Here is a 243,875-nt window from a genome sequence, read left to right as displayed (position 1 = left end):
GAGCAGCCAAGCATCGGACTGGAATTCCCTACAAAAGACTGAGAATGCGGAGAGTACATAGGGGTCTTCCTACTGGGAACATTTATCAGAAGTGCTGCAAATGCAGGGCCCTTAGTATTAAGGATCCCACCCATCCTCTGACTTCTACCATCAGGCAGGAGACTCCGATGCATAAAAACAAGAACGGTCAGGATAGGAAACAGATTTTTCCCTCAGGCTGTTAGGCTTCTGAACTCCCTGCCACATCGCATTTGAAGTGTCAATTGTTTACAATGTTTAATTTACATACTTCGGTGCATTTATTTATGCCTGATTTATCTGTAGATTTTATACTTTTGTGAGTTGTGTGTACTACAGTGTTTTACACCTTGGTCTAGAGAAACATTGTCTTGTTTGACAGTATGTATGTTTAAATGACAATAAACTTGACTTTGGTAAATTAGGTAAAAGCCGGACATGGTAGGGCCCTGAAAAGTGTTATGGAACAGAGGGGCCTAAAGACGTAGTTCTTCAAAGCAGAGAAAGGCAGACAGGATTGTGAAGAAGTTTACTGCAAAAGAGCCCATGCTCTTACAGGAAAGATACCTGCATGGATAGAAGATTGACTGACTAGCAGGAGGCAAAGAGTGGGAATAAAGGGAGCCCTTTCTGGTTGGCTGCTGGTGACTAGTGGTGTTCCTCAGCGGTCTGTGTTGGGAACATTTTTTTCATGTCATACGTCAAGAATTTGGATGGTGGAATTGATGGCTTTGTGGCCAAGTTGGCAGATGATATGAACGTAGGAGGAGGGGCAGATAGTGCTGAGGAAGCAGGGAATTGGCAGAAGGATTTAGACAGATTTGGAGAATGGGCAAAAATGTGGCAGATGGGGTACAGCGTAGGGAAGTGTATGGTATGCACTTCGGTAGAAGGAATAAAGACAAACTATTTTCTAAATGGGGAGGAAATTTAGAAAGCAGAGGTGTAAAGGGACTTGACAGTCTTTTGCAGGATTCCCTAAAGGTTAACTTACATGTTGAGTTGGTCGTGAGGAAAGCAAATGCAATGTTAGCATGTGAAGGACCAGGGTAAACATAAAACTGGGAGAGCAGGTAAAGGTGAAAAAAAATAGCGGTTTATTTACCCAAAATATTTACAAACTCAACAGAACTGTTCCAGAGTCCAAACCTGAATCAGCTAAACAGAACAGAACTTTGTTACAACAACATAATAAATACTCCTCAAACCAAGTGACACCAATCATCTCCTGACTGCGGGTTTATATTCAATGCTGGCCAGTCCATAGTAAATTGCAGGGGAGAGAAAATATTCCTCTCCTTAAAAAAACAGCATAAATGAAGCAGCTCCAGAGAACACCCCTCTGGCTGTAGCAGAGTTGCACAATCCAGTTATCCAGCCCCATCGACTTGGGCTGGTGTAATGCAACATCTCAGTCGCTTGCCAGATTATCAGGAGGATGGCCGGCTACAGGACACTTTAATATGCCCGGTTGATGGTGCAACTGGTAATTGCAGCCGCCACATAGCACTCGTTACAAAAGGACTAGAATATAAAGCAAGGATGTAATGCTGAGGCTTTATAAGGCAGTTGGAGTATTGTAAGCAATTTGGAGCCCCTTGTCTCAGAAAGGAAGTGCTGGCATTGGATAGTGTCCAGAGGAGGCTCACAAGAATGACTTTGGAATGAAAGGGTTAACATATGAGGAGTGTTTGATGGCTCTGGGCTTGTAATTGCTTGAGTTTAGAAGAACAATGTTGAATATTGAAAGGCCTAGATAGAGTGGATGTGGAGAGGATGTGGGGGAGTTTCAGACTGGAAGGTCAGCCTCAGAATATAGGGACGTCCTTTTAGGACAGAGATGAGAAGGAATTTCTTCAGCCAAAGTGTAGGGAATCTATGGAGTCACTGCCACAGACTGCTGTCCAAGTTATTGGGTAAATTTAAGAGCATAAGACCATTAGACATAGGAGCAGAATTAGGCCAGAGATTATATATGCTCCACTATTTCATCATGGCTGATTGATTGTCTCTCTCAACCCCATTCTCCTTCCTTCTCCCTGTAACCTTTGATATACTGACTCGTCAAGAACCTGTCAACATCCATTTTAAATATACCCAATGACTTAGCCTCCACAGCGGTCTGTGGACCCATGCGGAACACCACTAGTCATCGGCAACCAACTAGAAAAGGCCCTCTTTATTTCCACTGTTTGCCTTCTGCCAGTCAGCCAATCTTATATACATGCTAGTATCCTTCTTGTAATACCATGGGCTCTTACCTTGTAAAGCTGTATCATGTGCAGTGCCTTGTAAAGGCTTTCTGAAAATCCAAGTAAACAACATCCACTGACTCTCCTTTGTCTAGTCTACCTGTTATTTCCCCAAAGAACTCCAGCAGATTTGTCAGGCAAGATATCCCTTTAAGAAAACCATGCTGACTTTAGTCTATTTTAACATGTGCCTACAAGTACCCTCAACCCTCATCCTCAGAACAGATTTATCATCACCAGCATGTGTTGTGAAATTTGTTAATAATATATCCTTAATAGTATATTCCAACAGCTTCTCAATCACTAGAGTCAGGCTGACTGGCGAATAATTTCCTTTTTTCTGTCTTCTTCCCTTCTTAAAGAGTGAGTGACATTTGCAATTTTCCAGTACTCCAGAACCATTCCAGAATTTAGCAATTTTTGAAAGCTCACCCCTAATGCATCCATAATCTCTTCAGCCACCTCTTTCAGAACCCTGGGGTGCAGTCCATCTGGTCCAGGAGACTCATCTTCCCAAGCACCTTCTCCTCAGTAATATCAACTACATTCACTTCCACCCACTGACACTCTTGAGTTTCTGGTATACTGCTGATGTCTTCCACAGTGAAGAAAGACACAAAATACTTATTAAGTTCATCTGCCATTTCTTTGCCCTCCATTACTATCTCTCCAGCATCATTTTTCCAGCAGTTCAATATCCACTCTTGCCTGTTTTACTCTTTATACTATATATTTGGGGAAAAAAAAACTTTTGGCATCCTCTTTTATATTATTGGTTAGCTTAACTTCATATTCCATCTTTTCTCTCCTTATGGCTTTTTCGTTGACTTCTGTTGCTTTTTACAAGCTGCCCATTCGTCTAACTTCCCACTAATTTTTGCTATGTTATGTGCCCTCTATTTTCCTTTTCTACTGGCTTTGACTTCTCTTGTCAGCCACAGTTGCTTCATCCTGCCTTTAGAATACCACTTCTTTGGGATGTATTTATCCTGCACCTTCTGAATTGTGCCCAGAAACAACAGGCATCCCTGTTCTGCCATCATCCCTACTAGTGTCCTCTTGTAATCAACTTTAGCTAGCTCCTCTCTCATGCTTCTGTAAATCCCTTTACCTTACTGTAATACTCGTGCATCTGACTTTATTTTCTCCCTCTCAAACTGCAGAGTGAATTCTACCATATTATGATCTCTATCCCACAAAGTTTTCTTTACCTTAAGCTCCCTGAAGTCAAGCAGAGCTGCAGAACGGATGCTGCTAATAAGAGAGAGATAAAAGGGAGCCATCCAAAATGCTAATGAGAGAGATAACAAGACAGAGACACACACACACATAATTCAGTATTTTGACATCTACACTGATACTGCCACGGACATTTGCTTTGAACCTGAAATGTTCATTAACACTCCTGCTGAGACAACAGGAAGTGGTGAAGTTTGATGGACAGGTGATACCCCATGTGGGGGAGGGGGGAGATAAAATAGCAGGTTTGCTAAGATGCAGGGGACACGCCACGAGACCCTGGAGAGAGCATTGTGCCCCCACAAGTTGGTGGGAGTTTAGAGGACTGATTCACGGGAATCGGCCAGAGGTTCACAGGGTGTAAAGGTATGGCCGGTGGGGACCTGTTGTGTGCCCACCCTTGGCTGGGTTACGGGGTCACCACAGAAGAACAGTCACATCTGGAACAGAGGGGTCACAGTCGGTGACCACAATGGGACAAGACGACAATGGAAGGTTTACCTGAAATTTCAGCAGTATCTCTCACTCTCTCTCTCTCCCCACCCCCCCCCCGCCCCACCACCCGACGGTACCACAACAACTACCTCGAACTACACTAAACTGAACTGAACTCTGCTTCACTTGAAGACTGATCATTTACCCCCAGACTTCGATAGAGCTTGGCTGATTCCTATTCCCATATTTCTGTGTATATGTGTATATTATCATTGCTAACCCATTACATTTATATCCTTGCATTTAGTGTACTGTATTACTTAATTTACTAATAAACTTTATTAGTTTCTAGTAATTACAGACTCCAACGAGTGTTCCATTTCTGCTGGTTTGACAACCCAGTTATGGGGTACGTAACATCCCTAATCGAATCTGGTCCATTACACAACTCCTAAATTAGGTACATGGATGGAAGAAAAATGGAGGGCTTGTGGAAGGGAAGAGTTAAGATTCTTAGAGTAGGTTCAAAGGTCAGCACGACATCACGGGCTGAAGGGCATGTACTGTTCTATGTTCTAAACTTCTGCCCTACCCTAATACCTCCCAAGCTATCCTCCTACTTATGCTTCATCATGCACCCCAAAGATTTCCCCACCCACTCCACCTCCCCCAAATCAGTTCTCTCCTGACTACCACCCATATCCTCACGCCCTTACCATCCCTCACACAGAGCAGTCAGACTTATCCCAATGCCATCTATTGCCCCCATTAAAAGGTACTTCCTCCCAAACCAATGCCCCCAGCATTTCCCCACAAGCTGGCACATCTTTGCTGAACGAAACTGCTCCATCGCAGCCACATCAAAGACATGAAAATTTCCATCAGCACCATCACCATGGGAGCTAAGCTTGTTCCACCTTCTTCCCATTTTCAGGGGGAAGGGCAATTGGGGGGGGGAAAAGAGGTGTAAAGGGGGAGAGGTCTGGGGATAGGGAGAAGAGGAAGGAATTAAAAGCTGAAACAAATATAGCAGAGCAAGCTGAATGCATGTGCTCTACTGAACCAAACGTCAAGGACTTGTGTTTTTTTTTGGTTTTTGATTTGTTATTGTTGCATGTACCAAGATAGAGTGAAAAGCTTCTCTTGCATACTATTCATACAGATCAAATCATTACACAGTGTATTGAGGTAGAACAAGGCAAAACAATAAGTAGAAAGAAAGAGGGGAGATGGTCAGTATAAAAAAAAGTGAGAATAAAGGGATAGAGGAAGAGCTCACAGGAGATAGGTGGATCTAGGTGAGGGGAATGATAGGCAGGTTCCATCTTTCTTCCCAGTCCTAAAGAAGGTTCTTGACTCAAAATATCAACTATCCATTTTCCTTCATAGATGCTGTTTGACCCATTGATTTCCACCACCATCTTGTGTGTTGCTCCAGATTTCCAGTATCTGCAGTCTTTCATGTCACTATTTAGCATCATAGGGTTTTCCTTCTTCACTTGACATGGAGTTCAAATCTGACACCTACTTATTGGGAGGGTACTTGTGGAATTGATTTCTGGCGATGTGTTGACCCTGCTGGCATTTGGTCATGTTAACAGGTTGTCTCAAGTCACCTGAAGCTGTTGCCTCCACCACTACAAAACTAGGGTCAAAATTAACGCCAAGTGTACTGTCATCTGCACAGGTGCGATGAGAAACTTGCAGCAGCATTGCAGGCACATATTTTCACAAAAGAAGCATTCACAAGGAACGTATACCCATGGCCACTGCATTAGGTACCTCCTGTATCTAATAAAGATGCCACTGAGTGTACATTGGTGATCTTCGGCTTTCGTAGCCCATTCACTTCAGGTCATGGCATATTGCATGTTCAGCAATGTTCTTCTCCACACCACTGTTGTAATGTCTGCTTACAGAAACACAGAAAACCTACAGTACAATACAGGCCCTTCGGCCCACAAAGTTGTGCCGAATATGTCCCTGTCTTAGAAATTACTAGGCTTACTTGTAGCCCTCTATTTTTCTAAGCTCCATGTACCTATCCAAAAGTCTCTTAAAAGACCCTACCGTATCCACCTCCACCACCGTCACCGGCAGCCCATTCCACGCACTCACCACTCTGAGTTTAAAAAACAACTTACCGCTGACATCTCCTCTGTACCTACTCCCCAGCACCGTAAACCTGTGCCCTCTTGTGGCAACCATTTCAGCCCTGGGAAAAATCCTCTGACTATCCACAAGATCAATGCCTTTCATCATCTTATACACCTCTATCAGGTCACATCTCATCCTCCGTCACTCCAAAGAGAAAAGGCTGAGTTCAGTCAACCTATGCTCATAAGGCATGCTCCCCAATCCAGGCAACATCCTTGCAGGCAAACACGAGGAAATCTGCAGATGCTGGAAATTCAAGCAACACACACAAAATGCTGGTGGAACGCAGCAGGCCAGGCAGCATCGATAGGAGAAGCACCGTCGGCTTCATTAGTCCTGACGAAGGGTCTCGGCCCGAAACGTCGACAGCACTTCTCCTATAGATGCTGCCTGGCCTGCTGTGTTCCACCAGCATTTTGTGTGTGTGACATCCTTGTAGATCTCCTCTGTACCCTTTCTATGGCTTCCATATCCTTCTTGTAGTTTGGCAACCAGAATTGAGCACAGTACTCCAAGTGGGGTCCGACCACGGTCCTATATAGCTGCAACATTACCTCTCAGCACCCAAGTTCAATTCCACAATTGATGAAGGCCAATACACCATATGCCGCCTTAACCACTGAGTCAACCTGCGCAGCTGCTTTGAGTGTAATATGGACTTGGACTCCAAGATCCCTCTGATCCTCCACACTGCCAAGAGTCTTACCATTAATACTACATTCTGCCATCATATTTGACCTACCAAAATGAACCACTTCACACTTGTCTGGGTTGAACGCCATCTGCCACTTCTCAGCCCAGTTATGCCTCCTATCAATGTCCCACTGTAATCTCTGACAACCCTCCACACTATCCACAACACCTCCAACCTTTGTGCCATCAGCAAACTTACTAACCCATCCCTCCACTTCATCATCCAGGTCATTTATAAAAATCACGAAGAGTAAGGGTCCCAGAACAGATCCCTGAGGCACTCCGCTGGTGACCAACCTCCATGCAGAATATGACCTGTCTACAACCACTCTTTGTCTTCTGTGGGCAAGCCAGTTCTGGATCCACAAAGCAATGTTCCCTTGGATCCCAGGCCTCCTTACTTTCTCAATAAGCCTTGCATGGGGTACCTTATCAAATGCCTTGCTGAAATCCATATACACTACATCTACTGCTCTTCCTTCATCAATGTGTTCAGTCACATCCTCAAAAAATTCAATCAGGCTTGTAAGGCCCAACCTGCCCTTGACAAAGCCATGCTGACTACTCCTAATCATATTATGCCTCTCTAAATGTTCATAAATCCTGCCTCTCAGGATCTTTTACATCAACTTACCAACCACTGAGGTAAGACTCACTGGTCTATAATTTCCTGGGCTATCTCTACTCCCTTTCTTGAAGATTCACAGCCCTCCAATCCTCCGGAACATCTCCCATCCTGATTGATGATGCAAAGATCATCACCAGAGGCTCAGCAATCTCCTCCCTCACCTCCCAGAGCAGCCTGGGGTACATTTCGTCCAGTCCTGGTGACTTATCCAACTTGATGCTTTCCAAAAGCTCCAGCACATCCTCCTTCTTAATGTCTACATGCTCAAGCTTTTCAGTCTGCTGAAAGTCATCACTACAATCACTAAGATCCTTTTCCATAGTGAATACTGAAGTATTTATTAAGTACCTCTGCTATTTCCTCTGGTTCCATACACCCTTTCCCACTGTCACACTTGATGGGTCCCATTGTTTTACAGCTTATCCGCTTGCTCTTCACATACCTGTAGAATGCCTTGGGATTTTCCTTAATCTCAAGGCCTTCTCATGGTCCCTTCTGGTTCTCCTAATTTCCTTCTTAAACTCCTTCCTAGTAGCCTTATAATCTTCTAGATCTCTAACATTACCTAGCTCTCTGAACCTTTTGTAAGTTTTTCTTTTCTCCTTGACTAGATTTATTACAGCCTTTGTACACCACAGTTCCTGTACCCTACTATAACTTCCCTGTCTCATTGGAACATACCTATGCAGAACTCCACACAAATATCCCCTGAACATTTGCCACATTTCTTCCGCACTTTTCCCTGAGAACATCTGTTCCCAATTTAATCTTCCAATTTCCTGCCTGATGGGCTCATATTTCCCCTTACTCCAATTAAACACTTTTCTAACTTGTCTGTTCCTATCTCTCTCCAATGCTATTGTAAAGGAGATAGAATTATGATCACTATCTCCAAACTGCTTTCCCACTGAGAGACCTGACACCTGACCAGGTTCATTTCCCAATACCAAATCAAGTACAGCCTCTCCTCTTGTAGATTTATCTACATCCCTCCATGGCATCCACCTTTTCTGCAGCCATGACTCCATCTCTGATCAACAGTGCCACACCCCCACCTCTTTTGCCTCCTTCCCTGCCCTTTCTGAAATATCTAAAACCCGGCACTTGAAGTAACCATTCCTGTCCCTAAGCCATCCAAATCTCTGTAATGGCCACCACATCATATCTCCAAGTACTGATCCACGCTCTAATCTCATCCGCTTTGTTCACAACACTCCTTGCATTAAAATAGACACATCTCAAACCTTCGGGCTGAGGGCATCCCTTCTTTATCACCTGCCTATCCTCCCTCTTACACTGTCTACAGGCTTTCTCTATTTGTGAGCCAACCTCCTCTTCCCTAGTCTCTTCAGTTTGGTTCCCACCCAACAATTCCAGTTTAAGCTCTCCCCAGTAGCCTTAGCAAACTTCCCCACCAGGATATTGGTCCTCCTGGGATTCAAGTGCAACCCATCCTTTTTGTACAGGTCACACCTGCCCCAAATGATCCAGAAACCTGAATCCCTGGCCCCTGGCCCAATCCCTCAGCCACACATTTATCCTCCACCTCATTCTATTCCTATTCTCACTGTCGCATGGCACAGGCAGTAATCCCGAGATTACTACCTTTGCAGTCCTGCTTCTCAACTTCCTTCCTAATTCCCTTTAGTCTTTCTTCAGGACCTCTTCCCTTTTCCTACCTATGTCGTTGGTACCAATATGTACCACAACCTCTGGCTGTTCTCCCTCCCACTGCAGGATATCTTGGGCGCGATCTGAAACATCCCGGACCCTGGCCCCTGGGAGGCAAACTACCATCTGAGTTTCTTTCCTGTGTCCACAGAATCGCCTGTCTGACCCCCTAACTATAGAGAGCCCTATCACTACGGCCTTCCTCTTCCCTTCCCTACCCTTCTGAGCCACAGGGCCAGGCTCTGTGTCAGAGGCACGGCCATTGTTGCTTCCCCCAGGTAGGCTGTCCCCCCAAACAGTACTTAAACAGGAGTACTTATTGTCAAAGGGTACAGCCACAGGGGTACTCTCTAGTACTGGACTCTTCCCCTTCCCCCTCCTGACTGTGACCCACTTGTCTGTCTCCTGTGGCCCCAGTGTGACCACCTGCCTGTAACTCCTCTCTATCACCTCCTCACTCTCCCTGACCAGGCGAAGGTTATTGATCTGCATCTCCAGTTCCCTAACTTGGTCCGTTAGGAGCTGCAGCTCGACACACCGGGTGCAGATATGGCCGTCTGGGAGGGTGGGAAACTCCAGGACTTCCCACATCTGACACTGAGCATAGAAAACTGGCCTCACACACATACTTCCTCCTTTCCGCAAGTAACACACGTAAACCTACCTCGCCTCGTCCTGTTACCGCCCGAGCCCATTGAGCCAAAGCCCTACCACCCTGCGGCCCACTGGATATGTTATTTGAGTTGTCTCCATCCTGTCAGCTTGAACCAGTCTGGCCATTCGGCCCTGACCGCTCATGCTTTTGCCCACAGAGCTGCCATTCACTGCAGGTTTTGTACTATTCTCTGTAAACTCAAGACTGTTGTGCATGAAAATCCCAGGAGATCAGTCTGAGATACTCAAACTGCCTTCTCTGGCACCAGCAATCATTCCACAATCAAAATCACTTAGATCATATTTCTTCCTCATTCTGTGGGAACTAGAAGGGCCAAGATGGCCTGCTTCCATGCTGTAATTGTTATATGGTTATTCTGATGTTTGGTCTAAACAACTGAACTTCTTGACCATTGTCTACATGCCTTTATGCATTGAAATACTGCCACATGATTTGCCCACATCTTTTCTCTCCAGTACCTTGTGGCTAAAGGGATCGGAGGTATGGAGAGAAAGCAGGTACAGGGTTCTGAGTTGGATGATCAGCCATGATCATACTGAATGGCGGTGCAGGCTCAAAGGGCCGAATGGCCTACTCCTGCACCTATTTTCTATGTTTCTACATAGATTCCATTGTATTTTGAGAGGAAAAAATAGTGAAATTAAGTAGAAATGAAATGAAGTATTTCTATTTCTGAAGAGATGAAGGGAACATTTTTCACTGTGATCAGCAATATAAATGTACCAATTCACTCTGCATGTTTTGCTGCACCTACCAGTGTTGCTCATTATTGAGACAGATTGGACTTTGAAGCAGACTAGCAAAGCTTTCAAAGTAACAATTTATTCAGTAATCTTGTCACAAAACAAGACCTTTTTTTTTCCCCCCTCCAGTGAAGTCCTGCACAGCAGGCTTGTTTGAGCACATCTGTCCTGAGGCTATTTTGAAACAATAGTTAAATAGATATTGGAGTGAATCTCTCTGCCGGCGGCAGCTGATGGACACGGTTCAATTGGCGATGCTCTTGTCACTGAGCCAGATGATTATGGGTTCAATTCCCAGATGTAACCCCTCTGTGGTATCAATCACTACTTTATTAGTCAGCACCTGTGAATTAGCTTTCATTAACTTAAAATTTACAGTACTGCTAGGCACTGATTTAATTGATTTAATTACTGTTCATATGACTATTTTTAATCATAGAACATAGAGCAGTACAGCACGGAGCAGACCTTTTGCCTGCGATGTTAGACCATATGACCATAATATATAGTAACAGAATTAGGCCATTTGTCATTTTGAGCCTTTCGGCATGGCTGAACCATTCTCCCTCTCAGCTCCAATATCCTAATTCCCCCTGTATCCCTTCATGCCCCAACTAATCAATAATCCATCACCCTCTCCTTTAAATATACTCAATGACTTGGCAATCTTTGAACTTACTCCATGATCAATCTAACCATTCCCTCCTCCACAGCCCATAACCCCCCTAATTTTCCTACCCAAGAGAGTTTTAGATGTCCCTGTTGTTTCAGCCTCTACCACTACCCCCAGCAGTGCAATCCAGGCACCCTCTCTGTGTAAAAAAAAATATCTGACATATGCCTTAAGCCTTCCTTCACTGTTAAACTGATGCCCTCCAGTACTGGCCATTGCCATCCTGGGGGAAAAGGCACAGGCTTCTCATAATCTTGTGCACCTCAAGTCATCTCGCATCCTCTGCTGATCCAAAGAGAAAAGCGCTAACTTATGCAATCTTTCCTCATTGACATTTTCTCTAATCTAGTAAATCTCCTCGTAAGATCTCTAAAGTCAAAAAGGAGGCCATGCTGGCTCTTGGAAGAGGGCAGTGAATAGAAAATGCTTTTCCTTGGAATTGTATTGCCATATGCTCAAAGATACAGGGAAAAACTATCCTGCTTACTGTTCACACAAATCGGATGATGACACTGTGTACTAAGGAAGTTTTAGATCTATATCCTTTTCATCCTGAGCACGAACACTATTGTCTCCTGGAAGTGCAAGTCTACCCTTGGTTCACACCGCCCCGAGCTCTCGCTTCTGATTTCATCCATTTTCAAGCTTCTTTCACAATTTTCTAGATCCTATCCCCAATACCTAATTAACCAACATCTAACCAGCTTAGTTTCCCACTGGGATACTGGTCCTACTTACCATCTGGGACCATCTGGAACAAGTTTCCCCACATTGTGTTTTCCTAACCAGTTCAGGTGGCCATCTCCCATGAAGTTAGATATGGCCCTTGTGGCTAAAGGGATCAGGGGGGATGGAGAGTAAGCAGGTACAGGGTTCTGAGTTGGATGATCAGCCATGATCATACTGAATGGCGGTGCAGGCTCGAAGGGCCGAATGGCTTACTCCTGCACCTATTTTCTATGTTTCTATGTTAAAACAAACCCTTATCCTCGCAACAGCCCTGGACCACTTGCTCATCCTGGAGTCCGATTCCCAGTGGAAATACACTCGAATTGAATTATTTCTTACATCCTTCACATACATGAGTAAAAAATCTTTATGTTATGTCTCTGTCTAAACGTGCACAGGATGAAACGCAGCCGATGCTGCAGACTTAACCGTTCCGTGTGGTAATGCCAGGAAGGGAAGGTCGGCCAGTGCAGGCACTGAATGCACCCCTCACTCCACCACTGAATGCACTCCTCCCCTCACGAAATGCACCCCTTCCCCACAGAATGCACCTCACCCCAATTAATGCTTCCATGCCGCAATACATGTCCCCTCCTTCATAGAATGCCCATCACCTTGGTGAAGAATGCTCCACCCACTGAATGCACTGCACCCCATTGTATGAACCCTTCCCCCCACTGAATGCATGTACCGAGCGCCCACTGATGCACCCCCGATATACTCTCCCTCACTGATGCACCAACTCTACTGAATGCAACCCACTGCACTGAATGTGCCCCCCTTTAACCATACCTCTTCCCCAATGATTGCACCCTCCCACAATGAAGCTAGGCAGAATAACCTTGGCACAGACTAGATGGGCTGAATGTCCTGTTTCTGTGCTCAGTGCTTTATGACCATCTCACCCAGCTTCTCTTTGGAACGATGTCATTCCCTCCACCTGAGATTGTGGACGGAGCCACATTTCAAAGGCCCATTCGAGAGATGGCGCCTCCAGAGGTGCAGAGCTCTCTCCGAGCATAGATGCAGCATAGTTACTCTCCCGTGCAGCATCATACCTGGGTTTTGTGGTGGTACTTGGACTAATAAATCTGATGTACAATGCGTGGAATAGGCAGCGCCACTGGAGTTTCTGCCACAGTCCCAGCATAGCAGAAGAGGATTCTGAACTAAATATATATTTTACATTGGAAGTGGAATTGGTTTGTTATTGTCACAGGTACCAAATTACAGTGAAAAGCTTGTCTTGCATACTGTTTATACAGATCAGATCATTACATGTAGCATCAAGGTTCAAGTTCAAATTTAATTGTCATTCAACTGTGCACACACACACAGCTGAATGAAAGAGTATTCCTCTGGGGCCAAGGTATAAAACAATACATTACAATCACAAACACATCCAGTCACACTGCACGTAGAGCCACAGAATAATATTAGCACAAGTCCCAGAGTGGCATGGCCCAAAGATTGATCAGTGGCGAGGAAGACAAGTGCATTGTCAGCGTTCATTTCAAGAGGTCGAGAATACAAGAGCAGGGATGTGATGCTGAGGATTCAAGGCACTGGTAATAAATATTGAGACCATGATTTGAAGAGTTCTTTAGAGGGATCCCATTGGCTGTGGAAACATTTCAATGATGAGGCAGGTGAAGCTGAATGAAATTATCCCCTTTGTTTCAAGAGCCTGATGGTTATGGGGCAACTGTTCCTGAACCTTGTGTTGGGGGTCCTGAGAATCATCTACCTTCTTCCTGATGGCAGACGTGAGAAGAGAACGTGGGGGTCCCTGATGATGGATGCTGCTTTCCTACGATAGCTTCTCATGTAGGTTGGGAGGGATTTACCCATGGTGGACTGGGTCATAGCCACTACTTTTTGGAGGATTTTTCATTCAACTGCATTGGTGTTTCCATACCAGGCCACATACCTCCTGAAGTTTATTGGAAGTCCTTGTCAAAAGCCTGTCTAATGTCCACATAGACAACATCTACCGCTTGACTGTTATCATCTGTCCTACTGGTCACCACTTCATGTTGAGTTAGCCTTCATTATTTGCAGGTTTGAGTTCAAGATCTGTGAGGTAACACAGCACCATAAAACCGTGGTAAGACCACATTTAGAATATTGAGTTTGGTCCTGGTCACCTCACTATAGGAAAGACATGGAAGCTTTAGCTGGGGTGTAGAGGAGAATTACCAGGCATCTGCCTAGATTAGAGAGCACGTCTTATGAGAAAAGTTTGGGCGAGCTTGGGCCAGAATAAAGGAAATGTGTGGTGACTTGCATAAGATGATAAGAGGCATACAGTAGATAGAGTGGGTAACTAGAAATATTTTTCCAAGCTAACATGAGGGGGCATAATTTTAAGATGATTGGAAGGCAGTAAAGGCAGGGTGTCAGAGGTAGGTTTATCTGCAGAGAGTGGTCAGTACATGGACCATCCTGCCAAGGTCATTTATAGAGACAGATACATTAGGGGCATTTAAGAAACTCTTAGAAAAACGGAGGGCTGTCTAGCAGGGAAGAGTTAAATTGATCTTAGAGTAGCTAAAATCTCAGCACATCATGGGGCTGAAAGGCCTTTACTGTGCTGTAATTCTCTAGAAGTCAATGTTCTATGTTCAAAACATTAAATTAAATTTGTGAGACATGATATCCTACACACAAATGTTAAGGCTGAATGCGGCTTTCTCAATGTTTAACCCTCTCAACCTTCTGAATTTACCCCAGAAACTTCAGCCATTGCTGTTCTGCCATTATTGCTGATGATGTCCCCTTCCAATCAACTCTGGCCTATTTTTCTCTCAGGCCTCTAATTCCCTTTACTCTACTGATACTGATACACCTGACTTTATCTTCTCAGTCTCAAAATGCAGGGTGAATAATATCAAATTATGATCACAGGTTCCTTAAGTTCCCTAATCAAATCTAGTTCATTACAGGCCACCCAGTTCAGAGCCATCTTTCCACTGGTGGGCTCAACCACAAGCGGCTCTAAAAAGCCACCTTGTAGGCATTCTACAAATACCCTTTCTTTGGTTCCAACACCAACCCAATTTTCCCAATACAGTTGCATATTGAAATCCGACATGACAAGCATAACACTGCCCATATTTCATGCTGTTTCCATTTCTTATTAACAGTGTATATCCCTCACTGTCCAGGGGCCTGTATACAACTCCCATCAGGGTGCTTTTATCCTTGCAGTTTCTTAACTCTATCCACACCTTCCATTGCACCTTTTTCTACGAATTTGATTTCATTTTTTTAACCAATAGAACCATGCCACCCCCTCTTCCTACCTGCCTGTTCTTTAATACAAGGTGTTATCTTGGATGTTAAGCACCCGACTATGATCTTCTTTCAGCCATGACTCAGTGATACCCACAACTTCATACCCGCCGATCTCTAACCATGCTGCAAGATAATCTATATAATTCCATACACTGTGTTCATTTAAATAGAACACCTTCAGTCCTGTGTTCATCGCCCTTTTCAATTGTGCCCCCATGCAAATCTTCATCCCATCCTCCTAACAGCAATTTTGCCCTGTCATCTGCCTGTCCTCCCTCACAGTCTCACTACATCTACTTGTATGCCAAGTGACCCATCCCCAGCCCAATCACTCCAGCTCCCACCCCACCCCAACCCTCTACCAGATTAGTTGAAACCCTCCCCAACAGCTCCAGAAAACCTGCCTGCAAGGGTGTTGGTCCCTCTCAGGTTCAGATGTAACCTCTCCGCATTTGTACAGGTTATACCTTCCCCAGAATAGATCCTAATGATCTAGAGATATGAATCCATGCAGTTCCACAGCCACTCATTCATCTGTACCATCATCTTATTCCATCCCTGTCTAACACATGGTATTGTGAGTAATCCGGAGATTACTACCTTGGAGATTCTGCTCTCCAGTTCCTTTCCCAACTCCCTACACGCACCATGTAGGACCTCCTTCCGCTTTCTGCCCATTTCATTGGTCCCAATGTGCGATCCAATCACAGATTCTAGATCCAATCACAGAATACCCGAGGATTATTTTGAATTTCACATTGCAAAACCCAACAGCATCATTTGAAAAATTCCATGAGATGAAGTCTAGTGAAGCAAGCATGCTTCTTCAAAAGATCCTTCAGTCAGAGGTCAGAGGACTCATTAGGGAATCCTTCACACCGCAACAGAAGTGTGAAGGACTGGGTCAAGATGCGTAGTTCACTCTTTGACCCATCTGGTGTGGGCAGATGCTGCTCGCTGTTTCTCACTACCCCACACTCATTGGGTTATAGTACTCTCATCACAAGACAAAGAAGCAGAAGTAGGCCATTCAGCCCATCGAGTCTACTCGGCCACTCCACCATGAGCTAAACTATTCTCCCAGCAACACACACAAAATGCTGGTGGAACACAGCAGGCCAGGCAGCATCTATAGGGAGAAGACGTTTCGAGCAGAGACCCTTCGTCAGGACTAACCGAAAGGAAAGATAGTAAGAGATTTGAAAGTAGTGGGGGGAGGGGGAAATGCGAAATGATAGGAGAAGACCGGAGGGGGTGGGATGAAGCTAAGAGCTGGAAAGGTGATTGGCGAAAGTGATACAGAGCTGGAGAAGGGAAAGGATCATGGGACGGGAGGCCTCAGGAGAAAGAAGAGTGGGGGGGGGGAGCACCAGAGGGAGATGGAGAACAGGCAAACAACTAAATATGTCAGGGATGGGGTAAGAAGGGGAGGAGGGGCATTAACGGAAGTTAGAGAAGTCAATGTTCATGCCATCAGGTTGGAGGCTACCCAGCCGGTATATAAGGTGTTGTTCCTCCCATCTGGTTCCATTTTCCAGCTTTTTCCCCATATTCCTTGATACCCTGACTAATTAGATACCTATCAATCTCCTCCTCAAACACCCTCAATAATTGGGCTTCCACAGCTGTATGTGGCAACGAATTCCATAAATCCACGACCCTCTGGCTAAAAAATCTTCACCTCATCTGTTTTAAATGGGTACCCACTAATTCCAAGACTGTGGCCTCTTGTCCTGGACTCACCCACCAAGGGAAACAGCCTTTCCACATCTACTCTGTCCAACCCTTTCAATATTTGAAATGTTTCTGTGAGATCCCCTCTCATTCTTCTATACTCTAAAGGATACAGTCCAAGAGCTGACAAGCGCTCCTCATATGTTAGTCCCTGCATTCCAGGAATCATCCTCGCAAATCTTCTTTGAACTCTCTCCAACATCAGGACATCCCTTCTAAGATAGGGGGCCCAAAACTGCACACAGTATTCCAAATGAGGTCTCACCAGTGCCCCATAGAGCCTCATCAACACCTCCTTACTCTTATACACTATTCCTCTTGAAATGAATGCCAACATAGCATTCGCTTTCCTTACCGCTAATCCAACCTGGTGGTTAATCTTTAGGGTATCCTGCACTAGGACCCCCAAGGCCCTTTGCACTACCGATTTTTGGATTTTCTCCCCATCTAAATAATAATCTGCCCAATTATTTCTTCTTCCAAAACGTACAACCATACATTTCTCAACATTGTATCTTATCTGCCATTTCTTTGCCCACTCTCATAAACTGACCAAGTCTCTCTGCAACCTTTCCGTTTCTTCAACACTTCCTGCTCCTCCACCTATCCTGGTGTCATCCGCAAACTTAGCTACAAAACCATTTAATCCATAATCTAAATCATCGATATACAGTGTAAAAAGTAGCGGCCCCAACACCGACCCCTGCGGACACCACTAGTAACTGGCAACCAACCAGAATAGGATCCCTGTATTCCCACCCTTTGCTTTCTATCAGCCACTGCTCCACCCATTCCAGTATATTTCTTGAAATTCCATGGGCTCTCATCTTATTAAGCAGTCATGAATTGTCATGAATGACAATTGATCACAGCCCTACAAAAACAGCAAGTTAAAGCTTTAAGGTGCATTGTCTGGAAACATTAACCCAACTGCTTTATTTAATTGCCATAGATTCAAAGGCATATTTCCTACACATCAAAGCCCTTGATCTCCAGTGATATTTTTGCAATACATAATACACCACTAACTTATGATTTAATGTTGTATTACATGTTAAAGATGCTTATCTGTCACCATCTTAAACTCCATCACAAGAACGTATTGGGATACCTTTCTCTATCCCTGCATTAGGGGTCTCTCTGCTGGAGAAAGTGAGTACTGATGTTGTGATGAGGATATAGAGTCAGACAGCACAGCAAAGGCCATTTAGCCTACTCGTTCCTGCTAACCTAAATGGCCATCTAACCCAATCACTTTTGCCTGTGTTTGGCCCATATGCTTCTTAGCCTTTTCTATCTACTATACGTACCCAAGACCATAAGACATAGGAGCAAAATTGAGTCAGCTCCGCCATTTCAATACGGTTGATATAATTTCCCCGGTCAACCCAATTCTCCAGCTCCCCCCCCCCCCCCATAACGTTTCATGCCCTGACCGATCACAAACCTTTCAACCTCCACCTTAAATTTAGCCAATTACTTGGCCTCTACAGCATTCTGTGACAACGAATACCTCAGAAGACACTCTCTGACTAAAGAAATTACTCCAACTCCATTCTAAATAGACATCCCTCTATTCTCAGGTTATGCCCCCTGGTCTTAGACTCTCCCACTATAGCAAACATCTGCTCAACATCCACTCCGCCTAGGCCTTTCAACATTCAATAGGTTTCAATGAGATACTCTCTCATTCTTCTAAGTTCCAGCAAGTAGAGAACCAGAGCTATCAAACGCACCTCATATGTTAACCCTTTCGTTCCTGTGAACCTCCTCTAAACCCATCCAACGTCAGCACATACTTTCTCTGATAAGAGGCCCAAAACTGCTCACAATGCTCTAAGTCAGGCCTCACTAATGCCTAATAAAAAACTTCAGCATTGAATTGATGCTTTTATATTCTAGTCCTCTCAAAATGAATACCAACATCACATTTGCCTTCCTCACTACTAACTCAACCTGCAAGTTAATCTTTAGGTAAACCTGCACAAGGTCTGCCAAGTCCCTGAGCACCTCAGATCTTTGAATTTTCTCTCCATTTAGAAAATAGTCTACCCATTTAATTCTTCTCCAAATTGCATGACCATACACTTCCTGACACTGTATTCCACTACTACTTCTTTGCCCATTCTCCTAATCTGTCCAAGTCTTTCTGCAGCCTCCCTTCTACCTCACCAGTACCTGCCTTCCACGTATCTTCATGTCATCCACAAACTTGGCCACAAAGCCATCAATTCCATCATCCAAATCACTGACATATAATGTGATCCCAACTCCTGCTCAACACCACATCACTGGCAGCCAACCAGAAAATGCTCCATTTATTCTCACTCTTTACCTCCTGTCAACCAGTCAATCCTCTATTGATGCTAGCTTCTCTCCTGTAATTCCATGGGCTCTTAACTTGTTAAGCAGCCTCATGTACGGCACCTTGTCAAAGGCCTTCTGAAAATCCAAATAAACAACATCCACTGATCACAAAAAAATCCAACAGATTTGTCAGGTAAGACTTTTCCTTAAGGAAACCACGCTGACTTTGGCCTATTTTATCATATGCCTCCAAGTACCAAAACCACATGCTTAACAATCGACTCCAACATCTTCCCAGCCACTGAGGTCAGTGCCTCTTGTCCTTCCTCAGTCTCATTGCACACTGCCTCTGCTTGTATACCAAGAGCCCCATCCTCATCACCCTGATTGCCACCCCCCCCCCCGCCAAATTAGTTTAAACCCTCGCCAACAGCTCTAGCAAACCTGCCCACAAGTATAATGGTCTTTTCAGGTTCAAGTGTAACTCATCCCTTCTTGTACAGGTCATACCTTCCCCAGAAGAGATCCCAATGATCCAGAAATCTGAAACCCTACCCCCTGCATCAGTTCCTTGGTCACACATTCATCCTTTTCATTTCCCTCACTGGCATGTGGCACGGGTAGTTATCCAAAGGTTACTAGCCTGGAGGTCCCACTTTTGAGCTTTCAATCCAATTCCCCGAATTCTCTCTTCAGGACCTCCTCCCCTTTTTCTACCAATGTTATTGGTGCCAGAATGTACCAAGACTTCTGAATGCTCACCCTCCCCTTTGAAAATGCCATTGGACCCGATCCCACAGCCTTGCACCCTAGAGACAACATAACATCCGGGTGTCTCTTCCATATCCACAGAATCCTCACGTCTACTCCTCTAACTGTGGAATCTCCTGCTGAATCCACTGCAGTCCTCTTCACCCCTCCTCGCCCACCTTCTGAGCCACAGTGGAAGACACAGTGCTAGACCTGGTCGCTGTGACTCCCTGGGTAGGTCGTCCTCCTCAACAGTCCAAAAGGCTTTTAAATGTTGTTACGGTACCTGCATCACCACTTTTGCTCGCAGTTCATTCCATATACTGCCCACCCTGTGGATGAAGAAATTGCCACTCCTTATTAAGTGTCTTCCCCCTCACCTTGAGCTCTTAGTGTTTGATTCCCTAACTTATGGGGTAGAAGTCCATGTGCATTCACCCTACTTGGGCCATGAACTTACAGCATCAAAGCAGACCCTTCGTCCCATTGAGGCAGCATTGAAAATCGAACACAAATTTAAATGAGTCATGGGATTGGTCAGGCCACACTGGGAATATGCTGTGCTTTTGGGTCCCATATCTAGGAAAGGATCTTCAAACATTGGAGAAGACTGATCTCAGGAATAAAAGTTTTAACTTTGATGGCTCAATGCCTGGACTTGCTGGAGTTTAGAAAAATGAAGGGGGATAGAAACATAGAAAACCTACAGCACAATACAGGCCCTTCGGCCCACAAAGCTGTGCCGAATATGTCTCTACCTTAGAAATTATTAGGCTTATCAATGGCCCTCTAATTTTACTAAGCTCCATGTACCTATCTAAAAGTCTCTTAAAAGATCCTATCGTATCCGCCTCCACCACCATTGCTGGCAACCCATTCCTCACACTCACTACTCCCTGAGTAAAAAAAAACTTACCTCTGACATCTCGTCTGTACCTACACCCCAGCCTGTGTCCTCTCGTGCTAGCCATTTCAGCCCTGGGAAAACACCTCTGACTACCCACACGATCAATGCCTTTCATCATCTTATACACCTCTATCAGGTCACCTCTCATCCTCTGTCGCTCCAAGGAAAAAAGGCCGAGTTCACTCAACCTGTTCTCATAAGGCAAGCTCCCCAATCCAGGCAACATCCTTGTAAATCTCCTCTGCACCCTTTCTATGGTTTCCACATCCTTCCTGTAGTGAGGCGACCAGAACTGAGCACAGTAATCCAAGGGATCTCATTGAAACATCGAATACTGGAAGGCCCAAATAGAACAGAGATGGAGAGGACATCAAGAAGCAGAAGGCACAGTCTCAGAATACAAGAATATCACTTTAGGACAAAGATGAGGAGAAATTTCTTTAACCAGATGGTGGTGAATCTGTGGAATGTATTGCCATGATTAACTGTGAAGGCCAAAATCATTTGGTACACTGCCTATAAAATATATGCACCTCCCTTGGAAGTTCTCATTTTTAATTGCTTTAGAGCATTGAACCACAGTGAACATAATTTAGCTTTTTAAACACTGATCAACAGAAAAGTCTCTTTCATGTCAAAGTGAAAACAGATTTCAACAAATTGGTCTAAATTTATTACAATTATTAAAATCAAAAATAATTGATTGCATAATTACTCACCCCTTTCAAATCAGCATTTAGCAGATACATAGCCTTGAGTCTGTGTAGATAGGTCTTTATCTGCTTTACACATCCAGACATTGCAATTTTTCCCCATTACATAACTGCTCAAGCTCTGTCAGCTTGCATAGGGATCATGAAAGAACAGCCCTTTTCAAGTCCAACCACATATTTTCAATTGGATGGAGGCCTTCTCTCTGACTTGGCCACTCCAGGACATTAACTTTGTTGTTTTTAAGCCATTCCCATGTAGCTTTGGCTTTATGCTTGGGGTCATCATCTTGCTGGAAAAGAAATCTTCTCCCAAGTCACAGTTTTCTTCCAGGATTTCCCAGTACTTTGCTGCAATCATTTTACCCTCTACCTGCACAAGTCTTCCAGGGTCTGCTGCAGTGAAGCATCCCCACAGCATGAAGCAGCCAGCACCACACTTCACAGTCGGGATGATGTGTGGTGCTTCACTTAAGCCAAGCATGGCATTTGGTCTTAAAAAAAGCTCAATTTTGGTTTCCTCAAACCATAGAACCTTCTTCCAGCTGTCTTCAGAGTCTCCCACGTGCCTTCCGGCAAACTCTGGCTGAGGTTTCATGTGAGTTTTTTTTCCCCAACAGTGACTTTCTCTTTGCCACTCTCCCATAAAGCTGTGACTGGTGAAGTACCCGGGCTATAGTTGTTTTATGCACAGTCTCTCCCCATCTCAGCCACTGAAGCTTGTAACTTCTCCAAAGCTGTTATATGTCTCTTGGCGACCTCCCTCACTAATCCCCTTCTTGCACTCTGTCTTTGAAGACAGCCTGCTCCAGGCAGTTTTACAGCTGTGCCATATCCATTCCTTTTCTTGATGATTAATTTAACTCTACTCTAAGGGATATTCAGTAACTTGGAAATTTTCTTGTATTCATCTCCTGACTTGTGCTTTTCAATAACCTTTTCACAGAGTTGACTGGAGTGTTCTTTTGTCTTCATGATGTAGTTTTTGCCAAGATACTGACTCACCAGCAGTTAGACCTTCCACATCCAAGTATACTTTCACTGCAATCAATTGAAACACCGTGACTGCTCACAGGTGATCTCCATTTAACTAATTATGTGACTTCTAAAACCAATTAGCTGCACCAGTGATGATTTGATGTGTCGTATTAAAGGGAGTGCAATCAATTATTTTGTGTTTTATATTTGTAATTAATTTAGATCACTTTGTAAAGATCTGTTTTCACTTTAACATGAAATAGTCTTTTCTCTCTTGAACAGTGTCAAAACAGCCAAATTAAATCTATTGTAATTCAACATTGTAAAACATGAAATCTTCCAAAGGGGAGAGTGAATATTTTTTGTAGGCACTGTATATGTTTATGGTCTGGTGGTTGTCTACCAAATCCAACGATGACATGAAGCCTGTACGGGGGAAGTTTTTAAGGTGGAAAAGCCATTACACTGGGGCAGTTCCACTCTCTCGACCTCAGCTTTGCGGGTACAAACAAGCGACGCAACTGGGGTCTTCCTTGGTTGCAGTGGATAACCATGATGTCTTCTGTGCCCTTCACTCTCCAGAGAGCCTTCCTAGCCATTGGATCTCACTGTAAATCTCATCCACCTAGTCCATTGGAGATGACTTTGCATGCCAGGACAGGAACGTCCCTCTCTCACTTGGGTAGTCCGCCTGTCAGAGCGTGGTACCGGGTTTGGCTGCTGTCACCTGCAAACAGCTACTTAGACCATAAGACCATAAGACATGGGAGCTGAAGAAGGCCATTCAGCCCATCGAGTCTGCTCTGCCATTCCATCACGGCTAATCCCTGATCCCACTCAACCCCATACACCTGCCTTTTTGCCATATCCTTTGATGCCCTGACCAATCAGAAAATGATCAACTTCCGCCTTAAATGTACCCACGGACTTGGCCTCCACCACAGTCTGTGGCAGAGCATTCCGCAGATTTACTACTCTCCTTTCTAAAGGGTCGCCTCTCAATTTTGAGGCTGTGCCCTCTAGTTCTGGATACTCCCACCATAGGAAACATCCTCTCCACATCCACCCTATCTAATCCTTCCAGTAGGTTTCAATGAGATCCCCACGCATTCTTGTAAATTCCAGTGAGTACAGGCCCAAAGCTGTCAAATGCTCCTCGTATGTTAACCCCCTTCAATGGCAGAATCATCCTACTTGGGACCATTAGTGAGAGCTGAATGTCCCGTGGGGCCCAAAGGTGAGTGAGCTGCCCTGAAATGGACATCACAAGCCACTTCTCCAGAGATGCTACCTCTCCCTGGACATCCAATGTGTTTAAACCCTCTTCTTAAACTGGAAATCTAAAACTAAAGACCGAAGATGTGGGAAATACTTAAGAAATATGGGTAGAGTAGACCGTCAGGCCCCACCTTTCCACTCACCAAGATCATGAGAAAACATCTGCTTCACTTCCCTTCTCCTGCACCGTTTCCATATCTGTTGATTCCCTTAGTGTGCTCTCCCTTATGTCTCCCTTCCAGCTATGATGCTCTTTTGGACTCAGGGACTAAGTCTCCACAGTTCTTCCTGGTAAATAATTCCAATGATTCACTGCCCCCTGAGCGAAGAAATTTCTCATCACACCGCAGAGCGACCTCCCCTCATTCGGAGATGTGACTCACTTCGTCTGCGCTCATCTACAATTTCCAGCATCCAGCCCATCAAGCCCTGCTCGAACTTAATATATTTCAATGTCATCACTCATGGTGTTGGGCCAATTGGCTCTGATAAATTGACTGAGTGTGTAGGTGTGAGACAGAAGTTGGTGGGAGCTGATGGAAACGTGGGGAGAATGTAATGGGGTTAGCAAGGGATTTCTATTAATGGTTTCTTGCTGATTGATGGGGTCAGCGAATTGAAGGGGCTGAATCTGTGCTGTGACAGTCTGCTATGGAAACTCCAATGCCCTTGAAGGGAAAATCCAACAAAAAGTAGTGGATAAGGCCCAGACCGCCAGAGTTAAAGCGCTCCACGCCGCTGGGCACATCTACATGGAGCATTGTGCTGGAAAGCAGCATCCATCATCAGGGACCCCTCACCACCCCGGTCATTCTTTCTTCTCACTGCTGCCATCGGGAAGAAGGTACAGCAGCCTGAGAGTCACACCACCGTGTCCAGGAACAGTTATTACCCCTCAACCATCAGGCTCTTGAACCACAGGGGATAACTTCACTCAATTTCACTCGCCCCATTATTGAAGTGTTCCTACAACCTATAGGCTCACTTTCAAAACTCTTCTCAATACTTATTGCTTATTTATTCATTAATATTTTTCTTTCTTTTTGTACTTGCTCTGGTTGAGTGCCCAAGCTGGTGCGGTCTTTCATTGATCCTATTATGATTATAATTCTATTATGGGTTTATTGAGTATGCCCACAAGGAAATGAAACTCAGGGTTGTATATGGTGACATACAGTATATGTACTTTGATAATAAATTTACTTTGAACACTACGACTCCGTCTTCCTACAAATAATCGAAATGTCAGCAGAACATAGAACAGTACAGGCTCTTTGGCCCACGATGTTGTACCGACCCTTTAACCTACGCCAAGTTCAATCTAACCCCCCCCCCCCCTCATAGCCCTCCATTTTCTGCCATCTGTGAGCCTATCTAAGATTCTCTTAATTCTCCCTTATGCATCTGCCCCTACCACGATCCCTGGCACTCTCTGTGTAAAAATCCTACCAACATCCTCCCTTGTACTTTCCTCCAATCTCCTTAAAATTATGAGAGACTTAATATTATCCAATTACACACTGGGAAAAAGGTGCTTGTTGTCCACTCTGTCAATGCCTCTTATTCACCTTCTATCAAGTCACCTCTCATCTTCCTTTGTCCCAGAGAGAAAAGCTCGTGCTCGTTCGACCTGCCCTCATAAGATACGGTCTCTAATCCAGGCAGCATCTGCACCCTTTTGATATCCCGAGGACGCGGCCTGGAAGGCGAGCGCACCTTCAGGGTTCCGGATTTTTGTGGCTCTGGAGATGTGCTGATTCTAGGCCGGCGCCCCCGATTGAAGCATTGCAGGAGAACATGGAATATCGGAAGCAGCGGGTTAGCTTCCGGGGGTGGTGTGTCCGGAGAGCTGCATCTTGAGGCCAGCTCTCTGGGCACAGAGCTCGGATAAGGCGATGCAACGGATTTTTAACATCGTAAATCAGCGAGCTGTTTGTTACGTCTCCCCTCTCGCTGTGAAACAGGGTCACCTCTTATTAGGGAGAGAGAGAGCCTCTGGCATGTCGAATTACCGGGTGAATGTGTAGTTTTTGGGCTACTGCAGGTCTGTGTCTTTATTGATGCTTGCTGCATGCTAGAGTGCCCAGTAGAGGGCGCTAATGCTTTTTTTTCTGGTGGGGGTGTGGGGGAGGGTTCATTGCCTTGGGGTTCTAACATTTTAACTGTCATTCATTCTTTGGGGCACTCCTCTGTTCTTGTGGATGTTTGCAAAGAAAAAGAATTTCAGGATGTACATTGTATACATTTCTCTGTTGTTAAATGTACCTATTGAAACCTATTGAAGCAGTGACTCCAGACTGACAATGAGTCATTCAAAATAAATTTATTATCGAAGTATGTATACTCCACATCACCATATTCTACCCTGAGATTCATTTTCATTGCCCATTGGCCAGGAGGATGCTTGGAAGAGGTAGCCTCGGACCTTGATGGTTTATTCTGGCCTGAAGTCCGCCCCAGTGCCCTCTCTTCTGGCGATGGCTGACATTTGTCTGCCATACCTGCAGTCCTGGGAGTCAAGCTCACCGAATCCTTCAGGAGATCATGAAGTTGCTACTTCATGTAGTTGCTTCAAAAGTACGTCCACATTACTCAACTCTTTTCCCTGACAGTAGTGAATTCGTGGGCTTCTCTGCCCAAGGAAACAATAGAGGCTATCTCATGAAATATACTTAAGATGCAGTTTGATATATTTTTGCACAGAAGGGGAATGAAAGTTTTTGGGTGAAAGGCAGGAAGCTGAGCTGAGTCCACAGCCAGATCAGCCATGATCTTACTGACTGACGGCCTATTGCCACTCCTGTTTCTAATGTTCTTATCTTTTGAATGGAATGTTGGTCTTTACTGCAAAAGGTATGGAGAATAAAAATAGAGAAGTTCCAAAGAGTGTTACAGAGTTCTGGGAGAGACCACACCAGGAGCATTACATACAGTTCTGTCCTCCATTGTGAAGGAAGGATAGACTTATATGCAGAGAGTTGTGGACACAGCTCAGCACATCACATGAACCAGCCTCCCCTCCATTGACTCTGCCTACATTTCTCATTGACTCAGTAAAGCAGACAACATAATCAAAGCCACTTTGGGCATTGTCCCTTTCCCCCTCTCCCACAGGGCATGAGATACAAAGGCTTGGGAGCAGTTCCACCCAGCTCAAGGACGGTTTCTCCCCTGCCGATGTACCTGAGTCAAGACACTTCCTCTGGCTGGAGAAACACCAGGACTGATGAGGCAGGAATTGTTGCAGTGATGGAATTGTGCTTCAGCCAACCCGCAAAAGCAAACTCTCTCAGAATTCATTGGCAATTGTCCATGGAATAACCATTAGAAACTTTACTCGTATTTAGCAGGCAGCTTAAAAGGTCTCTCATATCCTTACAGAATTTGCTTTTTATTCTGGTAAGATGTTATTAAATTGTTCTGATCCGACTGGTGATTAAATTGGTAAATTGCTTTATTATGCCACATGTAATTGATAGTTTCGTGGCAAAGTTTATGGATGATGCGAAGATAGGCAGAGGGGTAGGTAGTGCCGAGGAAGCAATGAGATTGCAGCAGGAATTAAACAAATTGGAAGAATAAGCAAAAAAGTGTCAGATGGAATACAGTGTTGGGAAATGCATGATAATGCATTTTGATAAAAAGAACAATAGTGTGGACTATTATCTAAATGGGGAGAGGGTTGAAACATCAGAGGTGCAGAGGGACTTGGGAGTCCTTGTGCAAGACTCCCAGAAGGTTAATTTACAGGTTGAATCTGTGGTAAAGAAGGCAAATGCAATGTTGGCATTTATTTCAAGGGGAATAGAATATAAAAGCAAGGAAATAATGCTGAGCCTTTATAAAACACTAGTCAGGCTGCACTTGGAGTATTGTCAACAGTTTTGGACCCCGTATCTCAGAAAAGATGTGTTGCCATTGGAGGGAGTCCAGAAGAGGTTCACGAGGATGTTTCTAGGAATGAAGGGGTTAACATATGAGGAGCGTTTGGTAGCTTTGGGCCTGTAATCACAAATTTAGAAGAATCCGGGGGTGAATCGCATTGAAACCTACCAAATGTTGAAAAGACTAGATAGGGTGGGTGTGGAGAGGATATTTCCTCTGGTGGGGGTATCCAGAACTACTTTACTTTATTGTCACCAAACAATTGATACTAGAGTGTACAATCATCACAGCGATATTTGATTCTGCGCTTCGCGCTCCCTGACGTACAAATTGAAGTAAATGTAATAAAAATTTAAATTATAAATCATAATTAGAAAAAAGAAAAGGGAAAGTAAGGTAGTGCAAGTCAGGTCTGGATATTTGAAAGGTACGGCCCAGATCTGGGTCAGGATCCATTCAGCAGTCTTAGCACAGTTGGAAAGAAGCCGTTCCCAAATCTGGCCGTACAAATCTACGAAACTAGAGGACACAGCCTCAAAATTGAGGGGCGGCCCTTTAGAACAGAGGTAAGGAGGATTTTTTTTAATCCAGAGAGTAGTGAATCTGTGGAATGCTCTGCCACAGACTGCAGTGGAGGCCAAGTATATTTAAGGTGGAAGTTGATCATTTCCAGAAACGTAGGGCATCAAAGGATATGTCGAGAAGGCAGGCGTATGAGGTTGAGTGGGATCTGGAATCAGCCATGTGGAATGGTGGAGCACACTTGATGGGCTGAATGGCCTAATTCTGCTCCTATGTCTTATGTCTTACGGTCTAAGTCCTGGGGTCAATACCCTGAGGTTGACAAAGTGCGGAGAGCAAATCCAAAGGTCAATGTTCAGAACTCAATGAGTATGGAGCCAGAAGCTTTAAGGTCAAAGGCCAGAATTGAAGAGTGCAGTGGTAGAGGCTCAAGCGTTGAAGCTTCTGGGTTGGCTGGTCCAGAGGTCAGAAGCCCGACATCTGAACATCTGAGCCATGGACTGAAGACTCGGAGCTGTCTTACTAGTGTTGGAAACCTTTCTGTGTGTGTGTGGGTGAGTGGGTAGGAGAGCCCCTGTCTGCTGTCGTCTTGTTTTGTTGTTGCTGTTGCTTCTGCTTGTGCTGTTCTGCTGAGCATCGTGGTTATGTTATGTTGGTGCTGGATTGTGCGGCGACGCTTGTCGGCTGCATCCTTGGGTCTGTTGGTTGTTGTCGCAAACAATGCATTTCCCTGTGTGTTTCTATGTACGTGTGATCAATAAACCTCAGTCTGAATCTGAATATTTCTCTGCATCTGTAACACTTTATTCAGTCTTTGTTCTCTTGTGCTATCTCAATACATCGACGTGATGTATGGACGGCGAGATGTATCGTCCTGTCCTGCCCGCATGGACCGCCGATCCAGTACATGTGACATCAACAAACCAATTTACCGTTGTACTTATGTGGTAGATCCAGAAGAGCTGTGGTCCCCGGGATGTTAATGGTGGGGAAACCCAGCGACGGTAATGCAGCTGAATGTCAAGGGTAGGTAATTACACTCTCACATTGGAGGTGGTTACTGCCTGGCCCTTCTGCGTTACTGATACCTGAGCGTTAATCAAGGCTTGCTGCACTCACCTTCATTTACTGATTAGCTGCGAACGGAACAGTTCATTGTGATATTATCAGTCAACATCTCTACTAGATCATTATGGTTTTTAATGAGGCAGCTGAAGATGGTTAGAACAGTGAACTCTCTTAGCTTTGCCTAGAAGGCTGTCCAAGTCAATTGCTCCTCATAGTGAAAGATCTTCCAAAGTGATCCTATTGTGAGTCAGGATCTGAAACTAAACTATACAGAACCAGATGAATGTGATCACTTGATTAAATCAATGTGACAAAGAATTAACCAGCAGCAATGGTAGGCAGCCTCTGAACAAATCACACTGAACTTTGGACGCTGCCTTGAATGAAACACTGAATAAGCAGTCTAGATCATTGATAATCAGTTTATTATTGTCACAAATAATGAGATACCGTAGAAAGCTTTTGTTTGTGTGCCATTCCACTAGCAAGTATATCGGAGTAGTACAAGAGGATTCTTTCCCCAAGATGTCAGCAGTTCATTTCTTTCTACAAATGCAGAGTTCCTCCAGCAGTTTGCTTTTTGCATTTAATAATCGATTGTTTTTCACATGTACATCAGAACATACAGTGAATTGCATCATTTTGCGCCAAAGTCCAACACAGCCCAAGGATTTTGCTGGTTTGGGGGGGGGGGGGGCGGTGGTGGGAGACAGTCCACAAGTGTTACCGTGATTCTAGTGTCAACATAGCATGCCCACACCTAACTAACCTAACCCTAACCTTGGTTGGTGGTTGTCCGCCATGAATGATGATTACAGAACCCGTGCAGGGGAGTTTTTGAAGTGGAAAAGCCTTTGCACTGGGACGGTTCCACTCTCTTGACCACAGAAGTCCAGGTCCAGTGGTACAAACAAGCATCACAAACCGGGGTCTTCCTTGATTGCAGTGGATGATACCAATGTCTTCTGTGCCCTCTCATGCCCTTTGCTCTCCACAGAGCGTTGCAGTACCCCCTTCCTGGCTGTTGGATCTTACTGTAACTCTCATCCACCCAGTCCACCAGAGCTGACTTTGCAGGCTGGGACAGGCAAGTCCCTAACACACCGGGGAATGTGACCACCAGCTACCCTCACCTGCTTTAGCTTGCCTGGAGTGCAGCCACTGTCGCATGCAAACAGCTTTTTGTAGCCACAGATGAGAGATGGGTGTCCGGTGGAGTCCGAGGGTGAGTGACCTGCCCTGGAATACGCACGACAAGCCCCTTCAGAGGTGCTACCCCTCCTTGGACTTCCCATACACCCCAACCCTAACCTTACATCTTTGTAATGCGGGAGGAGACCCCCATGGTCATGGGAAGAGCGTACAAACTTCTTACAGACAGAATCAGGTTTATTATCACCGGCATGTGACGTGAAATTTGTTAACTTAGCAGCAGCAGTTCAATGGAATACATGATACAGAAGAGAAAAAAAATAATAAAATAAAAAATGAAAATAATAAATAAATAATTTTCAGTCTACGTATATTGAATAGATTTTAAAATGTGCAAAAATCAGAAATACTGTACATTAAAAAAAAGTGAGCTAGTGTTCAAGGGATCAATGTCCATTTAGGAATTGGATGGCAGAGGGGAAGAAGCTGTTCCTGAATCACTGAGTGTGTACCTTCAGGCTTCTGTACCTCCTACCTGATGGTAACAGTGAGAAAAGGACATGCCCTGGGTGTTGGAGGTCCTTAATAATGGACGCTGTCTTTCTGAGGCACCACTCCCTGAAGATGTCCTGGGTACTTTGAGGGCTAGTACCCAAGATGGAGCTGACTAGATTTACAACCTTCTGCAGCTTCTTTTGGTCCTGTGCAGTAGCCCTCCTATACCAGACAGTGATGCAGCCTGTCAAAATGCTCTCCATGGTACAACTATAGAAGTATTTGAGCATATTTGATGACATGCCAAGTCTCTTCAAACTCCTAATAAAGTATAGCCGCTGTCTTGCCTTCTTTATAACTACATCTATATGTTGGGACTAGGTTAGATCCTCAGAGATCTTGACACCCAGGAACTTGAAACTGTGGTGGGAATTGAACAGCGATTGCTAATCATTGGCACTGAAAAACACTGAGCCACCTGCTACGCTGCCCTGCCACCCTACAACACCACCGTGCTGCCCTGTTTCGTCACTGATGGTGGAAGGGAAGCAGAAAGCAATAAACCCAATTTGCCTCAAGCTCCAGTTAGATTACCCTTTCAAATAAAAGCAAGCAATTTGACAGTAAATCTAATTTCCTTGCTGCCTTTGTTTCTTAGCACCCTGAATTCCAAATAGTTTTGAGCATTGTTTTTTTTTAAAAAGAAAGCCTACGTGATCACAATGGTGGAAGGTCACACGTTTGCCGCTGTGAAAAATAACCTGTTCCTAGCTCGAAATGGAACAGCCGCACTCAGTGGCAGAGGACCACTTCTCTTCATTATATTAAAGGATAACTAAACTTCAGTCTGCAGAGATTACCCCTGAGGAGGTGTGTCATCGTGTCCAGCATAGAAACAGGCCATTTGGCCCACCATGCCTTTGCTAACCATCATGCCTATCTATACTAATCCAACTCTGAATTAATTGTATATCCCTCTATGCCCCTCTGATTCAAGACCCTGCCCTGATGCCTCTTAAATGCTCTTACTAATCCTGCCTCCACTGGCAGCTTATTCCAAACACAGGCTGGAAAGGAAACATTTATCCCTCATCTCCTGTAAACCTCCTCTATCTCACCACAAATCTGTGTCCCCCCTCCCCCGGAAAGAAACTCTGCTTACCTACACCATTGTGTGCCTCTCATAGTTTTACATATCTCTATCATGTCAACGTCCAGCTTCCTGGGAAAGCAGATCCAGCTTATGCCATCACTCCATATAACTCAAACCCACAGATCTATTCTGTGTGAATCTTTTCCATCCAATGGGAGGTGCAGTTCCCCACTTACTCTGACTGAAAGTAGAAGTGAGGCTTCTTCTCCCTTCCTTTCCATTCCTGATGAAGGATCTCAGTCTGAAACATTGACTGTTTATTCACCTCCATAAATTCCTCCAGTATTTTGAGTGTATTGATCTGGATTGATTGATGAGGTGTTACAGGAGTCTACCCCTCCGCTCTCAAAATTTTGAACAGTTCATGAATCCATGAACACTGCTTCATTATTCTACTTTTGCTCTAATTATTTATTCATTGAACTTATAGTAATTATTATGTCCTGCACTGTAGTGCTATCACAAAACACTAAATTTCACAACAAATAGATAGATAGATAGATAGATACTTTATTCATCCCCATGGGGAAATTCAACATTTTTTCCAATGTCCCATACACTTGTTGTAGCAAAAACTCATTACATACAATACTTAACTCAGTAATAATATGATATGCATCTAAATCACTAACTCAAAAAGCATTAATAATAGCTTTAAAAAAGTTCTTAAGTCCTGGCAGTTGAATTGTAAAGCCTAATGGCATTGGGGAGTATTGACCTCTTCATCCTGTCTGAGGAGCATTGCATCGACAGTAACCTGTCGCTGAAACTGCTTCTCTGTCTCTGGATGGTGCTATGTAGAGGATGTTCAGGGTTTTCCATAATTGACCGTAGCCTACTCAGCGCCCTTCGCTCAGTTACCGATGTTAAACTCTCCAGTACTTTGCCCACGACAGAGCCCGCCTTCCTTATCAGCTTATTAAGACGTGAGGCGTCCTTCTTCTTAATGCTTCCTCCCCAACACGCCACCACAAAGAAGAGGGCGCTCTCAACAACTGACCTATAGAACATCTTCAGCATCTCACTGCAGACATTGAATGACGCCAACCTTCTAAGGAAGTACAGTCGACTCTGTGCCTTCCTGCACAAGGCATCTGTGTTGGCAGTCCAGTCTAGCTTCTCGTCCAACTGTACTCCCAGATACTTGTAGGTCTTAACCTGCTCCACACATTCTCCATTAATGATCACTGGCTCCATATGAGGCCTAGATCTCCTAAAGTCCACCACCATCTCCTTGGTCTTGGTGACATTGAGACGCAGGTAGTTTGAGTTGCACCATATCACAAAGTCCTGTATCAGTTTCCTATACTCCTCCTCCTGTCCATTCCTGACACACCCCACTATGGCCGTGTCATCAGCGAACTTCTGCACATGGCAGGACTCCGAGTTATATTGGAAGTCAGATGTGTACAGGGTGAACAGGACCGGAGAGAGTACGGTTCCCTGTGGCGCTCCTGTGCTGCTGACCACTGTGTCAGACCTACAGTCTCCCAACCGCACATACTGAGGTCTATCTGTCAAGTAGTCTACTATCCAATCCACCATGTGAGAGTCTACTCCCATCTCCGTTAGTTTGTGCTTTAAGATCTTGGGCTGGATGGTGTTAAAGGCACTAGAGAAGTCAAGGAATGTAATCCTCACAGCACAACTGACCCCATCTAGGTGAGAGAGTGATTTGTGCAGCAAATACGTGATAGCATCCTCCACTCCCACCTTCTCCTTATACGCAAACTGAAGCGGATCCCGGGCGTGCCTGGTTTGTGGCCTCAGATTCTGTATTATCAGCCGCTCCATGGTCTTCATCACGTGCGACGTCAAGGCAACAGGTCTGAAGTCATTCAACTCCTTTGGTTGTGGTTTCTTCGGTACCGGGACAATACAAGATGTTTTCCACTGTCTGGGTACTCTTCTCTGATCTAGACTCATGTTGAAGATGTCAGTGAAATGTCAGTGATAATAAGCCTATTTCTGACTGTGATTCTGACCACTAACTGATTTAATATTCAATGACACTGAAAAAGGAACAGCGATACACTAAGATTGATTGGACCATAAGATCATAAAATGTAAGAAAGAGTTAGGCCATTCAGTCCATCGATTCTGCTTTGCTATTGCATCATGGCTGATTTATTATCATTCCCTACCGCTCCCACCCCCAACCCCCCAATCCTGCATTCACCCAGGCCATTTTCTGATTAGATATTGCGATTTTGTTCACCTTTACTTGCATTCCTGACTGTAACTCAATTGTATCTTTGTCTGCTTTTCCCATTGATACGGTAATTTCAACTGCTCTTTTAAATGTGAGTTGTGCTTCAGTTAGGAGCTGTTTCTCAATGGTTTCTTGTAAGATTCCACAAACTAAGCAATTTCCGAGTGCATCATTAAGCCAATAATCAAACTAACAATGCTCAGACAACTTCTCAATTTTGTCACATACGCTGAAATGGACTCCCTTCCCTTTTGATTCCACGTACGAAACCTAAAGCGTTCTGCAGTCAACAATGGCTTCCGTTCTAATGGCCCTGCATTATTTTCACAATTCAGCAAAGCTCATTCTGGCTGGTTTGGTTGGAGCAGCTAAACTTCTAAGCAAACTGTATGCCTTTAAACCCAAAGCACTCAGCAAAACTCACACTCACTTCTCATTGGCTATTTCCATTGCTTTAAAATACTGCTCAATTCATTCTGCATACTGCAGCCAGTTATCTTTTATGCAATCAAAAGCATTTATCTTTCCAATGTGGCCAGCCATTTCTACTTGTTTTTAAATTATGATTATTATCACGCGATGGGCACTGTTTACGAACCTGTGAATTTGTCCATTTTCTCCCTTTTTTAACTCGACCATCTCTGGCTCCTCCTGAAGAAACACATGCCGCGCAGTTTTTTTATTTGACCATTTCTCACTGTGCTTTTTTGTAGCTCAAACATCTCGCTGTGCTTCAACAGATAGCTAGACAGTTCAGATTGTTTCAAACTTCATCGTCACCACTGGTATGAGTTGTGGCTCTAAAACATAAAGCTAATTAAAAGAAAAACACCAGGAGTCCAAAATACTTAGTTTCATTTTACGTTCAGTGAGGTGCGCATATGTAACACAGTGGCGTGATGACGTATGTCATTCACGTACTTTTACATCTAACCCATAATGAATTATTTAAATGAAAAAGAATGCTTAATCAAGCAATATGTTTACAATATGACTCAAATATTATTGAAATGCTAAATACGCAATACAGAATAAAAGACAAAAGTGCTGGAAGAACTCAGCAGGTCAAGTAGCATCTATTGAGAGGAATGAGCATTTTGGGCCACGACCATTCATCAGGACTCGTGAAGAGTCTTGCTCCTATGTTGTGTACTCACGATCTGCTGTTTTTCATTTTGGATTTGAACTGGAGGTTTAAAATACCGGAGAGAGGCATTGGGGGGCGGCAGAGAGCTTCCCTGCTGGAGCAATTACCTGCACTTGGGACAGACTATGAGATTAGAGTCATGGAGTTGTACAGTACCACAGCATAGGCCCTTCAGCTCACCTAGTTCGTGCCGAACTATTATTCTGCCTTGTCCTGTCTACTTGCACCTATACTATACCTCTCCAAAATTTTCCCATCCATGGACCTATCCAAACTTTTCTTAATTGAACCAGCATCTACCACTTCCGCTTGCAGCTCTTTCCACATTCAGATCACCGTCTGGGTGAAGAAGTTTCCCCTCAGATTCCCCTTAAATATTTTACCTTTCACCCTGAACCTATGAGCTGTAGTCGAGTCTCACCCAACCAAAGTTCAAAGCTTTGAATCAAAGCGTTTATTATCAAAGTGGGCATACCATATCCAAACTACATTTATTATCAAAGTGGGCATACCATATCCAAACTACATTTATTATCAAAGTGGGCATACCATATCCAAACTACATTTATTATCAAAGTGGGCATACCATATCCAAACTACATTTATTATCAAAGTGGGCATACCATATCCAAACTACATTTATTATCAAAGTGGGCATACCATATCCAAACTACATTTATTATCAAAGTGGGCATACCATATCCAAACTACATTTATTATCAAAGTGGGCATACCACATCCAAACTACATTTATTATCAAAGTGGGCATACCATATCCAAACTACATTTATTATCAAAGTGGGCATACCACATCCAAACTACATTTATTATCAAAGTGGGCATACCATATCCAAACTTGAGATTCATCTTCTTGCAGGCAGCCACAAAACAAAGAAGCACAGTAGAATCCATGAAAAAAACCCACACTGCAAAGACAGTCAAACTTCCAGTGTGCAAAGAAGAACGAATTGTGCAAACAGTTTTAACGAAAACAAACAATTCACGGCAACACACACAATCTGCTGGAGGAACTCAGCAGGCCAGGCAGCATCAATGGAAAAAGAGTAAACAGTCAACGTTTCGGGCCGAGGCTCTCCATCGGGACTGACCTGCCCTGCTGAGTTCCTCCGACAATTTGTGTGTGGTTTCTGATTTTCCGGCATCTGCAGATTTGCTCATGTTTGTGATTAAACAATCCACTGAACATGAACTGCAGATACCCCAGGAGTCCAACACCAAGGAGCCAGTTCAGTGTTGCATCCGGTCCAAGAGCCCAAAGGCTGCAGGCCGCAGCCTCGGATTTAGTTCAGCGCTGAGGCAAGTGCCAGTGGCCGCAGGTTACAGCTGCAGAGTAAGTTCAGTGAACCTGAGGGGAAATGGCCTGTTTGCATTTACCCTCTCTATGCCCCTATGGATTTTTCATACCTCTATATATCACCCCTCACGCTCCTGAACTTGAGGTAGTAGAGTCGATATATAAGGATATGGAATTTTAGAGAGGTGCAGAGGAGACTAACCAGGATGCTGCCTGGGTTAGAGAGCATCTCTTCTGGTGAAAGTGTGAGCAGACTAGGGCTTTCTCTTTGGAGTGAAGGGGTATGAGAGGTGAATTGATAAAGGTGTATAATATGATAGACCACAATTAGCTAATATGAGAGGGCATAATTTTAGGTGTTTGGAGGAAAGTGCAGCAGGATACGTGAGGTATTTTATTCTGCACGGAGATTGGTTGATGCTTAGCAGGTGCTGCCAGGGGTGGTGGTAGAGGCAGATACATTAAGAAATTCCTAAATCAAAGTGAACGTAGAATTTATTATCAGAGTACATACATGGCGTCACATAAAACCCTGAGATTCATTGTTTGTGGGCATACTGAGCAAATCTATTGAACAGTAACTATAAACAGGATCAATGGACAAATGCAGATATAAATAAATGGCAGTAAGTAACCATAAGACCATGACGCCGTAAGATAGAGGATCAGAATTAGGCTATTTGGCGCATCAAATCTACTCTGCCATTTCATCATGGCTGATCCCATTTTCATCTCAGCCCCAATTTCCTGCCTTCTCCCCATATCCCTTCATTCTCTGACCAATCAAGAATCTATCAACCTCTGCATTAAATAAACATACAGACTTGGCCTCCGCAACTCCCTATGGCAAAGAATTCCACAGATTCAACACTCTGGTTAAAGAAATTCCTCCTCATCTCCATTCTAAAAGGATGCCCCTCTTTTCTGAGGCTGTATCCTCTGATCTTAGACCAACCCACCATAGGAAACATCCTCTCCACATCCACTCTGTCAAGGCCTTTCACCATTCAATAGCCTTCAAGGACTCCTCATCCTTCTGAATTCTCGTGAACACAGGCCCAGAGCTATCAAATCATCAAACGCACTTCATATGACAAGCCTAGAATAATTTTTGAGAAAATTCTTTCAACCCTTTTCACTTTCAGCATATCCTTTCTAAGATAATGGACCCAAAACTGCTTACAAATACTTCAAGTGAGGCCTCTCCTGTAATTTATAAAGTCTCAACATTACATCCTTGCTTTTATATTCTAGTCCTCTTGAAATGAATGCTAACATCACATTTTCCTTCCTCAGCACAGACTCAACCTGAAAATTAACCTTTAGAGACACCATATTCCATCTGCCATTTCTCTGCCCATTTTCCGAATCTAAGTATTTCTGTAGCCTCTCTACTTCCTCAAAACTACCTTGCGCTCCACCTATCTTCATATCGTCTGTAAACGTATAACGTAAAAAGAATCGGTCCCAACACGACCCCAGTGGAACAGCACTAGTCACCGGCAGCCAGCCAGAAAAGGTTCCCTTTATTCCCACTCTTTGCCTCCTGCCAATCAGCCACTGCTTTATCCAATGTACAAAAAATCCAAGTATATAACATCAACCAATTTTCCTTGGTCTACCCTGCTTGTTATTTCTTCAAAGAATTCCACCAGATTTATCAGACATGGTTTTCCCTTGAGGAAACCATGCTGACTATGGCTTATTTTGTTACGTGCCTCCAAGTTCACTGAGACCTCATCTTGAATAATCGACTCCAACATCTTCCCAACCATTGAGGTCAGACTAATTGACCTAAAGTTTTCTTTCTTCTGTCTCTCTCCCTTCTTGAAGAGTAGAGTGCATTTGCAATTTTCCAGTCTTCAGGAACCATTCCAGAAACTAGTGATTCTTGAAAGATCATTACTAATGCCTCCACAAACTCTTCAGCTACCTCTTTCAAAACTCTGGGGTGTAGACCCGCTGCTCCAGATGACTTATCTACCTTCAGACCTTTCAGTTTCCCAAGAACCTTCTCTCTAGTAATGGTAACTTTACACACCCTTCACCCCTGACACCTGGAATTTCCACCGTACTGCTAGTGTCTTCCTCAATGAAGACTGATGCAAAATACTTATTCAGTTCCTCCACCATTTACCTGTCCCCCATTAGTACCTCTCCAGCATCATTTTCCAATGGCCTGATATCCATTCTCACCTCTCTTTTACCCTTTATGAATTTGAAGAAACTTTTGGTATCCTCTTTAATATTGTTGGCTAGCTTACTTTCATATTCTATCTTTACTTTCTTAATGATTTTGTTATTGCCTTATGTTGGTAATTAAAACCTTCCCAATCCTCTAACTTCCTAATAATTTTGCTCTATTATATGCCCTCCCTTTGGCTTTTATGTTGGCTTTGACTTCTCTTGTCAGTCATGGTTGTGTCATCTTTCCTTTAGAATACTTCTTTCTCTTTGTGATGTATATATCCTGCGCCTTCCGAATTGCTTTCTGAAATTCCAGCCATCGCTGCTCTGCCATCATCCCTGCCAGTGTTCTTTTCCAATCAATTCTGGCCAGCTCCGCCGTAATTCCCTTTACTTCAGTGTAATACTGATACAACTGACTTTAGCTTCTCCTCAAATTGCAGGGTGAATTTAATCATATTATGAACACTTGCCCCTATGGGTTCTTTTACCTCAAGGCCTCTAATCAATTCTGGTTCATTGCACAACACCCAATCCAGAATAGCTTGTCCCCTAGTGGGCTCAACCATGAGCTGCTCTAAACAGCCACCTCATGGGCATTCTAGAAAATTCCCCTCCTGGAATTAAGCAGCAGCAGGAAATAAAATAGCAAGATAAGAGAGTCCTTGAAATGAGTGTACTTCTCCCCTTTTGTTTAAGAGCATGATGGTTGATGGGTGGTAACTGTTCTTGAACCTGATGGTGCGAGTCCTGAGGCTCTTGTACCTTCTATCGGATGGAAAGCAGTGAAAAAAGAGCATGGCCTGGGTAAAGCATGGATGAAAGGAAGATGGAGGGCTATGTGTTAGATTGATCTTGGTGTAGGTCAACACAACATCATAAGCCAATGGATTTGTACTGTGTTGTTCTATGTTCTTTGTTCAACAACTTGCAAGAAACTTTGATCAATTCAGTGTGACCCTTCAATGTTGGTAAGGAGTGTCAAGAGGACAGAACCTCCAGATCTACTGAAGTAAGCTTCCTCACAGAAGCAGCAAGTTTATTCTCAATAGTCCGAGACCCAGTGTCCCATTCTCACAGTCTTCTTGAAGTATCAACTACAAAATCAACAACCAAAGATAAAAGCAGTGATCCCTCAATAACATCCACAAGTCACACTGACACAGGAATAAATCAGGCACATTTACGGAAGATTTTTAATATTACTACAGCAGGATTAAACGACATCCTTCAGCTTTGGGAACAACCAGCAACGACCCAGGCCATTAGACTCAATATCCAGTCCAATGTAATCCAAAGCAAAGGTGGATTATTCTCTCTGCCCTCCAATCTATACAGAGGCACAGCAAGTAGAGTTACTAAATCACCATCCTGGATTCCATCCTAACTTCTGGTGCTGTTGGTGTTGTGTTTGCAAGATCTCTTTGTGAACAATTGGGCTCTGGTCTCCTCCCACATCCCACAAATAAGCAGGCTGTAGATTAGTTGTTTGTGGTGAATTGTTCCTAGTGGGTAGATGAAGGGTAGAATATGGGAAGAATTGACAAGAAGAGGTTACAGATTGTAGAGGAATGGAACTGATTAGATGAGATTTAATTATTTATCACATGAAAATCGAAACATACAGTTAAGTTCTCATTTGTGTTAGCAACCAACAATGGGCGTGCTGAAGGCAGCCCACGAGTGTCGATGTACACTCCATCGCCAGCAGAGCGTGCTCACCATGTTCAACAAGCAGCAACAACAGTAACAGCAGCAAAACACGCCCTTTCCCCACCCACCGTCACACACAGGACAGGCCACCTCCGGGCCTCCGACCTCCAGTCCTTGTTCTGTGAGCCCGTTTAGTATCGATGGGCTGAAGAAACTTCCCTCTTTGATATTGGGAAATATGATGATTTGACCCTACACTATTTGTACTATGCCAGCTTGGCACACAGCTCAATGCCAGGATTACATTCCTATAAAAGTGCAGCTCCCTAGAGTTAAACTAGGGGTTCCCAACTTTGTATATGCCATGGAGCCTAACCATTAACCAAGGGGTTCATGGACCCCTGATCTATATCACGTTCCTGCACTTAAGGGAGTAGAGTTAATATATATGGAAGTGGAATTTTAGAGAGGGTGCAGAGGAGATTAACCAGGATGCACCCTAGATTAGAGAGCATCTCCTCTGAGGGAAATGTGAGTGAGCCAGGGCTTTCTCTTTGAAACCTTCGAAGGGAGATGAGAGGTGAATAATACAATAAAAGGTATGATAGAGTAGACAGCCAGCACCTCTTTCCCAGAGCAGAAATAGCGAATAGGAAAGGGCATAATTTTAAGGTGTTTGGAGGAAAGTGTACCAGCATGTCTGAAGTTTTTTTTTGCACAGAGATTGGTAAATGTGTGGAGTGTTCTGCCAGGGGTGAAGATAGAAGAAAATACATAAGGGACATTTAAGAGGCTCTTAGATAGGCACATGGATGAAAGAAAAATAGTGGGCTACATGGGACGAACATGGTAGTTTGATCTTGGAGTAGGTTAAAAGGTCAGCAAAACATACCATGCTGTTCGATCACTTGCAAGCAACTTTGATCAAGTCACTGTGATCCTTCAGTGTTGGTAAGGAGTGCCTAGAGGACAGAACTTCCAGATCCGAAGTAAGTTTCCTCACAGAAGCAGCAAGCTTATTCTCAACAGTCCTAGTTAGACGAGAAGCTAGACTGGACTGCCAACACAGATGCCTTGTGCAGGAAGGCACAGAGTCGACTGTACTTCCTAAGAAGGTTGGCGTCATTCAATGTCTGTAGTGAGATGCTGCAGATGTTCTATAGGTCAGTTGTGGAGAGCGCCCTCTTCTTTGTGGTGGCGTGTTGGGGAGGAAGCATTAAGAAGAGGGACGCCTCACGTCTTAATAAGCTGGTAAGGAAGGCGGGCTCTGTCGTGGGCAAAGTACTGGAGAGTTTAACATTGGTAGCTGAGCGAAGGGCGCTGAGTAGGCTACGGTCAATTATGGATAACTCTGAACATCCTCTACATAGCACCATCCAGAGACAGAGAAGCAGTTTCAGCGACAGGTTACTATCGATACAATGCTCCTCAGACAGGATGAAGAGGTCAATACTCCCCTATGCCATTAGGCTTTACAATTCTACCGCCAGGACTTAAGAACTTTTTAAAAGCTATTATTAATGCTTTTTGAGATAGTGATTTAGATGCATATCATATTTTTTACTGAGTTAAGTATTGTATGTAATTAGTTTTGCTACAACAAGTGTATGGGACATTGGAAAAAAAAGTTGAATTTCCCCATGGGGATGAATAAAGTATCTATCTATCTATCTATCTATCTATCTATCTATCTAGACCCAGTGTCCCATTCTCACAGTCTTCTTGAAGTATGAATTCCAAAATCAACAGCCAAAGATAAAAGCAGGTGATCCCTCAATAACATCCATAAGTCACACTGACACAGGAATAAATCAGGCACATCTACAGAAAATTTTTAATATCGCTACAGCAGGATTAAACAACATCCTTCATCTTTGGAAACAACCAGCAACGACCCAGGTCATTAGACTCAATATCCAGTCCAATGTAATCCAAAACAAAGGTGGATCCTGTCTGCCCTCCGAACTATACAGAGGCTCGGCCTCTCCACCCTGGATTCAATCCTGGCTTCTGGTGCTTTTGGTGTGGAGTTTGCAAGATCTCTTTGTGCACAACTGGGTTTCTGCTACGTGCTCTGGTTTCGATTGGGAGACTGAAAATAGGGGATAGGGGACTGTCAGGAGAGAGAAAGGAAAGCATCAGGCAGAGGAGAGCTCCCCTGTGGCCGTCCCCCTCAAAAATAAGTATCCATTTTGATTACTGTTGTGGGGAGGGGGGGTGACCTACCTGGGGGAAGCAACAGTGGTCATACCTGTGGCACTGAGTCTGGCACTGTGGCTTGGAAGGATAGGGAACTGAAGAGGATGATAGCTGTAGCAGGGAACTCTATAGCTAAGGGAGACAAATAGGCAATTCTGTGGGCACGAAAAAGAATCAAGGATGGTAGTTTACCTCCCAGGTGCCAGGGTTTATGCTGTTTCTGAATGCATCCACAACATCCAGAAATGGGAGGGTGAGCAGTCAGAGGCCGTGGTACATATTGGTACCAAATACATAGGTAGAAAAAGGGAGGAGGTCCTGAAAAAAGAATACGGGGAGTTAGGAAGGAAGCTGAGAAGCAGGTCCTAATGGTAGTAATCTCAGGATTGCTGTTTGTGCCACACGACAGTGAGTATAGGAAAGGAATGAGGTGGTGGATAAATGTGTGGCTAAAGGTTTGGAGTAGGGAGTAGGGATTCCGATTTCTGGATCTTTGGGACCTCTTCTGTGGTGGGTATGACCTGTACAACAAAGACAAGTTGCACTTGAATCCGAGGGGAAGCAATATCCTGGCGGGGAGGGTTTGCTAAGGGTATTGGGGAGAGTTTAAATAGATTTGAAGGTGGGTGAGAACAGAAGTGTGAAGAGGCAGATGTTGGGGTGATTGGTGCATCAGGAGAGACAGCTTGTAGGGAGTTTGTGAGGAAGGATAGGCAGATGATAGAGCAAAGATTCGCTCAGCCTGATGGTTTGGGATGTGACTATTTTAATGCAGGAAGTATCATAAACAAGGCGGATGAATTTAGAGCGTGGATCAATACGTGGAACAATAATGTGGCCGTTACAGAGACTTGGATGTCTCAGGGGCAGGAATGGCTGCTGAGTATGCCAGGCTTTAGATGTTTCAAACAGGACAGAGAAGGAGGTGAAAGAGGTGGGGGTGTGGCATTGCTAATCAGGGATGGTGTCGCAGCTGCAGATAAGAGAGGGATTATCTACTGAATCAGTGTGGGTGGAAGTCAGAAACAGGAAGGGGACATTAACTCCACTGGGTGTTTTTTACAGACCCCCAATAGTAACAGAGACCTCGAGGAGCAGATAGGGAGGCAGATTCTGGAAAGGCGCAGTAATAATAGGTTTGGTGTGATGGGAGATTTCAACTTTCTTAATATTGATTGGCATCTCCTAAGCGCAAGGGGTTTGGATGGGGTGGAGTTTGTTAGGTGTGTTCAGGAAGGTTTCGTGATGCAATATGTAGATAAGCCAACTAGAGGAATGGCTGTACTTGATCTGGTATTGGGAAATTAACCTGGTCAGGTGTCAGATCTCTTGGTGGGAGAACATTTTGGACCACAATTCTATTTCCTTCACCGTAGCTCTGGAGAGGCACAGGGGCAGACAATTTGGAAAAACATTTAATTGGGGTAGGAGGAAATATGATGCTGTTAGGCAGGAACTTGGACCATAAATTGGGAACAGATGTTCTCAGGGAAATGCACAGCAGAAATATAGCAAATATTCAGGGAACATTTGCATGGAGTTCTGCATAGGTACGTTCCATTGAGGTAGGGAAAGGATGATAGGGTAAAAGAACCATGGTGTACAAAGAATGTAGAAAATCTAGTTAAGAAAAAAAGAAAACCTTACAAAAGGTTCAAGAAACTAGGTACTGATAGAGTTCTAGAAAATTACAAGGTTACCTGGAAGGAACTTAAGAATGAAATTAGGAGAGCTAGAAGGGGCCATGAAAGGGCCTTGGTGAGCAGGATTAAGGAAATTCCCAAGGCATTCTACAAGTATGTGAAGAGCAAGAGGATGAGCCACGTGAGAATAGGACCAATCGGGTGTGATAGTCGAAAAGTGTGCATGGAGTCAGAGGAGGTAGCGGAGATACTTAATGAATACCTTGCTTCAGTATTCACCAGAGAAAAGGACCTTGGCAATTGTGGGGATGATTTACAACAGACTGAAACACTTGAGTGTATAGACATTAAGAAAGAGGATGTGCTGGAGCTTTTGAAAATAATTAAGTTAGAAGAATCGCCGGGTCCAAACGAAATATAACCCAGGCTACTGTTGGAAGAGAAGAAGGAGATTGCTGAGCCTCTTGCAATGATTTTTCCATCATCAATAGGGACAGGAGAAGGACTAGGGGATTGAAGTGTTGCAAATGTTGTTCCCTTGTTCAAGAAAGGAAGTAGAGATAACCCTGAAAATTATAGACCAGTGAGTCTTATTTCAATGGTGGGCAAGCTGTTGGAGAAGATCCTGAGAGGCAGAATTTATGAGCATTTGGAGAGACATAATCTGATTAGGGATAGTTAGCATCGCTTTGTTAAGGGCAGGTCGTGCCTTACGAGCCTGATTGAATTCTTTGAGGATGTAACAAAATACCTTGATGAAGGTAGAGCAGTGGATGTAGTGTATATGGATTTCAGCAAGGCATTTGATAAGGTACCCCACACAAGGCTCATTCAGAAAGTATTGAAGCATGGGATCCAAGGAGACCTTGCTTTGTGGATCCAGAATTGGCTTGCCCACTGAAGGCAAAGGGTGGTTGTAGATGGTTCGTACTCTGCATGGAGGTCAGTGATCAGTGGTGTAGTGTGTTGGGTAGGGATCAGTTCTGGAACTCCCTCTTCATTGTGATGTTTATAAATGACCTGGATGAAGAAGTAGAAGGGTGAGTTAGTAAGTTTGCTGATGACACAAAGGTTGGGGGTGTTGTGGATAGTGTGAAGGGCAGTTGAAGTTTACAGCGGGACATTGATAGGATGCAGAACTGGGCTGAGAAATGGCAGATGGAGTTCAACCCAGATAAGTGTGAAGTGGTTCATTTTGGTAGGTCAAATTTGAAAACAGTATATAGTATTAATGACAGGACTCTTGGCAGTGTGGAGGATCAAAGGGATCTTGGAGTCTGAGTCCATAGGACACTCAAAGCTGCTGCACAGGTTGACAGTGTTGTTAAGAAGGTGTATGGTGTGTTGGCATTCATCAACCATGGGACTGAGGTCAAAGGCCATGAGCCATGTGTTCAGTTCTGGTCACCTCATTACAGGAAGGATGTGGATACTATAGAAAGAGTGAAGAGGAGATGTACAAGGATGTTGCCTGGATTGGAGAGGGTAGCTTATGAGAGCAGGTTGAGTGAACAAGGCCTTTTCTCCTTGGAGCGACGGAGGATGAGAGGTGACCTGATAGAGGCATGTAAGGTGATGAGAGACATTGATCATATAGATAGCCAGAGGCCTTTTCTCAGGGCTGAAATGGCTAACACAAGGAAGCATTGTTTTAAGGTGCTTGGAAGTAGGTACAGAGGGGATGTCAGGGGTAAGGTTTTCACACAGAGAGTGAAGGCTGTATGGAATGCACTGCCAGTGAAAGTGGTAGAGCATACAATAGGATCTTTCAAGAGACTCTTAGATAGGTCTATGGAGCTTAGGAAAATAGAGGGCTATGCAGTAGGGAAATTCTGGGCAGTTTCTAGAGTAGCTTACATGGTCGGCATAATATTGTAAGCTGAAGGGCCTTTAATGTGCTGTAGATTTCTATGTTCTATGTTCCTCCCACATCCCACAAATATGCAGGTTGTAGGTTAATTGGCTGTGGTAAATTGCTCCTCGTGGGTAGGTGAGCAGTAGAATGTGGGGAGAATCGATTGGAAAGCAGAGAGAAGAGCTTCCAGTTAGTAGAGGAATGGAACAAATTAGATTAGATTGATTTATTTATTTAACACATGTACATGAAAACATACAAAAAAAGGCGTTGTTTGTGTTAGCATCCAACACAACTGAGGAATGTGCTGGGGGCGAGCCCGAGTATGGACACACATTCCAGTGCCAACATAGCATACCCACCATGTTCAGGAGAACCACACAAGCAACAACAACAACAGCAAAACAAAAACCTTTCCCACCCACACACACAGACAGGCTTCCAACCATTAACCGAGGGTTGACCTGGCCTCCACAGCTGCCTGTGGTAACAAATTCCACAACTCACCACCCTCTGGCTCAAGACATTTCTGTGCATCTATGGCTTAAATGGAGGCCCCTCTATCCTGAGGCTGTGGTCTCTTGTCCTAGACTCCCCCAACATGAGAGATATCATTCCACATCAACTCTTTCTAGGCCTTTCAGCATTCTTGTTTCAATGAGATCTCCCCTCATCCTTCTAAATTCCAATAAGTACAGACCCAAAGCTATCAAATGTCCCACATATGAAAACCTTTTCAATCCCAGAATCATCCTTGTGTACCTCCTCTGAACCCTCTGCAATGCCAGCACATCTTTAATTAGATAAGGAGCACAAAACTGTTCACAGTACTCAAGGTGAGGCCTCACCAGTGCCTTATAAAGCCTCAGCATCACATCCCATTGAAATAAATGCTAATATTGTATTTGCCTTCCTCACCACAGACTCTACCTGCAGGTTAACCTTCAGTGTGTTCTGCACAAGGACTTCCAAGTCTCTTTGCATCTCAGATTTTTGGATTTTCTCCCCATTCAGAAAATTGTCTAAGCATTTACTTCTTCTATGAAAGTGCATGACCATGCATTTTTCAACATTGTATTTCATTTATCACTTTCTTGCCTATCCTCCTCATCTGTCTAAGTCCTTCCGCAAAGAAACTCAAGCCATTGCTGCTCGACTGTCTTCCTTGCCAGCATCTCCTTCCAATTTACTTTGGCCAGCTCCTCTCTCATACCACTGTAATTGCCTTTACTCCACTGAAATACTGCTAGGTCAGACTTTCCTTTCTCTCTATCAAATTTCAAGTTGAACTCAATCATATTGTCATCACTGCCTCCAAAGAGTTCCTTTACCATTACTTAACACCCAATCTAGTATAGCTGATCCCCTAGTAGGCTCAATGACAAACTGCTCTAAAAAGCCACCTCATAGGCTTTCAACAAATTCACTCTCTTGAGATCCATTACCCACCTGATTTTTCCAATCGACCTGCATGTTAATATCTCCCAAGATTATCATAACATTGCCCTTTTGACACGCCTTTTCTATTTCCTGTTGTAATCTGTGGTCCATATCCCAGCTACTGTTGAGAGGCCTGTATAAAACTGCCATCAAGGCCCTTTTACACTCGCAGTTTCTGAACTCAACCCACATGGATTTAACAGCTTCCATCCTATGTCACACTTTTCTACTGATTTGATGCCATTCTTTACCAGCAGAGCCACACCACCCCCTTTGCTTCCATTTCTATCCCTCTGATACAATGTGTAACCTTGGACATTCAGCTCCCAACTACAACCATCCTTCAGCCATGATTCAGTGATGGCCACAACATCAATCGTACCTGGCAATCTGTAATAGTGCAACAAGATCACCAACCTTATTTCTTGCACTCTGTGCATTGAGATATAACACTTTGAATACTGTATTTGCTACCCTTTTTGAGGCCGCATCCCTAATGCACTGATAGTCACACTGCAGGCTGCAAATTTTTCCTATCATCTGCCTGCTCTTCCTAACAGTCTGACTGAGCGCTATCTTTGCTTTTTTTTACCATCTGTCCAACCCTGAGTTCCTTCACTCCAGTTCCCATCCCTCTGCCAAATTAGTTTAAACCCTCCCCAACAGCTCTAATAAACCTGCCCCTTGGGTTCAGGTGCAACCTGTCACTTTTGGACAGGTCATACCTCCCCCAGAAAAGATCCCAATGATCCAAGAACCTGAAGCCCTGCCCCTTACACCAGCTTCTCAGCCACGCATTTATCTGCCAAATCATCCTGTTTCCCAACACTGGTACGTGGCACAGGCAGCTAGCCATAAATGATCACACAGGTAGTCCTGCTTCTCAGTTTTCTACCTAGCTCTCTAAATTCTCTTTTCAGGACCTCTTTGCTTTCTATTCCTCTGTCATTGGTACCAATGTGTATGAAGACATCTGGCTTCTTTCCCTCCCTCTCCAGAATGCTGTGGACGTGATCCGAGACCTCCCCGGCCCTGGCACCTGGGAGGCAACATACCATTCGTGTGTCCTGTTCACGTTCACAGAATCTCTCATCTGTTCCTCTGACTGTTGAGTCCCTTACCACTACCACTCCCCTCTTCTCCCTCTTTCCCTTCTGCACCATAGATACATGGTCAATGTCAGTAACCTGGTCTCCGTGGCATTCCCCTGGGATTTTATCCCCCACAACAGTATCAGAAATGGTATAATACAAAAACAGGACCTTTAGCACAACTCATTCCTGGCAACGCAGCTAGTCCAATTAGACATCTTCATTTGACCTCTTCTCCAAAGATCATCACCTTGTCATGGTGAGGCTTGTGAGTTCCTGAGATCCCGAGGGAGATGCCTCCTGGAGTTTAGTTGTCTGGCACTGGTTGGGTCACCCATGGTGGGATGGTCAAGGGGGAGGTTCCGGTCAAAGAGCGATCTAACCAAGGACTTCAACAGTGGACTTGATGGAATATAATGACACAGCACAACAGCAGTGAAGTCAAAGGAAGGCTGCAGCAGGGAAGGTTCCCCAGTTGCCTTACATTCCACACCACTGAACTCTGACCCACATCTGTCAAAGACCGTGCAGTGGGCTGTCCATGCATCAGCTCCCAACATTAAACAAAGTCACACACAGGCATTGTCCATTAAGGGATCCACCCCTAAGGTCTTCTCTCATTTGAGGTATAATCCTTCCTATCCACATTCTTATCCAATTATCTCTTAAATGTTGTTACTTTATCTGCGGCAGCTACTTTCTCTACCAGCTGATTCCAGACTTTTCCCCAGGGCAGAAATGGCTAATATGACAGGGCATAATTTTAAAGTGACTGGAGGAAACGACAAGGGGATGTCAGAGGTAGTTTTTTTTTACACAGATAGTGGTGGGTGTATGGAACACCCTGCCAAGGCTGATGGTAGTGGAAGATACATTAGGGACTTTTAACAAGCTCTTCGATAGGCATGTTGATGATAGGAAAATGGAGGGATATGTAGGAAGGAAGGATAGATTGATTTTAGAGTAGGTTAAAAGTTTGACACAACAAGAGTCTGTACTGAAATGTTCTATGTTCTGTATATGGACCATCCTCTATGTGAAGATGTTGCTCCTCAGGTCCATTTTAAACCTTTTCTTTCTCAACTTCAACCTATGTCATGCAGTTTTTCATTCCTATTCCTGGAAAGCCTTGACCAGCGGCTAAACCGGACAGTTTGGAGAGGAGGGGACTTCAATCAGGTACACTAACCAAGGATAGAAGGAGAGGGGATGGACCATGGGACAAAAGGGAAAAGAGGGTCACCGGGGAAGGTCATAGGAAGGTGAGAAGAGTAGCGGTAAGAGGGGAGCCAGAATAGGGAATGCAAAACACAGGGGTGGGAGGTGAAGGGAGAAATGACAAGGAATTGCAAAAATCAATGTTAAAGGGATGTCCCTTTATTCTGAGGCTGTGCCCTGGGATCCTAGACTCTCCTTCTAATGGAAACTGTTGTGATGTGACCAGTGTCACCAGAAAGACACTGATGCTAGTGGATATAGAAGTGTTTTTATGTTTATATGCTAAACATCCAAGGTCAATTCGATAGTTAAGATATATCTACAATGCTTCCTTTGAATTACATATAGTTTTCAAACACTTCCTTCTTTACACCCACACTCCAGACACCTAAAACGAATCTTGATTCCCACTGACTCTCTCTCTCTCTCTGGATTCATACTTATACAAACATCAAGTGAAAGGATGTTTCCTGGTTTATAATCAGCCCAAATCTGCAGCTCCACCGAGGATTTTGTTCAGAGCTGCACTTTAAATACAATCTGCAATCCACATTCAAATCCGAAGATTGGTTGCCGGAGAAATTAATATTTGCTATATTCCCTAACTCCAGAATGTACCCTGACAGAAACACACTCTCCACATCTGCTCTATTCAGGCCTTTCTGTATCTGGTACTTTTCAATGATAATCCCTCCCATCCTTCTGAATTCCATTGACTACAGGCCCAGAGACATTATATGCTTGTCATACATCAACCCTTCCATTCCTCGGATCTCTCCAGGGCCAGCACATCCTTCCTTTGATGCAGGGTCCAAAATTCCTCACAACATTCCAAATTTATTTACAGAAGTGGTTTGCCATTGTCTTCTTCTGAGCAGTGTCCTTGCAGGACAGGTGAGCCCTGATCTATACTCATCAGAGATCGTCTACCTGGCATCAGTGGCCGCCTAACCAGGACTTGTGATATGCACCAACTTCTCATAAGACCATCTATCATCTGCTCACATGGCTTCACGTGAACTTGATCAATGGTTGCCGGGCGGGCGGTGGTGGTTGGGTTGCTGAGCAGGTGCAACACCTTGCCCAAGGGTGACCTGCAGGCTAGGAGAGGGAAGGAGTGCCTTATGTAACAAATGCCATATAAATCTTCAGCGCTGCATCTCTGCCTAACTAGGTGCCTTCATCCATCAGTCTAAGAGACATGGGGGATCCCTGATTGAGAACATACAAACTTCAGGTCATGAGAACAAGCAGCAGCCCTTCATACCTGCTCCATCATTCAATAAGAACGTGAGCTTTCCTGCACTAATCGGTAATGAGTAATTTTTTAATTATTATTGTCGCAGGAACTGAGTTAGAGTGAAAAGCTTTTGTTCATGTATCCTTCAAATCGATTATTTCAGACACAAAAACATCAAGTACAAACAGCTAAAAAAGGGGAATACAGACTGTAATGTTGCAGTTACAGAGAAAGTGCAGCGCAGAGAGACAAATGAGGGGCAAGAACCATGATGGGATAAACGGAGAGATCAGAAGCTCGTCCTTAAAGATTAAGCATCTTTAAAGGTTTGCTTTATTTGGCATATGTATATCAAAATTTTGAAACATACAGTGGAATATGTTGTTTACTTCAAATCAGATCAGTGAGGGTTGTGCTAGGGAAGCCTACAAGTGTTGCCACACTTCCAGTGGTAATATAGTATGTCCGGAACTTACTAGCCCTAAAGCATAAGTCGTTGTAGTGTGTGAGGGAACTGGAGCACCTGGAGGAAACCCACACAGTCACAGGGAGAACATACAAACTCCTTACAGACAACGGCGGAATCAAACCCTGATCTGTGATCGCTGGCACTGTGAAGCAATTACACTAACTATTACACTACCTTGCCGCCCTGTGCAAGGGAACATCTTATTACAGCAGTTTAGAAGCTATCCTTGAGCCTGCTGGTATGTGTTCTGAAGTATTTGTACCTTCTGCCTGAGGAGAGAGGGGAGAAGAGAGAATGTCCAGGAAGGGAGGATTCCTTGATTGTGTTGGCTGCTCTCCTGAGGCAGGTAGTCAATTCCCTTTGGATCTGAAAGCCAGCTGGTCTCTGCCGACACTCAGTGACAGCCCGCTTGTTCAGAGATTCCCAAAGACTGACATTCCTCCCTGGTGAGGAACTTCTCTCTAATCTCTGCCTGCCACTTTATTCTGAGATGGAGTCTTCTAGTTCAGGACAAGTTAGCCAAGGAAAACATCATCCCTCCATCTGTCCAATAAGACCTTATGTGATGCATTTGGGTGAGAACTCCTCTCACTCTTCTAAACTCAAGAGATTGCAGGTATGGTTTATTGGGTCTCTCCTCATACCACAAAGCCTCCATCCCAGTAATCAATCTGCTGAACCTTTGATGCACTCCTTTTATTGCTGGTTTCTATTCTCTCAGAGACCAGACCTTTACACAATATCCCAGATGCGGTTTCACCAGGGCACTCTACATCAGGTTTTATAATATATAGATAAAGCAATGTTGCACAATCCAATTTATCATCATTCAGTATACAATCAGTGTTGAGTTAACAATACAGACAGAGTTATTGAATAAATTGCTTGGGATTCAGCACCCTACCCTACTATCAGATATACACATACAAAATAATCCAACATCTATTTCAAAAGAAATCACTGCAAGGCTTGAACTTTTATATAAAAGCTCCACAAACTAGCAGTGAATGAAGAAGAACGTGTTTCCCAGTGCATTGCACAAGAAAATTGAACAATATCTCTATAGAATATTGTTGCAATGAAATTCAACATTAACTCTTAAATGCACACATTGCACACATACAAATAAATGTTCGAAGTTCAAAGTGAATCTATTATCAAAATGCAGATATGTCATGATATATTTAGACATATATACACACATTAAGAAAGAGGATATGCTAGAGCTTTTGGAAAGCATCAAGTTGGATAAGTCTCTGGGACTGGATAAGATGTACCCCAGGCTACTGTGGGAAGTGAGGGAGGAGATTGCAGAGTCTCTGGCGATGATCTTTGCATCATCAATGAGGACGGGAGAGGTTCCGGAGAATTGGAGGTTTGCAGATATTGTCCCCTTTTCAAAAAACGGAGTAGAGATAGCCCAGGAAATTATAGACCAGTGAGTCTTACTTCAGTGGTTGGTAAGTTGATGGAAAAGATCTTGAGAGTCTGGATTTATGAACATTTGGAGAGGCATAATATGATTAGGAATAGTAAGCATGGCTTTGTCAAAGGCAGGTTGTGCCTTACTTGCCTGACTGATATTTTTTTGAGGATGTGACTAAACACATTGATGAAGGTAGAGCAGTAGATGTAGTGTATATGGATTTCAGCAAGGTATTTGATAAGGTACCCCATGCAAAGCTTATTGAGAAAGTAAGGAGGCATGGGATCCAAGGGGACATTGCTTTGTGGATCCAGAACTGGCTTGCCCACAGAAAGAGTGGTTGTAGACGGGTCATATTCTGCATGGAGGTCAGTCACCCAGTGGAGTACCTCAGGGATCTGTTCGGGGACACCTACTCTTTGTGATTCCTATCCTGGATGATGAAGTGGAGGGATGAGTTAGTAAATTTGCTGATGACAAAGTTTGGGAGTGTTGTGGATAGTGTGGAGGGCTGTCAGAGGTTACAGCGGGACATTGATAGAATACAAAACTGGGATGAGAAGTGGCAGATGGAGTTCAACCCAGATAAGTGTGAGGTGGTTCATTTTGGTAGGTCAAATATGATGACAGAATATAGTTTTAATAGTAAGACTCTTGGCAGTGTGGAGGATCAGAAGGATCTTGGGGTCTGAGTCCATAGGACGCTCAAAGCTGCTGCACAGGTTGACGCAGTGGTTAAGAAGGCATACGGTGCATTGGCGTTTATCAACCATGGGATTGAGTTTAAGAGCTGAGAGGTAATATTATAGCTATGTGGGACACTGGTCAGACCCCACCTGGAGTATTGTGCTCAGTTCTGGTCACCTCACTACAGGAAGGATGTGGAAACTGTAGAAAGGGTGCAGAGATTTACAAGGATGTTGCCTGGATTGGGGAGCATGCCTTATGATAATAGGCTGAGTGAACTCAACCTTTTCTCCTTGGAAAACGGAGGATGAGAGATGACCTGATAAAGGTGTATAAGATGATGAGAGGCATTGATTGTGTGGATAGTCAGAGGCTTTTTCCCACGGCTGAAATGGCTAATACAAGAGGGCATAGATTTAAGGGGCTTGGAAGTAGGTAGAGGGGAGATGTCAGGGGTAAGTTTTTTTACGCAGAGAGTGCTGAGTACATGGAATGGGCTGTCGGCGATGGTGGTGGAGGCGGAAATGATAGGGTCTTTTAAGAGACTCTTGGACAGGTACATGAAACTTAGAAAAATAGAGGGCTAAGGGTAACCCTAGGTAATTTCTAAGGTAAGGTCATGTTCGGCACAGCTTTGTGGGCCAAAGGGCCTGTATTGTGCTGTAGATTTTCTATGTTTCTAAATTTCTATCTATATTACACTAAAGTTCATTATCTCACAGCCATTAACAGTAGGACAAAGAAATACAATAAAATCAATGAAAAATTACACAAAAACAAAGACTGACAGACAACCAGTGTGTAAAAGAAGATAAAGAATGCAAAAAAAACACAAGTAATTACAAATAAATAATCAGAATCAGGTTTAATATCACTGGCATATGCCGTAAAATTTGTCGCAATGCCTCAGCAATACGTAATAAAAACTGTAAATTACAGTAATTCTTCATTTCCACACCTTGCGGCACATTGGGCAGCAACTTCGCTATTTCTTTAGCATTTGTCTGTTCCTTATAAGGCTGGGTTGCTAGTTCAACACTTCACCCACCATGGATGGAGAGCGTGCAAGGAGCCGACCAGATCTGAACCCAGGACCACTTGCCTCGCAGTCCAGTGCAGATGCCACTGCACCACCTGCTGGCTAAAATATATTTCAGTTAAATTAAATAAGTATCGAAAAAAAATTGAAAAAAGTAGTGTGGTCACGTCCATTCAGAAATATGATGGTAGTTGACTGGAGTACTTCGCAGACGCAACGGAAGCATTCCCGCGCACGTTCGGTGAAGAGCTTTAAAAATCCAGTCTCCATAAAGAGAGGTACCGCCTAGCACATCAGTCATCGTTGGAGTAGTCCGAGGCAGAATATTAAAGCTTTGGCTCAACGGGGCTTCGGCAGGAACAGGTGGAGGCAAGGTAAGTAGGTAGGCTCATTCCTTATTTCCTATTTAAATCTTGAGTGAATAGGGGGTATGACTACTGAGCCAGTGTCCTGATGTGGGTGTCAGATGTGGGATTTCCAGGAGATTTCCAGCCTCCTCAATAGCCACGTCTGCACCAGGAGCATCGAGATGCAGCTCCTTAGAGACCGTGTCGGGGAAGTGAAGCTGCAGCTTGATGGCCTTTGGCTTGTTGGGGGAAAGTGAGGAGGTGATAGACAGGAGCTACAGGCAGGTTATCACCCCAAGGCTACAGGAGACAAATAAATGGGTGACCCTCAGGAGAGGGAAGGGGGAACGTCAGATAGCAGCGAGCACCCCTCTAGCCGTCCCACTCAACAGTAAGTAATCCATTTTGAGTTCTGTTGCGGGGCGGGTGGTGGGGGGTGGGGAAGCAACGGCAGCCATGCCCCTGGCCCTGAGTCTGTCCCTGTGGCTCAGTAGGGAAGAAACGGAAGAGGCTGGCAGCAGTAACAGGGGCCTCTTTAGTGAGGGGGACAGATTGGTGATTCCGTGGACGCGAAAAAGAAACACAGGTGATAGTTTGCCTCCCAGGTACCAGGGTCTGGGATATTTCTGGATGCGTCCTGGAGGGAGGGTGAGCAGCCAGAGGTCATGGTACATATTGGTACCAACGACAGAGGTAGAAAAAGGGAGGAGGTCCTGAAAACAGAATACTGGGAGTTAGGAAGGAAACTGAAAAGCAGGACCTCAAGTGTAGTAATCACAGGATCGCTGCCTGTGCCACACGACCATGAGGATAGGAAAAGAATGAGTTGAGTTTGCAGATAAATGTGTGGCTGAAGAATTGGAGCAGGTGTTAGGGATTCAGATTTCTGGATAATTGGAACCTCTTCTGGGGCAGGTGGGTCCCGTACAAAAGGAACGGGTTGCAGTTGAATCTGAGGATGACAAATATTCTTGTGGACTGGTTTACTAGAGCTGTTGGAAGTGGTTTAAACGAATATGGCAGATGGATGGGAACCAGCTGAGGATGAGTCAGCCGGTTTACAAGTAGATGATGGATATAACATGAACAAGTATACCGATTTGGATACTGTTGGGGGGGATGATTTACCTGGGACAAGCTGCGGCAGCCGGATCTCTGGCACTGAGTCTGGTTCTGCAGTGCAGAAGGGAGGGGGAAGAAGAGGAGAGTGGTAGTGATAGGGAACTCGATAGTTAGAGGTACAGACAGGAGGTTCTGTGGTCATGACAGAGACTCCCGGATGGTTTGTTGCTTCCCGGGTGCCAGGGTCAGGGATGTCTCTGATCGCGTGCACAGCATTCTGGTGGGAGGGTGAGCAGCCAGATGTCATGGTACACATCGGTACCAATGACGTAGGTAGAAAGAGTGAGGAGGTCCTGAAGAGTGAGTATAGAGAGCTTGGTAGGAAGTTAAAAAAAGGACCTCGAGGGTTGTAATCTCTGGATTGCTACCTGTGCCACATGCCAGTGAGGGTAAGAATAGGATGCTCTGGAGGATGAACACGTGGCTGAGGAACTGGTGTAGGGGGCAGAGTTTCAGATTTCAGGATCATTGGGACCTCTTCTGGGGCAGGTAGGACCTGTACAAGAGAGACAGGTTACACCTGAACTACAAGGGGACCAATATCCTTGCAGGGAGGTTTGTTAGTGCTATTGGAGGGGTTTAAACTAGACTTGCAGGGGGATGGGAACCAGAGTGCCAGAGCAGATAGTGGAGTGGGGGCGAAAATAAATGATGTTAAAGGTTCATGCAAAGTCACAAATAGAAGGGTTGTGTGTGGTGGTAATAATCTTCGAGGTGTGTCTATTTCAATGCGAGGAGTATTGTGGGGAAGACTGACGAGCTGAGGGCATGGATTGATATGTGGAATTATGACATTATAGCCATTAGTGAAACTTGGCGACAGGAGGGGCAGGACTGGCAGCTTAATGTTCCAGGGTTCCGATGTTTCAGACGTGATAGAGGCAGAGGGATGAAGGGTGGGAGGTGGCTTTGCTAATCAGGGAAAATGTTACAGTAGTGCTCAGGCAGGACAGATTAGAGGGCTTGTCTACCGAGGCCATATGGGTGGAGCTGAGAAACAGGAAAGCTATGACCACATGAATGGGGTTGTATTACAGACCACCCAATAGTCAGCGAGAATTGGAGGAACAAATCTACAGAGAGATAGCAGACAACTGCAGGAAACAAAGTTGTGATAGTAGGGGATTTTAATTTTCCACACATTGATTGGGACTCCCATACTGTTAAAGGTCTAGACAGGTTAGAGTTTGTAACATGCGTTCAGGAAAGTTTTCTAAATCAATATATAGAGGTACCAACTAGAGAGGATGAAACATTAGATCTCCTATTAGGAAATGAGTTAAGACAGGTGATGGAAGTGTGCATAGGGGAACACTTTGGTTCCAGTGATCATAGCACCATTAGTTCCAACTTGATCATGGATAAAGATAGATCTGGACCTCGGGTTGAGGTTCTAAACTGGAAAAAGGCCAAATTTGAAGAAATGAGAAAGGATCTAAAAAGCATGGATTGGGACAGGTTGTTCTCTGGCAAGGATGTGATTGGTAAGTGGGGGGGCCTTCAAAGGAGAAATTTTGAGAGTGCAGAGTTTGTATGTTCCTGTCAGGATTAAAGTAACAATAGAGCGGACTATTATCAAAATAGGGAGAAGGTTCAAACATCAGAGGTGCGGGGGACTTGGGACTCGTTGGGCAAGACTCCCAGAAGGCTAATTGGCAGGTTGAGTCTGTGGTAAAGAAGGCAAATGCAATGTTGGCATGTAACTTCAAGGGGAATAGAATATAAAAGCAACAAGATAATGTTGAGTCTTTATAAGATACTAATCAGGCTGCACTTGAAGTATTGTCAACAGTTTTGGGCCCATATCTCAGAAAGGATATGTTGTCATAGAAACATAGAAAACCTACAACACAATGCAAGCCCTTTGGCCCACAAAGCTGTGCCAAACATGTTCTTACCTTAGAACTACCTAGGTTTACCCATAGCCCTTTTTTCTAAGCTCCATGTACCTATCCGGGAGTCTCTTAAAAGACCCTATCGTTTCCTACTCCACCAACGCTGCCAACAGCCCATTCCATGCACTCACCACTCTCTGAGTAAAAAACTTACCCCTGACATCTCCTCTGTACCTACTTCCAAGCACCTCAAAGCTGTGCCCTCTCATTTTAGTCATTTCATTGGAGAGTTTCCAGGGGAGGTTCACAAAATTATTCCGGAAATGAAGGGGTTCACATATGAGGAGCGTCTGGCAGCTTTGGGCCTGTACTCACCGGAATTTAGAAGAACGCATTGAAGCCTACTGAATGTTGAAAGGACTAGATCGGGTTGATGTGGAGAGAATGTTTCCCATGGTGGGGATATCCAGAACTAGAAGGCACATCCTCAAAATTGAGGGGTGATGTTTTAGAATGTAAGTAAGAAGGGTTTTTTTTGTTAGCTAGAGAGTGGTAAATCTGTGGAATGCTCTGCCACTGACCGGTTCCATCTGGCCGGTGGAGGCCAAGTCCGTGTGTATGTTTAAGGCAGAAGTTGATAGTTTCCTGATCGGTCAGGGCATCAAAGGATATGGTGAGAAGACAAGTGTATGGGGTTGGGTGGGATTGGGGATTAGGCCTGATGGAATGGCAGAGAAGACTTGATGGGCTGAATGGCCTTATTTTGCTCCTATGTCTTATGATCTATTGGTCTAAGCTGTTCCTGAATCATTGAGTGTGTGCCTTCATGCTCCTGTACCTCCTCCCTGATGGCAGCAACAAGAAGAGATAAAATATATTATTCAGTAAATAAATAATACTGAGAATATGAGTTGCAGAGTCCTTGAAAGTGAGTCCTTGTAAATGTTGGTATTAACAAGCAGGATCTGACAAAGGACAGCATAAAACAAAATATTTCTCACAAAAATATGATTAGAATGAAGGAATGGACACAAAAAAGAATTCTACATTACATTCTCTGCTAAACCTATCTGAATTTAAATAGGGCTTTTTTGCTATTGAAGTTTCACTCTCATTCTCCTTGCATAATATCAGTTTGTAACATCAGCATGTGATTACTTTAATGATAATTTCATGATTCACAATAATTTCACCATAATGAGAATTGAATGTAAATTGTAAATTGAATTTCTCTGTAAGAATGGCAATCATATTCAAAAATGACAATTAAAACCTGCATTAATTTAGAGTCATTTGAAATCTCACTGCTCAGCAACAACTAACTAGCAAAGTTAGTCGATTCTGCAGTTTATGCCTACATCGCATCACCAAGTCTCCTATTTTACTTCATAAGATTCACTTGACTGGATCCTGGGACACAAGAGTAATTTATAAAGGATCGATGAGAAATTTAGGAAAATGACGAGTAACTTCATGGAGCCATCTGTGAAGTGAGAGGTGTAGGGATTGGCAGGGTAGAACCAGAGCGGAATTTTCATTTCAGGGGTGGCTGTTTAGTAATAGAATCCTAGGGCACTGCAGCAGAAACAGTGGTCTGCTTTTCTGCCTAGCTCCATCTACCCACACCTAAACCAGAGCCCTTCCATCCATGTACCTTTGCAAATGTCTCTTAAATGTGACAATTAAACCTGCATCCATAACTTCTGCAGGCAGCTTGTTCCACACCCTGACCAACCTCTGAGTGAAGAAGATCCCTCTAAGTTTCCCCTTAAATATTTCACTTTTCAGCTTAAACATATGGCCTCTAATTCTAGTCTCACCCAACCTGAGGGGGAAAAGCCTGCATGCTATCACCCTATCTATGCCCTTCATAATCTTGCATAATTCTGTAAGATCTCCTCTCAATTTCCTACCCTCCAATGAATAAGCTATTCGACGTACCCCTGTTAAGTCAATTCCTCAGTTCCTAGAAACATAAATGTACTCATTCAAGCTTATATCTTTTCTGTGGATAGATGACCAGAAAAGCATACAATATTCAATATTCTAAAATTAACCTCACCAATATCTTATACAATTTCAACATAACATCCCAACTACTGTATTCAGTACTTTGATTTATGAAGGCCAATGTGCCAAAAACTCTCTTTACAACCCTATCTACTCTGTATTTCCAACTCCTTCTGATCTACCACACTCCTCAGTGCATTAATGCTCATTGTGTAAGGCCTACCCTGGTTTGCTCTCCCAAAGTGTAACACCTCAGATCTGTCTGCATTAAATTCCAACCTTCCATTTCTCAGCCCACTTTTCCAGCTGGTGCAGATCCCACTGCAAGCTTTGATCGTCTTGTGTCCACGATGCCCTCAATCTTGGTGTCATCCACAAGTTTGTTTATCCAGTTTGTGACATTTTCATCCAGATTGTTGATATAGATGACAAGCAACTATGAACTCAGCAGCAAATCATAAAGACAATTCTGCAGATGCTGGAAATCCAGAATCAGGTTTATTATCACCGGCATATGACGTGAAATTTGTTAACTTAGCAGCAGCAGTTCAATGCAGTACATAATCTAGCAGAGAGAAAAAAATAAAATAAAATAATAATAATAATAATAACTAATAAACAAGTAAATCAATTACATATATTGAATAGATATTTTAAATATGCAAAAACAGAAATACTGTATATTAAAAAAATTAGGTTGTATCCAAAGATTCAATGTCCATTTAGGAATTGGATGGCAGAGGGGAAGAAGCTGTTCCTGAATCGCTGAGTGAGTGCCTTCAGGCTTCTGTACCTCCTACCTGACGGTAACAGTGAGAAAGGGGCATGCCCTGGGTGCTGAAGGTCCTTAATAATGGATGCTGCCTTTCTGAGACACCGCTCCCTGAAGATGTCCTGAGTACCAATACCCAAGATGGAGCTGGAAGAACTCAGCAAGTCAGGCAGCATTTATGGAAATGAACAAATAGTTGACATTTTGAGCTGAGACACTTCTTCAGGACTGAAAAGGAAGTGGGAAGACACCAGAATAAAAAGGTGTGGGAGGGGAAGGAAGTTAGCTGGGAGGTGATAGGTGAAGTCAGGTGGGTGGGAAAGGTAAAGGTCTGGAGAAGAAATTTTAACGGAGTGGAGAGTGTACCATAGAAGAAAGATAAGGAGGAAGTGACCCGGGGGAAGTGATAGGTAAGGCAAAAGAGGTAAAAGGTCAGAGTGGGGAAGAGAGGAGGTGGGGGGGGGGGACTTGACTCAGCAGCAATTGGAGAAAAATTGAGTGTCAAATCAGAAAATGAGCTATATTTAACACACCTGCTATACATGGATGATTTGGAATTATATGGTCCTTTATCAGTAAAGCTAAAGCAATTAATTCAATTAATTGAACAATTTTTGAAAGATATGAAGATGAATATTGCACTGGATTAATGCAGAACATTAAGCATGCAATAGAGCTAGAATACAAAACAGAGCAGCAGGAGACTACACAACCAATCGATGACTCTGAAACATGTAAGTATCTGGGCTATCAAAAAGGAAAGAAAATAGATCATAGTGCGATAAAGGAAAAACTTTTGACAGAATTTACTTCAAGGCTTAAGAAAATCTTCCAAACAGTTCAACGGCATAAATATAACGAGGGCAATAAATGCTATCGCTATAGCTATTATAACGTATTCTTAGTCTTGGTCTGAATCCAATCTGGAAAATTTAGAAAGAAAATTAAGAACTGAAATAACTAATTTCAGAATACATTATGTACATATGAATGCCTATGACAGAAAGGGGAAGAGAACATTAAAAATCTACACAACAGTCAGATAAAACTTCTAAGGATATATTTTCATCTACAAAAACAGGAATAAGCACTCCACACAAGCATATGCAATTCCAATAACAAGAACACACAACTAAACTTAAATGAGACCACAACCCAGAAAGATGAAGACATTATCACTGTTGAAGAAAAGGTTAACCAATGGAAGAGCATGACCCTCCATGGAAGACATCCCCACGATTTGAGCAGACTAGATGTCGACTAGGAACCATCAAACGCCTGGCTCAAATGTGGAGACTTCTTCCCAGAAACAGGAGGGTTTAGTAACATAGAAATCCTACAGCACAATACAGGCCCTTCAGCACACAAAGCTGTGCCAAACATGTCCCTACCTTAGAAATTACTAGGTTACCCATAGCCCTCTATTTTTTAAGCTCCATGTACCTATCCAAAAGTCTCTTAAAAGACCCTATCGTATCCGCCTCCACCACCATTGCCGGCAGGCCATTCCACACACTTATCACTCTCTGCGTAAAAGACTTACCCCTGACAGCTCCTCTGTACCTACTCCCAAGCACCTTAAACCTGTGCCCTCTTGTGGCAGCCATTTCAGCCCTGGGAAAAAGTCTCTGACTATCCACATGATCAATGCCTCTCATCATCTTATACACCTCTATCAGGTCACCTCTCATCCTCCTTTGCTCCAAGCAGAAAAGGTTGAGTTCACTCAACCTATTCTCATAAGGCACGCTCCCCAATCCAGGCAACATCCTGTAAATCTCCTCAGCACCCTTTCTATGGTTTCCACATCCTTCCTGTAACGAGGCAACCAGAACTGTGCACAGTACTCCAAGTGGTCTGACCAGGGTCCTATATAGCTGCAACATTACCTCTCGGCTCCTAAATTCAATTCCACAATTGGTGAAGGCCAATACACCATATGCCTTCTTATCCACAGAGTCAACCTGCGCAGTTGCTTTGAGCATCCTATGGACAAGGACCCCAAGATCCCTCTGATCCTCCACACTGCCAAGAGTCTTACCATTAGTACTATATTCTGCCATCATATTTGACCTAATTCTGTGGCAATACAGGACCAAGTGATTAAGACAAAAAAAATCAAAAATACATAATAAAAGACCAACAAATTCAAGATGATAAATGTAAAAAATGCCAAGGAAAACCAGAGACGGTCCAACACATTGCAGGATCCTATAGCAGATTAACTCAATCTGATTACTCACCCAGGTACAATCAAGTGGCAGATCTCATTCAACAAAATCTTGCTTTAAAATTCAAACTTACAAAAGAAATTGTACTGACTATAAATACAGGTCTGATCCCATTTTAGAGTCAGAATACCACCAATTATATGATGACCGGCCAGGCAGCATCGAAGGAAAAGAGTACAGTCGACATTTTGGCCAAGACACCAGCAAAACTGGAGGAAAAAAGACCCAATCTATCTGATGTACAGGTGGCCATATCCGGAGCACCAGACGCAGTAAATGACCCCAACAGACTCACATGTAAAGTGTCGCCTCACCTGGAAGGATTGTTTGGGGCCCTGAATGGTAGTGAGAGAGGAGGCGTAGGGGCAGATGTGACACTTGTTCCGCTTGTAAGAATGAGTGCCAGGAGGGAGATCAGTGTGGAGGGACAGGTGGACAAAGGAGACACGTAGGGAGAGATCTCTGTGGAAAGCAGAAAGTGGGAGGGGGGAGGGAGGGAAAGATGTGCTTGGTGGGAGGATCCCATTGGAGATGACAGAAGTTCCAGAGAATTATGTGCTGGACGTGGAGGCTGGTGGGGTGGTAGGTAAGAGCAAGAGGAACCTAATCCCTGGTAGGGTGGCGGGAGGATGGGGAGAGTGCAGATGTGCATGACATTCTATTTTCAGGACCTCTTTGTTTTTCCTTCCTTTGTCATTGGTACCAAGATACCTGACTGCTCTCCCTCCCACTGTAAAATGTTGTGGACACAATCCAAGACGTCCCTAACCCTGGCATCCGGGAGGCAACATACCATTCGTTCACGCCCCTGTCTGTTCCCTTCACTACTGAGTCCCCTATCGTTACCACTCCTCTCTTCTCTCTCTTTCCCTTCGGCACCACGGACCCATGCTCAGCGCCTGTAACCCGGTCACCATGACATTCTCCAGGGAGATCATCCCCCACAAAGGTATCCAAAGCAGTATACTTATTATTGAGGGGAATGGCCGCAGGGGTGCTCTGCGTTAGCTGCCTATTCACATTTCCATTTCTCCTGACAGTCACCCATCTACTTGCCTCCTGCAGTTTAGGGGTGACTACTTCCCTGTAACTCTGATCGATGATCTCCTCACTCTCCCGTACAAGCCGAAGGTCATCCAGCTGCTGCTCCAGATCCCTCACACGGTCTTCAAGGAGCTGCAGCCGGATGCACTTCATGCAGATGTAGTTCTCTGGGAGTCTCTGGGTCTCCCAGGACTCCGAAGTCTGGCATGAAGAAGACACTACCACCATTTGCTACATTAGGCATAGTAAGAGGAAAAAAAGGGAACCTTAACAGAAACTTAACGAGCCGACACCTCTTTCGAGCCGTAGCCTCCTCTGAGCCGAAGCCTGATGCTCCTACTCTCACCACTGGCCTGCTGCCAACAATGGCAGCCCCAACTGTAGGAGAGGGGTTCACAAGCCCTCTTAATTCCTGCCCCTATGGAACTCTGACCTGGGACTTGCTGACCTAGGTTTTGATAATCTCCTCAACCTGCCGACCCGGGCTCCGGAATCGCTGACCCTCGACCTCAGAGCTCTCCGACCCGGACCTTGAACACCAGCTGCTGCTCGTGAACATTGGGGGGGTGGGGGGGCTTCTTCACACAGAGAGTGGTGAGAGTGTGGAATGAGCTGCCAGATGAAGTGATAAATGCGGGCTCACTTTTAACATTTGAGAAAAACTTGGACAGGTACATGGATGAGAGGGGTTTGGAGGGATATGGGCCAGGTGCGGGTCAGTGGGACTAGGCAGAAAAATGGTTCAGCACAGCCAAGAAGGGCCAAAAGGCCTGTTCTATGGTTGTCCAGTTATATTGACCAGTTTTTAAAAGTTCTATGGTTCTATGACTTTTCATTTACTGCCCCAGACCTCTAACTCTCCCTCAGCCCTGTCCCTAAGCTCGAACCTGACCCCTAACTCCCAGCGCTATCCCCAAATCCATCCCTACAAGCCTAAACAATAACTAAATCTGAGTCACGACATCAACAGACATCGCAGCTCGATGCCAACTTGACCAGCAGATTTTTCAAAAGGAAAGAGTTTCAATGTCAAGCTCTCAAATAGTCTTTCCAACTTCCACTGTCATTTCAAGGTGAAGATTCCCAGTTTCTGATAGCCAATGTAGTCCGGTTTCATTCCTGTTTCGCTCTCTCTCAACTCAAAATGCCCAGTCAGCCATGTTGAAACTGATCTACGCTGACTCTTCACAGTTCCTCTCTTGTGTTCCTGTTATAGCTTTAATGAAAGATTTACACTATTTCCTTGCCTCTGATGTTATTGACCAGTTTTTAGGCACTGGAAGTAACTTTTCGAACGGATCTTGGGTGGCAAGCCTAGAAAAGTGGTTGTTACTGGTCTAGTAACAAGAGGTCAGGCCATTATTCCAGAAACCAGGTTCAAATCTCACAACCAGGTTCAAAGCTAAAAAGTTCTAAATAAATTAGGAAATAATAAAGTTTGTATCAAGAGTACTGATTATGAAATGGTTGATATGGTAAATGTTCCCTCACTGTCCCTTTTGTCTCCCCTCTGACACAGCAGTCCTCATTACCAGCTCTCTTCCCCTCCTCCACCCTTTCACTCACACACTCCTCCCACTGGTTCCCTTCTCCCTATGCTCCCCTCTGCTCTCCACACTTCCCGCCTCTCTCCCTCATTCCCTCTCTCCTTTCTTCATCCCTCCCACTCTCCCTCCCTCTCTCTCTCACCCTTCCTCTCTCTCCCTCCCTCTCTCTCTCTCTCTCTCTTTCTTCCTCTCTTACTCCCCTGCATCCCTCTCCCTCCTCTCCTTCACCCTTCCTTCCTCTCCCACTCCCCCTCCTCCTCCTCCCACTCCCTCACTTCACTCCCTCTTGCTCTTTCTTTCTTTCATTCTTTCTTTCTTTCTTTCTTTCTTTCTTCCTTCCTTCCTTCCTCTCCCCTCCCCACCCTACCCTACCCTACTCTCTCCATCCCCCCCTCCTAGTCCAGGCCCCACATTTGTCTCCTTTCATATTCAATCATCTTCAGCCATTTTTCAGCTTCACCTGTTTAATGCTTGTCCTATGTTCCATTAGATGTTGAACTTCTGTTGTGTCTTATCAAGCCACTGATAATTTTGTGATTGTGAAATTATGGGTCAGGGAAAAGTTGTGCATTAAGTGACATGCTAATTGGGAGTAGGGTGGGCCTCTAAATGTGAGGAAGTGTTATACACCTGGAGTAACTGACCTCATATAACCTCATTTTCTGTGAAACAACTGAAGGGTCAAATTGATTATAAGTTGACTTTTGCAACCCTGATCGCAATGTAGTGTTTGTAAATCTTACTCATCCTGTCTGAATTGGTGACAAGCTAGTGTTACCACCCCTAAGGACAATGACATATACTTTAATGCAAATGTCTGTCTGGATTGGGTTTATGGTTTAAATGTAGACTTTAATGTAATTTTTAAACCCAAGGAACATTGTATGTCTGGGCATGAGTGAATGAGATAACGAGTAAACAATAAAATATCTAATTGATTTATGAGAACTATGTTACTGAACACATGATGTTTTGAAAAATAACCAGGTTGTGTTAATGACATGAGAACAAAAGATCAAAGTTTGTCTGTCTGCTGGTTTTTGAATTTCCTTTGGAATTTCACCAAGGACCGGAATCATGGCCGGTGCCTGAGACTCAGGGGTGGTTTCATGAGTCAGGATAAATTGGAAATCTGCCAACAGCAGTAATCAAGAGATGACTAAGAATCATGAGTCCAGAAATCTTTGGGACTTGCAATGGAGTATTTTGTATGGTGGTTTGGGGATTGGTTTTTGATAATAAATTAGGCTTAAGTTTCTTAGTTGGGGGCCATATCACCCGGCCACTCAAATCATTGGATCTGAATTGCCCAGCCAATTACATCTACCAATGTGGTTGACTCTTCAACTCCGAGGGTCTGGTAGGGTAGTGGTTAACCATTACTTCCAACCCAAGCTCTGGCCAATCTAACAATGACCTCTCAATCAATCTTGTCATGGTCACTTTATTTATCCACTTGCACATGCTGTAACACTATATTCTGCATCCTGTTGTCCTTTGGTAATATCTCGCTGTAAATATGTATGAAATGATCTGTTCAGGTGGCATGCAGACAGAAGTTTTCACTCCATCTTGGTACATGCGACCATAATAATGAACCAGTTACCAAAATGTGTGTTCAGATTCTGCTATGATAGCTGGAAGTACTTAAATTCATGTAATTAAATAAAATATTTTATTTATAAAGTACATCTCTGTAGCAATAACCATGAAATTATTGGAGTAGTTCCAGAATGGCAGTTCTGCAAAAACAAGGAGTGAATGAAAAGTCTTGGCTTCTGTTCTGTGGAGTTTACAACAACGAGAGGTGATCTCACCCGAACAGAATTCTTACAAGGTCTTAGTCTTAGGCACATATATATAGCTAGGGTGCCTAAGACTTTTGCACAGCACTGTATTTGTCAACGTGGAGCAGAGGGTGAGTTTGTAAATATGTCAGGAGCGAAGGTTGTTGGGAATGACGAGGGTGGAGCTCCATGGGAGGGGCGTGGGATGGGTGGCGGACAAGTGCCAGGGATGGGGGGGTGGCGAGGGTGCAGACACACTCACCCCTCAGACACCAGGCAAGGTCATTTGATTCCAAACAACTGGTTTATTGATCATTACAGAATGTCTCTCTGGTGCTTCCTGCTCCCTTCCTTCTCCCTTTCCCTTTTCCCAACCATGATTCTCCTCCCCCTGCCCCCTTCCCATTCTCAGTCCATCGTAGAGACCCATATCAGATCAGGTTTATCATCACTCACATCATTTTTTTTGCAGCAGCATCTTAGTTCCAAGCCAGGTCTTAGGAATCCTAGCTATATATGTGTGCCTAAGACTTTTGCACACTGATGTAGATACGGGGAAGATGTTTTCCCTGGCTAAGTCTAGATTTAGAGGTTACAGTCTCAGAATGAGGTATGTACCAGTTGGGATGGAAATCAGGAGAGAGGATAGTGAACCTTCTGAATTTCCTGCCATGGATTGTTGTGAAAGGAAGGTAATTAAAGGCATACAAAACAGAGATGGGTAAATTTGTTTGGTATGTTTCTTTTCTTAAAACCCCATCTGGTTTACTGAAGTCTTCCCAGCGGGTAAAAAAATCTGCCATTCTTATCTTTATACAGGACTCCAACTCAGCCAATGTGGTTTTGCTCTTAACTGCCTCCTCAGTTCAGCAGCAAATAGGAACGGACAATAAATGCAGATATGGCCAATGAAGTTCAGATTAGGTGAACAAATATTTTAAATGTGCATATGACAATAAACTTGACCTTGACGATGGGCAAATTACAGTGGGCAACAGGCCTACCATAAACACGAGATGCTGGAAATCCAAGGCAACACACACAAATGCTGGAGGAACTCAGCAGGCCAGGCAGCATTATGGAAGTGAATAAACAGTCGACGTTTTGGGCCGAGACCCTTCTGCAGGACTCCTGATGTGGGAGTACTCAGAGGAAACCCACATAGTCACAGAGAGAAACTCCACACCGTCAGCACTGGAGGAGCCGGGTCACTGAAGGTCGGAGCCAGCAACTGAACTATCTGCACCTTTGTGCTCACTCTTTGGTAGATCTATCAAACTCCTCTCCAGCTCTTCCTCCATCTAGTCTTTTGCCATACTTTTTTCACTTTGCTTCTGGCATTGCTCCGATCATGCTTCTAGGCAAGGTATTCTCGACCACAACAGCTCACTGACCCAGTCTGTCTTCTCCCCTCTCCCGCTGGGCAGAAGATACAAATATCTGGGTGTATAAAATACCAGATTAGGGGCTGCTTCCATTCCACTGTTATCAGACCATTAAATGGATCTCTCTTATGCAAAAAAAAAAATTCTTGAAGTCTCGATCTCCCAATCTACCTCATCATGGTCGTTTCTAATCCTGTCACCCAAGTGGGTAACTGTATTCATTACACTAGTGAGTCTTAAATTAGTGACAGAGGATGTTGGCAGTTGGGTCAGGTCCTGTACATCCTAACTCCATCTGCAGTCCTGGTTTTGGCAAAATAAATGCTTTTCACTGCATCTTGGTACATGTAATAACAAAACATTTACGATCATGTGACCTCAGGGTGCTCATCCTTGCCTTAAGATAGTTTAAAACATAGAACATAGAACAATGCAGGCCCTTCAGTGTAAGATGGGTGCCAACATTTCAACCTATTCCAAAATCAATCTGACACTTTCCCCCTCACGTAGCCTTCCACTTCTCTTTATTTTACTTCCCTTCATCACTTGTCTAAGATTCCACTGAAAGATTCAAAACTGAGCTTGTGTGGGCCTTGTTAAACGTTACAAACCAGGGCTGCAGATGGAGTTAGGTTGCACAAGACACTCCCATCATCTTCTGTTGCCAATTTAAGACTCATTAGTGAATGGAATACAGTTAGCCGTTTGGGTGACAGGATTAGAAATGACCTGTCTAAGTCAGAGCTGAACGATGACGTGAATAAGGCAAGAATGAATTAATGAGAGTAAGTACTCCAACCGAATTCTGGAACAGTCGCAAAGCTTCGCACCTGATCTCATTAAAACAGTCTCTTCGGAATGTGTGATGACATTGGATCTTTCCAAAGTCAGAGAGTTGCAGATGAAATTTGCATTGTTACTTATTTCAGAAGCAGCGGGTAGAATGTACTGCACTCCATTTGTAGGAATATGTCCATTCGGCTGGACCCCAGACCCCTAAGGCTCTTTACTCCTGCTGTGGTGTTGAGTTTTCAGAGTCAATCTTTAGTACAGCCACAGAGTCACACAGAATGAATCAATCTCTGGAGCCCTCCGTGATTAGACAGGGAAAGATAACAAGGAGGCATTGAGAATAATTTATTTAATTCTTGCTTTAAGCATTTTCATTCATTTTTCAGATATGTTGGTAATGCACAGGAAAACGTGTGATGAAATCTCGACAAATGCATGCTGGATGGTGAAGGACCCCCCCCCCCCCCCACCAACCAGGACACACTGTCTTCTTGCTGCTGCCATCAGGAAGCAGGTACAGGAGCCATAGGTCCCACACCACCAGGTTCAGGAGCAGTTATTACTCTTCAACCATCAGGCTCCCGAACCAGCATGGATAACTTCACTCACTTCAACTCTGAAATGATTCCACAACCTATGGATTCACTTTCAAGGACTCAACAACTCACATTCACCGTATTATTTATTTAAGTGCACAGCTTGTCTTCTTTTTGCACGTTGGTTGTTTGTGCGTAGATTTTCATTGACTCCATTGCCCTTCTCTGTTCTACTGTGACTGCCCACAAGAAAATGCATCTCAGGGTAGGATATGATGACGTACACGTACTTAGATAATAAATTTACTTTGAACTTTATGTATTACTGGGTGAAGGTCAGGCACACAGAGTTGCAAAGAAGGAGCTATGCTTCAGGCCAGCGTATTGCTTTCCTGAGTAGACAGGGGGATAGAACATTGAAGTGTACAGGACAGGAACAGCTCCTTGGCCCTCAGTGCTGTGCCCAATAATTAGCTTAATGCTACCTTACCCCTTCTATCTACACACAGTACATAAACAAATTTCAAAGCTCAACGTAAATTTTATTATCAGAGTAGATAAATGTCACCACATACTACCCTGAGATTTATTTTCCTGCGGGCATTCTTAGCAAATCTATATTACAGTAACTGTAAACAGGATCAATGATCAACAAACTGAGTGAACATAAATGTAAATAAATAGCAGCCAATAAAGAGAGCATGACAAAGTCTTGTGTCTATCGAAGAGTCTCGTAATTCCCTCTGTCGTATCTGCCACCACCACTACCCCCGGCCACACATTCCGGGTACCCACCACTCTGTGTAAAATACTTGCCCATGACTTTTGAACTTTCCCCATCTCACTTAAAATTAGACATTTTTACCCTGGGGGAGAAAAATACCAGAGATCTCATGTAATTGTTAAACTTCTATCAATTCTCCCCTCGGCCTGCAACATATACAGGGAAAACTAATTTATTCAACCTCTCTATATAGCATATATCTTCGAATCCAGACAACATTTTTGTAAACCTCTTCACATTCCCCAAATTTTTCCTATTTGATGGACCAAATTCTCCTATGTCTTAGGTCTAAAGGGGTAATCCAAGCTGGTCATGGTGTCAGTTGACCTGTTTAATTGATTAGCAATACCAGACTGGGGAGAAACTCTCCTTTCTCCTCTTCCCAGTCTAACTGAGTAAGAGGCCAGGGGTAGCAGATTAGAGCAGCTCGGTATGGCAACTGCTCTGAGCGAGACAGCAAGGAACCGCAGAGTCGCAAATGCACCTTGGCACATCACAGCAACCAACCGCCCTTCCATGACCTCTGTCTACACTTCTCACTGCCTCGGTGAAGTAGCCAACATAACCAAGTGCTCCTTCCCTTCCAGACACTCTCTCCTCTCTCCTGCCCCACTGAGCAGAAGATACAAAATCCTGGAAGTACATACCAACAGGATCAAGGATTGCTTCTATCATGCTGTTAAATGACCATTGAAAAGTTCTCTAGTATGATAATACGGACTCTTGACATGACAATCTACCTTGTCATAGCTTTGCACTTTATTGTCTACCCACTGTACTTTCTGTTATATTCTTAAATTTCATTCTGCATTTTCATATTGTTTTGCCTTCATCTATCTCAATAAACTGTACAATGATTTGATCTGTATGAACAAAATGCAAGACAAGCTTTTCACTGTATATTGGCTCATGTGACAATAATAATCCAAAACTGTCATAGCACAGGACATCAGAGTTCACACTTCGGTTCTGGCATCCTCAATAAGAAAGTTTGTACCTTCTTCCCATGAGTGTTTGGGTTTCCTTCAATTGCTCCAGTTTCCTCCCATAGTCCAAAGCTATGCCAATTGGTAGGTTAATTGGTCATTGTCAATTGTCATGTGATTAGTTTAGGGTTAAATCGGGGGTTACTGGGCAGTGCAGCTCAGCGTGCCAGAAAGGTCTGTTCTGCACTGTATCTCTAAATAAAATAAAATACCAATTCCTTTTGTGTTGAAGGGCGTTAATATATTTATATGATGAATTAATCTGCATGACATGCAAAATAGAATTTGTCACTGTATCTCAGTACATGCAGTAACAATAAACCAATTTACCAGTTTACCACTGGGCAACCGCTACTGGTTTTTCAAGGGGAGGGAAGAAATATAGAGGTCAGTTGATCACAACATGTAATGTGGGCAAGTGCGGAGAATGTCTAGGGTGGAGCTTTCCATTTTAGATCTTATATCCAGCCCTTCAGCTGCTAGGTTTCTTGGGAGACCACAAAAGGTACTAAAAGTATAACTGTGGATACATTTGAATGTGCTTTTTGAAGAAGTAGCCGAGAAGGTTGATGAAGGCAAGACACTAGTTGGACTTAAATTGGTTCTGCAAGGTAGGTTGCTATGGAAAGTTAGATTGATAGGGATCTGGGGAGAACCAGTTAACTGGATACAGAATTAGTTTGAGGGTAGATCAAAGAGAGTGATGGTGGAAGTTAATTTTTCAGCCTGGAGCTTTGTAACTACTGGTGTATAGAACTTTGCAAAAGTTATAGGCACATATATACGGCCAAGGTACCTAAGACCCTTGCACTGTACTGTAGTAATTTTATGTATTGTACTGTAATGCTGCTGTTAAAAAAAATCATGACATATGTGAGTGTTATAAACCTGATTCTGATATGGGTCTCTATTGTGCACGGAGATTGGGAAGGGGGCAGGGAGAGGGGAATTATGGTTAGGAAAGAGGGAAGGAAGAGAGAGTACCAGAGAGGTATTCTGTAAAGATCAATAAGCTAATTGTTTGGTATCAAATGACCTTGTTTGGCTTCTCAGGGCTGGATGTGTCTGCTCCTTTGTCCTCCCCCTCTCTGGCACTCTTTCTCTGCCACCTGTCCATCCCATGCCATGGTACTCCACACTCGGCATCCCCAACATCCTTTGCTCCTGCCAGATTTACAAACTCCATGTTGACAAATACAGTGCTGTGCAAAAGTCTTAGGCACCCTAGCTATATATATGGTATGTGCCTACGACACACATATATAGCAACTGTATATATGTGTCTTAGGCACATATATAGCTACAGTATATATAGATATATATATATATGTGTGTGTGTGTGTGTGTGTGTGTGTGTGTGTGTGTGTGTGTGTGTGTGTGTGTGTGTGTGTGTGTGTGTGTGTGTGTGTGTGTGTCTAATGCCCTTCCCTTGGACAACTTCGGTTGCGTGGAGAGGGGTGACTTGCAGCTTGGGCAACTGCCGGTCTCCATTAAAAAAAACTTTGCCCAGGCTTCTGCCCTGGAAACTTTTCAAGGCGCAAATCCATGGTCTATCGAGACTATCGGAGGCCTACACACATATATGTGTCTTAGGCACAGTACTGTACATCTGGTCCCATTGCTATAAGAGCATAAGAAATAGGAGCAGGAGTAGGCCATTCAGCCCGTTGAGCCTGCTTCATCATTCAATGGCTGATCTGACAGGGACTCATCTCCACCTACCTGCCTTTTCCTCATAACCCTTAATTCCCCTACTACGCAAAAATCTATCCAACCTTGTCTTAAATACATTTACTGAGGTAGTCTCCACTGCTTCATTATGCAGAGAATTCCACAAATTCACCACTCTCTTTGCGAAAAGCAGTTCCTCCTCATTTCCATCCTCAATTTACACCCCCAACTCTTGAGGCTATGTCCCCTAGTTCTAGTTTCCTAACAGTGGAAACAACTTTCCTGCCTATATCTTATCTATCCCTATCGTAATTTTATATATTTCTTTAAGATCTTCTCTCATCCTTCTGAATTCCAGCAAGTAAAGTCCCAGGCAGCTCAATCTCTACTCATAGACTAACCCCCTCAACTCTGGAATCAACTTGGTAAACCTCCTCTGCACTGCCTCCAAAGCCGGTATATCCTTCCTCAAGTAAGGAGACCAGAACTGCACACAGTACTCCAGGTGTGGCCTCAACAGTACCTGTGCTATTGCAGCATGACCTCCCTGCTCTTCAATTCAATCCCTCTAGCAATGAAGACCAACATTCTATTTGCCTTCTTGATAGCCTGCTGCACCTGCAAACCAACCTTTTGTGATTCATGCACAAGCACTCCCAAGTCCCTCTGCACAGCAGCATGCTGTAATTATTTATCATTTAAATAATAATCTGATCTTCCATTTTTCCTTCTAAGTGGATGACCTTGCATTTACCAACATTGTACTCCATCTTCCAGACCCTTGCCCACTCACTTAACCTATCTATATCTCTCTGCAGACTCTCTGTATCCTCTGCACAGTTTGCTTTTGCACTCAATATCAAAAACTTTAATGAGAATGTACAAGGCATAGTTAGAAGGTTTGCAGATGACACTAAGAATGATAGTGTTGTAGATAGTGTAGAGGGTTATTAGGAATTACAGCAGGATCTTGATCAACTGGGTAAGTGAGCCAAAGAATACAAAATGAGGTTTACTTTTTTATTTTATTGAGATACAGCATGGCATAGGTCCTTCCAGTCCATTGAGCTGCACTGCTGAACAAGCCCCCTATTTAATCCTAGCCTAATCACAGGGCAATATACAATGACCATCCAATCCATTATCTGGCACGTCTTTGGACTGTGAGAGGGAACTGGAGTATCTGGAGGAAACCCATGCGCTCACAGGGAGAACGCTCAACCTGCTTAAGGGCTGAGGTGGGAATTGAACTTGGGTTACCTGCGCTGTAAAGCATTGTGCTAACCACTACGCTACCATGCTGCCCCAAGTTTAATGTGTGATGTGTTGCATTTTGGGAAGTCAGACCAGGGTAGATCTTTTATAGTGAATGGTAAGGCCCTATAGGAGCTTTGTAGAACAGAGAACCCAGGTGTATAAGAACATAGTTCACTAAATATGATGTCACAGGCGGACAGGAGGTGAAGAAATCTTTTGAAATGCTGGCCTCCGTCAGTCAGGAAACTGAGTATTGAATTTGGGATGTTACATACGTTGCAGTTGTATAAGAGACTGATGAGGCCATAGAACAGTATACTTGGCCTATGATGTTGTACCAAACCTTTAACCTATGCCAAGATTAATCTAACTCTTCACCCGCTCATGGCCCTCCATTTTTGTTTCATCCATGTGCTTATCTAAGAGTCTCAAATGCCCCTAATGTATTTGCCTTAACACTACCACTAGCAACGTGTTCCACACACCTACCACTCTCTGTATAAAAAATAACTCTCTCTGATATCCCTCCATGCTTTCCTCCCAATTCCTTAAAGTTACGCCCCCTAGTATAAATGATTTCCGCCCTGGGAAAAAGTCTCTGGCTACCTTGTACACCTCAGTAATGTCATGGAATTTTGTTCAGTTTTTGGTTATCCTGATCCAGGAGAGATGTCATAAAACTGGAAAGAGTGAAGATCTACAAGAATGTTACAAGGACTTGAGGGACTTGGTTATAGGGAAAGGTTGAGCAGGCTAGGACTTTGTTCCTTGGAACAGCCGGAGACTAAGAGGTGACTTACAGAAGTGAATTAAATCATGAGGGCTACACATAAAACAATTGCATACAATCGCCCTATTTATGATTTGACGTTTGATGTTTTGTATTGTGTTTTTTCACTTGTATTTTGCCGTTTGTGTGATTTGTTCTTTTTTTGCACATCTTGGGGGTTTAAAGCTTTTCTTTGAACTGATTCCACATTCCACTTTTCTTTTTCCGTGGCTGTCTGTAGGAAGACAAATCTCAGGGATATATACTTTGATAATAAAACTTCTTTGAATCCTTTTCTTAGGGTTGGGATATCTGGGACTCAAGTGTATAGGTTTAAGGTGAGACAGGAAAGATTTAGTAGGAACCTGAAGAGCTACCTTTTTCCAGAGAATGGTCAGTGTATAGAATGAGCTGCCAGAAGGCGTGGTTGAGGCAGATACACTAACAACATTTAAAAGAGATTTGAATAGGTACACGGATAGGAATTGTTTAGAGGGATATTGGCCAAATGCAGGGAAATGGGACTCACTGAGATGGATTGCATGTGGGCAGAATGGCCTGTTTCCATGCTACCTGAATCCGTGACTCTATAACATTTGAGATGTTATTCCATAAACAGAGTTAAGTAACTGATACATCTAATCAAGAGCACAAACTCACTTTCCCCTGCACTCTCCTTCCATTTCCAACTTTAGCAGTCATTGAGATTTCATCACACGCTTTCCTACCCCTTACCAAATATTTATGAATAATGAATGAAAATGTTCAAAGCAAGAATAAAAGGAATTATTTTCAATGCCACCTTGATATTCCTTCCCTGTCTGATCACTGAGAGGTCTGGAGATTGATTCATTCCATGTGACTCTGTCGCAGTGGTGAAGATTGCTAAAATAGGCTCAAATACAATTTGCACATGCAACTTGCTCCATACGTCAGGTGGGACACGAGGCTTTGCACCCCAGATCCCTGCAGCTGCCTGACTGATGACTATGGCCCTTGTCAAGTCACACAATAATTATTTCTGCAGAACAAAATGCTGCTTTTTAAAACAGATACAAATCAACTAGCCATTGAACAGATGGAAACTAGTATTAACATGTATAAAGACAAGAGATACTCAAAATCTAGAGCAACACGCAGACACAAAATGCAGGTCCTGAAGAAGGGTCTCTGCCGGAAACATTTATACTCTATTTATTTCTTTCCATAGGTGCTGCCTGACCTGCTGAATTCCTGCAGCATTTTGCATGTGTTGCCATCAACAGGTATTCCTGTGTAGAAGTTTCCAAACATAGCGTGGGGACTTTGATCCAAGAGCTTCTGTGCAAACAACTGGGGCTCCCGTTGAGCTATGAGTTATCAACTTGAACATCAACTATCAACTGACATTCCATAAGACATAATTCACAATTTTTCAGCAAATTAAGCAGCCCATGCCATCACACAACAAGTTCTAGACCTGGGCTGATAACACTGGAGAACAAAGATTTTGTTTCCGAAGCACTTTTGGATGTATCTTATGGACTTCGGACTGCTGATCATGACTATCACCGTGAAAATCTCCTATCAGGCAACATGGTTTGTGAAATCTCCTATATTTGTTATTTCTGTTCATCCTTCGTAACAACCAATTATGAAGCCCCAACAAACAGCCCCCAATTTGTTACGTACCCCGTAACTGGGTGTCTTACCAGCAAAGATAGAAGTATCCGTTGGAGTCTGGTACTATTTTCAAAACAGTGTTTATTAGGAAAATATACAAATCAAGATCAACAATGCAAATATACAGATAATAAACATTAGCAATAACTAAACCTATAAAGTGTGGATATGATAATAATCAATAATAAACAAGCTCTATTGTTGTCTAGGGGATAAGGAATTATCATGGGAAAGTATAAAGTTCAGTTCAGTTCATGTAGGCTGAGGTAGTTGTTGATTCTTTTGTTGTAACCGTTGGAGGGGGAGAGAGGGAGAGAGAGAGAGAGGGCGAGCAAACAGAGACAGCTACAGTCATTCAAACCTTCCTTTATTTTCTTGATCCGTCGATATGTTGTTGTGGCCATTCAGGTATGACCCCTCTGTCCTTTAGCTAGACCGTTCTTCTATGGTGGACTCGTCACCCAGGCAAGGGTGGACACACACACAAGCCCCCACCGGCCTCGCTATAAACACTGTGAGTTAAAATTTACCGATCCTTCATTCAGTCTCCAATGCCCCCACACCTTCTCGGTGGGTTCCAACACTTAGGCAGTGCTCACTAGTGTGTCTCTTGGTGTGTCTGAGGGGTGTCTCCCCAGACCTCACTTTTATCCCTACTCACGGGGTCTCAGATGTCAATCAGTTTTGAATGGCTTAGCCCATCAAACCAGACCACTCCGGCTGTCCACTGAGGAATTTTAATGAACAGAATAGTACCAAGTAAACAGCCCTCTCCGGAGCCGTGAGTCTTACAGGAGTCATAATATGGTCTCTCTCCCCCGGTGTTATCTCGTCCTTGTCTGAAGCAAATGTTCCAGTCCCAGTATGTTTTGTTCCATCTCTTTCTCTCTCATTAACAGCCTGGCAACAGTAACGGTTTGTAATTCTCCCAGCAGAGGGGGACATGGGCAACCTTGCACCCTTCTGCCCATCAGAGCTGTTCATCCTTCGTAACATTTCAATTCATAATTCAAGTCAGAATAACTGAGGCAAAGATTAAGGAAGGCATTTTTGTTGGTCCACAAATCAAACAGTTCATCAATGACAGACAATTGAAGAACTTCTCGCGGGACTGGAGAAAATTGCATGGAAGGTATTCATAAACTGTTGGTAAATTTTCTTGGCAACTACAGAGCGTCAAGCTACACGCAGCTGGTTGACAACATGCTTCAGGTATACAAAGCCATGAAGTGCAACATGTCACTAAAAATTCATTTTCTGCCTTCCCATTTAAACTTCCTTCCCTGCACATCTGGGCACTGTCAGTGATTAGCATGGTGAAAGGTTTCACCAGGACATCGATAAATGGTATCAGGGCAACTGGAATCCATCAGTGCTGGCTGATTATTGTTAAGCAAGAAGCATCAGACACTGAGTACAAACAAAAATCATCAACAAAACATTTTTAGCTTAGTTGAACTGTTACAATACATCAGAACCATTATACAATTAAACACATTATCTTCAATAAAGGTTCATTTCTTGTTACTCCAAATTCCTACCCCATACAAGTAGTCTAAAATTATATTTGTGTTCAGCTTCAAGAGGTCTATGATAAACAAAAAAGAATTCTGAGGAAGCAACACTTTAGAAAAAAATTGTTGTCATGGGAAAGTTGTATCTTTAATATAGAAGTTCTAAGCAGTGACTCACCTTCAACAAGTTGGCGTCTATACACCAACCTTATTCGGTGCAGTTTTGGGGTCCTTATATTAGAAAGGATATACTGACATTGGAGAGTATTCAGAGAAGATTCACAAGAATGATCCCAGGAATGAAAGGGTTACTGTATGAGGAATGTCTGGCAGCTCTTGGGCTGTATTCCCTGGAGTTCAGGAGAGTGAGGGGGGATCTCATAGAAACATTCCAAATGTTAAAAGGCCTGAAAAGATTAGATATGGCAAAGTTATTTCCCATTTAGGGGAGACTAGGACAAGAGGGCACAACCTCAGGATTGAAAAATGTCCATTTAGAACAGAGATACGGAGAAATTACTTTGGTCAGAGAGTGGTAAATCTGTGGAATTTGTTGCCATGAGCAACTGTGGAGGCCAAGTCATTGGGTGTATTTAAGACAGAGATAGATAGGCTCTTGATCAGCCAGGGCATCAAAGAGTATGGGGTGAAAGCAGGGGAATGGGGATGACTGGAAGAATTGAATCAGCCCATGATTGAATGGCAGAGCAGACTTGATGGGCCAAATGGCCTACTTCTGCTCCTGTATCTTATGGTCTTACCTAAGGGAGAAGAGAGGCAGAGAGGTTTAAGGAGCAAATGATTGTTGTTCAGGTTTTATATACAATATAAAGCATTATGGCATAGTACAGGCCCTTTGACCCACAACATTGTGCTGACCTTTTATCCTATTTTGAGATCAATCTAACCCATCCCTTCTACCCAGCTCTCCATTTCCCTGTCATCCATGCGCCTGTCTACGAGTTCCTCAAATGTCCCTAATGTATCTGCCTCTACTGCTACCCCTGGAAGGGTGTTCCATGTATCTACCATTCTGTGCAAAAAAAACTTCTCTCTGATGTCCCCCAATACTTTCCTCCAATCACCTTAAGTTTATAAGACCATAGATATAGGAGCAGAATTAGCCATTTGGGCCATCAAGTCTGCTCCACCATTTCATCATACAAAGTACAAAAAGTAAATGTATTATCAAATTTCATATAAGTCACCATATACAACCTTGAGATTCAATTTTCTGTGGACACAATTCAAAGACCACACCCAACAGGACAAACGACCAATGTGCAAAAGACAACGGATTGTGTAAATACAAAAGAAAAAAAGACAATAAGTATCAATAACATGAGATAAAGAGTCCTAGAAAGTCAGTCCATAGGTTGTGAGAACAGTTCAGTGATGGGGTTGAGTGAAGTTGGGCAAAGCTAAGTGTAGTTAACCCCTTTGGTTCAAGAGTCTGATGGTTGGGGAGTAATAACTGTGCTGAACCTGGTGGTGAGAGTCCTGAGACTCCAGTACCTTCTTTCTGATGGCAACAGGAAGAAGAGAGCATGGACTGGGAGGTGGGTTCCTTGATTGGTTTTGCTTTCCTGCGACCGCGCTCCGTGTAGATGTGCTCAATAGTGGGGGGGTGGGGCTTTACCTTTGATGGATTGGGCCATGTCCACTATTTTATGTAGAATTTCCTATTCAAGGGCATTCCATACCAGGCTATGATGCAGCCAGTCAATATACTCTCCACCGCACACCTATAGAAGTTTGCCGAAGTTTTAGGAGTCATGCCAAATCTTCACAAATATCTAAGGAAGTAGAGGCACTGCCGTGCTCTCTTCGTAATTGTAGTTGCATGCAGGGCCCATGGTAGACCCTCTGAAATGATAACACTGAGGAATTTGAAGCTGCTGACCCTCTCTACCTCTGGTTCCTTGTTGAGGACTGGCTCAAGGACCGCTGGTTACCTCCTCCTGACATCAATAACCAGCTGCTTGGTGTTGCTGCCATTGAGTGAGCCAGATTTTCCACCTCCCTCCTACATGCTGATTCATCACCACCTTTGATTTGGCCAATGGCAGTGGTGTCATCCATAAAGTTAAATATTGCATTGGAGCTGTGCTTAGCCATACAGTCGTAAGTACAAAGCAAGTACCTGGCTGATAGAAATTGTGCAGGAGGTGTTGTTGCCAATACGAACTGACTGCAGTGTGCAAGTGAGGAAACTGAGGATCCAATTGCACAAGGAGGTATTGAGGCCAAGGTCTTGAAGCATCTAGATTTATTTTGATGGAATGATAGCATTGAATGCTGAGCTGTGGTCAATAAGGAGCATCCTAATGTATGCATCTTTGCTGATTCATTCTCCTTCTCAACCCCATTCTCCTGCTGTTCTCCCTGGTCCCCTCATATTAGCCGCTTCTGCCCTGGGAAAAGTGTCTGGCTATCTACTCAATTTATGTTACCTCTATCAAGTCACTTCTCATCCTCTTTCGCTCCAGAGAGAAAAACCCTATCTCACTCAACCTATACTCATAAAACATGCTCTCTAATCCAGGCATCGCCCTGGTAAATCTCCACTGCACCCTCTCTGAAGCTTCCACCTCCTTCCTACAATGAGGTGACCAGAACCAAACACAATATTCCAAGTGTGGTCTAATCAGAGTTTTGCAGAGCTTCAATACTTTGCAGCTCATGATAAAATTTTCAATACGGAGACAGGCATTTTTTCTTCATTCTCTCATGGTGCTTTTTAATATTTTTAAGAATTTTTTCCTGATTTTATTTAAGTTTTCCAACTTTTTAGTTCTCCCATTCATTGAACAAGAATTGAATGCAGTCTGAACTATTTCAGGAAGTAAATTCAGGTATCACCAAGATTTCAGAATTAGAGAAGTTCTGATCTTCAGGAAACTAGGCAACTGAATAACATTACGGAAGAGAATATACTTTTAAAGTTCTTTGTTGATTACAGAGCCTTCTGAGGTGTCCTAGGTTATGAAGGACAATTTGCAAATGCAACACGTTCTTCCTCATATCAGCAACCTGCTATTCAATGCTCCCAAGCATGTTTCACCCCACAGATCTTAGATTAACTGGTTGCTAAGTCGATAACTGATGACTCATTTTTCTACTCAAAGCTTAAACTAGGACATGTCCTAAGGGAAGAAAATGACAGTCGGGTGGATATAAATGGAAGGTTTATGCCAGGTGGAAGATGCAGAGAGACACGAGGTGACGCATTTACTGCATCAACCCACACACAGCATCACTTTGTTACACTTGCACAGGAGTTGAGGATTCAGACTGGTCTGCAGCCTGTTCTGAAGTGGCCTGAACCAAAAAGAACTAATATTGGCTTCGGGAAATTCACCACAGGAGTGAGTGCTGAACCGTTCATGATCTTTCTCAAAAAATAAATGGAACATTGCCCACAGTATACTTCTGCCACAGTTATCTAAATTGAAGAGACCTACTTTTTAATTCATGCATATATCACAGATACAGGCCAGTCTGCACCAACCATAAAACATCCATTTACACTAATTGCAAGTTGTTGGGCAGAGAAAAGTATACTTGTCAAAGGCCTTCTGAAAATCCAAATATGCATCCCCTTTATCTATCCTATGTGTAATCTCCTCAACGAATTCCAACAAGTTCGTCAGGCAAGATTTTCCCTTAAGGAAACCATGCTGAGTTTGTCTTATCTTGTCCTGTGTCACCAAGTACTCCATAACCCCATCTGTAGCAATTGACTCCAACATCTTCCAAACCACTGAGGACAAGCTAACTGGTCTATAATTTCCTTTCTGCTGCCTTCCTCCTTTCTTAAAGAGTGGAGTGACATTTGCAAATTTCCAATCCTGTGGCACCATGCCAGAACCCAATGATTTTTGAAGGATCATTACAAATGCCTCCACAATCTCTATACCTCTTTCAGAACCTTAGAAAGCAGTTAATCTGGTCCAGGTGACTAATGTACCTTTAGGTCTTTCAGCTTTTTGAGCACCTTCTCCCTTGTAACAGTAACTGCACCCACTTCTCTTCCCTCACACCCTTCAACAACTGGCACACTGCTGGTGTCTTCCACAGTGAAGATTGATGCAAAATACTCATTTAGTTTATCTGCCATCTCCTTTTCCCCCATTATTATTTCTTTGGCCTCATTTTCTAGTGGCCCTTTATCCACTCTCATTTCTCTTTTATTTTTTACATACTTGAAAAAGCCTTTACTATCCACTTTGATATTGTTTACTAGCTTGCTTTCCAATTTCATATTTTCCCTCCTAATGATGTTTTTATTTACTCTCTGTAGGGTTTTAAAAGCTTCCCGATCCTCTATCTTCCCACTAATTTTTGCTTTGTTGTGTGCCCTCTCTTTTGTTGTTACATTAACTTTGACTACACTTGTCAGCCATGGTTGGACTATTTTGCCATTTGAGTATTTCTTTGTTTTTGGAATATATATGTCCTGCCCCTTCCTCATTTTTCCCAGAAACTCGCACCAGTGTTGCTCTGCTGTCATCCCTGCCAGCATTTCCTTCCAATTTACTTTGGCCAGCTCCTCCCTCATACCACTGTAATTTCCTTTACTGAAATACTGCTACGTCAGGCTTTACTTTCTATCATATTTCAAGTTGAACTTGTGATCACTGCCTCCTAAGGGTTCTTTTACCTTAAGCTCCCTAATCACCTCCAATTCATTACATAACACCCAATCCAGTTTCAACAAGCTGCTCAGTGAGTTTGTGAGTTCAACAAACTCACTCTCTTGAGATCCATTTCCAACCAGATTTTCCTCAATCGACCTGCATGTTGAAAACTCCCATAACTATCATAACATTGCCCTTTTGACACACGTTTTCTATTTCCTGTTGCAACCTATGGTCCACATCCCAGCTACTGTTGGTTGGCCTATATATAATTGCCATCAGGGTCCTTTTACCCTTGCAGTTTGTTAACTCAACCCACAAGGATTCAACATCTTCTGATCCTATGTCACATCTTTCTACTGACTTGATGCCATTCTTTACCAGCAGGGCATTTACTGGGAGCGAAGGGCCCAAAGCATTGTTAAGGATCCGCACTACCCATCCTACCATCTCTTTAATTCACTACCATTGGAAAGGAGGTACAGGAGCGCCAGGACTAGGACTGCCAGACTAGGTAACAATTTCTCCCCTTAGGCTCTGACTAATGAATACCCTGCTACCACAGTGGTCTTGTCATTTGTTGTTTACTGGTTACTGTACCGTTCACCTGTGCTAAACACTAAAGCACTTTGAGTTATATTTTATTAACTTATTTATGGAAATACATTGGTTTACGTGCTGTGTGTGATGTAAGTTTTGTGGGTGCACCATATTCCGGAGCAGTGTTGTTTCGGTTGGTTTCATGTGTGTACAGTCAGATGACAATAAATTTGAACTTCTTGAGTTCATTTCTAGCTTCTTTGTAATCCTCAAGGGTTTTGTTTAAACCTTATATATACTTATTTTTCATCTTGACTTCATTGAACAGCTATTATGTAATCCAAGGTTCCCTGACCTTCTCCTCCATGTTCTGCTGGTGGAACGCAGCAGGCCAGGCAGCATCTATAGGGAGAAGAGCTGTCGACGTTTTGGGCCGAGACCCTTCGTCAGGACCCTTCCTCGCGTTTGTCCTCCATGTTCTTTCTTCTTACTGAATCGTACAGCTCTTTAAACTCTCTCCACATGTCAGATATGGACTTGCCCAAAGCAGCTGCTCCCAATTAGCCCTCCCTAGCTCCTTTCTAATACTCTCAACTTTCCTTACCCCAGTCTAAAACTCTCCTACACATTCTGTACTTACCTTTATTGTAGTACATAAGTAGTATTGAACACTTTTCTAAATGGTCTCCCACTGTGGTTTATTTCCCAATACCAGGCACAGTAATGACCCTTCTCTATTGGACAATCTACATACAGACCTAAGAAACTCACTATATTAGAATTAACAAACCTTAATAATTGGGATGCCATGGTAGTTCAGCATTTAGCGAAATGCTATTACAGCTCACGGCAGAGTTCAATTCCAACACCTTCCCATGAGAGTGTGAGTTTCCTCTCACAGTCCAAAGACGTACCAGTTAATAGATTAATTAGCCATTGTAAATTGTCCTCTATTGTTAAATAAGTGGGGTAAGACCATAAGACCATAAGATATAGGAGCAGAATTAAGCCATTTGGCCCATTGAGTCTGCTCCTCTGTTTGATTATGGATGATCCATTTTCCCGCTCAGACCCAAACTCCAGCCTTACCCCTTATCCCTTTATGCCCTGACCAATCAAGAATCTATCAACCTCTGCCTTAAATATACATAAAGACGTTCTCCACAGCTGCCTGTGGCAAAGAATTCCACAGATTCACCACCCTCTGGCTAAAGAAATTCCTCCTCATCTCTGTTCTAAAAGGATTCCCCTCTATTCTGAGGTAGTGTCCTCTGGTCTTAGACACTCTTACCATAGGAAAAATCCTCTCCACATTCACTCTAACAAGGTCTTTCACCATTCGATAGCTTTCAATCAGATCATCCCTCATTCATCTGAATTCCAGTGAGTAGAGGCCCAGAGCCATCAAACAATCTTCATATGACAAGCCATTCAATCCTGGAATCATTTTCGTAAACCTCTTTTGAAACCTTTCCAGTTTCAACACATCCTTTCTAAGGGGCACAAAACTGCTCACAATACTCCAAGTGAGACATCAGCAGTGCTTTGTAAAATTTCAAAATTACATCCTTGCTTTTATATTCTAGTCCTCTTGAAATGAATGCTAACATCGCATTTGCTTTCCTCACTACAGACTCAACCTGCGAATTAACTTATAGGGAATCCTGCACAAGGACTCCCAAAATCCATTGCACCTCAGTTTTTTTGTATTTGCTCTCCATTTAGAATATAGTCAACCCTTTCATTTCTTCTATTAAAGTGCATGACTTCCCAACACTGTATTACATCTGCCACTTCTTTGCCCATTTTCAAAATCTGTTCTACTCTCCTAATCCCTCTGTACCCTCCTTACTTCCTCAAAACTACCTGCTCCTCCACCTATCTTCATATCATCTGCAAACCTTGCAACAAAGTCATCGATTCTACCATTCAAATCATAGACATATAACATACAAAGAATCAATCCCAACATAGACCCCAATGGAACACCACAAGTCACAAACAGCCAACCAGAAAAGGCTCCCTTTATTCTCACTCTTTGCCTCCTGCCAATCAGTCACTGCTTTATCCATGCTAGAATCTTTCCTGTAGCTTGTTAAGCAGCCTCATGTGTGGCACCTTGTCAAAGACCTCCTGAAAATCAAAGAATCCAAGTACACAACATCAACCAATTCTCCTTTGTCTACCCTGCTTGTTATTTCTTCAATGAATTTTTAACAGACTTGTCAGGCAAGATTTTCCCTTCAGGAAGTGCTGACTATGGCCTATTTTATCATGTGCCTCCAAGTAACCCGAAACCACATCTTTAACAATCGACTCCAACATCTCCAACTTGAGGTCAGTCTGACTGGCCTAGAAGTTGCTTCATTCTGCCTCTCTCCCTTCTTGAAGAGTGGAGTGACATTTGTAATTTTCCAGACTTCCAGAACCATTCAAGATACTAGTGATTCTAGAAACATTACTAATGCCTCCACAATCTCTTCAGCAACTTCTTTCAGAACCCTGGGGTGTACACCATCTCGAACCTTCTCTCTAGTAATACACTTCATGCCCCCGACACCTGGAACTTCCAACATATTGCTAGTGTCTTCCACAGTGAAGACTGATGCAAAAACTTATTCAGATTGTCTGCCATTTCCTTGTTCCCCCGTTACTACCTCAGCATCATTTTCCAGCTGTCACCTCTCTTTTACATTTCATGCATCTGAAGAAACTTTTGGTATCCTCTTTAGTATTAATGGCTAGCTTACTTTGATATTCCATCCTTACCTTCTTAATGACATTTTTAGTTGCCTTCTGTTGGTATTTAAAAGGATCCGAATCCTCTAACTTCCCACTAATTTGTGCTCTATTATATGCCCTCTCTTTGGCTTTTATGTTAAGCTTTGACTTTCCTTGTTAGCCACGGTTGTGTCATCTTGCCATTAAAATAATTCTTGTTTTGGGGATATATATGGATAGATATTCCAGCTATTGCTGCTCCGCTGTCATCCCTTTCAGTGTTCTTTTCCTATCAATTCTGCCCAGCTCCTCTCATGGCTCTGCAGTTCCCTTTATTCCACTGTAATATTGATATATCTGACTTCAGCTTCTCCTGCTCAAATTTCATGGTGAATTTGCTCATATTATGATCACTTTTCCCCAAGGGTTCTTTTCCCTTAAGCTCTTTAATCAATTCTGGTTCATTGCCCAACGTCCAATCCAGAATTGCTGATCCCCTGGTGGGCTCAACCACAAACTGCTCTAAAAAGCTACCTTGGAGGCATTCTGGAAATTTGCCCCTCTTGGAAATCTGCACTGGCTTGATCTTCCCAATCTACCTGCATATTGAAACTCCCCATGCCTATTCTAACATTGCCCTTATTTCTATCTCCCGTTGTAACTTGTAAACCACATCCTTTCTAGTTATATAACTCTGATATACTCTGTAATTAACTCTGATCAGCATGTTGCAGCTCCTTAGCTCTATCCACAATGATTCAATACCTTCTGACCTGATGTCCCATCTTTCTAATGACTTAATTTCATTTTTATTAACAGAGCAATGCCACCCACTCTGCCTTCCTGTCTATCCTTTCGATACAATGTGTGTCCTTGGACATTAAGCTCCCAGCTACAATCTTATTTCAACCATGATTCAGTGATGCCTACATCATACTCCCCAATCTGTAACTGTGCTACAAGTTCATCGACCTAGTTCCGTGTACTGTGCACATTCAAATCTAACACCTTTAGTCCTGTATTCACCTTTGTCAACTTTGCCTGCCTTTTACATTAACTCATCCTGTTGACTTCAATTTTGCTGTATCATCAGTCTCTCCCTACTCAGTCTCACTACACACTGCCTGTTTGTAAACCAACTACCTCGTCTTCCACACCAGTTCTCCTCTCCCTGTGTAATTAGTTTAAACCCACCCAAACAACTCAAGCCAACCTGCCTACAAGGATATTGGACCACAACCACCCTCTAGGTTCAGGTGTAACCACTTTGTGAGAATGAATGGAAGCTTTGCTACAGGAATTATCTGTGATACAAGGGAAGAAGCATATGGAGTGTTTCATATTCCTGAGCAATGCACCACCACTGAACATTTTTTTTTTGAAGTACTGTTAATGCAAGGAGTCTAGTAACCACTCTGTACAGAGTACACTCCAAGTTTGATGATGTCAAAATAGTTTTCCTTTTGGCAGTGCTGAATGTGGGGAAAACACTGACCAAGACAGAGGATTAGAATCAGATTTATTATCACTGACACACTTAGTGAAATATGTTGTTTTGCAGTAGTAATGCATAAAGATGACTACTACAAGCTACAATAGGAAATACAGTATATCTGAAACTGTAGTGCTGAAAGAGCAAAATAGTGAAGTAGGACTCATTGGCCTTTCAAAAATCTGATGGCAGACAGAGGAATTTGTTCCTAAAATGTTAAAAGTTCAAAAGTGCGAGGTTATCCACTTTGGGAGTAAGAACAGGAAGGCAGATTATTATCTGAACGGTGTAGAGTTAGGTAAGGGAGTAATACAAAGAGATCTAGGAGTCCTTGTTCATCAGTCACTGAAAGTGAATGAGCAAGTGCAGCAGGCAGTGAAGAAGGCTAATGGAATGTTGGCCTTTATTGCAAAGGGAATTGAGTACAAGAGCAAGGAAATCCTCTTGCATTTGTACAAGGCCCTGGTGAGACCACACCTGGAGTATTGTGTACAGTTTTGGTCTCCAGGGTTAAGAAAGGACATCCTGACTGTAGAGGAAGTGCAGCGTAGATTCACGAGGTTAATTCCTGGGATGTCCGGACTGTCTTACACAGAGAGGTTAGAGAGACTGAGCTTGTACACGCTGGAATTAAGGAGATTGAGAGGGGATCGGATTGCAACATATAAGATTATTAAGGGATTGGACAAGATAGAGGCAGGAAATATGTTCCAGATGCTGGGAGAGTCCAGTACCAGAGAGCATGGTTTGAGAATAAGGGGTAGGTCATCTAGGACAGAGTTAAGGAAAAACTTCTTCTCCCAGAGAGCTGTGGGGGTCTGGAATGCACTGCCTCGGAAGGCAGTGGAGGCCAATTCTCTGGATGCTTTCAAGAAGGAGCTAGATAGGTATCTTATGGATAGGGGAATCAAGGGATATGGGGACCAGGCAGGAATCGGGTATTGATAGTAGATGATCAGCTATGATCTCAGAATGGCGGTGCAGGCTCGAAGGGCCGAATGGTCTACTTCTGCACCTATTGTCTATAAAATAAATTTATTACCAAAGAAAGTATATGTCATCATATATAACTGAGATTCATACTAGAATTAATGAAAGACCACATCTACAGGTCAGACAACCAGCCAATTTACAAATACAAAAGAAAGAAAGAAGAAATATAGATGAGATTAAGAATCCTTGAAAGTAAGCATCTTCAGGCTCATGTACCTCCTCCCTGAAGGTGGTAGTGATAAGGGGGCATGTCCCAAGTGATGAGGGTGCCTAGTGATAGATGCTGCTTTCTTGAGGCATCAGCTTTTGAAGATGTGCACGATGGTGGGGAGGCTAGCGCCCATGATGGACACTAGTTTCTCCAGTAGATCCACTGGAAGCTTCTATGAAAGATACCAGTGCCTGCAAAACACTCACCTTTAACACTGCAATAAGTTACAGGTGACACGGTCACTCTACTAAGTCTGGGATCTAATCATTTTTCACCATTCAGGTTATGCTTCTCTTCTCAGTGCGGCCATCAGGAAGGTACAGGAACCTTGGGTCCCATATCACCAGGTTCTGAAACCCTTCAACCAACAGGATCCTGAACATGGACAATTTCACTCACCTCAACGCCGAACAGATTCCACAATCCATGGGCTTACTTTCAAGGACCCTACAGCTCATGCTCAAGTCAAATGAAGTTTATTGTCATTTAACTATATACATATTTACAATGTATATAACCATATAATGTATATAGGAACGAGACATTTGTCCGAACCAGGCTGTTCTCAGTAATATTAATTTTGTATTTGCAGTTTGCCTTCTTTTGCATATTGGTCATCTGTCAATCTTTGTATGTAGTTTTTCACACCAGCCTCTGCAGCACAGAAATGGAATTGGAGCTATCACAATCAATACAAGGTCATAAATACAGAACTCTACACAAGAAATGGTGAAGGAACTAAGCAAGTCAGGCAGCACCTATGGATGGGGGGGGGGGGGGGAGATAAACAGTCAATGATTAATTAAGACAGAGAAATGGGGAAGGGTGGGGGGGGAGTAGCTGGAACAAGGATGGGGAAGGGGAAGCATTACAAACTGTTAGACCAGATGAGGGGGAAGGTGGGTGGGGATGAAGTAAGAAGCAGGGAGGTGAGAGATGGAAAAAGTAAAGGGCTCGAGAAGAAATCTAAAAGGGCAGTGAACCAATTAAGAAAGGAGGAGGGGAGCCAGTGGAAGGCGAGGAAGGGGTGAGAAGGCAACTAGATGGGAATGGAAAAGGGTTGGGGGTGGGGGAGGAGGAAGAAATTATTCAAGTTAGAGAAATCAGTTTTCATGCCATCAATTTGGAGACACTCTAGAGCAATGAGGTGTTGCTCCTCCAACCTGAATTTGGCCTCATCATGAGTCGAGACTATGAACAGACATGTCACGATGGAAATTGAAAATTCAATTCATTCCTGCCTTTTATGGAGGACAAGGTGAAGCTTCTCAACAAAACAGTTCCGCAATGTGCATTGAGTCTGACTGATGTAGAGGAGGCTGCACCAAGAGTACCGGATACAACAGATGATCCCAAGACTTGCTGAAGTGTTGCCTCACCTTGAAGGGTTGTTTAGGGCCTTGAATGGCGGCCCAACAGTGGACCTAGTTGCAGGGATGTTTCAAATAAGTGTTGTAAGTTTGAATGTCCACTTGTGCAGCAAGGCTTTTTGGGGGCGGGGGGCCTGGCATTAAGTGGTGTGGGTGGGGGGGGGGGGGTTGTGGGAAGCACATTACAGGGCATAGGACAGGAAATGGTGGCGTTATTACCTTGCAATCCATACGTCTTGGACAAGCATAAGAAGATGAGTTCAAATCTCACTGTAGAAGCTGGGGAGTAGTCAAATTATCTTTGATTGCCAAGTGGGTATCAGTGATGATGACTACAAGACTGCTTTTACAAACCGATATGATTTATTAATGCCAAAACTCAATCTGGCCTATATCTGATTCTATACATAGACAATATTCTGAAATGAAATGCTCGAGAAAAAGATTAGTTTTATGTCACATGCACACAGTGAAATGTGCTGTTTTGTTGAAACAGATCTGTGAAGATTGCGCTGGGCATCCTGCAAGTATCACCGTGCTTCCAGCACCAACATAGTAGGTTCACAACTGATGCGAATCATACATCTTTGAAAAGTGGAGGAAACCAGAGCACCTGGAGGAACTGCACGCAGTTATGGAGAGAAGCGTAGAAACTTACAGCCAGCAGTGGGAATTGAACCCAGATCACTGAAAGCTAGTGGTATAACACGATGCACTAACCTCTACACTATCATGCCACTCTAGAAAGCCATTCAGCCCCAGAGCAAGGTGATGAATCATAATACAGCGCATTACAGGCCCTTTGGCCCACAATGCTGTGCCGACCCTCAAACCCTGCCTCCCATATAACCCCCCCCACCTTAAATTCCTCCATGTACCTGTCTAGTAGTCTCTTAAACTTCACTAGTGTATCTGCCTCCACCACTGACTCAGACAGCGCATTCCACGCACCAACCACTCGGAGTGAAAAACCTTCCTCTAATATCCCCCTTGAACTTCCCTCCACTTACCTTAAAGCCATGTCCTCTTGGACTGAGCAGTGGTGCCCTGGGGAAGAGGCGCTGGCTGTCCACTCTGTCTATTCCTCTTAATATCTTGTACACCTCTATCATGTCTCCTCTCATCCTCCTCCTCTCCAAAGAGTAAAGCCCTAGCTCCCTTAATCTCTGATCATAATGCATACTGTCTAAGCCAGGCAGCATCCTGGTAAATCTCCTCTGTACCCTTTCCAATGCTTCCACATCCTTCCTATAGTGAGGCGACCAGAACTGGACACAATACTCCAAGTGTGGCCTAACCAGAGTTTTATAGAGCTGCGTTAGTGAACTGTGTTAGTGTTGCCAACTTGAATGAACATAAAATTTGGTTAATGATTTAGTGGTGGCAACACAACCTTTGGGAACAATAGAGGCTTTTGCAGTAAACTATTCAAACTCAATTTTATTCATTTGATTTACCCAATCCCACAGGAACAAAGGCAGTGTCCTTGACATTTCTGTCTTAGCAACAGTTGAAATATTCACCGAAAGTGTCTAAGCTGTCTAAACCTCTCAACAGACAGTACACTTTGATTACTCTGGAAGGAAAACAAACATCAAATGTGCCCATTTTCAAATCAAATCTTTCTCTAACAAAAAAATCAAGAATCTTGTGACTCAAACTATTTTTAAAGCCATTTTTATTCAACTCGTGCAATTTTGTGTAGTAAATTTCACAAATTAGAAATACAAAACAACAAAATCTGCATAAAATCCAGAATTTCAAAAGATCCATAATTTAATCGCCCAACAGCCCTTTTTATATATCTTCATAATAAACAAGAGTTAGATCTAAATTTCCATAAACGGGGTCATCCCACTGTCAATATCATAGTTAAAAACAGCTTATTAAAAATAATTGATTGCTATCTGAACTGGCTAAAATAATCTACAGTGAGAAAAACATGCCAGCACAGGGATAAAACATAACAAAATATGTTCTTGAAGTAACACACATCGTAAAAAGATGCAATTTTCTTATTCCTTTCCCGCCTGAATCCGTCATTTTCACTGAAGACTTTTCAGGGTGAAAAGCAGTGTCACTGTTTGTAGGAAAGGACACCCACAAGTTTCAGCTCCTCAGTAGTTCCTTTCAACACCGTACTGGTACTCTGACTGCGACATCACACACGCACCATTTCTTCAGGTGAATTTATATGTGAGACGGTTAAGAAAAATATATTACTCAAGCGCAGCTCAGCACAGTGCAGCACAAGAAATGTATTTGTTTAGAGATATAGTGTGGAACAAGTCTTTCTGGCCCAGCCACCCACATATTTAATACTAGCCTAATCACGGGACAATTTTCAATCATCAATTAATTTATTAACTGGTATGTCTTTGGAAGAGCACTCAGAGGGAACCCACACGGTCACAGGGAGGACATACCAACTCCTTACAGATGATGTCAGGACTGAGTTCCGATGCCCTGAGCTGCAATAACATCGCATTAACTGCTACATTACCATGGCGTTGAATCTGATCATGTACAGACAGCTTAAACATTCCTTGTCTGTGATAGTGTTTTCCCAACATATCTCTTACTTAGAAATCTGGAAGAGATGAAGGAATCGCCAAGGAATCAGTGTGCAAATTTATACCAACAACATTTGTCACCTTCAGATGCAATTATGATTTTTAATTATTGATTTGCCAGAAGTCTCTTAATTTTGTATTAACAAAGCCTGTAAGTAGACAAGGTTACAGGCTTCCTTATTGATTAAGTCATTGGTGGCTGTTAGCACCAACTACACTGTGTAACTGGAAATCTTGATTACACAATGCATTTGAAAACATCAATAAATTACATCAGACAGTTCTAGCAAATAATATAAGGGAACATGAGCTGAGTAAGAACAGGCGTTAAGACCTTGCATTAATCAAGGAATTAGGTGACAGCAGCCATTACTCATGGACACGTTGTCTGTTTCCATCACTTCCCATTGATTGCCCAAAATAATTGAGAACCTAAGCACTATCAGGTTCAGGTGTTCATGGTGAAGGTTATGGCAGAATATCTATTAGATCAATTGACTTTGTTGACATCTTAGTCTTGTGGCGACCCAATTACTAGCACACTCGAACCGGCTGACAATTAGCCAGAGTGCAGGCAAAGGAAGATAGCCTCAAGGGGTTTCAGTACGTGCCTCTCGAGGATGGGTGGGGGAGACAGGCTTTAAAGCAAGACTGTGAATTTGAAATAAACTTATACTTTGGCTACAATTTATCGACTCCGTGTCGTTATTTCAGAGCTGCGTGTAGCACACCGCTACAATTGGTGACCCCGACGGTCCAAACGTTTTTGGACCGGAGATGACAGATGCTGCATTTGTTAATGCGGTTTCCTTGATGCTGCCAAGCTTCTGGACGCTACAACCTCACCTATGGTTTCAGCAAGCAGAAGCCCAATTCCATGTTCGGCAAATAACCTCAGAGGACACCCGTTACTACTACGTGGTGAGCTCCCTCGACCAGGACACAGCGGCCCAGGTCGCGGAATTCGTACAGTCTCCCCCGGCGGACGGCAAGTACATGGCATTCAAAGCCCTGCTCATAGGGACTTTCGGGCTCTCCCGCCGCGAGCGAGCTGCCCGTTTACTGCACCTGGATGGCTTGGGAGACAGGCCCCCATCAGCTTTAATGAATGAGATGTTGTCTCTGGCCGACGGACACACACCCTGCCTCATGTTTGAGCAGGCATTCCTGGAGCAGCTGCCCGAGGACATACGCCTTCTGCTGTCCGACGCGGATTTCAGCGACCCCCAGAAGGTGGCAACCCGGGCGGACGTGCTGTGGAACGTCAAGAAGGTGAGTGGGGCGTCCATCGCACAGATCACCCGGTCACGCTCCCAGCAGCAAATCAGTCCACGCCCGGCCGCAGAGCCTGCTAAACCCAGAGGCCGGGGTGTGGAGCCCAACGAGCAATGGTGTTTCTACCACCAGCGGTGGGGCGCAGAAGCCCGCCGTTGTCGCCCGCCCAGCCAGTTCTCTGATGGCTATATGATGGCTGATGGCTACGACAGCTGGCCATCGGGATAGCCTCCTGTATGTCTGGGACAAGCAGTCGGGACGCCGGTTTTTGGTCGACACCGGTGCCGAGATCAGCGTCTTACCTCCAACGAGTTACGACACCCGTAGCAGGGCACCGGGTCCCCCCCTGCGGGCCGCGAACAGCAGCACTATAAGGACTTATGGCACCCGTCCGGTGCAGCTACGGTTCTATTCCAGCCAGTTTACGTGGGACTTCACACTGGCCGACGTAGCCCAACCGCTTCTGGGTGCGGATTTCTTGCGGGCTCACAGCCTACTGGTCGACCTGCCCAGGAAGAGACTGGTTCACGCCGAGACCTTTCAGACGTTTTCCCTGGGTGCAGCCCAGTTGCCAGCCCCTCACCTCGGCTCCATCACGCTGTCCGACAACGACTTCACCAGGGTCCTGGCGGATTTCCCATCGGTTCTGGCACCGCAGTTCGCGGCAGCCATGCCCCGACACGGCGTACAGCACCACATCCTGACCCAGGGACCACCCCTCCATGCCCGTGCTCGGCAGCTTCCCCCGGACAAGCTTCGACTGGCGAAAGAGGAGTTCGAGAGGATGGAGGAATTGGGGATCATTCGGCGGTCCGACAGCTCATGGGCCTCCCCCCTGCACATGGTGCCCAAAGCGACAGGGGGCTGGAGACCGTGCGGCGACTACCGCAGGCTGAACGAGGCTACAACACCGGACCGCTACCCTGTGCCGCCCATTCAGGACTTTGCAGCAAACCTGCACGGCGCACGGATCTTCTCCAAGGTAGACCTCATCCGCGGATACCATCAAATCCCGATGCATCCAGACGATGTCCCCAAGTTGGCTCTCATGGCACGCCTGCGAGGAGCTAACTGGGCGGACGAGCTTCCCTGGGTCCTACTTGGCATCCGCACGGCGCCCAAAGACGATCTGCATGCTTCGTCGGCCGAGTTGGTGTACAGCGCACCCCTGGTTGTTCCCGGGGAGTTCATACCAGCCCCAAGGGGGCGAGAGGAAGAACCCGCAGCAGTCCTGGGCAGACTATGCGAGAGGCTCGGTGCCCTGGCCCCCGTACCCACTTCGCAGCATGGGCAGCACCCGACCTGCGTACCCAAAGACCTGCAGAACTGTAAGTTTGTGTTTGTACGACGGGGCGGGCATCGGCCACCGCTGCAACGGCCCTATGAGGGGCCGTTTACGGTGATCAGAAACGACGGGTCCACATTCGTGCTGGACATTGGGGGGAGAGAGGAGGTTTTCACGGTGGACCGACTCAAACCGGCCCATGTGAACTTGGCGCAACCGGTCGAGTTTCCGGCACCGCGGCGCAGAGGCCGACCTCCCAAACAGAGTCCGACCCAGACTGTGGACATTGGGGGGTGTACCGCCGGTTCTGGGGGGGGGGTTATGTGGCGACCCAATTACTAGCACACTCGAACCGGCTGACAATTAGCCAGAGTGCAGGCAAAGGAAGATAGCCTCAAGGGGTTTCAGTACGTGCCTCTCGAGGTATCGGGTGGGGGAGACAGGCTTTAAAGCAAGACTGTGAATTTGAAATAAACTTATACTTTGGTTGCAGTTTATCGACTCCGTGTCGTTATTTCAGCGCTGCGTGTAGCACACCGCTACAGTCTAATTATTTTGAGCAATGCTGGGCAGATTGCCTGGTGGAAAAACAGCAATGAAAAATTATTCTCAGCATATTTATTGTTTAAAAATAAACAAGTTATCACATACTCCAACAATTAACATATCCCTTATTAAAATGGTTTTCAAAAGACTTGCATCAATCGAATTAGTTACCACTGTAGACTCTTTTCACGTCCATCAAGTTATTTGGTTGAAAGATAGGGAAGGATGCATTTTTGCACCAACTCTCAAGAACAGAGAGTGGTGCAATGGAGAAGGAATGTACAACACCTTCAACATTAATTTAGCAATAACATCACCAGTTCCTTAACTTCAATGATAAAGATACGCCAAAATAATGTCTAGTAGTCAAAGATGGTCATCAACTTTTAGGTCCAATGTCTTATGGTTACAGGGAATGCTAACCGTAGGAAACAGATCGCCACTCTCTCTAGGTGCAACCATCTGGCAGCTCACTGCAGATCCACTCATTACTTCAATTATAATTGTTTCACTCCTTTAAATATACCTCAAGGCACTGTTATAATGAAATGATCTGTACAGTTTGTACTGCACCTCAGTACTTGTGACAATAATACACCGATTGATTTTGACATAAAACACTTCACCATTCTGCCTACTGGACAGTGGTCTGTACCAAAGCAATGGTAAGGATTAACTGGATAGTGTACTGAACAGAACCTGGTAACATTACTACTGGTGATCTAGGGTGAATTGGATTTGCAACTTCTATTCCTGGTAACTCACTTCAAACATGAAAATGATGGATAGTGACCATCTGGATAACTTTGACTGCTCCAAATATTAGAAGTAATAGGTGAATAGACTGATTTAAGTATCCATGCTTAAGCAATGAAATTTGCAATAGTGGGGAATTGATTTTAAAATGACAGGAAAAGAGAACCATTCCTTTTAAATCTCTCATAAGTGATTCAGTGCTTGGAAATTGAATCTTCAAGTAAGAATGTTCTCTGTGCAATGGTGATCGTGCACCTGGGAGATCAATGAAATGAATCCTGTCTCAGTGCACCCACTAAAGGTAAAATGCTTGTTAATAGGCCACTCCAGTCAAGTGCAAAGAAGCATAAGTCACTCACTTTGGAAGTGTTCAGCCATCAATATTCAGGCTCGACCACATCTAAAATTTATATTTTAAAAGAGCAGCGTTAAACTGGAACAAAAACTGAATGTTGATATGTCAGTCCTACTGGAGAAATGTGAGGAGGATTAGTCTGAACAACCGGTATGAACATAATGGGTCAAAGTGATCTTATACTGCCCATGTTAACACTGATTCCAGTCTCTCAGTGACTAAGTTTCTACAACAGCTAACCTACTGATCATCCACCAACTTAACTGAAGTATCATAAGAAAAAAAAAAGTACATCTACTTACTGGGTACTTTTGGAATTGTTAAAAAAAAGGGTGAGGGGAAAAGCAGCTTGCACATCAGTTTGACTCGTACACCCTCAACCCATTTGCTCATCTGACCAAATAAGACTTAGAAGAACTTGTGGCGGGGTTGGTCCAGCCAATGGGAACAACAGCAATTACAATGATAGCTCTTCTGAGAAATACACAATTGCGGAGAAGGCAGGAGAGATTTAATGTAATATAGCTGAGAATGGGAAAAAGATTGACCATCAATAAAGACTGGATAAGATGGGGCTGTTTTCTTTGGGAAAGTGGGTGTTACTTGGGGCATAAAAATTATGAGGATACTAGGTGAAGTAGAGGAAGAATCTCTTATAGTCGAGTTGAAAATCCAGGAAACAAAGATTTAATGTAATTGGTAGAAAGATTAAAGAAGTGGAGTGGATCTGGAACACACTACCTGACAGGGTGTTAGTGGAAGCCTGAACATATTCAGAAGTATCTGGATGTTTACTTGAACAGCCAAGAGCCACAAAGCTAGGGAACCAATGGAGGAAGGTGGGATTAGCCTGCAGAACACTTTCTCAAAACAATAAAGGTAAATACCTTTTTCCAGTGTTGTACATTTACAGTAATTTTTAAGGTGGTACCAAAAAGCACCATGAAAGTTTGTGAATTTGTGTAAAATATAAAGAACTTTATGAGAATCTTCAATTTCTGTATACAAAGGATATGATTCGTAGTCCAAAGTCTGTGTCAGGACACCCGTTAAAATGAATTCTGCATTGTGAACATCTGGAAACATCAAGGGGAAAAACAGTTACAGGTCTATAGTGAGAAACACACTGGCTACAGGTCTAAAATGAGAATGCAAAAATGGTCAGATAAAGCAGAGGTATAGTTACCTAGGTTTCTGGCAAAATATTCTCGACACAAGTGGAGATCATTTTCGCATGAGATCAGGATTATCTCAGACAAACTCTAAAAGAGAAACATGAAAGGATTAGGTGAACTGAAGACCCTTGTAGACATCACTGAACAAATTGTCAGCTGAGACGTCATTTAAGGCAAACTTTCTTTTTACTTATTCAAGCAGCTGTAATTTGTATATCATACAGTGCGCACCTCCATTTCAAGTACAGGTGGTTCTGCTATACAAAATCACATTATAGTGAAAAACAATTGAGAATTGGGGGGGGGGGGGGTGGCGGTTGTGGGCTTAAGAGTTTCAGACCCAAAAAATAAAAGCCACTCTCCCACAACCACCCACCCCACGAGTTTCAAAATTAAAGATGCTTTTAATAGTTAAACATTTTTTTTAAACTTTTTTTATTGTTTTCAAATAGTTACAGAATAAATGTGTATGAACATTCTTAAGATATGTTACATTGTTTAATAAAGTATCCTTGCACAACTGTCATTAGAAACAATGGCACATGATCACTGTGGGGAGGTTACAGGTAAACATTTCAACAAATTCCCTTCACCCAGGGAATGCTTGTTTTCCCCACCCAAGGCAGGATGGAAAGGTTTAGTGGGACGTGGGCCAAATGGAACTAGTTTCGAAGGGCATCTTGGTCAGCATGGACGAGTTGGGCCGAAGGGCCTATTTCCAAGCTGAATCACTCTGATGTTTTTTTAAATCCTGCTTGTCAATTTCCAAAGCAACAAGTGGTTCTCTACTCCCTGATCAAAACTGCATTATAACCAATTCATGTCACAGAAAGTAGTACTACAGCAGAACGACCTGTGTCCAATACCAGCTCCTGGGTGTGATGCAACAATGTAAAGACGTCAAACGCTTCTGTTGCACATTCAGGTTCAGAAAAACACTGACCCTTCTCCATGCAAGACTGCCCATTCATTTCCAATTTACACCAACTTCGCTCCACAGACCTGCACTGACTGGTCATGAGTACTGAATAATGAACCTTGTGTCACATCACTTATCACCACCAGACTCCAGGATAGGTTTGAACTCTGGAGCAAACAGGAACAGAATATCCAATTACTATTTCACCCACTCTCCTCTTACAGTGAGGGGTGAGGAGATTAAAACAATTTTCCAACAACATGACTGCTTTCTGTTCATTTTCTGTCAGAACTGTGTTCTTGACATTGATGAAAGATGAGCAGTCAAGATAACCAGAATCAGGTTTAATATCACCAAAATGAAATTTCACCGCCGTGAAATTCGTTAACTTTGCAGCAGCAGTACAATGCAATACTTAATAATAGAGAAAAACACAATTACAGTAATAATTATTTTTTAAACGGTTTAAGGAGTGCAAAATAAAGTAGTGAGGTAGTGTTCCAGGGTTCAATGTCCATTCAGAAATCCGATGGCCGAGGGAAAGAAGCTGTTCCTGAATCGTTGAGTATACGTTTCTAGGCTTCTGTATCTCCTACCTGATGGTAGAAATGACAAGAGGGCATGTCTTGGGTGATTGGGGTCATTAATGACGGACACCACCTTTGAGACGTCGTTCCTTAAAGATGTCTTGGACTTACCAGTCGAAATGGGACACGGATATGTATATGCTTTTAAATACAAGGCTCGTACCTCGACTCTTACTTCAACAGGAAATGATTTCAAGGAAGACAAGATGAGAACCAACCTTATTCTGTTTATGCTCCATGATCTTGCGATAAGATGGTTGCTTGGTTAACAGCTTTCCACCTGCACATTCTATGATGGCTTTCATTGTTGCTAGACTGGGGCAAATTCCTGGCGTGATGTAGAAGTACTTTCCCTATGAGACATAAAGAAAGCTGAACTATGGATTAAATGTCAACAGTACAGCCTGGTCCAAGTCATCAAACACAAAATGCTTCAGATGATGGAAAGGATCGCAGACTACAATGTTAAAGGAACGATATAGAGACACAAAATATTGCAGATGCTGGAATCTGGAGTAGCACACAGAATGCAGAAGGAACTCAGCAGGTCAGGCAGCATTCATGGAGGGACAGTCACTGTTTTGGGTCAAGACCCTTCATCTGGACTGATCCACATGAAGAATCTCAAACTGAAATGACAATTACCCATTTCCCTCCTAAGATGCTGCTTGACCTGCTGAGATTCTCCAGCTTTTCATGTATTGCTAAATGAGTAATATGCAAGGCTCAGAAAGAATTGAACTGTGCACTTCAGTTTCCGTAAACAATGCCATGAACTCAATGTCAGTTCTTACATCCTTCCTTTCATACATAAAACAAAAAGTGCATCACTAGGTCCAAGAAAACACTGCAGCTCTTCCACTGACAGAGTAGGCAAAAGCAAAATCTAACAGAGGCAGAAGTCATTTAGGTCCTATGTCTGTAACACTTTTTGCATCCAATTAGTTTCACCCTTCTGCTCAATTCCTGCAGTGCATTAAAAGATTAGTTCCAAATGTTTTTTTTCTTCTGAAGCAACCCTGTTCAGCATTGTTCAAGTTCAATTGTCATTCAACCGTACATACAGATACAGCCAAATGAAACGTTCCTCTGCAGCCAAGGTGGAAAACACAGCACATATTGAACATACAATTACAATAGCAGAAAAGAAATTACATAAAAACTAATAATATCGCCCCAAGTCCTTGAGTTTTATGGCGTGTAGATTGACGGTGCCTGGATGTTGCCCTGGACCCATGTTTCCACAGACAAAGCCTGCATCTTAACATGCATTTGAATACATATATAAGGAGACAATATCTCAAGAAAGCAGCATCTATCATTAAGGATCCCCACCATCTGAGCCATGTCCTATTCTCATTGGTACCATCAGGCAAGTGGGACGACAACTTAAAGACCCAAACGTCAAAGTTCAACAGCAGCTTCTTCTTTTTTTTCCTCACCCTCAGCCTGCACTAATGTCATTGTGTTTACTTTCTTGTGGTTGCATAAATTATGTATAATATGCTAATTTAAGCTTATGTGAACTTTAAGTAATTTACAGTGCTGCTGCTACAAGCAGATAATTTTGGAGTATATATACCCCGACTACGTATACTCATGAAAATCAACCTTAAGTTCAATACAACTGCAATGAAGACCATGGAGCGGCTGATAATACAGAATCTGAGGCCACAAACCAGGCACGCCCGGGATCCGCTTCAGTTTGCGTATAAGGAGAAGGTGGGAGTGGAGGATGCTATCACGTATTTGCTGCACAAATCACTCTCTCACCTAGATGGGGTCAGTTGTGCTGTGAGGATTACATTCCTTGACTTCTCTAGTGCCTTTAACACCATCCAGCCCAAGATCTTAAAGCACAAACTAACGGAGATGGGAGTAGACTCTCACATGGTGGATTGGATAGTGGACTACTTGACAGATAGACCTCAGTATGTGCGGTTGGGAGACTGTAGGTCTGACACAGTGGTCAGCAGCACAGGAGCGCCACAGGGAACCGTACTCTCTCCGGTCCTGTTCACCCTGTACACATCTGACTTCCAATATAACTCGGAGTCCTGCCATGTGCAGAAGTTCGCTGATGACACGGCCATAGTGGGGTGTGTCAGGAATGGACAGGAGGAGGAGTATAGGAAACTGATACAGGACTTTGTGATATGGTGCAACTCAAACTACCTGCGTCTCAATGTCACCAAGACCAAGGAGATGGTGGTGGACTTTAGGAAATCTAGGCCTCATATGGAGCCAGTGATCATTAATGGAGAATGTGTGGAGCAGGTTAAGACCTACAAGTATCTGGGAGTACAGTTGGACGAGAAGCTAGACTGGACTGCCAACACAGATGCCTTGTGCAGGAAGGCACAGAGTCGACTGTACTTCCTTAGAAGGTTGGCGTCATTCAATGTCTGCAGTGAGATGCTGAAGATGTTCTATAGGTCAGTTGTTGAGAGCGCCCTCTTCTTTGTGGTGGCGTGTTGGGGAGGAAGCATTAAGAAGAAGGACGCCTCACGTCTTAATAAGCTGATAAGGAAGGCGGGCTCTGTCGTGGGCAAAGTACTGGAGAGTTTAACATCGGTAGCTGAGCGAAGGGCGCTGAGTAGGCTACGGTCAATTATGGAAAACCCTGAACATCCTCTACATAGCACCATCCAGAGACAGAGAAGCAGTTTCAGCGACAGGTTACTGTCGATGCAATGCTCCTCAGACAGGATGAAGAGGTCAATACTCCCCAATGCCATTAGGCTTTACAATTCAACTGCCAGGACTTAAGAACTTTTTTTAAAGCTATTATTAATGCTTTTTGAGTTAGTGATTTAGATGCATATCATATTATTACTGAGTTAAGTATTGTATGTAATGAGTTTTTGCTACAACAAGTGTATGGGACATTGGAAAAAATGTTGAATTTCCCCATGGGGATGAATAAAGTATCTATCTATCTATCTATCTATACTCTCTCACACTGAAATGAGACAAGGAAAACTTGTGCCTCATTGCTATCCAAAATACAGGTAACATAATTGAGACAAACAATATACAAGCAACATAATGAATCTTACCTTGAATAAGGGGGCACCTTGTGCCCTTTTAAGTGACTCTTCTAAGCTGAAACAGAAGAGGACTTCAGCTTCAGCGTCTCTCAGTACAAAGTTCTGCTCATCTGCAAAGAAAGCAATAAAAATGCCATTAGAAAGGCCACAGCTGAATGAATCTCACATTTAAAAAAATGGTAGAACCAAGTAATGAGTTCTGTAATCTTAAGCACCTCTTATGCACAAGACTTGGAAACAAAACATTGGGCAGACGAGTTTGAAGGGAAGATGGCACATGCCATCCCGCTATGGGTCTCACCAGCAAGAACGTGTCAGTTTATAAAGAGGAGGTGCAGCAGCTAACAGACTGGTGCAGAGCCAACAACCTGTCTCCGAATGTGAACAAAAGAGATGGTTGTTGACTTCAGGAGAGCACGGAGTGACCGCTCCCCACTGAACATCGACAGTTCTTCAGTAGAGATCGTTAAGAGCACCAAACTTCTTGGTGTTCACCTGACGAAGAATCTCACCTGGTCCCTCAACAGCAGCTCCATAGCAAAGAAAGCCCAGCAGCATCTCTACTTTCTGCGAAGGCTGAGGAAAGTCCATCTCCCACCCCCCATCCTCATCACATTCTACAGGGATTGTATTGAGAGCATCCTGAGCAGCTGCATCACTGCCTGGTTCGGAAATTGCACCATCTCGGATCGCAAGATCCTGCAGCGGATAGTGAAGTCAGCTGAGAAGATTGTCGGGGTCTCTCTTCCCGCCATTACGGATATTTACATTACATGCTGCATCTGCAAAGCAAACAGCATTATGAAGGACCCCACACACCCCTCATACACTCTTCTCCCTCCTGCCGTCTGGGAAAAGGCACTGAAGCATTCGGGCTCTCGCGACCAGACTTTGTAACAGTTTCTTCCCCCAAGCTATCAGACTCCTCAATACCCAGAGCCTGGACTGACACCTTACTGCCCTATTGTCTTGTTTATTATTTATTGTAATGCCTGTACTGTTTTGTGCACTTTATGCAGTCCTGGGTAGGTCCGTAGTCTAGTGTAGTTTTTTTTCTCTGTGTTGTTTTTTTACATAGTTCAGTCTAGTTTTTGTACTGTATCATGTAACACCATAGTCCTGAAAAACATTGTCTCGTTTTTACTCTGTACTGTACCAGCAGTTATGGTCGAAATGACAATAAAAAGTGACTTGACGCACCACAGAACCCACCAGGCACTAAACAGATAAAGTGGGAAGAAAGAATACAGACAAAAATGGGGAAAGAAGCTGATGGGTTGACAAAATAATTGGATATTCACAGAAATTGACTTGTTTAAGGGCGAGCGTAAAGATTGCGGAAATATATTTTAATCAAAGAATGCTTTGAGCATACCAATGTTTTCCAAATCCACGGTTCAATCAGAACAAAGTAACTTTAAACAACTGAACAATTCTGTCAGGTCATCTCTAAAAAATTAAAAAAAGAGAACAAGCTTAACTTTAAATTAAAAAGAATGGGAGTGAGAAACTATGTGCGTTAGGCAACAAAGCTTTAAAATAAAAGCCAATGAGGGATAAATAACCTGTGTAGTTTTTTTTTTAATGTGTTTTGTGTCTGTGGTTTTAGATAGTCACCAACTATTTGCAGAATCTCATCCAGGCTTAGCAAATAGATCCCTGCACAACCATCCATAGAACTTCAAGCAAAACTTTGATCAATTTCTATTATTACACCAGATAGTCCAAGACTAATAAAATAAGTCTACATCTCAGATTTTAAAAAAGCAATTTAGAGTCCTGCATTACTGGGGAAAAAAGCAATTTCCCTTCCAAAATAATTTTTCAACAAAGTGACATTTTCCACAGCCAGACAGGCAGAACATTCTTCTCGACCTTACTATTTTTATTCAATTTCCCAGACAGGCAACATTTATCTACTTGCCCTTGAACAGTCTTATCAGCTTCACATTCAGTCCTTCGGACAAAGCTGCCACCCATCTACATACTGGAACTCCTTCCCCACTGCAGTGACTATGAAAGAGCAAAGATGAATGGCAGAGGTACTAGATATGGAAGGTATTGTCAGAGTGGGTAAGTGACGACATTGCATTTTGTAGATGGCAAACATGACAGCCATTGTGTGCGGGTGACTCGTTGGGGTAGTGCATTCTCCTCAGTAATGCTGAACATGCTGAGAGCTGTTGCAACTACATTCACCCAAGGATATGAGGAGCATTTGTAGACAGGTGCTATCCAGTTAATCTTACAAGACCAAAAGACACAGGAGCAGAATTATGCCATTCAGTCCATTGAGTCTGCTTCACTATTCCAGCATGGCTAATTTATTAATCCTCTCAACCCCATTTTCCTGCCTTGTCACCTGTAACCTTTGACAACCTGACTGATCAAGAACCTATCAACTGCTGCTTTAAATATACCTAATTACTTGGACACAGCAGTCATCTGTGGCAATGAGTTCCAAATTCACTACACTCTAACTAAAGAAATTCCTCTTCAGCTCAGTTCTAAGTGCACGTGGCCATTTAATCTACACTCCCCCACTATAGGAAACATGCTTTTCACATTCGCTCTATTTGCCCTCCTTACCACCAATACAACATGCAAGTTAACCTTTAGGATTAGAATTTTTATTTCTTACATCCATCTCACATGGAGTAAAAAAATCTTTCTGTTGCGTCTCCGTCACTATGTACAAGCAATAAGAAAGGGAATTGCCCAAACACGAAGATCGTATACATATATGTTCAGTCAACGTGTGTTGATGAATCTGATACCCTGGTGGAAGAAGCTGTCCCGGAGCCTGCTGGCCTTGGCCTTAATGCTGCTGTACTGCTTGCCAGACAGTAGCAGCTGAAACAGTTTGTGGTTGGGGTGGCTGGAGTCCGTGATGATCGTCCAGGCCCTTTTTCATGTGCCTGCTGCTGTAAATGTCCTAAAAAGGAGGAAATTTTCACATCCACCGATGTGCTGGGCTGTCCGCACCACACTCTGCAGTTCCCTACGATTGAGGGTAGTATAGTTCCCGTACCAGGTGGTGATACAGAACGTTCTCGATTGTGCCCCTGTAGAAAGTCCTGAGGATTTGGAGACTCACGCCGAACTTCTTCAGCATCTGAGGTGAAAGAGGTGCTGCCGGTATGTACAGTCCAGGTGAGAACCTCAGTGATGCGTACACCGAGAAACTTGAAAATATTCACCCCTCAACTGCTCTCCCAATGATGTCAATAGAGGCTAGCCTGTCTCCATTCCTCCTGTAATCCATAGTTCTAAAAAGATCATTACTAATGCCTCTACAATCTCTTTAGCTATCTCTTTCAAAACCCTGTTGTGTCGTCAAACTAGTCTAGGTGACTTATCTATCCTCAGATATTTCAGCTTTCCAAGCATCTTCTCCTTAGTAATAACAGCTACACTCACTTCCGTTCCTAACATTTTTGAACTATTAGCATATTGCTAGTTTCTTCCACAATGAAGAATGATGCAAAATACTTATTCAGTTTGTCTGCCATTTCTTTGTCCCCCATTACTACATCTCCAGAATCATTTTCTAGCAGTCCAATATTCACTCACCTATCTTAAAAAAAACTTTGGTATCCTCTTTTATATTATTGGCTAACTTAACTTCATATTTAATCTTTTCTCTCCTTAGTTTCTTCATTGTTTTCTGTTCACTTTTAAAAGCTTCTTATTCCTCCAATATCCCACTATTTTTTGCTATATTATATGCCCTCTCTTTTGCTCTTATGCTGTCTTTGAATTCCCTTGTGAGCCATGGTTGCATCACCCTCCCTTTAGAATATTTCAACTTTGGACTGTATCTATCCTGTGCCTTCTTAATAGCTGCCACCCCAGCCATTGCTGTTCTGCCATCGTTCTGGATAGTGTCTGTTTTCAATTGACTTTGGTGGCTACTTTCCCATGCCTCTGTAATTCCCTTTACTCTATTGTAATACTGATACATTTAACTTTAGCTTCTCCCTCTCAAATTGCAGGGTGATCATTGTCTCCCGAAGATTCCTTTACCTTAAGCTTTGTTTTCAAATCTGATTCATTACACAACAGCCAAACCAGAATTGTTTTCCCCTAGAGGGGTCAAACCATAAGTTGCTCTAAAAAAGGCTTCTTATTAGCATCCTACAAATTTCCTCTCTTGGGATCCAGTGCCAACTGTATTATCTCAATCTACCTGCATACTGAAAGCCCCCATGATTATTGTAACATTGCCACTTTTACATGCACTTTCTATCTCACATTGTAATTTGCATCTCAAATCCTGGCTATTGCTTGGAGGCCTATACATATACAACTCCCATCAGGGTCTTTTTACCCTTGCAGTTCCTTAACTCTAACCACAATGATTCTACATCTCAAGGTCCAATGTCACCTCTTTTTAAGGATTTGATTTCATTTTTTTTTAACCAAAACAGTCACGCCACCACCTTTACCTACCTGTCCTCTCAATACAATGTGTATCCTTGGACATTAAGCTCTCAATTATAATCTTCTTTCAGCCACTACTTAGTGATGTTCCCAACGTCATACCTGCCAATCTCTAACTCCGCTACATGATCATCTACCTTATTCCGTATAATGCAAACCTTCAAACATACACATTCAGTCTTGTATTCATCATCCTTTTTCATTTTCCCCTATGTTACACTTCACTGATTCATTCCAGACGTTAATTTTGCCCTCCCATCTGCCAGTCCTTCCTCATAGTTTTGCTACACACTGCATCTACTAGTAAACCAATTGCCCCATTTTCAGCTTTATCACTCCAGTTCCCATCCCTCTGCCACCATTAGTTTAAACCTTCCCCAACAACTCTAGCAAACCTGCCACAACAATACTGGTTGTCCTGAGCTTCAGGTGTAACCCGTAAGTTTTGTACATGTCATACCTGCCAACACCAAAGAAACATCTAATGTTAAGCACTGGTGCATGATCTTCTCCAAATAAACATATTGCATAGAGCAACCGGAGGTCTACAGATTCCTTGCTTAATCATTTTGGTCCGCAGCTTAAAAAAATTTGGGAACCCCTGCAGAGAGTGATGCAGCATGGAAACAACTCCATTAATTTTGTAGTGATCATCAACTACCTATTTATATCCGCACCACTTTATTTTCCTCACAATAAACATTCTACTGACTTGACTTTGGTTTGTTTGTACAAACATTGTGGTTTCTTCACCTCTGGAGTGACAGTGGAGAAACCCAATTGGAAGGTTCTGAAATCTTACCAACTTCATGATGATTGACTTACCTATGAATTTCTGACTTTTAAAACTCTCCTCCAGCCACTCAGGTGTGACTATGTGGTTCACAGTAGAGATAGCAGTCAGGAATTTCACTGTACGAGTCACCTTACTGGCCACCAGATGAGTGCACTTCTGAGCAGATTCTGCAACCTCACCACCAAGAACATAGAGTTTCTGAGAAGGGGAGGGGGGCAAAGAGCATTAGAATTGCACAAATGCCAAATAACTTACCCACCTCAACTTTCAAAAAAAATTCACTCCAATATCCAACTTCTCATGATTCAATTAAAATAAAAGATATATGGCTCAATTTCCATTTCCCACACTTTCCATTCTCATTTTGATCTTCAAAATTTAGAAAACCAACGCTTCTGTGTAAAATTGCCATTTCACGACATATGCCGGTGATATTAAACCTAATTCTGATATGATCTTCCCATTGAACAGCATGGTTAATTATCAATTGACTAATTCTACACTATAATGTAATTTAGTTAATCTAAACACTGCTTCCACTACAGATAGAATTTTTAAAAATCAATCCTTACGTTTGTAAGGATTAGTAATCCTTACATTAATCTCCTAATGTTTTGTTCAGCTCTTGAACCTCCATTTCTTCTTTAGAACCCAGAAAGGTGAGGAATAAAGATAAGAGATGAGATAACCTCTCAAGTCTGTCTGGGGCACATCTGTACCAGGTAGGACGAAGTTCTAGAATGAATGGAGCACATGAGGAATAGCATTGCTGGGGATCTGACAGAGATCCTTGTATTTCTGTTAGCCACGAGTGAGGTACATGGTCATGCAGTGGTCAGCACAACACTATGACAGCTTGGGGCTTTGGAGTTCAGAATTCAATTTTGGCTCCGTCCTATAAGGAGTGTGTAGCTTCTCCCTGTGGAATGAGTGGGTTTCCCCCCGGATGCTCTGGTTTCCTCCCAGAGTCCAAAGACGTACCAATTAGTAAATTAATGGATCATTGTAAATCGTTATGTGATTATGCTAGGGTTAAATCAAGGGTTGCTGCTGGCACAGCTCAAAGGGCCAGAAGGGCCTACTTTGCACTGTATCTCTAAATAATTACTAGAAAATTGGAGGATGTTAATGTTGCCTCATTATTCAAAAAGGGTAGTAGGGATAATCCTGGAAATAGCAAGGCAATGAACCTGACATTAACAGTAGGGAAATTGTTGGAAAATATTTCAAGGGACAGGATTTATATTAACTTAGAAAGCAGGGACGGATTAGAAGTTGTATGGTTTTATGCAGGGGAGATGATGTCTCATAAGTTTGAATCTTTTAAAGGGGTAATTGAGAAAACTACAGAGAAGCCTAGCAGTTCATGTGGTTTACATGGACTTTGGTAAAGGTTTTGACATGGTTCTTTCTGTATGGCAGGCTGGTTTAGAAGGTCGAGGCACAAAAATTCCAAGACCCTTCATTCATTATACTTTCTTCCTTGTCAATCCTGGTAAAAGATCTCAAACCAAAAGAGTGACTGTTTATTCCCCTCCATAGACACTGCCCATCTTGCTGAGCTCCCACAGCATTTTGTGCATGAATCTCTAGAACAGTTCTGATTATTCTGACTACACAAAATGTTACACTGATTAAACAGGCTTGTTCTCCCAAGAGCAAAACGGCCAAGGTGAAATTTGTGACAGATCTGTAACCACATAACTAGATTAGAGGGCAACTAGAGAGAAGCTGTACCCAATAGTGGAGGGTTCAAAGAGGAAGTGAATTAAGATTCTAAGCAAAAAGTAAAAAGAGATGCAAGGGAAAATATCCTTCTGCAGAGTAATTAAGGACTCAGAGGTAGTGAAGGTCAGTAGCTTTCAATTCTTTAGTGTTTATTATCAGAGGATCTGTCCTGGGACCAGCATCACAAAGAAGGTGCAACAACACACCTCTACCTTTAGAAGCTGCAGAAATTCAACATATTACCAAAATCTTTGTCAAGCTTCTATAGATACACAGTGAATAGTGTCCTGAATAGTTGCAACGAGGCCTGGCGTGGAAACACCAACGTCCAGAAACAGAAAAGGCTAGAGAAAATGGTAGCCTCAGCCTAATCAATTCAAGGCAAAGCCCTCTCCTTGGATAGATTTACACGAAGCACTGTAACAAGAAAGCAGCATCAAACATCAAATACAGTCGGCCCTCCTTATCCGCAGATTCTGCATGCACGAATTCAACCAACCGCAAAAACCCAGAAGTGCTCTTCCAGCATTTGTTGTTTGAGCATGTACAGACTTTTTTTCTTGTCATTATTCCCTAAACAATGCAGTATAAAACATCTTACATAGCATTTACATTGCAATCTAGTAAGTATAAGTAATCTAGAGATGATTTAAAGTATATGGGAAGATGTGCATGGGTTATGGTGCATCCGAATCGAAAAAAAATCGGAAGTTCTCTTACTAAGTAAGTTGGAACAGGTAGATCCGGTATTATTTAGCGTTAGTTAGTCAAACGTTTGTCTTAGTATATAGTAGATATTTTACCTTTCTATGCTTATAAAACACTTAAGATCGTATGTTTCAGCGCCGGGCTTGGGAACGGAAGTTCTTGGCACTCGAGACAGATCGCTCCCTAGTGCGTTCTCCACCGTGCCTGGTTGATGTGGAGGATCAAAAACTCAAAACCCTAAAACCCAATAATTAAACTGCTGCGTTGTTTAGTAATAATTGTAGCTTTCATCAGGGCAGAGCCTTTCTCACTTTATCCTTTGAAATTGTTCCAATCGCTTTATTATTTCCACTTTATTTTCAATTGTGATTGTGATTATTTTCGTGAACTGAAACACTGCACATTCAGAGCTCTGGCTCTGAGACAGGTTAAATAAGGTCTGGGGTTCCGCTGGGTCCTAAAGTCCACCGGATTGACATAGGTTTAATAAGAGACTTGAGCATCCGTGAATTTTGGTATCCGCGGGGGTCCCGGAACCAATCCCCCCACGGATAAGGAGGGCCGACTGTAACATCACCATCCAGGCCTGGCCCTCTTTCAGGCAATAGGTACAGAAGCCTTAGGTCATTCACTACCAGGTTCAAGGAACAGTTATTAACCCTTCAACCATCAAGGTCCTGAAATGGTCATGCAATAACATCAATCACCACTACTCTAAACTGACTCTATGACCTACAGACTTACTTTCAAGGTCTCTTTACAACTCATATTGCATTATTTTACTATTTGCATAGTTTGCCTCCTTTTGCCCATTTATGTAGTTATCTGTAAATTCTGTTGTATTTCTTTCTTCCCCCCATAAACGCCTGCAAGAAAATGAATCTTAAGGTAGTATGGTAACGTTTACATAGTTTCATAATAAATTTATGTTGAACTTTAATTGTTAATTACTATCTCAAACTAGCAAGATCTCAAATTCATTTACTGTAGGGGTAGTGGAAATAGAATTAAGGCTTTCAAAGAGGAAATGGATGGGAACTTAAGAGAATCATTTGCAGAGCCACAGAGGAGGAGTAGGTGAAAGGGACTGCTGACATTCCTCCACTGGGAACTGCCACAAACTCAATAAGACAGAGCAAGTTCCTTGTTGTACCTTAATAATTCGATGACAAAGAAGACAAAAGAAAAAATTGCCTGGCTCAGGTGGTGTAGTTGCATGGCTACCATTAGCATATTAGTTTTGAAAGACTTCCATCAGATGCATAACTTTGAAATGTACTGTCAAAAATGGTTCAATTATGTCTAGGTTTAGTAGCTTTCTGTAGAAATGCTTTACAAGTGGTTACATAAATATGGTTCTGTACAAAAGTGTTAGGCACATATATACAGCTAGAGCGCCCAATACTTTTGCACAGTCCTGTAGTAATTTTATGTATTGCAACGTACTGCAGCCACAAAAAAAAGAATTTCATGACATATGAGTGATAAAACTGGACTCTGATAAAGGTCTTTATTGTGGACTGAGTGGGAAGGAGGCAGGGAGTGGAACCATGGTTAGGAAAGTGGGGAGAGAGCTGGAAGCACCAGAGAGACATTCTGTAATGATCAATAAACCAATTATTTGGAATCAAATGGTCTTGTCTGGTGCCTCAAGGCTGGGTGTGCCTGCACCCATTCCAACCCCTGGCACTCCTTCTCTGCCACCTGTCCCATGACCCTCCCGCAGTGCTCCACCCTCATCATTCCCAACCCCTTTACTCCCAACAGATTTACAAACTCGCACTTCACTCCATGCTGACAAATACTGTGCAAAAGTCTTACACACCCGAGTGATATATATGTGCTTAAGACGTTTGCACAGTACTGTACTTAAAATGTGCTTTTCAGATTTCAACCAAATGTCCAAGAAAAAATTCTTCCTCAAATTCCCACCACCTTGCCTTAAAGTAATACCCAATTATACACGTTCTGCGAAGTGGAAAATTTCCATTCTCTTTCCTAATTATCCTTCACAGTTATGAACTACCTGCAGTTTCTTACAGTCACATGCAGAGTAGTTACCATACCAAGCTGCTATGCATCCAAACACAATCTTTTCTGTACAGCATCAATAAGAACTGGCAAGAGTTGACAGGGACATTCTGAAATTATTTAGCCCCGAGAGGAAGTACAAGCGCTGGCAAGTTTCCTTGACTGACAATGTGATTGGACTGGGATAAGCTACTAGTGATATTCACACTAAGGAACGTGAAACTCTCAGTCTCAACACTGTTATGTAGAGAGGAGCATATGCACTGACCCCTCCCCCCCTTTCTGAAGAGAATGACCAGCTCTTTTGTCTTGTTAACTTTGAATCAAAAGTTGTTGTTGTGACACGTTACTAAGCTCCTTCCTGTACTCCAGTTCAACATTATTTGAGATGTAACCCACTACCAGTGGTATCATTTTTAAAGCATTACACACAAAATGCTGGAGGAACTCAGCAGGTCAGACAGCATCGATGGAAAAAAGTACAGTCAACGTTTCAGGTCGAAACTCTGCCGACTGTACTTTTTTCCCTGAGCTCCTCCAGCATTTTGTGTGTGTTGCTTAAGTTTCCAGCATCTGCAGATTTTCTCATGTGTCATCATCCTTAAACTTGTATTTGAGTTGACACAGAATCTGGCCATACAGATTTACCTTTTTAGTTATCTTTATCAAGCACCCTTGGACATATTCATGAGGTCCCTCTGCTCTTACCATTCTTCTTCTTCGGTTGTCCATTGAAATCCAATGATGACATCCACTCCTTTAATGGTGAGATCTTTGATGACTATACAGTCCTATCCTGGACCCACAGGCTCTATTGCAGGTGGGACATGTATATGTGGTAGTGGTGGTAGTGATGGCAACCATGGCTGTATTTCTCCTGGCTCTCTTCTGCTGTCTTCTGGTTGTTCTTTCCATCTCCAGAATACGAACCCCATCCCTACACAGCTGTCGCCAAGTGTTACGGTCAGCAGCAGCATCCTCCGGTTCCTCAGGTCTGATCTTGTACTTCCTTAAAGCATTCTTCATCTGATCCTTATAGCGTTTCTTCGGCCCTCCAGCTGAGTGTCGACCATGATGTAACTGGCCGTACAACACTCTGCAGGGTAGTCGACATGGGGGCATCCTTATCACATATCCCAGCCACTGCAACTGACGCTGGGTGATCATGGCCTCAATACTTCCGCAGTTGGTCTTTACAAGTATCTCAGTGTGAGGCACCCGCTCTCCCCAGGTAACTCCCAGGATGCGCTGAAGGCAGCTTATGTGGAAGTGCTCCAAGGATTTGATGTGACGGCTGTAGGTTACCCAAGCTTCACAGCCATAAAGGAGGGTGGTGATACAGACCGCTTGGTATACGGCGACCTTTGAGGAGGGACGTAGGTTCCTGTTCTGAAAGACTCTATGCCGATAATTTATCTCCCTCCCTCACTCCTGTTCTGTATCCCATTTCACTGCCAAGTTAGCTTTTGCAAACCCCCTCTACATTCCACAGTAAAGGCGGCCCTGTTTCAATACAGGTGCAAGCTGTCTGGCTTGTACAGATCCTAACTTCCACAGAAACAGCTCAAGTAATCTATGCATTGAAAATCCTCCCTCTTCCACCATCTGTTCAGGCACTAATTTATCTGACTTATCTCCCTTTTCCTCTGTACACTAGGATGCCCTTCAGGGAAGAAAATCTTCCGTCCTTCTCTGGTCTGGTGGAAACATGACAGCACACCTAAAGCAGCATGACCATCTCATCACTTGCTTCTTAGCCGCATTACAGAATGCTGGTTATGCCAGCAACATTCACTCTGGGCAAAAGTTAGCCAACATAAATTTTATCTTTCAGCTGCTTGCCATAGATTTCACATCAAAGCTGCCATGTTATTCAGTGAGAAAGACAGAAGGCAAAGGGAAGGTTACCTTGATGTACAGCTGAACCTGCGCAGGTTCAAATCCTGTAAACAGCACCACTGGTGTGGATTCTGGAGGAAGTTTCTTTGACGGGGGAGGCAAATCCTCAATCCTGGTTAAAAAGATGATGTATTGCATCAAAAAATGTTATTGCATTAATAAGAAAATATTCAAATCTATCCCTCTCTCTGACCTATTAGGACTTTTTATTTCTGCACATGACTGAAAGCATAGAAAGTCATTACAGTACTATTGCATGCAGAAATTATTGGGTGATGGCTGGCAGGACTGAGATGATTTACAGCTCAGATTAATATAGCTCTGTTCAAATGGTCAGACATTTTTACTGTGAATAATAGACAATTAAATGTATAAATAATAATCAATTTATTCTCCCGTATCTTCAGTCTGAACAACTTCTCAGATCTGGTATCTTTCTGGTCTTCAGAGGCATTAGGAATTATAGGTTTTCTCAGAGGTTGGAAAGAATAATTCCAACGAGCAGCTTAGAGCTCCAAAGACTTTTCTCTCCGCCTGCATTTTTGAAGATACTGAGATTATGCTTTGCTATAGGCATAATAAAGGCAGCATCCATTATTAGATGTTGGCACGTGGCCTAGTGGATAAGGCATCAGACTAGTAACCTGAAGGTTACTGGTTCGAGCCTCAGCTGAGACAGCGTGTTTGTGTCCTTGAGCAAGGCAATTAACAACATTGCTCTGCGATGACACCAGTGCCAAGCTGCATGGGTCCTAGTGCCCTTCCCTTGGCATGACAAGGGGAAGGCCTGCAGCTTGGGCAACTATCGGTCTCTCATACAGCCCTTCCAAGGCACAAATCCATGGTCTCACGGGACTTAGGATGCCTATTACCTCCAGTCACGTGACAGCACTGCCCTGGTCAGAAAGCAGACCACATGCCAGTAAACATTTTGCCCCTCCCAACTAATCAATGCACACTTAGCCACTGGCCAACTTAATTGGATTAACCCGTCTAGCACCAAGCCGTTGGCACCCGGTGAATCACCTGGGCTGGACCCTCCAGCCCCCTGAGCTATAAAGGGTGCTAAATGTGCTTGGCTTGCTCTCTTTTTGCCATCCTCGAGGGACCACCCTGCTTCACTCCAGGCTGAAGACTGCAATACAGCGCTGGAGACGCATGGTGAGCTGTGGGGGCATTTATTGTTGTCCCTGTAACAGAGAGCCGTGCCTGCCCTTAGTCAAGGGATGGCAGGTATCATAGTTACTTTTCCTTTGCTTGTATGTGTACCTGTACTCTGTCCCCACACTGTTTTCCATGTATTGTACTGCCAACCCGACTTTTCCCACGATCGTCTATTCTAAGCGCGTTTGTGCAAATATTGTAGCCACTTGTGTTGTTCCCAAGCTCTTCTCCCCTTGTAAATAAACTCATTATTAAAACTGTGTCCACAGCCCTTGCCTTTGAGACCCAAAGAATCTGTCTCATTTCCATCACAACACCAGGGCATGCCCTTTTCTCACTGTTAGCATCAAGTAGGAGCTACGAAAGCCTGAAGGCACACACTCAGTGATTCAGGAACAACTTCTTCCCCCTGCCATCCGATTCCTAAATGGACATTGAAGCTTTGGACACTACCTCACTTTTTTTCTAAATAAACAGTATTTCTGTTTTTGCACGTATTTTTAAATCTATTCAATATATGTAATGATTTATTTATTTATTATTATTATTTTCTCTCTGCTAGATTTTATATTGCATTAAACTGCTGCTGCTAAGTTAACAAATTTCACGTCACATGCCGGTGATAATAAACCTGATTCTGATTCTAAAATCAAAACTGCAAAACTTCACATACACTGAAATGAAATTTGAACAAGAACTCCTGTGTACTTTTCTCTGAGGTGGTATCACTGAATGCAATAATGGTGCTGACTGCTTAACTCAGCGGCAGAAAATCACAAGGGTATTGCCAAGACTGGAGCACTTTAGATAGGCTGTAATTGCTTTTCCCTGGAGCAAAAGTGGCTGAGGGGTGACCTGGAAGGGGTTATAGGGATAGATCGAGTTGATAGTCAGAATCTTTTTCTCAAGACAGTGGTATCAGAAACAAGTGGACTCAGGTTTAAGGTGAGAGGAAGGAGTTTGAAGGGGAAGTTTTTCAAAATACACAGGGAATGACTGGTATCTGGAACTTGGTACTAAAGGTGACAATGGAATCAGATACCTTAAGAGACATGTAGGCTGTCTCTTCAGCATGCAAGGCATAAATGGATTTTTTCAGGGCAAGTAGGCTTGCTCAAGATAAGCAAGAAGGTCATCGTGTAATGTTGAAGAGCCCACTTCTCTGCCATATCACTATGACAAACCTTTAGGAAATCTGTATTATATTAATATACAGCATTTTCACAATCTCTGTGCATTTCAAGGAGCTGTCAAACCAAGAGCAAAAAATTACTACATGACAGCCCAAGCAATGGGCACCCAACAGCTCAACCACATCAGCAGAGTACAAGTCTCAGCTGCTCGTTATTTAGACTTGAACGCCTGGGCTTTTAACTTCTGGTGGTTTTTACAAATTACCCTTATCCAACAGGAAAATTAAGCAAACTAAAAGTTCACAGAAAAATAAAGTCTTTAATTTTCTTACCTTGCTCTTTTCACAGGGGGTGGAATGTTACATTCATTCTGCTTCTGTTTAGATTGGATACGTGCACTCTGTAAGGTAAAGCAACAGAATGAACTACCAAAACGCTTTGTATTTTTACAAAATAATTACAGCACAAGGTCATTTGGCCAAAAGATCCTTCCCAGTGCACATCCTCCTCACAGGTCACCTTCTACCTTTGACTTGGCAAAACTTCCTCACAACCTCTCATTCTTTTACAAGCTGATCCAAAGCCACAACAAAGAAGAGGATCGCAAAAAGTAACGCCTATTAAAGGAGAAGAAAGATCACCTGTATGTGGAGGTGCAGGACATGGGCCAATTTTTCAAAATAAATTACTTTCATCTTCATAACAGAGGGGTAATGGTGATGCATTTTAAAAGGAAGGCATGAAACAAGAAAGGGGATGGTCATAACAAGGCAAAAACATTCAGGGGTTTAGATTCTTTGAAAGTGGCTCAAATCCTCAGGCATTATGGAGTACATCTCAAGCTGTAAAAAGCAGAATAACTGGGAAACATAGACGGACCATTATTTTCCAATTCTCTCTGAGAGGCTGAAGTAATGATAATGGCTGGGGTCACCAGTCTTGTAAAGACACTGTCTAGAAAGCGGCAATGGCAGACCATTTCTGTAGAAAAATCTGCCAAGAACAATCATGGTCATACTACAAGGCAGATAACGAACAAAGAAATATAAAAATTACTGCTTACGTCCAGAAGAAAGCTTTAGAATGCAGCAGGATAATGGTTAGTTAAGAAAATTAGCAAATGGAATTCAATCCAAAAATGTTAGGTAATGGACTGGGATCTGCAACAAAGCAAGGGCACACACACTAAATGGAGATAGAGCCTTGGAGTGTATAGCCATACAAAGTTAAACCTTAAACAGGATAATGAGGTGCTGAAAAGACCCAAGAAGTGCTTCTTTACATTAAGGCATGGAATACAAGGAAGCAAAGCCTTTTCAGGTTGGCTGTCAGTAACTACTACGTAGTTACAAACACGAGGAAGTCTGCAGATGCTGGAAATCCGAGCAACACACACAAAATGCTGGAGGAACTCAGCAGGCCAGGTAGCATTTGTGGGAAAAAAGGTACAGTCGACATTTCAGGCCGAAACCCTTCGGCAGGACTGAAGAAAAAAAAGCTGAGGAGTAGATTTGAAAGGTGGGGGGAGGGGAGAGAGAAACGCCAGGCGATAGGTGAAACTTAGAGGGGGAGGGATGAAGCAAAGAACTAGGAAGTTGACTGGTGAAAGAGACAGAAGGCCGTGGAAGAAAGGGGGGGGAGGAGAAGCACCAGAGGGAGGTGATGGGTGGGCAAGGAGCTAACATGAGCGAGGGACAAGGGGATGGGAAATTGGGAAATGGCGAAGGGGGGGGGGGGGGTGGAGGCATTACTGGAAGTTTGAGAAATCGATGCTCATGTCCTTAGGCTGGAGGCTGCCCAAATGGATAACAAGGTGCTGTTCCTCCAAGCTAAGTGTGGCCTTATCCCAGCAGTGGAGGCCATGGATGGACATACAGAATGGGAATGGTAAATGGAAGTAAAATAGGTGGCCACTGGGTGATCCTGCTTGTTCTGGTGGACGAAGCATAGAAGCTCAGCAAAGAGGTCTCCCAATCTGCATCGGTGACAGAGTGTAGATGCTCGGCGAAGTGGTCTCCCAATCTACACTTCAGGAAAATGAGGGGCTCTCTGAAACCCAGCAAATTCTTAGCTGTCTAGGCAGAGTTGATTTAGGGAGGATGTTTCACTTAGCTGAGTTTAGATGGGGAGTTACAGTCTCAAAATAAGGATTGGTCATTAAGGTCTGACATAACATTGCAAGTTTGCAGAATTCTCTGGAAGACATTTGATGATGAGTCATTGATTACATTCAAAACAAGGATTTCTGGATATTGGAGAAAATACGGATTATGGGAACAGGCAAGAACTGGAAATGGAATTGTTTAATTTTGTCACGTGCACCAAGATACAGTGCAAAAAGTTTGTCATGAATACCATGCATATGGCTCAAATCATTGCACAATGCATTGAGATAGAACAAGGTAAAGCAGTACCAGAATGCAAAATGAGTTATAACAGTTAGAGAAAATGATACAAAATACTAATGAGATAGATTCTGTGGCCAAGAGTCCATTTTATCATACAAGAGGTTCATTCAGAGTCTGATAACAGTGGGTAAAAGCTGTCCTTGAGCCTGGTGCTAAGTGCTTTAAGTCGTTTGTATCAACTGCCCAATGGAGGGGAGGAGGGGGTAACAGAGAACGTCTGGGTTAATTATACTAGTTGCTCACTGAGGCAGTCTGAAGAACAGACATAGTCCACGGAGGAGAGGCTGGCTTTGGAGATGTGCTGGGCCGTGTCCAAAACTCTCTGCAGTTTCTTAAGGTCACTGCGCAGCAGTGTCATACCACATCGTTATGCATCCAGATGGAATGCTTTCTATGGTGCATTGATTGGTAAGAGTCAAAGGGGACATGCCAAATTCTTTAGTTGAGGAATTAGAGTTGGGAACTTTCTCAGATTTGGCAACTATGTGATTGGACCAGGACAGGCTGTTGGTGATGTTCACTCCGAGAAACTAAAGGCTCTCAACCTTATCAGCTGTGATCTTTTAGAATGGCACAACAGGCTCAGGAAGCTAAATGGCTCAACTCCTGCTCCTATTTTAATGTATTCTCATGACATGTAGAATAAATAACTGAAAACCAAAACCTTGAGGAGCCACAGCACATCACAATTGTAAGGTACCAGTACCCCACCCAATATTTAGGTCAGGCCATAATCTTTTCCCAAAACTCTCAGGACAATTTAAAACCAAAGTAGAAAATGCTGGAACTATTCAGCAAGTCAGGCCGTATCTGCGATAGGAGAAACAATGTCAACATTTCAGACCATTCATTAGAACAGGCAAGGCCTAGCCTGCTGAATACATCCAGTATTTTCTGTTTTTACTTTCCCAGGACAAACTGCTGTTATATCTGACAAAGTTGGATGGTGTTGAGCTTGAGAAGTGTTGGTAGTGGTAAAAATTAGTGACGTTAACCAGGTTTTAACAAGCAAAGAGGGAAGAAAACAGGAAAAAATTGGAAAAATGATGAATATAGTCACCTACTTCTATCACCTTGTTTCTCCAACCCACTTCCACTCTCACCTCCTACAGCATATGTGTCAAACACAAGGCCCGCGGGCCATATCCAGCCCGGCATACAATTATATCCGGCCCGCGAGATCATTTTAGATAGATCTATTATTTTAATTATTAATGGCCCGGCGATATGAAGCGCTGATAACACACAAATTACAGATCCCATAATGCAGCGCAACAGCTGCCGATAGGCGTCTTAAACCTTCAGCTCCAGGGACGTGACCGCATGATCACTGACATGTATGATGCAGTGAAGGCATTTCAAGTGAAGCTGCTCTTATGGGAGACACAAATGCACCAGTGCAACTTGCCTCATTTTCCCTGTTGCCAAGTAATGTTGAACCAGGTCGGCGCAATGATGTTCCCAAATGCGCACTTTGCTGATAAACTGAGCGCACTTCGCACTGAGTTTCGCACGGCGCTTTGGTGACTTTGAAGCACAAAAAATTAATTTCGAGCTGCTTCGCAACCCATTTGCCGTCGACGTGGAAACTGCACCTGTACAGATTCAGATGGAGCTGATAGAGCTGCAGTGTAATGGGACACTAAAGGCAAAGTACGACACTGCAGGGCCCGTACAGTTTATTCGCTCCATTCCTGAAGCAATGCCTCAGCTCCGTCTACATGCGGCTCGAACCTTGTGCATGTTCGGTAGCACATATCTGTGTGAGAAGCTTTTCTCAGTGATGAAGATTAACAAAACATCACACAGGAGTCGTCTCACTGATGAACACCTGCAGTCCATCCTGAGAATCTCCACAACACAGAACCTTACACCAAACCTAAACGAACTTATTGCCAAGAAAAGATGCCAAGCATCCAGCTCTGACAAAACGGCATAAGAGCAAAGAAAACTGAGTGTTTTGATTTGTTGTTGTTTTAACTTTTGCTGAAAAGCACAAATTTTATTTATATTTTCAGGGTTTTTTTGCAGCATGCTCATATTTCTAACTTGTATAATACTGACAGGAGATATTTTTATGGAGAGCAAAATATTTAAGTTATTTAAAGTTTTAGTTTATTTTTTCTGGAATAATATTCCTGTCTGTTTTTATTCATATTTATGTTCAAAAAATGTTTAGTTTTAGTGTGTTCAATAAATATTTATCCTGTTCGGCCCGCAACCTAAAGTGTGCTTTGAGTTTTGGCCCCATGTGCAATTGAGTTCGACACCTCTGTCCTACAGTGTTACTTCGAACTTAAATTGGAGTTTGAGAAACAGATATTCATTTCCTGACAGGACACCTTACTGAGAGTTTCAACATCTCCAATCTATACACTGCAACTACCAGCTTTCGAAAACTTTTATCTCCATTATTTTCTGCTGCTTTCACATTTATTGCCTTCTATTCATCTTCCAGATTTATCTTTTATTAATCACAATACTGTTACCATTTTTGCCAGGCTCTTATCACTTTCTCTCTTGTTCTCTCCACCCTAGTCACTTAATAGAACCATAGAACACTACAGCACAGTACAGGCCCTTCAGCCCTCCATGTTGTGCCGACCCATATAATCCTTAAAAAAAAGTACTAAACCCACACTACCCCATAACCTTCCATTTTCTTTCATTCATGTGCCTGTCCAAGAGGCTCTTAAATACCCCTAATGTCTTAGCCTCCACCACCATCCCGGGCGAGTCATTCCAGGCACTCACAACCCTCTGTGTAAAAAACTTACCCCTGATGTCTCCCCTAAACTTCCCTCCCTTAATTTTGTACATATGCCCTCTGGTGTTTGCTATTGGTGCCCTGGGAAACAGGTACTGACTATCACCCCATCTATGCCTCTCATAATCTTGTAGACCTCTATCAAGTCCCCCCTCATTCTTCTATGCTCCAAAGAGAAAAGTCCCAGCTCTGCTAACCTTGCTTCATATGACTTGTTCTCCAATCCAGGCAACATCCTGGTAAATCTCCTCTGCACCCTCTCCATAGCTTCCACATCCTTCCTATAATGAGGTGACCAGAACTGAACACAATACTCTGAAGTGTGGTCTCACCAGAGATTCGTAGAGTTGCAACATGACCTCTCTACTCTTGAACTCAATCCCCCAGTTAATTAAGCCTAACATCCCATAGGCCTTCTTAACTACCCTATCAACCTGTGCAGCGACCTTGAGGGATGTATGGATTTGAACCCCAAGGTCCCTTTGTTCATCCACACTCTTAAGTAATTGACCATTAATCCTTTACTTAGTCTTCTGGTTTGTCATTCCAAAATGCATCACCTCACACTTGTCCAGATTGAACTCCATCTGCCATTTTTCTGTCTAACTCTGCAGCCTGTCTTTATCCTCTTGTAACCTTCAACCACCTATAGCTCCATCTACAACTCCTCCAATCTTCGTGTCATCCCCAAACACACTCACCCATCCTTCCGCCTCTACATCCAGGTCATTTATAAAAATCACAAATAGCAGGGGTCCCAGGACAGATCCCTGCGGCACTCCACTAGTCACCGACCTCCAGGCAGAATACTTTCCTTCCACAACTACCCTCTGCTTTCTTCCTTTAAGCCAATTTTTTATCCACTATATAACTTACCCCATTTAAAACTATAAATTGTTCATTTCCCATCAACTTAGAAAAACTGTTCATTTCCAATCAACTTAGAACTTGTCTAATCTCTACTTTTTGCAGCTTTGATGCAAGGTAATCAACCTGAAAAATATTACTGTTTCTCTCTTTACAAATACTGAATATTTGAGTATTTTCTGTTTTGTTGCAAGTTAAAATACGCCCAGCAAAAAGCAAGTTGTACTCAGCCCTCATCTGGAAGGTAAATTAATTCTGATTGAAGCATATAATTTTCAAGGGGACCTACAGGAAACTTTTTGTCACAGAAAAGGGATTGGGCAAAGGTAAAAAGTTTAGTGAAGAGCTAAGAAAGGTTATTTTCACCTACTAGGTGTCTGGAATCTACAAGACTGACTTGAGTGGGAGAAGGAGAAAAGTACTTTAACGTTTAACTAACAATCTGCTGGAGGAACTTAGTCGAGAATACCGACTACTGTACCCTACCGGTCGAGCAGCATCTGTGCAGTGGGCGAGGGTGAGGAAGAACTGCTGATAAAGTCAGTCAAAACCAAGCATCAGGCCCTCCCCCTGCACCCTCCCCCCCAAATATACTTGACCTGCTGCGTCCTTCAGCAGATCATAGTTACAGATCCCAGCATCCTGAACCTCTTGAAGTGCCATAATATTTAACTATCTAGAGAAGCACATGAATTACCAAAGATAAAGATAGCCACAGACCAAGTGCTGGAAAATGAGAATAATGTAGGTGGGCACTTGGTGGTCAGCATATAGGCTGGCTTCCATGCCGCATGACAATGACAGACACTTTCCCTTGGACCTATATACATCCTTTCCATCGCCTTTCCTCTCACAACCATTAGCAAACCACTCCACAGCACAGTGGGTCAAATCAATATGCAATCCACTGGTTTATTTCTAAACGGAAAGGTTAAAATTCTGCTTGCTTTCAGTACAAGTAAAAATTTAGTTCAACTGACAGCTGGGAGGGCAGCTATAACAGCAGAGGTCTTAACTTTATCATTGTGATGGGTAACGTTATCGGCGGGTTGCCTCCAACATCCACTGTTGGTCATTCACTGGATTTCTGCTAGACATTTGAGAAGTCCGATTGCTAAAATACTTAGAGAATATTTATTAAACCCAAAAACTGTCAGGGAAATGAGAAACGCTCAACACCAATAATAAAAAGATAGTACAACACACCACGATGTCCAAACTCCGTACTCTGACTGAACTATAATCAATTTCAAAATCAGAACGCAGCTGCCTCCAGTCTCTTCTCTCATTGCTGCAAGCCAAAGTAAATGTCATGATGCAAGTCAATTTGTCAAGGAAACAGTAGGCTTGAAGCCTCTTACCTAATGCAGTGAAGTACAGTTAACAAACTTAATGAATATACTTCATAAATCCAGGATTTTAAAGCAGAAAATATTTTTGATTAAAAAGACATCCATTTGAGAGCAAAGTTCTCTTAATCTACCGATGACCCACTAGTTTGAATACATAGATCCCCACTTTGAATCCAGTGACCAGTTTGGAAAGATTCAAGCACAGCACAACTTAAATTTAAGACAGAATTACAGCTGACCAGAAGTGTGAGTAGAACGAGAAATATGATAGGGAAAAGAATATCAGATTGCAAGTATAAGGCGAGGCAGTTCCTGGTGTGCTTGGAAAGAGAAATGTGTTTCATCAACGAGAAAAGCAAGATAGTGTTGGACTTTTTTTGTCTCGCTGAGAGTGGACTAATTAACAATGTGTCATCAGCCAGGGCACTGTCATCACAAGAGATGGAGGAACGCTGGAGTGGGTATCAGAAGTGAACAGCAGAGGTCAACCCAGCAATTGTTGCCAGGGTCCAGAGACTGACAAGACTACTGACACAACAAATGCGTCAACCAACGATCCGTTAAAACAAAAGAGCTAACCAAATACCCCATTCTGTGCTGTTACCGGTGTGCAGTTGATTTAAATGTGAATACAAAAGTGGAAACAAAATTCCTAGAGGATCATCCAAACTGGGACATGAATTCTGCATATCAATGGCTGTACTTCACTCAGAGTTTAACAAGATTTGGCACATCAAAGATTCTTGCAAGTTTCTACAGATGTACGGAGGAGAGCATTCTGACTGCAGGCAGACTCAGCCAGTTCCATTATGGATACAACCATCCCCATCAATCAGGAAACGCACCAGAAGCAGTGGCTCAAGAAGGCAGCACCCATCATTAAGGACCATCTGGGACATGCCCTTTCCTTGATATTAGCATCGGGGAGAAGGTAGAGGAGCCGTAAGACCCACACTCAATGATCTATCCCAGCAGATCTCCAGTCAGTCCATGAACACCAATGTGCATTATTCCTCTTTTATAATGTTTATTTTCAAATTCATAGTAAACATTATATTGCATTGTGCTGCTGCCAAAAACAAAACTTCATGACATACGTTTGTCAATGAAAATAACCTGATTTTGACTTGTGCCCAGGGAACCAGTTCATTTAGGTTAAAAACACAATAGCACAGATATCATCCCTAAATATCCCAGCAAATATTTGTCCCCAATCAACTAAAATAAAATGGATTAAATCATCTGAATAGTACACACAAACTGCTGAAGGAACTCAGCAGGTCAGACAGCATCTATGGAGGGAAGTTAACAGCTGACATTTTGGGCCAAGACCCTTCATCAGGATGGGAAAGAAAGGGAAGGGAAACCAGGTAAGATGGTGGGAGGGGAAGCAGATAAGCTAGCAAGTTCCCTCACTGTTTTATTCTGGGGTGGCACAGTAGCGCAGCAGTTAGCGTAATGCTTTTGCAGCACCAGTGACCTGAGTTCAATGCCCACTGCTGCCTGTAAGGAGTTTGTACATTCTCCCCACAACAGTGCGGGTTTCCTCTGGGTGCTCCAGATTCGCCCACATTCCAGAGGTTCAGATTAGTAATCTTTAGAATGAGGGAGGCAGTAACTAACTATGGGCTAGTAGGCCAATTGATCACATGGGTGTAACTGGGCAGCACTGACTTGTTGGGCCAGAAGGTCCTATTAACAAGCTGTAACTACAAAACCCTCCCCCCAGCTTTTCCAGTCCCGATGAAGGGTCTCAGTCCTTTGCCTGTTCATTTCCCTCCATAGATGTTGTCTGATCTGCTAAGTCCCTCTAGCATTTTGTGTGCTAACCTGGATTTCCAGAATCTGCAGAATTTCCTGTGTTTATGACTTCTTCTTAAACAGTCTCTATTCTCTTAAGTTATGTTGGCATTGTTAACAAGACCAGAATTTGCTGGCCACCCATAACTTCTGTTGAGAAGCTGGTGTTGAATGACTTTTTGCAACTACTGCAGGTTGTGTGGTGAATGAGCTACCATTTTACAGCTATGCAGGGAGCCCAGGAATTTAACTGAGCATCAGTGACAGAAAGGTCATATTTCCAAGTCAGAAAGCTGTTAGCTTGGAAAGGAACCTGAAGGTGGCAGTATCTCCATACAACTGCTGCCCTCTCCTCCCAAGCAGAATTTTGGCAGGGACTATTGAGACTTGTAAAGTCCGGGATCGTGTGTTGCTGGAGCTGCATTCAGCTAAGCAGACGGGAGTGCACTGCATTGAACAATTGACTTGTGTCTCAATTGGGGAAGAGTCATTTGCTACAGAACACCAATCCCCTGACTTTGTATCACGTAGGACGACAAGCACTTGCATTGTCAAAATGGACCAAGTACCGGTAAATGGGAATTAATACAGATAACTGGCATGGGCTGAAAGAACAGCTTCTGTACCATATGATTTCATGACTGATATGGCATTGCACTTATATAGACTCGTTCAGTTAAGTTTTTGGTTAATGACAACCCCAGGAGATTGATGTTGAGGTATCCCATATAAACATTTCTACTGATTATCCCCTCTTTGAGGATCACTTACAGTTTTATGTGCACTGAATGCTACTTTCCATTTATGAGATCAAGTCAAATCCCTCCCTTCTCACTACTGCCTTTGGCCGTGAAATGCAGGAGTCGTGATCACCCACACTCGCCTCAGCACTGAACTGGCTCCATGACTGTGAAATCACTTTTGGGGACTCTGTGGTTTGTGTCCTGTGAATTATTCGTTCCTTTTCTCACGCACACATTGGATATTCGACTTGTCTTTGTTGTGTGGGGTTTTTTGTAGATACATACATACTTTAATAATAAACACTTCGAACTTTCAGTATACAAAATGAACCTGAGGAATCAGTGACCATCCCACTTACAGCAGGCACTGATGGGGCAGCTGAAGAGATCACATCGTGGAATACTTGCAGCTATAACCTAGAGCTGGGAAAATTGGTTGTTAATATCCATTTTCCTTTGTGGGAGCTGGTTACGGGCAGATTTGCTCCTGTACCTCCTATATTTGTAGACCGACTCCACTTCCATTGTAGGAAGTGGTTTTGGAAATCCCGAGGTCATTAAATATGAAGCAAAATGTATTTTTGCTCAGTTCCTTCACTATGCCAACTGGGGAGATACAGTTCCAGTGAAGCAGAGCAATTTCTTGGTTTAAATAACAAGACATTCAATCCACAAAGCCAAATGTGTGGGCTAATAACTTGTACGCCGGAGGACTTTACAATGAACAGAGCAAATAAAGGAAACATTACAACAGACTGAAGTTCTGGTTGCCATATTTCAGGAACGATGAATTGCACTGCAGACAGCACAGAGGGGACTCACCAGGATGTTGCCTGGATTGGGAGAGGTTGGATAGGCTGGGCTTGTTTTCCTTGGAGCGAAGGAAGCTGAATGAAGAGTATGAAGATTATGAGAGCATTGATAGGATAGACAAAACCTTTACCCCCTGTGGTAGAGGTAATGAAAACAAGGGCATTGCTTTAATGTGAGAAGTTTTAAAGGTACTTCTGTAATATAAAGAGTGGCTGGTATCTGGAACTTATTGCCAGAAGTGGTGGTGAAAACAATCAATCATCAGCATGGACACGGTGGCCCCCTCTTCTGTGCTATAAACATACAACTCTAAGAGCCGTGATACAGGGTAATTAAATGTTCACGTACCATCAAAAGCTCTGGTGATATTTTCAAGGGCACCCGCCAAGCAGCTGAGAACAAAATTTAGAAGAACATCAACAATAGAAAATTAAATGCTAATTCAATTCCCACAAATTGCTTCAAAATAAAATGCTATTGCAGGCTAATAACACAGGCCAGGCAACACTAAAATATGTTGCAGAGCTTTCAATAAACTTCAATGAACATCCAACAAATTACTTTTTATTAACTCTTCCACTCTTCACAGATGCTCTCTGATCTAAGTATTCCACACATTTTCCATCTTATGTCATATTTTCCCCAAATTTGGCCCTCCAGCAATAAATACTGTGCCGTATCTGATAACTGAGCAATTGAAAGTTGATATACTCTACCTAAAAGATTTGCGACCAGTTGAGAATTAGGAGCAAGAGGATCCTGCAGTCCAAACACCGTGTAGCGACTGTGCTGTATCTGCCGCAGTGCATCAAAGTTCCCAAGAAGAATGTCACAAAGCCACAACGCGTTCACACACGGTATTCTCCACTCTTTAGCCTTCTCGTATTTCAGCCCGCAGGGTCTGTTCTCAAGACAAGCCATCAGGAAGGTAGAGTCAGTTCAGTGGATAGGAACAACGAAACAAAGAGCAGTGATACAAGAACCAGCACACACTAGCCCCACCATGGACCCCACACCTCCCAGCTGCACTCGCAGACAAATGAATGGTTTTGTAAATCCTTAAACTGTCTCTAATGCAAAACAAACGTAACTGGTGACCAAAGGTGCCACAGGCAACCAAATAGTTGAGTACTTCAGAAACTTAGCTAATCAGTGACATTCTGATGGACCAAGGAGTGATGTAGTTGTGGGTTTCAAAATTCAACTTAAAAAGTTAGAACAAAGTGAGAGTTACCTGCTTTGAACTTTCAACACCTTGCAGGAGATGTATCCTAACCACGTCCCACAATGGTGGGGATTATATTCTGGACCAATTATTCCAGAAGGACAAATCAATTCCAATTAAAATTGTATTTGTAAACAAAATTAATTCACAAATAGAAGGCCAGTAATAACCTGTCACAAAATAGGCCCAATTTGTTCATGGATGTCCATTTAGAAACTCAGACTGAACAACATTACCCATAGAAGACCCAAATAGCCCACAATTACCAACCCAACTGCCTAACTCATTGGTGGAAAATGCTGTTAAATCCAGATGGCAAAGCAGAGTAACTTAATATGTTTTCTTTAACTAGACCTCTTCTAAAGCAAGCTAAGAATGATGAAAGCACAGGAAAGAAATCCAGAGTAGGTTGAATAACTTGCCCTCAGAGTCTGTTGATTACACAGTGGCACCAGTTTGTAGGTGCTTCATTATTTGCATCTTGATTTACAGTTTTTGGTGGGAAATAAGCAACTCTACAGAATCTAGGCATGAGAAATTGTGCAGATGTTTGAAATCCAAAGCAACACACATGAAATGCTGGACGAACTCAGCAGGTCAGACAGCAGCTTTGGAAAGGAATAAACAGTCAATGTTTTGGGCCAAGCTGTTTCCTCAGGACAGAATCTAAACTTGCTTCATATAACAACCATAGACATCAAGTCTTATTACCACCCTAACAACCATACAAAGGCTATTACTGTTCTTTAGAAAAAAAAATTCTAATGAGATGTAAACCTTCTAATGGTGAAGAATTTTTTTTATTGCTTCCAGCTTATTCTTTGGGTTTCACAGCTCAACCACTGACTGCTGCAATTTTCAGCAATTCTTCCCCCAAATCTATATCCTCTAATAAAACTCTCATGCTCTGTTTGTGACCTCCAATTAGCACAAACGGTGCATTACAGCAGCATTATTTTTGGCTAAATCGACTTAAAATGTGCTAATTTACAGAATGCAGGCAAAGCTCAGGGTTATATGTTCGTATAAAATTGCTCACTCGCCAAAATCAACAGCCCCGCTTTCACCCAGGAGCAGATGTCAGCCATGATGGAAACCGCGATGCGACACCACAACGCACGCGCACGGCCAGCCTCAGAAGTGACTCACGATGCTCACAGCAGTGACACCAACCAGAGCAAAAGGGCAGGGCAGCTCCATTTCGAGTGGTCACATTCTGTTAGTCACCATCAGCATGTGCAAGATTGGGACAGATCTAACTGCCACCCATCAATAAGAGGTAATTAAATCTTATTGTAATGACATACTTCGAGACACCGATCAAACCCTTTGCTGCCGTCAAAGGACAGCAGTGACTATATCACGTCCATTTAGGAGAGCATTAACCACATCATCAAGAATAATCAGCATCCTGGAGGCTTTGGTGTTACTGCTTCATATCTTCTATCCAGCATTAGGGTAAAAAAAAATATGGTCAGCCTAATTATGCCATGTGGAAAGAGAAGGGGAACATTATGGTCAAGAGATGACACCAAATGTCGGGAAGCGGCAAGGAGAGGGAGAGAACAAGAATCAGATGAGGCCAGGGCTGCACGACTCCAGGATCAAAGATTCAGGAAAAAAAAGATGAGAGAAGAGGAGACACAGGATGAGAGGTATGCACGTCTCCAAAATGAAAACAACTGGCATAGAAGGAAGAGAGAGGAAGAGACAAAGGAGCTGATAAATGCACGTCTCCAGGATAAGAGACAAACAACAAATAGCAGAAGAGAAGGATACGGGGGATGAAAGGGCTGCACGTCTCCAGAATGACAAAAACAGGCACAGGAGGAGGAGAGAGGAAGAGACAAAGCAGCAGAGAAATGCATGTCTCCAAGATCAGAGACAAAGAATAAACAGCAGAAGAAACAGGGGATGAAAGGACTACACGTCTCCAGAATGACAACGAGAGGCACAAGGTTGGCAGATCAACCAGAAACGATGCCATCAAAAGTGTCCTTTGTTAAACGAGGAGGAGCTATATTTACCTTGCTATGCGTTGTTCTTCTTTAATAAACCGAGGTTTTCTTCAATTTTCAAAGCAAAGCGATACTAATAGCATGCAGGAAAATTTAATGTTCATTATGGTCACATCAGACTGCACTACCCTTCTCTCACAGAGTGTCTCAACGGGTCACCCCATTGTCTAGTCATCCATTAATATTATTAATCCGATCAATAATGATAAGGAGATTCTTGCTGTATCTTAAAGGAATGTATTTTTTGCCTGGTAACATTTTCCTACTTTAGGACTCTGCTGAACCCTCTTGGTTGGGTGATGCTTTTTAATCAACATAAGAATACAAGAAATAGGAGCAGGAGTAGGCCATCTGGTCCATCTAGCCTGCTCTGCCATTCAATAATAAGATCATGGCTAATCTAGCCATGGACTCATCTCCACCTACCTTCCTTTTCCCCATAACCCTTAATTCCCCTACTATGCAAAACTCTATCCAACCTTGTCTTAAATATATTTACTGAGGTAGCCTCCACTGTTTCAATGGGCAGAGAATTCCACAGATTTACCACTCTCTGGGAAAAGCAGTTCCTCCTCATCCATCCTAAATCTACTCCCCTCAATCTTGAGGCCATGTCCCTAGTTCTAGACTCACCTGCCAGTGGAAACAACTTTCCTGCCTCTATCTTATCTATCCCTTTCATAATTTTATATGGTTATACAAGATCTCCTCTCATTTTTCTGAATTCCAGCAAGTACAGTCCCAGGCAACTCAATCTCTCCTCATAGTCTAACCCCCTCATCTCTGGAATCATCTGGTGAATCTCCTCTGCACTGCCTCCAAAGCCAGTATATCCTTCCTCAAGTAAGGAGATCAGAAATGCACACAACTCCAGGTGCGGCCTCAGCAGTACCCTGGATAGTTGCAGCATGACCTTCCTGCTCTTGAATTCAATCCCTCTCGCAATGAAGGCCAAAATTCCATTTGCCTTCTTGATAGCCTGCTGCACCTGCAAACCAATATTTTGTGATTCATGCATAAGCACTCCCAAGTCCCTCTGCACAGCAGCATGCTGCAAATTTTTACCATTTAAATAATAACCTGCTCTTCCATTTTTCCTCCCAAAGTGGATGACCTCACATTTGCCAATATTGTGTTCCATCTGTCAGAATCTTGCCCACTCACTTAACTTATCTATATCTCTGCAGACTCTCCATACCTTCTGCACAATTTGCTTTTCCACTCAATCTAGTATTATCAGCAAACTTAGATACATTACACTTGATCCCCTCTTCCAGATCATTAATGTATATTGCGAACAGTAGTGGGCCTAGCACCGACCGATTGTCAACCAGAGTAACACCCACATATCCCAACTCTCTGCTTTCTATTAGCTAACCAATTCTCTATCCATGTTAATGAATCACTCCGATCTCAATCCATCCTTACTTATGGATAAGTGTTTCATACGGCACCTTATCAAACACCTTCTGGAAATCCAAGTCCATCTGTTCCCCTCCATCCATTGTGACTCGTTACATCCTCAAAGAACTCCAGCATGTTTGTCAAACAGGACCTGCCTTTGCTGAATCCATGCTGCATCTGCCTGATGGATCCATTTCTTTCCAAATGCCTTGCTATTTTTTCTTTAATGATAGCTTCAAGCATTTTCCCAAATACAGATGTTAAACTAACTGGCCTAGTTACCTGCCTTTTGCCTACATCCTTTTTCGAACAGTGGTGTGACATTCGCTGTCTTCCAATCCACCAGAACCTACCCAGACTCCAGAAAATTTTGGTAAATTATCACCAAAGCTTCTACTATAACTTCTGCCATTTCTTTCAGTACCCTGGGATGCATTCCATCAGGACCAGGGCACTTGTCTTATCTTCAGGGCCTCTGATACCATTTCTGCAAATGTGATGCCCTACATTGTCTAATAATTCCCATGTGATGTAAAGAGAGCTTAACTGATATGGAAAAGGAGTTATTAAATTTATACCCATGGAAGCCAGAACATCAATCATTCTGGTGGATCTAAATTTATTTGCCTTGAAGTTATTGTACTATGTGAGCTTAATGACCTGTCTGGTACGGTTGATTTTTTTTTTCCTTAGGCAATTTAGCTGGGTTAAATCTGATGGTGTGCTTTCTTGGCCACAAAATCAATACCAAATGACCTCCTGTACCTATTAAAATGTCCTCTGTTCATGTTTATGGTCTTCTGCTGCTGTAGCCCATCCACTTCTAGATTTGATATGCATTCAGAGATACTCTTCTACATACTACTGTTGTAACGTGTGGTTATTTGAGTTACTGTCACCTTGAACCAGTCTATCCTCCTCTGATCTCTCTCACTAATACCACATTTTCACCCATAGAACCTCCACTCACTGGTCATTTCTTTTTGGCTTTTTGTACCATTCTCTGTAAACTCTAGAGATGATGTATATGAAAATCCCAGGAGATCAGCAGTTTGAGATACTCAGACCACCTGTCAGGCATCAACAATTATTCCAAGCTCAGTCACATTTCTTCCCCATTCTGATGTTTGGTCTGAACAACGGAACCTCTTGATCACGTCTGCGTTCTTTTATGCACTGAGTTGCTGCCATGTTTGGCAGATCAGATATTTGCATTAGCCAGGTGCATCTAATAAAGTGGTCACTCAAGTCACTGAGTGTAAGGAGTTGAACCAGGAAAGGCTATTTGTGATGCTTATTCCTAGGAACTTGAAACTCTCAACCATTTCCATTGATGTAAATACAGCGCCCAACTTCCCGAAGCTGATGACAGGTTTCTCTTATTCTTATGATACCATGCCTCGAGAATCTCTATCTCGTTCCTTTATTCCACCTCACCATCATTTGAATTTGGCCCACTATGCTGGTGTCATCTGCAAACGTAGATGGAATTAGAGTAGAATCCTCTACAGGGAGTAGAGGGGTGAGGACAGCCTTGTGGGGCAGCAGTGTTGAGAATAATTGAGACAAAGGTGTTCCAGCCTATCCTGTTGGACAAGAAGGATGTAGTTGCAAAGGCAACATCTAGGAGTTTGGATAGGAGTTTGCTTCTAATTATGATGTTGAAAGTGAAGAGATAATCAGATATGCCAGTGTAGGTGTCCTTAGTGCCCAGTGCTCCACAGATGAGTGTAGGGCAAGCAAGGTGGCATCAGCAATTAACATATTGGAGAGAAGTGAATTGCAGAGGATAGATGTTGACTGGGAGGCTGGAGATGAAGTGTGCCATAACCAGTCCTTCGAAGCACTTCTTGATGGTGGATGTCAAAGCAAGGACAGTGATGAGGAAATCTTGATGGGTGGTAGAAGGGAGGGTTCTACAAGGATAATGAAAATCTGCAAATTCCCAATCCATGGAGCAGAAGCTTATATATCTTGTGTTGGAAAAGTATATAATCTCAGCCTCTGAGATACTTGTGGCTAGAGATGACTTCTGAAGGGCATAGTCTAATAGGATACAGAAAATGGAAGATGTGAACTTTATGGAATAATATCTCATCCTATATTAAGATGTATTTTGTGCTTGCATTGGTTTGCAGTCAATGATTCTGTGGCATATTCTCAATATTAAAAGGCATGAATGTTTCTAATTATTTCAATTGCTGTTTACCATGCACTGCTTGCAAACAAAGCCACCAACTGTTCAGTACCATCTGCTGTCTTGTTAATGCACAAACAAGCAGCCTGGAATATTTCTTCTGTTGAGAATGACTTCATAACCAGCTTTTGTTCTGTAACTGTGTGCATATGATTGAAAATTCAGTGGAGGGATTTATATTACATTAGCATTTGGCACAAATGTTTGTTTTGAGTTGGTTATTCCTGTTGGAAATATTTAGTGAAGAACCTAGCCCAATATTTTCATAGTTGGGGCCTTTCACTTTAGAACCATCTTCACTTCATTGAGGAAACAGAGTTTAATCAACATTTTTTCAACCCACTGTGCTTGTGTTGGCTTTTTGAAAAGGCTATGCGTCTAGTTCTATTCATCACAGTGTACAGAATTTTTTTTCTTAAAAGAACTTTTGCCTGATGAAAACAGGTTGGGTGAACTGAGCCTTTTCTCCTTGGAGTGATGGAAGATGAGAGGTGATCTGGTAGAGGTGTACAAGATGATGAGAGGCATTGATCGTGTGGGTAGTCAGAGGCTTTTTCCCAGGGCTGAAATGGCTGCCACAAGAGGGCACAGGTTTTAGATGCTTGGGAGTAGGTACAGAGGAGATGTCAGGGGTAAGTTTTTTTTAAGCTGAGAATGGTGAGTGCGTGGAATGGGCTGCCAGCAACAGTGGTGGAGGCGGATATGATAGGGTCTTTTAAGAGACTTTTGGATAGGTGCATGGAACTTAGAAAAATAGAGGGCTATGGGTAACCCTAGTAATTTCTAAGGTACGGACATGTTTGGCACAACTTTGTTATTATTGTGTATTGAGGTGAATCTCTAGGTATTTTATTGGAAGCAAGGGTGTAAACTAGGAAAAGGGTATATCCACTCAAGGGCAGTAACTCACCTGAATAAAAAAGACACATACGTTTGAATGCTGCTCACAGACTTTAGTTCAGCATTCAACACAATCATCCCTCAGAAACTGATTGGAAAGCTGAGCCTACTGGGCCTGAACACCTCCCTCTGCAACTGGATCCTAGACTTCCTGACTGGGAGACCTCAATCAGTCCAGATAGGGAGCAGCATCTCCAACACCATCACACTGAGCACGGGGGCCCCCGGGGCTGTGTGCTCAGTCCACTGCTGTTCACTCTGCTGACCCACGACTGTGCTGCAACACACAGCTCGAACCATATCATCAAGTTCGCCGATGACACGACCGTGGTGGGTCTCATTAGCAAGAACGACGAGTCAGCTTACAGAGAGGATGTACAGCGGCCAATGGACTGGTGCAGAGCCAACAACCTGTCTCTGAATGTGAGCAAAAAAAAATGGTTGTTGACCTCAGGAGGTCACAGAGCAACCATTCCCCGCTGAATATTGACGGCTCCTCGGTAGAGATTATTAAAAACACCAAATTTCTTGGTGTTCACCCGGCGGAGAATCTCACCTGGTCCCTCAACACCAGCTCCATAGCAAAGAAAGCCCAGCAGCATCTCTACTTTCTGCGAAGGCTGAGGAAAGTCCATCTCCCACCTCCCATCCTCACCACATTCTACAGGGATTGTATTGAGAGCATCCTGAGCAGCTGCATCACTGCCTGGTACGGAAATTGCATCATCTCGGATCGCAAGTCCCTGCAGCGGATACGAGGTCAGCTGAGAAGATCATTGGGGTCTCTCTTCCCGCCATTATGGACATTTACACTACATGCTGCATCCGCAAAGCAAACAGCATTATGAAGGACCCCATGCACCCCTCATACAATCTCTTCTCCCTCCTGCCGTCTGGGACAAGGCACCAGAGCATCCGGGCTCTCACAACCAGACTATGTAACAGTTTCTTTTCCCAAGCTATCAGACTCCTCAATACCCAGAGTCTGGACTGACACCAACTTACTGTGCTCTACTGTGCCTATTGTCTTGTCTATTATTTATTATAACGCCTGCACTGTTTTGTGCACTTTATGCAGTCCTGGGTAGGTCTGTAGTCTAGTGTAGTTTTTTCTGTATTGTTTTTCACGTAGTCCAGTGTAGTTTTTGTACTGTTTCATGTAGCACCATGGTCCTGAAAAATGTTGTCTCATTTTTACTGTGTACTGTACCAGCAGTTATGATCGAAATGACAATAAAAAGTGACTTGACTTGTATGTAGAGCCAGGGATGATTAGAATATGAGAAAGTACAGCACAGAAACAGGCTCTTCTTCCCATAAAGTTATGCCAAACTAAGTAAATTAGTAATCAAATGGCCAACTAAACAAATCCCCTGTGCCTACACAATGTCCACATCCTTGCATTTTCCTTACATTCATGTGCCTATCTAAACATCTCTTCATCTCTTAAAAGTCTCTGAAGTATCTGCCTCCACCACCACCCCAGGCAGCACAATACAGGCCCCCAACACTCTAAAAAAAACTTGTCCATCACATCTCCCTATGGCAACCTAATGAGCTCCCTAATGAAAACTTCACATCGGTATTCAGCAGTGAGTGTGACATGGATAATGCTGAGATTAGGGATGTTTCTGTTGATACCCTAAGTCTTGTCTATATTAAGGAAGAGATAGTGTTAGGTGTCTTGAAAAGTTTTAAGATGAATCTATCCCAAGACTGAGAAAAGCAAGGGAGAGATTGCTGGGGTCTTCACAGAGATCTTTGTATCCTCTTCAGTCACAGGCAAGGTATTTGAAGACTGGAGAATACTCAATATTTTTTCCTAAAGAAGAACAATGGAGACCTTTCACAAGGTCCAGCATGACCCCATTGAGCCTCACACCAATTTTTATAGACGTACCATAGAAAGCATCCAATCTGGAAGCAGCATGGCTTGGTGAGGCAATTGCTTTGCCTGAGATCACAAGGAAGTGAAAAGTAGTGGATACAGCATGATTCCCCCCCCTCCCCCACTATCCTAGATATTCTCTCTTCATTCCATACGTATCCGGATGAAGCTACAAAAGCCTGAAAGCATGTACCACCAGCTTCAAGGACAACTTCTATCCTGTTGCTATAAGACTATTGAAAGGACCTCTTGTAAGGTAAGATAGACTCTTGACATTGACATCTCAATCTACCTCGCTGTGACTTTGCACCTTATCAGGAAGCTCAGAGACCTTGGCCTTGACCCTGCCTTGTGCAGCTGGATCCTGGACTACCTGTCAGACCGCCGGCAGGTGGTAAGAGTGGGCTCCCTCACCTCCACACCTCTGACTCTCAGGGCTGTGTACCAAGTCCCCTCCTTTACTCCCTGTATACCCATGACTGTGTCACCACCCACAGCTCTAATCTGCTAATTAAATTTGCCGATGACACTACATTCATTGGCCTAATCTCAAACAATAACGAGGGCCCACAGGGAAGAAGTCATCTCTCTGAAACAGAGGTGTCAAGAAAACAATCTCTCCCCCAATGTCACAAAAACAAAGGAGCAGGTTGTGGATTACAGGAGGAATGGACACGGGCTAACCGCTATTGATATCAATGGATCTGGGGTCAAGAGGGTAAACAGCTTCAAGTTCCTTGGCATCCACCTCACTGAGGACCTCACATGGTCTGTGCACACCAGCAGTGTGGTAAAAAAAAGCGCAGCAGCGCCTCTTTCACCTCAGAAGGTTGAAGAAGTTTGGTATAGGTCGCCAAATCCTAAGGACTTCCTACCAGGGACAATTGAGAGCATCCTGCCTGGTATGGGTACTGTATCTCCCTTAATCGCAGGAATCTGCAGAGAGTGGTGCGGACAGCCAAGTGCAAACGTAGTTGTGAACTTCCCGTGATTCTGGACATTTACAAAGAAAGATGTGAAAAAAGGACCCAAAGGATCATTGGGGACCCGTGTCACCCCAGCCACAATCTATTCCAGCTGCTAGCATCCAGGAAGCGGTACCGTAGCATAAAAGCCAGGACCAACAGGTTCCGGGACAGTTTCTTCCACCAGGCCATCAGACTGATTAACTCACACTGACTTGAGTGTATTTCTATGTTACATTTGTTCTATTTATTATAAATTATTATCAATTACTATGATTGCACATTGAGACGGAGAAGATTTTTATTCATGTATGTGAAGGATATAAGAACTAAAGTCGATTAAATTTTTCTGCCTAAACTGCACTCTGTAAACTGCAACAGGATATTTCTGGATTGTTTTACTTTTCCCTCCACTACTTCAGAAAACTGATGTGACGAATGACCTGTATGGATGGTATGTAAAACAGTTTTCATCGTATTTGTCAATAATAAACCAATTTACCATCAACGCAGTGCTCACAGGCTTGTGATCTAGCAACATGAATATATGGATAACATACATCCCTGTATTCAAACCCCTCCAAATATCACAGATTTTTATTAACCCCAAAAACTCTTTGGCCTTCCAATCTTTCCTTCTGCCACATTCCTCATCATTTTTGCCACATGATGGGCAACTACATTTGCAGCTCTTTGGTCCCCAAATTCTGTAACTGCATCTTAAACCTTCCCACTTCTCTTTCCCTTCCAAGATGCTTCTTTGATTAAATTTTGGGACACCAATCCTAGCATCCTCCCACCACAAACACCTGCAAGCCTCTTTTGAAAACTGTAAGCTAATCAAGATGATCATTAGGAAGATTTTTGATGGAAAGAAATAGAGCAAAATGTTAGCATTATCATCAATTGTTGTAAAAAGGCTAGAATAAAAGGATTAACTCCAAAATTTATGTCGCATTTCACTTTGCTGTTTTTAAAATTCCAACCACTAAAACATCAGCCATGAGTCTGGCAATGAAATGAAACCTATCCAAAAAAAAAATCACCTCTGTGGATCAAAATTAGCACTCAAAATTTAGTTAGCAATTACCACCAAAAACACTAGCTATAAATAATAAGCTTTGCTACAAAGGCCTGCTAATCTAAATATATGTAACGCACCTTCAGTAAAGCAATCAAGGTCCTCAATAACTGTGAAGTACCAGAAATGCAGGACTTCAGTTACAATGAGAAAATGGACAATTTGGCACCATTCTTTTTTTCTGAACAGAGCAGATTTAATAGCATTCAAAGTGATAAATGGTTGGAAGGAAGTAAGTAAGAGAAACAACTTTTGAGGGTCAGTAACCAGGTAACTGGCAAAAAAAGAGCAATATAACTGTAACACCAGTGAATCTGCAGATGCTGGAAATAAATAAAAACACAAAATGCTGGCAGAACTCAGCAGGCCAGACAGCATCTACGGGAGGAGGTAGTGACGACGTTTCCGGCCGAAACCCTTCATCAGGAAACCCTCCTGATGAAGGGTTTCAGCCCAAAACATCGTCACTACCTCCTCCCATAGATGTTGTCTGGCCTGCTGAGTTCTGCCAGCATTTTATGGTTTTTTTTGCAATATAACTGTTCTGTTTTTAAACACAAAGCATAACGGGTTTGAATATATTCAATAGGTAATTATTTGAATGGAAATTTTTCTAAACTTGTTGGATAAGGAGCAAGCAGTGAGTCTAACTGGATAACTTTCCAAGAGCCAGCACAGGTATGATGTGCTCACCGCTCCCTCCTTTGCTCTGCCACTCTGATTCCAAAAATAACTTCTCAAACAAGACTAATTTTTTTTTTGTGAAACAAAGGAGGCTGTAGATGTTGGGACCTGGAGCAACAATGTGTTGGAGGAGAATACGTACACAACGCTGGAAGAACTCAGCAGCTCAGGCAGCATGCGTGATTTTCTCACGGATGCTGTCTGACCTGCTGAGTTCTTCCAGCATTGTGTACGTATTCTTCGATCCACAGCATCTGCAGTTGTATTTTAATATGTTGGAGGAACTCAGTAGGTCATGTGGCAGAAAAAACAACCATCAAGCTCCTCGGTAAACTGAAGTACTAGAATGCAGGACTTCAGTTCCACTGAGAAGATGGAATAGATTTGCACTTTGACCTTTATATTCTAGTGGCAAAATAGGCTCTTCTCCATAAACTAAAATCAACATGCAGATACTGACCATCTGACACTAAAACAGAATCGCTCAATTTGGGCAGCATCTGTGGAAATGGAAAAATACGATGAAGGGTTCGAGCAGGAATGCTCACTTCATTTCTCTCCCCATGGACACTGCCTGGCCTGTGGAGTATTCCCTGTAGTTTCTGTTTTAATTACACTGCTCTACTAACTCTGCAACTTTGACCTGCTCTCCAGTGATTTCATATACGCCGATTACTCACTCCGTAAACTCTGCAGCCTCTGAGCACCAGAGAAGCACGACACAGCCTTTGAAAAGACAGGCACTTATGATGACCTGTAATTATGGTAGCTCTAACTATCAATCATTGCATTGCAGCAGGAACATTAGTAATCTATTTACCTCTGTAAATTATTTCCACTCAGATAATGGATTAGGCCTTAAGGCAGAGCAAATCTAACATTCAATCTGTGTGACCTCTATACCCTCCGTAAATAGACTGCATAATGCAGAGATAATTGCTCACCTCATTTGATTGGAGAATAAGTCTGAACACATTGTAAATCAACGAAATACTGTACATGCTTGGCAACAGTCCATGAGAATTCATTAGTTTTTCTTAAGAAGCCTCTAACTTTATTTTAATTGCTGCACATTTAAATTGGGACACAAGAACTTACTCTTTGCAGATGAGGACAGTATTGCTTCGGCAGAGGTAGCCCGTGTACTTGGCTCCTGCTAAATAGCCCATTAGCTTTAAATCATCTCGGTCGCTGTGCATAAATCCAGTGACAGATATCATCTGTAGAGTTAAAGAAATCAAATTCAGTGTAGTTTGCCAAATTCTAATAAATCTAGGCAGCGACTAAAAACAGGAGCCAACAGTTTCACATCCGGTACATCTATGGCTCTGAATTCTCTTCATTAACGGAGACGATAATCTCTCCTTTATTATTTGAGCACAGCATTGACATGGGAATCAATAGAGAATCATTTTCCCTGCCTATTCTACTCACTGCTAATCCTAGTTTAGAGTAATGTATGTCACAACACCATTTGCCAGTCCACAATTTGTTTGTTAATTCCTTTTCAATTTAGTCATTCACAAAAAAAAATCAAAAATTGCTTTGCAAAACACTATTTAGATTGCAACAGAAATAGACCACTATACAAACACACAATTTTAGTCACATCGTCTTCAACTTTAAAACAAACAGGAGCATTGCACTACTGTTCTTTAGAGTCCACTCTGGCTATTATGCAGCAATTCATTCTCTCTCTCTCTCTCTCTCTCTCTCTCTCTCTCCACCTGGATCATAATTTTCTTTCTAAAAGATCATGCATAAGATCAACACTATTCCATGCATAAAGATTCACCTCAGCTCTCCTTTATCTTTTGTCCTTCCTTTTATATCTGCTTCCTTAGAGTAGCAGGGAAGCAAGGCTAGTTCATGGGCTAAGACAGAATCAAACAGGAGGAAGTTTTCAAAACTGGAATTTCTTTCCCAGTCAATAAAAGCTGAAAAGAATTGAAGCTGGTAAATCGGGCGACAGTTTACTGGTACTTCAAAAAGCAAGAAATTCCACTAAAAACATTATTAATATGCACTTTTTCTGAGGTACATTGTGGTAAAGTATCACTGTAAACAATGAAAGAGGCAAGCAAAGGTGAAGCTGACTCGAGGAATGAGCCACGCTGGTGCAATGCGAGTGAAACGATGTTGGAGTCAGAGATGAAGTTGGAACAAGCAATTAGAGGGGAGTTGAGGCAGAGGAGAGCGCCAGATCACTGCCGAACCGATTTGTAAAGGTCAAGAACGGCTTCAGGCTAAGCAGCGAGGTCCAGGCCCAGAGTGTATCGTTGCGGCAGGGCCCAGGTCCTAGTGATCCGGTGTTTGGACAATTTAAATGCCAGCACAGATAGACTGTAAAGGCGGGATGTCATGACCAGAGGCGAGGGTTGGTCTGATTGCGAGTGTTCTTCCACAACGTTCACTCCTCTCTCCACAGCGCTGAGACTGAGACTGCTCTGGCTGCTATGTACTTCACGTCTGTGAGCTTTGTGGCAATCTGCCCCGCTATATAATGAACTGAGACCGAGGCTGCGGGCCTACCCCGGCTGCTCTGGGATTCAGGTCTATGAACCCAATTTGGCTCACAGTGCTGTTGCTTGCTATTATTGTTTGCATGATATGCGTTTTTCTCCTCTTCTTTGTGCATTAGGTGCTTTTTTAAAAAATTTGGTTCTTTTGGCTTTCTTGCTTTGAGGTTGCCTGCAAGCAGATGAATCTCAATGTTGTATAATTTATACATACTTTGATAATAAAAGTACTTTGAACTTAATTTTAAATCTCATAGATTTTATCAATGACACTACAACAGAGGTTACGACAATGCTTCCTGCTTCTAAAGCACTTGGTAGATTTCATCATGCCAGGAAAAAGAAGGTTTGTACCACTATGGTTAAAACTATAACAATATTGACCGCAAAGCCTGGCTAGTGAGTGAACAGGACGGAAAGGTTTATGTGAGGGGATGCTTAATTACTAAAAGAATGAACTGATTAGTGGTCGATATGGGCGGGTTCAGAGATGAGCCAAAACAGAAATGATAATCAGCTAATGGCATTACTGACACTCCAGCTGTGCCGGAGATTCAACGCTGCTTCCTTCGATTAAATATTCCATTAAGAGCAGCAGAGTAAAGTAGGGGCCCTGACAAGCTAAAATCAAAAGGCTATTTTGGAGACAAAAATTACAACTCAATTTCATGAAAAATGTGCTGGTGGCAGTTGTGAAAGAGAATTCAGTTTCAGTTCTGGATGCTTAATCAGAAACCTTTGTCAGGAATGCAGAATCCATATCATACAGAAATGAAATGAATTACGAGGAACCATCGACTGATTTGATCTGAGGCCACAGGCCAGCTTCCTTAGTTTTAAGAAGCAATTCAGGTGTGCAATTCAGATTTCTTACTTGAAACATTTAGCTATTGTACTGAAAGACTGTCATTTGAGATGCTTACGGATAAGAGTTTATTTCATTAAATCAGTTCATTAAAAAATGACACTGGTTCTCACCCTCAACAAGCTCCTCCCACCTTCTCCAGACTTGAGGGACAACCCTGGGTACCCACATGGGACCCAGCTATGACTACTACTTGCAGAGATAAGTGCCAGGATTACTGGGAGGGTTGAATGTACAAGGGAATCACAGAGGGAGTGATCCCTGTGCTGGTGGGTCGGGGGTGGTAAATATATGTTTGGTGGTGGGATCTCTTGGCGATGACGTGTTGGATGCCGAGGCTGATGGAGTGGCAGGTCCATGTTCCAGCCTTCCCTGGTAATGCTTCCCAACTTTTCTTCCCCTACATTAACGCTTGCATTGGTGCTGCTTCATGCACCCATGCTAAGCTCGTCAATTTCATAAACTTGCCTCTAACTTCCACCCAGCCCTTAAATACACTTGATCCATCCTCTGACACATCCCTCCACTTTCACAATCTCTGGAGACAAACCGTTTACCGATATCTTTCATAAACCTATAGATTCCTGTGGTTATCTTGACTATATCTCTTCCCACCCTCTCTCCTGCAAAAATGCTATTCCTTTTCTCAGTTCGCCTCTGTTGCAACTGTCCCCAGGATGCAGATTTCCTTTCCAGAACATCAGAGATATCCTCCTTCTTCAAAGGATGAAGTTTCATTTCCTCCAGTATCAATGCTGCCCTCACCCTCACCTCTTTGATTTCATGAATATCTGCGCTCACCGCATCTTCCCTCTGCCTTAAAAGTGATAGCTCTTGTCCTTACCTACCACCCCATCAGCCTCTGTATCCAGCACATTACTGTCCACAACTTTTGCCATCTCTAAAGAGATCCCTCCCCCTCACCACAAGGATTGGTCCCTCCGTGATTCCCTTATGCATTCGGCTCTCCCTGGTAATCCCTCGCTCATCTCTGCAAGCAGACAAAGTGCTACACGTGTCGATTCACCTCCATTCAGAGCCCCAAGCAGTCCTTCCAGGTGAGGCAACACTTCACCTGCGAATCTGCTGGGGTTGTCTATCGTGTCCAGTGCTCCCAATGCAGCATCCTCTACATTGGTGAAACTTGTCGTAAATTGGGGGAATTGCTTTGTTGAGCGCCTCCGCTCCATCTGCCAAAGCTGAACTTCCCAGTGACCCAACACTTTAATTCCCATTCTCATTCCGACAGGTCAGTCCATGGCCTCCTCTTATGCAAAGATGAGGCCACCTTCAGGGTGCAGGCAAAACACCTTGTAATCCATCTGGGTAGCCTCCAACCTCTTGGCATAATTCCTTCCAGTAAGAAGTTGTTTCCCTCCCCTCTTCTATTTACCACTCTGCCTCTTACCTCTTCTCACCTGCCGATCATCTCCCCCAGGTCCTCTCCTATCAGGTTCCTTCCTCTCCAGCCCTTTATCTTTCCCACCCACCTAACTTCACCTTGCACCTTCCAGCTGTCCTCCCCCCACCTTTTTATTCTGGCTTTCTCCCCCTTCCTTTCCAGTCCTGAAACGTCAACTGTTTATTCACTTCCATAGATGCTGCCTGACCTGCTGAGTTCCTCCAGCATTTTGTGTGTGTTGCTTTGGACTCCCAGCATCCACAGACTTTCGTGTGTTTATAAAAAATGACAGGCCCTGCTGTGCTCAAAGGTCACCTTTTATTTAAGCCCAAACAATACCAACAGATGCAAGAATGCCATTAGTCTCAAAAGACATTATTGAACAGGTCACAATAACAAGATGTGAAATTAGCTGATGTTTGCTTTTAACATCACCACTGAATTATTGTACTTGTTTGACTGGACAAAACAGGAACTCTAGATACAACACAAAATAAAGTGATGGCTATGTGGTCACCATTGCGCTCCTTCCCAATCATTAATAGTAGTCACTTAAAGTACATTAAATTGTCATCACAGTAACTGCATAGTAGATGTTCTCATTGGCTAGGTTACTAATTGGCAGAGAAGACAGGCATGATCTAGGCTTATGAATCAATAGTGGAACTAATAAATCTCAGTCTGATAGGGAAAGGGAGAAGAAAACTTTATAATCACTTTAAATACGAATCTTCATGAATCAATCCAGCACCACTGAAGCACAGGTGTGAAGAACAGTGAACTTTGCAGCTTAGCCTGCATTTCGGTTTATTTCAATTTGGTCCTTGTTTCACAAGCACTTTATTCAACTCATCAGCAAAACATAGTGGATTCAAGTGAAAGATGAAAATTAATTGTGTGACACTAATACAAATTGCGAAGACTCGACAATCCTTCAATACAAGCCAAACAGGCCTCATCTGTAAATCTGTTTTCCATACTGCCTTCCCATTAGACTCCAGAGGCTGACACACTTGCATTAACTGTTCAAGGAAAAGAAAACCACGTTTTGATTTGCCTGAATGATTTTCATGATAGAAGGTAAATTTCAAAGTATCTCAGAAACAATCAACTGATCAGTTTTTTTTTTGACAATTATTGAAAGGAATGAATGACATGCATCTTCTTGCTCATGCTCGAGTGACTAGCTTCTTACAGTGGGGCAGAAGTTATAACAATGCCAAACTGAACTTCACCAATCATTGCCCTGCACAATCATTCTTCCAAGAATAACTCATCCAAATGAATCAGGATGAGGTTTAATATCACTGACATTCCATATGCCATGAAATTTGTTTTATGGAAGCAGTACAGTACATAGAAATATTATAAATTACAATAAGAAATAAAAATAAAAATTTGGATTTGGGAGTTGATGACCATGATGCCTTTCTTTTCTTTCATGGTTTCACGGCTATGTGGATAATTGAAGAATTTCAGTTGTATACTCTGACAATAAATGAACCTTTGAACACAACAGTGGTACACACTAGTAGCTTCAAACTGATGGCTTTCATGACATCTTAAAGTCAAAATGCAGTTTAAGGCAGTGGTTATACAAAGCAGGGCCTTAGTTTATCATCAAGAACATTCAGTATGCCATGAAATATGCAAGTGAACATTATTTTTGTTAAAAACATTATCAAAATACAATTAAAAACAAAGAAATGGAAGCCAATAAATTTTTGCTTCCATTTGTGATTCAAAGCAAAGACCAGATTTTTCAGCATAACTGCTGTAACAGAGTCATGGAGTCATATAGAAACAGGCCTGTCAGCCCATTGAGTCCACGCCAAACTATTACACTGCTTAGTCCTACCAACCTACACCCACACCATAGCCGTCCATAACCCTCCCGGTCACAAAGCTATCCAAATTTCTCTTAAATGTTGAAATCGAACCCATATCCACCATTTCCACAGGCAGCTCACTCCACACTCTCACCATCCTGAATGAAGTTTCCCCTCTTGTTCCTCTTAAACATTTCACATTTTGCCCTTAACCCATGACCTCCAGTGGTAGACTCAACAACCTCAGTGGAAAATGCTTGCGTGCATTTACCCTACTAGTCATTTATACAGGAAATCTACATCCCTCAATTTTAAATCACAGAAACATTACAAAACCAGTTACAAATGTGAATAGCATGGGTAAGTCCCACTGTTGAGGGGGAGGGGGGGGGGGGCTTCCAAAAGAGAGATGGTGTATGTTATTTAACTGAATTTTTAGAAGGGCTTTGACAAGGCACCAGGCACAGCAGTGCTAAACAAGGTAGAATACAGGCAAAGTAACAGCAAAGAGAGAAGGCTGACTGGCAGGAGTCAGAATGTGGAGATAAAGAGGTCTCTTTCCAGGATGGCTACCTGTGATCTGTGGAGTTCTGAAGGGGTCGATGTTGAAAGCGCAACTTTTCAATTTAAAAATTAATGATCTAGATGAAGGAACTGATGACATTGTGACCAAGTTTGCAGAGGATATCAAGACAGGTGGAGGAACTTGTGGTATCATGGAGCCAGGAAGGCTGCAGAAGGAAAACAACATACATAAGTATATGCTTATGCACCTTGGTAGAAAGAATAAAGGTGCAATTGTTCCTCTCTGAGCCTTGTGGTGGATCAAGTGGCAAAAACATTCATCTGTTTTTTTTTGTAACGAGGCAGAGTTGCTGGCTTAATGCTCAACCCAGCATGGATGGAAAGTGGTACAAGGAGCAGACCAGATTTGAACCTGGGACTGCTCGCCTCAAACTCAGGTGCAAAGGTTAATGCACCACCGGCCAGCAATAAAGGTGCAGACTTTTCTCTAAATGGGGAGAAATTTCAGAAATCAGAGGTGCAATTGAATGGATTCTTAGTTTAGGATTCCCTCGGGGTTAACTTGCAGACTGAGTTGGTAGTAAAAGCAGTAAATGAAACCATAGTATTCATTTTCTGAGGATTAGAATATAAACCCAACTTCATTTGGAATACTGACAGCAATTTTGGCCCTTGTATCCAAGGAAGGGTGTGCTGGTCCTGAAGAGGGCCCAGAGCAAGTTCACAAGAATGATACCAGGAATAAAATTCCTAATACATGAGGAAAGCCAGATACTGAAAGGTATGTACATGGAGAGGATGCTTCCATCAGTGGGAGAGTCTAAAATCCAATGGCACTGCATCAGAATAAAAGGAACGTCCCTTTGCAACGGACATTTCTATTTATTTATTGAGATACAGTGAAGAGTAGGCCCTTTCTGCCCTCTGAGCTGTGCTGCCCAGCAACCCCTGATTTAACCCTAGCCAATTTACAATAACCAATTAACCTACCAATTGTTAGGTGTTTGGACTGTAGGATACCAGAATACCCGGAGAAACCCACCCAGTCACAAGAAGAACGTACAGATACCTTAGACAGCGGCAGGAATTGAGCCCAGATCACTGCTGTACTAACCACTACGCTACGTGCCGCCCAATGTCAGCTGTCCCAAGTTCCTCCATAGATGCTATCTAGACTGCCGAGTTCCTCCAATGCCTGGTGCTGGTACAGATTGATAAGATTTTGATGAAGAGAAATTGCTTCAGCTAGAGGGGGCAATGAATTTGTAGCCACAGAGGGCTCTGGAAGCCAAGTCATTGGGTATATTTAAGATAGAGATTGGTAGTTGGACAATGCAGATGGGGGGGAAAGTGGCAAAATCTATTTATCGAGTACTTTGTTCCGTCCACAGTAACCAGCTGGGTTTTCCAGGTGACCAACCATTTTAATTCCACTTTCCATTTTCACATCAACAGGTCTGTACAGCCACCTACTTCTATTACCGAATGGAGGTTAGAGGAACAGCTCCTCATATTCTGCCTTGGTAGCCTCCAACCTGACGGCATGAACATTGATTTCTCTAACCTCACTTAACAACTTAGTTCTGTTCCCCAACTTTTCGCACCAACCCCCATCACCTTTCCTTCCTCTTCCCTCTCAACCTGCCCATCACCCAAAATACTTTTCTGACCAGTTTTCCTCCCCACTACCCTCCCATTAGTTCATGTTCCACTATCCTATCAGATTTATTCTCCATTAGCCCTTTGTCATTCCCCACCCCTCAACTGATCCACCTACCACCCATCTCTTCCTCCACCGCTTCTCCCAACTCCCCTCTTTATTTCTACTCCTGATGAAGGGACTCGATAGAAAATGTCAGCTGTCCAATTTCCAACAGGTAGGAAGTCATTCCTGCCTGTGGCCATCAAACTTTACAACCCCTCCCTCGGAGTGTCAGACACCCTGAGCCAATAGGCTGGTCCTGGACTTATTTCCACTTGGCATGATTAACTTATTATTATTTAATAATTTATGGTTTTATATTGCTATATTTCTTCACTATTCTTGGTTGGTGTGGCTGTAACAAAACCCAATTTCCCTTGGGATCAATAAAGTATGTCTGTCTGTCTGTCTATTCCTCCACAGATGCTGGATAAACTGTTGAGTTTCTCCCACGCTTTATGTTGGTAAAGATTGATAAATTTTTAATTGGTAAAAGGGTTAAGGGCTACAGAGAGAAGGGAGCCTTTAAAAAAAATAACCACGACTGAATGGCAGAACAGGCATGATGGGCTGAATGGGCTATCTTACTTCTACACCCCATGGTCTGTAATGGGAACAATGCTTGCTGTCGAAGCCAGTTTTGAGTTGATTATTTTTCAGGTATGTTTGAAAGGAATGTAAAAGTTGGTCTAAAAAGGAGTATTTTTCATCAGCACAGGCCCCACAAAATCCCAAATTGCTGATGCACATCTATGGTCAATTGATTTTTAAATAAAACTCTCAAATGGATGTCATCGGCATCTTTAAGGGATATGCAACAAATACTGGCCTTGGCAATGACATCCAGATCCCAGAAAATTAAAGTTCAAATTAAATTTATGACATGCATATGTTAATATAAAATACCTTGAAAATCATTTTCATGCAGGCATTTACAGATTCTTCATAAAATTCTATGTAAACAGAAGACTGACAAGAGATGACAAACTGTGCAAATAAAAGTAATACTGACAAGTTATAAAGAGTCTTTGAAAGTGAGTCTGCAGGTCACAGACTCAATTCAATCTAGTGGTGAATGAAGTTTATCCGTACCGATTCAGAAGCCTGATAAAAGTATTGCACATTTCTAATTTCGTCTTTTGTTCTACCTTTTTGTTTTTTAATATTACATAATTATTATACTTGTATACAACAGGATAATCTTCAAACACAATACATTAAGTATATGTCTTCCGCTCTAGGGTGCACTGTCCTGCTTATTGACAAGCTCGCATGGTGACTAACGCTCAGAAGTTTTCAACAAAGTTAATTATTAAGCCAATGTGAAACTCCTGTAGCTGGTTACTTACATGTTGAGAGCAGGGTTTTCCACCTGGTGGGAAAGCTACGGGAAAATGAAGTGCTCTGTGAGGTGGAACCATCTTCTTCTTCTTTAAGACTGTGTTCAGCCAATGAGCAGTGACGCAGCGCTTTCCCTCTCGCAAGGCCTGTCAACAATATGAAAAACAACATGAAACTACCGGGGTAAGTGTAGAAAGAAGTGGTAATCGATGGTAATGTCTGTAAAACCAAACACTGAAAAAATTCTGATATGGGACTGGAAGGTCAAATTTCCAATAGGGAACAAGGGAAAGTACAGTGCATTTAAGTGAAAAACAAGCCACGAAGTTTAAATTACACAATGCAATACTTACAGTTGAGACCCTAAACCTGGAACAGGTCTGCAGCAAATGGGCTCCTTAAGTTTATGTTGATCTTAATGCAATGTATAGCTCAGCTACTCTGGTCAAAACTACAAGATATTCATGCGTATAGTAACAACCTGTAAACTCATCACTAGTGGTGGTGTGGAGTGCGTCACATTTAAAACCATCTGATAATTCTCAATTGAATGAATTATTCAAGTGAAGCAAATTGACGAGAGATTATTCTGGTGGAAAGTGCAGAATTGACAGAAAAAAGCAAACCAGAAAAAGTAATCAATGGGATGAGGTTGTAGGCCCATTAACCCTGCTCCACCATTTAACAACCATGGCAGTTTTACTACCACGCTACCATTTCCCTGTGCTATCCTCATAAACCTTTATTCCTGTTGTGAGAGTACTAGAACCAGCAAGACAAGCTTTTCACTGTACCTCGGTAAATGTGACAACAATAAACCAATTTCAATTCAATCCATCTGCCTGTGCCTTGTTAACTGCTGTGCTCATTCTTCTTTCAACCCCATTATAACCTGATAATCCACTCTCAAATGCATCGTATAAACACCCTCTTAAAATTACTTGTAGACATAAAACCACCATTCTCCTTGTCATATTGTTAAATCAAAATTACTGGATGATCTATTCTTTCCAAATGCATAAAAGATCATTAATTTCCAGACTATTAGCGAGTCGTTCTTCTGAAAAATGCAGTGTACCCTTTATACCACTTAACGCTGCCACTGGAAGTTTGCACTGGAATGGTGCATAGGACAGCACTAACTTGCTTTCAAATGAGTGGGTGAAAGGGATGCCAAATTTGAGATGCTTTGCTAGGTTGGGAGAAACTCACACAATGGATATCTAGCCTGGACACTGGATATCAGGTTTACACAAAGTGGATGAACCATCCTGGAAAGGAAACTGTGAAGGACAATGTTCAGACAAGGACAGGGTAACAAAACCAACAATCCACAAAGGTGGGGACTTGAATTTAATGGAAAGGTGGCTAGGGAGTGGATGGGGGAAATACATGGTCTGCTGTGCAGGATTAGCTGCTTCAAATTCTGAAGGAGTCATCTCAGTTGCTGTGGCCAATTCTCTCAATGACACAAAGCTAATGAGCCACAGTCAGCCATCAGATCCAATCTTTCATCAAATACATCCTATACAGCACTGACTGTCACCCAACAGAGAACAACCTGAAAAGGTTCATTATATCCCAGAAAGGTTACCTCTCTCCCAAAATAATGAGATCAGAAGAACGCAGCCAATGATGCGGCTTGGTCTTTATTTTCAGCATCTGCATCCTTCTTATGTGCAATCCCAAGTGTGTCACAGAGCCACAGTACAGAAACAGGCCCCTGCTAGTGTGCCTATGCTCTGTGGCCCCCTCCCACCTTAATTCCCTGTGCCAATATATCCTGAATTTTTTAAAAACGACTTTCACGTGAGATTGAGCAATCAGGCGGCAGCCCGACCAGTTACTTAATCACTATCCCACCATAACAAAGAATGTCAGGAACACTTAGGTCAGGCAGCATTCACTCACAGAAACACTGAAACTTTTCAATTCAAGGACCTTGATAAAGAGTTGTGAACCCGAAACATTACTCGATCAGATAGCATTTGTGTGAAGAGTTGAGCATTATTATTTGCAGTATTTTCTGATTTTTCCCAATTTCACAGCATTTATAATTCTTTTTAGATTCCATAAAGTTGTCATTGCTGGTGGGGGTTGGTAATGTGGATAAGTTCCCATTACCAATTATATGCTCCCAATGGCATGCATCTCAAATAGCCTCTGACAACCAAGTCAAGCTCCTGTCTTTCACCTGCGCCTCAGCTACTAAGCCCTGCTTATACTGACAAGAGAAAGGGTGGGGTAAAGGTGGGTTACTAGCTCCTTAAAAAACAAAGTTGCTGCAGACAGATGGGGCTTGTCAACTGCGGTTGTTAGGCCACCTAGAAGAAAAAACTCTGATCTCAAACCTTCATTGCTTTGTGGCCTTACCCACTAATGGTGAAGGCTTCAGGAGTAAACCCTGAGGGAAAAACCTGGAGCTGGAATCCCTAAGGCAGCCCCATGTTGAGTTCAACGCTGACTGGCAACTCCTGTGATGCCACTGCTGCCAAACTTCATCAGCTATATGGAGAGGGGGAGCCTGCTGCAAGAGCAACTGGTTGCTCTCTATATCGTACTGCCCTGGCTTGCATATTGAACGCAGACTGCTAGGACGCAACATCCACGGTCAACTCCAACGGAGGACTTCAAGTTTTTTTTTACTTTCATTATGCTACCATTGTTCTCATGCAGTTGTTGACATGTCACAACTGTATAAAAAGTGGAGACTTCCTCACTGCTTTCAAAGAAATTCCTCAACATCTTTGTGGGCTTATTCATAACCATCACACTTATAGCACTAATTTGGGGGGGGGGTGGGGGGTGCTACTACAAAAGGTTTCACTGCAAACAAAGAGATTTTTACATCCCTGTTGAACAGCTTCACAACTGTGGGATATCCTTCAGTCAAATCTTTGATGAAAAACTGTTCTCTATTCAAGCACAGAATCATTACAGCACCAAGCAGGCACCATGAAAAAATTGGCAATCCATGTTATGTCATGGTTCCTGCTCTGTAGATTTGCAGTATCTCTCTCTCTCTCTCAAATATCTATTAAATTTCCTTCTGAAGGCAACAACTCTATTAGCTTTCATATAATAACTTCCAGATGATAATTCCCACTACAAAGGGGAAAAAAGATTTTCCTCATGTCACCACTGCCAGTCAGATTAAGTCTGTGCCCTCTGGTTTTCAACCTTGTCAACATGAATAATTTCTTTTCACTCACTGTATCTAGGTACATGATTTTGAAGACTGCAAGGAAATCACCTCCCATCTATTTCTACTGTAAGGAGACCAATTCCTATTCTCAAGTCTATCCACATAATTGAAGTTTCTTACCTCTAGCATTGCTGGACTAAATTTTCTTAGCACTTTCAGGAGCTATAAAATAGCTTCTAGCATACAATAACCTAAAATGGACACAGCTCTCCAGTTGAGCTCAGTGTTTTATGGAGGTTCAACATGACCTACTTGTGTTTATGATCTTTGACTCTACAACATTTGAATATTTTCTTTAAAGATCTCTGAGCCTGCCTGGTAACCCTTAAATATTTGTGTACTGATGTCTCCGCTCTGTACTAATTTTAGAAATTAATATTTCATTTTATTTATCTTTTCTCAAACTTTATATCAAAATGTATTACTTTGCAATTCTGTTAAATTTCACTCTCCAAGTTCACTCTATTTCAGCCTGTCTATAACCTCTCACAGTTTGCCACTATCCCCCTTCACTGTTTACAAACATTTTGCACCATCTGGAAGTTTTTTTTGGAAATGGTGCATTGTATATGAGTGACTGAGTCTCAAGGATGTATCAATTAAATCAGAAAATTAAATATTCTAATAGTTCAATCAACCTATTGTAGGAATCATCTTCAAAGCTTTTTCCTTCCAGCTCAACCTTTCCATATCGTTTCTAGATCCATTATGTAACAGAGACAAGAACTTCACAGATTATCTAGCACATCTAACCAATACCTTCAAACATCTGCTACTGGTTTCAATTCTAGAAGCGAACCTTAATCTAATGAAATATTATTCTGAATCCCTAGATTCTTTTAGACATTTTCCAAACTGTAGAAGATCCATCCCATTTTAATCAACATTGAAATTCATTTGCTTACATATCCTGTCAGGAAGTTTATTAAAACCTTTTGGTCACAGTTTAGAAAATGTCACAGCTCTCAGGATTAATAATACCAGAAATTTGATATCATCCACAAATTGATACTGTATTTGGACCAGGGTTCAAATTATTTAACTCGTGAACAACATATGTTAGCACTAAATGCCTCCTTAACCTGTCCATTCATTGTGATTTGTCCCAAGTCCACATGATGCAACCTACTTGATAATTCCACCATTCTGATTCTTAAAGACCTTTCCAAGAATCAAGTCATATTAAAGTAGACCCAAAAGAGGTCAAAGTTAAAGTATGCATGAAGGTTGGTTAAAGCAAAATCTTTAGCTTTGAAATCCATGCCCACTAAATGGTAATTTGAATATCTATATTTTCTATATTGCACCTTTGAATGAAGATTCCATTAGCTTGTCCATAAATAATACCAGGCTAACACATCTAATGCAAGTCAACTTTTAGTTGTCATAACTGTTCTTCTATTGAAACTGCTCTCACAGTTATTATTTATTTATTTAGCCACACCGCGCAGATGAGGCCCTTCCCGCCATGCTGTCCCTGCAACCCCACAACCCCAATTAACCTACCCAGGACGTCTTTGAGCAGCATGGGAAAACACACGCATTTATGGGTGGAGGCAAAGAGACTCCTTACAGAACAGCGCCAGAATTGAACTTGAACTCCGGAATGCCCTGAGCTGTAATAGCGTCGTGCTAACCACTACAGTATCGTGCAACACACACAAAATGCTGGTGGAACACTGCAGACCAGGTAGCATCTACAGGGAGAAGCACTGTCGACGTTTCGGGCCGAGACCCTTCGTCAGGACTACAGTATCATGTCGCCTTTTGACAAACTTCTTCAGTTGCACAGTGGAGACTATCCTGACTGGTCGTATCATGAACTGGTACGTAAACTCCAATGTCAACACATGCTCCGATAAATAAATTCTACAATTTCCACATGCTCAACCATAGACAAAACAATCCCAGAGGCACCAACATGTAAGGAGTGCTTGATACAATGATTATTTTGATGTCACCATTTTAGTAGGAATATTGCCAACAATGTAGACAAGAAAGAACATTGAACTCTGAATTGTCCATTTATCCCTCCCCACACTTATCCCTGCAAGTGGCCAAAGTGCTACAGCTGCCCATTCAGCTTCCTCATCACCTCCCTTCAGTGCCTCAAACAGTGCTTCAAGGTGAGGCAACAGTCTACCTATGAATCTGCTGGAGTCATCTGTAGATCATCCCTCCCCTTCCTCTGTTCTTTTCCCTGCACTGGCCTCTTACCCCCTTTCACATGTCTATCACCTCCCCCTGGTGCCTCTCATCCTTCCCCTTCTCCTATGGTCCACTCTCCTCACTTATCAGATTCCTTCTTCTCCAGCACTTGACCTTTCCTACCCATCTAAACTTCACCTCTCCCCTTCCAGCTATGCTCCTTCACCCCCCCCCCCCCCACCACCATTCTGACACCTCTCCCCTTCTTTCTCAATCCTGAGAAAGGGTCTTGACCCAAAACGTTGACTGCTTATTCAGTTCCATAGATATGCCCGAGTTCCTCCAGGAGAGACACAGAGAAGATATGGAAGGCTGCAAACTTCAGTGGGAAGTATTTCCTGCAGGGTTTTAATATGGAATGATTAATGTACCCATTCAACCATTGGTCCCTTGAGAAGGGATTGATTCATTCTGATGAAACATCACGTCAGTATAGAAACTCATTCACTTGCAGTGATAAGCATTGCATGACATTGGGATCATTGCTTTTGGTTCTGGCTTCTGTTTACCACACATGCCATTTCCAGCCTCCAATAGGTATAGGTATTGCCAGTTCAGTGTAACTCTTTTCTCCCTCCAGGATCTTTCCCTCGATTCAACAAAACTCAAACACCTGTTTAGTGTAATTGTAAAACTTTGATGTTTTGCTGAACTACGATCTATGCCTCACTTATGTTCATATGTTCTGACTGCTCTCAAAAGGTAAACCATCTTTTCTTCAGCACCTACTCCAGTCTTGTCCTCTTCTTGCACCCTTACACCCATGTATTTTCTGCTTACTACCCCACCCCATTGGCAGTATCAGTCACCTCAGCACAACTCTGTAGAACGCTCTTCTTAAACTTTACACCTCTCTACATATTTAAACATCTTCAAATCAATTCTCATGCATAACACAATAACAAAATTTGAAGAATGCTCAGTGTTATTCTTGCTCTCTTTGAAGAGCAATAGAATAGTCCTTTTGCAACAGTAAAAGAACTCAAGAACAGTTTGTTGTGTTTATGCACTAAATACCTTTCTAAAATAAGCATGAACACTTAGGAGATAAAAAGACTAGCACTACTATTCTTACTAAGATACAAAAGGTTTATGACACACACTGGCACATGCAAGAATTGTGTGATGCACAGATGCAGACACAATACTTTCAATCAGAAACAGGACAAGTTATTAATGGAAAATCCTCGTGCAGGTGTTATTATATAAGATACTATCTCCATAACAATTTGGGGAAAACGAGGAAGACAGTATGGATACAAAATGAATCATTTACAAAAAGAATCATTCAAGAGAATTTCGCAAACATGAGGAAATCTGTAGATGCTGGAAATTCAAGCAACACACACACAAAATGCTGGTGGAACGCAGCAGGCCAGGCAGCATCAATAGGAAGAAGTACAATCAATGTGTCGGGCTGAGACCCTTCATCAGGAGTGGTTGACAAACGGTCTCGGCCCAAAACGTCGACTGTACTTCTTCCTATAAATGCTGCCTGGCCTGCTGTGTTGCACCAGCGCTTTGTGTGTGTTGATTCAAGAGAATTTGTTTTTTTTTAATCTTAAGATATTTACATAAGTGATGGAAAGTTAATAAGGCATACCCTCTAATGCATTACGGGGGGACTGAAAAAGTCCACTTTAATATAGATTATCCCCTGCTCTCAAAAGTCACAGCATTGTTTCAGTCTGTAATTAACTAATTGACTAATGTTCAAAGGGCCCAAATTACCGAGTGAATTGGTCAGCAGCCAGAGATCCATGACAATGAGTTAGAACTATAATCACTAAACTATTATCCAACTAACTATTCCAGTACACTTGCTGTTACTTGCAGCCGTCCTGTATTTGTTGCTACTTAACAGCTTTTAACTCTGACGAATCTGCCTGAAGAAAAGATGAAACAAATTTTTTTCATTTATTCATTTTACTAAAATAAACCAGTTCTGTAGCAACACATATATATGAAAAATTCTGCAGATGCTGGGAATCCAGAGCAACACACACATGCTGGAGGAACTCACCAGATCAGGCAGCATTTATGGAAATGAATGTTTCATGCCACTTATCAAAACTGGAAAGGGGAATGATGCCAGAATAAGGTGCTGTGGGGAGGGGAAGGAAGACGATCTAGAAGGTGATAGGTGAAGCCAAGTAGGTGGTGGAAGGGGGATGAAGTAAGAATCTGAAGTGAGAATGCTAGGCGGAAAAGGCAAAGGACAGGAGAGGAAGGAATCTAATAGGACAGGAGAGTGCATCATTGGAAAAAGGGAAGGAGGGTCACTACGGGGAGGTGATAATTAAGTGAGAAGAAGTAATAAGAGACCAGAGTGGAGAATTGAAGAAAAGGGAAGGGGAGGGGAAAAATATTATCGGAAGTTGGTGAAATGCCATCAGGCTGGAGGTTACCTAGATGAAATATGAAGGGATGTTCCTGCAACTTGAAAGCGACCTCATCAAGGAAAAAGTGGAGGCCACGGACCAACATATCAGAAAGGGAATGAGAAAAGGAATTAGAAGAGCCTGAAAAGTTGACTGTTCTTTCATTTCCATAGATGCTGCCTGACCTGCTGAGCTCCTCCTGCATTTTGTGTCTATAGCAACACAGGAGTCACTTAATCTAGACGCATCACCAAGAATCCTTTAAGAGTCACCTGTTACATAAAGATTACAAAGTCCAGCAACTGTTCAGAGAGCTTTTACAAAAATTAGTCATCAATGCACTGCATTACTCTGAAACACAGGATCACAGCCCTGGGGAGTGCAACAAATGTGCTTTAAATCATGTTTCTTATTCACAAGCAACCAGCAGTGCACAGCATAAATGACTGCTGGAAAACCACACAAGCAGTTTCATGAAGAACTCAGCAGACAAAACCAGATGCCTTGCTCAATAGAAAGATCCTCGGTCATAACTTCTGGGCAAGTGCTAGTGTACTCTGTTCTTTACAACAGGTAACAAAGAACTAATGAACAGCACTGGAGCACTCACAAGCCAGTGGGGATATTAATTTGGCGCTACAGTTCACACACCCCCCTCGCATTGACTCCAAGATAAATTCATCAAGACTTTGGAAGCAAATATTCATGAAGGCCTGCGTGATAAACCAGGTAATTAAAGGCTGGTAGGTCTTAAATCTTTAGTAGGGGGAAAAAGAAAAACTTCTCAGGGTAAGGATGAATCTGACTTAGAAGAGGTAAATTAATCAATACTTGCATGGATATCTCAGAGGAGATCCCATCTTACACACTTGATTGAATCTTTTTAAGAGGTAACAAAGTGTGTTGATGAAGGTAGTGCACTTGATGTAATCTAAGATCCCACATGGGAGACCTCTCCACAGCTATGAGCCAAGAGTCAATCTGGCAAAGTGGAGCCAAAGTTGCATTAGTGAGAAAAAGGGTGATGATAAAAAGTTGTTTTTGCAACTGGAAGCCTGTGATTAGTAGCGTACTTCAGGGATCTGTACTAAGGCCTTTGTTATGTACATTAACACCATGGATGTGAACATGGGTGTAATCTTGCAGACACCATGAAGATCAATGGTGTTTTTGATTGTGACAACAATAAATAGTCTTCTATAACAGCCTGCTCCCCATCCAATAAGATAGTGGCTGATCTGGCCATAGAGTCATCTCCACCTACCTACCTTTTTGCCATAACCCTTAATTTCCCTACTAGGCAAAAATCTATCCAAACTTATCTTAAATACATTTACTGAGGTAGCTTCCACTTCTCCATTGGCCAGAGAATTCCACAGATTCATCATTATTTAAGCAGTTCCTCCTCATCTCTGTCCTAAGTCTACACCCCTGAATCTTGAGGCTATGTCCCCTAGTTCTAGTCTCACCTACCAGTGGAAACAACTTTCCTGCCTCTGTCTTATCTATTCCTTAAGATCTCCTCTCATTCTTCTGAATTCCAGCAACTACAGAACCAGGCGACTCAATCTCTCTTCATAATATAACTCCCCTCATCTCTGGAATCAACCCGGTGAACCTACTCTGCAATGCCTCCAAAGCCAGTATATTCTTCCTCAAAACTGCACACAGTACTCCAGGTGTGGCCTCATCAGTACCCCGTACAGTTGCAGCGTAACCTCCCTGCTCTTCAATTCAATCCCTCCGGCAGTGAAGGCCAACATTCCATTTGCCTTCTTGATAGACTGCTGCACCTGTAAACCAAACTTTTGTGATTCATGCACGAGCACTCCCAAGTCCCTCTGCACAGCAGCATGCTGCAATTTTTATTTACCATTTAAATAATAATCTTCTCTTGCATTTTTCCGTCCTAAGTGGATGACATTAAATTTACCAACATTGTACTCCATCTGCCAGACCATTGCCAACTCATTTAATCTATTATCTGTCTGCAGACTCCCCCTATCTTCTGCACAATTTGCTTTTCCATTCAATTTAGAATCATCAGCAAACTTAGATAGACTACACTCGGCCTGCTCTTCCACATCATTAATGTATATCATGAACAGTCGCGAGCCCAGCACCGACCCCTGTGGTACACCGCTCACTGCTGATTGCCAACCAGAGTAACACCTATGTATCCCAACTCTCTGCTTTCTATTAGTTAACCAATCCTCTATCCATGCCAATACATCACCTCCAACCCTATGCATCCTTATCTTATGGATAAGTCTTTGATGTGGCACCTTATCGAACACATTCTGGAAATCCAAGTAAATAACATCCATCTATTCCCCACTGTCCACTGCACTCGTCATATCCTCAAAGAACTCCAGTAAGTTTGTCAAACAGGACGCGTCTTTGCTGAATCCCTGCTGCATCTGCTTGATGGATCCATTTCTTTTCAGGTGCCTTGCTATTTCTTTTGTGACAGCTTCAGGCACTTTCTCCAACTACAGATGTTAAACTACAACTGGCCTACTGTTACCTGCCTTTTGGCTACATCCTTTTTTGAACAGTGGTGTGACATTCGCTGTTTTCCAATGCGCCTGGACCTGCCCAGAGTTCAGTGAATTTTGGTAAATCATCACCAAAACTTCTACTATAACTTCTGCCATTTCTTTCAGTACCCTGGGGGATACATTCCATCAGGACCAGGGGATTTATTTATCTTCAGGATCTGCCGACCCACAAATTTGCTCAGCACTACCTCTTTAGTGCTAGCCATTGCACGGAGGTCCTCACCTCCCATCGCATCCACAACGTCTCTCTTTGGCAGTTTAGTTGCATCCTCCACCGTGAAGACAGACACAAAAAAGTCATTAAAAGCCTCAGCTATTCCCTCATTACCCGATATCAATTCCCCCTTCGCATCCTTTCAGGGACCTACATTCATTTTAGCTACCCTTTTCCATTTCATGTTATTATAAAAACTTCTCCTATCCATTTTTATATTTTGTGCTAATTGATTTTCATAAGCTTTAGTGCTTGCTTAGTGGTGACTTTGTTTGCAGGAGCTTTTAGTTTGATGCCTTCTCTTATTTCCTTAGTTATCCAAGGCTGGCTCTCCCCACCTTGCTGTCCTGGCTTTTAACTGGAACATACTTTTGTTGAGCACCACGAATAATCTCTTTGAAACTCTTCCACTGTACTTCAACTGTCCCACCATATAGCCTGTTTTCCCAGTCTACACTAGCCAAATCCACCTTCATCCCATTGTAATCTCCATTGTTTAGGCATAATACACCGGTTTAAAGTTGAACTACTGCATCCTCCACTTGTATGAGAAATTCAATCATACTGTGATCACTCTTTTCTAGAGGATCCCTAACTACAAGATCACTAATTTTACCTAGACCAGATTTAAGACAGCATGTTCCTTTGTAGGTTCAGTAATATGCTGTTACATTTCAATGATAAACTCTGCCATCTTCTTCAGGATTGAAGCCTAGGCACATCTAATCCGGTGGTATTCATACACCTTTAGCCGGTCGCTCCTGATTGGCTATTCCTCATCCAATCAGGTTCCCGCTCTCCCACCTTGTTTACAATCAAATTCCAGTTCTTACTTAGAGCGAGACCTTCGTCTTTGTTAAAATTCTTTCCCTCTATTCCAATGGTTTCCTTTTCCAGGCAGCCCCAAGAGCCACTGGCAAAACACAGTAGTTTTGTGACGAAGTCAATCCTATGGCACTGTGAATGCAGGGATCTGCTACAGCAGATTTCTCCAGGTAACCCAAACGAATACACCTACTGTGCTCCTTGATGCAGGTTCCCACCGTGCATCCCCACTTGCCGATACATGTTGTTTTGCATTTACAGGGAAGCTGCACACACCAACCAACCCGAGTCCCACGTCACCTTTTGACACGCATAAGCTGTGACGAGCTTCTTTGTGGGTTTTGAATGGTATTAATGTCGTATTTCTTCAAGATCCTGGTGATCCATCCAGAAATCGTGAAAATACAGGGAAGACGTGCGGTAGCGACAGGTTCCTGCTCGTTGCTAGGTTTCTGGGTTTTTCTGTCGACCTTTTTAAGAGCCCAATTAATTTCCTTCACCTTGTGCCATTCTGCAGCAACATTGTGTGTCATGATCTTATTTCCGCAGGAAAACTCTCCAGGTCTGAAATAGTTTTTGCACAGTTAATCAAAGTAAAAAGAGCTGCTCTATGTCGGGAGGCATGATGGTGGTGGTTATTGTTGAGGCCCAAGTCTGTGAATGAGTTTCTGATAAGGCTACTGTCCAGTTTCCATCCTCTTAGAATGTCCAGAAATAGGAAGCTACCATCCTTCTCCCTCCCTGTTGTAAATTGAATGCTTGGATGTATACTGTTCAGATGGTCATGGAACTGTTAGACAGCCTGGAGTCCATCAGGCCACACTACGAAGGTGCCATCAACATATCTCAAGGAGCATCTGGGGTGCAAGGATGACGAACTCAGAGTCACCTCCTCAAAGTCCTCCATGTAGAAATTAGCAAAGGCCGGTGACAAGGGCAATCCCATGACATTTACATCCATTTGTTCATAGTAGTTGCCCTTATAGAGGAATTTCATTGATGTAAGGGTGTGTTCAAAAAGGTCAATGGTACGGTTATCAAACTTTGACCACAGGAGGACTAACAGTCCTTAACGGGAACTCTCATGAACAGGGACACTACTACGAAACTGACCATTATGTCCTCTAGATTCAGCTGGATACCTTATAATCGGTACCTGTACTTGGCTGGAGCCCCGAGAAGGGTTTATTTGTCATATACGCCGGGATGGTACTAAATCATTTTTCATCGGGAAAACCTGTTTAAATCTATGCTTTGAATATAAGTTTTCTTAGGAACCCTGTTGCATTGTAGCAGAACTACTTATATAGTCTGGACAGCTGATAATGTCCCACAACCTTATTGTTAACATCAAGCAGCATAAAGGGTTTCTAACCTCTGCATTGTCACTGATAGCATATAATAAAAAATAAGTTCTACCTACTCCTCCTCCAACTTCTCTGCTACGGAATACAACTTAGCTTTTCCTATCCTACTTCTGATGAAGAGTCCCCGATCTGAAACATCAGTTGTTTCTCTTTCCACAAATGCTGCATAACCTAATGAAATTTTCCGGAAGTTATTTTTATTTGTTTTTAATTCCATGATTAAATTATGTTTTCTCCTCTAGATACTGAAAACGTTGCCAGCGGAGAAGATCAACTGTTCAATTCTCAACACCATCTCTTTATGACTGTGCAAAAGAAAATAAATCTCACATTGCTAGTCCTGATTGACAGATGCAACAACCTCATGAAACAAATGTTTAATTCACAACTTGTCATAAATTGAAAATTAATCTGAAAAATGAATTGGAACAAAGGAATTAGGGCTGATCATTCAATTCCATTAAATAGCTTTTGGTGGGAGTCCAAGGTCAGCGGTCAACACATGATAAAACTGTCTCTTACAGAATGATCTGAAAGTGGAGGGAATATTAGAGACAGCACGCTTGGAAATAAAGAGGAGATAAACTGGGCACCTACTTTATAGTGTTCCAACACCTTATTTTTACTACATTTGAACCCTATTCCGTATTGAACTAGCTATGTCATCTTCCAGCTGAGTATAATGAAGAACTGATTACCGTATGCAATAAAAATTTTAAAAATAATGGCTTAATCATAAGTAATAGTACGGTAGTATATTAAAATTACATGAAGCAGCACTGTCACCGCGTGCTACAATAACACAAGCATCAACATTCCTATCAATCCAAATGCTTCAAATTACTTCTGACAGAGATGCTCAAAATTAGTTCCGAGAGAGATCACAATCAGTTCCAAAACTGATTAAAATATACATATGAGATAAAGAAAAGGCAATTATATGTACATGCTTACCTGGGCGTACATATTGCTGACCTGACTTTCACACAAAAGGTGAGTGCATCGACTCGTCAGAGTGGGATCTACAATTCCACCATGCACCTGGATAATCTGGACAAAGTATATACACAGACAATTAAAGCATAATATGGTAGATAATATGGTTAGATTGATCTTAGAGGAGGTTAAACATTGGTACTGGAAACTGTGGGTGTCAATATAATGAGTAAATTTAAGGGAAAATCAAGAGGGGTGCAGCTATCCCAAAGAGCTGTAGGATTAACCCAGCATTTTGTTCATTGTTACCTTTTTCCAAGTTGCCAGCAGTTGTTTATCAGACATCTGCTCGGGGTAGTCAGCAATTGCGAAAACACATCCCAGTAGAAATGACTCCTCTGGAACTTAAAAGAAAAACAAGGTCAACTGATCAAGTGACCAGATGCAGAATTTCATTTATGCACTGGACTTTATGAAAATACTCAAATGTCATTGAATAAAGCACCTAAAATAATTACTGTGGTAACATACAGGTTAACCAATTGTGAGTAAGTGTCAACATTAGAAATTAAATCTTCAGTAAACACTAATCTCATTTGCCCCATTCTCAGTCTTCATCTTTACTCGAGTCAGTTACAGAATAGGGATTTAGGTCAGTCAAACAGAGCAGTCACCTAGCACATTTTCAGGTCTCTATTTCACGGCATTATAAAAAATGGATATATGGGAAACTCAGGGCCTTCAAACTGAAACACGAACTATGTTTCTCTTCCCAGAGATCTGGCCTGACTTGCCAATTATTTCCAGGATTTTTTTTTAAATTAACTTCTGGGATAAGTATAGAAACTCTTAAAAATAAACAAGGATCATGCCATCAGAATTAAAAAGCTTCATGCTAAATCGTATTTCCCAGCTTCTGATCCACAACTTCTGGTGCTCCACAGTCATCAGCTTTTCAAAGAGTGAGTTCCACACCCTACCACTCTCCAGTTGCTAATCTCATTTCCCTCTCAATTCCTCACATGCCTATTTACATTAAATCTCTCTCATTTATTTATTGCCCTCTTAGCTAAAGAAAATAAAATCAACAGAGAGGCCTTGGCATATTTAACCCTCTCCATTATCTGAACTACTAAAGCTGTCATCAGATACTTCAGTGCTCAAAAATACATTACTATACTTGCAGTCCTGTGACAATTATGTTCCAGAAAACAACTGATTTTCACACTGGGTGTTCCTTCCAAGAATCAAGAGCTTTGTCTGCTTAGCCCCACAGAGTTGTACCTGACTCTCTACACGAATCCTCCCTCTTGCCACTGGGGACCTGGGTGCAGAATGCTGTAAGTGTCTGCAGCGTGTACAGATCTCAAACAGATTCACAGACTGCCTAGCCGCATTCAATTTCTGCAGCCTGAATAGCTCCATGTCCACACTTGCATGACTTCTGACACTGCAGTTCCTTTGGAGTACCCAAGGTTTTGACTGCAGCTTCGTCTCATATCCCAGATGTTCGGGCATCCAGAGGTAGATGCCAAAAGATCAGGAACCTGCATCTGAGACTGGGATACTTTGGACCTGGCGTTGGTGGGGGCAGAAAATTACTCCTGTCCATTCTAATTGTCTCCCCCCTGTTCATATGCCAGGGGGAGCACAATGTATGCTTGTGAGTTTCCAGGACTAGTAACACTGAAGAGGCTGAAACACATCCTCAAAAGTGAAAACATTCAAATTTAGCATTTTACAAACTGGGAAATAATTTTAGGAAAAAGAACATATCATTAAGATAAAATTAAATTATTACAATGTCAGTGTATAATTGGACTCATAGTTCTTCACTCAGCTCTTACAAGAACTGAATGAGGCCGCAAGGGCAGCACTTTTGGGGCGGTAAGGAGTTTACGTTCTCCCCGTGACGATGTGGGTTTTCTCTGAGTGCTCCGGTTTCCTCCCACATTCCACACGTGTACGGGTTAGTAGGTTAATTGGTCACATGGGTGTAACTGAGTGGAGTGGTCTCGTTGGGCCAAAACAGCCTGTTACCGTGCTTATCTCTAAAATAAGAGTTAATTACTTATTAATTTGAAGCTTGCTCACCTGGAAATAACTGCTAACTTCTTCAATTGAATACTGATATTTAAGCTTCAACAGTACAAGAATGTGAATCTCCTATAGATGCATTAAAAAAACCCACCATGCCACAATGTTATATTGAAACATAAATTGATTCATTTGTGCAGGCTACTTAATGAGTCACAATTAGCTAACACAAGAACCCAACTGAAATTCATGCTAACATTGCCTACACTTAATGCAGTTTTGCTTCTGGAAAGAAAATTATTAGAAAGCTACAGATTTTAAAACTCTTAGTAGATGCACTTTTAAAGAATTACTCAAGTTTAAAAACCCCATATCATTTAGTCCAACAACTAATTCATTTATTAACCACATAAACCTCGTACCATCCCAATGCATGTAATTTAAGGCCTTAATGACCCACAGTTACTGCAGCTCCAAGGGTCACTACTGTCAATGCTCTACTAGATCGGAAAATCTTCCAACTCTGCATACTCTATTTATTTATGGAGATACAGTGCGGAATAGACCCTTCTGGCCCTTCAAACTACACCACCCAACAATCCCTAGATTAAATCGGAGCCCAATTACATGATAATTTACAATAGCCAATTAAACCTACCAACCAGTACATCTTTGGACTGTGGGAGGAAACCCGAGCACCTAAAGGAAACCCACACAGTCATGGGGAGAACGTACAAACTCCTTACAAGCAACTGTGGGAATTGGACCCAGGTCACCTGTACTATAAAGTGTTGTGCTAACCACTATGCTTCCGTGCCAACGAACAACAATGAAGATTTGATTTCTCTAAAGAATGGACATGAGAATCTAGAGTTTGGCAGGAAGAGAACAGTGACACCCAAGTAGAACGATCTAACTTGTATATATTTCTGCCCTCACTTTATAATAAATTGCCACCTAACGCCCTTGGAGGACAGGACGTATTCCCTTTCCTTTGCTCTTTAGCCCTCTGTGATTAAAATATGGCCTTTTCAAGATTAATTGAGGAGTTGTACAAGATGTGTTATATAAGTGCTTCCTAAGTACGTTCAATTAATGATGAGTAATGCTCGGTATGTTTGGAAGTCATGACATGCTCAGACTGAAACTGTAGTAGAACATTAACTTTGAGCTGTCACTTTACTCAAGAGCAGACTGTTCCAAAAGCACTCAGGATTAAAATACATAAATTACCCTCAGTAAAAGTAATAATGAAAATAAGCAAGTCCCGCATCACTTAAGAAACAATTAGGAACATTTGCACAATGAACCATGAATATTTTGTCAGAATATTAAGTGCATTCCTGAATTCAATAAACTTGATACTAAATATGCAATTCATATATCCTCATCGGTTCCATTAAAAATGTATATATATATTTAACATAAACTCACATAATGCTTTTAACACAGCCAAGTGTTCACAAGAGGAACAAAATTAAAGAACAAAAGATACAGAGACAGATGAGAACCACTGGGCACATCTACATGAAACACTGTCACAGGAAAGCAGCATCCATCACCAGAGATGCCCACCACCCAGGTCACATTCTCTTCTCACTGCTGCCATCAGGAAGGCAGTACAGGAGACAGAGGACTCGCAGCACCAGGTTCAAGAACAGTTACTATCCCTCAACTGTCAGGCACCTGAATAAAACGGGTTAACTACAGTCAACTTCACTTGCTCCATCATTGAAATGTTCTCACAATCAATTACCTCACTTTGAAGACCATCTCATTATCTCATGCTCTCATTATTTATTGCTATTTATTTATATCTGCCTCTGTACAATTTGTTGTCTTCTGAATTCCGGTTGATCTTTCATTAATCCTATTATAGCTACTATTCTATGGAGTTGCTGAGTATGCCCACATGAAAGTGAATCTCAGGGTTTATATTTGGTAACATATGTATTTTGACTGCAAATTTATTTTGAACTTTGAGAAATTAAGGAAAACATCATTCATAATTCCTTATTGGGTCTGAGCAGACTTACTCTGAAAAACTGTTAAAAAACTAATTTCATTAAAGGATGCAGGTACTGGTGGGAAGCAAGTGACACACTTGCAGAAAAATATAAAATAGACAGAATTAGAAAGGAAACAGTGGTCTGCAGTGAAGCCAGGGTAACTTAGAAGTGCGACAGTGGGGAGAAATGAGCGGATGTGCAAGACCATAAGACATAGGAGCAGAATTAGGCCATCTGGCCCATCGAGTCTGCTCCACCATTCAATCATAGCTGATCCTTTTTTTCTATCACCTCCTCAACCCCAGTTCCTGGCCTCCTCCCCGTAACTTTTGATGCCATGTCCAATCAATCTCTGCCTTAAATGTACCCAGTGACCTGGCCTCCATAGCTGCATGTGGCAAAAAATTCCACAAATTCACCACCCTTTGGCTAAAGAAATGTTTCCGCATCGTTGCTTTGAAAGGGTGCTCTTCTATCCTGAGGCTGTGCTCTCTTGTCCGAGACACTCCCACCATGGGAAACATCCTTTCCACATCAACTCTGTCTAGGTCTTTCAACATTCAAAAGGTTTCAATGAGATTCCCCCCCCCCCCCCCCCAATCCTTCTGAATTCCATCGAATACAGACCCAGAGCCTTCAAACACTCCTTGTATGATAACCCTTTCATTCCTGGAATCATCCTTCTGAACCTCCTCCGGACCCTCTCCAATGCCAGCACATCTTTTCTAAGATGAAGGGCCCAAAACTGTTAACAATACTCGGGGTGAGTATCCTGTGTTGAATTTGGAGCACTGCAGGAGAAGTGTGGGACATGTGGTAGAGGAGTGCCAGGTCAAAGGAGGGGGGCGGGGGGAGGTGGGGCTGGTGGCATGTGTGCAGACCTACTGGGCAATGTCAATGTCATTTGATTCCAAACAACTGGTTTATTGATCAATACAAAATGTCTCTCTGCTACTTCCCGTTCCCTCCCTTCTCACTTCCACTTCTCCCAACCATGATTCCCCCCTCCCTGTCCCCTTCCCATTCTTAGTCCACAACAGAGACCAATATCAGAATCAGGTTTATCGTCACTCACACATCAATGATTTTTTTTTGCTGCAACAGTACAGTGCAATACAAACTTATTACAGTACTGTGCAAAAGTCTTAGGCACCTACCTGTGTATACGTGCCTAAGAATTTTGCACAGTAATGTGTGGTTTTTTTTTATTATCTTATTGTGTTTTTTGTGCTGCATCAGATCCAGGGTAACAATTATTTCACTTGTGTCCTGGAAATGACATTAAACAATCTTGAATCAAAAGAGCTACAAAGTACTTTGAGGAACTGGAGCTAAAGCCAGAATGTTCTCAAGGGGCGAAGGAAGACTGACAAGTACTGCCTACCCCTGCTCTCGTTTTTAATGTCCTTAAAACAAATGTGGATGCAACATTTATTATGCAGTATTTATATGCACGAATATATTTCCTCTCCAACCACTTACTTTCCAACCCGGGATCATGTCCAAAGATTTGCAACTGTTGCTGAAGAACGGGATGCTGCTGTTGTTGCTGGTGGTGGTGATATTGAAGGTGCTGCTGTTGTTGCTGTTGCATCTGCTGCAGGTGGTGCTGCTGCTGGAGGTGCTGCTGCTGCAGCCGCTGGATCTGTTGCTGCTGCATTTGCTGCTGCAGCTGATGCTGCAGTTGCTGCTGTGAGAAGGCATGCTGCTGCTGCTGCTGCTGGAATGGGTGCTGGTGAAGCTGCGGGTGAGGTTTCTGCTGCTGCTGCTGTTGCAGCTGCATTAGATGCTGCTGCTGGAGCTGGAGCAACTGGTGCTGCTGCTGCTGCTGCTGCTGCGACTGTTGCTGCAGCTGCTGCGACTGTTGCTGCAGCAGCTGCTGCGCTTCGGGGGTTAACTGCTTGACCTGCGAGAAAAGAACGGCGTTGGGATGCCGAACGTCGGGGGCTTGCTGGTTCTGATTAGCTTCCAGATTTTTGGTTGGGGCTGAAAGGGATTGCAAGATCTGGAGGAGGAAACAAAATTGGAAAAAATTAATAAAAGGAGTCAGAATCAGTTCATTATTTCCAAATGAAACTCCCCACAATAAACAACCAATCCTAAACAGAGACCTACAGGTTAGAAGCTGAAATCAAAGAATTAAGCCACATGGGCTTTCAATTCAGCTCCATTACTCGTTGAGATTGCAGCTAATCTGATCATTAGGTTCAAATCCAGCCTGATCCCAATAATGGAATTCCCCAGTAGTCCAAAAGACTTTTGCAGCTTCGAATATATTTAATAATTCCATTTTCATAATTCCCTGGGATGCAGAATTCTCCTGAATGAAATCTCTCCTCATCCCAGTCTGAAATAGATATCCCTTTAGCCTGAAATCGTTTTCTCTCTTTCTACATTCCCCAGAAGGGGAAAATTTTCTTTCAACTTTGACCCAGTCAACTACTTCAATTTTTTCTTCAATAGGATTGGATGTCATATGTTCTACAATCATATTTTAAAGTTCAGTACTGCCCAGTCTGTATCTGCCCCACCCAGCCACCTCCTTCCCCCAAGCATGCAAACTTTTGGACACTATTGAGAAAGGCATAGATTAATCACAAACACAGAGTTATAAAGCAATTACATTTTCGCACTGGTGATCTAAATGGCTGGACAGTTGACACGTCAGAAAAGTCCAAATCCCACCCAAGTACTGCTGGGAGCTTAAACACAGTGAATGAAGTCCTGGAATGAAACACTATCAGTGATGGTGATGCGGCCATATTTTGTTGAAAGTCATCCAGTTCATCACTGCGACATCACTGTCTGGCTCCAAGACAGAGAATTACAAGAAGCTATGCAGGGCTGTAGACTAAGCCAGCACCATCACATGCACAACCCTACCCATCATTGAGAGCATCTTCAAGCTTCAGTGCCTCAACAGCATCCATCATTAAGGATCATCACCACTTCGACATACCCTTTTCTCATTACTGCCGTCAGGCGAGCTACAGGAGCCTCAAGACCCACACTTAATTCAGGAAATGCTTCTTCCTCCTTAACAATTTTCTGCAGTGTTGACAAACACTTCCTCACTGTTCTGTTTTCACTATTTTGCAATCCACAGTAATTTTATGTTTTTGTACTGTACTACTTTCCACAAAACAACAAATTTCAGTTAGGACAATGATAATAAACCCAAGACCGATTCTGATTGTCCTTTTTGATCATTCTTAACCAGTCTGCTCAAAATATGATTCAACACTTAAAATACTCTGAAAAGCTAAACAAAAAATTAGGGGTGGGGATTGTATGCTGGCCTTACCAGAATGCTCATGTTCTGTGAATAATAAGTCTAGGAATATACTTGAAAGGTAGCTTGGACACTACATTTGGTCCACGTGGTTTTAATAATGTCTTTAATTCTTCAGATTTTTGAATTTGGACCTTATCAAAGTCATTGCGATCCAAGGGAAATAGCTTGAATTCAAAATTGGCTCAAGTAGCAGGATTTGCAAGGCACTGATCAAGGGCCATTTCAGCAGACGTCTGACTGGAGATCCAAAGAGTCAGATGAGGTCTCACAGCAAGTGAAGTGTTTCAATAGAGTTTCAGAAAGAAAACTCTTCACAATGGCAGGGGCTGCCAGGGAGAAAGAACAGAAGGAAGGGAATTTTATTTTAAAATAAAATGTCCAGTGGAATTACACACAATATTCACATTGCTGAAAGACCATTTTTGGGAGTGATGGCTGAGGAAGGTACTTGCACATTTATGAGTGAATTAACTTTCAGCAGACCTGCACAGGTATCTACACTGGACAACACACACAAAATGCTGGTGGAACACAGCAGGCCAGGCAGCATCTATAAGGAGAAGCACTGTCGACATTTCAGGCTGAGACCCTTCGTCAGGACTAACCGAAAGGGAAGATAGTAAGAGATTTGAAAGTAGTGGGGGGAGGGGGAAATGCAAAATGATAATAGACCAGAGGGGGTGGGATGAAGCCAAGAGCTGGAAAGGTGATTGGCGAAAGTGATACAGAGCTGGAGAAGGGAAAGGATCATGGGACGGGAGGCCTCGGGAGAAAGAAGAGGGGGGAAAGCTTCTGATGGAGATGGAGGACAGGCAAACAACTAAATATGTCAGGGATGGGGTAAGAAGCAGAGGAGGGGCATTAACGGAAGTTAGAGAAGTCAATGTTCATGCCATCAGGTTGGAGGCTACCCAGCCGCTATATAAGGTGTTGTTCCGCCAACCTGAGTTTGGATTCATTTTGACAGTAGAGGAGGCCATGGATAGACATATCAGAATGGGAATGGGTCGTGGAATTAAAATGTGTGGCCACTGGGAGATCCTGCTTTCTCTGGCGGACCGAGCGTAGGTGTTCAGCGAAACGGTCTCCCAGCCAAAATGAATCCAAACTCAGGTTTGAGGAGCGGCTGGGTAGCCTCCAAACTGATGGCATGAACATTGACTTCTCTAACTTCCGTTAATGCCCCTCCTCCCCTTCTTACCCCATCCCTGACATATTTAGTTGTTTGCCTGTTCTCCATCTCCCTCTGGTGCTTCCCCCCACCTTTCTCCCGAGGCCTCCCGTCCCACGATCCTTCCCCTTCTCCAGCTCTGTATCACTTTCGCCAATCACCTTTCCAGCTCTTAGCTTCATCCCACCCCCTCTGGTCTTCTATCATTTCGCATTTCCCCCTCCCCCCCACTACTTTCAAATCTCTTACTATCTTTCCTTTCGGTTAGTCCTGATGAAGGGTCTTGGCCCAAAATGTCGACAGTGCTTCTCCTTATAGATGCTGCCAGGCCTGCTGTGTTCCACCAGCATTTTGTGTGTGTTGTTTGAATTTCCAGCATCTGCAGATTTCCTCGTGTTTGCTATCTACACTGGACAGCCACTTCCTGCGCTGCATCATTCCACTTTATCAGATGAAATGTCAGCTTTTTCCTCAATGTTTCTAGCATTTTATTTTTATTTTACCAGCATACTAGAGTACAGCCATAAGAGTAAATGGAACCTACCACCAACAGCCACAAGAGAAACTGAAATAATTACTTCCAGCACTGAATATATAAACAGAAACTTGCATTAAAACTACCAGAGGCTGGTGCTTATGGATAAGAAACACAATGAAATGAGTGAATGGTACAGAGCATCACCACAGTGATCAACATACAGCAGCATAAATAGTGGACAGTCAATCCACCTTCACCCAACACATCATTTTCCCTCGTTGGTCTATCCCATCTCCATCTAAAGGCCTTTGTTGAATCAATTTCCTCCCTTCGGGCTGGGAGCTCTAATACCACCATGAGATTTTGCATAACCCACAAGTAAGCATAGCATCCCACTACCTACCCTTTTCAAACCAAGCATGATTTCCTGTCAACCCTTTCTACCCATAGAGGTGAGCAAGCCCAACTCTCCAGTCCAACATTGTAATGGATCTCTAGGACAACTCACACAAGTCTATTCTGCACCTGCTCTTGGTTATTTGCAATCTGAACATATAATCCTATAGCAGAGGGGCTCTATGGCAATACTCAAAGCGAATGTACCAACCCCATCCTCAACCTCCACAGCCAAAAGTCACTCCCTAAATTACTATTCAATTCCTATTTAAAAGGTATTCACAGAGTTTCCCACCCCTACAGCCTGTGATTTTCAATATTTAATCCTGATTATTAGATTCAGATTCATTTTATCTATCGCAGGTACATCAAAACATACAGTGAAATGTGTTGCTTGTGTAAACAACCAACACAAACTAACGATGGGGGACATGGGGCAACCGCAAGTGTTGGCACACACTCTCATGCCAACAATGCTATCATTTCAATCACGTAGTTCATGACGCAATTATCCAGTGGTGGTCCAGCCACAATTATGTTGTTATTTGCACAGTGCGATGAAAACAAAACTTTTCATTACATTTCATTATACTTGCTAAACTCAATAAAACTGTATTTGGTAGCTTCAGTAGCAGTTCTGGAAATCTGGATAAATTGCTCTATAAATACACAAAGCCACCTACAGCTACTTCACAACTAAAGCAATGAACTTCTTGGCATCCATCTCCTACAATACACTCTCCTACTCTACCTACACCAGGCTGCTGTTTATTGATTACACAATCATACCCTTGGTTCTAATCACAGAACATTACAGCACAGAAACAGGCCCTTCAGCCCTCCTTGGCAGTGCCAAACCATTTTTCTGCCTAGTCCCACTGACCTGCACCTGGACCATATCCCTCTATACCCCTCTCATCCATGTACCTGTCCCAAGTTTTTTTTCTTAAATGTTAAAAGTTTATTAATCAATAAGCTTCAAAACTTGGGCTTCTGTACCACCCTCTGCAACTGGATCCTTGACTTCCTCACCGGGAGACTACAGTCAATACAGATCAGAAATGACATCCCCTCCTCAGTGACAATCAACACTAACGTATGTGAAGGGTGTGTGCTTAGCCCATTGCTCTCTCTATACCCACAACTAGGCACAGCTCAAACGGCATCTATAATTTTGCTGATGACACTTGTTGGCAGAGTTTCAGAAGTTGAATAGTAGGTGTACAGGAGTGAGATAGATCAGCTGATTAAGTGATATCGCAATAATAAACTTGCACTCTATGTCAGTAGGATCAAGGAAGTGATTGTAGACTTCAGGAAGAGGAAATCGAAGGAACACATACTGCTTCTCATCGAGGGATCAGCAGTGCAAAGGATGAGTAGTTTCAAGTTCCTGGGTGTCAACTTTGCTGAAAGTCTATCCTGGTCCCAACATATTGATGCAATTACAAAGGCGGCATGACAATGCCCTCTTTTCATTGCTACCACCAAGGAGCTACAGGAGCCTGAAGGCACACATTCAACATACCAGGAACAGCTCCCCTCTGCCACACGATTTCTGAATGCACAATGAATCCATGAACACCACCATTTTTTCCCCTATATTTTCCCACTACTTATTTTTTTATTTATATATATATATAAAATTTCAAGTTTCAAGCAAGTATAAAGTTTCAAGCATTCAGGCTTGGAGATACCAGAAATGGCCAGGGCTGAAAACGGTGGCTGGCCTGATCAGAGGGGATGACGAGACGGCCTACAGTGATGAGGTCCAGCACCTGGTTGCGTGGTGTGCCGACAACAATCTGGCCCTTAACACCCACAAGACCAAGGAGATCATTGTGGACTTCAGGCATGCTTGGAGCCACACTCACATTCCCATCTACATCAATGGAGCTGTAGTGGAGCGTGTATCAAGCTTCAGATTCCTTGGTGTCCACATTTCCGAGGATCTCACCTGGTCCCTGAACTCTTCCATCCTGATCAAAAAGGCGCAATAGTGCCTTTATTTCCTGCGGAGCATCAAGAAAGCTCACCTCCGTCCCAGGATACTGACGGACTTTTACCGCTGTACCATTGAGAGCATACTCTCCAACTGCGTCTCAGTGTGGTATGGCAATTGTCCCGTATCAGACCGCAAAGCACTCCAGCGGGTGGTGAAAACTGCCCAGCAGATTATCGGCACCTAATTGCCCACCACTGAAAACATCTCCCATAAACACTGCCAGGGCAGGGCGAAAAGCATTATCAAGGATGCATCTCACCCTAACCATGGACTTTTTACTCTCCTCCCATCCGGTGAGCCTCCGCTCCCACACCAGCAGGCTCAGGAAGAGCTTCTTCCCTGAGGCTGTGACCCTGCTGAACCTCACATCACAGCGCTAAGCAGTATTGCACCAATATTGTACTGCCTCAGTACTTTTATATTTGTGTGCTGTAGCACCTACTTTTTATTCGCAGTTATTTTGTAAATAACACTATTCTTTGCATTTCTGGTTAGATGCTAACTGCATTTCATTGGCTTTGTATCTGTACTCGGCACAATGACAATAAAGTTGAATCTCATCTAATCTCAGAATTTTCATGAAACTTCAGCTAATTGAGGCAGCTGCTTATTTGGGCCAAAACGTATGCGTGTCAATGTATCCCAATTAACCAAAATCCACTGTATGTACTTAGTAGCGATTTATACTTTTTAAAAAATGTATTGCAATGTTCTGCTACCGCAAGAGAACAAATTTCACAGCATATGCCAGCGATATCACACCTGATTCTGATTCTTGCAAGTTGGCTACAGAATCCAATAGCCTGCTTTCAAAAGAATGTGCATTCGTACAATGCTCATCTTGACCCAAATGCAGATTGCACAGCCACTGAAATACATTTAAAATGCAGTGTCTGATATAATGCAGGACACATAGAAGCCAATTTGTGTTCAGCATTAAATTAACCAGGTCAATATATTTTAGTTGGAAATACCAGCAAGGAAAGCAAGGATAAATTCTTTTTGAAAATACCACTGGGATTTTTAAACATCTTTTGTCAATGGATTTGCTATAATTCTTCATCTGAACAACAGCAGCATGGCACTGCGTCAGTACCAGCAAAGGTTTGAGTTCTTAATTCTCTGGAGCAGGATCTAACCGGTATTTTTGCATGACATCCACAATCCAAGATCCCAGCTTACAAAATGACTAACTTGTGTGTGAGCAGCTCACAGGAATGGAACCCTGTTTTAACATGGGGGGGACCCTGCAAATGATCCAGATGCAATGTAACGACAACCTTGAAATCAGTGGAATGCTCAAAGCAGCAGAGGGCCTAAGGCAACAGTCCAACGAGTCCTTGTATCCAAAACAGTCCTGACAACATATGAAAGCTGTGTGTGTTTATTAGAATTATAACAGTTTTAAGGGACATTCAAAATAAACATTACACTTAAATATTTTAATGTTAAGACACAAACTAAAGCAAAATTATTTTAAAAAGTGAATGCTAAGGCTAATAAATTAGTGCTGCCTATATATCATTACTCTAGTCACACTTGCTCAGGTAGGGCAAATCTTAGACCATAAGATATAGGAGCAGAATTAAGTCATTTGGCCAATCAAGTCTGTTCTGCCATTTCATCATGGCGGATCCAATTTTCCTCTTAGCCCTAATCTCCCACCTCTCGCCATATCCTAAATGCTCTGACCAATCATGACTCTATCAACCTCTGCCTTTATGCATATTTAAATCTTGATTTCCACAGCTGCCTGTGGCTAAGAATTCCAGATTCACCATTCTCTGGCTAAAGAAATTCCTCTTCATATCCGTTCTCAAAGGATGCCCTTCTATTCTGAGGCTGTGTCCTCTGGTTTTAAGACTCTCCCACCATAGGAAACATCCTCTGGTGTTTTGAAATCATTGTGAAATCATTGCCTTTCACCATTTGGCAAGTTTCAGTGAGCTTACCACTGATTCTTCTGAATTCCAGTGAATACAAGCACAGAGCCATCAGACGCTCTTCATATTACAAGTCATTCAATTCTGGAATCATTTTCGTGAACCTCCTTTGAACTTTCTCCAGTTTCAGCACAACCTTTTTAAAATGAGGGGCCCAAAACTGCTCTCAATACTCCAAGGGAGGCCTCACCTGTGCATTACAAAGTCTCAACATTATGTCCTTGCTTTTTATATTCTAGTCCTCTTGAAATGAATGCTAATATCGCATTTGTCTTCCTCACCACAGACTCAACCCACCAATTAACCTTTAGGGAATGATGCACAAGGACTCCCAATTCCCTTAGTATCTCGATTTTTTTTTGTATTTTCTCTCCATTTTGAAAATAGTCAACCGCAGTGCATGATAATACAGTTCTGGACACTGCATTCCATCTATGTACTTCTTTGCCCATTCTCCAAACCTGTCCAAGTTCTTCTATAGCCTCCTTTTTTTCCCCTCAAAACTACCTGCCCCTCTACCTATCTTCATATCATCTGCAAACAAAGCCATTAATTCCAACATCCAAATCACTAATATAAAAATAATCAGTCCCAACACAGACCCCTGTGGAACACCACTAGTCACTGGCTGCCAGCCCTTTATTCCCACTCTTTTCCTCCTGCCAATCAGCCATTGTTTTATCCATGCTAGAATCTTTCCTGTATTACCGTAGGCTCGTAGCTTGTTCCACAGCCTCACGTGTGGCACCTTGTCAAAGGCCTTCTGAAAATCCAAGTACACAACATCAACTGATTCTCGATTCTATAACCCACTTGTTATTTCTTCAGAAAATTCCAACAGATTTGTCAGGCAACATTTTCCCCATGGGGGAACCATGATGACTACAGCATAAATATATTAAAATACATTTTGCTCCAAAATATAATCCTGAAGTTTGCTGATGTTTGTGTGTTTTTCTTTTGTATTTCCTGCTGCTCATTTATTTTGTTGTTTTGCATTGTCTCTAGAGTGTATTAGTCTGAGGAGAGACTATAAAGAGGTATACAAAATTATGAGTGATATAGAAAAAAAAGTGGATGGTCAGTCAATCTTCTCCCCTCCCCACCCCCAACCAACCCAAGGCAGGGAAATCTAAAATTAGAGCATAGATTTAACAGGGAAAGATTCAAAAGGAACCCGAGGGGCAACCTTTTTCAGTGGCTGGTAGATATATGGAATGAGCACCCTGAAGAATCTGTAGAAGGTACAATTACAACATTTGGATGGCATATGGACTAGTGCATCGACAGAAAAGGTTTATCCGAGATATGGGCCAAATTCAAGCAAGCAGGATTAGCTCAAATAGACATCATGGTCAGCAAAAATACACTCTGCAGTACCTCAAAAGCCTTGCTAAATTCGAAATAGATAACGTCCACTGCCCTACCCTCATCTACCCTACTGGTTACTTCTTTGAAGTACTTTTTTTTTAAATTGTCGAACTTGTCTCCCCACATCCAAAGCCATGGCTGATCAGACTCTGTCTATCTAAAAAGCTGAACTTCAGAATTCCCTGCAGTACCTTCGCCACCATAGATGACATGCTGATTGGTCTGTAGTACCTAGGCATGTCCGTTACCCTTCTCAAGCAATGTCAGCCACCTTCCAGGCTCCAGGAACTTCTCCAGTTGACAACAAGGAAGGCAGGGATTAGACAAATTTTTGTTGTACGGCACTAGTCAACACAGTAATTAGGAATTCAATTTTCAAAAACAGGGTTCAGAGGGGTAAATAAAAACTTGTCAAAGCTGCCAGATTTGAGCAGGGTTTAAACTGGGCTGTCCACAGTAGTATCCTTTCAAAAGCAATGTCAAATCAATTGGTACAAAAACTGTCTGATGAATCACTGAAGCTAGTATGAGGATTTCAAACTTGATCTCAAACCTGTCTTGAGTTATTTTTCGTACTTATTCATTCCGCAAGGCCAACATTCAGCAAACATCCTTAATCAGCCTTGAGAGATGGTATTGAGCTGCCAACTTTGCAAGGTCCCACAGCTGCATTTCTGTGCGGTTATTTACACATTCTTCTCTTGAAGATGTGGGTTTCCTCCTACATTCCCACCAATGGGAAGATGTGCCTGGAGGTTGTGGAAGTGAGCGAGGTCCTCAATGAATACTTCTCTTCGGTATTCACCACTGAGAGGGAACTTGATGACAGTGAGGACAATATGAGTGAGGTTGATGTTCTGGAGCATGTTGATATTAAGGGAGAGGAGGTGTTGGAGTTGTTAAAATACATTAGGACAGATAAGTCCCCGGGGCTTAACGGAATATTCCCCAGGCTGCTCCACGAGGCAAGGGAAGAGATTGCTGAACCTCTGGCTAGGATCTTTATGTCCTCGTTGTCCACGGGAATGGTACCGGAGGATTGGAGGGAGGCGAATGTTGTCCCCTTGTTCAAAAAAGGTAGTAGGGATAGTCCGGGTAATTATACACCAGTGAGCCTCACGTCTGTGGTGGGAAAGCTGTTGGAAAAGATTCTTAGAGATAGGATCTATGGACATTTAGAGAATCATGGTCTGATCAGGGACAGTCAGCATGGCATTGTGAAGGGCAGATCGTGCCTAACAAGCCTGATAGAGTTCTTTGAGGAAGTGACCAGGCATATAGATGAGGGTAATGCAGTGGATGTGATCTACATGGATTTTAGTAAGGCATTTGACAAGGTTCCACACGGTAGGCTTATTCAGAAAGTCAGAAGGCATGGGATCCAGGAAAGTTTGGCCAGGTGCATTCAGAATTGGCTTGCCTGCAGATGGCAGAGGGTCGTGGTGGAGGGAGTACATTCAGATTGGAGGGTTGTGACTAGTGGTGTCCCACAAGGATCGGTTCTGGGACCTCTACATTTTGTGATTTTTATTAACAACCTGGATGAGGGGGTAGAAGGGTGGGTTGGCAAGTTTGCAGACGACACAAAGGTTGGTGGTGTTGTAGATAGTGTAGAGGGTTGTCGAAGATTACAGAGAGACATTGATAGGATGCAGAAGTGGTCTGAGAAGTGGCAGATGGAGTTCAACCCTGAGAAGTGTGAGTTGGTACACTTTGGAAGGACAAACTCCAAGGCAGAGTACAAAGTAAATGGCAGGATACTTGGTAGTGTGGAGGAGCAGAGAGATCTGGGGGAACATGTCCACAGATCCCTGAAGGTTGCCTCACAGTTTTCATAGGGTAGTTAAGAAAGCTTATGGGGTGTTAGCTTTCATAAGTCGAGGGATAGAGTTTAAGAGACGCGATGTAATGATGCAGCTCTATAAAACTCTAGTTAGGCCACACTTGGGAGTACTGTGTCCAGTTCTGGTCACCTCACTATAGGGAGGATGTGGAAGTATTGGAAAGGATACAGAGGAGATTTACCAGGATGCTGCCTGGCTTAGAGAGTATGCATTATGATCAGAGATTAAGGGAGCTAGGGCTTTACTCTTTGGAGAGGAGAAAGATGAGAGGATACATGATAGAGGTGTACAAGATATTAAGAGGAATAGACAGACTGGACAGCCAGCGACTCTTCCCCAGGGCACCACTGCTCAGTACAAGAGGACATGGCTTTAAGGTAAGGGGAGGGAAGTTCAAGGGGGATATTAGAGGAAGGTGTTTCACTCAGAGAGTGGTTGGTGCGTGGAATGCACTGCCTGAGTCAGTGGTGGAGGCAGATACACTAGTGAAATTTAAGAAACTACTAGACAGGTATATGGAAGAATTTAAGGTGGGGGGTTATATGGGAGGCAGGGTTCGAGGGTCAGCACAACATTGTGGGCCGAAGGGCCTGTAATGTGCTGTATTATTCTATGTTCTATGTTCGGCTTGGTAGGTTAGCTGGCCACTGTAAACTCTCCATATGTAGATGTGTGGTAAAATGTGGAGGGAGCCAGATAAAATGCAAGGAGAATAAAATGGACCTGTGTAAAAGTATGTGCTCGACAGTTGGTGCAGTGTTGGCAGGCTGCAAAGCCAACTTCCAAGCTCTCCCGATGAAGGTGGAGCTTAGGAGGGTTAATGGCGCCTAACAGCGACTCCTTTGCTTGCATCTTTGGAAACAGCTCTATTTCCATCTTCAATATCTATATTTTTCCCTTTCAGGGTTCTCTTGAAGACTCTGACCTGGAGTTACATGAAGGCTTTGGTTCTTTGCGGGAATGGAGCCCGTTCTCAGGGTTCCACGACTGGCCGTTATTCGACACGCTATGGGTTTGGCCTGAGAGTCTCAATTGTGTTTGGAAGCCTAAGACCTCAGGTCTCTGGAGACGGGCGGATCGAGGGTCAGTGTCACAGTAGGAGACTCGTGTGTCGTCGGGGAGGATGAAAAATCTTTTGCTGTGGGCCTAAAGACCCAAGGCCTTACCAATCTTCAGACAAAGAGCTCGAAAAAAGCAACAAAATGGACTTTTAACATCGTAAACCAGCGGGTTACTGTTATGTCTCCCACTCGCTGTGAAAATGGGGGACACCTCCCTCTCCCTTGCCAGGGAGAGAGCGAACCTGAGTTTTGTCATATGTCGGATGAAATGCGAAGCCTTTGGAATAACTTTGGTCTGTGTTTTTGCTATTTCTTAGCACACGCTTGTGTTGCTTGTTGCCGCTACGCGTGGGGTGGGGGGATTTTGGGGTTCTCACAGTTAACTGTCGTTCATTCTTTGGGGCACTTCTCTGTTTTTGTGGATGCTTGCGAAGAAAAAGCATTTCAGTATATATATTGTATACATTTCTCTGACATTAAATTCTACCTTTGAATTTGAGAGTGCAGTTAGAGGCAGAGAGTTGCAAAGCACAGAAACGAACCTTTCAGTTCACCACAACCATACTAACTTTTTTTTGGACCATTTGCTGCAATCCCATGTGCCTATATTAGTACCTTATTCTTCCATGCCTTGCCCACCTGTGTCTGTTCAAACATAATAACAATATCTGATTCCACTACCTCCTCTGGCAGTGTACCAAGCACCAACCATTGTGTAAAAACAAACCTTACCCCTCAGATCTCCTTCATACTCCTTCCTCCAACTTAAACCTACACCCTCTTATTTCTAATACCTAACCAAGGAAAAATGATTTTGACCATCCATCCTGTAAATACCTCAATTGGTCCATGATTTAAACCCAACAATATAACATGGAGAGCATGGCAGCCCAATCACCTCCTCCCTCACCTCCATTTAGATCCCAAAACAGTCCTTCCAGGTGAAGCAGCAGTTCACCTGTGAATCTGCTGGGTCTGTCTATTGTGTCTGGTGCTCCCGATCCAGCCTCCTCTACACTGGTGAGACCTGTCGTAAAGTGGGGGACTGTTTCTCCATCCGCCAAAAGTGGAGCTTCCCAGTGGCCAAACGTTTTCATTCCGATTCCCATTCTGACATGACAGTCCATAGCCTCCTCTTGTGCCAAGATGAGGCCACTCTCATAGCAGAGGCACAATCCCTGGTATTCTGTCTAGGCAGCAACCAACCTGACAGCGCAAGTATAGATTTCTCCTTCGGGAAAAAAAAATTACCACCCCTCCCTTCTTCTTCTATTCCCCACTCTGGCCTCTTACCTCTTCTCACCTGCCTATCACCTCCTCCCACCCTTTCTCCTATAGTTCACTCTCCTCTCCTTTCAGATTCTTTACTTTTACCCTCATTATCTTTCTTAGCCTCCTGGCTTCAGCAATCGTCTTCTAGCTATCCTCTTCCAAGCTCCCCACCCTTTTACTCTGATGTCTTCCTCCTTCCTTCTTTTCCAGTCCAGAAGAAGGGTCTCAGCCCAAAATGTCAACTTCATTTCCATAGATACTGCCTGACCTGCTGAGTTCCTCCAGCATTTTGTGTGTGTTGTTTTGGATTACCAGCATCTGCAGACTTTCTCATGTTTTTGACCTGCTACCCTTATCCTTTCTGGTGGTAGAAATCACAGGTTTTGAGAGTGCTGTCAAACAAGCCAAAGCAAGCAACTGCAATGTGTTTTTTAGATGGTGCAACACTCAAGCCATTGTGCAAAGGTGGTAGAGGGAATGTGTCATCATCAATCAAGTTGTTTTGTGCTAGATGCTATCAAGTTTCTTCACAGTTATTAGGATTATACACTTCAGCCAAATGGAAAGTATACTATACACCTCTGACTTTTTTTTGTTGTATCAGGTGAATTTGACTTCTAACCTATTTTCTAAACAATCAGCGATGAAATATCGAAAGAGACCCTATAGCCCACCACCAGTGCCAATCTATTTATCCTGAAGTTCATTCTCTCCGTATTCTCGCTAACACCACTCCTCGCCATCTTCACTATTCACCTACGTACTAGAAGGACCGATAAACGTACCTAGTCCCACTTCTATGTGATGTGGGAAGAAACCACATTAACCAGAGGAAACCCACTTGGCCACAAAAGAACATTCAACCGCTACACAGACAGCAACTGAGGACAGGACTGAACCAGAATTTTTGGTTTTTCAGGCACTAGCTCTACTAACTGCTCCACTGGGCTAACCTTGTTGTAGCACAGTATTGATGGACACTGGTCCCGTTGAGTTTCCACTGCTGATGATGGAGGTCTTAATGATGACATTGCCACTGAATGTCAATGTGGTGAAATTGGCTGTTGCAGATAGTCATTGTGTGGCACTCTATGATACAAAAAGGTCACTATCTTTCTGCCAAAGGCATGGACTGCTACATTTGATGTTGGACTGAAAATGTAATTGAATATCACAATAACAAAAACACAAGAAAATAGAAGTAGGCTATTCAGCCCTTCAAAATCGGCATTGAATATGAATCTTACTGATCTATGACACCCTCAATCCTTTATACCATCCTTAATTTCCTGGTTTTTCAAATATTTATGTCAACCTTAAATATATCCATCTCCAGACAGAGAATTCCTGAGATTAATGACCCTCCAAGAGCAGAGTTCTATGCACCTCTGTTGAAGGAGGGTTTTGTAGCTATATTCCCTTGTTTGTGACTCTTCCTCTAGTGCAGGGATTCTCAACTTGGATCCACAACATAACAGAGGTTGGGAACCCCTGCTCTAGTGGCACCAACTCAACATCTATCTTCTCATTTCCTTTAGCATCATGTATATTTGAATAAAGATGCCTATAATTCTTCTTAGCTCCAAGGAATACAAAATCCAAGTAGCCGAGTGTCTCCTGAAAGGACAGTCATCTTGCCCTAGGAATTAGCTTGATGAATCTCTTTTGGACTGCTCCAATATTTTTTTTTAAGATATGGAGACAAAAACTATCCTCAAGTGTTCAAGCTGTGCCTCATCCACACCTGTGCAAACGTACCAAAACTCATTATTTCTAAAACTCCAACTCCATTGCAATAAAGATCACCACAAACAAGAGAAAATCTGCAGATGCTGGAAATCCCAAGCATCACACACAAGGCCAGGCAGCATCGATGGAAAAGAGCAAACAGTTGACATTTTGGGCCGAGACCTCTTGGCAGGACTCATGCCATTTCCCTTCTTAACTATTTGTTAGATCTGCTTGCTAATTTGAACAACTAGACCCTCTGTGTTTTACACACACACACACACACACACACACTCTTTATTTAATGATTTGCCAAAGTTCACAGCTTCCTACTAAACCACATTAAGCCTAGCAAATGCAGATTTCACCATATCACTCTATCTATATCACATTGCAGAATCTCAATTCCCTCATCACAAAGTGCCCTTTCATCTATTTTCATATCAGCAGCAAACTTGGAAAGTTTACACTTCATTCCCTTCTCCAGGTCATTAATGAAGCAACTGGAAGTAGCTAATCCTAGTGCAACCCGTCACTATTACAGCACAGAGCATTGAAGTTCGAAGTTCAATTCTGGTGCTCCCTGTAAGGAGTTTATACATTCTCCCAATTACAATGTGGGTTTCGTCTGGGTGCTCTGGTTTCCTGCCACAGTCCAAAGATGTACTGGTTAGTAGGGTAATTGGTCATTGTAAGTTGTCCTGGGATGAGACTAGGGTTAGATCAATGGATTGCTGGATGGCACAGCTCATTCAGCTAGAAGCTCCTATCCCTTGCTCTATTTCTAAATAAATAAATACCCCAAGGAACCTTAAAGATCTGGCCATGAGTTACAAGAGTACAGGAGAGGATGAAGGCCCATCTCTGACCAAGACTAGAAGAAATTTCTTTACTCAGAGAGGCAATAAATCTTTGGAATTCTCTACCCCAAGCTAACAACTGTTGTGCAAATATACTCAAGACAGACAAATAGTTCTTTGCACACTAATTAAAATCAAAGGATATGTGAAAAATCTGGCAGGAGAGAGCCTTTGCTTAAAAATTACTAGCCTGGGCTATTAATGCAAAATACAAGATCAAATCCCACCACAGAACGGATGGAATTTGAATTCACACAACTAAATTTTGGAATTAAAAATGTTAGAATTGGTGAACATGAAACTATTGGACCACCATTAAAACACTACCTGGCTCACTAATGCTCTTCAGGGAAGAAAATCTTTTATCTTTAGCCCGTGTATTCTGTGCACGTCCAGACTACCAGAAGGATGGTTGCATCTTAGCTGCCCTCTGAAATAGCCCTGCAAGCCATGCAGCAGTAATCTGGTTTGAACAATTAATGCTGGACCAGCCCACACGCATTTTCTGTAAACAAACAATAATCAACCATACTTGTGCTGATAACAGAGCAAACTCAAAGAGTCCAGCTGGGCTGCTCTTGAGCTATTTCTTCCATTATCAAGAACACACTTGGCAAGACTGACTGGGAGCCATCTGGACACCTCCACATTACTTAAAATAACATTAGCTATAACCATTGCGGCTTATGGGAAGACTTTGATATTTCCATCTCAACTTGCATCTTCTCTGATTAAAGTACAACCCACAAAGGCAACTCTGATTGCATTTTCATCCTTATAAAAGCCACGCGTATGCATTTATTATTCCAATAATGTATTTTCAAATTTACTACCAAAACCAGAAAGTGCATAAAAAGCTGCAGTGTTGGAAAATAATAGACAATAGGTGCAGGAGTAGGCCATTCGAGCCAGCACCGCCATTCACTGTGATCATGGCTGATCATCCACAATCAGTACCCCGTTCCTGCCTTCTCCCCATATCCCCTGACCCCGCTATCTACAACAGCTCCATCTAACTCTTTCTTGAAAGCATCCAGAGATCTGGCCTCCACTGCCTTCTGAGGCAGAGCATTCCATAGATCCACAACTCTCTGGGTGAAAAAGTTTTTCTTCAACTCCATTCTAAATGGCCTACCCCTTATTCTTAAACTGTGGCCTCTGGTTCTGGACTTCCCCCAACATCGGGAACATGTTTCCTGCCTCTAGCGTGTCCAATCCCTTAATAATCTTATATGTTTCAACCAGATCCCCTTTCATCCTTCTAAATTCCAGTGTATACAAGCCCAGTCGCTCCAATCATTCAACATATGACAGTCCCGCCATCCCAGGAATTAACGTCATGAACCTACGCTGCACTCTCTCAATAGCAAGCATGTCCTTCCTCAAATGCCTCAACACATTGCAGGAACAGTCAAAATTCTAAAAGCCACATTAGAAAATGTGGAAACAAAAACCAAGCTGACTGACAGTCACACCTTGGTATGGCAACTACTCTGTCCAAGACTGCAAGAAATTGCAGGGTTGTCAAAGCAGCCCAGTCTGTCACATGAATCAGCTTTTCCTCTACTGATTCTGTCTGCATTCCCTGCAGATTTTACAGAGATGTAATGTAAAGATTTTTACTCATGTATGTGAAGAATGTAAGAAGTCAATTCAAATCAATTCAACATAAACAAGGATTCCTCCCACCTCAGTCATCCTTTCTTCTACCACCTACATATCGAGCAACAAACATAAAAAGCTTGAGGGCGTGCACCACCATGCTCAAAGACAGCTTCTATCCTGCTGTTATCGGGTTCTTGAACACACACCTTGTGTGCTAAAGATGAACTCCTGATCTCTCAATCTACCTTATCATGGCCCTTACACTGTACTTGTCCAGCTGAACTGAAGTTCCTCTGCAACTGTAACGTTACTCTACATTCTGCTTTTTCCCGATCAATGTACTGGCATAGGGAATAATCTATTTGGATGGAATACAAACAAAACATTTTCACAAACACAAGAGGTTCTGCAGATGTTGGAAATACAGAGTAAGAGACACAAAATGCTGGAGGACTTCAGCAGGTCAGACAGCATCTATGGAGAGGAATAAAGAGTTGATGCTTTAAGCTGAAATCCTTCATTAGGACTGGGGAAAAAGGAGGAAAGAAACCAAAACAAGAAGGTAGAGAAAGTACAAGGTGAAGCTAGGTGAGGGAAAAGTGCATGGGTGAGGGGGAGGGGGAATAAAGTGAGATGCTTCATCCCTCCCTTCCCCTCTTGGTGAACAGATCAAGGGCTGAAGAAAGAATCTGACTGGAGGGGAAAGTGGATCATGGGAGAATGGGAAGCAGGGGCACCAGGGGTGATGGGGAGGTGAAGAGAAGAGAAGGGTAAGAGGAGAGCCTGAATGGGCAGAAGGGGGGTGGGGGGGGGGTTAGAAATCACCAGATGGTGGAAAAATTGATGCTCATGCTGCAAGGTTGCAGGCTTCCCAAAAGGAACATGAAATGCTGTTCCTCCAACCTGACAGAGGCCTCAACATGGCAGTAGAGGAGGCCTTCGATCGTGTGTAGGTGTGGGCATGGGGAGTAGAATTAAAATGATTGGCCACTGGGAAATCCTCCCTGTTGCAGAAAGATATTTCACTGTATCTCAATACATGCGATAACAATAAAACCATTACTCAACACGTTCATGCATTGCAGTCCATTTGCCAAATTGTTACCAACAAACTTAACCCCTATACTCCTTTCCAGGCTACTCACAACTTGCTAAACTGAGCACGTTTACATCATCAACATATCAGGCTACAGTACATTTGTTCTCTTTAGACCAAGTGTACACTAAAGACCAGTACACTTGGTCTTTAGTACATCTTGCTACACACCAACTTATTTAGATAATAAAAAGAATATGGAAAAATCTCAACAATTGTGGAGAAAGCTGCCATTTCTCAACTCCTTTGGATCACTGCTTTAAATTTAAAAATAAAGAGAAGCAACAATTATGATTGATGGATTGGAATTAGATTGGTTGTAAGATAGGCATCATGAAGACCCAGGGCCCAAATGCATTAACTACACCACAATCCCCATTTAGTGTTGCATTTAAAAGATATTCCAGATCATCTTCTTGTGTCCCATTTGAAGAGAAGGTAAAGATTCACTTACTTGTGCAACATTTGACGGTCTAGAGATCTGCTGAATATCAGCATTGTTAGTAATGTTTCTTAGTGTCCTGACTGCAGGGCTCCAGGCCGCAACCATTTCCGGCCTCTCAGGACCCTGCGGTACCTGCCCAGGACTAATCACGCTGTTTCTGGCTTCAGGGACCGGCGGGACATTGGCGCACAAGTTAATCAGAGCAGAGTCCTTCCCGTGAATGAGCCGGCGCTTGGCAGTGGCAGACGGCGGGATCTCCGCCGGTGTCCAGTTCAAGTTCCTCTCTTGCTTCTCAGGGGAAGAGTCAGAGGAGTCATCAAACATTATTTCACCTGTTGATTTCTCAGGCTTGCTGCCCCTCTTCGGCGAGAAGCCTGACATGCTCAGCGGTGAGCCTCCCCGTGACGACACAGGGCTGCTCTTGGCTGAGCGTTTGTCATCCCCACTGTCCTCCAGCTCAGCATCTTCCTCATTTGCAACTGGTTCTTCCATCTCCTCCTCCTCTTCTTCCTCCTCATCCTCCTCTTCTTGAATAATAAGGCGTGGGTGATAGGTGGACTCATCCTTCCGGGATTTTTCTGCAACACAGTCCTCCACCCAGTCTGGCGTTACAATTTTGATGCTGCTCTGTTTCAGAGCACAATTATATTTTTCCTGTTAGAGCAGAGAGATAAAAAAAAGTTAACTGATGATACTCAAGGATTTGGAGCTTTATTTCATTTTCTTTCTTGCATGTGAAAATCTTGGAATGTGAATGAGGAAGAAATTATGAAATATTTTATTATTCTTTTATTTTTCTGCCTAATCCCATCAACTTGCACCTGGATCACAGAGCTCCATTATCCCTCCCAATCATGTACCTATCCAAACTTCTCTTAAGTGTTGAAATCAAACCCTCATGCTCCCCTTAACCTATGACCTTCAGTTCTAGTCACCCAACATGAGTGGAAAAAGACTGTTTGCATTCAAATTATCTTTATGATTTTGTCTACCTCTATCAAATCCCCCTTCACTTCCTTAGCTCCAAGGGATAAATTCCTAACTTTTTCAACCAACATCCTTGTACATTTTCTCAGTACTCTTTCAATCGTATCTGTCCTGTAGGTAGGTGACCAGACCACAATACTCCAAATTGGGACTCAATGTCTTGTACAATTTCAACATAACGTCCCAACACCTGTACTCAATACATTGATATATGAAAGCCAATGTGCCAAAAGCTTTCTTCACTACCCTATCTGTAATGCCACTTTCAAGGAATTATGGATCTACATTCCAGATCCCTCTGTACTACTATACTCCTCAGTGCCCTAAAGTTTACTGTGCAAGTCCTACCCTGTTTTTTCGCTCCTAAAGTGCAACACCTCACACTGATCCTTATTAAATTCCATCTGCATTCTTCAGTCCAGTTTTCCTAGATGGTCCAGATCCTGCTGCAAGCTTTGATAACCTTCCCTGCTGTCCACTAATCCCCAAATCTTAGTGTCATCCACAAATTTGCTGATTTTATATATAAATAATGGAAATAAGTTCTGGGGAAAATTAAGAAGAGTTTATGTCAGCACACTGAAAGTAAAAAGAAAATCAGAGAGCTAGTGTTAACAAGATAACCAACAATTACAATCAATTTTCCAGTATCTGCAAGACAGGCAAGGTTAACATTTCATACATAGACAATTAGAATATCTTTTGTGGACAGCTATTAAGCTAACAGTAGCTTGCGGTTAGTGCAACACTGTTACAGCTCGAGGGTGTTGACATTCAAAGTTAAATTCCGATGTCATCTGTAAGGAGTCTGCACATCCTCTCCGTGGAATGTGTGAGCTTTCTTTGAGTCCTCTTGGTTCCTCCCATAGTCTAATGACATTCTGGTTAGTGGGTTAATTGGACATTGTAAATTGTCCCGTGCTTAAGCTAGGGTTAAATCGTGGTTTGTTGACAATGCAGCTTGAAGGCTAGAAGAGCCTATTCTGCACAGTATCTCTACATAAATAAATTATGTTAAAAACATAAGAATAAATCTAGTTACTATTCTATATAAAATAGCAAACATTTTATATTTTTCATATAAACAATAAGGAATGAAATAGGTTATTTCACTCACGTTCTCTACAAGAATAGCAAGTAATTTTGAAAATCTGAATAAATTCAACTTGGATAACATAGTTCACACAATTAAATGCTTTATGCAGATCATACCAAAAGAAAAGTAGTTAGATTGAATATAGAGTTGCAAGAAAAAGTTTGTGAACCTTTTGCAATTATCTGGTTTTCTGCATTGATTACTAACAAAACATGGTCTGATCTTCATTTAGTCACAATAATAGACATCTGCCTGAACTAATAACGCACAATTGTACTTCTTCTCGTCAATACTGAATATATTATATAAACAATCACAGTCTAGGTTCAGAACAGTATGTGAATCTCTGGAATAATGCCTTCTATAAAAATTATTTGGAAATAGGTGTTCTATCAATGAGACTAGATTGGAGGTGTGGGTTGTAGAGGTGCCCTGCCCTATATAAAAAAAAGACACAAAGTCAGGTTACTGTCAGAACCTGCTCTTCTCAAGAAACATCTGTCTTTCAGAGGACCTTCAAAGAATTGTAGATGCATGAAGCTCGAAAAGACTACAAAAGCATTTCTAAACACCCGAGTGAGTGTTCATCAGTCCACAGAAAGAGAAAGTGTCTACAAATGAAGAAAATTCAGTACTGTTGCTACTCCCTCTAGGAGTGGACGTCCTGCAAAGTTCACATGAAGAGCATAATGTGCAATGCTGAAGGAAGTGAAAAAGAACCCAAGGGTAAAGGCAAAAGACCTACAGAGATCTAGAGAACTTGCTAAAGTCTCTGTTCATGTGTCCACTATGAGGAAAAACACTGAACAATGTAAAAGACCACCTGGACGTTCCACAACGCTTCTGGGAAATGTTCTGTGGACAGATGAGACAAAAGTTGAACTTTTTGGCAGAAATGCACACTGCGATTGGAGGAAAAAGAGAACTGCACACCGACACCAAAACCTCATCTCAACTGTGAAGCATGGTGGAAGGATCTATATGGTTTGGGGCTGCTTTGCTGTCTCAGTGCCTGGACACTTTGCAATCATTGAGGGAACAATGAATTCAAAATTATATCAAGATATTTAACAAGAGATTGTCAGGGTAGTAGCCCGTTACCTGAAACTTAATAAAAGTTGGACGATGCAAAAAAAATGATCTAAAACACAAGCGGAAATCAACAACAGAATGGTTTAAAAGTAATCATGATTTGGAATGGCCAAGTCAGTCCAGACCTTAACCCAATTGAGATGCTGTGGCACGACCTGAAGTGGCTGCTTATGCAAGGATCCCAGAAATACTGCTGAACTGGAACAAAATTGTATGGAGGAATAGACTAAAATTCCTCCTCACCTTTGTGCAAGTCTGATCAGCAGCTACATGTGGAGGGTATTGCTTCTGAAGGAGGTTCTACCAATTATTAAATACAAGGGTTGATATACATTTTCCAGCCTGGAATGTGAACGATTAAACAATGTGCTCAATAAAGACATGAAAAGTACAATTGTTTGTGTGCTATTAGTTTAGGCTATTGTGTTTGTCTATTATTGTGACAGATGATAATCAGGACATATTGTATGAGTAATTAATGCAGAAAACCAGGTAATTGCAAAGGGCTTCACAAACTTTTTCTTGTAACTGTAAATAACCTTAATTCTAGTTAAACTGACCAAATTTTGTCACCAAGGTCATGGTCAATCTCCAATTCTACCTTAAATAGAATTTAACAAAGCCCTGTTCCGGAGTGTCAAGATCCCACTGAAATCCAAATACAGTGCTCTTCAGGAGACTGACAGATCCTACAAACCTCAAGTCTGGTTCTTTGGAGCTGGGAGCTGGAGCCTGGGCCAGAACCAGGAGCTACAGATGTGCATGCACAACCACAGATTGTGCAGTGTTTACATTGTATAATATAGTGGTTCGCATATGGGTTTCTGGCTAAGATAGTCTTCACTTGAAAAATAGTGCAAATTACTGCTCTGTAACAAGAAAGCTGAAAATTTCAACCACAGAATAAACATTTTTGTTTATAAACTCTTAGCTATTCCTCACCCTGAACTGCTGAATACTTTCAATTTTTAGCTGTAAAAAATGTTGCATAGGAACGTGGCATTAGAACACAGCTGGTGAAATTTATTTTTGAAAACCACATATATTTTAGCAGCTTCACAGAGATAATTCATCAATTGAATGATCCAATATTGGCAGAATCTCAGATGGTGAGGAAAGGGCATACAGGAGCAAGGTATACCAGTTAGTTGACTGGCACTCGACTTCAGTAAGATGAAAGAGCTGATTGTGGACTTCAGGAAGGGTAAGACGAAGGAACATATACCAATCTTCATAGAGGGATCAGAAGTGGAGACAGTGAACAGCTTCAAGCTCATGGATGTCAAGATCTCTGAGGATCTAACCAGGTCCCAACACATCGATGCAGTTATAAAGAAGGCAAGACAGCGGCTATACTTTATTAGGAGTTTGAAGAGATTTGGCAAGTCAACAAATACACTCAAAAATTTCTATAGTTGGATCATGGAGAGCATTCTGACAGGCTGCATAACTGTCTGGTATAGAGGGGCTACTGCACAGGACTGAAAGAAGCTACAGAAGGTTGCAAATCTAGTCAGCTCCATCTTGGGTACTAGCCGACAAAGTACCCAGGACATCTTCAGAGAGCAGTGTCTCAGAAAGGCAGCGTTCATTATTAAGGACCTCCAGTACCCAGGGCATGCACTTTTCTCATTGTTACCATCAGGTAGGAGGTACAAAAGCCTGAAGACACACACTCAATGATTCAGGAACAGCTTCTTCCCCTCTGCCATCCAATTCCTAAATGGACATTGAATCTTTGGACACTACCTCACTTATTTTTAAATATACAGTATTTTTGTTTTTGCACTTTTTTAATCTATTCAATATACATAATTGATTTACTTGCTTATTTATTGCTATTTTTATTTTATTTATTATTATAATATATATCTTCTTCCTCAGTTAGATTATGTATTCCATTGAACTGCTGCTGCTGCTAAGTTAAGAAATTTCACGTCACATGCTGGTGATAATAAACCTGATTCTGATGTCGCAGCAAAAACCTTGCAGACAATGTCAGTAAGATCAAAGAGCTGATTGTGGACTTCAGGAAGGGTAAGACGAAGGAACACAAAAACCAATCCTCATAGAGGGATCAGAAGTGGAGACAGTGAGCAATTTCAAGTTCCTGGGTGTCAATGTCTGAGGACCTAACCAGGATGCAACATATTGATGCAGCAAGGCCGCAAGACCGCAGCTATGCTTCAGTAACAGCTTAAGGAGATTAGGTTTGTCAACTAAAACACATAAAAACTTCTACAAATGATCATTCTGACTGGCTGCATCACTGGTCTGGTATACTTCATAAGATGGAAACAAGTTGCAGACACTTGGACAACTAGTCACCTCCATCATCAATACGAGTCTCCATAGTATCGAAGACATCTTCAAGGAGCGGTGCCTTAGGAAGGCAGCGCCCATCATTAAGGATCCCTGCCGCCCAGGACATGCCCTCTTTTCACTGCTACTGTCAGAAAGTAGGTACAGAAACCTGAAGGCGCACAATCAGCGATTCAGGAACAGCTTCTTCCCCTCTGCCATCCGATTTCTAAATGGACATTGAACCTATGAAAACTACCTACCTTTTTTTATTTCTGTTTTTTTCTTCACAGTATCCATTTTAACTTAACTATTTAATGGACATATATACTTACTGCTACACATGGAAACTGAACTCCTTTCAGACAGCCGGACCGGGAGGAGGTCTGACCCCTGTAGACATGGCACAAAGGCCCATCGGTGTGTGGACGGGTAAATAGCCCCACTGCCTTGCGGACAGCCTCGGGAGACACGAAGGCTACAGGAGTAAACCCAGATAACAAATCTGGAGTGGAGCCAGCTAAGGCAGCTGGGCATCTTCGAACATCCTTCTGGCCACTCCTGCAGCCAAGCTGCTGCCAAACGTATTGCTTCATAAGCTTTCCTTTGGACTACATTGGTGAGGCTGAGAGAGGGATCTTGATCACTGGGCATCTCAGATCCCCATACCTTTCCCACAGGCTTGTGAGGATAATCACCCATCACTCTTCGAGACAGATGGATGCCAACAAACCATACTTAATGTAATTCAGTTTTTCCCCCTCTATATTTATCATGTATTTCACTGCTGCCATAAGGTTAACAAATTTCATGGCATATGCTGGTGATATTAATCCTGATTCTGATTCAGTGCTCAGGACTGGTTGGACAGATTGTCACTACTGCTTCCAGTAACTTCATATTAAAAAAGAGCCATACAATTGTTTTCTGCAATTTGCTAATCTGTGGCACCTACAGTCCCTGAGTTGTATTCACTGCAAGAACAGTCAAGGTGGAATAACCTAATGAGTTTTGCAGACACCAATATAGAAACAAAGAAAACCTACAGCACAATACAGGCCTTTCAGCCCACAAAGATGTGCCGAACACGTCCCTACCTTAGAAATCACCTATTTCTATTTTCCTGAGCTCCATGTACTTATCCAGGAGTCTCTTAAAAGACCCTATATTCTCCATCTCCACCACCGTTGCTGGCAGCCCATTCCACGCACTCACCACTCTCTGCGTAAAAAAACTTACACCTGACATTTCCTATGTACCTACTTCCAAGCACCTTAAAACTGTGCACTCTTGTGATAGCCTTTTCAGCCCTGGGAAAAAGCCTCCAACTATCCACACAATCAATGCCTCTCATCCTCTTATGCACCTCTACCAGATCACCTCTCATCCTCTGCTGCTCCAAGGAGAAAAGGCGGAGTTCACTCAACCTATTCTCATTAGGCACACTCTCCAGTCCAGGCAATATCCCATGTAAATGTCCACTGCACCCCTTCTATAGTTTCCACATCCTTCCTACAGTGAGGTGACCAGAACTGAGCACAGTACTCCAAGTGGGGTCTGACCAGGGTCCCATATAACTGTAACATTATCTCTCAGCTCTTAAACTCAATCCCACGGTTGATGAAGACCAATGCACCGTATGCCTTCTTAACCACACAGTCAACCTGCACAGCAGCTTTGAGTGTCCTACGTATGTGGACCCCAAGATCCCTCTGATCCTCCACACTGCCAAAAGTCTTACCATTAATACTATATTCTGCCATCATATTTGACCAACCAAAATGAACCACCTCACACTTACCTGGGTTGAACTCCATCTACCACTTCTCAGCCCAGTTTTGCATCCTATCGATGTCCTGCTGTAACCTCTGACAGCCCTCCACACTATCCACAACACCCCCAACCTTTGTGTCTTCAGCAAACTTACTAACCCATCCCTCCTCTTTCTCATCCAGGTCATTTATAAAAATCATGAAGAGTAGGGGTCCCAGAACAGATCCCTGAGGCACACCACTGGTCACTGACGTCCATGCAGAATATGATCCGTCTACAATCACTCTTTGCCTTCTGGATCCAAAAAGCAAGGTCCCCTTGGATCCCATGTCTCCTTACTTTCTCAATAAGCCTTTATCAAATGCCTTGCTGAAATCCATATACACTACATCTATGGCTCTACCTTCATCAGTGTGCTTAGTCACATCCTCAAAAAATTCAATCAGGCTCGTAAGGCATGACCTGCCTTTGACAAAGCCATGCTGACTATTCCTAATCATATTATGGCTCTACAAATGTTCATAAACCCTGCCTCTCAGGATCTTTTCCATCAACTTACCAACCTCTGAAGTAAGACTCACTGGTCTATAATTTCCTGGGTTATCTCTACTCCCTTTCCTGAATAAAGGAACAACATCTGCAACCCTCCGATCCTCCAGAACCTCTCCCGTCCCCATTAATGATGCAAAGATCATTCCCAGAGGCTCAGCAATCTCCTCCATTGCCTCCCACAGTAGCCTAGGGTACATCTCATCCAGACCAGGAGACTTTTTCAACTGAATGCTTTCCAAAAGCTCCAGCCCATCCTCTTTCTTAATGTCTATATGCTCAAGCTTTTCAATCTGCTGTCAGTCATCCCTACACCCGCCAAGATCCTTTTCCGTAGTGAATACTGAATTAAAGTATGCATTAAATACCTCAGCTATCTCCTCCAGTTCTTTCCACACTTTTCCACTGTCACATTTGACTGGTCCTATTCCCTCACGTCTTATCCTCTTGCTCTTCACATACTTATAGAAAGCCTCGGGGTTTTCTTCAATCCTGCTCGCCAAGGCCTTCTCATGGCTGCCTCTGGCTCTCCTAATTTCATTCTTACGCTCCTTCCAGCTAGATCTTCTAGATATCTAGCTTTTTCAACCTTTCATAAGCTTTTCATTTCTTCTTCACTAGACCTTCAACCGCCTTTGTACACCACGGTTCCTGTACCTTATCATCCTTTCCCTCTCATTGGAATGTACCTATGCAGAATGCCACACCAATATTCCCCTGAACATTTGCTATATTTCTGCCGTACATTGCCCTGAGAACACCTGTTCCCAATTAATGCTTCCAAGTTCCTGCCTGATAGCTTCATATTCCCCCTTACTCCAATTAAACGCTTTCCTAACTTGTCTGTTCCAATCCCTCTCCAATGCTACGGTAAAGGACATACAATTGTGATCACCATCTCCAAAATGCTCTCCCACTGAGAGACCTGTCATCTGACCAGGTTCATTTCCCTATACCAGATCAAGTACAGCCTCTTCTCTTGTAGGCTTATCTAAATATTGTGTCAGGAAACCTTGCTGAACACACCAAACTCACTCCACCCATTTAAACCCCTTGCTCTAGGGAGATGCCAATCAATATTTGAGAAATTAAAATCTCCCACCACAACAACCCTGTGATTATTACACCTTTCCAGAATCTGTCTTCCTATTTGCTCGTTGATGTCCCTATTACTATTGGGTGATCTATAAAAAACACCCAGTAGAGTTATTGACCCCTTCCTGTTTCTAACTTCCACCCATAGAGACTCAGTAGACAATCCCTCCATGACTTCCTCCTTTTCTGCAGCCGTGACACTATCTCTGATCAGCAGTGCCATGCCCCCACCTCTTTTGCCTCCCTCCCTGTCTTTTCTGAAACATCCAAAGCCCGGCACTTCAAGTAGCCATTCCTGCCCCTGAGCCATCCAAGTCTCTGTAATAACCACAACATCATAGCTCCAAGTACTGATCCACGCACTAAGCTCATCCACTTTGGTCATGGTTCTTCTTGCATTAAAATAGACACATCTCACACCATCGGTCTGAGCATACCCGTCTCTATCACCTGCCGATCCTCCCTCTCACACTGTCTACAAGCTTTCTTGATTTGTGAGCCAACCATCCTTTTCTCCATCTCTTCAGTTTGGTTCCCACCCCCCAGCAATTCTAGTTTAAACTCTCCTCAATAGCCTTAGCAAACCTTCCTGCCAGGATATTGGACCCCTCGGATTCAAGTACAACCCGTCCTTTTTGTACAGGTCACCCCTACCCCAAAAGAGGTCCCAATGATCCAGAAATCTGAATCCCTGCCCCCTGCTCCAATCCCTCAGCCACACATTTATCCTCCACCTCACTTTATTCCTATACTCACTGCCACGTGGCACAGGCAGTAATCCTGAGGTTACAACCTTTGAAGTCCTGCTTCTCAACTTCCTCCCCAACTCTCTGCATCTGTTTTCAGGACCTACTCACTTTTCCTACCTATGTCATCGGTACCAATATGTACCATGACCTCCAGCCGTTTAGCTTCCCACTTTAGGACATCGTGGACGCATTCAGAAACATCCCGGATCCTGAGACCTGGGATGCAAAGCACCATGTTTCTTTCCTTAGTTAGGCTTTAAGATACAGAGGGATTTAGAAAAAGAATTCCAAAGCAAAATTTCTAAGAAGCTGTTGAAAGCAAACTACATGTCCAAAAGGCGAGATAAGAGAGAAAATGCAGAACAGGGTTGAATGGCAGGAAGGAGGAATGCAGAACAGAAAGGAGGAAGCGTGGAAGGCAGACAGATAGACTGGATTTTTTCAGACAAATAGACTGGAATTTGAAAAAAACATCAAGCTGTTGTCGGACTAGAAGTAATGCACATCGGTAATTTCAAAAAGCTATGCAACTATGTCTCATGCCAAGAGTGAAATATTTTATAGCTCTATTCTACTTGTGAAGTGGGTTTATATCCAAAAGAAACCCAACAGTAACACTTCGATAGTGACAGGCAACCTAGAATTAATGATAGCACCATAAAACATTAAACTACTTCCTGATAGAATGAAAAAAAACATCAGTTTTGGCTAATAAAATGCTGTAAAATGCAAGTACTAAACAGGATAACCATACTTGGGCAGGTCACAAGCAACAACCCCAGATGTTATTATCGCTACCCAATCAATGTGGCAACAAGCCATTAAATAAATGTTTATGGCCACAACACAGTCTGTCTCGTGGACATTTGCTTTTAACAACTGGCTGTAAAAAGAAGATTTTATGGTCCGGCACATACGGGCCATTGAAGTCAGCTTGAAAGGCAAGTTCGATACATCTGAAGAATGAGCCTTTAAAAGAACTGGACTTCAAAAACAGCAATTCATTCATGATAACAACATAGATAAAGGCAATTTCCCTCTTAACCAGCAACGCCATTTCCTCCTGCTCCAACACAAAAACACCTCTGGTATTAGACATTTCTAACCTGGGATAACTCTGTCTAATCTATGCCTCTCACAATCTTATAAACCTCTATCAAATCTCTCCTCAGCCACTCCAAAGAAAACAGCCCAAGTTTGTCCAGCCTCTCATGATAGCACATGCCCTCTGAACCAGAAAGCATCCTGGAAAGCATCTTCTGCTCCCTCTCCAAAGCCTCAACAACCTTCCTATAGGGGGGCAACAAGAACTGGATACAATACTCCAGATGTGGCCTAACCAGAGGTTTAGAAAGTTGCAACATAACTTCTTGACCTTTTAAACTCAATGCCTTAACTAATAAAAGCAAGCATTCCATAAGCCTTCTTAAGCACACAAATACTTCAGAACCAAACATTTAAAGAGAAATGATTTCAAAATTAGAGCATTTTTATGGAGTAAAAAGCAACTGTTTCCATTGGCAGTGGGATACAAAACTAGCAAACATGTTGGTTTAAAAAAAAACTTAAGTAAAATAATGAGCATGTTTTAACACAGCATGATCACAGGGGATACAGAATAGAATGAAAAATTATATGAATGGAGCATTAACCCTGAAGGGACAGCTACATTGGGGGCTGAAGTTCTGATTTTAATTTGTTAATGTTCCTATGGCTAATGCCCCAGCTGAGGCAGCGTGTTATGTCCTTGAGCAAGGCACTTAACCACACACTGCTCCAGTCTACCCAGCTGAAAATGGGTACTGGCAAACTGCTGGGGATTAACCTCGCGACAGACTGGCGTCCTATCTGGGGGGTGAAGGAGTCTCGTACTCTCAGTCGCTTCATGCCACAGAAGCCTGCATAAGCACCAGCCTATGAGCCTATAAGGCTTGGGACAGATTTTAACTTTAACTATGGCTAATGGAAGTGTGATGGAAGAAGATTTAATAATTATGTTATAAAGGGGATTGCACTGTAATAAATGTGGAAACCTGGCTGGGATCTGGGAAAGGGGAAAGTAACAGGCAAAAGTGAAGACTGTCAGTAAGTATGAATACCCATATCCATCAAGTAGACCTAACAGCTCATTTCTACGGTGGTATAACAAACCAAATTAATTGTACTTCATCAAGATAAACTCAATAACGTAGAGGTGCTTTTAAGGAATGAATGCTGGTTTTGAATTTTACAAGACTCTAAAACCTCCTCTGATTAAAGTTAGACCAAAACATGTTACAACCAACCCAACAAACACTTGGTTTTGATTTAGAAATGCAGTGACAATTGAGCAACCTTGTTTTTTTATGGAGGGTGTTGAGGAGTGAGGACAGAGAGAAAGATGGCAAAGAGCTAGTAAGACAAGGTGCTCTCTAAATTTTGTTTTTTTTTTAAGGAACACATTTTTTAAAAATTGCCTTTCTCACCCAACCACACTGCACCCAATTCTTCATCTGCTGAAAAATTAGGCAACTGGAGGTATGCGAGCATGTAGACTTGTCTGGCTACCAATCTGTAGAAGAATAAATCTTGTAAGCTTCAAAATTAATCATGTCTACCAAGACAAAATGGGCCTTCCACCATTAAGGGAGAAACCAAACACAGCAGAACACCAATGCATCATGGCCCCCATTAACTGGCAAAGGAAATGCCAGCCTATATGCCATTCAGTCACTGATGACAAAAAAAATGCAACAGTGAATACAACTAGTTGGAATTTCATCCCATGTGTCAACAAGCTACAAAAGGAACACTCACCCCCTGAGGTTCTGGTACTACCAAATGGGTGCAAGCCTTGTTAAATTTCAGCTGACAGTCTCCTCCATGGAAGGTAATCAAGGCCCACAATATGTTGCGATCTTCCGCAGACACCTGAAACAGAAAGGTGCAAGTACACGGATATATTTTACTGGGGGTAATATACATGCACAGATAGAAAAACTAACAGTCAGAAACAGTAAATAGGTCTTTTTCCGGGTGACAGACAAAGGTTCAGAGTGCTGCAAAAATTAATGCTTTGGCCCCAGTTATAACAAGGCTCACAGTTTAATTACAAGCACCATGTTAATTATTCATTGTGGTTCAAGAAGGTGGAATGTCACCACTTTCTCAAGGGCAATTAGGACTGAGCATTAGGCTTCAACACTAAATGGATAATTTAAAAGGAATGGAGTAATAGCAATTACAAAGGGCCCAGAGATTTACATGGAAGTTGCAAAATAAACAATTGAAATATGTGTCATAGTAGTCTGCGTCTGTAATGGAAGTTCATCTTTTAACAGCACAGTACACTGTTGAAGAGAGTGAATATTAGAGTGTCAGAGGTGCCAATCTTTATAAATTATTCTACTTATAATGTACTGATGGACTGCAAAGTGATTTGGTAATGTTCTGAGGTTGTCAGTCCCAAAACAAATACTAACCTTGCTTGAGGAATATACAGAATAAACTGTAGCAACATACCCGTGAAAGGCAAGCTGTAATCCCTGAAAATATCTGTCCTCCTTCTGGTGAGAAACCATTTACTCTGAGTATTTTAAGTTAAGAAATACAAGCAAAATAAATTATGTGATTAACAAATAACAGTGACGAAGAATGAAACCTGAGATCCCACGCCCCATGTGATGAGACCACAGCATTCAAAACACTGAACATCCTGGCTACAATTTCTGACAAATTACAGAAGCTGAAGGATTTTATCCACCTGCAAATCCACATAAGTGACAGTCACCGAACAAAAGCACTGTCACCAGCGTTCCACCCAGTGCATGATCGTACTGAGATTGGCGTGCTCATCAGATCCCCTCCCATCAAGAAAAAAACAAACAAAACAAAAGTAATTCCATCAGCTATACAATCCTATGGCAGGCTATAACTGCAACTTTTAAATCCCACGTCCATTGAGTGTTCCTTCTCCAACAACACTGAAAGGATACGGAAGGAGTTGGCCACACTGAACTGACAAAAATACCCAGGAAGGCTGCAAAAGAAGAAAAAGTAAATTAATTTCATACATTTAATATTTTCCACATATTGCATTAAAATGTTTGATACAAGAAGACTAAGTTATATTTAAAGTTCCACATTGCAATTTCTCCTAAGCCCTGTAATTTATTAAAACACCATTCATTCGTTATCTGCTGTGTCGTATGACATGGTGATCACCACCTTTCCGTGACCATGATTGTTCTTGCCAAATATTTCTACAGAAGTGTTTTCCCCATTACCTTCTTCTCGACAGTGTCTTTACAAGATGGGTAATCCCAACCATTATCAATGCTCTTCAGATATTGTCTGCCTAGCAGCAGTGGTCACATAACCAGGACTTGATGTACACCAGCTGCTCATACGACCATCCACCAGCAACTTCCATTGAGTTCGTGTCACCCTGATCAGGGTGACCAAGCAGGTGCTACACCTTGCCCAGAGGTGATCTGCACGTTAGTGGAGGGAAGGAGTACCTTACATCTCCTTTGGTAGAAATGCATATCCACATAAACGTATAGAAGGAAAGATACTGTTTTCTTCTGCTCTGATCTTTATGTCTCTGTAAATTACTTGGCTCTTTCTCAGCAGGGCATCTAAAGTAGCCTAGCGCTCATTAAATATAAACCACTCGAAAAATAAAAGCCGCCACACAAACTGCCGCGGTCCCAGAAACCTTCATAGAACTAAATCTGCCCTTCCCGGCCAAACCCACATTCATGAATGAATATTTGCAACATCAAATTGCGCACTGTTTCATGGCTAACTATGTTACTCAGAATTAAACATGACCCTTAAGTAAGCACAAGAGATTAATTTCATATGAATGCATACTAATAAATAGGAAGGTACTGCTTATGAAAGATTCCTTGCTGCTTATCGATTATCAATCCTCTTCTCTCACTGGCAGAATCCCTAACATTCCTTCAACACCACACCAAAGGAGCTCATTCAATATTATGTGCTCTGGTCTCTGGAGTGGGATGTCAACCTATGACCAAAATAAATACCGTGCCTTGAAAAAGTATTCAGCCTCCAGAAGTATTTTCACATTTTACAGTCTCATTTTCTAAATTTAAAATATATTGAAGTAGAATTTTATTGTGCTCATCTACAAAACATAGTGCATCACGTCAAATTAAAAGGAAAATTCCAAAACCCGTGATTTTCAAAACACCAAACCAAAACGAAGACAAAAGAGCATTCAAGATAAGTCAGGGAGATGATAATAGAGAAGCACAAATCTGGAGATGATTACAAGACCATCTCAAAGGCACTGAAATACCTCAGTGCTCAGTGTAGCCCATCATGAAAAAGTGGAAAAAACATGAAGCCATAGTAATGCTGTCTAGGTCAGGCTGCCCCTCTAAACTTACCTGCCAGAGAAGAAAGGTACTTGTAAGGGAGGCTACTGTGATGCCAAGTCACTCCAAGTAAGCTGCAGAATTCAGTGGCTACAATGGAGATGAAGTTTATGGCTCCGCAATCCCCAAGGCTTTGCACAAAAGGCTATTTATGGAAGAGTGGCAAGAAAAAATGCCCTGGCTAAAAAAAGCAAATCCTTACCTGCAAAGACTTTGCAATGCATCACTTAGAAGTTACTGCAAAGATGTCAAAGAAGTTCTTGTGGTTGGACGAAACTAAAATGGAACATTTTGACCTCAACACCTGTACCTGCAGCATAAATCTAATACCGTGCATCAGCCAGGTAACACCAACCCTACTGTAAAGTATGAGGTAGCATCATGCTATAGGGATGTTTTCAGCAGAAGGGACTAGAAATCTGGTCAGGATTAATGGGAAGATGAATATTGCTAAGTACAGAGATTAAACTGCTAGCCTCTGCCAGAAAGCTTAAACTGGGGAGAAAGTTAGTCTTTCAGCAGGACAAGGACCCAAAGCACACTGCCAGAGCGACCATGGAGTAGCTTCAAATGAAAAAAAATGATCAAAATCCCAGGGTGCAATACACATTTATGTGAGCAAACGTTGGTGGACTGCATATATTTACAAGACACTGCATATCGTTTGCAACAGTCTCACTTTACCATCCACAATTTATATCAGCTGGGTCTGATCTGCTCTATGACAGAGCTAGGGTACAATCTGGACTTAGGTGAAGTTAATGTTTTGCGACACATCCTAACTTCAGCAACCGATCTTTCAACCGGAACATGGACAGTAGGTTAAATTTAAAATGCAGCTCTGAACAACAGGTTCCTAGAGCTGTGAACTAACAGATTGAAGAAAACAGATAATGCTGATTAACATTCATTTTGGATGCCTGGAGTGTGGATATAAAGTAGGAGGAGTGAAAATTATATGTAATTCAAAGGAAGCACTGTAGATACATTGCAAATATAGTATTTTTTATCTTTAACATATAAAATGACATGAAATATCAGATCGAACAGGGTTCTTCCTTCAGAGTGTCTCACTTTGTCAAATAAGACTACTTTATATATACACCAGCTGCATCTCTCCAGTGACTTTGTTCATATTACAATAACACTACTTGCAAAAGGAAATTGGAGGAATGCATTTCTGTATAGACAGAAATGAAACATCATTTATGCTATTTAAGAAAGTTCACCTACTTGGCAGCTGGTGTACTCCACTGAATGTTAAGTGACATTATTTGTAATAAATATTTTAACTTAAGACAGAGATTAATTCCAACGGCAGTGGAATGTTGATTGTGATTTCACTGGGAGCATTAGGTACAATGCAATTGCAACCAAGAACTACTAGGGAGCAGGAGACAGAATGCAAATAAACACTACTGGCATCCAATAAGCTGGTTCAATGAAAATTCATCATCTTTGAGCTTTTGAAGCTAATATTCTCAAAAGGAAATGCTGCAAGTTAATTGTGATAAAATTCGCATTGACTTAATCTCAGTTTTCCATCAAGATGAACAAGTTGCTAAACTGGCTTGCACCACACAAGTTTATTTGTTTGGGAAACTGTGCAGCAAAGAACTCTGTCACAAAGAAATGTAAATATATTGCCCTCATGAGAACAGCTCATGAAAAAAGAAGCAAACATTTGCAAAGAAAGAACTTTAAAATAAAGATAATGAAAAGGGTTCCAACCACAACCAAAGAATAAAGAAATAAACAAAATAAGAATGGATGCTAAGCTCATCTGTAAACCCATCTGTATGGTTTATTACTGTTGCATATACCAAGATACAGTAAAATAAGTTTTTCAAGCTATCCTTATGGGACAGCAAGGCAGGCATGAATAATCTCATATACATCCTCCTGCTCCCAGGACATAAAATATTTCCATTTAAAAGGTCCATAGCAGATGGCATTTCATTGGCTCTTCACTCAACCCTGAAACTTTTGGGCAGCAAAGATGTATACTTAAGGATGCTCTTTATCGACTATAGCTCAACATTTGATGCTATCATCCTCTCCAAATTAATCAATAAGCTTCAAGACCTTGGCCTCAATACCTCCTTGTGGAATTACGAAGAAAGCACGGCAGTGCCTCTACTTCCCTAGAAGTTTACGAAGATTCAGCATGACATCTAAAACTTTGTTAAACTTGCAGAGATGTGTGGGGGAGAATATGTTGACTGGCTGCATCACAGCCTGGTACAGAAATACCAATCTCCTTGAACAGAAAATCTTACAAGAAGTGGATACAGCCCAGTTCATCACGTATAAACCCGTCCCCACCACTGAGCACATCTACATGGAACACTGTCGCAGGAGAGCAGTACCCATCATCAGTACTCCCACCACTAAGGTCAGGCTCTCTTCTTGCTGCTGCCATCAGCAAGTGGTACAGGAGCCTCAGAACTCACATCACCAAGTTCAGGAATGATTATTACCTGTCAAATATTAGGCTCTTGAACCAGAGGGGATAACTTAACTTACTCCATCACTGAACTCTTCCCACAACCCATTGACTCACAAGGACTCTTCATCTCATGTTCTCAATATTTAATGTTACTTTATTTATTGTTTTTTTTTCTCTGTTGTATTTGCAGTTTGGTGTCTTTTGCACGTTGACGTTTACTCTGTTGGGCACAGACTTTCGTTGATGCTATTATGGATCTTGGATTTACTGAGTATGCCCACAAGAAAATGAATCTGAGGGTTGCATATGGTGACATGTATGTACTCTGATATTAAATTCACTTTGAACTTTGAAAAGAAAACCTGGAAAAGCACCAAAGAAAATGAAAATGAAATGAAATCCGGTGTGAATTAAGCAAAAGCAGCTACAAAAACATTGTCCAAAAAAAAGCACCGTGCTCCGTCTGTCACTCTGTCCGGAAGTTCTCTTCTCTACACTTACACAGCCAAGGAAACCAGGGTGTTTCACATAGACGCTGCCTGACCTGCTGAGTTCCTCCTGCATTTTGTGTGTGTTGTTTATGAAGACTAAGGCTGCCGTGCTCCCTGTTGCTATTGACGGTGAGAATGTGGAGGACCTGGATGACATACTTGAGTGGAGCACTGACACAGAGACTGTGTATAAGAAGGGCCAGAGCCAGCTCTACCTCCTGAGGAGACTTCCTCTCCTTCACATGTTCTACCAGTCTGTTTCCGACAGTACAATCCTCTATGCAGTGGTGTGCCGGGGCTGTGGCATCAACACGGGTGATGCCAACAGGCTTAAAAAACTGATTAGAAAGGCTAGCTCTGTTATCGGAGTCAAACTGGACACACTGGAGGCTGTGGCAGAACAAAGGTCCCTACAGAAAACCCTGGCAATTCTGAACAATATTTCTCACCCACTGCATGCCACCTTGGTCGAACAGAGGAGCAGTTTTAGTAATAGACCAAGACAAGTGCGCTGCTCCAAAGAGAATTATATGAGGTCATTCTTACCCTGGGCCATTAGGCTCTATAACGAGTCAACTTATAGCCAGGGAAGTGATGACCCCCCCCCTCCCTCTTAGGCTGGTTGAGATAACTTATTTTTTCTTTCTTATTTCATTTCTAATATTTGTATATCCATGCACTTGTAATGCTACTGTGACACTAATTTCCTTTGGGATCAATAAAGTATCTATCGAAAGTCCTCTAATCCAGGCAGCATTCTAGGATTTTCAGATTTTAATTCAAAAGAAAAAAAATGTGCAGATTTCTCGTTCACCACAGCCAAACCGACTTACAGTCGGTCCTCCTTATCCGCGAGGGATTGGTTCCGGGACCCCTTGCGGATACCAAAATTCACGGATGCTCAAGTCCCTTATTCAACCTGTCGCAATGCGGTGGACCTTAGGACCCAGTGAAACCCCAGACCTTATTTAACCTGGCTCAGTGTAGCGGGCATTAGGATCCAGCGGCAGAGATCTGAATCCGCAGTGTTTCTGCTCATGAAAATAATCACGATAACGATTGAAAATAAGGTGGAAATAATAAAGAGGTGAAACGCCATCGGTCATTGGAAAGTCGGTTAACAATCGGAACAATTTTAAAGGATAAAGTGAGAAAAGCCCTGCCCCAATGAAAGCTACAATTATTACTAAGCAACACAGTGGTTTAATTATTGGGTTTTGGGTTTTTGATCCCCCTGGAGCTGAAACATACGTTCTTAAGCGTTTTATATGCATAGAAGGGTAAAATATATACTACATACTACGACAACCGTTTGACTAACTGACGCTAAATGTACCTGTTCCGACTCAGTAAGAGAACTTCCGATTTTTTCGATCCTGATCCACAATAACCCACGCACATCCTCCTGTATACTTTAAATCATCTTTAGATTACTTATAATACCTAATATAATGTAAATGCTATGTAAAATAGTTGTTATACTGCATTGTTTAGGAAATAATGACAAAAAAAAAGTCTATACATGCTCAAACAACAAGTGGTATTCTGGGAGGATTGGTGCACTTTTAGGGAAAGCTAATTTTCTGCCCCTCTTGTAAAAGCTCAATGCAAGTAATGCACATCTGTGACAGCTGAAGATTATCAAATGTTTAAAGAAAAGTAGAAATACAAAGTTAAAACATGGAAAAAAAACGTTTAAAAAAAGTCACCTGCTCTCTCAAATATGCTGATGATAATGTATTGTTTCTGATTTTATAATCTGCACTTTTATATTTTAAAAGATATGCTTAAATCAAGTTAGATCTGTGGTCTGAAATACTACATAAGGTTTTTGAGGAGTTCAGATGCATTATTTACAGTGTTTTTTGGGGCTGTCAGGATTTTGGATGAAAGGCTTTGTGTTTTCTCAAGGATTTGAGTATAATTGACTGTCTCCTCTATACTTGTCCTTGTGTGGTGGTGATGCTGTCAACCAATGTGCATAGTTTCTAGATAAGGGTTAACCTGAGAATTTGTGAACTTGGATGGGGATAAAAATTACGTCTTTATTTTCTCTAACCTCTAACTGAAATTTATGAATGTACGTAGGCAACAGACCACAGAAGTATTAGCAGTACCTGTGACTTTGTCACCAATAGAAATCACATTTGGAGTTTAACTCAAAAAGCCTTGGAGAATTCTGGTGTTCCTTGAGAGAAGCCTATGTTTACATTGTAAAGCACGCTGTGGAAGCTTTAATTCCATTTGCAACAGCATATCTTTGCAAATCAGGATTTTCAACACTTGTAGCCATTAAAACAAAAAATTTGAATTTGATTGGATGTCCAACATGATAAGCGTGTTGCTTTGTCAAAGACCGCCCCCACCTACCCCCCACAGTTTAATGTTTTTATTCAGGCTAAGCAACAACAGCCTTCACACTGATATGTCTTTAAGAAATAAAATATAACTTCAACTTGCATTTTAAATGTATAGTCTTGTTGTTTAATGCATTAGTGAAGAAGTGCATATATTACTATATCACATATATTTTTAATCTTTTGATAACTATTTCAATATAATCGGTTTCTTTAGTAATCCTGTTTATTTTGTTCATTACCTAGTACTAAATCACCTATAACAACCCTGTTAATTCTGCACTTTTCCAAAATCTGCTCTTTTATCTACTCTTCAGCATTCCTGTGGTTATTGAGGGACAATAGTCATTTGATAGACTGCAGTCTTTCTTCTATACTGTCCTATTATTCTGCGGCTCATGGAAATTGCAGCTTAATATCTGAAAACACTTCACAAAGTACAAGGAAATGGAAGTCCAGTCAATAGTGAATTAAATTAAACTCTTACTTTTGATATGTAAATTTTGGAGTAGCTTTGGGTATTAATTCAGCTAATAGACGAGAGAAAAATAAACATGACACTTTTAATGAGTTATTTAACAGCTTTAAAACATTTTATTGAAATGACAGATTGACTGAAGAATACAAAGTTTACCTTAACCACTGGCAGATCAAACACTTCCCGTGCTTCCCCAACTTCAGGGTTGTCACCATCCTCTGCAATGATGTGTGTTGCCAAAGCATTATAGGAAACCTCTTTTGCTTTTCCAACCTTCAGCAGCTGAATCACCTAATTCAAAAGGAAAGCAAACTATAAACACCCGTTGGCTGTACGGAAAGAATGCAACTGAATTTCAAAGTTCACACTGCATGTGCCCAGAATGAAACTTCACAAGGGAAACATGTATTAAATGGTATAGACAAAATGAACCTATTAATCACTTCAAATTAAGTCAAAGCAGCAGAATAAAAGAGCATGAATTTTAACATCAGTTAAACCTTGTGTACAAAACTAGTATGTGCAAGAACCTGGCAAGATCCACAATGAGATTAATACTGAACTAAATAGAGTTTCAGACAGGAAAGTCAAGAAAACTTAGCATTCAATAACTGGTTAAATATGGCTAATAAAATGAGCAAAAACATTGGACTTCTAACAATGTTCTTTAAGAATTAACACTTCTTTAGCCAACAGAATCTTAGACTTTTTCCCCCCAATTACTCATAGACATTGATTAACGTAGGTCAGAGGGGAAAAAAAACAAGAAACACTCTGGATGGCGAAAACCTCAAAAAAGCAGAAAATTCTGGAAACATTCAGCAGCTCAGGCAATATCCATACAGAATTAATATTTCTGTTCAAGTCCCTTTGTTAGAACAGAAAGAGAAAACAATATAATCTTCAGTTGTACAGAAGGTAATGGAGTGCAGGGATGACTTGAAAGATCTCAATTTTTTTTTAAACACACTTTGAGAATAGGAATTTGGCAAGCTTTGTTGGATTGAATGGCCTGTTCTTGTCAAAAAACTTTATAATCTTCTAATATTCTAAAAATCAGTCACAGTAAAATTCATGTGGGAATGACAAAATACACCTCACCTCATGCAAAACCAGAATTCAACAGTGAAACAATTTCAACTGATGGACAGGAGAAAATAATTTGGTAAGTAATCTGCTTTATAATAACTATTACAAATCAATAAATGCACAATCTTTCAGATGAGGCACTGATAAATCGATGGGGTCACCTCATCTCTCTGGACATAAATGATCCTCTGACACTATTTCAGAGGCAGTCTGTCAGGGTGTTTGCTGGAGTTAGGGTATATAGCAAATATTAAGTTCAACAGCAGCTTTTTTCAAATTTGAATGAGAATTGCAGATTGAATTTAATATGCATCTCAGACCATGGGTTTCCTGGAGCTGCAGGTGGGGGTCAATCGCAATTAAATAAACACTCCACTTAGACCTCAGATGCCTGCATTTGCATGAATGTGGCCTCAAGTCAGTGGGCATTAGCATTCATTTTGGGTGTCTGGGGTGTGGGTGCAAAGGTGTTTGAAATCTGCATGTAATTCAAAGGAAGCACTGTAGATACACTTTAACTACAGAATTGTCCTGCTGTTACCTTTGACCTTTAGCATATTAAAAAGGTCATAACATTGGGTCAGACAGGCCTCTTCTTCCACTATGATGCCTGTTGCTCGCTTTCGCTGAATAAAACACTTCAATATGCACTAACTTCAGTGCCTCTCCTGTGACTTTGTTCTCAGCACAACAGGTCAACCAGCTATTCCCAGGCTCTATCCAATATTTAATTGTTCATTCAACATTGTAAGAATTATTTCACCACTATTAGTGTTTTTTTTTGTTGCAGCACTCCAGAACTATTTATTTGGCTCTAAAATGATTTGTGATGTCTGGAAAGTGAGTGTAAGGAACAAAAAGAATAAGCTTACATCACCTATTGGAGAGATACACTTTAAACTTTGAACAAATATGCTTCAACAGCTTCTTGTTAAAATGTTAGTCCACAGCCTTTATTAATTATGGCTTTATGGTGTCCAGTTGCCTCGTTGAATGGTCAATTTCCACACACAAACAGTATTGCAAACAGCATCTTCAATAAGTTCAGCTAACTCTCACAATGCACCAAATGCTTAGCTGTTTACACCTGGGTATCTACACACAATTAATTAGCTTTTGTCATTCTAATTATGAATGCTTAGAGACCACAGGAAATGGATATTTCTAAATCGCTTTACAGAGAAGGAGGGCACTTTAAGCCCATCAAGTCTATGCTGGTTTCCTGAACAATCCTATACATAATCACAGAGGCAGAGCAATGCAACAGATACGTGCCCTTCAGCCCAACAAGTCCATGCCGACCACTCAGCAAGTCCCATTTTCCTGCATTTGGCCCATATCGCTCTTAACCATTCCCCTCCACATACTTATCCAAATGCTTCTTAAAATGATATCACTTACTTCCCTCAACCACTTCCTCTGACAGCTAGTTCCATGTACTCTGCACTCTGTGTGGGAAAGTTTCTCTTCAGATCCCTTTAACAATCTTTCCTCCCTCTCCCTAAACCTACACCCCTAGGTTTGGACTCCCCTACCCTTATCTACCTTATCTATATATCTAAATTTTTAAACACTGCTATTAGGTCACTCCTAATTGTTCTACATTCCAGGTAGTAGCCTAGCCTGATCAAACTCTCCCTATAACTTGGTCCATCTAGTCCTGACAATATCCTCATACCTTCTCTGCACCCTCTTCAGTTTAACCACGTCCTTAAGAGGACAACCTATAATGTTAAGTACCAGCTCAAACTTCCAGCTGACAAATCAGAATCAGGTTTATTATCACCGGCATGTGTAGTGAAATTTGATAACTTAGCAGAAGTTCAATGCAATACATTATAGAAGAAAAAATAAGTAGTAAATCAATTACAGTATATATTGAATAAATTTAAAATCATGCAAAAAAAAACGCAGTGCATTAGCCTTCATCAATAGTGGGATTGAGCTTAGAAGCCGAGAGGTAATGTTGCAGCCTGGGTAGATGGATCTCATCAGCCTGGGAAGGCAGTCCATCTAAGAGAGGGAAAACTCTGATTTCAAACCCCCGCTGCCTTGCGGCCATACCCACTCATGGGAAAGGCTTTGGGAGTAAACCCTGAGGACAAATCCGGAGCTGGAGTCCCTAAGGCAGTCGGACGTTGCCTTCAACCTCGGTCTGGCAACTCCTGCAATGACACTGGTGCCAAGCTGTATCGGCCCTTGCCCTTCCCTTGGACAACATCGGTATTGTGGAGAGGGGAGACTTGCTGCTTGGGCAACAGCCGGTCTTCCATACAACCTTGCCCAGCCCTGTGCCCTGGAAGCCATTCCAGGCGCAGATCCACCATAGGACCCTGGTCAGTCTCCACTTGGAGTACTGTGCTCAGTTCTGGTCGCCTCACTACAGGAAGGACGTGGAAACCATAGAAAGGGTGCAGAGATCTACAAGGATGTTACCTGGATTGGGGAGCATGATTTATGAGAATAGGTTGAGTGAACTCAGCCTTTTCTCCTTGGAGCGAAGGAGGATGAGAGGTGACATGATAGAGGTGTATAAGATGATGAGAGGTATTGATCGTGTGGATAGTCAGAAGTTTCTTTTTTCCCCCAGGGCTGAAATGGGGGCACAAGAGGGCACAGTTTTAAGGTGCGTGGAAGTAGGTACAGAGATGTCAGGGGTAAGTTGTGTTTTATTTTTACACAGAGAGTGGTGAGTGCATGGAATGGGCTGCCGGTGACGGTGGTGGAGGCGGATAAGATAGGGTCTTTTAAGAGACTCCTGGACAGGTACATGGAGCTTTGAAAAATAGAGGGCTATGGGTAACCCTAAGTAATTTCTAAGGTAAGGACATGTTTGGCACAGCTTTGTGGGCCTAAGAGCCTGTATTGTACTGTAGGTCTTCTATGTTTCTAAAAATCAGAAATATATATTAAGCAAGTAAGGTAGTGTTCAGGTGTTCAATGTCCATTTTGGAATCGGATGGCAGAGGGGAAGAAGCTGTTCTTAATTCACTGAGTGTGTGCCTTCAGGCTTCTGTACCTCCTTCCTAGTGGTAACAGTGAGAAAACAGCATGCCCTAGGTATTGGGGGCAACATTGCTGCCTTTCTGAGACACCGTTTCTTGAAGATGTCCTGGGTACTTTGTCGGCTAGTACCCAAGATGAAGCTGACTAAATTTACAACCCTCTGCATCTTCTTTCAGTCCTGGGCAGTAGATTCTCCATATCAGACAGTGATACAGCCTGTCAGAATGCTCTCCACAGTACATCTATAGAAGTTTTTGAGTATTTGTAGATATATCAAATACTCCTAATAAAGCATAGGTGCTGTCTTGCCTTCTTTATACTGCATCAATATGTTGGCACCAGGTTAGGTCTCAGAGATCTTGACACCCAGGAACTTGAAACTGCTCGTTCTCACAATATGCAAGTCCAACAAGTCATTAAAAGAATCTGCCACTTTTTTTTCAGCTGATGATTAACACAAAACATGGTTATTTAAAGCATAACACCTCAAAGTGAAAATACTTTGCTGAACATACAAATTAGTCAGCAAGTACAATACTACAGATGCTCAAAATTTATATAACAGCAGACAATGCTGTTAATATTAGATATGTTGGGCAGCAACCATGGAGGGTTTTAAGGCTAATGACCTTTCATTACAACTGAAATGTTACACTGTTTCAGTTATCCAACCCACAAAATATTTCTAGCATTGTTTCTAAATTTTTTTTCCTGAATTATTTCTGATTAATGAAGCTACCATATAAAGCAGTATGTGAAAAATTACAACCACCATTGAAATGAATGGTTGGGAGCATTTCATTTATGTGTGCTGGAGACTCGCTAGTTAAACTGTTTCCATACTTCTGAGGACAAATCATGCTATCAAAAATGTAAACACATTTCTGAACAACTGTACCCGACTAAGCATCTCATTCACACTGCTGCTACCTCGGAGGATCTGCTGATGCCAAGGTCCCTGCCAGGGATAAGAGGCAGCAGAACAAATATTGTGTTTACAAACTTGTGTGTCAGTGTGTGAAAAACTTGCTTCAAATTCTGGGCCACCCAATGGTGAGAGACTCAACTCGAGCTATCACACTAGTCAGACAGCAAGTTGATACAAATGGATCCTTGATGGTAGATATTCTGTTGTTCATCATTTATTTATTAGGTGGCACAGTAGAGCAGTGGTTAGCAGAATGCTTTATAGTCAGCGACCCAGGTTCAATTCCTGCAGCTGCCTGTAAGGAGTTTGTACATTCTCCCCATGACCGCGTGAGTTTCCTCTCACAGTCCAAAGATGTACCGGTTGGTAGGTTAGTTGGTCATTGTAAATTGTCCGTAAATAGGCTAGGATTAAACCAGGGGATTGTTGGGCAAAATTGGTGGTGCAGTGAACTGTGAAAATTGTTATCCAACATTACAAGATCTGGATTAACTGGGACAATGGCCCAAGGATGGAAATGGAATACAACTCTGACAAACGTGAAGTCAGTTACCTCCCACAGTCCAAAAACACACTGGTTGACATGTTAATAGGTCTTTGTAATTAGGCTAGGATTAAATTGGCTGATCATTGGGCAGCATGGCTTGAAGGGCCGGGATCTATTTCATGCTGTATCTCAATAAATAAATTTGCCAAGTTAATCCAGGCAGGATGTACAATGCAACCGGCACAGCAAGAGTGTTGTAGAACCAAGTCCCAGGGGTACAAGTCACTGAACATGGTGACACAAGACAGGGTGGTAATGGAGTCATTTGACATGCTTAACATCCCTAGTTAGGTCACTGAGTACAAGAGTTGGTTAAGTCATGTAACTGCACGTGATGTTAGTGACAGCACACTTGGTTACCTTGTTGGAAGGATGTCATTAAGCTCAGAGAGTGTAGCAAAGATTCACAAGGAAGTTACCAACACTGAAAGGCTTGAGTTAAAAGGAGATACTGGATAGGCTGGGATGTCTTCCCCTGAAGCACAAGAGGTTGCGGGGTATACCTGTAAAGGTCTATAAAATGAGGAGGTGTCATTTTCCCCCGGGTAGAGGAGTCTAAAACTAGAAAGCAAGGGCTTAAGGTGAGAGGGCAAAAATTTTAAATGGAAGAGTTATTTTTATTGCTCTCATCAACATATACCACTCAACCACAATCACTAAAACAGATTGAGTCACAAGAGACTGCAGACGCTAGAATCTGGAGCAACAAAAAAATGACAGAGGGTTTTTGAAGCTAAATGTTGACTATTTCTTTCTTCCCACCAATGCTGCTCAACCCACTGAGTTCTTCGAGCAGATTTCACGTAACTAAAGCAGATTATCCGATCATTAACACATTACTAACTGTGGGAGCTTGCCATACTTCCAAATTTAAAAATGACACAAGCTGTGAAGTGCTTGGGGGTATCTTAAATGTGCAATAAAAATGTAAAAATTATTACCATCCCCTAATTTCCAGGAGTATTTTCTGTGTGGTTTACACAATCAACAGTCAATGTTCATTTCCTCATTTGCACATCAACAGTACTTTGGAAGCTTTAGAGGCATGACACAAATAAATTTATATCGCATATTCATGCCTGTCAATCAGGTGTAAACCAGGGGATTGTTGGTCAAAATTGGTGGAGCAGTGAACTGTGAAAATTGTTATCCAAGATTACAAGATCTGGATTAACTGGGACAATGGTCCAAGGATGGAAATGGAATACACCAGAGCCCAGGTAAGTCAATCTTCACGTATAAAGCAAAGAGAAACAAAATCAGAAGCAGAATATGAGTTAGTCACCAGCTAGATCATCAGATCCATTCCAATTACCCTCAAGAATATAGCTGCACCATACTGTACTGAGTATAGGAGAATGAGGGGAGATTTGACAGATATACAAAATTATGAAGGGTATGGATGGGGTAATGTAAGCAGGACTCCTCTCCCCCACACCCAGAGGTTGGGTGAGAGTGGAACTACAGGTCAAGGGTTAAGGGTGAAATGTCTTTCTGCACCAAGAGGGCGGTCAGAGTGTGGAGCAAGCTGGCAATAACAGTGGTGGATACCAGTTCAATTTTAATACTTGAGAAGTTTGGATAGCTACATGAAGGAGTTATGAAAGGCAATGGTCTGGGTGCAAATTGAAGGGAGATCAATAGTTCAGCATGGACTTGATGGGCCAAAGGGTCAGTTTCTGTGGCTGCAGTGTTCTATGACGTCATAGCCAAGAAAACTCACCAATGCCTCTACTTCCTCAGGAAGCAAGAAATTTGCCACGTCCCTGTCAACCCTACTAATTTTTATCAATGCACCATAGAAAGCATTGTATCTGGATGCATAACGGCAACTGCGCTGCACGTGATCGCAAGAAACTGCAGAGAGTTGTAGGCACAGCTCAGCACATCACAGAAACAAGCCTCCCCTCCATGAACTGTCTACATTTCTCACTGACTCACTAAAGCAGCCAGCATAATCAAAGTCCCCACCCACTTCTCTCTTCTTCCCAATGCCACTGGGCAGAAGATACAAAAGCCAGAATGCACATATCACCAGGCTCAAGGACAGCTTCTATCCTGCTACTTGAATATACCTCTTGTATGATAAGATGGGCTCTGTACCTTTTACACTTTATTCTGTATTGTTTTAGCTTGTTCTGCATCAATATACAATGTCAATGTCCCCCACTTTACGGAAGTTCGCTTTACACCACCCTACTTTTACGAAAGACCTACATTAGTACCTGTTTTCGCTAACCAAAAAAATCCGAAGAGGATTTTCGCTTTTATGAAAAACGGCGCCCGTTTTAAACTTGTGTTTACCCCAAGAAAGACTACCATGACCGTGAAGCCTTGAGCGGGCAGGTGTGTGCACATGCATGTACATGCCGATTTTTTCTACACATCGGTTTTGGCTAAATCTTCCCAATTCTGTTAAGTGAAACTACACTGTACATACATTATTTCTACTTTATATAGGCTGTGTACTTACCATAATATTCCTGCTTTTACTATATGTTAGTGTTATTTTAGGTTTTATGTGCTATTTGGTATGATTTGGTAGGTCATTCTTGGGTCTGGGAACGCTCAAAAATTTTTCCCATATAAATTTAATGGTAATTGCTTCTTCGCTTTACTCTATTTCGGCTTACAAAAGGTTTCATAGGAACACTCTACTTTCGGATAACGGGGGAACCTGTATAGTCTAATTATTTGATCTGTATGAATTGTAAAAACAAGCTTTTCACTGTATCTCTATACACCAATAATAAACCCAATATTCTTTCTACACACTGATTGTGTGGCTAAGCACAGCAGTGTTAGCCATCTAACACCATCTATAAATTTGCAGATAACACCACTGTTATTGGTAAAATCTCAGATGGCAACAGGGAGACACACAGGAGTGAGAGATCAGCTGATTGTTATCACAACATTCTCACACTCAACGTCAGCAAGACAAAGGAATTGATTGTGGACTTCAAAAAGGGGAAGGTGGGAGGACACTCAGCAGTCGTCACAGAGGGATCAACAGTAGAAATTTCCTGTTCAACAATTCAGAGGATCTATCCTGGTCCCAACACTCTGATGCAATCATACAGAAGGCATACCAGCAGCTCTATTTTGTTAGGAATTAGAAGATTCAGTACGTCATTACAGACTCTTACAATTTCTCCAGATGTATCATTCTGATTGGTTGCATCACAGCCTGGTATGGACGCTCCAATACACACGATTGCAAGGGACTGCCGGGAACTGTACACTCAGCTAGCTCCATCGCAGATGGCACCTCAAGAAGGCAGCACCTATCACTAAAGACTCACATCACCTGGGACATGCCCTCTTCCAGATACTACCATTCAGGAGATGGCACAGAAGCCTGAAATCCAACACAAATACTCAGCAACAATTCTTTAAATTTATTTGTTTTTATCGCCCAAGAACCCAACCCTAGGCTAATCACAGGACAATTTACAATGACAAGCTAACCTACTAACTGGTACATCTCTCGAACGTGGGAGGAAACCCACACAGTCACAGGAATGACATACAAGCTCCATAGACGGCGTTGAAATTAAGCCTGAGCTCTAACATCATTCTGCCCCCTCCAGTCCATTTCTGAACTGTCTATGAACACAAGTTCATCATTTCTTTATCCTTACACTATTAGTTTTGTAATTTATAGTAACTTTATGTTTTTGCACTGCCACTGTAAAACAAGCTTCACATCATATGAGACATTGATAAATAAACCTGATTCTGATAAGCACCAACCTGATAAATTTTATTCAGAAGTAAGGTAAACAAAGAACTGGTGTGAGAATATTCATTTGAAGCATGGAGCCAAACAGATGTTCATGTCATTGGTTTGATGTAATTCTATGTTGTTCTGGACTGTCTCTCACTGGTTTCATAAGCTGATAGCTAATTCTCTGATTAATTCAGGTACCACTTGCTAATATTTCTTCGTTTACCAACACTCAGCCAACTATTGCCAGCTCCTGCGGGTGCCTGCTTAATCCTCTACTTACCAGCCTCAAGTGGAGCCACCTGTCATTCTGGCAGAGGCTTCACATTTGTCCCGGCTCCAAGGTATATTAACAGAAAGCAAAAGTGTAAGGATATTTTGTACCTGTGCATACTTAAAAACATCGAACTGATGAAAGGCATGTTGAATTACTTCAACTCTGCAATCTTTCATCTAAAATGCAAAAACAGCACCACTTGGCATTAACAGCATTCCATCTGGTAAGGTGAAAACAAAGTTACTGCTTTGTATAAAAGAAATCAGGATACTGTCTGATGGCTCAAATTGCAACAAAATAAGGGCCCAAATACAGCAGGTTTATGGCAATTGAGTTCCTCTGAATTGTTCAACCACACAACACAGTCAGATAACTAGTTCCAAGTCAATTGAAATCATTACTAGCTAAAGTTTTGCTCTTGGTCAAACTTCTAGAATGCTCAAATTCTTCAAAAGTGGTAATCAGACACATTTACTCCTTCACCCTCCTCTCAAGGTTACAAATGTTACTTTTATAAAAAACACCAGACTTCTTTCTCCAATTAATTAGCTGTAGCAAGTTTTCCCAGTAACGTGCAAAACCACTGGTGAATCAGAAGACAATTTTCAAATATAATCATTTTCAGAACTGCTGTCACACAGTCCTGCACAACCCAGCATAATCTCCTCACAATCTGTTATATTCATAATATCTTACAGCAGGGAGACACTTTTACAGTCTCCTACCTCAAAGAGAATTGACAACTTGTTAAAACTACGAACTGTGAAATATGCAATGGGTAAAATGAATCAGGTAGGTGAATAAAACAAGATGACGATCAAATGTAGATCTCAGTAATCACCATGATTATGGATGAAACTTACTCATATGTGCCTTAATGAACACCTCATTCAATCCACTCTTTGTAAAACTGAGGACATCTAAACATCAGCTGCCTATTCCTTTCACCCATCAGCTACGTGCTTCATACCCTAACTTTTATGCTGAGCAACATCTTGAGGTTAAGATCTCTCTTGGTTTTCAATTCCTCCATAGCCTAGCTCATGCCTGACTCCACTCTCCTCTATCAGACTGAAGTACAAACTCTAATTTCTGGCTTTTGATCATCATGCCATAACCAAATCCTGATCCAAAATTTTCCTCACTAAAACTCTACTCCTATATCTTTTTTTTCGTTCTGCAAGAAATGCCCCAAAATCAATTTCTGACCTAGCTTCTTGCCAAATATCTCCAGGTAGCTCAGTTTTTTTGTTTGATAAAATTGAAACGTCGCTTTGCTTAAAGATGTCAGGCAAATACAAGTATTAGAAGAGTGAACAAGGCAGGAACAAGCCCTTGAATGCTCATCTGTACCAACCATGATGCCAACCTAATCTTTTTTTTCCCCGTATCCCCCTACTCCCTGCCTAAATGCTACTTAAATATTGTTCTTGCAACAACTAGTACCAATTCCCCAGTAATGCATTCCAGACAACTATAACTTGAAAAGAAAACTCGCCTCATAAATCTCCTTTAAACTCTCACCTATGTCCTCTAGTATTTAACATTTCCACACCAGAAAAACTGTATCCTATCCATGTCTCATAAATGTTATTTATTTCTATCAGTATATTCTCCCCTTGACATCCAAGTCTCCGACAAAAACAATTCAAGTTTGCCAGACCTCTCCCTATGGCTAATTCACACTAAACTATGAACATCCTGGTAAATCTCTTTTTCACCCTCTCTAAAGCCTCCATATTGTTCACAGTGTACAATCAGAACAGCACACAAAAGTCCTAAACGTGGACCAACAAAAACTGTGACAACTTTCCATTTCTATGCTTAATTTCGCAACGGATAAAGGCATGCATACTGTGCTCTTTTTTTAAACCACCCTAACCACTGACTTCATCTCCTTCTGATAGCTAAGGCCTTGTACCTGACAATCCCACTATACCTCTAAGGGTCCTGCCATTTACTGTACACTTTCTTCTTGCATTTGATGTCCGATAAAAGATCTGGATTAAAGTCCACCTACCAATTCCCTGTCCAAATTTCCAGCTGATGAATATCTGTCTGCATCATTTGACAACCTTCCTCACTATCCACATCTCAAGCAATATTCATGTCATCTACAAGCTTACTAGTCAGAACACCGATTCTTCCATCCAGGGTCACTAAAATATAATCACAACAGCAGTGATCCCATTATTAAAGCTCAACTCAAACGTAAATCACAGGCCAGACAAAAAGTTACTGTGTGTGACTGAGTGAGTGAGTGTGTGTGTGGTGGTGGGAGTACTTAAATCTTAAACAGATACAGGCTGATTCCAAAGAAAAAACTACATGACCAGTCAAGACAGCACATCTACAGATGTTGCACATACCAGGTCTTAAAGGAACTTTATATTTTAACGTTAATACACAACAAATCAGGAAGCATCTGTGCAGAGTTAACTTTACAGGTCAAAGAAAGCTCATAGACCCAAAACCTTAACTGTTTTTCTCTCCATAAATGCTGCTGCCCTTGTTGAGTAGTTCTATAATTTTCTATTTTTGTTTCAGCTTTCCAGCATCTGAAATTAACGATTACATTTCCAGTACGGGAAAAAAGGCCAAATCCCTGAATAATTTGGGGGTTTTCACAATCAATCTCAAAATAAAAAGAGGCCTATTCCATAGTACTGTCAAAAGAAAAAAAGTACTGTTTCTATTTAATGTGATAATCGCACAATTCAACACTCAGCAACTGGAAAGATAACTTCATTACCACAACTGAATTTCTCTCCCCGAGCCCATTAAACTAAAAGATTTCCATTCCCCTCAGAAGCCAGACCAAATGACTTTTTTTCTACATCTGATTAATTCTGAATTCCATAAACCAGAATCTTTAATTTTAACCTCAATTCCTAGTTACACAACAGATAATTTCTAATTCCATCTACAAAGCAGTTCAGAAAGGGAAGTCCAGGCCTCATTGACGGCTTGGCAGCAGAAACCATTAACATCTTCGAGACCTTCGCCATTAACATCTCAGAGGAGATGTTAACCCTGGGCCAAACACATTGATGCAAATATGAAGAAGGCTTACCAGCAGCTCCACGTCATGAGGGACTTAAAGAAATTTGGTGTCATAAAACTTCCAATTTCTATAGGTGCATTGTGGAAAGCCTCCCGTCTGACTAGTAGCATCACAGCTGAGTACTCTGCCTCCAATGCACTGGATCGCAAGAGGCTGGAGCACCACAGACTCACCCAGCTCCATCATGGACACAATCCTCCCTACAATCGAGGGTGGTGCATCCATCACTAAAGACTTCACCATCCGAGATGCGGTCCCTTCTCATGACTAACGTCAGGGAGAAGAGAGTGAAAACTGAAAACCTATACTCAATGGATTATGACAAGCTTCAGCGCCTCTGCCACCAAATTTTTGAATGGTCCAGTGCCGTCCCTATTCTGCTCACCAGGCCTGAAATATCTAGCAGTAAAGTGCCGTCCTTTTTACCTACCACGGGCGTTCTCTGGGGTCATTTTGGTTGCAGTTTACATTCCACCTCAGGCCAATGTCAAGCAGGCTTTAGATGATCTGAGCAATGGGATCAGCATGCACGAAACAGCGTACCCTAACGCCTTCACCATTGTAACCATATAACCATATGTAACCATATGTTTTGGGAGATTATAACCAGGCCAGTCAGGGGAAAAAAAATCACTAAGCAACTACCATCAAAAGATCACTCGCAATACCAGAGGAAACCACACACTAGACCATTGCTACAAATACCGTCAAGAATGCCTACTGTGCTAATCCATGCCCTCATTTCGGGAAGTCTGATCACCTAGCTGTACTTCTACTCCCTGAGTATAGGCACAGATTAAAGACTGCAGCACCAGTAGTGAGGACCAAGAAGGTATGGACAAGGGAAGCACAGGAGCAGCTGGACTGCTTTGAATCAGTGGACTGGACTGTAGCCAGGGATTCATCTTCAAACCTGGATCAGTATGGATGAGTGTGTGTCTACAAAGACTTGCTGCATATTCCCAAACCAAAAGCTGTGGATGAACCAGGAGGTACGTTGTCTACTGAAGGCTAGGTCTGTGGCATTCAAGTCTGGCAACCCAGGCCTGTACCAGAAAACCAGGTATGATTTGCAGAGAGCTATTTCAAGGGTGAAGAGACAATTTTGAACGAGGTTAAAGGCGACATCGGACATCGTCTCTTCGCCCTTGAACAATGGCAGGGCGTGCAAAACATTACTTCCTACAAAGCAAAACCCAATAGCTTGAATGGCAGTGATGCTTCACTACCAGATGAATTCAATACCTTCTATGCATGCTTTGAAAAGGAGAACACAAATATGGCTGTGAAGATCCCTGCTGCACCTGATGACCTGTGATCACCATCTCAGAGGCCGATGTTAGAATGTTTTTAAAGAGAGTAAATTCTCGCAAGGCAGGAGGTCCAGATGGAGTACCTGGTAAGGCTCTGAAAACTGTACCGACCAATTAGCAGGAGTATTCAAGGACATTTTCAACTTCTCACTGCTACAGGCTCATGTTCCCACTTCCTTCAAAAAGGCAACAATTATACCAGTGCCTAAGAAGAATAATGTGGGCTGCCTTAATGACTATTGCCCAGTAGCACTGACATCAACAATGATGAAATGCTGAGAGGCTGGTCATGACTAGACTGAACTCCTGCCTCAGCAAGGATCTCTGAGGATCTAACCTGGTCCCAACTTATCGATGTAGTTATAAAGAAGGCAAGGCAGCAGCTATACTTTATTAGGAGTTTGAAGAGATTTGGCACGTCAATAAATACACTTGAAAACTTCTACAGTTGTACCGTGGAGAGCATTCTGACAGGCTGCATCACTGTCTAGTATGGAGGGGCTACTGCACAAGACCAAAAGAAGCTGCAGAGGGTTGTAAATCTAGTCAGATCCATCTTGGGTACTAGCCAACAAAATATTCAGGACATCTTCAGGGAGCGGTGTCTCAGAAAGGCAGCGTCCATTATTAAAGACCTCCAACACCCAGGGCATGCCCTTTTCTCACTGTTACCATCAGGCAGGAGATACAGAAGCCTGAAGGCACACACTCAGCAATTCAGGAACAGCTTCTTCCCCTCTGCCATCTGATTCCTAAATGGACATTACCTCACTTTTTAAAAAAAATATATAGTATTTCTGTTTTTGCACGTTTTTAATCTATTCAATATACATAACTGATTTGCTTGTTTATTATTTTATATTTCTTAAATTTTATTTATTATTTTTTCTCTGCTAGAATATGTATTGCATTCAACTGCTGCTGCAAAACAAATTACACATTATGTCAGTGATAATAAATCTGATTCTGATAGTTACAAGAACAGCTTCTTCCCCTCCCCTCTGAATGGTTCATGGACACTTTTTTTGTACTATTTACTTTTACAATTTATAAAGAATTATGCTTTGCAGGTGCAAAACAGCTTTCCTAAGATACCATTCCTGACCTCACTATCTACCTCGTTATGATCTTACACTTTATTGCTGACTTGCACTACACTTTTTTGGTAGCTTTTAATACTTTGTTCTGCATGTTCCAGTTCCGCTTGATGCACTGTGTAATGAATTGATCTGCATAAACAGTATGCAAGACAAGCTTTTCACTGTGACAACAGGAAACCAATACCAACAAAAACTATCCATGTGAGAATATATCTGATTCCTATTTTCCACAAACTAATCAGCAGATGCTCAATCTGGTGCTATACTTTAGTAATTACTATTTTAACTAATGACTGAAGCAAAAGAATCCTAAAATATCACATCCAAAAACCAAGATCAAAATACTTCCACTACTTTGACCAAAACAAAATGCAAAGAAAGACCTGAGGTTTAGTTTAATCAGCAAAACTTTACATCCAACTATTTGGACAGTCGGTGTACATGAAAAGTTTCTCTACACTGGTGTTTCGTGACCCTGCTGAGTATTTCCAGCATTCCCTCTGTATTTGGAACCTTTCCATTTGACTTTATTTCTCAACTATAGTTCAGTATCTGCTGTTACCGTTGCTTTTCCAATTCTTTCTTCTCCAGTGTTTGCTGCAGTTACCCTCTCTCGACCCTTCTCATATTGGCTGCCCCGATTTAGCACCCCCACCCAACCCTTTACTACCAAACTCAGAGCACAGCAAGAGACCGAGACACCCCCCACCCCACCACCACCCGCCGCTTACAAACCACTATATGGCAGGAAGTGAACACTGAGCACATCCTGTTCAAATAGCATGCCAAAGCTATACCCCACTATTTAGCAACCACAACCAGAAGTGGGAAGGAAAACAGCAACAACATCACACGCACACACAGAGGTCCCGGGACACACCATCTCCCGAGGCCTTGTAGCCCCTGGGCTGACCCCAGGGGTAGGCTAGGCCCGGGGTCCGGGCTAGAGGCAAGCAGGAGGTGGGGCTGCGAAGAGGGAGGAAGAAGCGGTCGGTCCCTCTCCCATCCCCACTCCCCGTCCCCGAACCACCCCCGGGACCCTCCATTCCCCCCCCCCCCCACTCACCTCGGGATCAATGTCCCCCACCGCGAAGAACTTCACGTCCTTGAAGAGCGGCTCGGCTGTCGGCCCCGGGGGGCGCGGCGCCTCGGCCATGAGCCGAGGGGGGTGGGGGGTGACTGGCGAACCGACCGCCCCCACCGTCAGCCCGGGCTCCGCGCTCCTCCGAGACGCCTCCGGCTCCGCGCGCCCGGAACCTGCCAGCGGAAGGGGCAGCGGACGGAGCCGAGTGGGGAAGGGGGAGACGGAGAGGTCCCACCACCGCCAAACCCCGCACGACAACCGCATTGCCTCCTCCCTCCAATCACCATCCCACACTTCAATCGGTCCTAACCCACCGCCCCCGCCGCTACTGCCATTATTGAACTTATTCGCCCTCCCCCTACAGCTCAGCCTTCCTCTAACATCCCCTTTCTCTTGCCAGCAATGGTCGCGCCCGCGTCCAAGTGGGCGGGGCCAGGCGCAGAGTGTTACTGCAAATTCGGCGGGAAAAGAGATGCTTGTTTTATGTGTTTGTATTTGCTGTTGTCTGTCCTCTTTGTGTGCCTTGGGATTTATTCAGATGTATTTGTTGCCTGTATATCTCCTTGTTACTTGATCATTTCCCCTACGTTTTTGCTAATATTTTCATATGTGCTAACCTATGTTTGCAGTGTATGTAGTGGCAATTTGTTTATTATTGCCATAAGCACTGAGATACAATGAAAAACTTTTTTTTTCACGTACTGTTCATACCGAACTTTTAAAAATGTACGTCGAGGTAGTACAAAAGAAAAAAAAATAATAAAAGAATGCGGAATATAGTGCTACAGAGAAAGTGTGGTGTTGCAAGGGCCGTGGCAAGATTTTGATAAAATTTCCATCTTTATCGTGCAAGAGGCCCGTTCAAGAATTTCATTAACAAAAGGCTAGAAGCTATCCTTGAGACTGGTTTCAGGCGTTTCTATTTTCTTCCCAGGGGAGAAGAGCAAGTGGGCGGGGGTCTTCGCTGGTTTACTGAGGCCGTGAAGAGTAAAAACAAAAGTCCACCGAGGGGAGGCTGGTTCCCGTGATGTGCAGAGCTGAGTCCACAGCTCTAGTTGCCATTCAAGCTGCTGTGCATTTAGATAAGGTGTGCTTCAGTAAAGATTAGTAGGGGTGGATGAGGCCGTGCAAAATAGAGGTGGGGGTGCAGGTGAGCTTTTTTGGTTATGTCAGAACAATGGGCTGAGCACACATCCTTGAAGGTATTTGGAAATGCTCTGATAACCCACCTGGTGATTAACTCACTTTCGGTTAAACATTCAGCATCTGATTTGCTTTACTGTGTTCTTAAAGATCAGTTGATCTAGGCTAGGATTAATGGTCAATGGGAAGTATGAATATGCATTATAAACTTATTCGTGTCATGCCTCTGTTTTAAAAGCTTCTAAAGTGCTGTTGATGTGCAAATGATGAAGTGGATATTGACCACTGAGTTTGTAAACCCTACTGAAAATACTCCAGGAAGCTGGAGATAGACAATAGACAGTAGGTGCAGGAGTAGGCCATTCGGCCCTTCTAGCCAGCACCGCCATTCACTGTGACCATGGCTGATCATACACAATCAGTACCCCGTTCCTGCCCTCTCCCCATATCCCTTGACCCCGCTATCTATAAGAGCTCTATCTAACTCTCTCTTGAATGCATCCAGAGACTTGGCCTCCACTGCCTTCTGGGGCAGAGCATTCCACATATCCACCACTCTCTGGGTGAAAAAGCTTTTCCGCATCTCTGTTCTAAATGGTAAGTGAGATGGTGTAAGGTGTAGATAGAGAATTATATTTGCATTTACTGTGCTTCTGACTTATACACACACAGCAAATAAAAATATATACTATATTAGCACATGTTTGGACTTGTGTGTCTGTGCCTGCTTGTGCAGGTGTTGTTACAGAATGGGTTGTTTACTGTAGGATGCAAGGATTTGGATTTGCACTTCAACGAACCATTGTATGGTTCTCAAGTCTCATGGTCGAAGCATGAGATCCGCAATCAGCTGAGAGTCAGATCAGAGGTGACCAGAGGTCTGGATAATCTCTGTAAGGCCATCTCACAGGCAAGGTGGCAATTCCAGGCTGAACTTGAATCAACGAAGGACGTTCAACAGTTGTGACAGGGCTTGAATACTATCACCTTATAAAGTTAAATCATGCAACATAGGTAACAACAAGGCTTCGCTGCAAATGAGCTCAATGCCTTATATGTTCGCTTTGTCCAACAAAACATGGAGGAACCATCACAAACTCCCACAGCCCCCGATGACCCTGTGACCCTGAGGCCAACATGTGAGCGGTCTTCAGGACGGTGAAGCCTCGAAAGCATCCGGCCCAGACAGGGCAACTGGCCGAGTACTAAAAACCTGCCCTGATAACTGGCTGGAGGGTTCACTGAGATCTTTAACCTCTCGCTTCAGCAGTCTGAGGTACCCACCTGCTTCAAGCAGACTTCAATTGTACCGGTGCCCTAATGACCTGTCTCAATGATTTCGTACAATAGCACTTACATCCGCTGTGATGAAGTGTTTTGAGAGATTAGTGATGAAACATACCAACTCCTGCCTGAGAAGTGACTTGGATCCATTCCAATTTGCTTACTGGAGATGGTCCACATATATGCCATCTCACTGGCTCTTCACTCAACCCGAGGACATATGGACAACAAAGATGCATACATCAAGATTTTTAGTTATCAACTACACCTTGGCCTTAATGCCCCCTTTTGCAATTGAATCTAAAGTTTCCTCACTAGCAGACCCCAGTTAGTTCTGATTAGCAACAACATCTCCATCAGCATAGGTTTCAGCAAAAGGCTGTGTGATTAGCACCCTACTCTACTCACTTTACACTTACGACTGTGGCTAAGCACAGCTTCAATACCACCTTCAAGTTTGCTGATGACACCACTGTCATAGGCCGAGTCGATGGTGGTGACAAATCAGCACGTAGGCAGGAGATTGAAAATCTAGTTGAGTGGTGCCATAACAACAACCTCTTACTCTGTGTCAGCAATATCAAGGAGCTGATTATCGACCTCAGGAGGAGGAAACCAGAGATCCATCATTGGCCAGTCCTCATCGGAGGATCAGAGGTAGAGAAGGTTATTGTTTCGGAGGAACTGTCCTGGTGACAGCACATAAGTGCAATTACAAAGAAAACACAGAGTCATTTCTCAGGAGTTTACAAAGATTCAGCATGACATCTAAAACTTTGACATACTGTACTGAAGATGTGTGGTGGAGTGTTTATTGACAGGCTGCATCACAGCCTGGTATGGAAACACCAATGCACTTGAATGGAAAATCCTACAAAAAATAGTGGATATGGACTATCATGGGTAAAGCCCTCCCCACTGTTGAGCACGTCTACATGGAGTACTGTTGCAGGAAAGCAGCATCTCTCATCGGGGACCCCCACCACCTCTCTTCTCACTGTTGCAATCCGGAAGAAGGTACAGGAGCCTCAGGACTCACAACTCCAGGTTCAGGAACAGTTATTACCTCTCAATCATCAGGCTCTTGAACCAGAGGGGATAACTTGCCCCATCATTGAAATGTTACCACAAGCTATAGACTCACTTTCAAGAACTCTTCATCTCATATTCTCGATATTTATTGCTTATTTATATTTTATTATTATTTCTTTCCTTTTGTATTTGTTCGGAGTGTTGTCTTTTGCACACTAGTTGAACACCCAAGTTGGTGTGATCTTTCATTGATTCTATTATAGATTTATTGAGTATGCCTGCAAGAAAATAAATCTTACTGTTTTGTATGGTGACATAGAGGTACTTCGATAGTAAATTTACTTAGAATTTTTATGTTTCAAGGCAGAAGACCGTTGACTCTCTTTTCATAGATAGTTCCTGACTGCTATAGGATTTTCACCTCTTTTGCTTTAATGTGTATAAAATACTAAATTAACTAATACATGCTTGGATCTTAGAAACCACACCTGAATGGGGGAGCAGTCCTTATGCTAAGTTTAATCTGGTTCATTCTCTTTGAATTCATAGACTCTGAGAGCCACTCTGCTTAAAACAAAAGCTTTTCCTCACAGCTTCTCTGTATCATTTGGCAAAATGATTGAGAAGGTTAGACAAATGGGATCCAGAGTGAACTAGCCAATTAGATTCAAAATTGGGTTGGTGGAAGGAGTTAGAAGGATGTAGTGGAGAGTCATCGTTCAGATGGGAGACCTGTGATCAGTGGGGAAAGGGGGCACAGGGATTGATGCTGGGTCCATAGTTGTTCATCATTTTATTAATAATAAGGATAGGCGTGTAGTTGGTGGAGTTAATATATTTGTAGATGGCATCAAGATTAGTCTGGTAGAGTATGAACAAGGATTACAACAGGGTGTAGATCAACTAAGAAAGTGGGCAAAGGAATGGCAGATGAAGTTTAATTTGGACAAGTGCAAAGTGTTGAGTTTTGGGAAGTAAAACCAGGACAGGACTTGCACAGTAAGTGGTAGGGTCCTGCAGTGTGTTGTAGAACATGAAGGTTAAGGAGTACAAGTATATAGTTCCCTAACAATAGCAACACAGAGCAGACAGGGTAGTGGCACACTTACCTTCATCAGTACAGGAGTTAGGATGTCATATCACTACTGTATTGACGAGCAGCACACACAAAATGCTGGAGGAGCTCAGCAGATCAGGCAGCATCTATGGAAATGAACAAACAGTCGCTATTTCGGGCCAAGATCCTGCTTCAGGACTGGGTAAGAAGGGGGAAGATGCCAGAATAATAAGGTGGGGGAGGGGAGGGGAGGGGGGAAGGAAGACAAGCTAAAAGGTGACAGGAGAAACTAGGAGGGTGGGGGAGGAGGGATGAGAGGTGATTGGTGGAAAGATAAAGGGCTGGAGAAGGAGGAACCACACTTGGGGTATCATGTGCATTTCTGGTCAATCTACTATTAAACTGAAGAGGCTTCAGAAAAGATCCACAAGGATGTTGCTGTGACTAGAGGGCGTGAGTTATAAGAAAAGATTGGATGGGCTGTAGCTTCGCTCTCTGGAGCATAGGATGGTAGGGGTGACTTTATGGAGGTATATAAAATGAAAAAGGGCATCGGTAAGGTGAATGATCATAGAATAGTTCCTGGGCAACTAAAAATTGAGGGCATAGACTTAAAGTGAGAGGGGAAAGATCTCAAAGGGCCCTGAGGAGCAACATTTTCACTCTGAGGATGTTAGGTGTGTGGAATGATCTACCAGGGATGCAGGTACAATTACAGTGTTTAAAAGGATTTGTACACGTACTTGGATAGGAAAGGGTTGTAGGTCTATGGGCCAAACACAGTTAAGGGGGACAAGTTCAGATAAGCAAGATGGAATAGGTTAGGTCAACTGGGCCTGTTTCTCTGCTCTATAACTATGACAATAAAATTTTATGTCTGTATCCCCAATCTTTGAACTATGCACTCATGGGAACTATTAGACAATCTATTAATCATTAATAAATTCAAAGCAAACTGGAAGGATAGGAGAATCTTCGCATCCTCTGCTGAGTTAGGGGTGGGGAACCAAGAGCGTATAACACTATGGTCAGGAGTGGTAGCAGGAGTCACTTTCTCACCCAAAAGGCAGAGGAATTTTGAAACTCTGCCCGTACAAAACTGACGAGGGTTGGAAAAATCAATACGAAGATTTTTTTATTACGCATCAAGGGTTACGTGCAAAGGCAGGTGATTGCAATCGGAGCACAGAGAATAACGCACCAGAGTGAGGGGGGGCCAAATAGCCTCCAGGTTGCTCCTGTGGTTGAAAGTTGGGTTTGGAGGAATTGGCAACAGGTTTTTGGTAAACTTTTCTCCAGACTAGAGGCAGGTGGAGACACAGAGACTGGGAACAGAGAGTGGGAATGCAAATAAAAAACACAGATAATTCAACAGCTTAGGTTACAAATGGCATATATTTAAGGCAGAAGATAGTTTCCTGATTGGTCAGGACATGAAAGGATGTGGCGAGAAGGCAGGTGTATGGTATTGAGTGGGATCTGGGATCAGCCATGATAGAATGGTGGAGTGGACTCGATGGGCTGAATGGCCTAATTCTGTTCCTATGTCTTATGGTCGTGTGGCTGAGTCTTTTAATGATGGGGGCCTTGGTTAAGAAGCCAAAGGAAAAAGAAAAAATGAAGCATGCACATTAGAAACATAGAAAACCTACAGGACAATACAGGCCCTTCGGCCCACAATGCTGTGCCGAACATGTACTTACTTTAGAAATTACCTAGGGTTACCCATAGCCCTCTGTTTTTCTAAGCTCGATGTACCTATCCAGGAGTCTCTTAAAAGACCCTATTGTATCCGCCTTCACCACCGTCGCCGGCAGCCCATTCCACGCACTCTCCACTCTCTGCGTAAAAAAATTACCCCTGACATCCCCTCTGTACCTACTTCCAAGCACCTTAAACCTCTGCCCTCTCATGTTAGCTATTTCAGCCCTGGGAAAAAGCCTCTGATCATCTACACGATCAATGCCTCTCATCATTTCATTCACCTCTATCAGGTCACCCCTCATCCTCCGTCGCTCACATTGTTGTAGTATTTCACATTGTTCCACCACAAAAAGCAAGATTATCCAGTTGCTACCCATTTCAATTTGACGTCCCATTCCCATTCCGATACGTTGCTCCATGGTATTCTTTACTGCCATGATGACGCCACAGTGAGGTTGGAGAAGCATTTTCATTGTTGGTAGCCTCCAACCTGCTGGCATGAACATCAATTTCTTTAACATCCAGTAATTTCTCCCCCTCTCCCTTCTCTTTTCCATTGCGCATTCTGGGTCTCCTCTCACCCCCTTCTCTTCAAAGGTTTCAAAGGTACATTTAATGTCAGAGAAATGTATACAATATACATCCTGAAATTCTTTTTCTTCGCAGCCATCCATGAAGACAGAGGAGTGCCCCCAAAGAATGTTAAATGCTAAAACCCCAAAGCCCCCCAAGTTTCCCCCTCCCATGCATAAGCAACAGCAAAGCAACGGTCCCCCCTCCCCCACCAGCAAAAAAGCATCAGTGCCCCCCCCCGAGAACTCAAGTGTGCAGCAAAACATCAATAAAGACACAGACTTGCAGAACCCCAAAGAATACTCATTCACACGGTAATTCGACATACTGCAGGCTCTCTCTTTCCCTAATAAAGGAAAAAGAGCTGTCTCCGTTTCACAGCGAAAGGGGAGATATAACAAACAACTCGCTGATTTACGACGTTGAAAGTCCATTGCGTCACTTTTTCCGAGCTCTGCACCCTAAGAGCTCAGGTCTCTGGGCGCACAGACGGAGATCTTCCATCTCCCACGACACACCGATTTCCTGCAGAGGTACCAACCTCAAGTCCACCCGCCTCCAGAGCCACAGAATCCTGGAACTCCGAAGGTGAGATGATCTTCTAGGCCGCGTCCTTGCTATATCAAATAATGGCCAGTCGTGGGACCCCGAGAGTGCGTCCCGTTCCTGCAAAGAACCAAAGTCAGCATGTAACTTCAAAAGAACCCCGAAAGGGAAAAATAGAGGTATTACAGGTAGAAATAGAGCTGTTTCTGAAGATGCAAACAAAGGAGTCACTGTTAAGCGACGTTGTCTCTTCTAAGCAGAAGTTTGTTCACCTGCCCATTATCTCCTTCTGGTGCCCCTCCTCCTTCCCTTTCTTCTACGCATCCTATCAGATTCCTTCTCCTTCAGCCCTTTACCTCTTCCACCTATCACCTTGCAGTTTCTTACGTCATCCCCTTCCCTACCCACCTACCACTCTCCTCACTTGGTGTCACCTATCACCTGCCAGCTCGTACTACTTCCTCCCCCACCTTCTTATTCTGGTTTTTTCTGCCTTCTTTTCTCGTCCTGATGAAGGGTCTCAGCCCAGATTGTCAACTGGTTATCCCCCTCCATAGATGCTGCTTGGCTAGCTGAGTTCCTCCAGCATTTTGTGTGCCTATCACATGTTTGCAATCAACAAATAAGTACTAATTCATGTAAGTGTGTGCCATTGCATTTTAAGAAGACAAATGAGTGTTGGATTTAACACTCCAACAATGAACAATTGGGCCCTGGGGAATGGCGTGGAATGAGACCTGCGAGCACAAGTACGGCCCTAATCAGTCAGAGGATTGAGCGTAGAAGTTGGGATATAATGTTGCAGTGATCTTATAAAGGCGTATAAAATTATGAAAGGCATGAATAAGATGAATGCACACAGCCTTTTTCCCAGGGTTGTGGATTCAAGGACTAGAGGGCATAGGTTTTGTGTGAGAGATTCAATAGGATCTTGAGGAGCAACATTTTCACCCAGAGGGTGGTCAGTGAATGAGGTGAACTGCCGCTGCAAGCGATGAAGGCAAGCACATTAGCATTTAAAAGATAATTGGGCAGGTACATGGATAGGAATGTTTGGGTGGAAATAGGCCAGATAGTGACAAATAGGACTAGCTTAGATGGGAATCTTTGTTGGCATGGACCAGTTGCCTGAAGAGCTTATTTCATACTCTATCTCAATCACTATCTCCCAATAGTCTCTGAACTTTGCACGGTCTGGAGTCACATGTGAGCCAAACTGAGTAAGAATGGCAGATTTCTATCCCAGTAGTATGTTGTATTTTGATCATCTGTGACTCATGTTATTAGTGTTTTAGTGCACATTTAATGATTTGAATGTAACTTCTCCAGCTACTGAGATGGATTTCAAACGGAACTGACTTTCCTTGTCTGCACTTGACTTAGTGAGGCATCAAAGAGACATTTAAAATTCAATGTGAATGAGTGGAATAATTCCCTCTGATTGGAGTCATATACTGTATTATACAAGACAATCAAAGTTGTTGAAGGTGCCAAGATGTTACTCTACAGGTCCGACAAGCTACAGAAAATTGTAAAATTAGTCAGCTCCATGTTGGGTACTTGCCTCAGTAGTACCCAAGACATCTTCAAGGAGCAGTGCCTCAAAAGGGTGACGTCCATCATTGAGGACCCCCACCACCCAGGACATGCCCATTTCTCATTGTTATCGTCAGGAAGGAGGCACACACTCCGGGATTCAGGAACACCTTCTTCTCCTCTGCCATACAATTCCTAAATGGACATTGAACCCATGAACACTACCTCACTTTTTTTATTGGATACTATTTCTGTTTTTGCACAATTTTCAATCTACTTAATATACACACATGTACCTAATATAATTGATTTACTTACTTTCTATATTATCATATATTGCATTGAACTGCTGCTGTTAAGATAACAAATTACATGACACATGCTGGTGATAATAAACCTGATTCTGATTCTGTTCCTGTTCCTGTGTTGTACTGTTCTACGTTCTAAATACAGACCGTATGTTCCTGCAGAATTTGATCAAGAAGAATGACGTGAATGAGACAGCACAGCACTGAGCTCAGGATATCAAACCAAGGGCAGAGAGGATCAAAGATCCAAAAGATCTTTAACTGTGGCTAGACACAGTTCAAACGCATCTATAAATTTGCCAATGACAGCAAAGTTATTGGCGGAATCTCAGATGGTGACGAGGAGGTGTATAGGAGTGAGGCCAAGTGGTATTACAATAATAACCTCACACTCAGTGAGTACGAGTCCAGGGAATTGATTGTGGACTTCAGGAAGGGAAAATCAAGGGAAGACACACCATTCCTCATTGAAGGATCAACAGAGGAAAGTGTGAGCAAACAGCTTCAATTCTTGGGTAGCAACACCTCTGAAAATTTATCTTGGGCCCAATGTTTTGATGCAATTACAAAGAAGGTACGTCAGCGGCTATATTTCATTAGGTGTTTGAGGCGATTTGGTATGTCATCAAAGACTCTTGCAAATTCTGTGGACTGCACTCTAACTGGTTGCATCGCTGTCTGGTATGGAGGCACCAAGGCACAGTATCAGAAAATGATGCAGAGCATTCGTAAGCTCAACCAGCTCCATCTGAGTACTAGCCTCTCCACCATCAAGGAAATCTTTAAAAGGTGGACCACTTCTCATCAGTGAGGAGGTATAGGATCCTGAGGACACACACTCAACATTTTAAGAACAGCTTGCTCCCCTCCTTAGGAGGATGAATGTGCAATAAAACAGGCTGGAAACGCTCAACTGGTCAGAAGGGAAATATGGAGAGGTAGCTCACCAGGATCCATTGAGTGTACCATTGCCAACAGGGTATAAAGGAAAATATTGTGCTGGCTCACGGCTGAACCAACCGTGTGTTCATCCTCTACACTACAGTTTCGGACAAATGTGTCTACAAGTGTACTCTCCTGCACCTTCTGATGCTTTCACCTTTTCTGCAACGCTTTTTTTCTCATTATTTACTCTCCAGTTATTTGCCCCTTGTGCTAACTCTCTTTTTCCTCACTGCCCCCAGTGTGTGGAAGTATATGCAAAACTTTGAAATTGTATGAATTTAATTTTGTAACGAGACCAAAAAAAAATGGCACCTCTAAAATTCCAAAGTGACAGAAAGCATGTAATGCCCTTCCATTGAGTAATTAAGGGGAGGTTGACCTTGGGAAGTGTAGCTGTATTGAAGCGAAGGAGCTGACCTGCAGAACAGATGACAGCAAAGCGTAGCCTGAAAACTGGTATTAAATAAAAACTTGGTAAGCTGTGAAGCAGAAACAGCCTCCATCCACGAGGAATGGAGATGTTTCTCAGAGCCAGCAATAAACACGCCTTTGTACACTGCCCGTGTAGAAAAGGGAGCAGCAGGTCGCAGCAGCATTATAGAGCTCTGTCCAGAGACCAACCCATATTTGGGATTGATTAGCAAGAGCAAATTAAAGGAAGTCAGGGGCAAGCACATTGCCCATCATCTGAGTGGACAGAGTCAGAGTGGTGATCTTGAGGCTTTAGCTCTTCCAGGCTTCAGCAAAGAGAGGTTTCACTCAAGAGAAAGCAGAAAAAGAAAAGCTCTGGGTCTTTTTTTCCCCTTCCCCTCTTTATACGTCCCACTCAGTGGCGCAATAGTATCAACGCTGGACTCTAGAGCGAAGGTTCCCGAGTTCAAATCCAAATCAGGTTGAGCATCGAACTAGCAACTCGGCCTCGTGAAAACAAGGACAGCTTGCTACAGAAACACTGTCAAAAGATGGTGCCCCGATAACTCCACTGCCGAGTTAAGGGATATTCTTCTTCTTTTTCCTCTTTATACCTGCTCAGCTGGGGCAGTAGAGATGCCAGGCAGGATAGTGGAATGCTCCTCTTGCGGGATGTGGGAAGGCAGGGAGCTCTCCAGTGTCCCTGACGACTACAACTACAAGAAGTGCATCCAACTGCAGCTTCTAACAATACACATTAAGGGGTTGGAGCCTGAACTGAATGAACTCCAGATCATTCGTGAGGCTGAGGGGGTGATAGATAGGACATATAGAGAGGTAGTTATACCCAAGGTGCAGGACACATGAAAATGGGTGACAGTCAGGAAGGGGTAAGGGGGTTAAGGAACCACTGCAGAGCACCCTTTTGGCCAACACACTCAACAAGTATATCACTTTGGATACTGTAGGGGGGGGGAATGACCTAACAGAGGAGAGTCACAGTGGTTGGGTCTCTGGTACTGAGTTAACTCAGAAGGGAAGGGGGAAGAAAAAGCACATTGTGGTGACAAGCAATTGATTAGAGAAAGGGACAGGAGGTTCTGTGGGTGAGAACCAGATTCCTGTATGGTATGAATTCTCCAACTTCCGGTAATTCCCTCCCTCTCCTTTCCTCCATCCCAGTTTCACTCTGCCTCCTCCTCCAGCTGCCTATCACCTCTCTCAAGATTTCACCTTCTACTACCCATAGTGCTTTCCCCTTACATTCCTCCTTCACCTTTCCTGCCTATCCCCTCCCTGCTTCCCCTCCCCCACCCCTTGATCTTTCCTCTGACTGGTTTTTCACCTGGCACCTACCAGCCTTCTCCTTCCCACACTCCCCCCCACCTTCTTTATAGGGCCCCTGCTCCCTCCCTCTTCAGTCCTGACGAAGGGTCTCGGCCCGAAACGTTGACTGCTCGTTTCCACGGATGCTGCCCGACCTGCTGAGTTCCTCCAGCGTGTTGTACGTGTTGCTTTGACCCCAGCATCTGCAGTGTATTTTGTGTTCCTGTATGGTATGCTGCTTCCCGGGTTCCAGGGCCCTGGATATCTCGGATCAAGTCCTCAGCATTTTTAAGTGGGAGGGTGAACAGCCGGAGGTTATGGTCCATGTACCAATGACATGAGTAGGACCAGTGATGATAGACAATAGGCAATAGGTGCAGGAGTAGGCCATTCGGCCCTTCTAGCCAGCACTGCCATTCACTGTGATCATGGCTGATCATACTCAATCAGTACCCCGTTCCTGCCCTCTTCCCATATCCCTTGACCCCACTATCTATAAGAGCTCTATCTAACTCTCTCTTGAATGCATCCAGAGACTTGGCCTCCACTGCCTTCTGGGGCAGAGCATTCCACATATCCACCACTCTCTGGGTGAAAAAGTTTTTCCGCATCTCTGTTCTAAATGGCCTACCTCTTATTCTTAAACTGTGGCCTCTAGTTCTGGACTCACCCATCAGCAGGTACATGCTTCCTGCCTCCAGCATGTCCAATCCCTTAATAATCTTATATGTTTTAATCAGATCCCCTCTCATCCTTCTAAATTCCAGTGTATACAAGCCCAGTCGCTCCAATCTTTCAACATATGACAGTCCCGCCATTCCGGGAATTAACCTTGTGAACCTACGCTGCACTCCCTCAATAGCAAGAATGTCCTTCCTCAAATTTGGAGACTAAAACTGCCCACAATACTCCAGGTGGGGTCTCACCAGGGCCCTGTACAGCTGCAGAAGGACCTCTTTTCTCCTATACTCAATTCCTCTTGTTATAAAGGCCAGCATGCCATTAGCTTTCTTCACTGCCTGCTGTACCTGCATGCTTGCTTTCATTGACTGATGTACAAGAACATCTAGATCTCGTTGTACTTCCTCTTTTCCTAACTTGACTCCATTTAGATAGTATTTCCTAACTTGACTCCATTTAGATAGTTCTGTATGATGTTCTGTATAGGGTGTTTAAAAGGTTGAGCATGGTGTGACCAGTGTCCTGAGCTGTGTATATTTTAATGCAAGATGTATTGCAGGAAAGATAGATGAAGATGAGGCAGCTGCTTTAAAACAGAGGCAATGTGCATTGAGGAGAGGCTGTTGATAGGGCAAAATTGCAGTCAACAGAATGAGTTGCAGGGTAAAATGAGGACAAAATTGAACAGGGTGATTACAGGACTGAAGGTGTGCAGTATATGGAATAAGGTTGATGAACTTGTACCACAGTTGCAGATTGGCATGTATGACATTCTGGATGTTTATGAATCATGGCTATAAGAAGATTACAGCTGGGAGCTTAATGTCCATGGATACACATTGTATCAAAAGGACGGGCAGGAAGGCAGAGGGAGTGGCGCTGCTCTGTTGGTAAAAAATGAAACCAAATCCTTAGAAAGAGGTGACATAGGGTCAGAAGGTGTTGAATCATTGTGGAAAGAGCTAAGGAACTGCAAGGATAAAATGACCCTGATGGGAGTTGTATACAGACCCCAAACAGTCGTAAGGATGTGGTCTACAAATTACGATGGGAGATTGAAAATGTATTTCAAAATGGCAATATTACAATAGGCATGGGAGATTTCAATATTCAGGTAGATTGGGAAAATCAGGTTTGTGCTGGATTCCAAGAGGGGGGGATTTCTAGAAAGCCTATGAGATGGCTTTTTAGAGTACCCCATTTTCGAGCCCACTAGGGGATCAGCTATTCTGGATTGAGTGTTGTGCGAAGAAACAGAATTGATTAGCGAGCTTAAGATAAAGGAACCCTGAGGGGATGATATAATCATAATATAATCGAATTCACTCTGAAATTGGAGCAGGAGAAGCTAAAGTCAGCTGTATCAGTATTATAATGGAATAAAAGGAATTATAGAGGCATGAGAGAGGAGTTGGCCAGAAATGATTGGAAAAGAATACTGGCAGGGATGATAGCAGAGCAGCAGAGGCTGGAATTTCTGGAAGCAATTTGGAAGGCACAGGATAGAAGCATCCCAAAGAGGAGTAAGTATTCTAAAGGCAAAATAGCACAACCATGGCTAACTAGCGAAGTCAAAGCCAAGACAGGGCATATCATAAAGCAAGATCAGTGGGAAGTTAGTGGATCAGGAAGCTTTTAAAAACCAATAAGAAGCAACTAAAATGTAATTAAGAACATAAAGACGGAAGTAATCTAGCCAATAATATTAAAGAGGATACCAAAAGTTCCTTCAAATTCATAAAGGGTAAAAGAGAGGTGAGAGTGAATATCAGATGGCTGGAAAACGATGCTGGAGAGGTAGTAATGGGGGACAAAGAAATGCCTGTTGAACTGAACAAGTATCTTGCATCAGTCTTCTTACCCCATCCCTTATTTATCTATCTGTCCATCCATCCATCCCCCTTTTTTCTATTCTCTCTCTTTTTCTCTCTCTGCCCCTCTCACAATCACTCCTTGCCTGCTCTCCATCTCCCTCTGGTGCTTCCCTCCCCCTTTCTTTCTCCCTAGGCCTCCCGTCCCACGATCCTTCCCCTTCTCCAGCTCTGTATCCCTTTTGCCAATCAACTTTCCAGCTCTTAGCTTCATTCCCCCCCCCCCCCCCCATCGTCTTCTCCTATCATTTCGGATCTCCCCATCCCTTTCCCACTTTCAAGTCTCTTACTATCTCTTCTTTCAGTTAGTCCTGACGAAGGGTCTCGGCCCGAAACACGGACTGTGCTTCTTCCTATAGATGTTGCCTGGCCTGCTGCGTTCCACCAGCATTTTGTGTGTGTTGCTTGCATCAGTCTTCGCTGTGGAAGACACTAGCAGTATGGTGGAAGTTAAAGGTATCAGGGGTTCTGAAGTGTGTGAAGTTACCATTACTAGTGAGAAGGTTCCTGTGAAACTGAAAGGTCTGAAGGTAAATAAATCACAGGGACCAGATGGTGTACACTCCAGTGTTCTGAAAGAGGTGACTGAAAAGTTTATGAATGCATTAGTAATGATCTTTCAAGAATCACTAGTTTCTGGAATGGTTCCCGAAGACTAGAAAATTTCAAATATCATCCCACTCTTCAAAAAGGGAGAAAAGCAGAAGAAAGGAAATTATAGGTTCGTTAGTCTGACCTCAGTGTTGGAGTCAATTAATAAGGATGAGGTCTTGGTACTTGGAGGCACATGATAAAATAGGCTGTAGTCAGCGTGGTTTCCTCAAGAGAAAGTCTTGCCTGAGAAATCTGTTAGAATTCTTTGAAGAACTAACAAGCAGGATAGGCAAGGTAGAATCAGTTGATGTCGTGTACTTGGATTTTCAGAAGGTCTTTGACAAGGTGCCACACATGAGGCTGCTTAGCAAGCTACAATCCCATGGTATTACAGGAAGGATGCTAGCATGGATAAAACAGTGGCTGATTGAAGGGAGGCAAAGAGTGGGAATACAGGGAGCCTTTTCTAGTAGGCTGCCGGTGACTAGTGGCATTCCACAGGGGTCTGAGTTGGGACTGATCCTTTTTATGTTATACATCAGTGATTTGGATGATGAAATTGATGGCTTTCTTGCAAAGCTTGCAAACTATATGAAAATAGGTAGAGAAGTAGGTGGTTTTGAGGAAGTAGAAAGGCTACAGGAGGATTCAGACAGATTAGGAGAATGGGCAAAGAAGTGGCAGATGGAATACAGTGTCAAAAGTGTGTGCTCATGCACTTTGATAGAAGAAATGAAAGGAATGACTATTTTCTAAATGGAATGAAAATACAAAAATCTGAGGTGCAAAGGGATTTGGGAGTCCATGTGCAGGATTCCCTAAAGGTTAATCTGCAGGTTGAATCTGTAGTGAGGAAGGCAAATGTGATATTAGCACTTATTTCAAGAGGACTAGAATATATAAAAGCAAGGGTGTAACATCGAGACTTTATTAAGTACTGGTGACACCTCACTGGGAGTTCTGTGAGCAGGGTTGGGCCCCGTATCTTAGAAAGGATATGCTGAAACAGGAGAGGGTTCAAAGGTTCACAAAAATGATTCCAGGATTGAATTGCTTGTCATATGAAGAGCATTTGATGGATCTGGGCCTGTATTCACTAGAATTCAGAAGAATCAGTGGTGACCTCATTGAAACCTATTGAATGTTGAAAGGCCTTGATAGAGTGGATGTGGAGAGGATGTTTCCTATGTTGGGAGAGTCTAGGACCAGAGGACACAGCCTCAGAATAGAGGGGTATCCTTTTGGAACAGAGATGAAGAGGAATTTCTTTAGCAGAGAGAGTGGTGAATCTGTTGAATTCTTTGCCACAGGCTGCTATGGAGGCAGTCTCTTTGTATACTTAACGCAGAGATTGACAGATTCTTGATTGGTCAGGACATGAATGGATACATGGAGAAGGCAAGAGTTTGGGCCTGAGAGGAAAATTGGATCAGCTATGAAGAAATGCTGGAGCAGACTCGATGGGCCAAATGGTTTAATTCTGCTCCTATATCTTATGGTAGTGGTTGCCAACCCATCGATCGTGATCGACTAGTCGATCTTTGAGACTTTCCCAGTAGATCCCGAAAAAAAAAGAAATATAAATACACAAATACTGTTGAGAGATTGCTTCCGGGTTGCGGGGTTTTAGTTCCGTTCTTTCTGCCCAGTGGGCATGCGTGTAGCTGCCCCCCCCCCCCCCCCCGCACTACACTGTGTAATTCAGTGATCTCCAACCATCGTGCCAGGAGGAAACAATATGAGTTAGTTGCATCTTTCCTCATTCCCTGTCAGCCCACTGTTGAACTTGAATGCACTCGAGGTCATCAGTCGCCTAAACGCAGTAACACCCTCACGCCGGGTATCTCTGGTTGGCCTCAGGCGGCCGGTGGGAAGTGCCATCGCTACTGGCCTGGAGCGCTGCCTCTAAACCTGTTTAACACACCGAATGTTTGCGGGGAGCCCGGTGCTGAAATATTCGCAGACGGCCTCATTTGGACTCAGTGTTTCGTGAGTATCAGAGCAGCTACCTCGCTGCGATCTACTGAAACAAACTTTTGTCGGCCGATAGATCCTACGGAGTGGGGGTGGGGGGGGGCCCCGCTCCCTGTTACACTCTTCGCTCGCTCGATCACTCTCTTCGGACTGCGACCGTCGCGGCCCCGGTACGGGGACCTCCGGCCCTGACCTTGTCCCCTCACCCGACCCATGACCAACCACACCTGGCCAAGGCGTCTGGCGGCAGGCGGGCGGGAGGCTGGAGTTTGGGCCGAGGTAGGGGATCTTGGGCTTAAAAAGGTTGGTGACTACTATCTTATGGTCTAAGCAGATCCACTCTGTCTTTATTTTTGGTTCTTTGTAATAAGACGTAGTGTAAGGTACATGACAGGTGTTCCCTCACTGATTGCTCAACCCACACTGTCTCCAGTGCCGTCTTACCAAGTTCTCACTCCTCACTGTCTCCAGTGCCGTCTTACCAAGTTCTCACTCCTCACTGTCTCCAGTGCCGTCTTACCAAGTTCTCACTCCTCACTGTCTCCAGTGCCGTCTTACCAAGTTCTCACTCCTCACTGTCTCCAGTGCCGTCTTACCAAGTTCTCACTCCTCACTGTCTCCAGTGCCGTCTTACCAAGTTCTCACTCCTCACTGTCTCCAGTGCCGTCTTACCAAGTTCTCACTCCTCACTGTCTCCAGTGCCGTCTTACCAAGTTCTCACTCCTCACTGTCTCCAGTGCCGTCTTACCAAGTTCTCACTCCTCACTGTCTCAAGTGTTCCCTCAGCTATTCCTCACTGTCTCCAGTGCCGTCTTACCAAGTTCTCACTCCTCACTGTCTCCAGTGCCGTCTTACCAAGTTCTCACTCCTCACTGTCTCCAGTGCCGTCTTACCAAGTTCTCACTCCTCACTGTCTCAAGTGTTCCCT

General features: G+C 42.8%; 1 protein-coding gene across 1 annotated transcript; it reads right to left on the bottom strand.

Moving 5' to 3' along the window:
* Positions 1–92,650: 92,650 nt before the first annotated feature.
* On the bottom strand, positions 92,651–226,155 carry paxip1 (PAX interacting (with transcription-activation domain) protein 1). Its single transcript, XM_073054904.1, has 21 exons — positions 225,945–226,155; positions 209,981–210,115; positions 202,637–202,680; positions 202,164–202,227; positions 201,459–201,572; positions 189,030–189,674; positions 169,933–170,455; positions 164,714–164,808; positions 164,423–164,518; positions 150,716–150,853; positions 141,623–141,744; positions 128,879–129,063; positions 128,511–128,554; positions 117,745–117,812; positions 115,125–115,227; positions 108,779–108,947; positions 103,520–103,620; positions 100,679–100,813; positions 98,966–99,041; positions 98,796–98,855; positions 92,651–93,186 (listed from the first exon to the last, which is right to left on the bottom strand). Exons 1-21 carry the CDS (start codon positions 226,032–226,034, stop codon positions 93,170–93,172), a joined length of 3,024 nt encoding a protein of 1,007 aa, XP_072911005.1. The 5' UTR covers positions 226,035–226,155; the 3' UTR covers positions 92,651–93,169.
* Between the last annotated feature and the right edge of the window lie 17,720 nt (positions 226,156–243,875).

The sequence above is a fragment of the Hemitrygon akajei genome, chromosome 8 (assembly GCF_048418815.1).
Source record: "Hemitrygon akajei chromosome 8, sHemAka1.3, whole genome shotgun sequence".
NCBI classification, from domain to species: Eukaryota; Metazoa; Chordata; class Chondrichthyes; order Myliobatiformes; family Dasyatidae; genus Hemitrygon; species Hemitrygon akajei.
Note: the sequence above shows the minus strand (reverse complement) of the source record. Positions and strands in the feature narration are given on the sequence as shown.

Bases quoted from the DNA above. Each gene is read 5' to 3' on its own strand.
- paxip1 (XM_073054904.1), bottom strand. From the start codon at position 226,034: ATGGCCGAGGCGCCGCGCCCCCCGGGGCCGACAGCCGAGCCGCTCTTC. The intron at 170,456-189,029 runs GTAAGTGAATCT...TTCCTCCTCCAG, and splicing joins GACCGTCAAATGTTGCACAA to ATCTTGCAATCCCTTTCAGC. The intron at 108,948-115,124 runs GTAACCTTCCCT...TCCCCTTCTCAG, and splicing joins AGGTTCAGCTGTACATCAAG to AAACTCTATGTTCTTGGTGG.